Source organism: Mus caroli, unplaced genomic scaffold, assembly GCF_978045245.1.
Source record: "Mus caroli unplaced genomic scaffold, Mus_caroli_1 scaffold_18, whole genome shotgun sequence".
Classification (NCBI taxonomy): Eukaryota; Metazoa; Chordata; class Mammalia; order Rodentia; family Muridae; genus Mus; species Mus caroli.
This window is the reverse complement of record NW_028227273.1, coordinates 68842836-69088054: the sequence shown is the minus strand read 5'-3', so window position 1 is coordinate 69088054 and position 245219 is coordinate 68842836. Positions and strand designations below refer to the sequence as shown.

Sequence of the window (245219 nt, the reverse complement as noted above, 5' to 3'; positions counted from 1 at the left end):
ACCCCATAAATTCTTTTCCTGAGACAGGGTCTATATAGCTTTGGCTGTCCTGGAGCTTATGTTGTGGACTAGACCAGAGTATCTTCTAAATTCACAGGGACCACCTGCCTCTGCCACCCAAGTACTGGAACTAAAGGCATGAACCATCCCTGTAAATTCTTAAAGTTAGAACATCACAGTGGGGGCACCTCCCACCAACAAAGGGACAGACCAACTGATTTGAACATTAACCCCCCCCCCCCAAAAAAAAAAGGGAGGAGAGGCCTGAAGAGATGGTTCAGGGATTTAGAGCACTGACTGCTCTTCCAGAGGTCCTGAGTTCAATTCCCACCAACCACATGGTGGCTCACAAGCATCTGGAATGAGATCTGATGCCCTCTTCTGGTGTGTCTGAAGACAGCTACAGTGTACTCATAAACAAATCTTAAAAAAAGCAAAAAACAAAAAAAAACCCCGCACTCTGTAGACCAGGCTGGCCTCAAATTCAGAAATCCACCTGCTGGGATCAAAGGCGTGCACCACCACTGCCCGACAGTGTCTCTTTACATAGATCTGACTGACTTAGAACTATGTGGACCAGTCTGGCCTTGAACTTACCAGAGAGATCTGTCTGCCTCCCAAGTGTGTGCACCACAAGTTCTAGTGCTCCTTTGTTGTTAACATAACTGGGGGCAAGTTTGTCAAACTAATCAAAGTGAATTAAAAAAAAAAAAAGGTTCCCCCACCCCCACCCGAAACAGGGTTTCCCTGTGTAGCCCCTACTGTCCTGGAACTCACTCTATAGACCAGGCTGACCTCAAACTCAGAGATCCACCTGCCTCTGCCTCCCAAGTGTTGGGATTAAAGGTGTGAGCCACTAGTATGACTTTAAAAATTATTTTTAAAATTGTTATGCCTATGTAGTAGATCAGATTCACTGGAGCTGCAGTTGGAGGTGGCTGGAGTCCCCTTCCTGGATGCTTGGAACTGACCTCCATCCCTTTGTACTCTGCAGCTCACAGATACATAACACTTACTGGATGGTATAGTTTATCTGATCCTGGGTGTTGGAAGCTTTATTAGAGTATTTTGTGCCATTCAGAGGCCCTAAAGTATAGATGGACAGTCCTTCCATAGCCTCAGGCATTTGAATATTGCATTTCAGTTGAAGATGCTATACTGTCTGGGGAGGTTTAGAAAGTGGTGTCTTGTTCAGTGAGTTTGTCAGAGGGACTCACTTTGAGGTGTGAGCTGTTTGCCCTGACCCCACGCTTGCTTGCTTGCTTGCTGTAATGCTGGTGATGGACTCTTAGCCCTCTGGAACTGTAAGCTCAGATGGACACTTTCTTCTATAAGTTGCCTTGGTCATGTTGTTTTATCACAGCAATAGAAAAGGAATACAGCCAGGCGTGGTGGCACAAGCCTTTAATCCCAGCACTCGGGAGGCAGAGGCAGGCGGATTTCTGAGTTCGAGGCCAGCCTGGTCTACAAAGTGAGCTCCAGGACAGCCAGGGCTACACAGTGAAACCCTGTCTCAAAAAAAAAAAAAACAAACCAAAAAAAAAAAAAAAGGAAAGGAATACAGGTCAAAGGTTCTACCTTGTCCCAATGTCTGCCAAAGCTCAAATCTGTTAAATCCCTTTCATTCCTTCGATAGCACTACATGGTTATACAAAGGTCTAGGCTGGGCGTGGTGGCACACATCTTTAATCCCAGCACTCGGGAGGTCTACAAAGTGAGTTCCAGGACAGCCAGAGCTACACAGAGAAACCCTGTCTCAAAAAAAAAAAAAAAGTAACAAAAGTCTAGTCTATTTCATTATTCATTGTTCAGGATGCTAGTTTAGGAGCTAAACTATATAATTTACAAAAACTATATAATTCCAGTAGTATTTCTAAGAATGAGACTCAAGATGGCAACTGTGAGTTTCACTTCCTCATTCTTCACAGGTAGAGCCACTGTCTAGCCTCCCCAGACACACCCGCATCTTTTAGTACCTGCCTATGGGCTGAAACAGTTGCCAGCACGTGGTATGGCACTGTCAGTTTCTAATGCAGCTCATGGAACTCACTACATTTCTAATTATGTGTAGATAAGCAAGGTAAGATGTTGTTTTGGGTAACACATTGGCTTTGTGAAGCATTGGTCACCTGGCTGTCCTTGAACTCAGAGATCCAGTTGCTTCTCTCTGCCTTCCAAGGGCTGGGATTAAAGGTGTTTATGGCCATTCCTAGCTTGTTAAGTGTTGGTTTTTATCGAAAGCTTCCGTTCAGCATTCAGAATGTGAAACTTCTGGGAGATTTTTCTAAGCAGGCAGTCATCCTGACACAAGCCATCTATCTTTTTTTTTTAATTTTTATTATATGTAAGTACACTGTAGCTGTCTTGAGACACCCCAGAAGAGGGAGTCAGATCTTATTATGGATGGCTGTGAGCCACCATGTGGTTGCTGGGATTTTTAACTTCGGATCTTTGGAAGAGCAGTCGGGTGCTCTTACCCACTGAGCCATCTCACCAGCCCCCACCATCTATCTTACTGTTTTACTGCTGTCAACAGACACCATGACCAAGTCTTATAAAGGAAAACATTTAATTGGGGCTGAGTTTCAGGTTCAGTCCATTATCATCAAGGTGGGAGTATGGCAGCATCTAGGCAGGCATGATGCAGGCAGAGCTAAGAGTTCTAATTCTTAGGGCCGGGCATAGTGGTGCATGCCTTTAATCCCAGCACTTGGGAGGCAGAGGCAAGCGGATTTCTGAGTTCGAGGGCAGCCTGGTCTACAGAGTGAGTTCCAGGATAGCCAGGGCTATACAGAGAAACCCTATCTCGAAAAAACCAGAGTTCTAATTCTTTATCTAAAGGCTGCTAGTGGAAGACTGACCTCTGGACATCTAGGATGAAGGTCTTAAAGCCCACACCCACAGAGCCACACCATCTAATAGTGCCCCTCTCTGGACCAAGCATATACAAACCATCACACCATGTAATTTAGATCTAGATATGGTGTTTGCTTGTTGACCATTTGAAAGTGTATTTTCTCTACGGGGCTTCGATCTAACACAGCTGAATAGGTGGCCAACTCACTAGTTACCACAGGCTTGTTACTGGGTCACTGGGGCGTTCTGAAGTCAAACTGGAGCAGGTTTTCTCCTACTGCTTGTCCTAAAGAATAAACTCCAACTACAGAACACTAAATAGATTACAGCATGTTACCAATTAATTCTGTTCAAATATTAAATCCTGGGCATCTCTAGATCAAGGAAGGGAGAAGTGAACTTTACTAAAGAGAAGCTATAAAAAAGGGTCAAAGTTCAGCATTGTCCCCCAACCCCTCAAATGGACCATGGAGAAGCACAAACACATAAATACACACAGGCTGTATGTGGTTAGTAAGTTTAATTCAACCATCATACCCAGTTCTGCCTCATAAAAAATAGCAAAATGTTCTTATCAAAATTGTATTAACACTGGGCGGTGGTTGCGCATGCCTTTAATCCTAGCACTTGGGAGGCAGAGGCAGGGGGATTTCTGAGTTCGAGGCCAGCCTGGACTACAGAGTGAATTCCAGGACAGCCAGGGCTACACAGAGAAACCCTGTCTCGAAAAAGCAAAAAAAAAAAAAAAAAGTATAATGTAAGGGCAGGTTCCTTGCTCTGAGACAGCGATAGAAAAATATTGGCACCAGATACACTTAAAAAAAGTTTTAATGCTTAATGTAGGTGACAATTGTACATCACTGTATTTAGCTGGGCACTAATTTACAGATTTGCTCTGAGTCCAGCTGCATCAGAAGATAGAAGGATGGGAGGTGAATAAGGCAGCCACTGCTGTGGACCCATATCCTCCCAGCCATCCATCTAGGCCAGCAGGTGGCGCTTGAAGCTTTTCTCTCACAGGGCTAACAGCAGAATCAGCATAGTGATGTTAGATTCCTCAGGACAATCCAATTTGGAACTCACAAATCATTTTCTACTTGAGAGAGCAGTTATAAAAGGTTTATCTCTATCATTGTATTATTTCCTTATAAGCTAAAAAAGTTAGTGTCTGGGCTAAATCAAGTAAACATCATTTATGACATTTTCTTAAATGGAAAACAATGCTCTAAATTCCAAAATAGATCTCATGATGACTGAACCACAAACCATTTGAGTTGTTAGAGAATTAGATACATGTAAGACCTGTTACTTGGCTTCAGGATACAGGGCATCTGAAGAGGAAAACTCTTTGGTTGATAAAGCCACGGTCAGAGCCCTCAACAGACCGGGTAGGACGCAGAGCCCGGCAGGTGGCTCCTGCAGGCACTTGTAGGTCGGTGTGTCGGTGGTGTGTGGCTGCAGGATTGCCACTTTTCCAAGATTTACTGAGGACATTTTTGGCACCTACTGTGCTCTGTAGGCACTAGAAGCAAAAGTAGCACCGCTCAGAAGCCCCTTCCACAGATGCACACCAGAGGGGAAGGAAGGAACCCCCCAAGGGCTGACCAGGAGGGACATCTGCCTGGCAGGAAGTGACATGACTGTACCTCTGCTGTCAAGTGACTGCTCTGACCTTACAGCCAAAACACTTAGTATCCTGGCTTAAGGAGCACTGTTGCTGAGCAAGGTCAAAAAGTCTAAGGCTTTCTAAAGGCAGCTTTCTAAAGGCAGCTTTGTGCTTTGGTGTACAGAGTAGCACTTTTCTAAGTGTTGAAGCAATGCACAGGTATTTGTAAGAAGCTGACACTAAAAACACCTTTCCATACATTGGTAAAGCAGCCAACGAACCCAAAATCCTTCAGCGGGCTTTCCTCCCAATTATAGGAACAAAGCAAGACAGGAGAACAGGAATCCACCCAATACCTGGACATATATGGCCCTGCAGAGGCCAGAGACCTTCTGTACAGAAAGAACCATGCCCAGGGAGAGCCCCTCACAGGTGCAGAACTAAGGCCTATGCTTAAGGCTGATGAGACAAACAAAAGGAACAACCCACATGCAAAACTGGCACGTCAGGAACTAAGCCAACTGCAGAGGAAGACAGGCTGCTACCTCAGACCTGGCCATGATTTTAGATGCAGTATGGGACAACTCAGAAGATTGGTGTATAAAAAAAAAAAAACCTTCCACCCAGGACAGGACTGAGAATAACGGCTTGATTTCCTGTTGACTGCTACCAAAAAGAGCAGTCATGTTTCAATACTACAGAGTGACATAATGGGGAAGGAGAGGAGACATTAGGGTTCTGAGGTATCTCAGAGGGGAAGCATTTAGTGATAGGCATTTCCTGAAAGGCTTAGTGCAGACTCCACTTTGTCTTTAAGAGTTTCTGTTTGTGTGTGTCTCCTCCAGCCCACAGTGAAAGTAGTGTGGGTTTTTTTTTTTTTTCAACCAAACCATACTTTGATGCCCAACAGCCATCAGCCTGCTAACACAAGGACAAGAAAGACCCTGGAATCCTTCTGTTAACAGCCCAGCTCTTCTGCCTTCCCCACAACTTTACAGATGTGTTTCATAGAGAGCAGTTAGAGAGGAGGGACCAGAGCATCCCAGTTTACCCCACAATGTATGTCTTGGCAGTCCTCTGTGCAGCTCTGCCGATGACAACAAGGCCTATGAGCAGTCAACCCCACGCGCATGACAAACCCTCTCCCACCCCAGCTCATTTGAGTTAAAGGAAACACTAACATTCAATACTCTCTCCCTGTCTGGTCCAGTTACAGGCAGATCAGGAACCTCTCAATAGAAGGAGAGGCTGGATTTGCCTCCTGGTGGGTTCAGGACTTTGTTGTGGGAGCGAGGTCGTGGCCCCAGTCTGGGCTCATGACTGTCAACTGTAGGTGTGGGCTCCGGTATCTTTGCATGTTCTACTTCTTTTGAGCTTCCTTTGTCGCCCTGCTCTCCTCTGGGTGTGGAGTCTGCTGCAGCTGTAGGGTAAAAATCAACAAAAGTCCATGAAAGGCAGTACATAGTCCACTACACTGTGTAGCAAGCTGCACTAACTGAAAGTCAGTGCCGCAGCAGAGCCAGAAAGTTCTGAAGCCAACTAGCTCCCGACTGGTCCCAAGCTCAGGGAGCACTTTGGATGGTGGTTCTCAACCTGTGTCAAAACCCTTGTGATGGTGTGTATGCTCAGCCTAGGGATGACACTATTAGAAGGTGTGGCTCTGTTGGAGTAGGTGTGTCACTGTGGGTGTGGGCTTTAAGACCCTCATCCTAGCTGCCAGGAAGCCAGTATTCTGCTAGCAGCCTTCAGATGAAGATGTAGAACTCTCAGCTCCTCCTGCACCATGCCTGCCCAGATGCTGCCATGTTTCTGCCTTGATGATAATGGACTAAACCTTTGAATCTGTAAGTCAGCCCCAATTAAATGTCCTTTATAAGACTTGCCTTAGCCGGGCGTGGCACTCGGGAGGCAGAGGCAGGCGGATTTCTGAGTTCGAGACCAGCCTGGTCTACAAAGTGAGTGCCAGGACAGCCAGGGCTACACAGAGAAACCCTGTCTCGAAAAACCAAAAAAAAAAAAAAAAAGACTTGCCTTGGTCATGGTGTCTGCTCACAGCAGTAACACCCTAAGACACCCCTGGAGAGGGGAGTGTCAATCAAATTGCTCTTTCATGGGGGTCACCTAAGACCATCAGAAAACACAGACATTAACATTAAAATTCATGATAGTAGCAAAACCAGAGTTATGAAGTAGCAATGAAAATAATTTTATGGTTGTGGGGATCACCAAAACAGGAGGAACTGTAATTATCTTTACAGATATCAAATTCTTGTCCCAGAATTAGGAAGGTTGAGAAACACTCTTCTAGAAGAAAAGAGAACCTAACAGTATTACTAGCAGGAACTGTGCTCCTGTCCCGAGCCACCCTCTTATGCTTGTTTTGTTCAGTTGTTCTGAAGGCAGAGCAATGCTAGGAAGTGCATGAGCTATTCCTCTGGAATACAGAAGGGCAGGAAATAAGCTTACCTTTCAGGTCAGACTTAGAGTCTTCACCTTCACACAGCAAAACATGATCCTGCAGCAAGGTAAGCAAGCCAGCAGGTTAGTGCTTGTCCAGGCAGGCAATGAAAGTTTAGGGATGAATGGCTGATTTTTTAAAATTGTGTTCCCCTGGCCATCTAAGACATCTAGACTCTGCTAGGGAAGTATTCTACCCACCACCAGGCCACATCCTCAGTCTTATTTCTACTTTCTGAGTCAGGGTCTCATTGAATTTTCCAAAGTCTGGGCTTAAACTCACTCTGTAGGTAGAAAGGCATTGAACCTCAGCTTCCTCCTGAACAGGTGGAGGTATAGGCCCCCACTATAGGGTCTGTTTTATTTTTAGCCTTTAAAATGTTTGTGGCAGGCCGGGGATGGCTCAGTAGTTAAAGCTCTTGCTGTTCTTAGGTACAGTTGTCTGTAACTCCTGCTCCAAGGGAATATGCTGCCTCTGAGGGTATCTGCATTTACCTGAATACATACACACATGCTGACATACCTAAACATAATTAAAAATAATACAATTTTACAATAAACAAACTAGCAGGCTTCTGAATAAACTGCTCAATAACAAAGTGCTTCTCTAGCATGCGAGAGTCTCTGTGCATTTGATCCCTGGCACTACAGAGACCCGTGACAAAGCCCCTGTAACTCGCTGGACTGCAATAGTGATGTTAGCTCACTGCCAGCTTCTCAAAGCCCCAGTTATTTTATTTCTTAATAGCATAAGGCACAGCTTTTTAAAAAAGTAGCCACAACAGGTTTTAAATTATAAAAATTATTTTCTAAAAGAACCCACTAGCATGTTTCATAGCTTCATCTACATTATAGTATATCAGAATGTCTTGTTTTGACAGCACAGCATTTGAATGTGTGGCTCAAAGCAGACAAATGAACAAACCAAATAATTTGGCTACATAACCAAATATGCAATCCTAGCACTTATGCAGGATGCCAAGGGGTTGAAGTCAGCCTGGGCTATTAAGAGGACCACTTGTTTCTGTTTTGAGACAGTCTCACTACGTACACCGGCTTTGAACTCAAGAGAACTGCCTGCCTTTTCTTAAATGCTGGGATTAAAGGTGTGTACCACCATGCTGACAAGAGAGAACATGCCTTTAAAAACATGTGGTTTTGAGCCTACTTAGCTTTGACTTTTGGGAGAAGCTGACCTGAGATGGTCTCTGATGGACTTCTACTAGGAAGCTGTAACTATTGGTCGGCTCTTTGTTCTGTTAGCAAATAGTAAATATTATCTAAGTCTACCCCTTCATGGCCAGGTTTACAATGCTCCTATCCTATCATTACTCCTACATTGCTTCAAAGCTGGGAGGTTCTTTTCCAGCTGTGACCTCACTATGCCTCTTAGCTAGCCTCCATGTCACTGTTCTGCTGTCCCTCCTCCCAAGGAGCTTCCATACAGCTAAACTGCATTGTGCTCAACTCTAGAGAATACCTATTTTCATTGGGAATTGATGGGGTCAAGGGTGTTGCCATAATGTGCATGCTGAGCCACAAGACAGCTTTTGAGACTGTTCTCTCCTTCTACCTTGTGGGTCCCAGGAATCAAACTCAAGTCTTAGGCTTGGGCAGGAAGCAGCTTCACCAATGGGCCCATCTTGCTGCTATCCTGTAGTACTCTGTAAAGGGGGCTTTTCTCTAATAGGCATTCTCTCTACACTTCATGCAGGAAATGCTGATTAAACAGTTTTTTTTTGTTGTTGTTGCTGCTGTTTTTGGTGGGGAGGAGGGGATGAGTTCAGACAGGGTCTCTCTAAGTGGCTCTAACTATCCTGGAACTCATAGAAATCCACCTGCCTCTATCTCCTGAGTGGTGGGATTGGATTAGAGACAAGTGCCACCATGCTCAGCTTGGTTAAACACTTTTCTTTTTTTGCAACAAATTTAATGAGTTGGTTTTCTGGCATTCTCTAAAGGTCTAAATATTTTTTTAACTAACAAATGCAAAATAGTTGGTGAATTTTAATCCATTGCAATTACATGTTTATCTTAGTACATGGGTGCCTTCACTGGATCAGAGACCTGAGATCCATAATCCTCAGAGATAACGAACATAAGCTCACCCTTGTGGAGAGCCATCATCCTGGGCTGGGGAGGCAGCTGGGGTGGAGCAGTGATACAGTGTGGGAGGTTAGTCTGATGCTGCTGGTATTCTAATGCTAAACACTGGCCACTAAGATCTGGTCACCGCTGCCCCGGGAGACCCTCATACACCAAATGATGCTAGGTCACCTTGCTGGCAGGTTTTTAGTCACCTGACTGGGGGTTGCAGGTAGAGAGAAAAGGGTGGAGAAAAGAGAACAGACCAAAGGAGGAGGGAACAGCCCTGAGAGGAAATGGACCATGAGCACATGGCAGGACAGACATAAGTAACAAGGGACACATGGTTCAGATATAAGTTAAAATAGCTCCAAAACCTGCCAATCTAGGCTTACAACTAGTAGATCAAGTACCTGGAGTGCGTGTCTTTTTTATGGACAAGCTAAAATATATAATCCCAGTGTTACACATGCCCAGGTTAAATCTCTAGTGCTGTGTAAAGACAGACCTTTCCTCTCCAGAACTCAGCAAGGGTCAAACCTTTACACTATGCGCTCAGTCATGAGACTGCAGGTACACAGAGTGGAGCAGCACAGGCAGGTGCTTGGCGGCTGCTGTGTAGAGATGAACACAGTTCCTTCCTCAGGTCTTTAGTCATAGGCTGAAACATGTTTCCTGGGTGACTCTGACCAATAAGTGAGCACACTCAGGAAAGCAGCACAGTCTGTCTGTCTCTCTGTCTGTCTTGTCCTAGTCACACCTACGTCACACCTGCTTTCCTCTCTTCCTAGTATTACGTCACACCTGCTTTGGAACTCTTTCAGAAGTGAACTTGAAGCAACTTTTATTTTTCTTTCCTGTCTGGCTATATGAATGTAGTCCATACCTTGGGCTTGTTTGGGTGTGCCAGAGGCACAGTGGCAGTGACTGGGGACCCAAATATGTCACTGGTCTTCCCCCCGGGTGGATTCAAACGTTGTCGAGCTTGCACAGGAGTCGATTCATCGAAGATCCCACTTCCTTTGCCTCCTGCAGGAACAATCACAGAAGGGTGACCATCAGAGCTCAACGCTGATGCGACGCCATCACTGTCACCCTTCTACAAAAGACTTAATGCCTTCTTAGGTTCCAGGACAATAGAGTGGGACAATCACTCTAAGTCCCCGAAGCCTTATATCCTAGCCAATCCCTAATCTAGTCTGCTACAGTGTTCACGTGTATAGCCAAACTGACCTGGGCCTGGATTTGAAAAGGAATGAAAAACATCACCTTTCCCCAGAGCTCCCTTATAATGAACAATTCAAGTTTTCCTGTAGGAAAGTCTCCTTTGTTAATCAAAAGGAGTTCTTAAGCAAATCAAAAGCAAATAACTAACCGCTATTCCTGGTGAACCTATACTCTGGAAAATAAGGTTAGTCACTCTGACCTCTTTCTGGCTAGAAGGCCTAGCAATGAAAAATGCCAGCAAGTTAAAAGACATGCTCCTTAATAGAAATGCGCATCTCAAGCTGATCCTATGGCCCCAGGCCTGGACAGGATGGAGTTATGCCTACGTCAGGCAAAAAGGTATGAAATACCAACAGATGTCTTCACTCAGCAGGTATTAAGCATCCACGTTCCCCAAAGCATTATGCCTAATGGAGGTAGACTCAGGCGAAAGCTACTTATTTTTAGGTAGTTGGCTCTAGCATCCCAACTGAAGCTATAATCCACAACAGAAAAAATACCCCACTGACTACTCATGCTGTGCTAAGTCACCTGGCCTTTCTGTGTCTCTAGCTCCTCAATTAACAATAAGGACAACAAAGGGGCAGATTCTTGGGCAGTAAGGGGATTCTTTAAGTTGCTATAGCTCCTAGGACAAATGCTAAGACAAAGCCTACAGTGTAACCACTCCACAGCAGCTATGCCTTCCAGACACTATGGAACACTGTCTTCCAGGAATAACACAGCCTTTACCATGACCAGAGCAACCGTGGTGCTGTGTGAGGCTTGTTGACTGGTGCCCTATAGGTGATAGGTCTGTCACTAGACCCTCACCTGAGATTCCAGCCACTCTTCTCCACCTCCAATGCCCAGCTCTATAGAATCCTGACCCAGAGACACACATTGCCTCAGGAAATGGTAGACTAGACCAGACATGGAAATTAACTCAAGGATGGGAGGAGGAATTAACTTCAGGAGGCTAACATCTAGGCTGACAAACAACTTTTCAGTGATTTGGGTGTTTATAGTTTCCTGTGCTCCTAAGTAACCCTTCACTGATGCTCCTATAAACAGAGCTAGATGGAATGTTTATTTGGGTGGCTGCTGCTGGGCTATTTAGGAGACTAGAGGGTAACTAGAAGTCTGTTTACAGTTCCCCAGGAAAAGTCAAACACCACCATATCACTAAAGGACTGGCCCATGTTCTTCTGTGCTCTTTTTTTGTGTCCCCTCAAATAATCCCAAATAGTTACTCCTTTGCTCTCATGACCATGTTGTCACCACAGCACTCTCAACAACAATCAGAATGAAAAGCAGGAATGCCTAAGTCAAGGACTCTATGTTGCTAGCTAGCACAGCTTTCAGAGGTCCTTCAAGATCCCACTGGTGGCCCTTTCCAGAAGACACTGACTGGCTTGAGGGGACCAAGAGTGTAGCTGCTGGGACGTAGTGAGAATTGTAGTGTCCTTTCTGAAAAGTATATGTAAGTACACTATAGCTGCCTTCAGACACACCACAAGAGGGCATTGGATCCCATTACAGATGGTTGCGAGCCACCATGGGGTTGCTGGGAATTGAACTGAGGACCTCTGGAAGAGTGGCCAGTCAGTACTTTTAACCGATGAGCCATCTCTCCAGCCCCAATTGTGGTGTCTTAAAAATCCCAGTGTGGGCTGGTGAGATGGCTCAGTGGGTAAGAGCACCCGACTGCTCTTCCGAAGGTCCAGAGTTCAAATCCCAGCAACCACATGGTGGCTCACAACCATCCACAACGAGATCTGGCGCCCTCTTCTGGAGTGTCTGAAGACAGCTACAGTGTACTTACATATAATAAATAAATCTTAAAAAAAAAAAAAAAAAAATCCCAGTGTGGGATATGGGGCTGCTTCAGACTGAACACAGAAACAGACTATTTGTCGTGTGTGTGTTCTTGGAGGGGCATTTTCTTTGCCAGCTGCAGATAGTTTAATGCTGGGGACTCTGGAGAGGGAATAAATGCCAGAGCCCAGAGAGAGAAGCGGGAGCTCTGAAGAAAGTGGTTGTGTATCTTTTCTCGTCAGGTCTGAAACCAGTGCCTTTCGGACTCATTCTCAGGGCTAGTTGTGTTACTTGGGACAGAACTGGTCAGAACTGGTATCAACCAAGTTCTGGAATGTTCTGCTCCCTATTCGTGACTTCTGCCTTCCTTCATTTTACCATGAGCATCATCACATACTTAAAGGATGTATACACCGTGTCTTAGTTAGGGTTTTACTGCCATGAACAGACACCACAACCAAGGCAACTCTTGTAAAAGACAACATTTAATTGGGGCTGGCTTACAGGTTCAGAGGTTCACTCTATTAGCATCAAGGTAGAAGCATGGCAGCATCCAGGCAGGCGTGATACAGAAGGAGCAGAGAGTTCTACATCTTCATCTGAAGAGAGCTAGCAGAATACTGACTTCCAGGCAGCTAGGATGAGAGTCTGAAAGCCCACACCCACAGTGACAAACCTACTCCAAGAGGACCACACCCTCTAATAGTGCCACTCCCTGGGCCAATCACATACAAACCATCAGATTTTCACTAGAAGAAATACTCACTGAAAACAGTCTGTGTGAGCTCCATACCTTACCCGCCTGTTGGGAGTTAGCATAAATAAGCTATTCCTCCCCCTATATTCCCTCTCAGAAAAGGTTGGGAAAATGGCAGAGCACTACAGCACAGAGGGTTCAGACCCTGGTGACTAAGCAGGAGGAGAGAGAAAAGCAAGCTGGGCAAGAAGGCACATGAACTCCACAAGGTGAGCTACCTAGGCAGAACATTTGGTTTCCAGTCCTCACAGCCCCTGAGGGCAGGAGGCTGTTAGAGAAATACAGCCCTTTTGTCTTGAGAGAAAGGGTTATTCTTGAGCAAACTGAGCCCCTGGAGGGGTGGCCTGGGGCCAAAAGCCTTAGATATCAAAATGCCCCTCGAATCGGGCGTGGTGGCGCACGCCTTTAATCCCGGCACTCGGGAGGCAGAGGCAGGCGGATTTCTGAGTTTGAGGCCAGCCTGGTCTACAGAGTGAGTTCCAAGACAGCCAGGGCTACACACAGAGAGAAACCCTGTCTTGAAAACCCACAAAAAAACAAAACAAAACAAAAAAACAGTTCTAGGATCTGGGACTGCTTCAGATTGTGTACAGTAACAGACTATTTGCTTTGTGCAAGCTCTGGGAGGGGTGTGATCTTTGCCAGCTGCAGATAGTTTAAATCTGGGACTCTAGAGAGGAAATAAATGCCAGAGCACAGAGGGAGAAAGAGAGAGAGGAAGAGGGAAGGGGAGGGGGAGGGAGGCAGGCACAGACAGACAGACAGACACACACACACAGATACCCCCCTAAGAAGAGGAGCTCCTGCTGGTTTGTCTAATGATCCAGGGAGGAAACAAGAAGTTGGAGATATCCTCACAAGAGAAAGGTTAGATTTACCGCACAGAACTCACTGCCCCTAACTAGCAGGAAGTAGTTTACAGAGCTCTAACCTTGTCTCTCCTACCTGGTGCTGGAAGGGACTGGGGAGGAAAAGGTCGAGTGATATTAAGGACCCACTAAAGTAAATACAGGATCTTTTTAAGGGAAAAATATCTTTTTGGGGGATATCAAGAGCTGCACGTTTGTAAAAACGTAGAAATGAAAATTTTCTGCACCTCAGCCATAGACTTTCTGGGAATTGGTCCCCACATTGAGCACTCCTGCCTGGAGAAGGCAAGGCAATGTGGGGTGCAGAGCTCTGGAGCCAGTCCCTGCCTAGTCATTAACTGTGTGACCTTGATTTCTACCGCCTGAACTATAAACGATAGCCAAAGTGACTGGAGGAATTAATTAGACCTCGGCTGCCGGTAAAGAGCGGGTGTGTTATGAGCACCCTAGCAAAGGGCCTGGGCCTGAGAGGCAGAGCCCCTGCCTCCCAGGGTTATTCTCAGATGTCCAAAGGCTTACTTTATTATACAAAGTCAGTCTGGTTTCAACAGAAAGCAAAACAGCTTGTAACAACCCCACCAGGCTAAGGCAGAAGGACTAAGCAGCCCAGGTGAAACTTTGAAAACCAAACAACAAACCACAGGAGTTTGAGGCTTGGGGGTTTGTGGCTCAGTGGGAGAGTGATCAGCTATCTATATACTGAGTTAAACCACAGCCAAAGGGCGGCGGGGAGTAACAATTACAAGTTTTTGGTCAGACACTCATGCTCATTAAAAAAAAGTGAATCAGAGAACTGGAAAGTTCTCAAGGTCTATCACGGAGAACTGCAGGGTGAGCACTGCTCACAATAGCACTGGCTCTCCAGAAACTTCTACGTATCCCTTTCACGCTAGTCACCAAGAGCCTCAGTTTTCTTGAAATTAGAAACTTGCTACGTCCCAAGTAAAGTCTATCTTGAAGAAGAGTTTTGCTTCTGACTCTATAAAGGAGTAGCAGTCACATGGCATGCCTGGTAGCTTACTAAGGAAAACTAAGTTCAAAATAAATTTTTAGAAGCCGTTAGGGGTGTAAAAGGTTAGGGGTGATTACTGCTCCTGCAAGAGGCTTGGTTTGCTTCCCAGAACCGATACAGCAGCTCTCAAATGCCTGTAACTCCCATTCCAAGGGATTGGACACCTTCTGGCTTCTGCATACACACACAATAAATTAAACACTATATTGACAGAATCAAGCATGAACATTATGGACGTTAGACTCAATGTGTCAGTATTTTAAATTCATGTACCCAATGATCCAGCAATTATCCTTTCAGAAGTTTCTCTCAATGGATATATTCTGGTCAGTTTATTTGCTTTCTGATCATATAGCCCAGGTTGGCTTACATCTCCTGACCCTTTTGCCTCTATGTCTCAAATGCAGGGACAACAGGCACATGCCCTAGTATGCAGATTTAGGTCAATTTAGAGCATGGACCTCTAGAAACAGGTAAACTAGATCCAAGGGCCAAGTCTGCCAATGATTAACTAGCTGTGAGGTTCAGCCACGCAAGGAACTTCCCTGGGTTTCAGTTTCTGCTATGAGAGAGGAAACATCTACCTGCTAGGGTTATAGTGAGGATGAAGTGAAAATATATGCAAAGTATGTAAACACCAACAAAGACCAATGTTATCAGGCAAATAAAGGAGTAATTTATAAAGATATATGCAATAAATAAGGACCATGGAAAATAATGACTATGAGACACCACAGGGCAAGCAATTGCAGCCAATCTTCCATGACCTCACACAGTTAAATCATCTCTGCTCTGCCTCTGCACACTTCTCACCAAGCTCCCAACTTTGTGAGTGCTGTAGGACTAAGTTCGAAAGACTGAGCACAGCACCCAGGGCACCCAAGCCCTCAGGGAATGAACATACTAGTGGTTGTGCCTTTCTGTCCTCTGGGACTATTTTCAAAGGAGCCCCTCCCTAACAGGACAGAAAACAAGCTCCAAAACTTGTTGCAGAAATCTGCTCACTGCAGCAAGATGGCTAGATGACCACACTGAGCATTAAGGGTGCCTTGGGGACAGGTACAGAGGAACACCATGCTTTCCAGGGCACCTGGCTTGCCACTGGGGCAAGCCTAGAGACGACTCTGCGGAAGGAAGGCCAAGATGGCTCACAGACATCCAATGCAACACTAACCCACACCGTAAGAGAACAAACACGGGGCTGGAGGTCCTAAATTCAATTTCCTTTCCTTTTCTTTTTGTTTTTGTTTTTTTGAGATAGGTTGTTTTCTCCAGGCTGGCCTCGAACTCAGAAAATTGCCTGCCTCTGCCTCCCGAGTGCTGGGATTAAAGGCGCCACCACGCCCGGCTCAATTTCCTTCTGGCATGTCTTAAAACAGCTACAGTATACTCATCATATACATAAAATAAGAAAATAAATCTTAAAGAGAGAGAAAAAAACAAAAGTCAGCTTTTGTGGTTTTTTTCAAGACAGGGTTTCTCTGTGTAGCCCTGGCTGTCCTGGAATTCACTATGTAGACCAGGCTGGACTCAAACTCACAGAGATCTACCAGGTTCTGCCTCCCTAGTGTGGGGCTTAAAGGTGTACACCACCACTCCCTGCCAAAATCCAATTTTTGTTCATTAGTATTTCATAAAAAAACAAAAAACAAAAAAACTATCAGTAATTGACAAAAGACAGAGAGCAGATCTCAGTCCTTTTCCAGCATATGGAGTCCATATGTAGTCCCTCGAGGCTTACAAGGATAGAACACATCTAGCTTTTCTTTCTTTTTTTTAAAGATTTATTATTATATCTAAGTACACTGTTGCAGTCTTCAGTCACACCAGAAGAGGGCATCAGATCTCATTACAGATGGTTGTGAGCTACCATGTGGTTGCTGCGATTTGAACTCAGGACCTTCAGAAGAGCAGTCGGTGCTCTTAACCACTGAGCCATCCCTCCAGCCCACAAATCTAGCTTTTAAAAAATGGATATAGACAAGAAAAAGGCCCTGAGAATAGTTTATCACCGAAGGTGTTTTGTTGCCCTCTTTTTTTGAGACAGTTTCCCCAAGTTGGCCCCAAACTCCATCATCTTCTGCAGCCTCTAGAGGTCTGAGATAACAGGCATCTAACACCAAGACCAACTAAAGGCTTTTCAAAAAATTTCCCTGGTAACAGCAGGAAATGATAGAGAACTGTTCCGAGGTGAACGCTCTAGAATTTCAACCCCACTGAAATCATACTGAAAATACTATTCCTAAGAAAAGCATCTGAATGCACAATTTGCATGAAATTTCAGATTAGGGGCTTTGAGACCAGAACCCCCTTACACAGTGGGCAGCGTCAGCAACTGCACCCAGCAAATACTGCTGAGTAGATGGAGCACTTTTTTTTTTTTAAAGATTTATTTATTTATTATATGTAAGTACACTGTAGCTGTCTTCAGACACTCCAGAAGAGGGCGCCAGATCTCGTTACGGATGGTTGTGAGCCACCATGTGGTTGCTGGGAGTTGAACTCTGGACCTTCGGAAGAGCAGTCGGGTGCTCTTACCCACTGAGCCATCTCACCAGCCCCGATGGAGCACTTTCAAGAGAGAAGACAACAGACCTGGAAAACTCTCTCTCCTTTTAAAGGCACTGCTGACAACAAGGGACAGGTTGCTACAGAAGCGTATCTAGAGCAAATCGAGGCATGTGCTCCACATTTGCAATCCCAGCACTTGAGAGACAAGCAGGAAGGCTTTGAGTTCACAGTCTGGGCATGGCAGCACAGGTCCTTTAATCCCAACACTCAGGCGGAGGCAGGCAAACCTCTGGGAGTTCCAGGCTAGCCTGGTCTACATAGTGAGAGCCTTGTCTCGAAAACCAAAACAACCAAGAACTATTTCATGTCATTCTGACATAAGCTATAATCATGAAGGGAGGGAGCTCAATTAGGAAAAGGCCTCTTAAGACAGAGCTGCAGGCAAGCCTTTAGGGCATTTTTATAACTAGTAACTGATGTGGGAGAGCTGTGCCCATTGTGGGTGGGGCCGTCCCTGGGCAGGTGGTCCTGGGTTCTATAAGAAAGCTGGCTGAGCAAGCCATGAGGAGCAAGCCAATGAGCAGCACTCCTCCCTGACCTCTGCATCAGCTCCTGCCCTGGCCTGAATTCTTGTCCTCACTTCCTCCAGTGATGAACAGTTGATGTGTTCTGGTCCTGGTGTCTCATGATAGCAACAGAAGCTTGTCAGACAGATTTCTAAAAAGAAAATAGAGTTTAAGGCCAAGAACGTGAGAAGTATAAAGTCCACACCTGGAGGATTTGTCCTCTTGGGTATGTTTTTAGGTTCTTCGGTTGGTCCGAAAATATTAGATGCCATCCTATTAGGCTTGCTTGAAGAAATACCTTCTTCTGAACTTCCAAAAAGATCTCTCGATTCTCCTCCCGGGGGCTTCATGGACCTACAAGCACAGAGTGAACATGAGTCACTGACATCCGTCCAACAGATTCCCAGGATTCACTAGGATTGGTGTTGACGGTCTCTTGTCTGTGGTCTAGCCCAATACCAAACAGTACTGATGTGAATGTAAGCTGGCCCCATCCAAAGTGTGATGGTACAGGCCTGTAACTCCCAGCACTTGGGAGACTGAGGCAGAATTTAGAGTTCAAGGCCAAGTTGGGTTTCAGAGAGGCACTGTCATATTCACAGGGGTAGTGAGGGGTAAGGGAACCACATGAGGAACTTTTCATTTTTGAGTCACATTATGTAGTAATTAGGATCAAAATTTTAGTTTTAATACTTTGCCAGTATTGTTTTAGACACTGATCCGGATAAAACACGTGATTAAAGAGAGATTCCTTTGCTCTTTTCTCCATGCTGTCTTCAGCTTTGCCATGGAGCTCACATGGAATCAAATCCCTTTACCAACCTTTCTGCTTCCTAGCCATGGTAGCCAGAGACTCCTCTGCCAGAATTTATAGATTCTAATATGAGGAGTCAGGCCTGACCGAGTATAAGGTAAAGGGGCTACCCTTGTGTTTTTCCGAGGCATTAGGGTATAGTTTAACCCCTAGATCTTTTGATTGGGTTTTAATTCAGACTCCTTATGTGTCTTTTAACAAATACCATGTTTCTCTTTATCTTAGATCCATCATCCCTGAAGATAATTCCTGACTTAAAAGACTCATTGTAGGGATCTATATTGGAATATTTGGTGTAGCCAATGAAATGCCTAGACTAGAAAGAAAAAACCACCACCCATTGGCAGCATGTCCTTATGGAATGACCATTCCTCTTTAAACCCTGATATTCTACAAGCACAGCTTTTAAACAAACACTCACAAAGAATGTGGTTTCTATGCCTTAGCTACAAACAGTAGTTCCCACCTAAAGTCCCAGACTTTGGGAACTTCATCTAGAGCTAATGAGAAGTCTAAAAGTTGCTTCTTTTGAATGCAGCAGCTGAAGACCTATGGCATTACCTCAAAGCTCTGCTCTGATGCCCAGAGCACGGGTATACAACTGCAATAAGGTGAAAGACTTCATATGCATATTTCAGATACCTGGCTGGACTTTTAAAATGCCTTTCAGTCATGCATGCGAGCTCATGCCTGTGATCCCACCACTTGGAAGGCGGAGGTACAAAGATCAGTAGTTCAAAAGTTATCCTTAGTCACGATGTCCCAGCACCCAGGAGGCAGAGGCAGGTGGATCAGTGGTGACACAGTGAGTTCCAGGACAGCCAGGACTACCTACATAAAGAGACTGCTTCAAAACCAAAACCGATCCTCCACTATAGAGTGAATTCAAAGCCAGCAAAGGTTACCAGAGACCATCTCAAAAATGAAAGACATGAATTTTGAAGAGGGGCCACTTGAAAGTGAATTTTAAATCAGTGACTGGCCTGTATTCATCCTCCCTCCCTCCCCTCTCTAACATATGGTTATCTATGCAGTTGAAGAAGTTGTGGCTGTCCTAGAACTCTATGTATAACTGACTGGCCTCCAACTCACCGACAGTTCTGCCTCTGCCTCCCACTACAAGGATTAAAGGTGTGTGTACTGCACCTAGCTTCACCTTCTCACACTAGGCCTAACCACTGAGATTGCATGACCTCAAATATTTAGAAAAATATTTAAAATCAAAGACTGCCATATAAAAGCAAGAGTGGAGGTTAGGACTGACTGAACAGCTATGTAAAACAGTGACCACTCAAAGACTTCATTAAAAACAAAAGTACCTAAAATGTGTTTGTTTCATCCAAAGAGCTAAAAGGCTGTCCATCATTGCAATGTTATGGGTATGGAGTTCTCAGTCGGCCTAAGGCAGGGAGGGCAGTGTAAAGTGTGCCAGTCACAGATGCCAGGTCACTGCCTTCTTAGGAGGAAGGGGAAAGAGGATATGCCAAACCTGCCCCATCAACAGTTACTATTTCTTGAAGGGTCTTAGAAAGGGATAGAAGTTCCTTTGAAAAGGGGGGAGGAGAGTGTGTGTGTGGGGGGGGAGCTGGGCCCATTACAAAGAACTTAACAAGATTGTAGCTCATACAATGCAGTTGATGGGTAAGTTAAGACTACCTGACTTCCATGCCCATCTTTAGATCTTATTCTGACCATCTTCTTCTGGGCTGTCAGGTCTAATAGCCTTGGGTCTACAGTCATCTCTCTCTCTCTCTCTCTCTTTCTCTTTGGTGTTTTGAGACAGGGTTTCTCTGTATCGCCTAGCTGTCCTGGAACTCACTTTGTAGACCAGGCTGGTCTCAAACTCAGAAATCCACTGCCTCTTCCTCCCAAGTGCTGGGATTAAAGGCGTGCGCCACCACTGCCCAGCCATTTATTTTCTTATTGGGGGTTGGAAAGAGCTGAGTCAGGATCTTGCAGTGCTCAAATTCACTATGTAGCTAGTGACAACCCTGAACTCGTATTCTCTACCTCCATGTCCCAAGTGCTAGGATTACAAGTGTGAATACTCCCAGCTTTATTTTAATAATCTCATTTTACATGAAGCCACCAGCATCCTACCCTGTGGGGGTTTGACCCCGGCAGGCCCTCACTCTACACTCTCACCTTCCCAGTCACTCTGTGGCTATTCAGACACAGACATTGACAGCCATACATGGAACACATATGTGTTCCATGTATGTGATACAACAGAAGCAGGAGCCTCAAAACCATCTCCAGAGGAGATGAGGCCCAAATTGAGTCTGTTACGGGAATATAGGAACTAGTTTTTGAACTTAATATAGGTATTGAAAGTAAGGATTTAGTATTGCTTTGTGTACTAAAATAATGAGCCACTTGGGCAAGAGCAGTGTCCACCTCCATCTCAAAGACAATGGAGCAAGCACAAGCTTGATAGCCTACAGCAGCAAGGCAAGTCTTAAGGTTGACCCAGCAGGGTCTCACAAATGGGCTTTTCAACAAATAGGGCCCAGAACAATGGCACAGTGTGGCCTTCTGGAAGCCACTAGCAGCCATTAATCACAGTAACACCAGTGGAGTGGAAGGTTCTAGGGCCAGCTTAGTCAACTCAGACTTTAAGACCAAATCCATAATTCCAATTACTTTTTCCTTTTGTAGTACCCTTTAAATGTTTCAGTAGTAATACTCAAATTATGGAGAAAATATAAGGGATACAGGCAACGATGAAAAGCCAGAGTTCATGAACTATGGCACTGGAGAGAAAGAAAATATCGACGGTTGTCAGTGCCCCCAGGCCTCCCTGGAATGGTGAGCTTCGTAAGAACTAGGAACTAATGAGAAAGTCTGGGACAAAGCCATGAAAAATAGACCGGGTGGGGGTTGGGAGGTGACGGGTGACTCATTCTTCAAGATTAGTAATTTTTGTGGATGAATGACAGTAATACCATAACGCTTTTACAGTTCAAACATCTCCAGCAAAAGAAAATCCCTCTGCTGAGGAGACAAAAGACAGGGTTAGACTCAGGCTTTGTAGCAATCAGTCAGACTATGTGCTGCTATCTTCTCCAACCTGCGTATGTTGCCATCCAAAGCACGCTTTCTATCTAATATGGCCCAGACTGAGGCTTCCAATTGCGCTTCATTATCCAGTTAAGGTAGCTCCCTTTTCCCCCTCATCCCGATATCAAATGGGGATTTCCTCCTTTTCCTAAAATCCTCTCCATGGACGCCTACTCAACAATTAACTCCTGGAGCTCGTAAAGTCATTCGAACACCAGTTTCATTTTATCAACTCAAATGGGGATTTCCTCCTTTTCCTAAAATCCTCTCCACGGACGCCTATTCAACAATTAATTCCTGGAGCTCGTAAAGTCATTCGAACACCAGTTTCATTTGATCAACTCAAAGCCGATCAGACAGAAAGTCCAGAGGAAACTGTGTAGGGAAGGTCCCCGCCCAGGGTGTACCAGTCAGTAGTGCATCCAACAAACACCTGGTCGTGGGTTGGGTCTGAGGATGCTGCCGCTACTCAGCCACATTCAAAGGTCGTCATGACCAACCGAACTGGTCACGGGAAGGGCTCAGGAAGCGGCAAACAGCTCGGAGCGCCCGGCTAGCGTCTGTCCTGAGCAAGCGCTTCAGGAGAGCCACGTGTCTTAATCCCGCCGCCCGGTCTCCACTCCGCTCTAACCCCACAGCCTTCCTGCGAGGCCCTGCGGGAGAGCGCGCTCAGTCTCCTCCCGGGAGCCCCGCGCCACACCCACCGCATTTGTAGGGTCTCCCGCCCGCCACGTGGCTGCGCCTATGAGCCCACCCGGGCCCCAGCACCCGTCCGCGCACCTGGAACCCGACTTGCCAGCTTGGCTGTCCGCGCCCTGGAACATGTCGGCCGCCGCCCCGCGCTTTCACAGCCGCCGCGCGGCGGTTCCCGCTTGGTCCCGCGCAGGTACCCTGGCCCGCCCAAGCCAGTTGGACGCCTCCCGCGCCAATCATGTCTCTGCAGCCTATCGTAGAGACGTGCCCCACTCCTCCCTCCCGCCCCCAAGGAGAGGGAGGCTTGGAGGCCCGCATCGCGCTTACAGCCGATTGGCTGCAGGAGTCGCCTCTCATGGCCTCAGGCGTGGGCATTGGTTCACAGCTCGCCCCACCCCCCAGCCAACACGCCTCCCCATGCGAATCCGCATTTTCTGGCCGACCTATCCCGGGCCGGATGGCACTAGGAAGTTTCTGGCCGGTGGTTGCCGAAGGGAAGCGCACAACATAACCGAAGCAGCGAATTCTGTAATGAATTCCGCATTCAGCGGTCACTCAATCGCTGAATCTCTGAGGCCTACCTGTTTGCTCACCCTCACCTCCCGGGCACCTACAGGCCTTAGGGCTCATCTCACTACACTGTGCCTGATAGGAACACCCTAAGCTTTGAAAGCAGGCACAAAAGACAGTCATTAGATGAAGTATTAGTATGTATTTATGCACAATAAAAACATTTACAAGCAGAACTGGAAATTTTAGCCGAAGTTTTAACAGTTCTTGTTTATTAAATAACCAAAACACCTTTTATTCCCAAAAAATTGGTAAAGAATAAATAATGTAATTTACAATATGGTACAAAAAATAACCAGAAGGACAGGCATTCTGCTTTATACATACACTGTATATTTATAGTCTATAAAACAAATTCACATCTCAAGCCGGAAACCTCAGATGATATGGCTTAACGATTATCAAAGCAAACAGCACTGAGTTCTGCCTGCTGGGGGCACCCCTCCAGCCAGTGATCTTACTAACAAACTAATAAGGTCTGGCTGGGGCAGTGCTTCCAAAACTGGACTGACCTCATCAGGCTAGCCTCTGGGAAAGGTATACTGTGGGTTTCTTTCCTTTTTTAAAGTTTTTTTTTTTTTTTTTTTAATTAAGACAAAGTACGGTATTTCCTCATGAATGCATCTGGGAGATTTGTTTTTAAAGTACATAAAACAATTTCCTTCTAAACTTATTTTGACCATTTCTAATAATATGGTCTGGTTAAAAATGCTATTAAACTGAATGACACCTCCCCTAGCAGAGGTTATCACAAGGAATGAAAAAGAAGAGGGTAGGAAAAAAGGTTGACCAACAGATGAAATGTCCCAAAGTCCCACTCCCTGAGCAAGTACTATGCCCGACAGGATATATGGACTTCAGCTCGCCTGAGCATCTTCTCTAGGACACAATCCATGCCAAGCACCAAAGATACAGGTTCCCAATCTTTTAAAAATATGAATCAACATGTCTAAGAAACATTAGTATTAACAAAAAATTTTCTCAAAGACTGACCGCATGTAAGTCACACTAAGTTCCAATGAGGAGAGGAAGCCCGAGTGAATGCCAACCATCCAAACTGATGGAAGGAAGAGAAGGAAGATGTAGAACCCAGGAGCCTGCCTTGCTGTTTTTGTTTTGTTTTTTAAAAAACTCTAGCCTTTAGCAGTCTTAAGATTTTATGCATGGATATTTGCTTAGGCTGGGAGATGTTGTATCCACTGATTCTCTGCTACAAATGCCACCATTTGCCCTTTAATATGGCGATGATGAGCAAACGAGTATGGCTGGTGAAGAAGCCGTGGAACCTTCTGGAATCTTGTCAGCTTCCTTACAGTAAAGCACCAGTCCATCTGATGCCTTGCTTGCTACTGGGAGACAAGGGCGGTAGTCTCTGCTCCTCAAGACAGGTCTCAACTCCTTTTAGCCGGCACAGCACTCACTGCCTGATGGAAACCAGCTTAAGAACCCAACTACCTAGTTCTACATGCTCAGTTACCAGGATTCTACAAGCACCCATGCTTATTAATGTTGTGGGAGAGTCTACCTGAAACACAGGAAGAGCAGCTAGCAGTGGCCTGAGCCTAGCCTGGTACAGGCTACAGTCCCAAGATCTAAATGCCTTCAGCTAAGTAAGGCATTGCTGAAAGCACACAACTGGGTAGAGACATATTGGCTACCATACCACAGTCTCTTGACGACACCGTGTGCTGCGCTTCTCATCTAATAGTCTGACTCTTACCAGATGTAGGGTCTGCATGTCAGCATCTGGGAGAGATCCTTCACCAGTACCAGAGCCCTAGACTGTCTCTGGAGCAGAGCCTGCACTCTAGGGTTTGTAGTAGCCAGTGAGACAACTGGATCAAGTGTCGCAGAGGGACATTCCCATCCCTTTCTTCATTGCAGACAGAGAGAAGTAAGGGCCTAGGCTGGTGTTAAGTACTACTGTGCAAGGAAGGAGGCTACAACAGGTGGAAAACAGAGGTGGCAGTTTTAGGAGTTAAAAGGACCTGCCAAGCTTGCTGTGGTAGCACATTACTTTCAGCCCAGCACTGAGGAGGTAGAGGCAGGTAGATCTCCAGCCCAACTCAGTCTATAAATCAAGTTATAGGATAGCAGGGTTATACAGAGAAACCCTGTCTCAAAAGAAAAAGAAAAGGGGGTGGGGTGGGGTGGGAGGGATGTCAGCCCTGGCTAGTATGTGGAGAGCGAGCAGTGAGGGGCTAGCACAGGGGTCACCTGTTCAACAAGAAATAGTCATGGCTACCTGATATGCTAGGTCCAGCAAGAGTGACCATGTTACAAGAATCTACTAAAGGGCAAAGAAGGGGAATGGAAGTATTTTTGGCACCACTCTGAGTCTGATGGCCTGAGCATGACAACTGACTGACCACCGCTGGGCTTCTGAAGAGGGCTGCTAAAACATCATTAAGCTGTGAGCTCTTCCTACACCCTGACATCTAAACCTGGCTTGGGTCCCAGAATAGGAAGAGAGATAGCCTGGGGCAAAGACACCCCTCAGATACCAGCAATAACACATGAAAATTTTAAGTGTAGATAAAATCTGTAGACATTACAGTGCATTTGGGGGGTGGGGGTGGGGTCAGGCCAGTAGAGAGGAATGATATATTAGATCACTTAGAAGGAACTAGGCGGGGCAGTGGTGGTGCAGGACATTAATCCCAGCACTTGGGAGGCAGAGGCAGGCGGGTTTCTGAGTTTGAGGCCAACCTGGTCTACAGAGTGAGTTCCAGGAAAGCCAGGGCTACACAGAGAAACCCTGTCTCAAAAAACCAAAAAAAAAAAAAAAAAAAGAGAGAGAGAGAGAGAGAGAGAGAGAGAGAGAGAAGGAACTGGGCATTAAGCACAGGTAGAGAGCAGAGCCACCTAAATAAAGGACTCTTACTATTTCTTGTCCATATCTCTCAATTCTTAAACCACAAGAAAGCCATTGTCAACCAGCTTTGAAAGACCATACAAAACATCCATACAAGCTCCAAGAAACAAAATTTCTTCCCCCTTCCTCATGCCAGGCAGAGCCAAACCTCTGGATGGTTTGGGTAGGAAGCACTAGTCGAGGGTTAAGTAGTCTTGAGAAGACAACATTATCTACATGGCTCTGGGACCCTTCTCTGCTTCATCGTCAAGGCAACCAGGAAGTGTCTTAGGTTGAAGATACCACCAGGCAATAGACTGGTCTATACTCACAGTCCCTTGCAACATCACTGCAGACAGAACAGCCAGGTGGAAAAAAGATATCAGAAAGAAAGCAGCGGTGGCTATGGCCTCCCTTCGCATGGATAACAGCTCCAAAGACAAAATGAACACCAGGCAAATGAACTCCTCTTGCAAGAAGGAGACCCCCCCTGGAAGGCTCAACACACAGACAGACATACAGTCAGGACGCCACACAGGCTACAGGACTTCAAGGGCTCTGATACCAAAAGGATTTCTGAGGTCTGCCCTTCTCGGGTCAGCTGTCCTTTGCATGTGGATACTGATATGCTGCTGTTAGAGGTGCTCCTGTTCTCTGTCTTCTCAGGATTCTGGGCTTGACTTTCTCTACTTTGCAGACAAACTCATGGGACCAGCTCCGTAGACCTCCTTTGTGGATTCCACGATGCCCGTGTCACAAAGCATAGTCACTGAGAGAGGTCACCAACAGGATTACCACCTCCTCCACCATCAAAAAGAACCTCCCGGCGGCCAGGCTCAGTGATGGACAATTCTTGGGCCAGGTCATTAAACCGCGATATGTAGTCAATGCTGTTCTCGTTCATCATGCACACCAACTGGGAATCCACCACCTATAGGACAGAAGGGACAAGGAGACATTACTCTGAGGATGGCTTACCATCCAGATAGAGGCTCTTGAGCTCCAGAGCAGAATGTCAGTGGAAGGAGCCAATTGCTCTATGAGGAATTTTGGAATCCTTTGTGGTCTAACCACATGGACTTTTTTGTAAGAACATACTCTACAGGCGCCCCGAGGAAAGCCTCTGAGAACATGAAACACGTAGATGCTGAGAATATAGTAGCAGCAACGCCATCTGATACTCATGAGGAAGAGTCACAGAAGGGCCAACAGGAACAAGAGAAGGCAGAGATCAAAGCAAGCAAAGAACAGTTAATGAGGTCCCTAAGCACCAGGGCCTCACACGTGTGGGTACAAGGTCCATGAACATACTAGGAGAGAACATTCCCACCAATGAGAAGGCAGAGTGCAGTTACCCAAGATACACTGGAAAAGCATAGGCTCAGCCCAGTGAGTGATGGAGAAAGAACCACAGCGAGGGACACAGAAATCTGTAAGGACATTATACTAGGGAGCGGTCATCGTTTACCGTCACTTTCTGTTAGAGTGGAACACTCATGAGGACAGGGACCTTTGACCCTTGTTGGAGCTACAACTTTTGAAGTGGAAGCAGGCAGAAGTAGTATGAGTTCAAGACAAGCTCAAGTACACGTCAAGGCTCTGTCCTATCCCCTTCCCCCCAAGGACTATACCCATCACTCTCACACAGACCCCTCAGAACACTGTACTCATAAGTGATTGCTATCACACTCCCAGTACAAAGTGAGTTCTTAGCAAGACATGCCAGTAAATACACTAGCTCCTTCTACAGGTGAATGTGTGTCTCCTTTACTTGATAATTATTTAGTGCTGCCCACTGTCCTGAATGCTACATCACCAGGCAGAGTGCAATGCTGACTTGGGAGTCTGGCTAGCTTGAGGCTCAGCATTTCTGATCTCCAGGCTTCAGCAGTGCCCATCTCATAGGAACCAGGGACTCACAGCATCCATGATAACTGGGAAGAAAGAAAGAGTCTTTTGTGTGAAACATTTAGCATTACAAAGAGCCCTAGTGAGTATAGAATCCATAGTGAATAGCCTTGAGAAATGCCATTATACAAGAGAGGGTTCCAGAGAGATGGCTCAATCAGTAAGATACTTTCCATGTAGGAATGAGGTCTTGAGTTTGTATCCCTAGTACCCATAGAAAAGCAGGGAATAACATTTGTAATCAAGCTAGGGGACCACAGACAGGAGGATCCCTGAATCTCATTGGCCATCAACCTATCAGAATTTATGAGCTCCAGGTTCAACTTCCTGTCTGAAAACATAAATAAGGTAGCAGGCTAGTATGACGTCAGTGGGTAAAGGTGATTATTGCCAAGCCAGACAACCCAAGTTCAATCCCTGGGGCCCAAAGAGTATGAGAGAACCAATTCTCACAAGGTGTCCTCAGATGTGACTCCTCACTGCAACCACACCACACAAAGACAGAGTATATGATTAAATGAAATAGAAAACATAAGATGGAACACATTAGTGAAGATTTGTGGAATTTTGGCCTCCACACCCATGTGAACACACAGCCCAAACACATAAAGATGATGTGAGAAGATTCACAGTATGGCTGTATCTAATTTGCTATTTATTTATGTGTGTATTTGTCTGTGAATATATGCACCTCTGTGTTTGTACACCTGTGCCAGGCGTCCTCCATCACTCGCCACTGCTCCTTCAGGCAGGATTTCCTTCTAATCCTGGGTCTTACTGTATTTTAGGTTAGGCTATTATATTAGTCAAGAAGTGATCCTCCTGCTCATGCCTTCCTATAGCTACAGCTGGGTCACAGGCATAGGCTGGATGGCCAGGTTATTACATGGGTGCTGAGATCTAAATGCCTATTCTCATGATTGCACACAGAGGTTCTTAAAATTATCTGGCCATCTCGTCAACCTCTCAACTCTAACACTGTTTTGAACTGGCCAAGTATGTCATGGTTCAACTCAGAAGTCATCAAAGCATACTATATAATTCAGCAGTCTCAAAACCCACACTGAAAACATGAGAAGCTAATGATGTCTTTTTTGTGAAAAAAGTTGTAGCTTATAATGTTTAGTTTTGATTTTCTAAGACAGGGCCCCATTCTATACGCTAGGCTGACCTCAGACCCACACTATCCTCCAACCTTAGTCTCCCAAGTCAACGCTGAGGTTACAGGGTTAGGCTTCCAAGCCTCAGGGAAATAGCTATCTTGAATATTGTTTTCACCTGCACTTTTCCTCAAGTGTCTAGCTATAAAACTCTCCTGGAATAATTACCAAGGCCTTGATATCCAGGGAACTGACTTGGGAAATGCTACTTAAGCATCCTTCTCACATGGTGTGAATTTGGATCAAGTCTCTCATGATGCCTACAGCTCTGTACCCAGCACCACAGCTGTTCTTACTCCTCCCACCAATACTGGCACTGGAATCCTAACTGGCGGGGCACATACAGACAACGTAAGGACCTCTGATATGGGGAAATGCAGGCTGGTCTCCAGTCAAGCTGAGATCTGAACCCCGATGGTCATAATTCACCTACCTGACAAGGTAGGTGTTCCCTCATGCTCCTGGAACTCCGGCCCCTGCCTAAGGTACCACCTCCCACAACCCCCACAAGAGAAGCATGGTCAGCCTTCAGGCTTAAACTCCTCCCCGGTTACCTAGCAACAGTGAAGACCACAAAAAGGGGTGCTCAGTTCCCACCTCGCTCTCTTACTTTGTTCCTTTACCTCTCACTTCTCTCTCCTCCTCCCTCTTCTCTTTGTCTTCTCCTCTCCAATCTCTCTCTCTCTCTCTCTCTCTCTCTGTCTCTCTCTCTCTCTCTCTCCCTACCTTCTCTCTTTCCCCTGCATTTCTATAATAAAGCTCTTAAACCATAGACAGTCTCTGCTCCATCAAGACCCCCTGTGCACTCTGGTCAGTGTTGGGAACTTCTTCTATTCCCTCTCTCCTACAACCGTGGGGTTTTAGCAAGGTAGCTCTGGGGTCCGCGGTCAGGGGCTACCCCTTTTCCACCCCACGCTGCGTGGGTCAGGCATGCTCACCTGGGGCCGAGTGGAAGAGCACCCGGCAGCTCTGCCTGCGTCTGCCTGCCCAGAACACAGGAGGTCTGGCCAGATGTTAGGCCCCTTTTCCTCCCCTACTTTTCCCCAGGGCCACCAGCCCACCCCCACCCCTTTTTGGTCCCAACACTCTGGGTGACTGCAGGGACGGACAACCTAGTTCAAATGTGGAAAAGCATACAGAGAAAAAAGACAGAGCTCTACTGCAGAACCTCTTCCTAAGTCCCACAGGGTCATGGCCACAGCACATTACAGGGAAATGCCCCCTAAAAGGCCTTCTCGATAGGCAGGGCAGAAAAGGTGATAAAGTAACACCTTACAACTCCCAAATGGCAGGATATGTTATAGATTAGGTAACTGAGTCAGCCCAAGGTCACAGAGCAAGGGAAGGACACAAAGAGGAAGGACAACAGCATTCTGCTTGCTTTTGGGGACCTGTTCTTCACTCTGATCCCGGGCTTCCCAAGTTAAGAATCCTACAAAGGACACCTGATCCTTAAGAGTTTGCTGTGGGCCATCAGTTGCCCAAGTGCTGCCAGATCTCTCAGAGACTAAAGACCTGTATACTGTTCTCTCTCACATAACAGTCTCAGTGAGCATTGCTTAAGACCCACAGGACCTAGAAAGGACCCCATAGCCTCCAGAATGAGGTGGAAAGTTAAAAGTTAAAAGGAGTATGGCACTGAACTTACTTCTGCAACATCAGCCAGAGACCTGGACACAAAAGAGTCCCTTGAATTTCCATCCAACAAGCTAGGGCCAAGCAAAGATGTGCCGCTGTTGGCCCCAACAGTAGTTGGTAGCATCTTTCTGCTCTTCTCTGGAGATATGAAGCTGGCTGTGGAAAGAAGGTGAGTCAGCATGAGTGTCCAGGTAGCCTAGTCAGGGCCCTCTAGGTCTCCACCTTCACACTTGTGTCAAGGGCTAGCCATGACATTATGCTACAATAGGCTTTGTCACCTGTGTTAGTGTACATTCATCTTTATCATGTCCAAGGGCCGCATGCCGAGCTCCTCCTATATTGTATTCTCTGTGGCAGACCCTCACTGATAGGCATTAAGTTTGATTCTGACTTCATAGATTGCAGGGAATTTCTCCTCATGTTTGCACTATTTCTTGTGACAAAAAACCATGGACTGTGAGGCTGGTTTTGTGTACTCTTCCACTAAGCACAGTGCTATAATCAAGGATGATCAAATCTGGAATTAAGAGGGTAAAAGCCTGGGTCCTGGCACTGTGAAAGTCAGCTTAGCCACCCATCCTCAATACACCCACCAAAGAAATGAGGGTAGTGAAAAGCAGAGAATGGAGATCAACTCACTGTAGCACCATGGGGTAAAAGAACAAAATAAACAGGTTCAGTGACTCCATCCCCAAAAATCTTATTCAGGGCACTGACAGGTGTGGGTTTAAATAGGGGACAGATGTATTAATAAAAATTAAGCAGTATTGGCCAATGTGTGCTCCTATCCATTACTGATCCATAGCTGCTTCAATTTTACTTTATCCTACAAAGTGATTCAGTGAGGTGTAAAATAGAATGGGATCTCTTCCTGGGGGAAGAAAGACACGTTCTATAATTTTCCATATGTGGTCAAGAATACCACCACATGGCCGAGCATGGTGGCACACACCTTTAATCCCAGCACTGGGGAGGCAGAGGCAGGCAGATTTCTGAATTTGAGGCCAGCCTGATCTACAAAGTGAGTTCCAGGACAGCCAGGGCTACCAAGAGAAACCCTGTCTCGAAAAAACAAACAAACAAACAAACAAACAAACAAACAAACAAACGACTACTACCACAAGTCAGCTGCAACATTCACTTCAGAGTACCTGACTGAATATATAAAGAAATTGGGAACATAAAGATCGTCTGGTCTGGTCTGTTTGTCTTTGCAAGAGCTCTATAAGAAGGGGTTAGGAAGGCTAAACCGACTGGCGAAGGCATTGAGAATCACATGAATGACTTGAATGTTCTGTCTGTACTGGGCTGTGGGCTCTCAGAGTCTACAAGCATGTCGACATCCAGTGAACTACAAACTGAAAATCTGTGCATTCTCCTATATGTAAATTACATGTTTCAGTTAACTCAGAAATAAATACTTGAGAAACAAGCAAAAGCGTTGAGGTTTAGCCTAACTCCAACCTTGGAAAGAAGAGTCCTCCAGAAACACTCACCAAACAAGCTGCTGAGTGAGGAATCTGTAGAGTCACTGGGGTACCACTGAGGGTCATGAGTGGGAGAGGCAATCCAGTTGGGCTGAGGGCTGCTAGATGGGGAGGGAAGACTCTTGGAACTGTCACTGCCGTTCAGTTTTGCTGGAGAAAGAGGAACTCCTTCACCTGTCAACCAAAAACAAAGGTCAGAGATGCTTCCCTGAACCCATAGCAAGGCAGCAGGAGGCAGAGGCTGTGAACTGCTGAATCCAGGAGAACAAAGATGCACTGGCCCCACACCAAAGGGATAGCAGCTGTTTATAAAAAAGGATCACAGAGCCTTCAAGGTAACTTTATGCTTTAGGAATACAAAACACAGCAGGCAGGGCCCACAGTACTATGTCAATAATCTTCATGGTGTTTGCACCAGTCCCATGGTAAACAAGATGCTCCTGATTCCATCCTATGGGGTACACACAGTTCCCAGCCTACAACTGAGAAAAGCAAGTCAGGGACCCATTAAGCTCATAAGCTAAGAGACTGTGAATTCATGTCTGCCTGAAACATATCTGAATCATGTCAGCAGGCAAAATAGCTGTGCCACTGCCAGCAGGAACACCAGCACAGAACAAGTGAGACCAGGCCCTTGGCCACCATCTGTGCAGCTACTTACTAAGCACATGTAAGTCATCTTCCAGATGCACAAATAGAAAGCTGATCCCAGGCTTCAAAGGGCCTTCAAAACCATTCCATTCTTACCCCAAGGTCAGGAGAAACTCAACCAGCGACCAGTTACTGCTCCTGCCAGAGCCAGGCAGAGGCACCTTATAGTGGCACATATTCAAAGCCAAAAATGATAGTTACACTGGAACTTTGCCAGCAAGTTTGGCTAAACCTTAGACAGATCAGGTCTGCTTCTTGTAAGTCTGGCCATTTCAGTGAGAGCCTAGGGAAGGTTTCCAAGGCCATCTGTACTTACTGTACTGGCCAGAGCTGATGGCAATTTCAATGATGGAGTCACTGATCTGTGTGGCAGGTTCTCCCTGTGAGAGAACATCCTCAGGTGGACCAGGTAGGGATATGTCCAGCAGTGCAGAAACATTGGGTGGGGAGAGACGGGTGCTGGAGCTCTCCGATGAGGGTAAAGGTATGGACAGGCCATTCTGGAGATTAGCCTTGGACAACTCAGGTAAGGTCAGAACAGATGATCCCTGAATAAGAAACAAATCTTATTCAGACACAAGATACCCATCAGTACTTGTTACAGTGAGTACAACGCCCACCTCCAGCCTAGCAGCTGCAAGAAATGCAGGGATCCACCATTCTCCCAAGAGAGACTCAGGAAATACACTTCTTCAGAAAAAAGTTAAGCCAGGGTAGGATGAGCCTATTCCCACTGTCAGCATCTAGTGGAGAATAACTCTCCAAAAGCCACCAGCTGAAAACCTAGTCCTTTCAGACATGGGGTTTAACAAAAAGGAAGCTGGAGAAGGGACAATACAATCCCTTCATCCATGAAACAATAGCAATGGCCACGTTAGGTGAAAGGACAACACTGCTGGGAAGCACAGTCCATGCACTCAGGGAGAGGACACTGACGCCCAGAATGTACTCTACCTGGAAACCATCTGTCATTGGCTCCTGCTCTGCTCTTGTAACGCTGATAAATGGGTCATTAGTGCCCTGGAACAACAAGAAGACTTCTGAATGGTTCACACTGAGCTGGAAAAACAGCTAAAGTACTTGTCTGGCTGTGCACCAAAGAAAAACTGTTCTCAGTTAAGCCAGTGTCTCTACAAACAGGTGAAGTAATGCATTGTGCTCTAAGCTGGAAATGATAGAGAATAACTCTCAGATTGTTGGCTCTGAACTTACAACCATTTATTGATTTTTAAGAGGAAACTACACAGTTCAGTAACAGCCTAATCACATAATCTCCGAGCTCCATGGGGTCTACCAAACACAGCCTCTACTCCAACAAGCAAAGGAATCAGAGCATTTGGAGATACATGAAAGAGTGGCCAAGGCCATACGAACTGATTTCCACAGAGATATGCCAAGCACTTAGTACCTCCTAAGTGGGGACCCATGGGCTGATGTCAGCCTACTGGGATGAAATTCAAAGCTATACCCCAGGCATGGTTTAGCAATGGCTTCTTCACTGCCTCCCACTCTGTGCTCCATGGTAGGTGTTCAAACCGTGGTGTCTCACAGGGCTCAGTGTGATCCAGACGCATGAACTCACTCCAGAAGCTACTGGGAACACCAAATCGCCCTTGTAAATGTTCTCACCCTTACAGCAGGAACAGGGTCTCTGTTCTGGTGTGGTCCAGTGTCACCCTGCCCCGAGATGGCAGTGGTTGCTTGTTCCGAAGACAGTGGAGAGATGCCAGATGAGCCATCAGTATCTAAAATTGGCAAGGGACTTCCAGGGATGATGCCAGCACTTTGAGCTGCTAAGTCGATGGCACCTAGCAACAGGAGTGACATATCAAACCTCTGTTCCATACTACTCCACTCCATGATGTATGCCCAGAGAGCTTGGGACAGGTTCTCCCTCACACCTCTCTTCAGTGGAGAGCCAAGGAATTTGATATACTCTTAGCAAAGCAGTAAAACATTATACCTTGGAGAAGAAGAGAATATTACAACTAAGGAACCTCACATAGTGGCTGTCACTGTGCATCACTTACTGGGCAGGTGACTGGAGGCCTGAGATGGGAGGACCTTGGGCACTATCGGTCGAGACAGAGCTGCTTTGGTCAAAGAAGACTGGATGGGCCGGAACCAGCCTCTCCCTGTGAGAGGAAGGCAAATGTAGGCATATCAACTGGTTTTTCCATACCCTACTGTGCACAATGAGCTATGGAGGGTTTCCTTCATAGACAGAGCTAGGGTCATAGCAAGCCACTCAACACTGCAGACACTTGCTATCTTGGGTAGTAAGAGATCGAATCATACAGGCTCCTAGTAAAGAAACGATCTAAGGTAAGTTCCCAGGACTCACACGATGGCTCACAGTCCCCTGGTAACTCCAGTTTCAGGGAATCCGACACGCTCTTCTGGCCTCTGTACACACACGCACACAGAGCAAACACGAAGCCGCGCAGGGACTGGAGGTGGCTCAGTGGTGACAAGCATTGCTGCCTCTGCACAGGACCCTGGTTTGTCTCCATCTAGTGCCCATCTAGTAACTCATCACCACCTCTAACTGCAGGCCAGCTGGCACTGCCTGTGCCCTTCGTGGGCTTTTGGTGCCTATTCAGGCACTTATACATGCACATAAACGTAAGTGAGCCTTTACAAAAAAGATTATCATAGGCTGAAGACACAGGTCAGCAGCACAGCAGTGCTCTGCTGCCCACAGCTCTGGGTTTGATCATGAGTGTCCAAAAAGATGAGATTAATCAAGATCTATCAATGAGCATGTGTACTCACTGAGGGACACTGTGAGACTTGCTTCAAAGCACCAGGACACCCACTACATTTACAGATGCAATAAAAACTATGATCACACACTCCAACAGCATGGTTATTTCCTAAGTGCCTATTGTGGCTTTATAAGCAGAAATCAAAAACACTCCACTGAGCTGAACTCAGTGGTGCTGCCAACAAACACAACAGAGCACACTTCTAAAGAAGGCACACAATTCCAGCCAGTGGCAGAGTCTTGTCCATAGTGGCAGCTAGATGCAGCACAGGGGACACAGTGTATAGTTAGTGTATGCTGGAAGAACGAACAGAGGTATGCTAGAAATGTCATATTCATAGCCATGGAAACCCATAGTGAGGCACATTCAGGTAGCAGAGAAAGCTATCCCAGGGAGGCGGAGTGCCTGGCCTTACCAGCTATAGGAGAGTTAGACAGGATGGAGAAGGAGCACACATTGTGGGACTGGTTTTCAGGTCTAGGGAGCAGTGTCCTCTGTGAGAAAAAAAAATGCAAATAATAAAGATGATAAGACATAACTGTCAGCCAGGAGGTGGTGGCACACGACTTTAATTCCCGCACTCAGGAGGCAGAGCCAGGTGAATCTCTGAGTTTGTGGCCAGCCTGCTCTATAGAGCTAATTCTAGGACAGCCACAGAAGGCTACACGCACCCGCACGCGCGCGCGCGCGCGCACACACACACACACACATTAAAAAAAAAAAAAAAACACAAAACCAAAACAACAAACAAAACAAAAAGATAGCAGTGTCTAACTAAATCAGAACGACACTAGAATGCTGGGAATAAGACCTTTCCCAAGGAGAACTACAGAACTATCAGGAGGATCTAGTTCAAACCTAGAGTGTTCTGGATTTGGCTGGACACAGGCAACTGAATACAGACATCTGTTTACAACCACAGAGTAAGCAGATGGGACTCAATGATGAGCATTTTGATGGTCAGAATGGAGAAAGTTAATTAAGGGACTGCTTGTAACAAGTGGCACTGGGAGACAAGAAATGATCATTTCCAGTTTCCTTCCTGCTCATGAATAAAGGGTCCCGATGCATGTAAGTCCCTGCTCAGCTGAGAAGAACCTGCACTGACCACCGGCAATGCTAACAGTAGAACATTTCCATGGATCTGTCCACCGCAATGGATCAGCACACAGTTGAGTCTGACAGCGTTGATACTCTGTTTATATATAAAGGACTCAGGGTACCTTGAGACATTTTCTCATGCATGATCTTCCCAGGATGTTGGCAAACACTGGAGAACAGAAAGGGCTATTGCTGCAGATGAAAGTGCGCTCAGCTCACTAACAACTCTGCACTCTGGGGCTCACCACACTTCATTGCCAAGGCTGAGGCAGTGCTTAGTAAGTTTTTCCATAAAGGGCCAGACAGAATGCTTTGGGACCACTCTTGCCCCTGATCTTGTGGCAGGAAAGCAGCGCAGAAAGTATAGACATAAAGACCATAGCTCTATGTCAGTAAAGCTTTACACATTTACAAAAGTATTAAGTAAGAGCGATGCTGCTGTACATTCGCATTTGATGAACTAGAATAAGCAAGTTCATAAAAATAGTGGGTGGACTGGTGGTTCTTGTGACCAGGGCTTCTTTTAGGTGATGAGAGTATTCTATGAAAAAATCTTGAGCTGCTAACGCTAACACATAACACACACACACACACACACACACACACACACACACGCCCAGTATGGATTTTTTTAAAATAATACAGACAGACTGGGGTTGAGGTTCAGGAAGTAAGCACTTGCTATGCATGCGTAAGACAGGAACTCAGATCGCCTGAAACCCACACAAATTTCAGGTGGGCATGGAGACCCACGTTTAACTCCAGATTGCAGGAAGCAGAGATAGGAGATCCCCTGAGCCGGTTAGACAGCTAGACTAGCCGTCTTGGAGGTCTGAGTTTAAGTGAGAAGCACTGCCTCCATTTTTAAGGTGGAAAGCACTAAGGAAGACATCTAAATCTAATATCAACCTCAGGCTCCACACGCATCCACCTGCACATACATTGTGCCACCATACAGATTCTCATCCATAAAACAAACCAGATCGCATTTAGACCATGGGGTTTGGATTAATATTCAGATGCTGAATTCAGCAACCCTTAGAGCCTGTATCAAGTCACAAACATTTTCCTACTTCCAGGACAAAGGACCAGAGACAGGAAAGTTAAGCTGAGAATTAAAGGCAGGTGAACACATGTTAAAAGGTTTACAACACATTTTCTAAGACCACCCACACAATGTCCTTTGTTTTGGAGCGTGGTCTCACTCTGCAGCCACTATACTCAGCATATCTACTTATCAATAGCCTAAGCTCAAGGTAAATATTTTCTTATTAATTTGAAAATTATGTTTATTTATCAAGTGTGTAGACACAGCATGACATGAGTATAGAGGTTAAAAAAACAACTTTTACGAGGTGGATGTTTCCTTCTAGCATGTGGGTCCTGAGGAGAGAACTGAAATTGTAAGCCTCGGGTCAAGTACTTTTCTCTACTGAGCTACCTCACCAGACCGAGAGAAGAAGGTTTCTAAGAGACTGAAAATAGAAAATTGGTCTATCGGTGACTTCCGAGAATCACCTTAATTCACAAATCCCTATGGCTGTATTACTACAGCGGGCTCCCTTACACCTGGAGATGCTGCTGTCTTTCTTGGGTGCCAGGTATAGCTTGTGTCTGCCACGGCTTACAGATGGCATCTGTGGGTTCTCCTACCACTTAACTGCAGTTCTAAAATCCTTGGCTTCTGCCAGCCCAGACTCTTGGCACATTGCTCTAACAGAGATGGGAGACACTCAAGCTGGGACGCTCTTGGGAGTCAGAACTACAACCGTGCCTGTAAATAATTTTCAGTGCCAACCAAAGTCTTTATTTATATGATAACTTTAAATTTTCTGTTCTTAAGTTTTATTTTTCCTATTTATAAGGGCAGGAATTTCCTCTGTGTCACTCTGCAAACCAAAGGCATGTAAGAAAACAGTATCTCTTGTGCAGTCCAGCAGCTAGAGTGTAGAACTGACAAACACAATGCAGCCACACAGATTCAAGCAATGTTCCCTTACCTGGACCACCAGTGGCTTTCTTAGGTGCCGTTTCCGTAGTTTCTTGGGCTTTGGTGAGAAAAAGTCTGACTGTATCTATGAGAGAAGGAACATGAGCCCGGGAACAAAAATTCTATCTGCAAAGTATACCATAACCACCCCAACCCGGCACTCCCAGCACTCACGCTGATGGAGTCCAAGTGCTGCCTAAAAGTCAGCTCCGCCTCCTTACTGGGAGAGAAGAGCTTTCCATGTCGACTATTTGGGGGCAAAGTCGTTGGGACAGCAAAGAGGCCACCATCTGAGTCACTGCTTCCTGTGCTGGAGGGACCAGCCACCAAGAGAGGCCTTGGGGGATTTCTCAAACCTGGAACAGAAAGGAGTTATGTGCTGACACACGCCTATATCCTCCTCGAGGGCAATGCAGTCCCACTAGGAAGTAAGCCAAGAAAGACTTGGAAAGCACAACAACTTTCAGCTGCATATACCATATCTCAGCAAAGTCCTGCCTTTCTTCCTTTGACTTCTGGTCCCATTTTACGGGGCCTACAGGCTTCCCGCATGAAAGCCCATCACCACTATCTATCTATGTGCAGAGAGAAGGCAGGACAACTAATCAAGGCTCCTGAGCTGTAAGGACGCTGGGGCAGCCCAAGCTGACCAACGCTCTGTAAAGGCTGCTTAACAACACACCCAGTGACCATCTTGTCACTATAGTAACCCAACTTCACGAGGCAGCAAGAAAGCCTCATCAAGAAACAGTACATTTGAAAGAGTGTGGCTATGTGCTTATACAGCTGTTTGTGTAATACAGGCAATTATAAAAAGTGCGGTAGACTACATACATAGGTCCTGGTTAAAATTCCTTATTTTATAGAAAACAGTTCCAGTAATCAAAGGACAGAAAATACTTATTTCACAATAACACTGCTGAAATTCCATTGTGGTAGTGCTGCTATAAAGCACCTTCAAGGTTTCTAGCTTCGTATGGGCCTCTCAGAGGTCTCAGGCCAAGCTTGCCAGACTTGGTACAGAAAGTACAGGCCCTGGGCCTGTGATCCTCAATCAGACAGAAAATGCTAGGACACTAAAAATTCACTACAAGGTCCAAGAAGTGGTACTGAGCTGCTACCTGGCCAACTTTAGGCAGCATGCCTTTATCTGCAGGAATTTATGGCTTAGGTGCTGTTGCCTGAGGCAGCTTCCTAAAGGCGTAAGAAAGAGGAAGCAAAAACAGAAAATGAACAACTGCTAAGATGCGTCTCCAACAATGACAGCCTTGAGTTCACACAGGTCTCTTGGAAGGATTATCAGACAAATAGTTTTTAGTGGAAAAAATGTTCACAAAATATTAAGTCAGAGATATTGTAAAGCCATTAATGTTCTTGAATTAAAAACAATATTACTAAAAAATGTCTTTTTGCCAAAAGAATTACTGTTATCTTAGGGCCTCCCTTAAAGAAGTGAAATAAAGGGGGCTCTGTAGACTTAAAGCAGGCAGAAGGGATCCTGGGGAAGGACTGTGCTCTTCCTAGGATTTATGCGTTCAGTAGAGAATTACATTTTCCTAGGAGCTGGGGTGATAGCTCAGCAGTGAAGTGACTGCCTAACGTGTGTGATGGCCTGCTTGCCACCCTTAGTACCACAAAACAGTATTTCTCAAATGAAATTTAAGGATATACTGAGAAGCAAGTTACCCCATCTTTCTTTCCAAAACTGCACTAAACTGCCAGCACACACCTTAATTGAAGACTGCTTCATTCTAATGTTTTGGATGTAAAAAAAAAATCAAGTCACTACAGATTAAAGAACTAATCCTCAGGCTTGAAAGACGGCTTAGTGGTTAAGAACACTGTCTGCTCTTCCAGAGGTCCTGAGTTCAATTCCCAGCAACCACATGGTGGCTCACGACCATCTGTAATGGGATCAGATGTCCTCTACTGGTGCGTCTGAACACAGCTACTCATATAAATAAAATAATCTTAGGGGAAAAAAAAGTGAGAGACAGAACTAATCCTCCTTAGTGGTTTTAAGCCACTAATTCAATATTTTATGAAGGTTTCTGACAGAAAACTTCTAGTGAGACCAGACCACCCTCTGCTTATCACATGAACTAGGTCCTTTGTAACAGTCCCCTGTGTTCATCATCCCCAATGGGTGATATTTGCCCTGTACTATGCCCACTAGACCATGGGTGGTAGACAGCAGGACCATGTGTTTAGTTTTGACACAGTACCAGAGACATCAGGATACTCTTGAAATATACCTGGGGAGCAAGGTGCAGAAGCAGATGGGAAAGTCTTGTTGCTTCGGAGCGTAGATGGGTTTCGAGAACAGCGGGGACTCCGAGAGTTGATGGTCACTACCTTCCCTGGTGGAGTTGTGGACTGTTCCTCCTGGGTGGGCCTGACTGAAGCCGTTGATGCTGTGTTTACTTCAAAAGCCTGGAAAGACACCAGCCAAATATTACAAAGGTTCAGCTCAAGAAAATGGTTCTAACGCAAGTATCCTAAGGCCATCCATTTCCATGGTGGCAAAACTTTGGAATGCCCTGAAGTCACTCGCACACATCACACCCCACACACCCACATCATTGCTAGGAATTGAACTCTGGTCTTCTGGGAAGCAACAAGCCTCTGTAACTGCTGGGTTATCTCTCCTGTCCTAGGTGGTGGTGTTCTTAATTGAAATAGTTTCACCCTATAGTCTTAGCCAATATGTGTCTACTAAATAGCTCAGGCTGGCCTCAAATCTCTGGTGATTTGCCCAACTTAGCCTTCCAAGTGTTCACCTGACTAATTCTAATTCCCCAGAGATGTAAAATTACTAAGGGACATTTGGAAATGCACACTTTTAATCCAGTACTCTGAGGCAGAGGCATGCAGATTCATGTAGGTTTGAGCCAACCTGATCTACAGGAGTTCCAAGCCAGACAGCCTGTGCTATGTTGTGAGGCATCTTAAAAACAACAACCAAAAAAAAAAAAAAAGAATGAAAAACTTCAAGAAATAAGAGAGAAGAGAAGAGAAGAGAAGAGAAGAGAAGAGAAGAGAAGAGAAGAGAAGAGAAAGGAGAGGGGAAAGTTATAAATCCTCAGGGAGTAAAGTCATAATTGAAGCAACGCAGCACTTTCCTCAGGAGAGCTTAGCTTCCACTGGCTGGGTGTGGCAGTAACAACAGACAAGATGCTCTATGGCAGAGAGAGGGGAAAGGGACCCATGGTCTGTCTGGTGTTACCCACTCTACTAAGCAGAGTTATGGCACAGGGAAGACAGACTGGTGAGTGACAAAGGCTTGTCTTTTTGAAAAGCCACAGAAAAAAGCTAACCTGAGACAATCATCCTAACTTCTACTCCTGTGAACAGGAGGAAACAGAGTCCCTCCTGAAAACTGGTCACAGCTGAAGAGCCTGTTTTCGAGCACCCAACCTCATGGGTGTCCATTTAAGGGGTGGTTTCAGGGGCCAATGAGATGGCTCAGCAAATAAAAGCACTTCATGAACAAGCCTTTGGTGTTGAGTTCTGATTTGCTGAAACCATGTAAATAGTTGGATATGATGGGTGCACACATCCGTAATCCCAGAACTCCTGAAACAAGATCGGAGACAACAGGATAGAGCAGCTCACAGGCCCAACAGCCTGGAAAAGTAAAGCATAGGACAGAAAAAAAGAAAAAACTTCCTCAAAAAAAGGGAGGTAGGGGAGAAGAACTGATTCCTGAACAATTGTCCTCCGACTTCCACATGTGCCATGGCATTTGAGTACCCACATTTTCACACACAAATTGACAGCAAAAAAAATTAGATACCTTCAAGTCCTTGGGCTTCAGAAGGGCATTCCACCTCTTTGTTGCTGTACCTGTTCTGGGGACTCATCAACTTCAGGAAGACCTGACCAAATGCTCAATTCTGAACTCTTCCCAGAAGCACCCACACCATGTCTTACTAGGGCTACTTCACAACACGCCAAGGTCCGCACTATTGCCTCATCTGCTCTGCACTGGCAACCAGCACAAGTCCAATCCTGCCAAGCAGTCCCTGTTCCCTGCACCTTCCTACTGGCAATCTAGGTTCTGGGAATAGCAGTATTCCCACCTCAGACTGAGCGTTTCCGCTGACTCTGGTCACTGAGTCTCAGTACTCTTGGGGTACTTGCTTACAACAGCTCTGCCAGGAAGAAAAGGTAGGGAAACAAAGGACAGATGACCCATCTCTGACCCAAAGTCTTCAATTTCAGCAGACCCCATTAAGTCACTAAAGGAACTTGGCTATTTTCGGAAATGAAGCCACACCCTCATAACTATGCCTACCTCTGCAATACCTTTATTTCTTGTTTGTTTTCCTTCTCCATTCCTTCTACTTTTTATTTCTTAAAAAAAGTCCAGACTGATCTCAGATTAAGTGTTCCTTTCTGGGTCCCCAGAATTGTGAAATGGAAAGAGAGATGATAGTATGTGCCTTGCAAGAACTCAGTGGTACTGAGGCCACTGGCCAGGAGCCTTAGCGCACTTCTGGCTCATCATCTTCCTCAAAACTGTTCCAAACCATTGCACTTATCTTTCAGTTGAAGCCAAGGCTAGAACCTCTCACTTCCCCACTGGCTCAAAGGTTAGCCCTGGCCGTCTGTCCCATCACAGCTTGCTAATTCTAATAACCTACTCAGGTTACTTCCATAGTGCTGAGGCCAAGGTCTCTTTCACCATCAGCTCTGGCATGAGTTATAAAGATCTGCAGCCCTGGAAATTACGTTACCTTTGGGGTCCTGAAGAGACATGATTGACATTCAGACATCGGCTCATCCCAAACAACTTAGTGTCCTGAGCTGGTCTAAACCACTCACCATCTTGGGGTGGACCTCAGTGGAGATGAGCCTCAGAAGGCAGCTCAGGAGGCGTTGCTGGTGGAGGGCTGAGGGCGAGGAGCGGGATAGGGCAGTCTGGCCCTGTGCTGTGGGTGCCTGGCTCTCGGGGCCCAGCACAGCCAGCCAATCATACTCCAGCTGTAGTTTGGTCGGCTTGCCCATCATGAGGTAGACTTCAGCCAGTGTGAGGCTTTCAGAGGTCTGCAAGCTCCAGCCTTCTTCACGTAGCTGCTGGGCCAGCTGGCTGGCAGGGACTTCCTTGGAAGGCCTGGTAGCAGGCTGTCCCTGAGAGGAAAGATGTTCTGAGGGGCTGCCTTTTTCCTGGGACTCTTCAGAGGATGCGTTCACTAGCTCTTTAGTACAAATATCTGACTGAAGCCTGGTGTCAGGTTGATGATCAGTGCCAGGTTGAGGGTCCAGGCCAGGGGGAGCACTGTCAGCAACCTCCCTGTTGCTGGGTATGAGGGTCTCTGGGGAAGCTCCCCTGCCAAGAGGAGGATGCTCTCTCCCAGATTGTGTGTCTGCACAGCGGCACTGCTCTGGGATGATGAGATCCTGGCACGACTTCAGGTATCGGGGGAAGGGGTCAAGGAGTGAGAGTTCATCTTCCAAGTCTGGGGGCTGGCCACAGGGACACGGCAGAGCCCCAGATTCTTGAATAGGGCTGTCCCTACCCACTGCAAGGGCTGTCACAGGGGTCTTCTCAAGGTGTGGTCCAGAGTCCTGGAGCCCATGAGGCCTGTCAGGGGCATCTGGGCTGCTCAGACTTGGAGGTGCTCCCTCTCCAGGAGCACTCTCAGGGGAACTTTCCCCTGAACTCTGTGAAGCATCTGCAGTGGGAAGGAGCCGCCCCCCACCCTTGCCTTCAGCACTGCTCCTCTGGCACTTCAGCTGGCCCCGGGCTATTCCCTGTCCACTCTGGATGCCGAGGATCTGTGCTGGAGGCAGTGAGTGTGTGTCCTTAGTGCCCTGTTTGCACCGGCCGCCCTCTTGCCAGTGTACAGTGCAGAAGGCCTTGGAGTGTACCACACGGGCTACACCCGGTAGTGGTGTCAGCGTGCAGTTCTCGCCTGGGAACAGGTGCAATGCCACCTTCTCCTGGGTCTGCACTGTGCTCGAACCCTGCAGCTGCCTCTCCTCAAGTGTCTTCCGCTGCGCACACTGTCAAGGAGCAACTCCAAACAACTCCACTGTGACCACAGTGCTCCTCAGTGAAGAGCTATGGATGCCGATTAGGGTCTTCTTCCCTAGGAGCCACACCAACCCCTTGATATTCCTGGAGCTCTCCTAGGGACTTCCCTCCAGCTACTACCAAACTATGCTGGCTCAGGCATTCAGTGTGTTCAGGAAACTCACGCCTGATGACAGAAACTATTCTTGGAAACATGCAGGGCCAATAAACAGCCAAGGACACAAAGAAGGCTTAAATGTATATATATCTTCCCACATCCCACATCTACTGATACTTAGGCCACATCCCAGTGACCAGTTAGGTGGCCACTCAAAACGTGGAAAAGTGAGTGGAACTGAGTACGATCAAGTAGTGCAAGTAGTTCCAAGGCAGGGCTCTCTACCTAAACCCAAGAGGGTTGGGCTTTCATGGAGCCCCACAGTAACGGGAAGAAAACAAGACCACATTCTCAAGCAGGAATAACTGACAGGTTTGAAGGGTTTGCTTCATTTGAAAAAAGATACAATTCGTACTTCATGGAGTGCCCACTTCTGCTTCAGGAACTCAATGAGGCTAGAGACTTTTCTATGTAGCTCCACAATCATCCTATGAAATAAAAAAAAAAAAGATTATAGAAGGCCACCCTTAGAAGAGGTCTAATGACTGCATGTACCAAATTCACTTGACAGAGACGTAGGGACTGGGAAGGGGATCTATAGCCTATTCAGCGCCTATTCCTAAATCTACATCCCATCTGTTGAAGTCATTGTAGCTTCACATAAATAACAGAGATGTGCAAGTGCTGAGCTAGGATGTGAGCTGTGAGCATCATCACCTCTTCTGTCAGTGCTCTGTCGTCAAGGTTACAGGGACGTAGCTACCCCTAGCTAGCCCTAAGAAAATAAAATGCACACAGAGAGAGGAGATGAAGCATGCTATGACACATACTATAGTATAGACGCATCTCAAAACAATAAGAGATGCCCAATAGACCGGATTCTTGTGCTCCTCAAACAGGAGATGTCCAGAAAAGGCTAGACTGAGAGCAGCTGGGATCAAGACGAGCACTGGAGAGAGTGACAGCACATGGGACGATGACATATGCTGGAAGTCGGCTGAGACAGAGGGCTTATAACAAGGCCAGCATACTAAGACACTTAGCTGCAAACATGCAAACATACAGCTCATTCAATGTGATATGAATTTTACTTCAGCTTAATAAATGCAAATGGGAAATGGACCACAGGTATAGCAGTGCTTTATAAATTAACCAAACTCTCTGGGGAAGCAGTGAGAAAGAATGCAGGAGCTTTACAGGAAAGAGGATTCTGCAGGCAGTAACACTGATAGTTTCAAACGTGCCTGGTAGGATTACAATTCAGGATCTTGAGACCACCCTCCAGCTCAGGATATTCTTATGACAGTGTCACCTCTACACCCTGTCCTCATGTGAGGACAGAATCTGTTTCTCTAGAATTCCCTGAGAGAAACCCAAACACCAAAATCTCATGCCCTGCCTGGCACTGAGGCCCTTCCTCATGCTAAATGTCACCTGAGACGTGGGTTCTGGGCCAGGCTCTGTACTCGTGCCCAAGCGTGGTTGTTCCTTGGTTGTAATTCTACTGGGACTTTCAGGGGTAGGCGCACTGGCTTCTGGTCCTCTTCATCACTTAGACCTGAGAAAAGGAGACCATGAAAGCCCAGTGCAGACCAACCTGAAGGCACAAAACAAAACGCTTTCCAGAAAAACACAGGGAAATGAGAACTAGGAGATGAGACTGCCTTGTGCCTGGAAAAAAAGGAGAACAGAGGAATCCTAGCAAGGGTCAAACTCAATGTGGTGAACTCTGTACTTGCAAAGGCAGACCCATGAATAGAATAGGCCATCAAGTAGCCGTGAGAGCTCCTGATGGTATCAACCCACCTGTCAAATGTTCCCATAGCCTCTTACTAGACACATGGATGTCACTTCAAGAACTGTCTACTCACAGGAGAAGGTTAAACAGGGTCAGTAACAAAGTACTATATGCTGCCCATCATGGAACAAAACAGCCATGAAAGATACAATATATGCTATCCCTTCCCGATACCTACCATCTGGATCACAGAGTTTCTTTAGGGCTCGGCACATGGGTGCCTTGATCCGGAGATTTCTCCCTTTATAACGTACTGTGGTGGCTCTGGGAAAAGAAATTGCAAGCAATTCTGAGGACTTCATGTGAGTGGAAGAGATGAAGGGTTATCAGGTCTGAAGTATGGCAAGCACAAAGGCCTGGTGAGTACTGATCCCTACGCTGTCACTCGTGGTCACCCTAGATGGTAAGCATAGGCAGGACCTTTAGATGCCTGCTACGTTCCTAACCAAGGGACATGTGCTGTTTATGGGAAGCAAGCTGTGCCCAAACCACAACTACCAACTGTTGTTATTCACAGCTAAGCTCACTGTTGAGAGCTGTTCTGCTCATGCTCAGCCTATCTGTAAGCACACCTCACCCTTACGGAAGCTCCAGAGCCTCCACTCTGTGTCCTCCACATGACCTGCCTACCCACCTTTACAAGACTTCTTCCTGAACTCTTTATGAGCAACTTGCCGCAGCAGTGTAATCCCATCCCTGTAACCCACACAGGACAAGGGTATAAGCAGTTACAGGAAGGTGCCAGGGCCCAAACTCAAGACCTTAGGCCAGCTAAGGTCTGTATGCTGGAGCTGCAGCTGATTAGCAATGATATACATTAGAGAAATGCTGTCTGGCTACCTAAACAAAGGGAACTGGAGTTTAGACTGATTGATCAGGTGTGACCTGGCAGCCGCCGTGGCTCAGGCCCATCAGTCTGAAGCTAAGTTCCCACTGCTTTGACTCTGAGAAGAATAAATGATACACTTTAGATCTGGGTTGAAGAAAAGGCTTTGGCTAGCGCCCTGAGGGGGTGGGGGTGAGTCTAAATTTTCTATGTTGAAGCTGTCTATCACTTTATACATCTCTGCTTTAATCCATTTTTGTTGTTGTTTAAGATAGGATCTCTCGGGCTGGTGAGATGGCTCAGCAGTTAAGATCGCCGACTGCTCTTCCAAAGGCCCTGAGTTGAAATCCCAGCAACCACATGGTGACTCACAACCGTCCATAACGAAATCTGATGCTCTCTTCTGGAGTGTCTGAAGACAGCTACAGTGTACTTACATATAGTAAATAAATAAATAAATAAATACATAGATTAAAAAAAAAAAAAGATAGGATCTCACTATGTAGACCAGGGTAACCTCAATTCCAAAGACAGCTTCTTGCCTGCCTTCTGCTGGCATTAATAGCATGGGCCACTATGGCTGGCTTGAACCCATTTTTTTGGGGGGTGGGGCTGATCTACCATCAGCTATCAGCTGTGAGCATGTTAGTTATGAGAACAGCTTCTATTTTTACTATTTAATGTCTAAGAAGTATACAGGAAAGGTGACCAACAATGACAGCCTATACATGAGGTGATTCTAAAGGTGTAGAAGAAATTATATATTCATACTAGTACAAATTCCCATTTGTATCTAAATACTTATTCGTGTAAATTTCCTAAGGGGAGGAAGTTTTAATTGAGAGGAGGGGTTGGTGACTTTACATGTTTATACTATCTGAAAAAAAAATTCTTTCAGAATGTATTTATACTACATCTAATCTAGTAAGTTTTAAAATGTTCTAAAATAATGCTGCTTAAATCTGGAGCTAAGAATCTGAACTCCAGCTTTGAGCAGAATGAGCACAGGAAAGGCTCTGCTCACACAACAGTGCTTGACTAAAGAGCAACTCAAATGGATACATGCAAAATAGAAGCAGCGGGCAGAGGGCTAACGTCAGGAGAGAAGAACCATATACACACTCCTAAGGGCAAAGCCACGCCCACTATCCTGAAAAGGACTGTGCCTTGAATTTTAGCATTATGATGTTTCAGAACCTTGCACAGTTACAGCTTTCGGCAAGTGCTCATGACAGCTCCAACAGTGAAGTGCCATGAGAGGTGGACACAATCGTACAACACAGAAAGCTCAGTAACCCACGTCACGGCAGCCACACTCCATCTACTCATTCTCCTCCTGACATCTATTTAGGGATCCGCATCGCCTTTCCTACCCAGCCACACCTAACCCAGGCTGCTCACTCTTAACTGTGCCTGCTGACTCATCTGCCAGTCACTCCCCCATCTACTGCCGACTGGCGCTTTCTTGCACCATCCACACACCTGCCCGTTCATTCATTCATTCATTCATTCATCTATGTGCACGTCTACCCACCACTCAGCCAGCCAGTCTTCTACCCACTCAACTGTCCTCATGCACTCACCCACTCAAGAACCAACCTCTGTATGCAAGACACCAAAGTGCAAAGCTAAGAATAAGAAAGCCTCATTAAAGGGGCAGGAAGAGCCCAGACTGGCTGCCACTCCTTACCCACTTTCCATCTGAAGGGAATAAGTCTCTAAGCAAGCGCACATTCTAGTAACTCAAAATTACCGAACTGCCTTACTCCAGGCAAACAGTGAGGAAGTGACACAGCGGGGAACCAGAAAGATTATTCTAAAGAGCAGGTAATAAAGCATGGACGAGCCATTTTTTCAACAATTTCCTTCAACAAAAAGCTCAAGGAAATGAGTTTTAAATACAGAGAAAGAGAGAGAGAGACAGAGAGAGAGAGAGAGAACCTGACTTAACAACATCAAAACATGTTCAATGTCATTGTTCATCAGGGAAGTGCAACTCAAAACAATTGCATACCAAATCGGACACCTTTGAAGTCCTTGAGCACACGGGAGGGCCTGGGCCAGGTTGTGCAAGACAGTTTCTTGCAAAGACAGACACTTGTCCATATCTCCTCTTAGGGGATGCCCAGGTAAAATGAAAACCAATACTCATAGCCAGGCAGTAGTGGTGTATGCCTTTCATCCCGGCACTGGGGAGGCAGAGGTGGGTGGAACCTGAGAGTCTCCTGTGCACACTTCTCAAAGAAAGAGGCCAACCTCATAGGTTAGTGGTGGTTCCAAATAAAAGACTGACCCAAGGCAGGCATATGGGCTACACGTGTTCTACCATCACGTTGTTAAACTCACAGAGCTGTGAATGGTAGAGGCCAATCTAAACAGGCTGTGTACAGGTTGACTCCAACCAGATAATGCTCAGCGGAAAGCAGGTCTCTGAAACAATAAAGGCTTTGGGATTTCCCAAAGGGACCAGGAGAGGAAGAGACAGACAGCAGACAGGGGATTTTCAGGACAGAGAAAGTGCTCTTAATAAGACTGCAGTGGTAGGGAGGAAAATACTTCACCGTCCAACCTTATGAATGTCTGACACCAGGGTCCCTAAACTAAAACAGACAAATTATGACCAAGCATCAGCAGATATATCATAAACCCAAGATCCTCCTGCCTCAGATTCCTGGAACTGGGACCTAAGGAACAGGCTACTAGGTTCAATTTGTAACAACGCTGTTTTTGATGTACTAAGAAAATCCAAGGCAGGATCTTCCATCTTTTTACACAATTTTCTTATAAACCTTCTAAAACCTGTTCAAAAATTAAAATCAATGCAAAAGCTATTTAAGTCAATAAAAATTATAAATTCCAAAATATCAAACTCATATAACTAAATGCCAAAAGTAAAAATATGTAAAATATTAAAATACCAAATAAGGGGCTGGAAAGACAGCTTGGTGATTGAAAGCATTGGTTCTTGCAGAAGACCCAGGTTTGATTCCCAGAACCTATAATGTGATTCACAACTATCTGTAATATATCTGAGGGAATATAGTACCCTCTTCAGACCTCTGCAGGCACCAGGGTATACACATGCAAGTATGTACGCAAACATAAAATCATAACATACAGCACAAAACTTAAAAGAAAAACCACAAACAAAGCACTAACTGCCAGCCCTAAATTGCACCCTTAAATAACTCTTCACAGGAGCAAAAGAATGGTTTACCCAGCAAGAGGAGCTTTCCTGATTTGTGTCCTCTAGCTTCCCGAAATACCTAAAGACCACTGAAGTCCTGTGCATGCCCCAACCCATCAGATTCCACCCCCACCTCGCCTCTCTGCAGCCGCCACAGTCAGTCCAGTTGCTTCCTTTGCGCCTTCTGTGCCCTTCGCCTACATGGCAGCACCTAGAAAGCCGTCCGTCTGTGTGTGTTTAAGGTAGGAACCCTTCCTGTTACTTACCCACAGCTATCACTTCAATGTAATGTTCTACAGATGCACACATGCACATGGGCACTGGGAAAGGGCTGTTAAGTCATCAGGAGAGCCAGATAAGGTGCCTATCAAGTAAGAGTGGATGGAAGATGCCCACCAGTTTCCCACGAGTACTCTGAATTTCTTGGGTCTTACCTAGGACGCGGGCCTAGCTTCTCCTTGTTACAAGCTACAACCTGCGCTGACACGCACACTCGCCCAGTGACACCCACAAGCCCTACAGCATCTACTCCAGCTATCCCAGGTAGGTGCTGTGGTAGGGCCAGGTAATCTCATCAATAGTTGCCTTGCTTAAAAAAATACAAAAAATAAAAATCACCAATCGGGGTGGCTATCTGCCCAGCAAAGCAGCCACACAAGGAACACAAGATCCAGGAATACTCTTAGGCTCCAGTGCCATCATCATTTCCCATATGATTCTCAAAGAACCAGGGCCGCATGTGTAAGCAACACCAAAACCTGTGCCTGACTCAGTGCAGTTCAACAGAGGTACACCATCCACCTGTCCACGCGTATCAAGAAATTTCACACTAAGATGTATGCAAGTTCAAGGGAAGATCTGTCTGCCAGATCAAATCACAGTGGCCCTGCCCCTCAGGGACACTTCTACCTACTGATAAGGTCATAACAATGGTGATCACTTCAGCCTTCCCCAGAAAAGGTCCTGACAGACTTATAAAAAAAAAAAGAAAAGGAAAAAAAAAAAAGGAGGTGCAAAAGGAAACGAAGACTGGACGCTGACAATCAAATGGGGACACAAAGCAAGTCAATCCCACCTAACAAGGCCCCAACAAACACAGCTGGTACTCCATTTTCTGATGGCCTCTGACTGTATCTGAGACAAGCTATATTCAGGAATGTAATTGGTATTTAAGGCCACCCAACAGTTTTGGCAGACACAGTGCTCTAACACAGTGAATCAATCTGATCAGGCCTGGGTTGTTATGAAAATAAAGGTTTACAAATACAGTCCCAGTGAGAACACAGGAAGGGTTCACCTAGCTGAACCCTAGGTCCTCACTCCAACATGCATAAAGTCATCTAAACACCAAAGTTCAGGCCTATGAGAGAGAAGCAAGAGAACAGTACTAGGTATTTGGGAAGGCTATATCTCAAAAGATATAAAAACTGTTACGTCCACAGTAGCTAGAAGAGTCTGAATGACAAAGCAGACCAAATGTTCAAGGGTCAGGGATTGGCCTGGGGGATTGAGACAAGGAATGAGAAAGAGGACACAGCAGCTTTCATCAAGGGCCCTAAACAAAACAAAACAAAAAGAAGTTCTCCACAAAATGCCTAACAGGAAGTGGCAGAAATGGGTCTTGCAATGTAGCAGAGCATCATCAACAGCAGCATCAGTAGCAGTGTGACTCCCCAGGACAGAGGGTAGTCATGATGAGACAGAGGACAGAGGTATAACTAAGCATTCAACCTTTAGACAAGTGAAGGTGCAGAGTAAGACACTCAGCAAGACTGGAACTTCCAGGCAATGAAGTTTATATCCAAGGTATGGACAAGAAGGCCGATCTCTACCAGGAAAATTGACAGAAGTCTTTGGAGCCACAAGAAAAGGTTTAGCAGAGAAAGATATGTTTTGGGGAAGCCAAGAGGCACCAAAAGGTAGGTATGGAACTGGAGAGAAGCTCAGGACAACAATATCTTACCGACTTATTACCAACTCCAGAGACAGGCAGATCACAAGAGAATTGCTGAGGATTAAAATTCTAACTATGCCATCCAAGCCTGCTGATGCAGAGTGGCAGTCCATGAAGAAAACCTAAGGACAAGGCAGGATGCTATCTCCACTCTCAACCATATTGCAGATAGTGTCTTTGGAACAGAAAAGGTCAAAAACAATAGGCTAAAAAGACCCAGAGGTCAGGGTCAGATTAAGTGTTAAAAGGCAAGAAAGGATATCTGCAGCAGCTCAGGAGCCAACACATCGAAGTACTAAGGCAAGAGAAAGAGAGCCCTAGGCCATCCGTGCACAGGCAAGGGCAGGCACAGGGAAGGAACATCTGTGGGAACAAAAACATATGCCAAAGAGGACAGTGAGAAGTCTTAATTCTGTGGAGGGCTGGTTAGAGGCTGAGCGGATGAAACACCTGCCTCATGTCCTTAACAGTCTTTATAATTAGCGTTGACACAACCAAGGGTCACCTGAAAGAGACCAGAACTGAAGAACTGCTGAGATCAGACTGGCCAGTGGCTTTATCTGTGAGTGACTTTTCACTGATGATTGATGTGGGAAGACCCAGCCCACTGTGGGCAGAGTCATTCCTTAGCAGGTAGGTTTGGTCTGTATAAAAGAAGTGGCTGAGCAAAAACTAGTGAGCAAGCCAGTAAGCAGTGTTCCTCCATGGTTTCTGCTTCAGGTTCAGCCCTGACTTAAGGTGTAAGCCAAATCAACACTCTCTTCCCCTAAATGGCTTTTGGTCAAACTGCCTATCAGCAACAAAAAGGAAATTAGATCACTGCACAGCCTGATGGCCCAAGTTCAATCTGGGAACACTCCAGTAGAAATAACTGCTCAAAGTTTTCCACTGACCTCCACACAACCACCAGAACCCACATGCCAGTTCTCATCTATAACATGCTCAAGAATAAAAGTGAAAAGAAAATGAAGGAAACCCAGCACTCATTTCAACTTCCATGGGTCAGTGAATGAATACAAGTATATACTGTAATTTGTACTTACCCAACCTGAATGAGTTCATTCAACTTTGTTGCATTCTTGTCATCCATACCTTTAAATGTATAGAAAAATAAATGAGGCCATGGGGTAGTTAGATGCAAACAATCACAAATTCCCATATTATGGCTTCCACACAGACTCCAGACCTTGCTAATTAATGTTCTATAACTTAATGATCCATATCTGCAGCAAAGTTGACCAGTACCTTGCCTCACCCACACAGCCTCTCCCTAACGATTTCTTAAGGGTCCAATATGCTCTGCGCTCAGGTAGCTCTTCTTACAGGAACTGTCCCTGACCTTCTGAGACTGCTGAACCATGGCTCAGCTCCCATAGTGCCTGGTGCTCATAACTGCTTCCTCCAGACATCTCACTGGGCCCTGGGCCTTCTTTCCTTGCTGACTGTGAACTCTCAGGTACATAGTTTAAAAACCAGGGCCTGCTAAATGATGGCTCCCATGCCCTAGTTGTGTGCTCAGCACTGTCCTCAAGGCATCTGTGCAGGAAAGTAGGAATTAAAAAGCTAACACAAGAACCTAGGCAGCGACACTGGGATATGAGCTATAAAATTCCTCAACAGTACTGAGTAACTTGGGAATTAAGGGACCACAATCACTAGTCAGGCAGAGAATCAAGACAGGAATGAATTATAAAAGCAGCCAGAGACATACTATACCTATGAAGGACTTAAAGGACTTTTTTTTTTTTTTGATAATCTTTTTTTTAATTAGATATTTTCTTCACTTACATTTCAAATGCTAGTCCCACTTAAAGGACTTTTTATCATAGACAGTACAGGACTGAAACTAGAGAAAAGCTATAAACATGATTAAAGAAAAAGGAAGGAAGGAAGGAAGGAAGGAAGGAAGGAAGGAAGGAAAGAAGGAAGGAAGGGAGGAAAGAAAGAAGGAAGGGAGGGAGGGAGGGAGGAAAACAGACTTCAGCTTGGTGGCATATGCTTTAATCTCAGTACTCAGGAGGCAGAGACAGGCAGATCACTGAGTTCAAGGCCAGCCTGGTCCTCAAATCAAGTTCCAGGACAGCCAGGGCTCACAGAGAAACCCTGTCTCAAGAAACCAGGAAGAATGAAAACAAAATGAAGCTGTCAGATGAACAGTAAGGAAAAGGAGCCAATGCAGGTACAACTGCACCAAGCAAAGGAAAGGAAAGGAAACCCTGAACTTGCAGGGAAGGGCCCAGGTAGAATAGACCTTCAGGAAAGCAGGAAGAACACTAGGAAGGGCAAATGTAGACATAGGCCTGCAAGAGCAGGCACATCATGGCGCTTATATGGACACTAACCAACCTCTCCAAGTACTACTACAAACACATGAAAAAAATGTATACAACGCTGTTTAAGCCTCGTGTGATCAGGGGGACTGGAGCTCAGATATGCAGGAGGAAATGGGTTGCTGAAAAGTGAAGGTAAGGCAGGAACAAGGCCCTACAGTCCTGTGTCTAGCAGGTTGTACAGAGAGAGGCCTACGGGTGGCATCCAAGTGGAGGAAGTCAAACAAAATCAAACAGGACCTAATGAAACATATCCAGGAAAAAACAAGAGAAGGGAGGAAGGGAAGGGCAAATGTCAGAATTCCTGGATATCACAACTAGCAGATGCCTGTGCTGGGCCCACTGGCTGAGATAAGGACAAATAGCCTGGAGGTGTAGTTAGGCTATGGCCTATGGAGGTCCAGTTAAGAACTGATGCTCCATCATATAGTGGCTTAGATAGGCAGTCATGGCAGCAAAAAGCAATGCAACCACTTTATATACAGAAGAGTTTGCACAAAGAGCAGTAGTACTGGGCAAGGACTTGTCCATTACTTGGGGATATTCTAAAGACTCTGAATGTAGGCAGGAAGTAGCAGGGTACTGCACCCTTTGATAGCTTTAAAATGACTCAGTACAATTATAACAGGCAGTGTGTACTCCAGGTCACAGGGTTGAGGTCTTAGGGGGTGGTATGAAGATTTACAGTCAAATGGAAGTGAGAAAACAGTGCACCTGTGTGTGAAAGACATAAACAAACACTAGTAAATGGGAGGTCAGGTGAAGACACGGTCATTAGATCTTCTTCAACTATTTTGTTGTCAAAAAAATTGCAAGATAAAAGTTGGATCCCAGCCGGGCGTAGTGGCGCACACCTTCAATCCCAGCACTCAGGAGGCAGAGGCAGGCGGATTTCTGAGTTCGAGGCCAGCCTGGTCTACAGAGTGAGTTCCAGGACAGCCAGGGCTACACAGAGAAACCCTGTCTCGGAAAAACAAAAACAAAAACAAAAACAAAAAATAAAAACAAAAAAGGTTGGATCCGTGCGCACTAAACAGATCAGTGGTGAGCAGGACACCGTTGCACCAGGATGACCCCAGACAGCAGCAGTACTCACAACCCCCAATCTTCTTGCGTAGCTCGCCATAGCAGATGAGACCATAGAGTTCCTGGGATGATTTCTTCAGCCCCCGAGAGAACACTGGAAGAAAAGAGGATGGATGTTACGCAGGAGGGACAGAGACTTGACAGGGTACATACAGTCTGCTTGTATAAGAGCATAGAAGAAGCTGGGACTTCTATGTGGCTCACAGCACGTTGGGCATGTAGTTACTCATCTCCCTGAGGTTCCCACAGATGGGAAAGCCAGTTGTAAAGGCAGGACAGTGTCAAGGTGCCTGGCAGAGACTACTGCTTCTAGCACAGAAGCAAGTGGCTGGCCCCTGGCTGTGCGTGTCCAATGATGAGTCATCAGAACCTTGGGAGAGCCAGAATCGCAATATGAAGGCCCCATCATGTGTGGTGACTGTATAGTCCACAGGCAGAGAAAGGTAAGAGGGAAGTTGGGTGGTCACACAGGGAAGCACAAGAGTACAGTTGGTGTGATCCTGTAATGTGTTGAAGCCTCTATTTCTCACCCCTGAGGGGATAGCGCTAAAAGAAATGATGCTACCAGGACCCTGAAGGATGTGGGGTCAGGAGGTGTGTCTGCAGAGAAAGGAACAGAAAAGAAACATCGCTTTAATATATGCTTTGCAATACTGACCCATGAAAAAAGTCCCAGACTTAGCAGACCCTGAGAAGGAACATGTAAGTCTCAGGGCCATGGGTACACCTGAGTTTGTCCCATCCACAATGCCTGAAGGTAAAGCTTGATGAACAAGTCAGACACATCCAATCATCATACTGGACATAACTTGATCCACAACAGTCTTTAAATCCTAAGTGATGGGTCATCATCTCACTGAGGGAGACTTCTCAAGAGCATCTGGAGTGTACCCACATGAAGCCTTGGAATGACTTTCAGAACTTACTGTGAGCTCCAACAAGGAAATGTAAAACAATGAAAAGAAAAGAAAAGAAAAGAAAAGAAAAGAAAAGAAAAGAAAAGAAAAGAAAAGAAAAGAAAAGAAAAGAAAAGAAAAGGAAAGGAAAGGAAAGAAAAGAAAAGGAAAGGAAAGAAAAGGAAAGGAAAGAAAAGAAAAGGAACCAGTGCACCTGGACGGCACAGACTATGTTTCACTATACTATGATGTGGATGGATACAGCCTCAGATCTCAGGGACTGGAGTGGGGCTGAGACATGCAAATGAATCAGTGATAGGGCACACAGCAGTGGTGGGAACAATAGAAAAACATGGAGGGGTTGACTTCAAGTCTGCAGAAAGAGCTTATGCTGATGAGCCTATGAATTATGGAAGCTAACAAACAGGTACCCAGAGATCAACTGAGAGATGGCCCCCCAAGCCCCAAGCTGTGGCGACTGACAATTTAACCCCAGGGGCCTCTAGAAATAGACAAGAGAGGGAAGGGTGTGTGATCCCACAGAATCTGTTCCTCTGTAAGGGGGTGGGGAGATGAGGCATCGTTTTTTAAAACTACAGTATCATGATGCATATCATGGCCAAAACAGCATGACCTGGCAAAGAGACCACCACAAGAAAGGTGAGGATCAGGGGTGCCAAAGGCCACCAGGAAGGCACAGGTAGAGGTCAGAAGGAAGAATGTGGCCACAGCTATATGCCAGTGATTCTTATGTCAGAAACTTACTATCTAGAAAATTGAGATTATTAGAAGAAAAACATCTACAGAACAAGCCCACTATAGAAACTGCAGGAATTCAAGGCAGGATGGGGCCGAGCAGGCTGGAACCAACTGAGTGCAGGGAGAGAATCCAGAATCATGGAAGGAAGAGGAAGCTAGGTTTACAGCAAAGAACAGTTGATTAGATTATGAATTAAAGAGGTGCTGTCACTGAGAAAGTGGCCAATAATCAAGGGTGCTTTTAGCGAGAAACTAGACTACCATTTGGAGACAATCTAGCCACCTCTATGAAGATGAACTGGACTGTGTAAATCCTGACTATAACACAGATTACCAGAATACTGGCAGAGCCAGCATCCACCCAAGCACAGCAGCAACATTCAGGCTTTCTTGTGCACCCAGAATTCAGTTTATCTCAGTGCCCAAACTCATAAGGGACCCAGAATCTTCTCTCGTGAGGCAGTTTTCTCCCAGGTAAAAATCTTCCCCTACCTTGTTGGGAAACTTTAAGACACAGAATGTCAAGAGAACGTAGACAACCAGAGTGTCTGGGACAGCATGCTTGCAACAGGATGTTCTAGGGGGAGGTAAAATACTTCCTGCAGGGAAGCTCCATTAAGAAAGGAAGTAAACAACTCAAAATAGCTCTAGCACATACCTGAAATTGACCAGATTTCCTAGGCCAGACTCCTTCTGCAAGAGTATATAAGTAAGCAGTACAGACTAAGAGCGACTCTCCGACAAGTCAAACTATAAAGAAAACAAGAAGCAGAGACCACAGAGCCACCACAGAAGAACAGTTTCCAATCTGCTGAGCTCACTGCAGGACATGCAGTGTGCATTAGATTCCTGTTCTGCTGAGCTGTTACACCTACTGGATGGGCTTGGGTGACAAAGCTTTGAGTCATTTCTGCTTCTGTAAGTAACCCTTCACTCAAATTCCTGTAAGTAGCCCACCAAAACAGCATTGGCCCACCAAACTGGAGTTCGGTGGTATTGGTGCTTTGGTCTGGTCTGTCATGGGCTCCGTCCCTCTCTAGGGCAAGTAGATGTTTGTGTGTTATGCCTCCCAAGAAATGTTACCCAACATACATATACTCAAAGACACTGAAACACAGAAAGCACAGCTCAAACAATAATAAGGTTCCTTACACAGATGGGGCAGCTTCCTCACAATTAAATTTAACCAATAGGTTCTGGACATGCCCCCAACCAAAGCACTAGGATACAAATCCTACAGTAAGCAGCCAGATGAATACAGGGTCACATAGAGTGGGCAATGGCAACTTTGCCTAGTGGTCTTCCAGGGTCTCTGTAACACTCACCATTGTCAAAGTCAATGTATTTGGTAATCTTGTGCCAGGTGCGGTAGTAAAAATGCCGGACCTGCTCTTTGTTCTTCACCATGCTTGCAGGCTTGCCCTTCTTCTTGTACTTTAGAGCAATGTTGTTCTGAATGGCTTCAAAGTCTTTTCCATGCTAGAAAACAAAGTCCATAATAAAAGCATAGCAGTTAAGATAAAACAAATTTTTGGTATCATGTAAGCATCATCAAAGTCAAACGGGACCAGCTACACAAAGCATAAAACAAACTAAGCTTGGAAGCAGAAAAGCAGAGACTTATCCTTGGAACAAGCACTTATGGGTGGCCCTTAGGGGGCCATGAGGGATACTTACAGGAGGAGTCCATAGCAGAGAGCTCAGGCTCTTACCATCTTACAGTAAAAGAAGGGTCGCTCTTCAAAACTACCTGCTGATTAGATCACAGAAAGTGTGATCAAAGAGAAGCGGCACACACACACCCTTGGGAAGAGAACCAAACAGAAGCATTCTGAACGTATCTAAGGACCAACCCTTTCTAGAAGACCTCCTGCAAAATCTGGGTGTGGTTGGGATTTGAGGATGGAGCATGTGTTCCTGTGTTGATAACAGAGAACCAGCTGTTTGCTGGTCTCAAAAAAGAGAGCTAGTTAGATGTGCTGAAAGCACCCTGTGCCAGTAGCACCTCAGAGCCCCAATATAACTTCTTTCTTTCATTTATTCATAGTTTTTCAAGACAGAGTTTCTTGTGTAGCCCTGGCTGTCCTGGAACTTACTCTATAAACCAGGCTGGCATCCCATGCTGGGATTAAAGGCATGCGCCACCATACCTGTCTATTTATTTTAATAGAGAAGTCTAGTGTTCTGCAAAAATGGCTAATTCCAGGGCTGCGAGGTGTTTGTCAGATAAGCATGGAATAATCAGAGTTGCCCAAAATGAGACCTTATACAAATTGGTTTCAATCTGTACCCAAATCATGGAGGCATAAATTAATGATGCAAGTGGATTATGATCCACATAATACAGTAGCCTTCATGAGCCCACATGTACGTAACGAAACACTAGGGAGAGAAGGAAAAATTTCTCTAAAAGGGATCTGTAATCCTCAGACATAGAGCAATGGAAAGAAGACAGTCACTAGACATATCCCACGATGACTGCTGGGCAGCAGGCAGGTTGTTTAAACTAATGTAAGAAAGAATGACGGCAAAGGTGCTATTTGCTGTCTCAATATGCAGAAAAACCTGGAAAGCACCACCCGAAAACAGTGGTCCAGACCTATCACTGCCAGGGAAAATTTTCTGTATATGTATATGTATATGTATATGTATATGTATATGTATATGTATATGTATATGTATGAGTGCATCTGAGTGCACATACCACAGGACAAATGTGGAGATCAGATTCGTCTTGTGGACATCAGTCGTCGTCTTCTGCTGGGTGGGTCCTGGAGATCCAGGTCAGGCTTGATGACAAAAATCTCTACGTGCTGAGCTACCTCACTGGCCTCTTAAAACATTTTTTTTTTTTAAATTGTTTTTCGAGACAGGGTTTCTCTGTATAGCCCTGGCTGTCCTGGAACTCACTTTGTAGACCAGGCTGGCCTCGAACTCAGAAATCCGCCTGCCTCTGCCTCCCGATTGCTGGGACTAAAGGCGTGCGCCACCACACCCGGCTCATAACATTTTTAAATTGTTTCAAAATGAAAGTTAAGTTATTTTAATTTAAAACTTATCCACGGCTTTAAAATACTTAACAAGAAGCAGAAACTCAAGGCTAAGCCAGGTGGATGGGGAGATAGAGGTCAGCCTAGGGACAAACTGAGACCAAGTCTCATATAAAGGAGAAACCACACCAGCTAATCATGGAAAGGTACAGCTGGGTCTTTTGTTTCTCTGTCTGACTGGGTAGCTATCTCCTCAGCAGCTGTTAATGTCAACAGAAACAGAGACAAGCTCCCTGCTGTGAGGCCTGACTCCCTCATTTATGACTCCTTAACCTGTATTCTCAAACTATATGGTCTGTGGGATGTTAAGTATGTGTCCTACAGTCAACCTGCATTTCTAGAACCACAGGTGTCCTAAACTTCATTACAGATATGATAAGTGGGTCAAGAACAACAAAAATTGGGCAAAGCTGGAAGAGAAAGACTCAACATCTAGGTGATGAAAACTCACAGTATTTACACAGCAAAAAGCCAGAGATATCCCTGAGGCGTGTGCATGCACAGGAGATGGGTAGGGTACTTTGAGATGCACATCAGGGACAAGGCTTTCAAGGCAGTTCTCAATGCAGTGAATTACAACAGTATGGCTAAAGAATAATGCTTTTCAAAGAATGACCATACAGGTGGAAAGCAAATAAAATAGAAACACAGTTGTAAGTTTTATATTATACAGAAACACCACTGAAACCAAGAGAAAGGACTTAGCCAAGGTCTAAGGTGCCATCTATTCAGGGCACATCCACCTGGCCACCTTGGCTCTCTTCTAGCAGTGGGACTAGAACTCACTACTAGCACGGGGTGAGGTCTAGATAGGCTATCACCTGAAAAATCAAATCTGAGGTCAGGCCCAAAACTGTGCTCAGCAGAGCTGGAGATGTGGCTTTTTGTTTTTTTTTTTTTTTTTTTGGTGTTTCGAGACAGGGTTTCTCTGTATAGCCCTGGCTGTCCTGGAACTCACTCTCTAGACCAGGCTGGCCTCGAACTCAGAAATCCGCCTGCCTCTGCCTTCCAAGTGCTGGGATTAAAGGCATGCATCACCATGCCCAGCAGATGCAGGTATCTTAAGCAAGAAAGAAGAGACAGACTGGGGCATGGGACAAAGACTGCTGCATAATCTCTGCATCTGGCTAGTCGTCTGCACCCTGTGGGCCAGGAGTGTTGCTGTGAGCTTTCCAATGGTGGTAAAGAAGTCAGACTAGGTTCTGTGAGCACATGCAAATCTCTTTAGTGGGAGAACACCAAGCCCAATATGCACAAAGGTTTTATTCCCACCATCCTTATGCATACTCACATATGCCTGTGCATGCGGACATGTGCGCCCACACAAATATGTTGATAAATATTACAGAAACAATTCTCAGGGCAGAGAATTACAGGTAGAATGCTTAGCTACCACTAATCCCATTGCTGGAGATTTCAGCTGCCCACATCCACCCAACATTGGTTAAATGGATGCCAAGGCCTCATCAGGGTCTTTCAGTCAGACTCCCTCCAACTGAGGTGTGAATCCCCCACACTCTTCCTCTGGTTATTTTTTTGTCAATTTGATCCCAACTACAGTCATCTGAGAAGGGGGACCCTCAAATGAGAAATGACCTCTATTACATTGGCCTGTGGTCTTGACTGTTGCGCATTTTCTTGAGAAATAATTGGCATGGAAGGGCCCAGTCTACCATAGGCAGTGCCACCCAAACATACCGTCCTGAGCTGTATAAAAAGAAAGTTAGCTGAGCAAGCCGTGGGAAGTAAGCCAGTAAGTAGCATTCCTCTATGGTTTCTGCTTCCAGCTTCCTGCCTGAGTCCCTGTCCTGGCTTCGAAGCCTCCATGATAGTTTGTGACCTGGCAATTGTAAGATGAAATAAATCCTTTCCACTCCAGTTGGTTTTGATCATGGTGTTTACTAGAGCGATAGCAACCAGACTACAGTAACTCTTCCCCTCTCTTCCCCTCTGTGTATAAAATCACAGAAAGCATTAATGCATTAATACATTATTACTAATCAAGGATTTAGGACATCTAAAAACACATGCCTGATTGGTAGGAAAGGAAACAAGGCTAGCCCAACTGGAGAAGAATGGCAGAGGATGGTCTTCACAAGAAAGCCTCTTCCTACAGCTCCCTTACAGCAGCTGGAGAGCCAGACCACCTTGCAGGGCTCAGTCTCCAGAAAGAAAGGAAAATACCATAGTATTTACACATTAGGATGAGATTCACTAACAGCTGCACACTCTTACAATCCAGCAGCAATCACAAGTCTATTATACCTGCCGACTTTAAAAAGAACAACTGGAAGATATCTATATTGATGGCGTCTTGCTTTATTAAAACTCTGAAAAGAAAAAGAGCCCTTCACATGTTTCCATGATTTTTGCAACTACCCTAACAAGTCTTACATGTACCTATTTTATTCTTTCTATGGATAACAAGGGTCAAGTCACACGAACATGTCAGGCACACTCCCCTGGGATGGGAGGAACTTAGACTATCACCCACACAAGGGAGGAATACCAGCCATAAGAATATAATAAAGAGGTTGGAGAGATGGCTCAGCAGTTAAGAGCACTGATTGCTCTTCCAAAGGTCCTGAGTTCAAATCCTAGCAACCACATGGTGGCTCACAACCATCTGTAATGAGATCTGATGCCCTCTTCTGGAGTGTCTGAAGACAGCTACAGTGTACTTACATAAAATAAATAAATAAATCTTAAAAAAAAAAGAATATAATAAAACCAAGTCTTCAGCCCATTAGAAGTGTCTGCCTTTCTAATCTTGAAGTGACTTAAATTCCTGGGCTTTATTCTTGTGTGGAGCTTGTCTTTCTGAGGATCGGCATGGTGTATCTATCATACCTGTGAATTAACCATTAAGAGGACAAGGCTCACTGATTAAGTCAACATGTCAAACAAGGCATCGGAAATGAGGAACTTGAACAAAAATGTTCATTACAGTGCTATTCACAATAACAGAGTCTGCAAGTAATTAAAACAAAATGAAAACAAAAACAAGAATGGGTCATAGGCTGGGGAAATCAGGCTGGTAGTAAATTCCTTGTTGAGCATGCATAAGACCCTGGGGACAGATGGACACATGCAGACACACAGACACAGACACATGCACACACATGCACAAGGGACACTTCTACTGCAACCACCCAACTCTGTTACTGGCTCAACAATCAGTCCAAACAGCACATGAAGGAATGGGCACGGCTGTGCTCCAGTTAAATTTCTCCTTATATAAAACAGAAAAGATAGGTCCATCTGTCTACATACAAAGAAGCACACTTATAACCATTTTTCTTCTTCTTGTCTTAATGGTAAAAGGGCTCAGTGGTTAAGAGCATTGACTGGGCCAGGCGTGGCGGCGCACACCTTTAATCCCAGCACTCCGGAGGCAGAGGCAGGAGGATTTCTGAGTTCGAGGCCAGCCTGGTCTACAGAGTGAGTTCCAGGACAGCCAGGGCTACACAGAGAAACCCTGTCTTGAAAAACCAAAAACAAACAAAAAAAAGAGCATTGACTGTCTTTCCACAGGACTCAAGTCAATTCTCAGCACCGTCATGGCAGCTCCCCACCATCTGTAATTGTAGTTCCAGGGTATTTGGCATCTTCTGTCTGGAGGGTACTTCATGCATGTAGTATGAATACACCCACATACAAAATAAAAATAGGTTAAGTCTTTAAAAAATATAAGTAAGCACCTTGACAAACACATTTGATGTTAATGAAAGTATGTTCACAAATAAGTGCAAGGCTATGAAAAGCAAACATCACAGTGGAGGCAGCTGGCAGGGCACAGCCTCGTAAGTAGTGGATCTTCTGGGAAGTGGCTTTTCTAGACTGAGAGAACTTGACATTTGATTTCAAGTTGTAATATCTTCTGGGACTTAGCTGCTACTCTGGCTGACAGGGCCAGATATCTACATGTCCTTCTGCACTTGGGGACACTTTCCAAATCAGTCACTGTATAGCCAAGGGAAAGCCCTAGGGAGGGTCAGACTCCAGGCAAGAAGTATGCATGAAACATGATTGAGAGCCTTGGGAAAGAGCAATCATCCTAAAAGTCCCAGGAAGGAGATGACAACTGCCCTGGCACTTCTGAAATCCTTGAGAGAATCTGCCTAATTAACAGCAATGCAGCAAAGGGAACACAAGATAAACCATGAGAGCTCAGGAGGAAGACCCCTGGGGGTACTGATTCAAGTCTACAACTCACCTCATACAGTCCCTCAAAGAAGGTGTTCTTGTCCTCCGTGCTCCACGACTCCCACTGCCTTCGGACCTTCTTTCCTTCTTCCTTCTCAGGCCCTGAGGATCCTATGTTCCGGGAGGAGGAGCGGGAGCCTCCTGCAGGAGTGGCAGGGGTAACCCCAGACACGTTTCCAGAAGATGATGCACCACCGTCACTTCCTTGGAGAGAAAGGACTGTACAATAACTCGGTCAGAGAGCTGAGGGGTAGGAGCAGAGAAGACAGAGGGGCACCAAGTGCTCACTGCCACACCCAATTCTAACTTTTACAGGTGATGCCAGCACTCAAAAGCCACTGGGTCCTGATCAGAAGCCAGAGCTGATCAAATGATTCTAAGATGTCTGTACAGTGAGGAGAGAGCCTGTATAGTTTTAACAACACAGTGAATCTGGTATTTTGTCCATACTCAGAGTCTAATCCCTGCCCCTTCAGCAAAGCCACAAGTCACATTTCATGCTGATTCTTGCTCAAATGTGTTTGAAATATGCTTACCACATTTTAAAATAAACTGAATTTCAAGTAACAATCTACATAAATAGTGTTGGCATTTCAGAATATAGATCATTTAATGCTTAAAGTGCCATATAGTCTGAAGATCCCTTCTCTCTATTTTTTTCCTCTCCAGTAATAGAAATACGAACCCAGGGCCTTGCACATAGTAGGTGGACATTCTACCACTAAGCTTATCTCCATACCTAAAACCCTTCCCTTATCTTTCATCTGCTTTAACATCATCTCTGGGGTCCTAAAATACCACTACCCTTAAAAATTCTCCTGGAGTATCAGTCCCTGATTTTTAGCAACATCTTTCCAAATCTTTTGCCAACAGGGTAGCACAATAAAATGTGAGGGGCCCTAGAGACAAAAACAAAGTCAGAGACTAAGAATTTAAGCCCTAGCCTCGTGGTCTGCCAGTTGAGTTTCCTCTTGCTCTGGGGAACAGGGACTCACAGCACCTTAAAGTAACAAGCAATCTACAGAATGCCACGACAGTTTCCAAGCCTGGACAGTCCTATGAGTAGACAGATCACTAAAGTAAAAATTCTTTAAAAACAAACACCATACAACAGAATTTTGTTTTTGTTTTTTTAAGATATTTATTTATTTATTATTTGTTAGTAAGTACACTATAGCTGTCTTCAGATGCACCAAAAGAGGGCATCAGATCTCATTACAGATGGTTGTGAGCCACCATGTGGTTGCTGGGATTTGAACTCAGAACCTTCGGAAGAGCAGTCAGTGCTCTTACCCGCTGAGCCACCCCCGTTTTTGTTTTTTGTCAGAGTCTTGCTTTGAACTCATGGCAATCCTTCTGCTTCAGTCTCCCTAGTACTAGGTCCAGGCCTTTGTACTATACATGGATCAGCAAGTGTGAAACTGTTTTCCTACTGAGACCTGCAGCCCTTACAGCTGAGACTGAGCCTCTGGTCAGCTTGCTGAGCTTCTTCCTGCACAGCCTCGGTGCTGCTCCTCCCCTAGGGTCTCCCTTCACTGCAGGGTTTTCAAAGAAGCAGCTTTACGGAAGAGTGTAAAAGATGAAAAAGTTAAAAATTAGAAGCCTATTAACCCAAAAATACTTGAGAATACTTTCTCTGGTCATCTAGAGATTAGAACATGCATAAGGGCTACAAGCAGGGGCTGAGAGCAGAGACAGTAAAGACTGACAGTCCCTGCAGCAGCTTTGTCTGCCCTAGGTATATGCCGTAGTCTGTGTCACTACATGTAGTGACTGACGGTGATGGAAAGGTGTGAGAGCTTCCTTGGGATCTCAGTCTTGCCTCAGCCTGTCAATGTCCGATATGATATTCCTTACATGCTGAACAATGGCATCAAGCTGCTATATCTTGGCAGTGACAAGATCAAGAGGAGAAATAAATCATTCTTTATGGTACTATACAACTTAGCTTAGATAGCCTTTTATATTATTACTTTATTATCATTATCATTATTCTGTGTGTGCATGTTGTTGTCTATCTGTGAGTGTGGGAATGCATTAGAGTGCCCATGGGGGCCAGAAGAGGGCACCAGATTCCATGGAGCTGGACCTGCAGGTGGTTGTGAGCTACCTGATATGGGTGCTGGGACGGAATTCAGGTTCTCTGAATAAACTGTAAGAGATCTTAACTGCTAAGCTATTTCTCTAGCCACCTCTAGCCACAGATTATTAAATAGATATTCAGCTTAGCATAGTCTTCACCCTATTGTGAGTTTATTAGGAGGTAACCCCATCCTGAATCAAAGAGCAGCCATATTTGAATATTTGGAAACTCACACTCAGAAGTCAGAAAACTGCACATTCACACACATGGAAAACATTTTAGCCAGCTAGCTACATCAAATGGCCTCTAGTTTGTCATTTAGATGTATGTGGACTAACTTCAAGAGACAACACTATCAGACTTATAAAAATTGATAGCTTAACAGAGCCAAACTGTCCAGTTACCAAAAAAATAACCACATAAGGCTATTTAAGTACTAACTAAGAATGAAAACATGGTGACACACACCTTTAACCCTAGCACTCAGAAGGTAGGTAGATCTCTATGAGTTTGAAGCCTGCCTGATCTATGTAGGTGAGTTCTAGGCTAGCCAAGGGTTGTATAGTGACTCTGCCTCACAAAATAAACAAATAACATAAATTAACAAAACATACTAAAGAAAAGCAGGTTCCTTAATCAGACCGGCCAAATTTCAAACAGTTAAAGACCTCAAATGGCTCATGGGCACCTTCCTAGATGGTACAAAATATGTTACTTGGTGTAGAAATTGCTGGACCAATCACTGCTATATTTACTACTCAGTATTTACTGCTCTGAACACAGAAACAAAGTGAAAATAGACTGCAGTCTGCATCTATCCAGCAACGTTACCGCAGGCCAAGGAGAGCTGCACAAACCTCCAGACTCTCCCTCAGCACAGCAAGCACGGGGCTTCTCAGGCACCTGCAGCAGGCAGGCTGTGAAAGCGCTTCCGGGAGACAGGAGGTACTTCCGTGGAGGACTCACAATTCTCAAACACCAGAATGTCTGGTACCCGGAGCACACAGATCTTCATACTCTGCTGGTTAGGAAGTGCTGGCTATCCACCTCTGTACCCACAATGGAGGACTTCAGAGCTACTTCTAGTTTCCCAAGAAACACAAGCTCTCCTCTCCTGAGTAACAGCATGCCATACAGCCACCCCTTCTGTGACCATTCAGGTTAACTCCTGTTAGTCCATGCTGGCGCAAGCATGCTCAAAAGTAGACACACAGCCTCTAAATCCCAGAAGCCAAGTGTCTGACAAACATCATGAGATTTCCTTGTCTCACTGTGACCTGGACAAGGAGAGTGACTGTAAACGAGAACTGAATTAACACCAATCCAAGGGAGAAGGAACCCTCAGGGCAGAGTGGCCCAAATCCTAATCCTAGGCACAAAGTTATGTCAGAGAGAAGGGCTGAGTCAGCAAGCCACTCCTCAGAGCAGCAGCCACTGTCCAAGGGCCTGCCATTTACTCTGAGATTCCTGGCCTCTCTTTCTGTTATTTCAGAAGTACTATATAACCTCAGGAGGGAAATTAAGGCAACCTGGACATTCAAGTACAAAAGTAAATTACTCCACGCAACCATTCCTAGCATGTACTATGTAGCATCCTAGAGTTCAAAAGCTTTGGAGAAAGAACAATAACACCTAGTCTCCCTTCAAAATTTCAGGTGAAAACAGAAAACATAAAAATAGGAAGAGGGGGGGGGGAGGGGGGGGTATGGGGGACTTTTGGGATAGCATTGGAAATGTAATTGAGGAAAATACGTAATAAAAAAAAAGAAAGAAAAAAAGAAAAAAAAATAGGAAGCAGAATCAGGAACCCTGGTGGGCTACAATGACAACATCCTGGAAGAAGTTCAGTCCAGGAAAACAGAAAATGATCAAAGTGAGCAGGAAAACAGCTGAAGCAAAAGTTAAAAAGACAATACCTCAGGGGATTCCGGTAGCACTGGGCGCTTCCCCAGGATGCAGGGCCAAGGCTCCATAGGTGCAAAGGCACGTGAGAAGGGCAAGGCTCCAAGCACAGAGGGCTTTGTTAACAGTATGCATGATAAGTCAAGTGTCTCTGGAACTTGAAGGGACTTGATGGTATATACAAACAGACTCTCCAATGCAGAGTCCCCTAAAAGCAATGACAGGTTCCCGTTGTCCCAAGCTTAAGTTTGGCACCAGGGTTTACACAATAGAAGCTCAGTGACAGCTCAGGAGCGGTGGCGGCAGACAAGGGGCTGAGTATCGGCTTGGTCTTTGCCTCCTATGCCTTAGTCTCCACAAAAGCACACTCAGGCTCTGGAGAACCTCTCCCACCAAGCCCATTACCGTCTCTGGCCAACATCAGTACATCAACCCACAGATACCTTATTGCTACCAGGTCAGCTGTGCCCTACCAATCCCAACATTTTCCTCTCTATTCACACAGCTTGCCATTCCTATAGTAGGAGTCTCTAGAGCATGTATGGCTGTGGTTTCCTTCCCTGTTGCTCTGACATCACCTGAAGAGGTTAAAAGTCACTCTGGCTATCAAACAGGAACACTGAGAAAACAGAGTAGCTCCTCTCTGCTACATGGCTGCCCAGTACACAGCAAGCCTGGGAGTAATAAAAGATGACTTCAACTTTAAAACACACACAGACACTTGTGTATGACTCAATTCTGCCTTTATAATAAGTAGAGCTCGAAAGTCTCAGACAAAGAACACGAGCACCTAGTCCAGATCCAAAACCTCTTTTAGAGGAGGGAAACTGAGCTACAAAAGCATGAACACCCGAAGGTCACCAGGCAGGGAAACCGAGTGACCCAACTCCCCCATTGTAAATCCAGGCTTCTCCCTACCCCACGCTGCTGCCCACCTCCACGCTATGGTGTTACTATTCGTCTTGAGGTACTACCCTCTCTGACCAAAACATACTATGACAGCAGCTTTTATTATTATACATAAGGATTCTGGAAGGACAAAACTTGAAACTTGACCTCAGTTTGTGAAAGATAAGGAAACAAAGGTTAACCATCTCCCCAATCCACCTGGCTCACAAATTACAACTCTGAAAGATTTCTGTTTCTTTCTTTCTTTTTTTTTTTTTTTAAGAGGTACTTATTCATTCTATGTATATGAGTACACTGTAGCTGTCTCCAGACACAATAGAAGAGAGCATCAGATGCCGTTACAGATGGTTGTAAATCACCATGTGGTTGCTGGGAATTGAACTCAGGACCTCTGGAAGAGCAGTCGGTGCTCTTAACTGATTAGCTGTCTCTCCAGCCCCTATTTCTAATTCTTAAAAATACAAGCCGGGCGGTGGTGGCACACACCTTTAATCCCAGCACTTGGGAGGCAGAGGCAGGCAGATTTCTGAGTTGGAGGCCAGCCTGGTCAAACATGACTGAGTTTGGGGATATAGCTCATTGGTGAAACCGTAGGTTCAATCACCAAGAGAGGGAAAGAAAGTTGGGGAGAGGCCGGGCAGTGGTGGCGCACGCCTTTAATCCCAGCACTTGGGAGGCAGAGGCAGGCAGATTTCTGAGTTCAAGGTCAGCCTGGTCTACAGAGTGAGTTCCAGGACAGCCAGGGCTACACAGAGAAACCCTGTCTCAAAAAAAATACCAAAAAAAAAAAAAAAAGAAAGTTGGGGAGAGAAGACTAGAGAAGGGGAGGGAGAAGAAGAGGAAGGGAAGGGAGGCAGAAAGGGAGGGAGGGGGGAGAGAGAACAAGAACAACGTGGTAACTTCAGAGGATACCATTAAAATCTGCCATAATTTAAAAGAACATTAACTCATTGCCTTGACAGTCTGTCTCTCTGTGGCTTATGAGCTTCCTTCTAAGAACTAGGTACGTTAAATCCAGAATAGCAGGTACCCAGCTAAGTCAAGAGATTCCCAGACTCCTGTTCTAAGCAAGGTGTCTGTAAACCAACTCTAAGCTTGGCCACTCTTGATCACCACACAAAAAAAGGCAACCATATGGCCTGTGTTTGTAGCACATTAAGACAGAGACATTTCAAGGATGGCACACACCATCAAGGCCCAACAAAGCCACCACAGCTTACAGGATACACAGGCATAGCAAGAGGCAAAAGTTCATGAAGGGAACCCAGATTCTGTGTCTCTGCTGGCAAAGGACATTCACACCAGAAGCTGGCTCAAGCAGTTTTGTTTGTACAGTCCCAAAGGTATCTGAGAGAGACCATCTCTACCTGGGTCACATAGGAGGAACTCTTCCTAAGCATGCTAGTACTCAAGGACTGCAGTCTCAATGGATGAACCCTAACACCTACCACTGCCCCAGCCCTGTCATCATTAACATCCAAAGCTGCTACTAGATCAATATGGCAAGTGTTCAATAAACTAATGAGGATCCCTCTCAACTCTGATCATTCAATTAGTCCCCAAAGATGTCATTTGTACACAGCAATTGTTCTGTGAGAGATGCTGCCCCCCTTTATACTCTGAAGGAGACTTGGAGCCTGGACTCTTATCCCTTAGCACGGATCCCCTTCCTTCCATTGAGTCTCCTGTCCTCAGACCTGCAAGGCTCAGTGTCATACCTCAAAGGTTCTCCCATCCCTCCCACAAATAAAGAAATCACAACTAAAATCCCCGTCTCTATAAAACATAGGACCTCTTTATGGAATACCACAGGGATTTCCTTATTGTCTTCTATAGCCAATACCTTCTACCTCCATAGAACTACAAACTATTGGAAATATCTTCTGTTCTAGGTAGTTTTTAACATTGTTCTATAGTGATAAGACCATCGTTATTCAACCTAACCAAAGACTTCCATACTACATATGACAATAGCAATTTTCAATTTATGATTTTGCTATCTGAAATAATTTCTGACCAATCTAAAATAAGGTTTCAAATAGCAAGATGTTAAAACATTCTTTACTAGCAAAAGGCAGTCAGTCTTACTAGCAAAAGGCAGTCAGTCTTACCTACCATGGTAGACACCATAGAAACTATTCACTGTAACTTTAAGAGGAACTGAACTAGGTGTAGTGGTACATGCTTTTAATCCCAGGACTCGGTAGGCAGAGGCTGGAGCTGAATTCCAAGCCAGCTAAAGCTTTCTGAGCTTTCAGCTCAGTAGCTGGTGTTACTTTTCCTACTTACCAACTTCCCTGACCTTTATAATTTATCATGAACCTTTGAGTAATAAAGAGCCTGCAGCAGCAATCCATTTGTGAATTCAAAGCCAGTCTGAGCTAGAGAGAACTGTCTCAAGAACAAAATTATATGCAATTATACAGTCTTGATAGTTTCCTCTCTGCCTTGGGGTCTGCTACCTTCTGAAACATCACAACAGGTGGAGTCTTTGTCAGAATTAGGAATCATATGTTCAGGCTGTCTGCTATTGTAATGGATATCACAGAGGGTGTAGCTGGAAGCAAGACAAGAGTCTTTGTATATGTTAGCCGTTTTTTGTTTTGTTTTGTTTTGTTTTTTAAACCCAGACAGGGTTTTGTTGTGTACTCTTGGCTGTTCTAGAACTTGCTTTGTAGAGCAGGCTGTCCTTGAACTCGGAGAGCTCCGCCTGCCTCTGTCCCTGGAGTGTTGGGATTGAAGGCTCTGCCACCACACACCTGGTGATTTATTTTTCTTTTTTCTGAGAAATGAACATTTTACTCAGTACTTCTCCAGTTCATAAACTAGCCAACTAAGGAAGAGTATGGGGGCTCCTAGGTCCTAGCCCAGGTTCTTATGGACAGCTTCAGTGACTCTGGGTTTCAGTCACAAGAGGATCCTTGAGTGTCTCTGGTATGTGGCAGGACTGGAACAATAAGCAGATCTGTCATTTTTGACTTCAAGTGAGCTTAGGATAAAAACAATAAACTAGCCTCTACAGCCATTCAAGAGCAGAGTTATAGAAATGAAAAATGCCTGCCGTGAGGGACACTAAGTCTCTCTCTTTATCACCAAAAAAAAAAAAAAAAAATTGTAGAATTATACTAGAAAAATGTTTATTCAAGTCAAAGTATCTACTCTTCTGTCCTCAGAGGAAAAAAGCACAGCTCTGCAGAGATAACCAAACAAGGAGGGCCTCCCTCTTCTCCATAAGTCACTCTTCCCAAACTCCCATCACAATGAGACTTAGAAGATGGAACCAGCAAAGAAACTGCCACTGCTTGAGCTGTCAGCTCCCTTCACATATGCAAATCAGGGTTTTTTCCAAGTCAGAACTGCACATGCAGGTACTCCTCACTTCTTACTGACCTATGCTGGCCAGTCAAAGTGGACATTTCCAGTGTGTAGGAGAAATGTTCCTCCAGAGAGCCATTTCTGAGGGTTGGCTACACAGTGTGCTTAGGCATGTGGTCACACCTGATCTCTCCTGGTAGTAGATAGAGGTGACTGATGACTGAGCACAAGTTTCTGCAAAGCCAGCCCAGGAATGTCCAGGGCATGGTGAAGTGTATCTGAATGGCCTGTGCAGCGCACGAGTGGATGGCAGCTACCGAGAGAACTTAGCAGGAAGGCAGACACTGCCAAAGAAGCTGCCATAGGAAACAGATTCTCACTCCCTCCTAGAAGCACTAGGATAGCTTACTTTACTATAGCCACATAGTGGACAACAATCAGAACCAGAAGCACCAGTGATCTATGGGAGAGGTTAACGGGGAACCTCTTCTACTTGTGCAAACGAACCGCTCTCGTCATTTCCCAGCTCCCAACCCACTCAACACTAGCTTCAGCACCCTTGCTATGTACAGTTACTTATGAGTTAGCTGGTGTGCTTACAGGAACATATTTCTTCCCAGCAGCCAAACTTAAGAGGCATCAACAACTGCAATTGTTCCTCTTTTCTCAAGTGGGTACATCTTGGACAGAAAAGCAGATCTGAACGAACAGAGAGAACTGAGTGGTCAAGGCATGGCAGGTGAGGTACCGGTGGGAGTGCACATGCAGGCCTTCCTGAGGCACCATCACCAAAGTCACTGTAGACGTAGGAGCTTAGCACAGACCCCAGAAGCTCCAGCACACCTGTGCCCTCTAGTGAAAAGGACTTTACAAAACAATCAAGTTTGTAAACTCGTGTTCTCCTAATACCGAAGTAATAAACTTGTGAGGCAGCTTTCAGTTTTAGAAACATACAAAGTTACCTCATGCTTACATCTTTAAACTGGCATACTCACTTCAGAAATTCTTTTGGTGATGTCATGAGTCTGGATGAGGCAGAAGTGAGTTTAATGGGACACACCTGCGTCAGACCCTCAATTCAAGTTCTCTACTGGCTATTGAAATATTTTCTTTTTAAAACCACCAGAATCACCTTGGTAATTTAAAATCAATATTCCCTAAGAAATGAAAAATTTGAACTACTATAGTTCAAGTGCTGCTATAAATAAATGTTTTGGGTTTTGTTTTTTAAATACAGAGTCTCACAATGGTCAAGACCTTGCTATGTAAACCAGGTTGGCCTCGAACTCAGATCTACCTGCCTCTGCCTCCCAAGTGCTTAGATTAAAAGTGTGTCTTCATGCCTGGCTGTAAGTGTGGAGAACTCACTGAAAATTGATGTCACATTTGTTATTTTATTTTTTTAAAAAAGTGTATATAAGCCAACTATCAACTATATCGGTTTTGGCATGTAATCTTAGCACTCAGGAAACTGAGGCAGAACAATGAGTTCAAGGCATTAGTGAATTCCAGGCCAGCCCAAGCTATCAGCAGATTTTGTCTTTTAAAAAAACAGGCGGGAACGGGGTCGTGGGGGGCAAACTTGGTCTGAAAAGAATGTAAGAGCAAATTGCCTGCATAGGTAAAAACCAAGATGCTGAAATATAAAGAGAAAACCAGACAGGGAAATAAAGGCCTGTGAAGAACCCACATGGCACTTTTTTTTTTTTACTTTGGTAAGAGGCTTCAAGAAAGCAGTTGCAGTGTCAACACAAGACAGTTCTGTGGGCTGCCCCTGATAGGTCACCGTCAATTTCATCCAGTGGAGAGCCTTTCTGGTTCACCAAATATACCTCAGTTGAAACTCTAAGTGTCCCATTTCTCTGTTCTTCAAACTTTGAAGCCAGGAACACTTTGGTGGAAGATAGTAAGTCAAAGCCGGCCTCTGCCATCCCATCAACAGCCTCCCCAGTCCATAAATTACAAAAGCTAGTTCCTTTGTTCCGTTCCCACTACTTGAGGTGTGGAAATAGAGCAGGAACTTTCTCTGCCTATACTTGAGCTATTGTGCGTAATTTAAAATGGCCATCCATAAAAAACCGACAGGGACCCTTTGGGAATCTATGTCTCTTGCCCAGAGAAAGGACAATATCACTGCCCTGTATATTAATATTAAGAGGAAAGCAACAGCCTCCAAGGAATGGAAGTGGGCACGTGCCCCTGCAAGTGCCACCCGAGGAGGTCTTGTCAGACGCCACAGGATAGGTTCCCCCCTACCTTTTCCTCGCGGCCCGGAACCGCTGGCACCACCACTGCCCAAAGCACAGGGTGCGTCCTTCCTGGGCCTCTTGCTCTGGGGTCGCACGCTGGACCTTAGGAAATGGTGCTGGTCCTGGGGGCTGCCCTGCGGTGGAGACGGGGTGGGCAGCCCTCTGGGTGGCGCGGGGGCCCCGGAGGCCCGAGGGGTCTGCCCGTCCCTCTTTGTGCTGCTGCTGTCCGCCGCGTCCGCGCCGCCGGGCCCCTCTCCGTCCAGCGACTCCTCATCGGCGGTCCGCTTGCCCAGCTTCTTGAGCCCTTCCTCCCCGCTGCCGGCGTCGCCCAACTTCACTGTCATCCTGCGGCAAGAGAGACGAGGAGCGGTGAGGCGGGCGGCGGGCAGAAGTTTACCGCCGGCCTCCCAACATGGCGGCCGTTGTTTGTTCCAGCGCCGCCCGCCGCCCGCCCGAGGGCCCGCAGAGTGCTGAGCCCGACCGGACCGGGACCCCGCCCCGCCCTTGGATGCCCCTAACCCAAGTAGACCAACACAGCCCGGAGCTACGGAAGGCACGGCAGCATGACCTGGCCTCTGCGCTTTGGGTCCCGCTGTACCGCCGTCCCGCCACCACCTACCCCAAGGAGCCGCAGCTCATGGCCCCCAGCTTGATCCCGCCTCGCTCCCCGCACTGCCCGTGCCTCCCCTCTGCTCCCGAGCCGCGCGCGATCAAGTCGCGCACCTGCCTATTGCAACGGCCCGCGCTGCCCTCCGAGCCCCTAGTGCTCCATAGGCCAAAACTGCCGCTCCCTCCAAAGCTGGCATGCAAGAGAGAGATTCTGCACTCCGGAAACCTTCCCAGGAGGGAGATGGCCCAACTACACCTCTCATTCAACAAAGCCTGTTGCATAGAACAGGTTAGAGAACACCGGAAAAGTGACAGCAAACACTGTTATGTTCCAGTCGGATCTTAAGAATAGGAACTGAACTATGTAAACAATTCTGGAAACAACAAAATTCTTCCTGTACCTTCTACCACTGCCATAAGATATCGATAAGCAAAATAATAATTATCTGTAGCCAGAAGTTATACTCAGAATAAACTAAAGTTCAGGTACATTCCAACATCTTAAAGACAGGCTGTGTACATGATGAAGCAGGACAGAGAAACACGCCGTTCTTTAGCAGACGCTAGGTCCAACATAACTGTTGAAAACATTCCACTTAATAAGAAAACCAGACAGAGCAAGGTACCAATGATAACAAAGAAACAGACTGAAGGTAGAGACAGAGATGTAAAACTCGAAGTAACACCATAAAATGGTGCTGCCAAAAAATGGTGTGCAATTTTCCTGTTTGGCATTGATCTTTCAAATACTACCTTAAGAAAACTCTGGCACAGAACCACACAAGACACTACCCTACGCTAAATGATTTTATGGCACAAGACTTCGAACCTATTCACTTTTAACCCCCTCACCACGGTTCCCAAAATCCTGTCATTGTGCTAGGGAACGAAACCCATTCCCAGAACCAGCACTGCCAACAGCACCAAGCAAAATGCATCAATCCAACAGGACCCACTCGCCAGCGCGCTAGGCCGTGTCCCCAGGCACATTCCGGTCGTTCCCCAGCGGCGGTGGACTCCATGAGTCCGTCACCGAAACCCGTCACTTCCTGACCGTGGGAGGCGCGGGCACTGTGGGCCTCGTCCCGGCTCCACACCCTTTGTCCCATTTCGGGTGGGAGAAGCTCGCACCTTCCTGAGGAGCTGACCGCTGGCTGCACGCGGCGCAGCCCACGAATACCGCGGCCCCTCCGCGAATCCCGAAGGCTCCCAAGTGCAGCCTACGGTCACCTTTTTCATCCACGCTTCCCGGCAGCCTGGCTCCCGGATCCCGGGCCTCCGCAGAACCGACCGGGCCCGGCAGCTCCGGCTGCGGCGAAGCCGCGACGCCGGGCTGGTGGTCAGGTGTCAGGCGCGGTCACCAGGCACTGTTCCCTTCGCAAGACCTCTCCGTGGACTGGCGCGTGGCTAACGGGGCTGACGGCACCGGTGCTGCCGCCACTCGCCCTCCCACACCTGGGACGCCGCGCTCTAAACAGTTCCGGCTACGGCGGCCGCCGGGGACCTGAAGTCGGCGCCGGAGCGGGGAGGGGCGAACGTCCCGCAAAAAAGACGAGCACGTCCAGCTTTTCTGCGGGCGCGCCCAACCAGCTAGGCTGCCATTGGTCAGCAGACGTTACGTGCGCGCGCCCGCACGGTGTACAGGGGCGGGCCCGCAAAGTGGGGCGTGTTGTGACGGCAACCTCGCGCCCTTGCGGATCGTGCGTCTTTTCCGATTGGCCAACCGACAGCCAATAGGATCGGGCTGCTGGCTGTGATTGGCTGAGACTATGTTGACGGATGCGTGAGAAGAAATCACCGCCTCAGCAGGGCGTCTTGAAGCGCGCGCGAACTCGGGTGGGGACTTTGCACTTTGAAAACAGGTTTAGGACCATAAATGTATCGTAGCATAGTCCACTAACACTTTTCCTATTTGAAGCGATAAGGAAATGTTTTTTTAAAAACTCTAATGCTTATGCATGTGGCGTTTGAAAAAAGTATCCCAGTTCGCAGGAGGTCCCCGCCTCTGGTTATCCCCTTGGCTCATTGGCGTGGACCGTGCTACTGCGCCTGCTCTCCAGCGACACTCGCCGTTGGCTAACACTGGCTAAAGTGCGCACGGTCACCCAGGGAACCCTGTGCCTAGCTGCTGCAAGCCTCTGCTGAATACCGCTCGCAGCGGTCTCTCGAGACGTCAACGCGCCACACTCCGGGGCGGTGTCCGGTACTCAGAACGTCCCAGAGAAGCTCTCGAGCTGCGCCTACCCGTCCGATGCAATGCAACTAAGCTCCGCGAGGTGCCGGGTGATGGCCTGCGTGGGGTGGGCAGGATGAACTCGAGGAGAAAAGTATTAGGAGCCTCGACGCAGCATACCCCGAATAGCAAATAGTTCCACCCATCAGCGGAAAACCCAAACTGGTCCTAAAGTGGGCCTAAGACTCAGAGCTGCGCCGGGAGGTACCGACTGTCTTCGGTTCTTTCCGCCGCAAGTCGCCAGTGGTCGTTTCGGGAGGCATCGGAGGCGCGGCTGTCCCTCGACAGCTTCCGCTTTCTTTAGCGGCGTTGTCGGGGCAACACGGAGGCACGGGGAATCTGGCGAAGTTAGATTCCTATACCTAAGGTGCAGAGGGGTCTGGGGCTGGACTGGGGAGTGGCTAGGGGTGGGATGGGATCGGCCTGGGACCTAGAGATGACCTGCCAGGACCCTCTTGGTTCCTCTCTCTGTGCTGGCTTCACATTGTCTCTCTGCACAATCCTAGAGCCCCCTGCTGGACTTTTGAGTTGCGGCGTGGGTTCCCCCTGAATGCATTTAGTATGAAGCTGGGGGAAGACAAAAAAGCCAAAATCCTCTCATTGGTTAATCTTTGGGTGGCTTGTAAAGATAACATGACCTGACTGGACCACCTTGAACTACACTGTCCTTCAGTAATGTGTACACGATGCAGCTAGTGATCTTATTCTGGCCCAGAGAGCTAAACTCTATATCATTGGTCACTATCCCGAAAGGCTACTTAAGAACCCATCCTCTTGTTCAACAAGAGGAGTCTCTAAGAGGAGTATCTTGTCTTTAAGCTTACTTGTTAGTATGACTCCTTGGGCATAATGAATTTAACCAGCTTTCCTAAGAGTTAGCATGATGGAGGCACTTACCTCTGAAAATGATTGAGTATAAAAATAGTATAGCCGGGCGTGGTGGCGCACGCCTTTAATCCCAGCACTCGGAAGGCAGAGGCAGGCGGATTTCTGAGTTCGAGGCCAGCCTGGTCTACAGAGTGAGTTCCAGGACAGCCAAGGCTACACAGAGAAACCCTGTCTCGAAAAACCAAAAAAAAAAAAAAAAAAAAAAAAAATACTCAGTATAAAAATGAGTATAAAAATGAGGATCAGTTGACTGGAAAAAGTGAAATTGGCCTTTTCTTGTTTTATGGCCTACATACTTGAAACTTGTTCCTGAACTAAAGAAATTAACAGATTTTTAAACAACTATTTTTTTTGTGAGCATCTGCTTCCTAAAGTTGACTTAATATCTTTTTAATTATTTGGCTAATTCTCATTTTAAAACATAAGTGCTGTGCTCAGAAGTGCATCATACGTTTAATCCCAGGACTTGGGAGGCAGAGGCAGGCAGATATTTGTGAATTTGAGGCCAGCCTGGTCTACAAAGCAAGTTCTAGGACAGCCAGGGCTACACAGAGAAACCCTGCCTTGAAAAAACAAATGAATAATAATTAAAAAAAAAAAAAACTTAAGCACAAGTGAAGGAGAGAATGAATAGTTAGAACCTTGTATAAAATGGACATACTGAAGCTGACATGTTGCCCTTTAAAAAAAAAAAAAGATTTTTATTTTTCTTATTCTGAGGCAAGATCTCACTACGTATCTTTGGCTGCCTGGAACTCACTGTAGTAGACCATATTGGCCTCAAACCCATAGGGATCTCTGCTTCTTCTGAGCTGGAATTGAAAGCTTGTGCCACCTTCTCTGGCTTATTTTTAATGTGTATATGTGCAGGCTGCAGAGGCCAGTGGGGCATCAGATCCCAGAGGAAGCTGCCTGATGTGAGTGCTGGGAACTGAACTCATGTCGTCTGGAAGACCCTCTTAACCACAAAGCCATCTTTCGAGCCCATGAAACAAATGAAATGCAGCTTCTCCCCCCTCCCCCGTCACTGTAGCTTGGTGATCCTGACTGCCCTCTACTACCTGTAAGTCATAGCTAGAAGACGGTCTTGGGCTTTTTGGTTTCCATGAAGCTGAATGCTGTTTTTCTCTGTAGAGATGTTCTTTGATGGGTAGTTTACTTCTATTGTGTTTTAATGTTTTCTTTGAAGTATGTGTATAAATTGAAATGATACTTATCGAATGAGAATGATCAAGAATTATTTGAACACCCTCCCCCCGTTTCAGTACTTGCTACTTGCATTCTCTGTTTAGTTCTCTCTTTGATAGCAATGAATTTTACTTCTTTTTCCAGGACACCGTGGGTCATTCCAAGTTTAAGCTTTTGCTTCTGATTTTATAGTTTTCCTTAGTAGAGATCTCTAACAAATGAATTGGCTTGCATTCATTTAAGAAACATTTTAAAGCTGCTACGTGTCTTTGTAGGTTTGCTTCCATTTTGTAATTCTGCACGTTGTCACTAGGGGTTGGTTTTCCCGCCCTGCAGGTTTCATCCTTGACTAGGTCTGTGCATCATCATGGCGCTGTATTTTGACCACCGAATCAAAGCTCCAGACACACCCAGCTCTCCCTCCCACATCACCTGGCACCCCACCCACCCATTCCTGGCAGTCGCATCTATAAGCCCATCTTCTGGAGGCAACGTAGACATCTACCTTGAGCAAGTGAGTCCCTGGAGCTATGTCGGCTTCAGCAGCTCCTGATTCTTGTGTTCTTTTCTCCTCCTGAGTCATGGAGACCAGGAGGCAGCATAACTCAGCACAAGAGTTCTCCTAATCAGTTCTTCCGAAGGGCCAGTTATTCCCAAGCATCAAAGCCACGATATCCTGCAGTTCTTTTATCCCTGCTATAGAGGTTCAAGAGCATGCTTACATCTGACCTCCTGTGCCATATATGCATGCCTTCCTCAACTCTTTGTGTCGGCCCTTTGAATTTTTTTGATTTATTTATGTAGTGAGTATGATTCTTTTGCCTGCATGTGTGTATATGGGCCAGGTGCATGTCTTCAGGGTCAGAAGAAGGTATCAGATCCACTGGGACTAGACTTGTAGATGGTTGTGAGCCATCATGTTGTTGCTGGGAACCAAACCCCAGGTTCTTAGGAAAGTCAGTAAGTGCTCTGAACTGCTAAGCTACCTCTCTAGCCCCACATTGACCCATTCGAACTACACTAGCTTCCTACGGCTGCTATAACAAATTGCCACAAAGTAGGTGACTTCAAAGAAGTAGAAAGTCTTTTTCTCACAGTGATAGAGGGCAGAATACCTGATAAAGATATTCATCAGTTGAATCACGAAGAGTTGGAAGTCAGATCAATGTGAGGAGGTGGAGACCCCATGTACAGCACAGGGGGTCAGATCTAAGCGTGCTCTTGAACCTCTATGGCAGGATAAAAGGACTGCCATATATGAGAAGATCTAGATCTTGCTGGCTACCAGGCCTAGCTCTGGCAGTAAGCTCCAGATTCAAAGGTGAGCTGACGAGATGGGCTCACAGTGGAGGTGCTTGCTGCCAAGGGCAATGAGCTGAGTCCGTCTACATGAGGACCCACATGACAGAAGGGAGAGCCAGTTCTCTCAGGTTTTCCTCGGATCTCCACACCTATCTTGACACACATGCATACACACATGATAAGTAATCTTTTAAACCATGTTTATGTATTGCATGTGAGTGTGAGCACACGTCTGTGTCAGGACCCGTGGATGCTAGAAGAGGACATCGGTTCCTGGAGCAGGACTTAGTGGCTGTGAGCCATCTGACATGGATGGGGGCAACTGAACTCAGGGCCTCTGGAAGAAGAGCAATAACTTTTTTTTTTTTTTTTGGTCAAGATTTATTTTATGTCTGTGAGTACACTGTCGCTGTTCTCAGACACACCAGAAGAGGGCATCAGATCCCATTACAGATGGTTGTGAGCCACCATGTGGTTGCTGGGAATTGAACTCAGGACCTTTGGTAGAGCAATCAATGCTCTTAACCGCTGAGCCATCTCTCCAGCCCCAGCAAGAACTTTTTTTTTTTTTTTTTTTTTTTTGGTTTTTCAAGACAGGGTTTCTCTGTATAGCCCTGGCTGTCCTGGAACTCACTTTGTAGACCAGGCTGGCCCCGAACTCAGAAATCCGCTTGCCTCTGCCTCCCAAGTTCTGGGATTAAAGGCGTGCACCACCACTGCCTGGCCCCAGCAAGAACTCTTAATTGCTGAGCTGAAGCTGTCTCTTCAGCTCCTAATAATTTTCAAATTAAAAATAATGTGGAGAATGACTGTGGAAGATACCCATCATTAGCCTCAAGTATCCACAGGCATGTTGTACTGATGCAAGTTTTATGTGTTAGACCGCTTCTTGATGTACTTACTCCTATCTACAATGGGAGGTCTTACTTCTTGTCCCACACAGGGTGAGCCCGTGCCTGACACCCACATTGAGAGGTCTTTCCAGGCCACTTCACTGTGCTGGCACCCAACAAGGCTTATCCTGGCTATTGGCTGGGAAACTGGAGAAGTGATAATGTTTAATAAGCAGGACAAGGAGCAGCACACAGTGCCCCTGCCACATACGACTGACATTGCCATCCTCAGCTGGAGCACCAGTGGGAGCTGTCTGGTATCTGGAGATAAGGTAAGTGTATCATTTCCATCCCCACCGTGCACATAGGGTGCATGTGAAAGATGCTAAGTCCCAAGGTATAGGAAACGTGTGGCTTTGAGGTTCAGCTGCTCTCCTCAGGCATAATTGCAGGGGTGGGGGGCGGTTCTGTTTCATTTCTTATTGATGGAGAATGTCAGGCATGCATATAATGTGTTCTGATCAAGTCTATCCCCCATCCCTCCCCTCCAATTCCTTCTCTGTCCCTAATACCCTATTCCTTCCCAATTTTATGTGCTCTTTTTCTATTTTCTTTTTTATATTTGAATCAAAACTTCAAGTATTTATCCTTCAATACCATCATGTGCCAAAGATATGTCTATAATTTTTTTTTTTAAGATTTATTTATTATATGTAAGTACACTGTAGCTGTCTTCAGACACTCCAGAAGAGGGCGCCAGATCTTGTTACAGATGGTTGTGAGCCACCATGTGGTTGCTGGGAATTGAACTCTGGACCTTCAGGAGAGCAGTCGGGTGCTCTTACCCACTGAGCCATCTCACCAGCCCCTGTCTATAATTTTTAAATGAACATGTTAGGGGATTGCACTCATGGAGATAGAGTGAGTATCCAGGATACCAGCCTGTTGGTGGCACTCCAAAATCACCAACTTCCATGAACACATTTTTAGTGGCCTGGAGTCTAGTTTCTCTAGATTGGGGCTCCTTACCTTGGGTGAATTTTGCAGTGATGAGAGACGTGGGAGTCTCATGTGCCCTGTGGCAGAGGTTAGCAGTGCTGCCAGTGCTCTGAGATATACTGGACATTTTCTGTGACAAGAATGACCTTCCAGAGCTGAGAAGCCCTGGTTTGAGTCACGATTGTACAGCAGAAATCTCACAATGTGCCACATTTAACTAAAGGTAATATATTGACATGTTTCCAAACCTTATAAAAGTCACATAGAGTGAAAAGACTGCACAGTCCACAGCCCACCCTCCATCTCTCCTCTTTCTTCAGCCATACACTTTTCAGATCTTCAGAGAAGCTAAAAGAGCAGCTCAGGTTCTCATCCCAGTAGCCCTAGCCACGTAATGGTGATGCCCCTGGCTTTGCTGGTGTTCTATTGCTGTGAAGAGACACCATGGCCAAGGCAACTCATGAAATGAAACATTAATTGGGGGCTTGCTTACAGTTTTAGAGTCATTCATGATCATCATGATGAGAGACAGGTAGGCATGTCTGTGGAGCAGTAGCTGCATTCTTCACATCTTGATCTGCAGGCAGCAAGCAGAGATACATACTGAGCCTGGCATGGTGGGCTTTGACCGCAAGCAGAGTCCACCCCCCAGCAACCCATTTCCTCTAAGGAGACCACACCTCCTAATCCTCCTAATCCTCTCATATGGTTTCATTCCCTGTTGACTGAGCATTTATGAGCTTACGGGAGCCATTCTCAGTCAAACCACTCGATCCCCCTAAACTGCAGGCCTTGGGTAGCATAAGGGAAAAACATTACAGTGTGAAGCATTTATCAGTGATACGCTCCAGGTATCCGTGTGTGTGCTTCAAATCAGTGGGAAAAGCCAGTGAGCAACTCCAAGAAACTACGCAGTAGTCCAGATAGTTCACAGATATATGTGGCCCTGAGACGAATATTTTCTTCCTGGACACTTAGACAAAGCTCACAAGTTCATTGATTTTTTTTTCCCACATAAAGCTTAGCAACACCCTCATCAAGGACTCTATAAATATCAAGGCCTATGTCCTCTTGGTGCCAGAGAGGCCCTAGATAACTACATACAGTGCCTGCAGAACTTTCCAGAACCACCTCCCCTTGACTTTCTCTTCCTGTCCTTTGAAGTTGAAGAGCCTGAGTGCTGAAATACACACACACACACACACACACACACACACACACACACATATTGCAAGGAATACTTGTCTACCTTTCCCATAGACGTACTAGTTGTTGACACTAACACGTCTACCTTTTCTCTGCCTATGCACTTTTTTCCTGAATATTTGCAGATTCATCACAAATACTATGATACTTTATTCCTAAATACATAGGCATCCAGCACCTAAGATCTCAGCCCTCTCCTTCATCAATACCAAGTACCTATCACACCCAGGGAACGGAACACTGACGCAGTACTATTACCCCATGTGCAGTCCCTTTAAGATTTCTCTTGTCTGGACTGGGAAAATAAAATTCTTGCCATTTAAACCTGAGGATCACAAGGTGGATCATCAGTTACTAGGTGGTGGAGGTGCACATCTTTACTCCCAGCACTTGGGAGGGAGAGGCCAACCTTGTCTTCAGAGCTAGCTCCAGGAAAGCCAGGGCTACACAGAAAAACCCTGTCTTGAAAAAATGGGGGGAAAAAAAGATAGAGCATAAGAACCCATGTAAATTTAGACTGTTGGGTTGTTTTTGTTTTTTTTTTTTTTTAATTAGGTTTTTGGGGTTTTTTTGTTGTTGTTGGGTTTTTTTTTTGGTTTTTCGAGACAGGGTTTCTCTGTGTAGCCCTGGCTGTCCTGGAACTCACTTTGTAGATCTGGCTGGCTTCGAACTTAGAAAAGACGTGCATCACCAAGCCTGGCCTTAGGTATTTTCTTTATTTACATTTCAAATGTTATCTCCTTTCCTGGTTTCTCCTCTGAGAGCCTTTTTCCCCTATCCTCTTCCCCCCTCCCCCTGCTCATCAACCCACCCACTCCAGCTTCCTCCTTGTGGGAACCAGGCAGACTACCGCATGGCAGAGCTTTGAGCACAAATATTATTATGATTATAATTATTATTTTGGAGCTACTGTAGTGGATTTTTTTTTTTTTTGGTTTTTTTGAGACCGGGTTTCTCTGTGTAGCCCTGGCTGTCCTGGAACTCACTTTGTAGACCAGGCTGGCCTCGAACTCAGAAATCCACCTGCCTCTGCCTCCTGAGTGTTGGGATTAAAGGCTTGCACCACCACTGCCCGGCGAACCTGCTCTCTTGATGAATGTGTGTCTTCTAGAGATTAGAGGCCTTAGGCATGATTCCTTCCCAGGCTTCAGTCTGCTGTCAGGTCATTCATTCATCTGCGTGTCGTTGCTCAGTCCTAAGTGTTGAGTGCTTTGTTTCTAGGATTAAAGGCGTGTACCACCACCGCCCGGCTACTGTTGGGGAATTTAAAAACAGAATTGTTTTACGGAGTGATGAAGGTGGCTGTTGTTACTTACTGCATCATTTTTGGTTTTGATTTTTTTTCCCTCTGTGATTTATTAAACATTGTTGCTTGAAAAAAAAAAAAAAGAACATGTAAAAGCCAGGTTGAAGAAAGAAAAAGAGGAAAAGGAAAAGCCTGGGAACAACTGAAAATGCCTCCAGTGATCAGAGCTGGAAGAGTCTGAGCAACAGAGTAAACTGCATTTAGAGCCGGGCAGTGGTGGCACACACAAAAAAAAGAGTTCATACTGTTATAAGCATACTCTTATGTTTATATCATCACCTATAAATAGATGATGGAAAAGAGAAAAATCTCTTATGCTGAAGCAGACCAAATGATTTATGTTGATACTTCATCCATGAGGAATTCCATGCAGAATGTCTTATTTAGGGTTTCCATTGCTGTGAAAAGACACCATGACCACAACAACTCTTATAAAGGGAAACAGTGAGTTGGGGTGGGCTTACAGTTCAGATGTTTAGTCCATTCTCGTCATGGCAGGAGGCATGGCAGCCTGGAGGTAGACATAAGTGCTGGAGAGAGCTGAGAGCTCTACATCCCAATTAGCAGGCAGCAGGAAGAGACAGTGAGGCACTAGGCCTGGCTTGAGCTTCTGAAACCTCACAGCACTTCCTCCTACAAGGCCACACTTCCTAAGAGGGCTCCTCCTTATGGGACTGTATGGGAGCCATTTTTATTCAAACCATCACAAGGTAGAGTATAGTAACTCCCATCCCTTCAGTGAGAAATGCATACTGCATACTTCTTTCTCATGCATACAGCATAAAAAGAGGTGTAGACGCCCGACTTGCCAGCAAGAAAGAAACCACAACAGGATCCTTCTGCAACACGTTTATTGGGAGAGCTTTTACTGCGAATGTGAAAGACCCCGAGCCCCAGAACTGGTGCAGCCTATATATGCCTAGGAGAGGCATGTCTACACCTGATTGGTTATGCTTTCAGTACCTCATTAACATGCCTCGGGTCAGGCAGTGACTCAGCAAAAAACTTTTGCACATGCGCACATTGGTTGTTTACCCATAATCATGGGTGGTGGCCAGCGGTAGCCAGCGCCATCTTGTAATGGCGTATGTGGCTTCCCACAAAGAGGGAAAAGACTCATTTTACAATGGATAAAAGCTACTCTAAAGGTTGTCAAGGTGATGAATTGTGTTTATAGTAAGGACTCTCCAGTAGGGAATTGCTCCTCTGGTCCTCCCCCAACAAACCCATAACCACCATCTAGTTATGGGAGAAATATCGGATAAATCCTAGTGGAACAATGTAACTGAGAAGTCCTTTAAAAATAAGCCAACAAGGAACACCCGAGGAAATCACAGCCCACAGGAGCCTAAGAAGACATGACGACTCAATGCCACGTGGAATCCTAGGCAGGCTCCTGGGACAGAAAAGGGATATTAAGAATACAAATACGAGCCGGGCGTGGTGGCGCACGCCTTTAATCCCAGCACTCGGGAGGCAGAGGCAGGCGGATTTCTGAGTTCGAGGCCAGCCTGGTCTACAAAGTGAGTGCCAGGACAGCCAGGGCTACACAGAGAAACCCTGTCTAGAAAAACCAAAAAAAAAAAAAAAAAAAAAGAATACAAATGTGGGGTGGTGAGATGGCTCAGCAGGTAAGAGCACCCGACTGCTCTTCCAAAGGTCCTTAGTTCAAATCCCAGCAACCACATGGTGGCTCACAACCATCTGTAACAAGATCTGACTCCCTCTTCTGGTGTGTCTGAACACAGCTACAGTGTACTTACATGTAATAAATAAATAAATCTTTAAAAAAAAAAAAGAATACAAATGCTTTCTTTGGTGTTCATGGCAGTGCTAGAGATTGAATTCAAGGCTGTGTGCACTGAGAAAGCACTACTGCTGAGCTGTATCCCCAGCCCTGACTTGAGCTGTATCCCCAGCCCTGACTCATCAATTCTAAGGAATGTACCTTACGGTTTCATAGCAGGGGAAATTGGTGTCAAATATAAGAACTCTGACTGTCATTGTAATCTTCCTGTAAATCAAAATTAGTCCGACAATTACCAGTTTATTCTAAGCACATGACAGCTGCTATCTCTAGAAGTGATGTAGAGGAGGGGCTGAAGATAACAGTTGTAATTCCATAAATACTGTGGAATAGTTTAGCATTTCTATAGTGTACACACAGGTAGTACAGTCATGTTTTTGAATGAAAAATCACTAGCGTTTTGCTTCTCCATTGCTGTTCACCTCCAAGTAGGGAGCTTTCTGTAGGGAAGTGTTCCTCACACATGTTCTGTAGGACGTGTTCCTCACGAATGTTGTTGGCCTCTTGCAGCTTGGGGTCCTGCTCTTGTGGAGATTGGACCAGCGAGGCCGAGTACAGGGAACACCACTCCTGAAACACGAATATGGGAAAGCACTGACCCATTGCATCTTCCGGCTCCCCCCTCCTGGGGAGTAAGTATGAAGCCCCACAATGTTTGGTGTGTGTCTCCCTTCATCCTGGGGTAGGGTGTATGGCTCTTGATCCATGTGGACCCAGCCCAGAGTCATTCTGGGAATCTTGACTGCTATATTCTTTACTCTCAGGGATCTGGTTCAGTTGGCAAAGGCAGCAGTAAGCGGGGATGAGAAAGCCCTGGACATGTTTAACTGGAGAAAAAGCAGCTTTGGAAGTTTCCTGAAAACGGGATCTCAGGAGGGGCTGTCTTTCTTTGTCAGTCTCATGGATGGTGAGCAACTTGGGACATAATTGTAGAAGCAAAAGGATGTGAGAGAGGCTTGGCTAGGGTTTTAGGCTGACAGCAATGCTGCTGGGTGAAAGGAAGGCAGGGTACAGTGCGTGGATCTTTGGATGCTGGGCTCCCTCAAGATGCTCTCGTGCTTAGCTGTTGCTGTGCTGTGCTCTAACAGACATGAGGACAGGCCATCTTAATTTGTGTTGAAGGGGTTTTTCTAAAGAAGTTTTTGCTCTGTGCTGAGATAGGGTCTGACTATGTAGCATGGGCCTGCTTCTAATTTATGACCTTCCTCCTGCCAAACTCTCCTAAGTGTTGGGATTGCAAACGAACACCGGCTATGGCCGGCTTCATGAGGAAGGTTTTAGGGTTTGGTTGATTGGTTTGTTGATTTTTTTTTTTTTTTTTGGTTTTTTGAGACAGGGTTTCTCTGTGTAGCCTGGCTGTCCTGGAACTCACTTTGTAGATCAGGCTGGCCTCAAACTCAGAAATCCGCCTGCCTCTGCCTCCAGAGTGCTGGGATTAAAGGCGTGCGCCACCATCACCCGGCTTGTTGATTCATTTTTGTTTTGTTTTTTTCCTTTGGTTTGGTTTGAGGGGGGTTCCATTTGTTTTTTGAGACAGGATCTTACTACTGCGTACCCCTGGAAGGCCTGAAATGTGCTGTGTAGACCAGACTGGTCTAAAACTTAGAGATCACCTGCCTCTGCCTCTCAAGTGCTGAGATTAAAGGCGTGCACCGCCACCACCACACAGAGCTTACTATTAAGCACCATCTGTTGATTGTAATTTTTTTCCCTATCTTGTGTGTGTGTGGCAGTGTGTGTGTGTGTGTGGGGGGGTATTTTTGCCTAGTCTGATCTTAAAGTCATGGCCACCCTCTTGCCTCAGCTTCCTGAGGGTGGAGATTATAGCTCTACTACCACGCTAACTGACTGATGATTTTAATATTACTTATTCTCACTATAAGCATGAATCCCAGCCAGGGTTGAAACAAATACACCCTGAAGCTAATGAGACAGAGTAACAGTCTTAAGTGTTATGTCGTGGAACTGATTTAATCTTATGCCTGTCTAGCTTATGAATGAAGGAGGCTCAGACTATGGTTATTTTATTTGGCTCTGACAATTACTTATTCTAAGCACATGACCCCTAATCTACTTCTCTAATTGCTAGCCTGGCTACCTGCCTGCAGCATATCCCAAATTCTTGCTGTTTCTCCTGGTCATGTTCTCATGGTCCATCTCTTCCCATGATGCCCTCTTCCCTCTCCCTCACCTCATGATTCCTCTTCAGACCCCAAGCCCAGGAACTGAAGCCCCACCTTCCCCTCCTCTACCCAGCTATAGGCTATAGGCATCTCTATTAACCAATAGTTTTAAGTTAAGGAGCAAGGTTTGCACCACAAAAGCTGATAAATGTGAGAAGTCCCTCCTAGGCACTAGAGAGTAGAGAATTTACCATTACAATATGTAGTACAGACCAAGCCTCAACATAAGTGCCTGGCAGAGGCCCAGGAGATAAGAACCAAGGGAGGTGAAGTTTAAGAAGGGAGGCTGCTGATGTTGGAAGAGTTCATAAGGTTTATAACTTTTGAATAGGAAAAATCTTTTGTTATAGAGAATAGATAGAGCCAGTGCAGAGGGGAAATTGAGGAAGTCCCAGAGGGAATCTCTAAGCGGGTGATCCCCATGGGCCAGAGAGAAGAGTATGGGAAGGAGGGCTGAGGTGGACGGGCTGAAGCTGGTAACCTGGAAGAGGATGTGTACAGAGCTATGGAGGGTCTAGATTTACATCTCTACCTGATCCCCAAGATGAGGGCTTTAAGGTACAGTTCTGTGTGTTTACATTTCCCTCTATGGAAGATGGGGATTCTTGTCTGTAAAAGGCCTGCTCCATAATCTCTGCTTAATAAATACTCATTGTTAAAGTGAACTTAGCTGATTGTGAGCTTCCCATTTAATAAGAACTCAAGCATTTCATGAAGAAGAAGATGAGACCAGAGGACAAGAAGGGCCCCTGAGGAGGCAGGCTCCTGAAGAACTTCAGAAATGAGCCAGAGAACCCTGGAAAGTCATCCATCACTCAGACACCTAAGGAGAAAGAAAGGAGGCAGGCCAGATGTTGAAGGAGGCCGACTCGTAGTTGAAGCGGTAGTTCAGGGCAGGCCAGGAAGAGGAGGAATGTAGGTGGAGAGAAGAGGCCACTGCGGTGCTACTGACCCTGAAGCTTAGGTGCTAAGGAGCTTGGGAGGACAAAAGAGGAAAATGATGGCAAGTAATATACCTAACGACATGAACCTGGGGGGGCAGAGAGAAGAGTCCTCCTTTAGGATAGGGATAGGGAGGGTATAAATACTCTGAAAGAAGGCTGGAGAGATGGTCCTGTAGTTGAGAGCACTGGCTGCTCTTCCAGAGGTCCTGAGTTCAGTTCCCAGCAACCACATAGTCGCTGACAACCATCTGTAATGTCCTCCTCGGGCGTGCAGACATGCATGCACACAAAATGCCCACATACATAAAATACATGAACAAATACATCTTCGGAGCTGAAGAGATGGCTCAGTGGTTAAGAACCCTGATTACTCTTCCAGAAGACCCAGGTTTGACTTTCAGCACCCTCATGATGGCTCACAAACATCTTTAATTCCAGTCCCATGGGAATCTGATGGCCTCTGTGGTCACTGCATGAATGTGGTACACATAAGTACATGCAGGCAAAACACCCATGCATATAAAACAACAAACAAACAAACCTAAAGATACTGAGCAGAGATGATGGAGCAGTCAAAAGGCTGGATGCTAATTGATATCTCCCAATACTGTAAGAATCACAGACAGCTGGCCTAAGCAGGAAAGCAGAGATCATTTCAGGGATGGTAGCCTGAGAAACACTGTGGCAAATGTTTTAAGTTCCTATAAAGATGATAGATGTACTGTCAGAGCATCCTTAAGGAAATAGAAATGGCCACTCATGGATACCATTGAAAGGCTGATGACCCAGGAGCCGCCTCTCTCCCTAGGCACAGTGCACTATGTGGATGAAAAGGGCAAGACTGCCCAGGTGGCATCCACAGACAGCTCCATCCAGACCCTGTTCTACATTGAGAGGAGAGAGGCACTGGTTGTGGTCACAGAGAACCTTCTCCTGTCTCTGTATGTGGTGACTCCTGAGGGAGAAGCTGAAGAAGTCATGAAGGTAGGTGAAGGAGCAAGGTGTGGGGCTACACTAAAAGACCTGGGACTAGGTTTTCTTGCCTGCTTTGACTGTCTCTGCAATCTTGGTTAACAAGTTTGACAGTTTACTGTCACTTGCGAGAGAGAGCAGCTAATGTAGCTGCTCAGGGTCCCTTTTCACTCCAGGCCATTTGGTAGCCGTGAGGGAAATGAGAGATTTTCCAGGATCTCTGGACAGAGAGTGAAAGAATCGGGGTTGCCTAGGTTACCAGGCTTGCTCCTCTTCTGTGCCCTTCTCAATTAGAGAATTCAGCATCAGTATCTCGTTGGGCTTCCACAACAGAGCTGGGTAAACAGGAGGCATGGTCCCCACTTTCCAGCTCTATGAGGAGGCTGTTTCCTTGCCCAGTGCCTGTTGCAATGTCACTTCAACAAAATGGTCCTTCACACCAACTGTTTGCTACCATAGGCATCCACTTTGCTTTACACAGTGAGCAAATGTTAGTTACCTTGCTGAATGGTAATGTTTTTAAGACAACCAGGGTGTTGATGAAAGACATAGAACTGTATTGTTAGCCTGAGTCCCTCTGTGTGTTTAAGAGGTCCACTAGGAAGGCATGCAGTGTCACCACAAGCTCCTGGGTAAAGGCCACCTGCTGCTTGCTGCTCCTGTGAGCCTTTGCCTCCCTCCCTTGTTTCATTGTTTTGCATGTGTGTCTGTACACCATATACATGCTCAGTGCCCATAGAGGCCAGAGGAGGCTGTTGAGTTTCATGAAACTGGAGTTGTGAGCCACCAAATGGGTACTAGGAGTTGAACCCAAGTTCTCTGGAAGAGCAGCCAGTGCCTGTTGAGCCATCTCCACAGCCCCCTGTTGTTTCTCTTATCTGTTTTTTAGATCTTGGTTAGGTTTGTTTGTTTGTTTGGGGTTTTTCCCCACCTTGTTTTTTTTGTTTGTTTGTTTGTTTTGTTTGCTTTTTTGTTTGTTTTTTTGTTTTTGGAAGAGGGTGGTGGGGGAGGTTGGCTTATTTTGACTGTTTTGTTTTGAGACAAGGTCTCATGTGCCACGTTGGCCTGGAACTTGCAACATAGCCAAGGCTGACCTTGAACTCCTAATCCTCCTACCTTAGTTTATTAAATTCTGGGATTACAGATATAAGCCAGAATGCCCTCGATGTATAAGACTTATAAGAATCCATGAACCCAAGAGAATGCTGAACTTGCCATACAGACAGATACTCCTCTAAGTTGGAGAACTCACTGTATCCTGTAACAGTAGCTGTGAATTCTGTGAGTTGCATGGGCCTGAGCCAGCTTGAGCCAAGTTGACAAATAGCCACTTCCTATATAGTTTAAAAACAGATAGGTCTTACTCACAGTTCGGGAGGCAGAAAGTCCCACTCAGGCTGCAGCCAATTCAGGTGTTTCTAGGGGTTGGTTTGTTTGTTTGTTTGTTTTACATTGTTTTGTTTTGTTTTTCAAGACAGGGTTTCTCTATGTAGCCCTGGCTGTCCTGAAACTTTCTCAGTAGACCAGGCTGGCCTTGAACTCAGAGATCCACCTGCCTCTGCCTCCTAAATGCTAGGACTAAAGGAGTGCGCCACCACAGCCTGGCACAGGTCAGTTCTTGTTGAGAAACTGCTTTCTGGATTACGTCGAGTGACCTCTCTGTGTCCCTGTATGGAGTCTAGAGAGGAAGAGGAAGAGAACACATGAGCTTGAGGGAGAATGTGAGCATAAGTTTGCTGCAGTATCTGGTTCTAAGTTCTGAGTCCACCATCCTCCCTTAATTACCTGCTAAAGGCCCTCTCTGCACATGCCGTCAGTCACAGAGGTAGTTGGTGCTTCCGCATACGAATGGGATGGGGAGGATATACCATTAGTTCATAGCACCTTGCCTCAGGTACCTGACTCGCTCCTTACTGATTGTCAGACTCTGGGAAAGTCTGGTTTCTGCACAAAGTAAGGATGGGAGACCTTCCCTAAGAGCACAATCAGGATAGAACAAAGAGCTTGCCTGGAATGCACTCGGAATGCCCACGATCCAGTAGGCTGGAGGTCACTGTGTGTAAGTGCTGCTTGCCTATATAGCTTTTTAAAAATCCTTTTAGAATTTTTATTTTATTTTATTTTATTTTATTTTTTATTATATTTTTTGGTTTTTTGAGACTGGGTTTCTCTGTGTAGCCCTGGCTGTCCTGGAACTCACTCTGTAGACCAGGCTGGCCTTGAACTCAGAAATCTGCCTGCCTCTGCCTCCCAAGTGCTGGAATTAAAGGCGTGCGCCACCACTGCCCAGCTGGAATTTTTATTGTATGTGTATGGGTGTTTTGCCTGCATGGATGTCTGTGTACCATGAGTGTACCCAGTGCCCACTGGGGCCGGAAGAGGTTGTTGGTTCCCCTGGGACTGGAAATACAGGCAGTTGTGAACAGCCATGTGGATGCTGAGAATCAAATCCTGGTCTCTGGAAGAGCAGTCAGTGCTCTTAACCACTGAGCCATCTCTCCAGACCAACCCTGCAGTTAGTCTTGCTACTTTGTGGGTCCTTTTTCCTACCCTTTATCCCCCCTGTTTCATCCCCTAACACTAGATTGGAGAGAATCAAGGATAGAGAAGAGAGAGAAATTAGGAAAATCCCTGAATCTGATTTCTTTCCTTTTGTTTTTTCTTTGGCCACATCTACTAACGAACTACAACCAGATTTCCTAAATGACTGACAACCACCCACCCTGTTTACTGGGGTGATAGCATTTTTTATACCCTCTGAAAAGTTCCCAGAATCCCAAAGGTCACACAATTACAGAGATTGTCTGTAGTTGGTCAAACCATGCCTCTGCGGAAGTACAAGGCAAATCATATTCAGCTGCTGTGGACAATCCAAAGCAGCCCCAGATCCCACCCCTGGCATTAAAATGAAAGCACATTCTTATAATGTTTCTGTGTTTTCTGAAGAAACCAAAATTCCATAATTATCCCTTAAAACTCAGGCCAGCTCTCCATTCCCACTCTGCCTGTGTGGCTGCCCCTCGTGAGTCTCAGTGATGGCACTGAAGACCAGATGCCAGGCTAACACAGTTCCATCAGGCATCTCAGAGAGAGCTGGCTGCTTCTTTCAAGTTGTCTTTTTTCTCAAACAGGTAAAGTTGAGTGGGAAGACAGGCTGCCGGGCAGATATCACTTTGATAGAGGGCAGCCTTCTCGTGACAGCTATTGGGGAGCCTGTGCTCAGGTGAGAAATTGTTCTCGAATACAGATTCCTGGACAATCCTGTCAGGAACAGACTCTTTTTTTTTTTTTAATTATATGTAAGTACACTGTAGCTGTCTTCAGATGTACCAGAAGAGGGCATCAGATCTCATTACAGGTGGTTGTGAGCCACCATGTGGTTGCTGGGATTTGAACTTCGGACCTTCGGAAGAGCAGTCGGGTGCTCTTACCTACTGAGCCATCTCACCAGCCCCCAGGAACAGACTCTTTTAATCTTGACACAGAATATGCATATAGTGATGAATTCTCATATTAGACAAGTCTATGCAACTCAACAGTGGAGGCCCCAGGACTCCTCACCTACTCTGGCTGTCCCTCCCACCTCCCCTATGCCTTCAGCAGGGTGGCCATGATATATACTGCCCTCTCAATCGCTTGGCCTGATTTGGAAGAAGTTTGGTTTTGATATAGGTCTTGTTGCTGCTGTTTATGCTGGTGTCCAGCAGTGCTCCCGCCTTTGCCTCTCAAGTAACCAGGACTACAGGTATACCCTGCCAAACCTAGTTCTGTGTGATTTCTTAAGAGTGCCATAGAGGGCTGACGAGATGGCTCAGCTGGTAAGAGCACTGACTGTTCTTCCGGAGGTCCCGAGTTCAAATCCCAGAAACCACATGGTGGCTCACAACCACCCGTAATGAGATCTGACGCCCTCTTGCTGGAGTGAGTGAGGCCAACCGGAGCAGAGGTCCTAAAAATTCAATTCCCAACAACCACATGAAGGCTCACAACCATCTGTACAGCTACAGTGTACTCACATACATAAAATAAATAAATCTTTTTTAAAAAAAGGAGTGGCATAGATTCAGGCATTTTGATTTCTTTTTGGCTACTCAGTTCAGCATAATGCTCATTGTTGCCATATGTAGCTGGGACTCCAATGTTCTCTTCCCCTAAGCCATGTAAACTATCCTTTAGTAACAGTATAGCATCAAGTTCCTTTTTGTATTAGGAGTCTATAGAGCACGGCTCTGTGTTTTCTCAGGCTTGGTATGGCCCTCAGATCAGAGGAGAATGCTAATATAATCCTTCACAGCCCTTCCCCTCTTTATATTGCAGGTTCTGGGACTTAGAACGGGGAGAGAATTACATACTGAGTCTACAGGAGAAGTTTGGCTTTGAAAAGGGAGAGAGTATGAACTGTGTGTGTTTCTGTAAAGCCAAAGGTAAGATATTTGGTCTGACATGAAAAGAATAGAAACTACTTCAAGCACTATATCAAGAAAAAAAGTTATAGAGGAATGTAGAACCTTTTCAAAAATGAAAACTGGTTATTGTGGCACAGACCTTTAATCCTAGTGCACAGAAGGCAGAGGCAGGTGGATCTCTGTGAGTTCAAGGCCAGCCTGGTCTATGTTTTAAGTTCCAGGACAGCAAAGGCTACAAAGTAAAATACTATTTAAAAGGAAGGAAGGAAGGCAGGGAGGGAGGGAGGGAGGGAGGGAGGGAGGAAGGAAGGAAGGAAGAAAGGAAGGAAGGAAGGAAGGAAGGAAGGAAGGAAGGAGAGAAGGAAGGAGAAAAGAAAGATGCCAGGTGGTGGTAGTATGCACCTCTGAGCTTTCTAGGCAGAGGGAGGGAGATCTCTGTGTTCAAGGCCAGCCTGGTCTACAGAAGGAGTTTCAGGACAGCCAGGGCTACACAGAGAGACCCTGTCTCGAAACAAAGAAAAGAGTGACACTGGCATTATATACATTGATGCCTTTCCTTCCTGGGGTGCTATGGGTCATGTTTGTGCAACAGTAGAAGTATACAAATGCCGACTCCATGGACAGGAAGTTAGGAGATGAACCAGAGCGTCACTGAGCACCCAGCACTAGTGGGGCAGATTGCAAACTGAACACGGCATTCACCATCACCTTTTAAATCATTCTCAACGCGACTGACACGTGCTTTTTTTTCCCTCTAGGTCTCCTAGCAGCGGGTACCCATAAAGGACGAGTAGCTATGTGGAAAAAAGTGCCAAGCTTTCCAAATGGCCGTGGGGCGGAGGGCAAGGACATGTGGGCCCTTCAGACCCCTACTGAGCTTGAAGGGAACATCACACAGATAAAGGTACTGTATACAGCTCTGTATCACATCTGACGCACGCTGTCCACTGTACCAAACGGAGAACATTATTAGCTTGGAACATAGTCTTATCCGTTACTCAGTGTAGATCAGAAAAATGACACCAACAAGAAATTATACAGATACATAATGCCAGTACTTAGGAGCCTGAGCCGTGAAGTTCTTGAGTTCAAGAAAGACCAGCCTGGGTTATATGATAAGACCCTGTCTCAAAAGGAAAAGAAAAGAATAAATTTTAAATGTCCTCTAATTTCAGTAATTTCAGTATTGCGGGTAAGGGATGGTGGATGTATTTTAATATCTGTCAATCTATTTACCAATTCCTCTGTCTCTACATGTGTGTGTGTGTGTGTGTGTATTCATATATAAATACATGTAAAACAGCTTTATCAAGATATCAGTTACATACCCAGTAGTTTTAGTATGTTCACAGAGTTTTGCCAGCCTTCACCACAAATTTTTTTTCCTTACAATAAACTTTAAAACCCTTTAATTACCCCGAAAAGAAATCCATCCCCCTCCTCTGCTTTCCCTCTCCTGCCTTCCATGCCAGTGACACACACTGTGACTAGATTTGTCTGCTCTGGACATTTCATAAAAAATGAGGCACACAGCTAGGTATAGTGGCTCACGCCTTTAACCCCAGCACTTAGGAGGCAGAGGCAGGTGGATCTCTGAGTTCCAAGACAGCCAGGGCTGTGAAGAGAGACTTTGTCTCAAAAAACTAGATGGAGGGAGGAGGGAGGGAAGGAGGGAGGAGGGAGGAAGGGAGGGAGGGTAGGTAGATAGATAGATAGATAGATAGATAGATAGATAGATAGATAGATAGATAGAGGCATATAATACGCAGGTTTTGTAACCTCTTTGCTGGCCTCCTGCTGCTTGCATCAGTGTCCTTTCTGGTTGAGTATACTGTTGTATGGGCAGAGCAGGGTTTTTCTGTTACTCGGCTGATTGGTGATTGGAGTTGGTAAGAATGAAGCTGCTCTGAACCTGTGTGTATAGGTTTTATACATGTGCTTCGTTTCTTGGGAGCGTTTTGTTGTTAATTTGTTACTTTGTTGGCATTCTGTCTGAAGTCACCACAACTTCCAGTATTCCAGTAGGATGCTTATGGGAATGAGCAGGTTGGTAGCAGCCTCTGTGGAGTCCTGCTGAGTCCAGCATCACCTGGATCCCTCTTCTTTGGCTGCATTCTGATCCTTTACATGGCTCTTAATTATTCATTGAAAACTGAACGTGTCAGATAGACTTGAAGCTAGGAAACTAACATTTCTCACCAGAAGAAGAAAGCTGGGTAATTTAATGATATAAATTTTCTATAAATTCATAGAGAATAATATATATGAATTTGTTATAATCAAAATGACAGATTTCTAGCAGATGCCCTGGAGTTAGAGGAGACCTTGGATAGAACAGCCACAAAGGTGTCTGCCTGCCAGTCCACAATTCACATCTATCAGTATTTTAAAATTTTTCTACTAACGTACATATTTTACCTTTTGAAAGTTTTTAAGTTGTTTCTTAAATAACAAGAAGTGGCGGTGGACCCTCACGGGGCATTTATATACTTGCTGCCTGTGTCCCTCCTGCTCTGTTTATACATCTGATTCTCCCTACATGGTACTTCATGAAGTGGGGCTCCAGGAAGAACCTTCTGGCAGTGAGCAGCACCGAGTCTGTGTCCATCCTCAGTGAGCAAGCCATGTCGTCACACTTCCACCAGCAAGTAGCTGCCGTGCAGATCTCCCCGAGCCTAGTCAACGTGTCTTTCCTGTCCACGGGGGGCACACACAGCCTGCGCACCGACATGCACATCAGTGGAGTGTTTGCCACCAAGGTGACTACCGAGGGTGCCTGTGGCTGTTAGATAGGGTCTGCTATGTAAGCAGAGCTGCCTTCTGGGGCATTGGTGGGGACTTGGAGGCAGCTTAATCCATTCTCATTACCACCCTGGATCACCATCCTAAGTGTCCATGTGTGTCACATTTATAAAGAAATACTAAAAGCACACAAGCATTTTAGGTCTAAGCTGTATCCACAGAAGACTCAGTGACCTGAAATCAGGCTGGCAGCAATGGCAAGCCTCAGTGACGCAGGAAGAAGGCAGGCTTTGGAAACATGCAGGGCCTGGGGTCTGTAGCATATTCTTCCTTACCTCTGCTTTTGGATGTCCATGTTCATTTAGGATGCTGTGGCTGTCTGGAATGGAAAGCAGGTGGCGATCTTTGAACCCTCAGGATCCACCTTAAGGAATGCAGGTTAGAATCTCTTCACGCCCAGAGAGGGCGCCACTGTTCCTCTGTCCTGTGAGTCCCTGTGAGTCCCAAAGAGCAAGGATGCACTCTTTGGGACTCTTCAGTTATCTCAAGGCTGACTAGTGCAGCAGGTGCTAAGATGTCTGGTGTGGTGTGTGCTGTCAGCCTCCCTGACGGATGGACACTGCTCCTCAGCACCTTTGGTGGGGCACAGACGCTTCCAGAGTTGCTCACAGTGTGACTGCTGCTTATCAGGCATGTTGTCCTCGATGCTGAGCTCCTGGGAACCCCTTCAACCAGGGCAAGAGAAGTAAGGCTGATCGGCAGAGTGGGCATGTTAAATCTCCCAGAGCAGGCCTCGGGCCCTGGAGCCTCCATAGTTCCCTGTGTTCTGAGCACATGTTCCTTCGTGTCTCTCTCTTCTTTTTTTTTTTTTTTATATTATATTTTCATGTTTCTTCACGTTACATTTTTAGTGTTTGTCCTAGCTTTTTCCTTCTTATCCTGGAAGTCGGTACAAGACTCAGGTAAGGTGGTCTCATGGAGTTACCATAAGGACCAGGCCGACTAGGGATTCCATCCAGGACTGGTACCACCACGCTGCTGCAGCTTCAGTACTCATCTTTCATTTCAGGGACATTCCTGTGTGAAACATCAGTGCTAGCCATGCATGAGGAAAGCATTTACACCGTGGAGCCAAACCGACTCCAAGTCCGGACCTGGCAGGTAAGTGACTGTTGACAGTGTGATGATAAAGTTACAGCCACATTGAAAATGCGGCTCACTGCAAAATACGGGCTCCGGGGTAGCCTACCCATCTATGGCTGTGACCTCTGAAAGAGGGAGGCTGAGTTAGAGCCTTTTTTCAGGGAGAAGGTCCGTTTCCCTGGACCTTGACTGTTAGATAGGAGGAAATGCGTGTCAGTTCACCATACAACCGGAAGGCTCCGTGCTGTCAGCTTGGATGACATTTCTGGATGAGCCGAATGAAGCCAGGATAGGAGCATCTTCTACACCGTACAGCAGTTCAGTGCTGGCCTCTTACAGTGTGGCCTCAGCACAGCCTCTGTGTCAGACATCGTCCCTGTTCACACCGACTGTGCCTAGCTAGAGCCTAGGACTGACGTGATACTGACCTGCTGTGGCTGCTGCAGCACATTTCCACAAAACAGTGGCATAATGGAACAGAAGGGGTTTTCTCTCACAGTTCTGGTAATCAAATCCTGAATCTAGGTTGGTCAGAGCTTTGGAAAGCTTTTCCAGGAGCTGGTGGTACTGTCAGCCATGGTGTCGTGGGCTCACAGAGGTTTCCCTGGATGTGTTCTTCACATGTTAGCTCCCGGATCACATTTCCTGTCTTCTCTTCTTGTTCTCACAAGTGCTGGGTTTTGTTCCTAGCACCCACATGGCGGCTCACAACCATCCTCAGCTCCAGTTCCAGGGGATCAGCTACTCGCTTCCAGGGCATGTATGTGGTACGCAGATAGACATGTGATTCATACATGCATAACACAAATCTTTTAAAAAACTAGCACACTTTCACTAGAGTACATAGTTGAGGGGTGGGCTGTGTGCTTAGCATGAAGAGGGACCTGGGTTTCATCCAGAACACAGAAGACAAAATTGCTTGTCAGTGGTTCTAGGACTCATTCTAACTCAGAATGATTTCATCTGAAAGTCTTACTGCTGGGAGTATGGATTAGTGCAGTGTCTAGATTGGACAGAGCCCTGAGGTGCAGCCCCAGAACTATAAAGTAAAGAAAGCTTTGATTTACTTATGTCTGCAAAGACCCTTGCATGCAGGGCTTCAGGAAAAGAGATCTTTTGGGAGGCAACTCAATTATGTGAGGCAACATTTTATGACAAGATTGAGAGTCTGTCTATAGTTTTATGTATCGAGTGTGTGTGTGTGTAAGAGAAAGAGAGACAGAGACAGAGAGACAGAGAGAGATGGGGTGGGGAGGGACAAAAGGAGAACTGTGTGTACACACATTCACGTTGTACATGTGGGGTCAGAGGACAACATCAGGTATTCATCTTCTGGCTCCTTCAACTTTTTATGTGAGACAGGGTCTCTCATTGACCTGGAACTTCACCACATGTGCCAGGCTAGCTGACCCACAAGCTTCCAAGCATCTGCCTGCCTCAGCCTCCTGTCCCACCATCACTAGGATTCAGGGACATGCCATTATGCCTGACTTTATGTCATCTCCCCAGCCCTGGAGTGGCTTTTCTCTCATACATCACGTGTAGACTGCAGCCTCCCCTCCTCCCAGACTCCCTCCCCCACTTCTCTCCAAGATTCACATGCTGCTCTATTTCCCTTCAGTGGTCTTTATGTGGGACTTTGAGTTGTTTCTTGGGACAGCATGTGCCTCACTGGAATTGCCACATCCGTGATCTTGTCCCTCACATGCCGCTCATCCAGGCCCTGGCATGATGCTGTTACTTCTGGGTGACAGGCAGTGAGTGCCAGACAGTAATCAATGCCAGGGTGAAGACTGAAGTGAGGAGGGATGGGAAGAACCTGGTGTGTGGACATTAGCTAATGAGGAAGCAGTACATGGCCTTACACCCTCCTGAAAAGAAGGAATGGGCGCTAGTCTAGAACATAACATGCCATGGTTTTCTGTAGCCTGTAGGTCCAGGAGAGCAGAGAGGCTAGATGGCAGGATGTCTAGATCCAGAGCCAGTGTCTCTTTCCTGCCTGTGCTGTCTCTCATTCTCTGACATTTGCACTCTGGATTTAGCAGTCTTGAATGGGATGTCAGCTGTGGATGTAGAGATGAGAGAGGGTGAAGTGATAACTTGTGGTTGGTTTCTTTGGAAAGTCAGTTATGTCAAATGATGTTTTGTTGGGGCACACAGGGAAGAGGATGTTTTGCTGTAGAAGACACATAAAAAGACACACGATGTTTAGAAGAAATATAAATATAACCCAGCAGGCAATGGACCATGCTGGATGGCATTGGTACACCTTGCCATTCCATATTGGTCATTGTTTGTCATGACTTCATAAAAAGAAATGCACCAAAAAACGTCTGGAGGTTTATTGCTGCTTCTGGGGACTCAAGCTGATTGGCACAGTGAAGTAGATATGTTTCTAGATATGTTGGCTGATACAGATTCACATGGAGTTTTGCTAAGTAGACCAATGTGGTGGTTTACTGACACAAGACCCCTGGGAGGACACATGATGTTTGGAGGGAATATAAATAGAACCCAGTCAGTGATTGCGAGCTTGCATAGATAGCTTTGCAACACCTCATTAGTCTTGAGTCTTCTTTTCATTGAGAGCAGCACAGGCAGAAAACTTCTCCTGGTGCCCCTGCTCATCCTAGTCACTCCTGCTGACTCGTGCCGATTGGGCGGAGGCCTGGCTGTTTCTGCTGGGCCGTGCCATCACTGCTGATTCCTGTTTGCTATCCTGAGACTACTGAACTGGACTGCTCGTATCCTGACAATTGGAGATTGAAATCTCCCCCAACTACTGCTACTACTTCCAAATAACATACAGCAGAGCCTCGAGGCTTCTTCTATATCAAGCTGCTGTTGATTCATGCAAACTAAACTGCTGATTTCCTGACAACGCAGATTGGATTTGCTCCAGAGAACTATTTCTAAGCAGGTCCACTTCCCCCATATCCTAATAACCTTTCCTTTCCTCTGCCTCTGGTAGGCGTTAGGCTAAAAGGGAGGTTGAAACATTTAAAAACCCTTATTAAAAAGTAGGTTTTGAAAAATCAAAACCTACAAGAGGGGGACTGTTCTTCATGACAGATTACGGGAAGGCTGTACCAGAGCAGCGAAAGGACTTGCAGGTTTTGGCTATACAAGAATTGGAAACGGGGCTGGTGAGATGGCTCAGTGGGTAAGAGCACCCGACTGCTCTTCCAAAGGTCCAGAGTTCTAATCCCAGCAACCACATGGTGGCTCACAACCATCCGTAACGAGATCTGACTCCCTCTTCTGGAGTGTCTGAAGACAGCTACAGTGTACTTACATATAATAAATAAATAAATCTTAAAAAAAAAAAAAAAGAATTGGAAACAGAACTAAGGAGCCTGCCTATAGGACCAGCAACTGTCGTGGAATTGGGTCCTCCCCGGAACCCTTCCTTTGGTTTTTGTTTTGGGTGCAGTGTTTGGATACAACCCAATCCTCATGTATACACTGTACACTAAGCCACACTACCAGCTTGTCTGCCATTTTAATGTCATAGACATCATGTGTGCTGGTTGTGACCAGTGAGGAAATGCTAGTGGTCTCTCTCACATTCCCAGCGAACATCTGGCATGTCCTTGTGGACCCTTCTCTCTCCTCAGGAGGCAGACATGTGTGGCTCTTATTATCTGGCTCGGCAATGAGGTGACTTCAGATACTTCCTTTCCATTTTCTGCACCATTACCTTTAGGGAGGATTACAGTATGTGTTGTATATGGTCAGGGCTGAAGCCAGAGCCCTGGCTAGAATGGAATGAGGCAGGAGCTTGTTGTGCTGATGTTGGTGTCAGCAGGAGTAGGGTAGACTTTGGCTTGCCTCTTGCGGCTCTGTTGATTCTCATTAGAATATAGCTTCTCAAGAAAAACAAACCTGGTGGTGGTGCCCACTATGGAGCTTAGTGGAGTCTGAGACCCATGGAGGCTTCAAAGGGCGGCACAGTGGCAGGAAAGGAGTCTGCAGGGCCTGAAGTATCTCCAAAGCCACTAACGAGGGAAGAGGCAAGTCTTATGGGAAGATGCTTTTAAAAAATGGATTCACGAAGTTAGAAAGATGGTGGGACATAGTCACAAGAGGTAAAGAGTGGGGAAGCTGTACCCTCCGCTGCCCAGTCTCAGCCAGCAGGCTGCAAGCACAAAGGTCATGCCAGAACTGAAAACACAGATGAAAGGTGTGTGAAGGCCTAGAGCCCCCAGAGAATTAGGGCATGACTGACGAGGACCAGCCTTGGGCTCACTGGTCGGCCCCTAGCATGGAGCTGCCAAGGCTGCTTCCTGTACTGCTTGCCCTGTTAGAAGATAGAAAGCACAGAGCAACAGCATTGCCTGAAATCTGGGCACCACAGTTCTGCCCAGCTACAGGCCCTGAGGATCGGGTGGTTTGCAACAGCCTGGAGCTCCCTAAGAAACATCATTACTGCATAGGGCTGGCCCACGGCCCCAAAACATGGGGTCACAGTGACTGTAGCTTGTGCTGCTTGCCCTGCTGGTAGATGGAGAGTGGGGGCAGGAGCCGTGCTGCCCACAGGCTCTGAGCACAAAGGTTGAGCCCAGCAAGCCTCAGAATGGCAGACATCTGGGACAGGGAGGTAGGTGTGCAACAGCCTGGAGCTTAGCAGATTTAGCCTGAACATGCTGCCCAGCTGCACAGTCGCCCTGGTTCTGAGCAATGACAGGATGTCTGAGATGAAAAACGGTTCACTTTCTGCATTGGACTCCTGGAAAGATCCCTACGGTTCTTCCTTCCCCTGGAGGCCACACTGGTATCACTGATCCACTACCCTGGACCCTAGTGAAGCCAAGGTTCAGGTGGATATCTGGGGTCCTGTTAATATCTGTGGCTCACATTGCCACCACAGGACAGTTGAATGTCATGGTCTGTGTTGCCACTGTAGACCATCTGAGGTCCGTGGCACGTGCTGATGCCAAAGGCCGTGATCTGTGCTCACGCTGACTGTGAAGGGCAAAGAAGCTACTTTTGCAGTGGTGTTGATACCTGCAGACTCACAGTTGAGAAGGAGATATGGAAACAGTTGAGAAGGAGATATGGAAGGCTTCTGTGACAACGCCCAACCCCCGACCCAAAAAAGTAACAGCCTAGACAGAAAGCCATCGAAGAGAACTCTTGAAACTGTGCTAAAGATGCTGAAGTGTAGCTCTCCACACTGACAGCTTCTAACAGGTCCACGTGGGGAGGGACGCAGTTTCCTTAAGGGGCTGGCCACTGGGAGATAGACCATGCTCCAGTGTATGGGCAACACAAATTGGACTCGGTTTTGTTTTCTCCCCTTTTGGGTTTTGTTTTTTTTTGTTTGTTTGTTTTGTTTTGTTTTGTTTTGTTGAGACAAGGGTTTCTCTGTGTATCCTGACCGTCCTGAAACTCAATCTGTAGATCAGGCTAGCCTCAAACTCACAGACATTCTTCTGCCTCGGTCTACTGAGTGCTAGGATTAAAGGTGTGCACCCCCACTGCTTGGCCCTTCTCGTTTTTTTCCGGGAATGGTAGGAGGTCACAAGGGTTGGGGGTGGCAGAGCTGGGGAGACTGGGAAGTGAGCGTGATCGGGGTGCATGATGAGAAATTCCCAAATAATCACTAAAAGTATTATGTAATAAAAAGAATAGAACTTGTGTGGTTGTGTAGTGAGAGTGTCAGGGAGTTGGTGGAGGATGGGAAAAGCCTGGGAGGTTTAATCGGGAGAGGCTCGAGGGCCGCTTCTGACAGTGAGGGGGAGAGAGAAGTAGAGTCCTCCCACATCCTGAGTCCCGGCTAAGTGTGTGTGGTACCTGAGAAGTGGAAACTGTGGAAACAGAACAGGTATTGGTAAACTTGACCTGGAGACATCTGCCCACCCTCAATACAACGCTCCACCGCTCACTGCTGACTACCAGACTCAAAGATCCAGACACAGAGTCATTTAACTGCTCAGTACGTGTTCTCTCCTTTTCTGGGCTCTCTGATAGCTGGCTTCTTCCTGGTTCACCTCATTTTTAAGCATTGCCCCTAGAAGAGACATTAATTCCATAGGCATTTTATTGAGATGTAAAATACAGGAAGTATGACTGTGTTGTAAGTGTGGATGGTCTTCCACGAGTGGCATATGTCCAGGATGTGACAACCATCCTGGCAGAGGTACTCTCCCATCTCACTACCCAGAAGGCCATGCACCTAACATCGGCCACATGAGGAATATCATTGCCCACCCAGACCAACTCACAGGGACGGAGGTCGCCATCTGTCTACCTTGCTGCAGTCCACCATCCTGTGTGTGACCACGGAGCACTTCTTAGCTGAGGGGCCTGTGCATCTTTGATCCTTGCCCCGAGGCCTGTGGCACCGAGACTGTGCGGAAGGGAGACCTGTCTCCCTATGGATCCAGCCCTGGTCTAACGCATGCCAACCCCTCAGCAATCACTACTGTTTGCGTGAACGTTGTTCCGGAGAGAAAGGGGGCACCGCACCACAGACGTGCATGGCTAACTTGTTCTTCTTTCCCCAGGGAACTGTCAAACAACTTCTGCTATTCTCTGAGACCGAGGGGAGCCCCTGCTTGCTGGATGTCTGTGGGACTTTCCTGGTTGCAGGGACAGATTTAGCTCATTTCAAAAGTTTTGATCTTTCCAGAAGGTACAGTTTCCTTCCACACTCAAGTATCAGATGCTGTTTCGTTTTTTAAGTTATGGGGCAATTTAGTAGACAGGAAATTGGAACAATGTCTTATCTCACATGACACCTTTTTTTTTTTTTTTTTGTAATTTACAAGAGACCTTTTATTGGTTCTAAAATGAACCTCCTTTTCCCTGGACTAGGGGGTTAAGTGCACAGGTGAGAAGAGGTGAGCTGAACAGAACACTCTAAGGCCAGGGTCTCAGCAGTCAGAGAAGCTCATGTCTGTGACCAGCAGGAAGGTGCCAAGAGGGCGCTGATGTCATTCTTCCTCCTCCTGTCCTCACACAGGGAAGCAAAAGTGCACTGCAGCTGCAAGAACCTGGCCCAGCTGGTCCCTGATGTGGGGAGCATCACTTCTCTGAGATGCAATGCAAATGGGAACAAGATCAGCATCCTCCTCAGCAAGGTAAGGCCAACATCCCTGCCGGCCTTCTGATCCATATGAAGGACCTCCGAGGATACGGGCTGTGCCTGGGCCCTGGCAGGACCTGACAGACATAGCTGTTTATTCTGTCTCCTCATTAAGTCTTTTAGGTCTTTATGTCTAGCCTTCTCTCTAGCCCCTCCTTGCTTCAGATCCTTCCTCGGTTTCTGCCTTCTATCAGCTCTCTCCTGCCTGCTTCCATCTTGGGACACACACAGTCTGTTCTTTTATGTGTGTGTTTGGAGGGTGGGGGGTGGAAGACAGGGAGGATTGTTGTTAATTCAAGACAGGGTTTGTCTGTGTAGCCCTGGCTGTCCTGGAACTCACTCTGTAGACCAGGCCGGCCTCAAACTTGGAGATCTGCCTGCCCTTGCCTCCTGAGTGCTGGGATTAAAGGCGTGCACCACCACCCCTGACCCATTCTCTGTTCATATGTGCTCACCTGCACACACTTTCCATATTTCCTGCCCTTCTTGGTTTTCCTCGGAATCAGCGGTATCTTCTTTAGCTCTTTGTCATTTTCTTGCTTGTCTTCTTCATCACCTAGCCAACATCACAAGACAAGACCACTCGCATGCCTTTAATCCCAGCACTTGGGAGGCAGAGGCAGGCGGATTTCTGAGTTCGAGGCCAGCCTGGTCTACAGAGTGAGTTCCAGGACAGCCAGGGCTACACAGAGAAACCCTGTCTCAAAAAACAAAAAAAAAAGGAGGAGGAGGAAGAGGAGGAAGAGGAGAAGGGGGAGGAGGAGGGGGGAGGGGGAGGAGGGAGTAGTAGGCATGCTAAGACAACAGCAAAAATGTCATTGTCACTTGTACTTTGGTGTCCCACTGACCCTGACCCTAACGGCAGCTTGGCTGGAACGGGGAGGACAAGTGGAAGTTGATAAAGTAATACAAAAGAAAGTAAGGACACAAAGTGGCGGCAGTGTGAGACCCATAGTGGAGAGTCCTCCAGACCTGGGCAGGGGAAGCTGGGACAGTGATAAGAGAATATCCATGACCCATAGAAACCCTGTGTGCAGAGGCTGGAGCCATGACTCAAAGGTTAGGACCACTTGTTGCAGAGGACCTGGGTTCTGTTCCAGCACCCACCTACTGGTTCACAATCATCCTTAACTCAAACGCCAGGGGATCTGACGGCCTCTTCTGACCTCTGTGGGCACCAGACATACATGTGCTGCACAGACATACATAGACATAGAATCAAGTAGTCAGTCAGTAAGGGCAGACAGAATCCCCTGGGCAGCTCTGCAGCAGCTGAGCCCAGACAACCTAGAGCAGCTGAACCTGAACCCAAGATCCAGTTGTTTTCTTTCACTTCCATGGCCACTTACCAAGCACTCTGATGAGGTACAAGATCCATGCAGTTTTCAGAGATAGCATAAAAGAATCCTCAGCTGGGCCCTTGTCACTGCCTGTGCTGCCTCCCGGGACTTGGGCCAGTGTGTCTCCACCTCCTTCTTCCTCTACACAGCATTACTAGAGCAGTTACAGGCTCCGTGTGCCCTTGGGGATGCTGACATTTCTTTATCTTAAAATAGGGTCCCTAAACACTTGAGACAAGAGCCCGTGTAACATAAAGTCAACGCTTTAAGTGGGGGACCCAGTGGCACTTGGCACATTTGCAGTATAGTACAGCTGCCGCTCTGGCTGCTTCTAAGAATCTTCGCTCCTGTCACCCTCAAGCCTGCTCACTGCCTCTGGGTTTTCTTGTTCTGGACATGTCATGAACTGTGTGGCCTTGTGAGTCTGGCTTCTCTCCCCCATGCCACGTTTCAGGGCTCACTCCCATTGCAGCATGTGTCTGAGTTGGTTTGGGCGGACACGTTTTCTCCACTGATCTGTCCACCCTCACCCAGTAACTCCCACAGCTTGCGCTCCCGAACGGTGCTTCTGTGAATTTAGGATGGAAGCAGCACCTCAGATACTGCTCACGACTGTGAGCAGCCAGGCTCTCTGTGCTCAGGACTTGTGTCAGCTGCCAAATGGGAGCGATCATGGCCTCTCTCTTTGTCAAGTTTGTTGCACGTGTACCCAGTTGTAGGAATGATGCTCTTGCCATAAATCCAGATTCCCTTTGAGTCCCTTGGTTAATTTACCTCCAGGCTGAGCGTGGCAGCCTATGCCTTAAGTTCTGGCACTCAGGAGACAGGGCCAAGCAGATCTCTGTGAGTCAAGACCAGCCAAGTCTAAGTCATCCAGTGCTACACAGTGACACTCTATTTTTCCTTTCTTGTTTTAAATCTCCAGTCAAAACTGAGAGCAGCTCACAACTTTATAGACTTTGTTCTAAGTTTTCTAAAATTCCAAAGTAGTAACTAAGAAGCCATTTCAGTGGGCTTGAATAGTAAAGGATTAAGTTATTGTTCTGGGGGTGTGCCATTTACTGGCAGCCAAGGTGGCTCAGCTGCATGCAGTGTCGGTCCCATGGGCACACTTTGTAAGGCAGCCACCACTCCTGTGCCATTGTGTCTTCTCTTTCTTAGGTCGACAACAGCCCTGATTCCAAAATCTACATCTATGATGTTGAAATGGACACAGTGAATGTCTTCAACTTCACGACTGGACAGATTGGACAGATACAGATTCTGCCCTTTAATGAGCCGCCGACTAATGAGTAAGATTATAGTTGGGAGGATTTTGGTGAAGACAGCACGTGCCGACTGTCCAACTTACTAAGCTATATTTTGAATTTCAGAGTCTCCCAGAAGTTACTAAGTAGAAAAACAAAATGGTAAAACCAAGGTGTGAGCCGCTGAAGCAGATTTAAGCTCTTGGCCTCTCTCTGTTCCAGAGTTGAGACTATGGAACTGGCTTGGTAGAATCTCATGAAGTATAGAGCTGCTCTCCCCAAACATCTCCAGAAATGTCTCAGAGCAGAGTGGCCTCAGCCCTACCAGCAACTCTGACAGGAAAGAGGCGCTTGCCTTTGTAGAGAATGTGTTTCTGGAGAAAATAAGAAATGTCTTTTTATTGGAGGGGGTTGATGTAACATGTAAATGCAGTTTCTGCTACAGAAAGTGTGTTCTTGGGACTTGAAACACTTACAGAACTTGGCTCCCATCTGTATTTAATTCTATGTGGCTTGGGTCAGGTGCGAGGTGTGCCTGCAGTTTAGTCAGTGCAGAACACAGATGACATGGGAGCCCCCAGGCTTGCCTTGGCGCTCTCGGAGCTCATGAGGAGCTGAGGGGTGGGCACGTGTCGGGCTGCTTTCCTGATTCATTTTTCTGTACTGTTATGCTGCTGTTGCTGTTTGTGTTGTTTGATGGACTGATGCTGAGGATGCCTCTCAGAGCGTGGTGTGTGCTGAGCAAGAGCCCTGGCCCTGAGTTACAGCCCAATCCCAGTCGGACTTCAATAGCTCTGACAGGTCCCTCCTTCCTGGTTCAGATCTTCCTGCATAGCATATCCTGAATTCTTCCTGTCTCTCCCTGAGTCCTGCCCACCCTTCTTTGGAGCCTCCTTTCATCTGATTGGTCTTCCTCTCATCTCTGCTGATGCCTTATCCTCAACAGTTCTTTCTTTTCTTTCCTACTAAGAGAGCCACTGGTCTCCTGCTTCAGAATGTGGGTGCCCCTCAGACTGACAGAGCCCCAGCCCAGTCCGGAGCTACGAATCTGAGACTGACCTTTTCTTCATCCCCCTGCCTTCCTTATCTGATGAAATGTCTTCTGATTCTCCACTCTGCCTGATTTTCATGATTTCTCTTTCAAGAACAGGCAACATCCTCTGTCTGTTCCAGCTCTCTGGCCAGACTCCTCATAGTACAAAGGGCACAGCTTATAGGCCCTCGGTATGACACATCCTAAATTCTGTGCGTGTCACATCAGTTACGCAGAGAGCTCAGCAGGCCATGGCCTGTGGGCACACCACCAGTGCTGCTGCTGGTGGCATCTGTGAGAGATCTGTGTTTCTTGTAGGAGTGGGTCCTGTATAACCGGGTTACAAGAGCCACTGAGCCCCAGCACTACCATCACACACACCCTGGGTTTGCTGCGCTCCTGTCAGGGTGGCCAGGGTAGCATGACCACCTCCCTTTCCTCAGATTCTGCCTTTTGCATGTGATTATCCTGCCTTCATCTCCCAGATGGCCGAGACTAATGGCGTGTGCCACCATGCTCATTTCCTGTTGAGATCGCCAGTCTTTGCCACCTGGTTCATTGAGCTCCTTGGATTCCCCCATGCTAGTCTTCAGGAACCCTTTCTCCCCATTTCTCAAAGTCTGCAAGGATGTGTTCCAATAGAATGTGTGGTAGTAAGTGGCCCAGAGAGGCTTCGAAGGCCATACACTTGCCAACAGTGTCGTCACCTGCTGGCATTGACTGACAGCAGCGGGTATGGGTGGCCACAGTGGTAGAAGTGCTCTTCTCTGAGTTGGGGCTGGGTTTTCCTTCTGTTTCAGGACACGTTCCTTTATGGACGAGAGCCTAGCAGGTTACACGCCGGTGAACCATTTCTGGGATCAGAGTGAGCCCAGGCTCTTTGTGTGCGAGGCCTTGCAGGAGGCCCCTGGAGCCCAGCCACAGGCTGTAGACAAGCAGCCCCATGTAGAGGAGGGCACATGCCACAAGGTACCTACTGCTTTGCTATGTTACCTGTTTAGACATATATGGTCACCATTTGCCAGATAGTATCTTCCTGGCATAGCTTATGGGATAGTTATTGGGAAAATTCATTCATGAATAAGATCATTGTGCCACCAAGGTCATTTCCATAAACCCGTGCCTTGCAGTCCTAACGTGAGCCAGTTTTTTTTGTCCTCCAAATATTGATTTCTAGATTTTCTTTTTTTTTTTAAAGATTTCTTTATTTAATATTATACATACGTACACTGTAGCTGTCTTCAGACACACCAGAAGAGGGCATCAAATCTCATTGCGGGTGGTTGTGAGCCATCATATGGCTGCTGGGATTTGAACTCAGGACCTTCAGAAGAACAGTCAGTGCTCTTACCCACTGAGCCATCTCACCAGCCCCTAGATTTTTTTTTGTTTTTGTTTTTTGTTTTTTGTTTTTCGAGACAGGGTTTCTCTGTATAGCCCTGGCTGTCCTGGAACTCACTTTGTAGACCAGGCTGACCTTGAACTCAGAGATCCACCTGCCTCTGCCTCCCGAGTGCTGGGATTAAAGGCGTGCGCCACCATGCCCGGCACCCCTAGATTTTCGTAACTGTTCCATATTGCTCCTTCTCTGTGGGCAGAGCACTTTAGAGAGAGGCAGTACAGAGTGAGCTTACTGTGTTAGCACATGCGGAGGTTGGGTCTGAGATGCAGCCTTAGTCCTCAGTCACTGCTCATCAGCCTGGCCTCCGCCACTGCCTCCGCCCTCCCTACTGCCTACCGTCCTGTAGGCGTCAACCTCCATGAAGATGTGCTCTTGCTTCTGGAGCAGTACACTCTGAGGGACTGAGGCTCTGATACTCTGCTAGGCTTATGTTTTACAAGATGTCAGCTGTGCCTAAAAAGTCCAGCAGTCTGTGTGCCTCTATAACCTACCTTCCTCTCAGAGAAGTTTGCACAGCAGAACTCCCAAGTAAGTCACCACAGGGAAGCTCACCCTGTTGTTTAAGGACTGACTCACTTTTCTGATGGAGGCCTTCTCCTCAGCATGGGGAGTCTGCCCTGAGACCATCTAAAATCAGTCAGTGCCCTAAGAAGATCAAATGCCAGAGTGGTAAAATAGATCAGAGTGGTTTCTGAATCCCTGGGATGAAGGAAACACTGCCAGACTGTACACCCTGAGAAGGACTTGAGAAAAAACTGGGAAATTCTGTTGTTGCGTGTAAACCAGAGTGGCCCTGCCCTGTGTCTTCCAGGAAGCCGTGTTGATTCTCTCCTTCTTTGCTTCTGAAGAACATGGCTTTCTGCTCCATGACAGCTTCCCCCGGCCTTCAACCTACCAGAGCCTTCTGGGCATGGAAGTGCCTCACTATTACTTCACAAAAAAGGTGGGAATGCCTGGGCCTGCGCTATTCTGTCCTCACCCCTCCCTGGTGGGTTCTTTCATGTGTCTCTAGCACACTTGAAGTGTGACTGGCCCTTCCCTCTTGGCTTTCCTTCTAAAGACAAACTTTAAGCCTTTGTCATTTCCTTGTATTCTAGCTGGATTTTTTTTTAGAATAAATATCCCTATGTTCTTCTTGAGGAATTTAAAATTACAGATGATTCAAATCTCCCTGGTCTTAGCCCAGAGGCGCTCAGGTGTGGCCGCTGCGGTCACTACTCAGGTTTCTGCACCTAGATGGAAACGAGGCCCATGCACGTCTTTATACGTTTTTGAAGGAGAAGGGTTAGCAGACACTAGCACACATTCTACGAGCCAGAGGTCCTTTTGGACTGTGGTTCTAAACTGACACATTGCATGGACCGAGGCCATTTTTACCAACTGCTAGGTCTTTGGTTTGGCCTCTAGTGCCACCTGAGAGGTGACTGCAGGAGACAGCTGCTGCTGCTTTCTCTTTCCTGCCTTATTTCAGTGCTGAGAGTCAAACTCAAGCCCTCAAACACACTGAGCTACACCCCACAACCTGAGGGACTTTTACCACATAGGACCTAGTGCCTGTGGGATCAACATCAGGCTGCCAGGCCGGAAGCTATTGGTGAGCTCCACACTGGTCTACAAGCTTCTGTTGGGCTTTGACCCCCTGAACTGAAGTACATTCTGAAAAAAATGTACATATTATCCATGTCACTTCTCTTGCATTGGCATTCCTGAAAAGTTGGTGGGAGGGGACCGATCCTGTCAGCCTTTACCGAGGTGCTTCTGGGTTTCCTCATGTGGCGATGTTAACAACAGCCTTTAAAATGCACCCTGCACTGTTCTCACTGTCTGAAATGAACCTTTCTATCTTGTTAAAAATGACTTAACTGTATGTATATGTGTCTACATGTGAGTGTGTGCACATGAGGAATGCAGGTGCCCTGGAGGCCAGAGGCGGTACAGGCGGTGGTGAGTCCCCTGGGTGATGGGAACTGAACTGCAATTCTCTGCGAGAGCAGTGCATACTGCGAACTGCTTAGCCACGTCTCTAACCTCCTCTCCTCTCCCCCCCCCCCACTTCCTCACAAAGTTTTATCTATGTGAGCTAGGGTGGCCTTGAACTCACAGTAGTCCTGCCTCAGCCTCTGGAGTGCTGAGATTGCTAGGACTTCAGATGTTTCCAACTGTGGCTTGGCCCCAGGGAGACAGAGTAAAAACCCAGACCTATGCAGTCCCCTCCACACAGTGATAAGCCAGTGAAACTACGGTGTGGACAGCTAGGCAGTCACAAAAGGTACAAGCCGCACTCGGCTCTTCCCGAGCTGCGAGTCTCTTTAAAGGAACTGGTGTGGAGAATGGTGTGGAGGTGGTTGCTGCCCCTCGACTCGTGACCATTTACTGGTCAGCCTCTAGTTTTAGATCTGCAAACGTGCATATATAATGACTCACACGATTTAAATAAAGACGAATCCAAGACAGTAGGTTCCGGTTCCCCAAGTTAGCATATGCAGCAGTATCTGACCGCCGCCAGACGTTGGTGTCTGAGCAGATTGTATATTACACTTCCATGCGACTTAAAAAGGGAGGATGTCTGTGAGAGCTGAGGAGGTGTTCATGTGTAGTTCTGTGTTGTTCTAGGAGTCCTTTCTCCCCATCATTGCAGGTATCCCTAATTGCTTATTTTAAAATAGAATTCTTCCACTATACTGACACTTTCCTGCCATTTTTCATTCTCGTTTTGTGTTCTTTGATTTAATTTCCCTGTGACCTGAAAACAGAGTTTTGAAAGCTCTTTTGAGTGCTTTCTGTTGAATTTTCTAAGTTAATTTCACATTCTGCATTTCTGTTTCGTCCACACATTTATGCATGCTTTCTTTTTTTTCTGCTCCCTCTCTGTGCCTGCATTCATAGTTGTTATTCCACAGAAGAGGTGTCTATGATGCAGTCGTAAGTATGAGGCCCCAGGCGTGGCTTGTCACCTTGGTTTTGTCATGTCCCTGAGATGCCTTTCTTCTCATTGTGTTGTGTGTGCCAACCCTGCTCACCTGGTAGTAAATTTCCCTAGGTGAGGGCTTTTGGTTTGGTCCCGGAGCCATGTGACTTAGTGAACTTTGACAAGAGCCCATCAGTTCTTAGCCCATCTGGTGTGTACCTGTGGCATGTGAAGCCATTGCATATGACCTCCAGATGCAGGAAGTGCTTGATCCACCTATGTCTGTAGGAAAGATAGTATCATTAGTTTGCCCTGCAGAGTGCTGCCAAGGATCAGCCCGAAGGTATGTGTTTCTGTAAATGCTGCTCTTTCTCTCTTTGCCGACCCTCCGTTCTTCAGTCTCCTTTTCCACAGGTTGTCAGTGCCCACAAATCCCACAATGCTATGGGACAGTCCAGTATTCTTAGTTCCAAGCACCCTCATCATGTGACTGGCAGGTTGTTCCAGTCTACTGTGACATAGGATAAACAGTCTCTGCCTCTCATCCAAATACCATAAGATCTAAGCCCTGTTTAGCTCCCAGATGAGACAAGTTCAGATGTGAGCAGTGTGGCCATAGAAAACAGTTCCTCACAGATCAGTGACAAGGAGCTAAAATAAGAAGCTTGGTGCATAAGCAAGGGATTCCGAGGCTCCCCAGGGTGCGCACAAGTAAACTCGGCTCTCATTAGCGCCACACCAGGGATAATGGTGCTGTTACCAGTGTGAAGGACAGCATCCAGCATGATGCACAATTAGCCAAACTCTTCTGTCACCTAGTTGGTATTTGTGTGTGTGTGTGTGTATGTGTGTGTAACTCAAACTGTCATCAGCAGAACCTTTACTTATGCCCTATGCTATATCTAGAAGGGTTTTCCAGCTACAACAAGGCATGATAAATTCCACCAGATTTTCAGAGTCCAGGTCAAATGTTGGTTCCTCCTGGGGCCTTCTCACTGGGCCTGCCAGGTGGGCTCAGAACGGGGAGTGAGGGTAAATGTTCATGACATCTGAGCTGAGGAGGGAGGTGGTTTAGGCCACCACTTGGATAGTCACGTGACAAATATGTGCTAGAGTGTGTATACATAACAAGTGGTCTGCAGGGAGAAGGAAGTGCCAGCGCTGGAGAGCAGCACCGATACAGAGGCTGAGAGCAGAAGGCGAGCCGTGGCGGGGCAGTGGGCTCCTCAGGTTCAACAAAGACAGGCTGCTCGTCTCTACTTTAAGAGATGCGTGTGTCTGACCTTATTTACGTCACTTAAACTGGTAAAGGTCTCTATGGTGAGTGAACGCTAGGAGATGGAGATCGAAAGAGTTATTTTTAATGGGAGACTCTGATATTACTCAATTAGAGGCTGACAAACAAGCTTATACCTGGACAGCCCTTGTTCACCTGAAATCGAGGACCCAAAGCTCTGATCGTTTCAGTGACTGTAAAGGTTTCTCAGGCCCCTGTGGGAAGGAACCATTTGGCCTATGCATACATGTGTGCATCCCTGCGTATAGATTTCCCAGTAGTTGTTAGAATGTTGGGAGGTAAGACTGAGTGCAGGCATTAGCTTTACATACTGTTTAACAAGCATATGGGGCCTTTGTCTTCCAGCCTGGAGAAGCAGACAAAGAAGACAGGATGGATTCTGGGTACTACCACATCCCTCAGATGGTAGCCAAGAGGCCCCTACGAGACTTTGTGGGGCTGGAGGACTGTGACAAGTCTACTCGGGATGCCATGCTCAACTTCAGCTTCTTTGTCACCATTGGAGACATGGATGAAGCTTTCAAATCTATCAAACTCATCAAGAGGTAAGGAGGTCCCTCACTCGAGTGTCAAAGGTTTTATGCATCCTCCCTAGAGCCTTCAGCCTTTTTAATGCCTTCTTTTTCAAAAAGCTTTTTTAGATTTATTTTATATGTATAAGTATTTTACTTGCATATGTATATGTATATGCACCACATGTGTGCCCAGTGCCTAAGTCAGAGGGCATCTGATGCCCAAGAGCTGCAGTCACTGATGATAGTGAGCCATCTTGTGGGTACAGGTCTTCCGCTAGAACAACAGTGCTCTCAATCACTAGGCCATCTTTCCAGACCCTTTTATGCCTTCTTTGTCAATTTCATTTTAGGATGACAGCCTTTCTATGATCATATTACAATGTTTAACTGTGTTTCTACTCAGTGAAATGCCCATCAGACCCAAGGACATGGGACATACCTAGTACACTGTGTATTGGGTGCAGCAGGAAAGCCTGATGCCTGGATCTGTGGTGCCGGGGGCCTTTAGCTGTCCCCTCATTATTTCCTTCATTTTAAAGTGTTCAGAATACTCTGGTCAAAAGTTCTGCAGGTACTGAATGTTGCTCAAAAGTGTTAGTAAACAGAACTATCACTGAAATGTGGCTACATGTATGACAGCAGTGACAATGACCTAGATGTGCTGACTTGTCCTTACAACCCAACACTTAGAAGGCTGAAGTAGAAAGATTGCTGTAAGTTTGAATCCAGCCTGGACTGTGTAGTGAGTTCCAGGCCAGTCTGCGACGCAGAGTGCGACCTCGTCTTAAAACACCAATCAGCACAGGCCGTCGGCAAGTACTTTCCCCCTCCTGAGACAATTCAGAAAAATCATAGCGCAAGTATTTGACAGATTTTCATTTAAAAGAATAAGATAAAATATGGGAGGGTTATACTATGAGAAAGGAAAGGCTGGCAGGCAAAGTCATGCAGGCCTTGAGGCAGGCGGGTCTCTGTGAGTCTGAGTTCAGCCTGGTCTACATCGTGAGTCTCAGAACAGTCAGAGCTGTTTACTACAACTGTTTATTATAATTGGGAGGATTTTTTTCACACACTGGCCATGTAGACCATGTAGCTTGGAAGTGACCAGCAAGGCCACCCTTTCCTGGATCACTTTCATTTACTGTGGGCATGGTCACAACCTAAAGCATCTATCTGCATGGCCACTTTTAACCCTTTAATGTACTTCATAGAGATGCACACACAATACTAATGTATTCCGGCACATACATAGTATTAGTGTATAACTAGAAATAAAAATGTCTTAGAGGAAGAGACAAGTGGGATGACGGTGTGGCTAAATCTGTGTGCTATACCATGGACATGAGCCTCCTAGTTTCTAAGTGTGCTGAGTATGTTGCGTGCGTATGGCCAATCTGTAAACGCTCATATGTCATTATCAGTGTCTCTGTGTGTTTAAGGCACCAATCTGTTTCACTGTTTATTCTGTCTAAAGACAAAACCTTGGCCTAGGACGGGCTTCAGAATTTAAGCTGATCAACATGAGGCACTAGAAGGCTGAAAGTAACAAAGTTTGGCATTTACTAGGAGAGGGAGCCAGAGAGGGGATGTCACAGGCCTTCATCTTCTTCTTGCTGCATATGCCAGCAGTGATTCCTGCCTCCTGGTGGTCACGATCAAGCAGTGCTGTGTCCCAAGGGCCCATCTAGCAAGGGTGTACCAGGAGCTCCGTCACAGACGTGGCCCTGTAGCCCTGTTAACCCCACAGGTACAGACTTTCTATGCCTCCTGGGGAGCCCAGGTTGCGGGCTCCAGCCTGTCTGAAAGCACCGAGGCCTCTGGAGGTATCCGTTGTCCTGTCGCACCCTGGCTGGAGAAGGCTTTTCTGAGAAAAGCTAGTGGGCTTCATCCTTTTGTCTCAGCTGTTGCTCTGCTGTGACAGGCCAGTTTTCAGGGTGCAGGAATGTGGACTTCAGGGTTGCACCAACCATGACTTAGGGTATGTGCCTCCTCGGGGGGGCCCTTAACTGATCTTCTTAGCCCTTTTTAGGGTCATCCCACAAAAGTCTCAGAACAGAGTAGAGACACGATGGAGAAACTCAGTTCAGAGGCTCGTGTTTATTTTAACTTAGACCAACAATCAGGAGTAAAACGTACACTCTTAACCTGACTCTGGCATGAAACCGGTACCACCTGGTAAGGTCTGGTTGTCAGACCCTTCATGAAAAGATTCCTGGATGTTCTGCTTCGTAAAAGTAACTGGGGATACCATCCTAGTAGATGCAGAATAAATTAACCCCAAATGGAGGTGGAGAGCAAGGCGCCCATACTGCCTCATTCCCTGTCTCGGCTTCTAGTCTCCACCTTTGAAACTCGCATGATGTGAAGCCATGCTCTGCCTGGCCAAGGAAGATCGTGTCAGAAGTAGGATGACACAATGACACAGAGACATATAATATATTCATATGTAACGTAATAAATGTACATGAGTATCATACATATGTATATATAGGTAGCCCAGACTCGCCCCACACCTCTGCACAAGCAAGGCCTGGAGCAGTCTACCGATTTCTAGACTACAGCGTTATAGTGGTTATTCATAGAGAAAGTCCCTGTAAGGGTGCTCTCAGCATGGAGACTCCACATAGTCATTATCTAAGCCACGGCGAAACCGCGCAGTGAGAGAACGGCTGATGACGATCACCCGGGGTGCCATGCAGTCCTCCCTCCGGTGAAGAATGTTCCAGATGAGCATCGCAGCCGCCAGGGTGGCCAGAAGGCAGGCACCAATGTTCAGGTAGCAAGACCAAGATAAGTTGGTATAAGGGCCAATTCTGTAGAAGGTCACCAGTCCGATGACCAGCACGAAGCCTGCAGGAAGGAGAGGAGAGGTTAAGAAGTGTGCGTGTACCGAGCAGGAGTCCCCAGGAGTCAGGCTGTACCCCTGTCCTTCTACTGTCCTCCTAGGATAGGGCAGAGCTACTTGTAATCCTGCTTGTCTCTTGTAGCCTTTGCACCTGAGGTTACAGCCAGGCTTTGCATCTGAGTGGCTGCAGTGGGAGAACTAGGCCTGTCCTGTCAACCCCTGGGCAACAGTCTGCCCATCTACACTCAGTCCCCACACCTGGGAGGCAGCCTTCCTAGCCCCAGCCAGAACCAGCCGTCATTATCTTAAAGCGAGTTGAATTACCTCTGGTTTTTATAAATGCTTGTTAATTTGAAGCAAAAAAAAAAAAAAAAGATATTTCTTAAATTTATCTAGAAACAGACTGTCGTCCACTGGCTTAAATCCCTCTTGGAGAGTTTCTGTACCCATGATTCTGCTGCCAGAGGGAGCAGAGGTTCCCTCTCCCATCAGGGAACCTAGAGCCCACACTCGGAGCCACCACCGGGGCCTGGCTCAGGTCTGGTTTTGGTAACGTTTGGTTTCCTTTCGCTTCTCAAGAGCATTTCCCTCTCACTGCCCTACCCTGCTGTGCTGCTGCTGTTCTCCTGGGCCTTCCCTCCTCTCCTTCACCTGACACTTCAGGGCAGGAGAGGTGACTCAGGAGCCACCCGCTGGTCCAACTGCTTCATGACTGTTGGTCCACTTCCTTTCCCTGACTAGCTCTCACTGTGTAGCCTAGGCTGCCCTCAAACTCTGGGTTGTCATCCTGTTTCATTCTCCTGAGTTCTGCGCCAGGTCTGGCTCTCACCAGTTCCTTTTATAAGCAATGACAAGGGCTTGATCTTGTTAGTTTCTTATTGTAAGTAATGGGAAAATCTTGGTTTTTCTGCCCAGAGTCTGTCAGTCAACTAGGGTGTGAGGACAGCTGCTTGGGAGAGAGGGCAGCACTGGGAGACTTGCAGGTCTGATGAGCAGAGGCTATGCTGTGCTGCTGCAGTAGCTGGCCCTGGGAGAGAGCTGCAGGGAATCACCAGGCCCTAGCTCAACTGTGGGATCAAGATGAAAAGGGCAGGGCAGAAACAGCCATGAGAGAGGGAGGAAGACACAGACCAGCCACTTCTTCCCCAGCAACATTCTCCTCCAACTGTCTACCTGTCTTTCTCAGATGCAAAACACCACCCGCCTCGGGTTCATCTGTGTCCCCTACCGGAGCTGCGGTCCCTCTATACCCCTGCATATTGACATCTGTATGTCTATTTACAATGTTCCACTCACTCAGAAAACCACCACCGCTTTCCAACTCAGGATGGCCCTGTGTAGTCCAGAGCAAAGAGCAGCATCATGAGACAGGCAAGGTGGGGGACAGAGAGACAAAGACAACAGCTTTGACTTCTGTAAAATGTGGGGGCTCTGATCTCATCCTCACTGGACCTTCCAGGAGGAGAGAACAGATGGAGTTTGCTTTCCTCCACCTTATCGTAAGCTATTAAAACTCACGTTCGGGTTCACTGTAGTACTTTGTGGATTTTTCATGCATAAAAATTTCATACATGAAAACACTATTAAAATTTGCATTCCAAAATGGCTGTGGTGGCTCACATCTTTAATTCCGACACTCAGGAGTATAGAGATAGAGGCAGGTGAATCTCTTGTGTTCAAGACCTGGTCTAATGAGCAAGTTCTAGAATACACACAGACGCACACATGCGGGTGCACTTGCATTCCACCTGCTACTAGAGGCAACTTCTCTACCAGTGAAGGAGAGTTAGGCTTCTCTTTAACAGCTTCATGCCATAGGCATTCATATTAGTAGAGTAAAGCTGATATTTTGTTAACGGATATAAAAATACTTTGTGTTCTCTTGTTCTCATATCTTTGGGCATGTTTATCAACCAAAAGACTTTCTGGTTTTGTCTTTTATTGTTGTTTTCTTTTTTATTTTTATTTTTATTTTTTTTGAGTCAGGGTTTCTCTAGGTAGCCCTGGCTGATCTGGAACTCAGAGAGCTGCCTGCCTCTCCCTCCCAAGTGCTGGGATTAAAGGTGTGTGTCACCATGCCCAGCTAGCCAAAGGAATTTTTTTATGCTTGTTTCAAGACAGAAAAAAGATTGGAATCGAGGCAGACTGGGTACACAGAGGTTGCTAGCTTATATCTTCTAAAACAATAAGTAATAAACAAGGAGGGATATGAAGCCTAAGGAAGCAAAAGCAAGCAGAAAGAAATATGCCAATATGCATCCCTAGTGTGTAAGAAGGAAGAGACTGAGGGTAACCCCTTACAAGAAGCTTCCTTGGGGCTGGAGAGATGGCTGGATGATACAGAGTGCATACTGCTCTTGCAGGGGACCTGATTTCGGTTTTCAGCACCCATGTTGGGTGGCTTACATGTGCCTGTCACTCTAGCCCCAAGGGGTGTAGCACTCTCTTCTCAGCCCCTTCAATACCTGCACTCACTCTTAATGAGTGAGTGCACACAATTTTAAAATGTTTAAAAATATTTTTAAAAGAATTAGCCGGGGCCCATTGGACTTGCAAACTTTATATGCCCCAGTACAGGGGAACGCCAGGGCCAAAAAGGGGGAGTGGGTGGGTAGGGGAGTGGGGGGGTGGGTATGGGGGACTTTTGGTATAGCATTGGAAATGTAAATGAGCTAAATACCTAAAAAAAAAAAAAAAAAGAATTAGCCAGGCAGGGTGTGGTAGTGCACGCCTTTAATTGGGAGACAGAAACAGATGGATTTCTGAGTTCGAGGCCAGCCTGGTCTACAGAGTGAGTTCCAGGACAGCTACACAGAGAAACCCTGTCTCGAAAAACCAAAAAAAAAAATTTAATAATTCTGAACCTTCTGGTCAAGACTAATATGCAGTCATGTGACTAGGGAAGTTAGCAAAGGGGAAAACAGCAAGTGTTGGCACGTGCAGGGCCAAGAGACCTGCTCTACTCATTAAGGTGTGGTGCGGCCCTGGGCTCACGGTTGCACTCTCAGGAATGTGTACTCATGTAGTCATGATTCAAATGAGCCTCCTCTGAGAGGGGCCCCTAGGGGACAGCCCAGCATGGACTGCATTTCAGCAAAGAGAAGGGAGGAGAGTCTCAGATGTGGTGGTCCCGGAGGACATACAAGAGCACATATAGGCAGTCCCTCCGAACTATTCACACTCAGGCTCAGCTGCATCTCTAGAAAATATGTAGGCTCTAAAACTGTCAAAAAAGTCTGGTGTTACTGGACCAGCGCAGAAGGGTCACCTTGGGGGAGCAGTCTTTGTGGTCAGTTTGTCCCACGTGCCGGAGTCATGCCTGCTTTAACTCCTCTGTATGCATGTGTCACAACGACGAAACATGTCAACAGATTGAGGGTCAAGCACTTTTTGCTGCTAGATTTGCAGGAGTGACCTGCTCCACAGTTCCATGTTCTAAATGCTGGCTGACACTGCCGAGGACATTGCTCATCAGATGCCTCCTCTTCAGTCACCGAGCAAAACTTAGGCCTTCCCCATGCATAAAATGCTTCATGGCTTCCTGATGCCTCTGTCCTGACACCTCTTCCCCTGCCACTCGTGGCTTCTGCTCGCCCCTGCTGCGTCGTGGTTAGGAGAGATTTAGTTGTTCAGTGTGGCTGTCCCTTGGCTATCTTACGGTGCCTGGTGTCCTCCTTTGGTTTCTCTCTCCCATGTCTGGGAGTGCCAGAATCCAAGGATACCAAGGATATTCCAGAATACCAAGGACTGTCAGGAACTATGTGCTAAGTAAGTAACTTGAGGCAAATCACAGCAAATGGGAAACCGAATAGGCTGGCGTGAGCCTGTGGAAAAGAAGGAAAGGGCGTGCCCGCCTGAGCTCCTCTGTGACCCCGCTGCCCCTGCTGAGTAAAGGCCATGGAGGAGCTGGCACCTTGTAGGGCTTTGTGTTTGTTTTGTTGTTTTTGTTTTCTCTGTGTAGCCCTGGCTGACCTGGCACTTGCTCATAGGCCAGGCTAGCCTTAAACTCAGAGATCTGCCTGCCTCTGCCTCTTGAGTGCTTGAATTAAAGTCATGTGCCACCGTTGCCCAGCTACTTTGATCTTAAAGTTGATCAGAATTAGTCTCACAAGACTGAAGCCACCCCCAGCTAAGATTCCCAAGGACCATGCTAGGGATTAGCACTGGAGCTCACAGGTGGCCAGTGATTTGTTTCAGGATGGTGACTTTACAGCTCTATCAAAGGGATCTAGACCTTTCCATAACTAGCTATATTACTTATTATGCACACAAACTAAAGTTTCAGAAGACGTATCCACTTCCAGGAACAACAGAGAAGATGAAAGAGCACGCATCCCGTTGATAAGTTAATCAAAGAGATGTAAGTTGACATGTGCATAAAAGACCTTGCAGAGCCCTCTATGTTCTGAAAGTATAAATTGGAAGGTTAAAAACTGTAGATCTAGGCTGGGCAGATGGCTCAGTTGGCCAAAACCCTGCAATACAAGTATGAAGACATAAGTTAAGATGCCCCCACAAAACTTATGTTTACAAAACAAAACAAAACAAAACAAAACAAAACTAGGCAGTGGTAGTGCACGGCTTTAATCCCAGCACTTGGGAGGCAGAGGCAGGCAAATCTCTCTGAGTTTGAGGCCAGCCTGGCTACAGAGTGAGTTCCAGGATAGCCAGAGTTACACAGGGAAACCCAATCTCAAAAGACCAAATGAATGAGTGAATGAATGAATGAATGAATGAAGCTCAGCATGGTGGTACATATCTGTAACCACCCTCAATGGGGAGTGGTAGGGAGGGACAGGTGGCACCTGAAGCTCAAGGGGCAGTCACTAGTCTCTAGCTGAATTGAGGAGCTTCGGGTTCACTGAGAGATCCTGTCTCAAAACTAAAGGTGAATGATAAGGAAGGACAACTACTATAGACCTCAGGGCACCACACAGGCATGTGCACACCCACGCCACACTAACAAGTACATATGGCATGCACGCACACCCACTCACAACCACATACATAAACATGGGGCCTGACTGATACACACTTTACAAAGGAAGAGTGAGCTGGACGGCCCTTCACCTGTTTCACCAGTAGTCATGGAAACCCAGCAGCATGTGGCCTGGGGCTGGGCTGGCTGAGTTCTGTGTGTCTCCCCTTTCCCACTGGAGTGAAAGTCAGAGGCTGCACTTCACTTGCTTTTTCATATTAAAAAAAAAAAAAAAAAGTAGAAAGGAAAGTCTAGGTTGTTTTCTGTGACAAAAGCATATAACTATGTGCTAAAGTCTCATACCAGATACTGCTATGGTAACATACACCTACAATCCCAGAGCTAGGGAGGCAGAGATGGGAAGTTGAGTGCCAGGCCAGCCTGGGCTACATAGAGAGACACTCTCTCAAAAAAAAAAAAAAAAAACAAAAGTAAATGGTTGACACATCACTCGTTCTGGGTATTGATCAGTTTAAGCTTCAGTTCTGTTGTCAGTCAGCTTTGACCACGTTAGAACGCATATAGAAAGGGGAAATGGCATAGTCTGCCCGTTCCCAATATGGAGCCCTATAGGAAATCTGAGCAAGGGACCTAGGTGAGCCAAGGCCAGCCCAGGGGCGGAGTCCTACAAAGAGGGGGCCTGATCCATTGTAACAGGCATAGATAGCTCTTAGCATCCTCTAGCTCGACAGTTGGCTGCCATCCAAGGCCTGCCATGAACCAACAGATAGGACATTATGGGCTAAGAGATGATAGGAAGAAATCACCCCATTATTCAGCGTCATTAATAAAAAGCAGATAAACCGTGGGAGAGCAGAGGTGTGACACTGCATGTACTCAGTGCGTCCCCATGTGACCCTGCCTCTGCGAGAAGGCTCCACATCGTGTACTATAGACATTATTCTGAAGTAAGGTTAGCTTCTACTTGTGGGGCCTCTGTGCTTGGGAAAGGAATGAATGAATATGCTCAGTGTGGGCCAAGGTTGGCTTTTGGCTTAGAAATCCTACTTTCATCACCCCTAAGTTAGGTTCCCTTTCTCCTCCGTGTCCTTTCCCCTGAAGGCTTCTCTCCCCCAAGTTTTCAGTGATGTAATCAGCCTGTCCAGAAACCTCCAGAAGGGAAGTGAGTGCTTCAGCGAGTGCTCTGTTCTGCACACACGGGATCAGTTCCATCTCTATGAAGTCCCTTTGCCAAAGCAAACAGCCTCTTCCTCTGCTCTGGCCAGTGGAGGGCGGTGTGAATTCCAGCACAGTGGAGAGCGCCCCTTTCCTCTCTTTCTTCCTTCCTGCCTTCTTCCTGGGGCCTAAGCTTCTGTCCCAGAGTCTTCCCTTTTGGAATGACTATCAAACATACACACAGGTGGCATCAGAGGAAAGACACTGGGGTTGACCTCTGCTGCTCCCCTGCAATTGAGCAAGCAAAGTGCTGGTGCCTCAGAGGGAACATGGCTGGCTTCTAAGATGCGTCCTGGCAAAGGGTCAGCTGCAGACACTGCCAGCCTTGGCATGTCCAGCATGTGTAGCCAGCATGTGTAACGAGGGAAGATGAGCTAACCAGGTTTCTACCTCTTCCATCATAGTGTTCAATCCCTTGTGTTAGGAGACTCAGCAGTACATGACATGAGCCTGATCTTTTATCCAAATGGTTCTTCCTAGTAGAAGGATCCGTAGCATTGGGGAACAGGTGATCACGTTCTTCTATTGCTCCCAAATGGCTCAGTTGGGTAAGGAAGGAGGGGAGGAGAGATAAGGTAGACCTAGGAAGCACGGTGGTGCTTGAGGACCAGATAAAGAAGACAGAAAAGGAAATCACCCCGACCGACCGAGCAAAGCCTAATCAAAAGTACTTTGTGGTTAAGTACTTAAAAGAAGAAACCTTAACAGTTACTAGGAAAGGATAAAGGAAAACATTATTCGTGACACAGGAGAAGCTCTGGAAGTTTGGGACAAGGGGACTTATTGTTGGGGAAGGTTGGCTGCATCTTTGTTTGTTTTGAGACAGAGTCCTATGTAGCCCTGACTAACTCAGAACTTGCTCTGTAGACTGCCAGGCTGGCCTTTAACCTCTGCCTGCCTCTGCCTCCCAAATGCTGGGATTAAAGCTATGTGCCACCATGCCTGACCTCTGGCAATATTTGACCAGGTTCAGAACTGGCTGAGCCAAGAGATAAGGAACAACTCAGAGCCCAGTGTTGACAGTCGTCTTGGTGGTGCTAACATCCACTGTCTAAGAGTGCGTGACTTGGTTTGTAACGCTTTGTCAGTGAGCTTTGCAAAGTCTGAACTGCAAAAGTCACAGTGCAGGCAGTGAAAACCGGGCAAGTGCAGACACAGGCCTCAGAGAAACAAAACCTAATCGCACAAGGCCTAGGCTTGTTGGTAAGCATCCATAAAAGGAAATTTATTCACCAAGTATGATGGACCATGCAGGTGATTTGGCACAAAGGAGGAAACACAGGCAGATTGTGAATTTGAAGCTAACCTAAGTTTTACAGCAAATTGAAAACCAACCTAAACTTCATAACAAGAGACTGTCTCAGAAAGCCAAAGGCTAGGTGTGGTGCTGTGTGCTTGTAGAAACAACTTAGAAGCTAGGGCCAGGAAGGCATCCAGTTTGAAGACAGCCTGGACTATCTGTTGAATTCCAGGCCATCATGAGAGCTCTAGGCCAACCTGGGCCCCCTAATATGACTCCATCTCAAAACACATGAAGTGAAAAATTTGTTTTACTTTTTTAATGGCTGAGGGTACAGCTTAGTGGTAAAGTGCTTGTCTTACATGCACAAAGCTTGGGCCCAGTTACCAGAACATACAAATACAACACATATACATACATGCATACATACATACATGTTGGAGAAGAGACAGGCTTAGACTCCACCATGAAGGTAGCTTTGAGTAAAGTAATTAATTATGGAATAGCTCACACAACCCACCTTTCGCAGGACATCCCTGGGCATCAGGAAGACAAATTGGCTCCATATGCTGTACTTGGGACTTCTTGTTTGCTGTTTGTTCGATTGGTTTGTTTGTTGGCTATATACTGCCATTGTCCAAAGAGATTTGGAAATGGGTTATATAAACTATAATGCTAATGGGGTAGAAGAGGAGTTTTTAAAGGAAAATGCAGATAAAGAACATGGCCTTCAAGATTACACATTCACTTTTCCAAGACCTCCAGCTCCCAGAACAAACTGTAGAACTTCCTAAGCCAGGCATTCCACAGAGAAGATACCATAAGCCCTTGCATGGATTGGTAGTGACACACAGGCACAACGAGGGGCATTGTGTTGGCCTTCCAGCCTGACCCCGTGTGCAATGCCCTCATAGTGGGCTCCTTAGGCAACAGGGCATTCCAGGCATGTACTGGGACCTGAAGAATTTGGAAGTCCTCAACATCCATGTAGGGCTGAGGCACCTCCTAAGCAGAGCTGTGAACCAACCCCAGCTCCTTTCACAGCTCCAGATGCTGCTTGGTGCCAGCGAAGAGCCAGAGGCCACACAAGCTCATTGCCTTTATAGAGTGCTTACCCTCACCTAGTCAGGGCTACTTTTCCTGTACCTGTGCTACATGGTGAGTTGCAGGCCAACCTGAGCTACATAATAAAGGAAAAAGGGCGGCTGGGAATCTAGCTCAGTGGTAAGGTGCTTGCTAATGTGTGGGAAACTTGAGCTCATTATTTAGCACCATTAGGAAAAAAAAAAAAACGGTGCGGCAAAGAGAAGAGGAGAGATAGAGACAGAAGAAGTAGAAAGGGCATACAGAGCAGAGCAGGAGCTGTACACAGCACCTTCCGTAGCATGGACTTCTATGGGGAGGCCAAAGACAGCACTCAGACCTGACAATCAGAACCAAATGCTCAGGCCAGCTTCTCACTCCAGACCTTCCTGCTGGGGACGTGAGTGCACAGGGCTCAAAGGGTTCTGTGTGCTCTATCTGCATGGTCCAATCATCATGCTGCTGGTTCTTGGGGAGGAGATAGTGGGAACATCTGGCCTTCTTAAACCTGTGCTGTGCCAGTTATGACCGAGAGCCAAGAAAGGGAGAATGGGAAGAGGAGAAAGCAGACAGAACAAGACAGCCCATGTGGAACTGCCTGGTGATAACAGAGCCACAGCCAGAGCCACCTCTCCCCCTTGTCTCCCCAGGACTTTGGTGGGCACTTCTCTGTCTTAGGACCTGTCTCCCTGTCAGAAACACAGCTGCTTTCCCAGGGGAAATTTAGAGTGGAGTTTGAGTGAGCAATGTTGAGAGCACATGGAATATAAGGGTCACGAAGGAATCTTTCCAGCTTCTAGGTAAAGCAAAATTAGGCTTGGAAAGTCTTTAGCAGATATTGGAAATGCTGTCGCATGTACTTGGTGGAACCTATAAGGGTAAAACCACACAAGACGGCTCACAGCCCATGAGAGGAGCAGCTTACCACAGCTGTCCCTGATGGTGCTGCGCGAGGGTCCCTCAGAGCTGCAGTTCTTACTCAGGGTTGTGCTGAACATGGTACTGGTGCCCAGAGATGTGGGGCTAATAGCACAGGCCGGCGGGGAGCCTGCTGCCTCCCCTTAGTTTATTCCTTCTGCTGGGCTCTAGGGTTCTCAGCCTGCTCTGTCAAGTCCACAGACTTTCCTCTCATCATTAGCATCTTCTTTCCCGCTACCCACCCACCTCGCCCCAGCACTGGGACTCGGGTTAGCTTGACAACAGGTAATAGCAGGCGTTTCCTCGTCCTGTGACAGGACATCCTGGCGCCCCACAGTCTCTCCCTGGCTTTAAAACAGACCCAAGCACAGGAAAAAACCCAGCTCTAAAATTAGCAGTGTGATAGAAGAAAGGCACATAGCTGCTCTCTGTACTGTTTGTCAATGAAACAGTCTAAACAGGCCAAATGCATTTCCTTTTTGGGCAAAACAGACCCGTCAGAGTGATAGTCGGATACCAAAGGGACGAGGCAGCCTGGGAGGCACGAGGAGCTTCCAAACTGCTGCCCCGGGCCACTACCCTCACTGCCCTGGCTTTTTCCACTGGCCTCCAGCTGTTGGGAAGTTTTTGGACAGAGATGGTCGAACCTTTCCAGAGGTTGTGCTGGCCTTGAAATATTCAAAATAGAAGTGTATTAACCCAGAACCCCTTCAGGAGGCCCCTGATAAATTCTCTCCAAGACTGCCAAGGACAACTCAATTTCAATTAATGGAAGTTTTCCTTATTTTGAGTTTTCTTCAGTGAGTATTTGGACACAACACACACAAGTTCTAATGATTCCAAGTAAGAGTCTCTAGGCTGTCAGTGTAAGAAAGGCAGCAATCAGGTTGATTCTTTCACTAGAAATAGTTCAGGCAGGAACTAGTGAGAAGAAAAATAAACAACAAAAGAACTATGGTTCTTTTCCCTTTTGGCACTAAGCTGTCTTTTATTTGTTATTTTTGGGGAGGAAGGTGGTTTAGACAGGGTCTCACCATGTCACTCTGGCAGGCCTGGTACTCATTCTATAGACCAGGCTAGCCTTGAACCTACAGAGATCTGCCTACCTCCATCCCCGGAATGTTGGGATTAAAAGCGTGCATTCCTAGCACCAAGCCTTTTTAAAACTCAGCTTTTCCTAGGAAGCTCTCAAAATCTTCCGTTTCCTTCTCGAGGATGGATTCAGATGGTAGAGGCCACTCCTTCAGTGGGAAGAACTGTTTACTTTCTATGTGTGATCAATAGAGGGCAAAGTGTGAGTCTTTTATAAACATGCCCATGTTGTACTCTTAGTGGTGAAGGCAGGAAGGGGGCAGGATTGACACCCCCCCTCCCCTGTCACATCTGCATGTCTCATATCCAGTGGGTATCACAGAGACAATCTCATATTGCAGCTGGTAAACTGCAGCTGGTAAACTGAACTGCAGCTGGCTCGGTGATTGGCTCACATTCACATTGGTAGAACCAGGATACAGTTCCAGCTCCCGTGCCACTGAGCCCTGGGTCCTTCCACAGAGACTTCACAACCTTCCCAAACCCCACCCCTACCCCTTCCTGCCTCTGCTGGCCCCAGGGAAGTGACTTTCGCAGGACCATTCTGCCACACTATTCTTAGCATTCAGGGTAGCAGGGCTTCCTGACTCCCCCCAGGCATTCTGTAGCACATAAATACCAGTCAGCCTCATTCTGGAAACTGTTTCTCAAGGAAGATAAAGGCCCAGGATCTGTTATTCCTAGAAGGATTCCCTTCAGACTTCCTGCTGTTTCCCCTGTCAGGAGTAGACGCTGGCCCCAGGAATGACTGGCATTCTAGTCCAAAAAGGAAAGGTGGATAAAGAATGTCCCACACTCTGCTCATGTGCACCTGTGTGCCGCTCTTCTGTCTATAGGCCACACAGCTGACATCCTCCGTGAGCTGCAAGAAACTTGAACTTCTCCTAGTTGTTCATGATCCTAACAGCTCTGAGCCCACAGGATTGAGCAGTGGGACTCCAATCACCAGAGGTGGTGGGTCGTGGTCACACACCTGCTTTGACTTCTAACGCCAGTCTAACCCTTTCACGATTCTGTGGATCATTGCTGGTGGTGACGCCACTCTCATCCTTTAAAAACAGCAAAATTTCAGCCAGGCGTGGTGGCACATGCCTTCACTCCCAGCACTCAGGAGGCCTGGACAGACAGATCTCTGGGTTTAAGACAAGCCTAGCTTACGTAATGAGTTCCAGGCCAGCCAGGACTACATAGTGAGATACTGTCTCAAAGCAAATAAACAAAAATAACAAACAGCAAATCTGCTTCCATCATATCTGATCCTGCACACAGTATCCCCAGATCACTAAGTCGGTGGATGGCTGAAGCAGCTGTGCTCTGACAACCCAGTGTCATGCAGTCAGGTTATGGTCTGCATCTGTGTGGCAGCCAGGATGGGGGCGATGTACGCATTTATAGTTAGGCTTCTGCCTGTGTGTACCATGCTTACATGAGCTTCTCACTGATCATGAGCAAGGATTTATGCTGAGCCCAGGTCGGGCCCCAGGGAGCCCCACTTAAACAGAGCCCTACTTTGTGTTGTGACTGTAAGCCGGGCAGGCTGGGACTAGGCTAAGGCTGCCTCCCATCTCTGCCCAACATAAACCAATTATTCCCCAGATGCTTCATCAAATTGACAGCAGGCGCACACTGACATACAGAAGGGTAAATGTCTCTGTAGACTCAGCTAAGCAGATTCTGTAGACTCAGCTAAGCAGAACCGCTTACTTGAGTATGCTAGAACCTGGAACCACACCTCAAGCTGCCCACGGCCCTGGGGTGCTCTCCCTCCGTGGTATCACAAGGGCCCAGCAGGTCTTCCAGCTCTATGGGGCCACAGTGTGGCTACTCCTCCGGCCCTGAGTACTTACTTGCCAGCTGAAATGCAGCAGCCATTGCCTCCTCCCAGCACTGGGACTCTGGTGTCATCAGGGGCAGGCCCGTTAGCCCAAGGATGAAGGTGATCTGACCCACAACAAGTGCAGCTGTGGCCACCAGGTTGCAGGCACGCATCATGTCAAACTGTACTGCGGGCCAAAAGAAGGGAAGGCAGGTCGTCAGTGTGTGAGCCATAGGGAAGAGCCAAGTCAGGCTGGCCCACTCTCATTTCAGTGATAGCCACTTCCATCAGGGGCCTCTGTTGGACCTTTGAAAAAGCAATACAAACAGCTAGAATCTTCTCTGAACAGAACTTTGTGAGAGCACCTTACCCACCCTGGAGTCTTCATGCTATCCTCGTGTCTTCTCATCAGCCACTCCAGGACCCCTGAGCTTAAGTGCAAGGTCACGTCGCCCCTAGGCTGCAATTCTGCTGTGTGATTTGAGTTTCTGTATGTGTAGTGTAGGTATGTGTATACACATACACATGGTACTGGGGCAGGGGGCTGTTAGACCTGCTTACATGTGTACACATGGCAGCCAGAGAGCAAGTGTCTTCTCTACTGTTCTCCACCTTAGCCTTTGAGATAGGGTCTCGGCAATTCTGTATCTCATCATTTTGGCTAGACTGGCTAGCGTGGTGTCTCTGCCTTCCAGTGCTGGGTTACAGGCTCCCTCCACTACACCCAGGCTTACTGTAGGTGCCATAGATCTGCACTCTGACCATGCACAGCAAATGCTTTACTCACTGAGCCACCTGCCCATCCCCTGGTTTGGGTCTTGATGGGACAAATGTTCCTTTTTCATTCAGGTAGTACATTCTAAGTGAAGCCAGAAGGGGAAGTCCTGTCAACAGAGAGTTTCTTGCTTAGTAATGGACCCCAGGGGTTCTCAGCTGCTGTCCCCAGTTAGCTGATCAGACACCAAGATCTCAACAGTGGCTTTATTTTGTTTTGGGTTTTTTGTTTGTTGGATGAGATTAAAGGCCTGGAGCACCATACCCAGCTTGAAACTCTCCATTATTACCTCTCCCTCCTATGAGCAAAAGACTTAATTCTTTAGCATTAAGAGATTTCACTTGAACAGCCGGGGCGTGGTGGCACATGCCTTTAATCCCAGCACTCGGGAGGCAGAGGCAGGCAGATTTCTGAGTTCGAGGCCAGCCTGGTCTACAAAGTGAGTTCCAGGACAGCCAGGGCTATGAAGAGAAACCCTGTCTCGAAACCCCCCCCCCAAAAAAAAGAGATTCCACTTGGGTTCTCTACTAGCAATGGACAGAGCAGGAGCCAGACTGAGTCTGCCGAACCCAGGCTCCCATCCACTTATTCTCCTAGTCCTTTGCTCTGGCAGCAGCCAGTAGTGGTCCAACCTTGTGCCGGCCTTTTACTCCCTGCCCCACACCCTGTTCTCAGAAGATGGACAAGTCAGAGTGTTGTCGGTGAACTGTAGACAGAGCACTTCTGGCCCAGAATTTTGTTTCTCCCTCAAATGAAATGTCACACCAAAGCTGTGTACTGTGTACTGTGAAATGGTGGCACACTGAGTGTTGACGTTAATAGGCCAGGTTGCCCCAGATCAACAGCAAATCTCTCAGTGGAGACTGCTAGAAACCAGGGGTGCCGTAGCCCAGCCTCATGTTGCCGTGTCTTGTGGTCTATTAGGAAGTTCTGGTTCACAGATGTGTTGCAAGTAAGTCAGTGCTCAGCTCAAAGCAGACCTGGAAGACCGGAGGCACTCCTCCTCCCACGTTTGCAAGATGGCTTTTTAGAATTGGCTTATCACAAATGTTATCACCAGAAACACAAGAACTGAATACACACACACACACACACACACACACACACACACACACACACACAAAAGCACAACCTTCCAAGATCCCTGAAGAACCTGCACTCCAGGGTTACTTACTGTTGGACTGTCTTCCTCTGAGGGCAGGGAAGGGATGGAGGCTGGCCGGCTCATGCACAGGTTAGGATGGAGGCTGGCCAGCTCATGCACAGGTTAGGGAGCCTCTTTTGTGTGAGCCAGCAAGTAAGGCCCCACTTGCAGAGACCTGAAGAGCTTCTGTTACACTTCTCACAAAGACTGAGAAAGGCAACCCAAGGGAGGGGCAGGCTGCTTCCCCTCAGAAGGCTTTTAAATGGCTAGAAGGTAACTTTGAACCATTACTGCCACTATTGGCATCTCTGTTTGGCTTGACCTAAATGTTTGTTGAAATGCAATATAAATTTACAAAATAGCTCGAAGCTCTCTGGCTTGATGTCTGCCTTTCCTCTCATCTCTTGTGGGTTCACGTGTCTGAGCACATGATAGGTACCTCTGCCCTAGGCCTGTGGGCACCTCACTGTCCCTCTGTCCCTCTGCTATCCCTTCTAACCCATCCCTGAAACCCCACCCTCCCATGTTCCCTGCATTACACAGTCAAGTCTCAATCCATTGACTATCTAGCTGAGGCCTATGAGAATGTACAGACCTGGAGACTAGAATTCAGAGGGGAAAGCTGTCTCATCCAAATGGCCAGAGGCCTCTGTACCCTTCTCTGTTCTTGGAAACTGACATTGTAAGTGTGTTCCTGGGACGGGGCTAAAAACTTACTTAAAACCCCATACTGGCAACCATGACGTTGTGACCCTTTTCCTTCAGGCCTTTCTCAAACCATTATGGCAGTTTTGAGAGAAGTTATCTTGTCACATGAACTGAACACAGGCTTGCTCTTGGGGTGCTCTGCCACGTGACTGTCATCTCTGCCTAGGCCTCTGTGTGCCCTACCCCGTCTTCATGCTGGATGCTGTCTGATTCATGCCCCTTACAGGATCGTGTTTATATTTAGGCTGTGGAATGACGGAGTCATTCAAGGGTTTTGTGCCACTTCTGCCAAGGATCAGCCTGGCCTTCCTATTGTGTTTTATGCTACTTCCTCTGCAGAGAACTCTCCCATCACTTAGAACTCCAGGGCCCCTTCCAGATCCCAAGCTTTTCCACCTTGCCCCCTCCAGTGTGGGAGTAGCACAAGCAGATTTAATCCCAGTGAATCTTGTACAACGCCTGTATATATGAAGAGCTCAGTGGCTGTACAAGATCTTAAGCTTACTGGACAATCCAAGCAGCCTGTGGATCTGGTGGCGCCCAGAGCGAGATGCTGCTGGAGCAGCAGTTGCCACTGACCAGATCTTCTAGCTTGGGTACTGTGGTAGTTTCTCCTACTTTACCCACAGCAAAGCCTCCAGTGGGTCCTGCTTCTGGTGACTGTAAATTTATGTCCTTAGTTACGACAACCAGAATGCATATCATTAAAGACCCTAACACTTTAAAGGGGCATGAGATAGGGCCCAGCAACATTGATGAGCAGGTGAACCCACTTGCAACAAAAGCCTGATGTCCTGAATTTGATACCCAGAACCCACATAAAGGTAGAAGAAGAAAATCAACCCACAAAAGCCAACTTCTATTCTCCACACATGCACCATGGCATGCATGTGTCTGCACACCTGCATTTGTGTGCATGCTAATCAAGATAAATCTGGGGGAACACCAGGCCAGGAAGCGGGAGTGGGTGGGTTGGGGAGCAGGGCGGAGGGGGGGGTGGTATAGGGGACTTTCGGGATAGCATTTGAAATGTAAATGAAGAAAATATCTAATAAAAAAATAAAATAAAATAAAATAAAAAGATAAATCTGAAGATGAACTAGGGTCCAGAAAGTTAAGATTCCTGGTAGGAAACAAGCAGGCATATCCCTCCAGGTATAGGCACAGCTTAAAATAGGCAAGTGTGCTCTTAGACTCTAAAAAGATTTAGAGGGAGGAAGAGTGACAGAGGAACTGGGAGCGCCAGGGGCAGCTGAAATGTTCCCTGAGCTGCGGGACTCACAGAATGGTGTGGCTTTCTGAGGCACAGGGCTGTTTAGGGCCTGGTGGCTCTGGTAGTGGTTCAGACCAGTGGCTGCCTCTTCTGATTTTCTGGTTGCAACTCCCCCCTTTACAGCCAGCCTGTTAGTGACCACACACAGCAGGAGGTTCAGCCCAATGCTGTGTGCTCCTGCAGGGTGCCCTATCCATTTGGCAGATGGTGTGTGTTCCACAAAGCTCCCTCTGTAAGCTGGAAAGGCATTTCTGACTACCTACACCAACCTACATTCTTCACTATCCTGTCAACTATCCTAGAATGTTTGTGTGGCTGAGACTTTTCTTCTTACTTATTTTGCATTTTTATATATATATATATATATATATATATATATATATATATATATATACACACACACACATATATATACATATATGTACATACACACACACATATATATGTATATATGGGGTGTGCATGTTTACACGTGTTGGAGCATGTAGGTGGGGAGGGGTGTACATGTGTGTGGAGACCAGAGGTTGACATGAAGTATCTTCCTTGATCACTTTCCAACTTATATACTGAGGTCTCTTTGAACCAAGAGCTCCCATAGCTATCCAGCTGACCCCTGAGCATTTGAACTCCGAGTTGGTCACCACACCCACCTGGTATTTACACGGTGCTGAGTCTCTGAACTCGGATCTCATGCTTTCACGGTAAGCATTTGGCCCTCCGAGCCAGCTCCCTAGCTGTTGCATACTTATTTTTACTCCATATATCAGGGCTTCTTTTTTTTAATTTATTATTTTATGTATATGTGTCTACCTACATATATATGTGTGCACCATGTATGTGCCTGGTGCCCACAGAAGCCAGAAGAGGGCATGGGATTCTCCTGGTTCTGGAATTACAGGAGGTGTGAATCATCAGGCGGTTCTGGAAGTCAGCCTCAGGTCCTCTGGAGGATTAGCAAGTGCTCTTAACCATGCCACCTTTCCAGCCCATGGCATGGCTTCTTAAACTTTTCTCACTTATAACCCCTCTTCTTAAATTTTTATTTATTATTTTTGTTTTGTTTTTTCAAGACAGGGTTTCTCTATGTAGCCCTGGCTGTCCCAAAGCTGGCTCAGTAGACCAGGCTGTCCTTAAACTCAGAGATCTGCCTACTTCTGCTTCCTGAGTGCTGGGATTAAAGGTGTACACCACCACCACCTGGCTTGCTTATGTATGTATGTATGTATGTATGTATGTATGTATGTATGTATGTATTGAAACAGGGTTTTTCTAGATAGCCCTGACTGGCCTAGAGTTCCCTATGTAAATCAAGCTAGCCTTGAACTCCCAGATATCCCAAGTACTGAGATTAAAGTTGTGTCCCACCATCTCTGACCTCACAACCACTTTTTGCCTGAGAAATGTTTTGCATAACTGAGGTATAGGTGAAATAGGAATAAAGCCAAGAATTTACTGACAATAAATCATAAATACACTTTAAAAGTAATTTTGGTATATATCTATAATTTTACCATTTATTAAAGACAAAAGCAAACTTCATACTAATGAGATGAATGTGTTTGATAGAGAATCAAATCATGATTGAATATTTCATACTATAGGCTGTAGCGCACCTTCAATTTTCAGATTTTGATTTCATAAGCTTTTTATTTACTTACATTAATGTATTTATTGGGAGTAGAACAGTGTTGCTTTCACAGCGATTGTGTAGAGATCAGGGGACAACTTTCAGGACCTGGTTCTCTCCTAGCGCCATGCGAGGTCCAGGGACCGACTGCAGGTTGTCAGTCTTGGGCTTAAAGCCTTTACCTACTTAGCCATCTTGACAACCCCACATTTTTATTTTAATAATATATTTATTCTTACATCATGTGCATTGGCATTTTGCCTGCAGATCTCCTGGAACTGGAGTTACAGACAGTTGGAAACTGCCATGTGGGTGTGTCAGCTGCACATAGTGTGAGATGGCAGAAGTATAGTTAAAGCAGTCTCAGAAACTGTTAAAAAAAAGTCTGTCTGAATTCCAAATAAAATCAAACATATAAAAGGAAAAATAGTCAGTGAGGGATGCCCACCTTTAATCCCAGCATTCCAGGTGAGGAGGCTGGCAGGTCTCTGAGTTTGAGGCTTGCTTGGTCTACATAGCAAGCTCCAGACCAGCCAAGACTATAGAGTGAGACCTTGTCTCATAAAGAAAAATGGAAAATAATCAATTACCATAATAATTCCAAAGACAGACCAATATGATCCATGCCTGCTGGGGGATGATGGGAGGAAAAATACTTAAATCTTTGTTACTTGTTACTAAACAATTATGCTTCTGTAAGAGCAAGAAGCTTAGTGGTGAAAGCATGACCCTTCATATTGTCCCAAGTTTCAAATCAGAGCTGAGGTGGTTGAGGCAGCAGCCCTGACACTGTGTGGCGAGAGCACAAAGCATGAGAAAGTGCCACGTGCATACATTGTGAGTTCAGGGCCAAGGCTGTAGTGACGTACGAACAACACAGGTGAGCCCTACCCTGGACACTTCCAAGTTCATAGCCAAATTGATTCTGAATCAACTTTGAACATTGTTGAACATTCAGCGTATTGTTGATTCAGAAACTTTTACAATTGCCAGATTTCTTGTGATGGCCTCCCAACCCCTGCCCAATGCAACTCCCTCTGAGAACACGACCTGCAGTTTAAGAAGCTGTGACTTAATATAACCACCCAGAGACTCTGCTGCCGAGTAGACTCAAGCCGAGTAGGATTGGGAAGGTGTGGAAATGTGATGTTGAAGGCGGTACAGGAACAGCACATAGGCATCCTGAGCTTCATGTGATGCTGAAGGCTGGGAAAGGAGCTGAATAAATGACAGAGCTGTTTGCAAAGAGAAAGATCCAAGTGGCTTGCACAAGCTGTGCAGTGGCTCATGGAGCCAGGAAGAGAGTGCAGACTGACTGCTGGCCCGTCTTGTCCTCTGTCCTCCCTACTCCTATCTTCTTAGCAGGTTGAGTTCTCAGAGCTCTGCCATACGCCATGACCAACTCTGTAAACTCACCCACTCCCTGCCTAAATTAGATCCCCTTGCATCATACAGCGTGCTCCAGAGCCCCACCCTACGGGACAGAGACACTAAGCTCCAGCCACAGGGCCACCATCTACCGTCTGTCTGTCCAGGTGTCCAGCCAGCCAGCCTGTCTTGATGTCCTGCATGGTGGAAGGGTTTGTAGAGATGCTTGGGGACTGCCTAGAAACAGGAGGTGAGGGATCTCCCTGGGTAGCATGGAGGTCCAGCTGATCTGAGCCAGGGTTCAACCTTATGTTCATTATTCATGTGCTGCCTAAGTTCAGACAAAAGACTGCAGATCCCCGATCAAGAGCACAGGCTGCAAAAGGGAGCCAGGGAAACTGAGCACCAGAGAGCAAGGCTAACCCTAGGCTTAACTAAGCCAAGTAAATCCCTGGTCTCTAGCTCCCAGTTTCTCTAAAGGAAGAGTCTACCTGGGCAGCACATAACAGAACGGCTAACTGGTACGAAAATCCTCATGACTCTCTTGGGGAGGCCCCAGTATGATATGGCAAAGGCCTGACATGGATGAACCATGTTCCTATCCAGTGCTCTCAAGACATCTGGGAGCACAGAGCCGTTAGACTAGAGTTCAGAATGTCACAGAATGGCCCATGTGCTCAGTCTGCATCTCAGGTAGGTCCCGTGTATGTTTGCAGCCAAAAAGCACCAGTGATTCTAACTCCATGTGTTCTACAAGCCAGAGCTCACAGCTCAGAGCTAGCAGGAGGTGACCATGACACATGGCCCCACCGGTGATGTCTGGAAAGGCTAAAAGTGGCCTGTCTTGTAGTGTTGCTCCAATGCCCTAGGCTGCTTCTCATAATGAAATCGTGAGCAAGCCACGTAATCCTGTGTGCCACAGACAATCCTGATAGGCCCGTGATGTGCACTGGAGGGCTTTGTAAAGTGTCATTGCTCAGGCATGAAGGATGTTACCCCAGTGCCATCTGTCTAGATGGCAGAATTAATGAGTTACACGGTAAGGTCCTGCCTGAGAGTCTCAAGGCTGGTCACAGGTCTGACTTCAGAGGGTCACAGGTAGCAGATGGTCTGCAGACTGGGAATGCACGTGCACATGGATGAGGGTATCAGGAATCTCCGACTGGGGCTGCTGTTTTCTGTGTCCCACGGAGAGCAAGCGTGTGAGCTGAGGAGTGGTTGGCACAGATGGGAGCGAAGCTCGTGCAGAGGAGAGGAAGAGACCAGCGGCAGCCCCTCCCCCCCCCCCCCCCCGGCTCCCGGGCACACAGCCAAGCAGCCCTGTCCCAAGCCAGGGGGTTAGGGACCAGCTTCCCTCAGGAAATGCTGACTTATGGCTGCTTTGTTCTACTGCGTTTCAGTCTCAGTGTGTGTTAGAATGTGTTAGCAACCAGAATTACCCATCCAGCCTGTTTTCCAAAATTCCGTCCTGTTACTTATTATCAAGAAGTGTCTCTGATTTTTCTGTTGTTTGAACAACAGTTGCTGTTCAGATTCATTGAGGATCAGCTACCTTTCAAGGCCATATTAATTACAAAAGGAGGGCTTTTTTCTCTCTCTTTGAGACAGGGGTCTCACTGTGTATCCCAAACCAGCCTGGATCAGCACCTGAGGGCTACGATTATAGTCATCTACCACCACCCAAGCTTAGGAAACTACTTTAAATTGTCTGGGGATCTAATGCAGAGCAGCAGGCTCACATAGGTGGGAACCTTAGGCTCAGGTAAGGGGGAAGATGAGGGGTACTCAGGGCAGGAGCAGCTGAGGCTGCCATGCTGCCACTTAGATGTGGACAAGGAGGAAGGTATAGGGGCCCTGTTCGCTCTATTGGCCTGACCTCAGAAGGTGGAGAGTGGGAAGAACAGATGTCTGCACAAGTTGTTCCTGGGATGACCTGATAGGGCACAAAAAGCGGGGAAAGGAGGCAGGAGTGTGCACATATCACAAGGGATGCTTGGCCTCCTCAGAATCTTTATGGCCTGGAGTGGGCTGGGTCTGGAATTGGCTATTCTCAGAGCCTAATGAGAGGCACTAGGTAGGAGCTCCTGCCTATACCTGGCCCCACCCCAGAAGACCTGAGGCTTCTAGGACTGGGCAAACCGCAGCCCATATGAGAAGCTTAGGGAAGCCTTGAGGTTACTAGCTCTCCTGCTTAGGCAGAATGGTCATAGGATGCACAGGGAGAGCTCTCCATGGACACATGACAGAGACCCACATTCAGACCTTTGGCCTCCCACAAGGCATCTAGCTCCTCAGAGTGCATTCATCTTTGATCTTTTCAGTAAAGGGCTCCCTGCCTGTCAAGACCCAAGGGAAGAGACTGAGCTGTCCCGTGGTAAGCTTGGGTGCCTGTGCTCACAAGAAGCGGGTGGTGTTCCCCTGCCTTGTCGGCAAGCCCTGTGTCAGTCATGACCAGGGCTAAGGTGGTTGCGCTGGGCACATTGCTCAGGATTTCCAGGAAGTCCCCTTACACTGAACAGATGTCCACCTATGTCGCATGCTTTCTAAAGACCAGCGTCATCTCCCGACAGCCGCCATCTGACCTCTAGCCTCCAAGACAGTTTGTAGGAGACTGGGTACTTGTTAGACAGACCTCTTGTCTGCTTTTAGGGGGTCATTGCCAGGAAAGAACTCACATGTCAGCAGACATGTCGATTTTAGATTGCATCCTCATATTTATGTGGCCCTTTCTTCTCGTACTCTCAAACATGTATGCTATTTAAAGAGACGTTCCCAACTCCCAGGGTAGTGCATAGACCCCAGAACAAGAGAGCTAGGAAAGGAAAAGGCCACCATGAGGGTGGGGGATGTAACACTCTGCCCTTTGCTGCTCTGTGCCTCCTCTGGTCTCCTGGACATCCCAGCCAGAGTCGCCTGCACTGTGACCACCTCAGCCGTTAAGACAGAACTCACCCACATGTTCTCACATTTCTTGTTTTCCTTATTAAGTAATATTTCTTTTTAACCAAGGAAAAATGACTTGCTTTGAGTAGGATACCCATCTTTCATCCTTCAGCCACATGTAATGGCAGAGAAGGAGCCTCCAGCCACGGGAGTGACTTCTTGTGAAGGAAGCCACAGGCAGAGTCTAAGCTCAACAGTGGAGCTCTGTAGCATTGCTTGTCAGGGTGGGCAGGAGGTGCAGGTTCCCTGCTGCCACCCCCAGAATGGACGGACACAACCTCCCCTCACCTCACCACTGGAAGGTGACAGAAAAATAACAAGACTTACGTTTGACGGTGCCTCGGGACTCCTGGAAACCTGCTGATTCAGAGCCCCATCCCAGCACCTCACAGTCATGGGTGTCCACCTGCCCAGTTCGAGTCCCAGGGCTTGTGACTCCCTTACCCCTGTCCACCAGCCAGCAAGACTTCCACAGCCCCACACTCCGCTTGCGTCCGTCCTCCAGCGTCTGGTACACCCAGTTGGGGGTGAAGGCTGCTGCGTTGTTGAGGATGAGGGAGACCAGGGCCACCAGCACAGCGGTGGCCACAAGCTTCTGGAGAGTCATCCCTGACTGCCAGTACTGTCTATCTCGGAGAGTTCCAAGTCCCAGTCAGCCACTGTGCATCCAGAGAAAGCCAAGATGCTGCTAGGGGTGGCTAGAGGACATCAGCACTCATCCTTGGGAAGCTATGCAGCAGCTCCAGCCCAGCACAGGAGGATGTCACCCATGGGACGGGTCCAAGAGAGCTACTCACACAGCCCTGTCTTAGCCTGCCTCTTGAGCTTGGAGCAGGGACAAGCCTGTGCTGAAGCTGGTCTCCCCAAGACCCATTCCAGGGAGAAATCTGGGGCACTGGCTGCACCAGCGAGAATCCAGAGTTGTAAGTGGGTCGTCTTCTTTGGAACAGAGGCCAGGGAGGCTCTGTCCACAGTGCCTCTTGCCTACAGCAGTGGAAAATGAACAGCAACTCAGGAGGCAGGCACGGCGTGGGAATCAGCCAGGTTACACGCCTCAGAACGGGCTGTGGGAGCCAGTCTGATGGAGGAGCAGGGTTGTGGAAGCAGTGTGGGTTTGGCCACCTCTCTGCTATGTATCCCGTCTTGGTACCTCTGCCACAAATGGCAGGTCCTGAAAAGCAGAACGCCTGCCGCAAGGAAGCGTGTGTATGCGCGTATGTGTGTGAGCTCCCGTTTCCCTGTCTCTCAGCAGAGAGGAAATGGTTGTTTTTGAGGCTGTTTTTGGTGAGCAGGAGGGCGTAGCCAACTGCAACAAATAGCAGCCCTGCCACAGAGCCAGACACTAACAGGATGTGCTTCCTGATGGGAAAGGCCTGGGGAGACTTCAGAGGCCTGCTCCAGCCCACCCCTGGCTGCCCCTCCCCATCTTCCTGTCCCATAGGAATAGTCAGGGATGCCAGCCAGGACACTCATCTTCATACCTGTTGCCGTCAAACCTAGCCAGCTGTGCTAGGTCCCGGACCAGGGGATGCTACAGACAGCACGGGCGGGCAGAATCCTAAGGGACTAGGTGTCCATCCATCCATCCGTCCATCCATCCATTGCCCAAGGCATGAAAGGTGCTGTGAGTCCCCAATGTCTAAAGCAGTGGTTCTCAGTCTGTAGGTCATGACCTCTTTGGGGGTCAAATGACCCTTTTACACTGGTCACCTGAGACCATCAGAAAACACAGATATTTACATTATAATTCATAACAATAGCAAAATTACAGTTGTGAAGTAGCAACAAACTAATTTTATGGTTGGGGGGTCACCACAACATGTGGAACTAATGGCAGGACAGTGTAGGGTGTAGAGGCACCTGAGGCAGGCCACCATCTGCTGACAGAGATCCATTCACCTCAAGGGAGCAAGTGTGCTCAGACCTTACCAGGAAGGGGAACCTTGAGGAGCCTCTGCAAGGGGTTGTTCTTGGGCTGGCAGGAAAAGGTGGGATTCTGTAAGGGGGCTGTGTCGCCAGGCAAGCTGGATAACTGATGTGACTTCTAAGCAGCCAAGTTTGCTTACTAGCATAGTGCTCGCTCCCCTGAGGCTGGACAGAGCCACTGTACATTTGCTCTCCTTCCTCATAGCGCTTCAGCTCTGGTAGATAAAAGCCACCAGGTCTGAGACTCTGTGTCCCGCCTCCAGAGCCTCCCACCAGGGTTCCAGAGCTGCATACATGAACACAAGAACACAGGAGCTGTGGGCTGTCTGAACCATCTCAAGCACACGCACCGCACCGCACCGCACCCGGCAGGATTGGGACAGCCTGGTGCTGACTAGTGCGCTGGCCGGAACAAGCCGGAACCGACCTTTCCTGTCTTCATGAACTGACATGCTGGGCCACCCCCTACTTCCTAGTGTGGCTGCCTTCAATCACACGTTCCCATATATAGTCAGGCTCCTGGCACTCCTTAAGCTTACATTCCAAAAGGCAAGGATTCTGTCTCTGCTCAGCCTTTTGACTGTCAGCAGTTCTGAGAACGAAAGTCCTCTGAGGAATGACATGATTTTTCACCCTCAAGTTTGTAGCAAGTGTCATTGTGGCTTATTTATATTTTTTATTCTTATTGCTCTGGGCCTGAAGGAAATTTACGCTTCATTCCAGGTCTCTGGGCCAGCCTCCCTGTGGGGTATGTTCTAAGAGGGACTTGACAAGCCATGTGGGGTGCCATCTACCCTCAGCTTGTGCTATGACTCCGAAAGCACTTAAGTGGTACAGCTGTCATTGTTTCTGCCTGTGCCTCCCCCCAGAGGCAGAATTAGGATGCAACATCTCTTACACCACACTTAGGAGATGAAATATTTGAAAGGAAGGTCTCCCAAAGTTTCCGTTAAGAGAAAAATCTATTTTCCCCCTTTACTCTCTGGGTGGTTATTAGATGGCTACTTCCCAGTGAGAACCAAGAAGCTGCTGTAAGAGTTCTCTAACTCCCGAACTGATGAGCTCCTCCGGTCTCAGCGTTGTACAGCTGCCCTGAAGGCTGCAGCACACGGGTGGACATCTCAGGGAGGGGAGGCCCTTGCACCAGTGCTGGCTTTGACTTTCCTGAGCTGGGTCGGGAGGAAACCAGGGCCTTGATCCCCACCTGTGCTTCTAGGAACTTTTATTTGCAGTGTCTGTCCCCTAAACCATCCGCCTATCTGTGTAGGAGGGGAAGCAGGGAGAGATGGAGTTAGGAGGGTCCTCTCTTGAGATATGAAGCTCCTGTGTGGCTGGTAGGAAATCTCTCACCCAGAGGGTTGACCTTTCTGCTGGCTGTTGCCCTGAGTCGGACCTTACATTGTGACTGGAGCGCATGCTCATCCACCCCCCACCCCCCAGCCCTGTGCCACCGCCATGGGTTCTCAAGCACGCGTACACACACACACACACACACACACACACACACACCCATAGTCGAGAGGAGCATCACAAGTGTAGCTCAGCCTTGCTGGTCCCCGACTTGCTCACTCAGGACAGGTCCAGCTGAGTGTAGGTCCTCCCAGAAAGCAGGCCCATGGCCGAGCCAGCTCCCTCTGTGGCCACATCTGCTTCTCATCCAGGCGCCTGTAAGCTGATGAAGTGCAGATGTGATTCCTCACCACAGTGTAACTCAGACAACAGGAAATTCTCAAGACTTGGACAGGGCTGAGAGGGTGTTTACTTCTTAGAATCTATGCCAGATGCACAAATCCCAGAACTCGACACCGGAGTTAGAGCTGTCCCGTCCTTGGAGCAAAGTTGTCAGGGAGTTGTGTACAGAGAATGTCAGGAATCTGGTGGGAGTTGAGATGGTTCTGGACCAGACGCAGCCACAGAGAATGTAGTGTGCATCTGTGGAGAAGGCTGGCAGCCATTTCTTGGGCCCAGGCTCTTGTAGCAGCTGAGGCCTGACCCTCTGCATGTTTGATGCACAAAGACCTCAGCCCAGTACAAGAAGGCCTTTGCTGGCATTTAAGGAGCCTTCCTCCCAAATTCATCCTGCCTGGCACAGCCTCCTCAGATCTGTTTGGTCCAGAGGCCTTTGTGAAAATAGTGGACATTTGAGTGGTGTCACATACAGGGACAGGGAGACCCAGCAACACCAAGAAAAGACTCAGTGTCCCACTCAATAAAAGGACCAGGCATTCACCTTGTGCCCACCCTCCTGCTGGGAAAAAAAGATCCAGGGTGCTCACCAGCCAGCCCTCTCTCCAGGCCGGTGACTACAGTCACTTAGATTGTGTTCCAAACCCTGGAAATGGTTGTATACACCTGTTGCTTTCTAGACAGTGCAGAAAGAAGCAGGGGGGCTGCTCAGAGAAGCAGAGGCAGCCAAGAGGCCATATCCGCCCTCCATCCAGCCCCACACCAGGCCTTAGGAGGCAGTGAGAGAAAATTATTACTTTTCATTGGGTTTCATTTTCTTGAGCCTCACCATGTAGCCCTGGCTGTCCTGAAATTTACTGTGTAGACCAGGCTGGCCTCCAACTCACAGAGATTCACCCGCCTCTGCCTCCTGAGTGCTGGGATTAAAGGTGTGTATCACTAGGTCCAGCGTTGTAAATACTTTTGTTGTTGTTGTTGTTTGTTTGTTTGTTTTTTCGAGACAGGGTTTCTCTGTGTAGCTCTGGCTGTCCTGGAACTCACTTTGTAGACCAGTCTGGCCTTGAACTCAGAAATCGGCCTGCCTCTGCCTCCCAAGTGCTGGGACTAAAGGCATGCACCACCACGCTTGGCAACACTTTTTAAGAGTCTAAGCACACGAACTAGTTAGAAACAGGATTTTTTTTTCTTTTTCTTTTTGTGTTTGTTTTTTGTTTATCTGAGACGGTTTCTCTGTGTAACAACCATAACTGTCCTGGAACTCACTCTGTAGATCAGGTTAGCCTCCAACTCACAGAGATCCGCCCACCTCTGCCTCCTGAGAGCAGGGACTAAAGGTGTGCATCACCACCGCCCAGCTTAGGATGGCTTTTCAGAATCTCATCTGTAGCTACCACCTTGCTATAGACAGGAATGCCCATGCCTTACACACAGCCCAACCAGCTTGGAAAGGCACCGGCAGACCCTTGTCTGTCCTCAAAGATCTGTGTCACTTACTGGAGTTGTGCCAGGAGAACCAAGAATTGCCCTGTGATTCCAAACTTACCAGTGGATGTCATTTCTAGGAATGGCAGAGACTTAAAGAACGCTGTTCTATAGGGTTCATGGGGATCCCACGGGATCCCATAGGATCCAACGTGAGGCCCGGAGCTCCCTGTGAGAGACCAAACGAAAGGGAAGTAGGGAGTTGGCATTTAAAGAGTGGGGCTTACCCTAGATGTCCAGCCTCTAACACTGGTGTGCTGTGTGGGCACAGTTGCTGCTGGATGCTGCCCCCGCTGGGGCAGAGTGGCATTGAGCAGGTTTTGGCCACGTGTGCTGCCTCACAGCTACCATGAGCCATTTGAATTCCAAAGCCAAAAGCAAAAGGGAGGACAGGGAGTCCACCTGCTGCGACAATAAATCAGAAAGGTGATGCCCAGTGAGCAGCGCCTCTTAGAGGTCACCAGCCTGGCTCCTGCGTCACCGCCTCCAGCACAGCTCTCGCACATCCTGGAGATCGCAGAACAGGTTGGGAGAAGCCCAGAGGAGGCAGAGGTGCCTGCAGTGGGGCAGAGCGTCAGCCCCCCCCCCCACACACACACCGCTGGATGGGTTTGGGATTTAGGCATGGCAGCTTCCCTCTCTCCTACCCCATGTGGCTGTCATGTAACTCTGGTCAGACCTCACCCTCTACAAGCAATAGCTACCAGGTGCATCAGTGCTAAAATGTATGCATGCTTGCCCCATGTTACTTGATACACTTACTTATAGAGTCAGTCAGAGTTCCTGCAGGACCCAGACGGGTCAGAATTACCTGTGGACAGAATGTGCTGGCTTGAAGGAAAGGACACCTGGATATATAAAGCACGCCATGGTGGCCACCACCACCCTAGCCAATGCCTGAGCTAACACAGTGGTGCTTCCCCTCCATTCTGGTCAAGGCAGGGAGTCTAAGATGTGGCTCATCCATGGGTCACCTAGCTGCCCAGTACTACTTGGCCCAGTAGATGGAGAGACCTCTTCCTCATCCTTCTTCATGGAAAGCGTTCATAACAATTGTGTTATAGCCCCACTTAGGAGAACAGCAGCTAGTCTTGTGTGGGCAACGGCCCTCCAAGTCCTTAGTTCTGCCACATCTGTGTGGCCCGGAAAGGACAGACTTACCCTGCCCCATTTCCTGGAAAGAGGCTGCTTCTCTAGCCAGGCTTTATCTGGGAGGAGCCACTGGAATGTGATGGGAGGGGCAGAGGTAAATGCTTCTACATGGATGCTCCTGTAGCTGCTTTTCGTGGTTTGTACTCTTTTGTGTGTGTGTGTGTGTGTGTGTGTGTGTGTGTGTGTGTGTGTGTGTTGGGAGGGACAAGAGAGGTTAACTGCAGGTGTGTGTGCATGCCTGTACTGTAGCATTGCTGTGATCCTACAGTAGGAAGAACCCTATTCCTTTTAGGTAGCCTAAGCAAAGGGAGATTGTATAGAGAGTGAACTGGCTCCCTTTTCCACCTCTCTATTCAATATATGTCTTGAGCGTCTATGTCTGAGACAGGGATTCTCCAAGAAGTTCCAGGCTCACAGTGGTCTACCTCAAAATGAGGGACAAGGAAGGGTCCACTGTCCAGCCTGTACTGTAGCACTGCTGTGATCAGGAGCTGGCCATGCTCCAGGCCCCTGGATTGAATTGGGGTTGTGGGCTCTTCCCCCTCCCCTGACACCTTCCAAAATACCAACTTGTGACTGTCTAGGAGAAGTGATGGAAGGCTGTCATGGCCCCTTCTTGGGAATACTTTAGGAGAGCACCATAGAGCCACTTGCTCAGTTGTGAGCAAGAGGTTCTGTCTTTGACCTGACTCAGTGTGTGCTCACAATTAGGAAAGCCATTGTCACTGAGTAGACAGAGTAACACAGGGGTAGTTACAGAAGACTGTCTGTTCCCTTCATCCTCCCTAGAGGCTTTCAAGATCAAGGACACTATATAAGACATTCCAGGGGGGACTCAGGATACCTCTCTCTCCTTCCTTATTTTTGAGCAACAGGCATGTGGTGCCTAGTCTTCATTCTTACTGTGTAGGCTGTACACAGTACCACCACATAGGGCCCCCTGCTTGGTGGTTCTGTCCCCTGTCAGCTTCTGGGCACCCAAAGCTCTGGGTTGGAAGCTGACAGGGCCTCCTCTCCTCTGTCTATAGTGAGGCTGTCTGGGAGAACATGGCACGTATGTGTGTGAAGACTCAACGGCTGGATGTTGCCAAGGTGTGCCTAGGGAACATGGGCCATGCCCGTGGGGCCCGAGCACTGCGGGAAGCTGAGCGGGAGCCAGAACTGGAAGCCAGAGTGGCCATGCTGGCCATACAGCTGGGCATGCTGGTGAGTAGTCCCAGTTTCAGACAGACAGACATCTATCACCAGGGGACCGAGAGGAAGGTTTGCCACATTGCCAAACTGAGCCTTCAGTAAAAAGGGCAGAGATTGCTAAGCATAGACCAGACCCTCCTCAGCTAAAGTCTAGAAACAAAGGGCTAAGGAGATGAGGGTGAGGGGCTGGCAAGTGAATAGGCAGTCTGGCTGCTGGTCTCCTGGGGTCTGGGGCGTCCCTCAGGATAATTGAGAACATCAGCTTGGTTCCCTAAGGTCTCAGCTGGGCTTACTCCTGCCTCCTTGAGTTTTAGCTCATCGCACACTTGCTTTCCTGGAGGAAAGACACCAACATGCTCGCTCCCCACAGTCACAGGCCACAGCCTTGACCTAGTGTGCCTGCAGGTACAAGGACAGACCTCTGAACAGGGAGTTGTGGGGGGTAGGTATTTCACCCACCCTTACGCTGCATATCAGGAGCACCCCCAGAGAACATCCTCATCTATAGGGGAGCACAGGCTCTGTAGGGCCCCACCAGAGGCCAGCTGGGCTGTAGCAAGGGTTCGACATTCCTTTGGTGGCGTACAGGTCTCACTCTAACAGGTGGTTGGAGTGTCACTGGGGTACGCATTGCCTTTCTTGACTGTGAAGCTCTGTGCATGGTGTCCGTGTGCATCTCAAGTGTGCGTTCTCAAGGTGTGCTGTGCTTCTTTGTCCTGAGCTCGTTGGGACAACTGTTGTCCCGTTCTGTGGTGTGATCACTCTGTCAGCAGTTACACTCTGACAGCCCCCTGTGACCATCGCCCTTGCTCCTAGAATTCTAAACCTTTCTAAACCATCAGCGCTGTGACCGATGTGTGCTCTCTCTTTACCCCCAGGAGGAGGCAGAACAACTGTATAAGAAGTGCAAACGCTACGACCTTCTGAACAAGTTCTACCAGGCCTCAGACCAGTGGCAGAAAGCTGTGGAGGTGGCGGAGCTCCACGACCGTGTCCACCTGCGCACCACCTACTACAACTACGCCAAGCACCTGGAGGCCAGCGCTGACTGCGGCCAGGCCCTCAGTTAGTGAGTGGGGACGTGGGCAGGGATGGGGCCTGGCTGTGGCTGTCCCCTCATCTGCCCCCAGGTGATGTTAGATGGCATTGGCAGTTCTAAAAGGAAGCTCTGCCTCAGGACAGCCCATGTGATCTTCCATAGAGCCTGGTTCTGTGGAAGGGAATGTTTGACCCTGCGTGTCAGTCAATGTGGTACATACTAGGCTTGGGGAACCCCTGAGGGAAAACATGCCACAGGGATAGACAGCCCCAGGAAACTCATTCCGAAGCTGGGGTGAGCTGTGCTTAGTCATGTTCGTGATCTAGAATTTTAATGATCGGCTCTGAGCTATGGCTAACACTATGGTCCACATAGCACAAAATGTACAGCAGTGCACAGACCCCAGGGCTGAAGACCAGGTTCGGTGCTCGCAGTCAGCTGCCTGTACTCTCTGATAGAGCCGCTGATCATGCAGCAAAATGGAAGTTTCTCCTTCCACAGTTATGAGAAGTCAGACACCCACCGTTTTGAGGTTCCTAGGATGCTCTCGGAAGACCTGCAGTCCCTGGAGCTCTACATCAATAGGACGAAGGACAAGTAAGTGCCCCCACTGGGCGGCCCCTCCCTCCCACTGTGCAGTCGTCCACGCCAGATTGGGGAAGCTCCGCCTGGGCCAAGGGACTCCAGACCTGTCCCTTCCAGTTTCATGCTGCGGTGGTGCAGGGTGTCGGTTCCAGTGGGAGTGAGACCCTAAGCTCCAAGGTTATTCCACAGGACCCTCTGGAGATGGTGGGCCCAGTATCTTGAGAGCCAGGCAGAGATGGACACTGCACTGCGCTACTACGAGCTGGCGCAGGACTACTTCTCCCTGGTCCGCATTCACTGCTTCCAGGGCAACATTCAGAAGGTGAGAGCAAGCCGGGCATGGTGGCGCACGCCTTTAATCCCAGCACTCGGGAGGCAGAGGCAGGCGGATTTCTGAGTTCGAGGCCAGCCTGGTCTACAGAGTGAGTCCAGGACAGCCAGGGCTATACAGAGAAACCCTGTCTCAAAAAACCAAAAAAAAAAAAAAGAAGGTGAGAGCAGGCGGGGAGATGGAGCAGCTAGCTGCCTGGTGTGCATGAGGCCCTCAGCCGGACTCCATGTGTGTGTATGCATGTACAATTTTCATTAAAAAGAAAAAAGAAAACTTAGGGGGTGAAGAGGCACTTTAAGAGAACTTTGTGCCTTTGCAGAGGACAGAGTTGAGTTCCCAGCACCTCTGTGGGACAACTCACACCACCTATTAACTCTGGCTGTCGGGAGGGTGGGTGGTGGCTTCTTCTGGCCTCCACAGGCACTGCCTTCATATGTTCAAACACGTACACGTAACAAGATATTTTTGAAAATATCTTATCACAGTGCATCCTGTGGGAGTGGGCTGTTTGGGTGGAATAAGGCTGCCGGACAGAGATAAGACCTGGGTGCTCTGGGTCTTTGTAGGCTGCTGAAATAGCCAACGAGACTGGAGACTGGGCTGCATCCTACCACCTTGCCCGGCAGTACGAGAGCCAGGATGAGGTAAAACAGGCAGTGCACTTCTACACTCGGGCACAGGCTTTCAACAACGCCATCCGCCTGTGCAAGGTATGTAGTCCCACCTGGCACCAGGCAGATGATGCTCTGTTGTGCCTTATCCTGCACTGGTTGTCCTGGAAACTTGACTGGGACAACAACAAGGTGAAGAAATGGCAGATACACACATACACAGGCAAGCTGGGACTGGGTGAACTGAGCTCATTCTATCTGAGAGCATCCACTAGCAACCCAGGAGCTCAGTGTGTTTGTATATACAGCAGCAGCAGGAGGGGTTAGCCAGACTTGGTAAGAGGTCTCAGTAGGGGAGAAATCTAGGGCTGTGAACACCTGGGGGGAGGAAACTGCAGCCAACACTTGGTGTGCACAGCATCAATACTATACAGACCAGGGGAAGGCTTTACCATTTCTGTGGGTCTGGGCCATTGGGTTCCTTGTCATCGGCCATGCCCAGTGTCAAGAACACACATTTACACAGGGCTTTCTCCTCTCCCCACACTGTTGTTGATTTCAATGTTATTAAGAGTGCTTCAGGGCTGGGCGGTGGTGGCGCACACCTTTAATCCCAGCACTTAAGAGGCAGAGGCAGGCAGATTTCTGAGTTCGAGGCCAGCCTGGTCTATAGAGTGAGTTCTAGGACAGCCAGGGCTATACAGAGAAACCCTGTCTCGAAAAACCAAAAAACAAAACAAAACAAAAAAAGAGTGCTTCCATCACAGAGGTTGAGACGCCAACATTGTGAACACTGACACCCACTGCTAGCTTCCATGGTCACTTCTGGCTCTTCTTGCCCCCTCCTTTCTCTGCTTCCTCCAATGCTGTCATCCATATCCAGGGTTCCTAAGCCAGTAGTAAGGCACACATAGGTCACAGCCTTGCAAATAGAAACTCATCAAAAACTGTTGACCATTTTTATGACTACTGCTTCAGGTCTCGTTTCTGGAGTTCCCCGACCCTCGGGTATTTGTTGTAATACTCTGTAAAATAGAACAAAGAAGTAGCTAAACACCCCAGTACTCAGACTCACCTAGGAAGGCCTGGTGCTTCCTAGAAACTCCGCTAGCACAGATCTGCTGTGATACCAACACGCATTCACCAGTCTAAGTGGGTGTGGGTACGCCAGCCAGAACTGACGCAGAACCACGCCTTCCTCCCTGCAGGAGAATGCCTTAGATGACCAACTCATGAACTTGGCCCTGTTGAGTTCCCCAGAGGACATGATTGAGGCAGCCCGGTATTATGAGGAGAAGGGCGAGCAGATGGACAGGGCTGTCATGCTGTACCACAAGGTGAGTGCATGGCCTCGATTGGGGACCTAGAGAGACTAGAGACACCTACGCTCACTCATGAAGCTCCGGGAAGCCTGGCTGGGGGAATGCAAGCAGCAGCTAAGTTCCTCCCATTGCACATAGGCTGGACACTTTTCCAAGGCCCTGGAGCTGGCCTTCAGCACCCAGCAGTTTGCAGCACTACAGCTCATAGCCGAGGACCTGGATGAGAGGTCAGACCCTGCTCTTCTGGCCCGCTGCTCAGACTTCTGCATTGAGCACAGACAGTTTGAAAAGGCTGTGGAGCTTCTCCTGGCTGCCAAGAAGGTACAGGGATGGTGGGAGCTTTGGCTGGGAAATAGTTCTGCTATCTTCCTTTGGTTATAAAGTCTCAAGAAAACTATGGCTGCGCCGGGCAGTGGTGACGCACGCCTTTAATCCCAGCACTCAGGAGGCAGAGGCAGGCGGATTTCTGAGTTCGAGGCCAGCCTGGTCTACAGAGTGAATTCCAGGACAGCCAGGGCTACACAGAGAAACCCTGTCTCGAGAAAAGAAAAGAAACGAAAAGAAAACTATGGCTACATCTTGGGCTGAAAGTCAAGGGGATCCTACCAGTTCACCCAGCATAGTACCATCAACACTGCTGCCATGAGGGCAGCCTTAACCACCCACCCCACCTCTTCAATTCTAACTAGGTAGTACCACGCATGCATGCACACAATTGATGAACACCTGTGTTTGGGAGCAGAGCTTGTTTGGTTTTTGAGATAGAGTCTCTCAAGCTAGCCTCAAAATCCTAGGCTCAAGTCATCCTCCTGCCTCTGAAACACCTAGAACCATATATATGTGACACCATGCCCAACACAGGGAAAGGGGAGGGCCGGGGCAGGGTGGGGGGGGCTTGTTCTTGTTTTGGTTTTGAGAAAGTGTCTATCTCTAAAACCTAGAGACATGGCCTTGACCTCAGCATGTAGCTCAAGCTGGCTCTAACTCACATTTCAGCCTCACTCTCCCAAGTGCTAGGACTTCAGCCATGTACCTGACTCTGAGGTATATGTTTTTCAATGAAAACATATACATTGTTGGGTTTTTCCCCTACAGCAAAAACATTATTCTTCTGAGATCTGGATTGTTAATGGCATGAGGAAAAGGCACATGTCTAAGTCTGAGTCTGTCCCTTAGCCTGGTCCTTTTTATGTCTGACTCAGCCTCGGGCAGTAGCCAGCATGGAGGCAGGGCCCAGCTTCCTCTGAAGGGGTGGCAGATGTGAAGGGGAATTGAGGCCCTCTGAGCAGTCCAGTCACAGCGCATCCTGGTTTCTCGGGCACTCTTGCAGTACCATGAGGCTCTGCAGCTGTGCCTAGAGCAGAACATGACCATCACTGAGGACATGGCAGAGAAGATGACTGTGTCCAAGGACTCAAAGGAGCTGTCTGAGGAGTCCCGGCGGGAGCTTCTGGAGCAGATCGCCAACTGCTGTATGCGCCAGGGCAACTATCACCTGGCCACCAAGAAGTACACACAGGCTGGGGACAAGCTGAAGGTGAGGCTGTGTGGGCCAGTATGTCCCAACTGGGCCGTATGTTGGGCATCTGGGCTTATACCCTGCTTTCTGTGTGTACTTCTGGGTAGCCTGGGCAGGGAGCAGCCTTCCTAGCTAGGATGTTGAAGGACTGGGAGTGTGACCCATAAAAGCTGCTTCTTAGTGGACCTAGACTGACAGCCTTGGGTCCCACTAGCAAACTGGAACTGTACTGTCATGGAGTTTTCAAAACCTAACCTTCTCAACTGAGCCCTGGCCCTTTTTCTGCCTAGGCCATGAGAGCACTGCTCAAATCTGGAGACACAGAGAAAATTGTGTTCTTTGCGGGTGTCTCAAGACAGAAGGAAATCTACATCATGGCTGCCAATTACCTGCAGTCCCTGGACTGGCGGAAGGAGCCGGAGATCATGAAGAGTATCATTAGCTTCTACACCAAAGGGCGGGCCTTGGACCTCCTGGCTGGCTTCTATGATGCCTGTGCCCAGGTATAGACCTGCTTCAGTGTTCTAGCAGGATTTTAGGGCCCCAGCAGTGCCCCGTAGGTCCTCATGGGTCTCTCTGGTCCAGGTGGAGATTGACGAATACCAGAACTATGACAAGGCCCATGGAGCACTGACTGAGGCCTATAAGTGCCTGTCCAAAGCCAAGGCCAAGAGCCCCCTGGACCAGGAGACCAAGCTAGCCCAGCTACAGAGCAAGATGACGCTGGTGAAGAGGTTCATCCAGGCCCGAAGGTATGTCCCCTGAAGGAACGGGTCAGCAGAGTAATGACAAGCTAGCCTTGGGCGCCTTCTCATACCCTCCAGGCCCTCTGTTAATACCCCAAGATTCTCTACTCCCCTGCAGAGTTCAGGCTGACGCTAAGAGGCCAGACTAAACGTGTGTTTGCCACAGATATCCCTCAGGTGATTCTCGAACAGCTGGCTAGGATGCACTGTGGCCTGTTTTGTCTCGGCACCATCTCGGGAGGGCTAGACCATGGAAAGTAAAAGGAAGATTTCATGTTGCTGTGAGGAGACAACATGACCAAGGCGACTTTTAAAAGACTTTAACTGGGGTTTGCTTAAAGTTTCAGTTAGACCATGACCATCAAGGCCCAGAACATGGCAGGCAGGCATGGTGCTGGAGCAGGCTGAGTTTGCAACTCCTCCACAAGTTGTAGGCAGAGAGAGACTGGGCCTGACCTGGGCTTTCAAACCCTCGGGGGCCCACTGGCAGCTACACACATCTCCAACCAGGCCACACCTCCTAATCCTTCCCAGAACAGTTCTACCAATGAGACAAAGCATTCAAATGTATGAGTCCATGGGGGCCATTCTCATTCAAGCACTACAGGGGCCAAGCAGGTGTTTCCCAAGTGAGTGGCCCTCACTGTGCAGGAGACTGTAGCAGGGACTCGGATCACAGCACACTCACTTCTCCTGTCACGTGTGGAGGGGTGGCACAGTGTCTCCTTTTTCACTTAGTGGTCAAGAATGTACGTTTATCCCGATACTCTTGGTTCTTGTGAGATAATTGAGCTATCCAGAGAGTCCCTGTGTGGTCACTATGACGTGAGTAAACAATTGAGCTCAGCTTCTGCCCAGAGAAGTATTTTTCTTATCTGAAAAATCGTCAGGAGTTTCAAAAGCATTTAAACATGGACACAGTGGGCTCTCCTTGGAAAGGCACCATTCATGGGGCTGGGTGGAGTCAAGACTGCATCGATGGTCTGCCTAGCCTGAGACGCAGGAGGCAGGGGAGGAACACTAGCAGGAAGTGGTCATCAGCCCCAAGGCAGAGCAAGTGAACATAGACGAGAGGGTGTGAGGGACATGGTGAGCAGCCCCAGAAGAGTCAGGGGTTGGAGAGAGGGTCAGATGCCTGCTAGGAGCACCTGAATCCACGTGGTAGACTCTCTAGAAGTAGGAGCCAGACAGCTTATGGCTCCAAGTCACCCACCCTGCACTACGCCCATCACTCACCAGTCACCATTCTATGCAGTTGTCCATAGACCTCCATGTCCAGGCAGGCTCATGCACACGTCTGATAGGAAGGTTCTTCCTTCGCCATGTGCTTCCCTCCCAGTTGCCCTTTCTAAACAGATCTTGGCTTCAAAACACAGGACACAGCCCTGAAGATCCTGAGTGTCTAAGGATCTTTAAGTTAAGTGAATGGATTCATAATTCAATAGATTAAGGAATTAACATAATTGATGGAAACCATCTTCTCACACACACACACACACACACACACACACAAATGTCATCTGGCCATTCCATAAAGCCACTCCTGCAGGACAGGTGCCCACAACAGCTTCTGGCATGCAGTAAGTGTTGTGGGTCAGGCTCAGGGCTTGTCTGACATCTTGTTAGGACATACACAGAGGACCCCAAAGAGTCCATCAGGCAGTGTGAGCTGCTCCTAGAAGAGCCAGACCTGGACAGCACCATCCGTGTCGGAGACGTCTATGGCTTCCTGGTGGAACACCATGTACAGATGGAGGAATACCAGATGGTAAGGCTTCCCCACTTCCTGATGCTCCAGAGCCCAGACCTGGTTCTTGAAAGACTTACTATCCTTTGAGGTGACAGGCTCACTGTTCTAGTTTGCTTTTTACTGCTTTGATAAACACCATGGCTTAGGACAGGAAGGGCTTGTTTCACCTTACAATTCCATCACTGAGGGGAGGGGAGGACAGGAACCTGGGCAAGCCGATGATGCCATGACGGAACATTGCTTATTGGCTTGTCCCCATAGCTTGCTTTCTTAGACCACCAAGGGCCACCTTCCCAGGGGAGGCATTACCATCCAATGGGCTGGGCCCTTCTATCTCAGTCATTAATGGAGAAAATTCAGGGCTGAAAAGAGAGAGATCAGTGCTTTAGACACTAGTTGCTTTTGCAGTGGACTCCATTCAGTTCCCATGACCCTCATGGTGGCTTGCTGCCATCTTTATGTAACCCCAGCTCCAGGGAATCCAACATCTTCACCTGCCTTCCCTAGGTATGTGGCACACACATGCTACACCTACATAAAAGCACGCAAAATACATATAAGTCTTTGAAAACACATTTTAAAAAAAAGATGCATTTCCTCAATTGAGGTTCTCTGCCAAGATGACCCTGGCTGCGTCAAGCTGACAACGAACCGGCACATTCACTTTGCTCATCCTTAAGAGCATCTGCCTGCCGGCCCCAGCCCCATGTTTTTAACCAGGCTCTGTTGTTGCTGTTAAGATAGGGTCTCGTGTAGTGCAGGCTGGCCTTGAACTATGTAACTGGTCTTCCTTCTTCCTCTACTCACCTAGTACTAAAATTATAGGTGTGGCCACCATGTTGTGTGTGCACCCTGGAGACAGACCCCAGTGCTTGCTTCATGCTGGGCACCCTACCCTACCCACTGAGCTACACCCCCAGCCAGCTTTCATTTTACTAACAAATAAATAATGACGTCCTATGTAGAAGTGACTATTTGGCAGCATTTGGATGACCATGTTCACTAGCCATCCCCGTGGCTGTCTGATGTTCTAGACAAGTCCTGTCTTCACTGTGAGTGTGATGTGTTCATGGTGACGAGTCCTGTCTTCACCGTGGGTGTGATGTGTTCATGGTGACCAGTCCTGTCTTCACCGTGGGTGTGATGTGTTCATGGTGACGAGTCCTGTCTTCACCGTGGGTGTGATGTGTTCATGGTGATGAGTCCTGTCTTCACTGTGAGTGTGATGTGTTCATGGTGACGAGTCCTGTCTTCACCGTGGGTGTGATGTGTTCATGGTGACGAGTCCTGTCTTCACCGTGGGTGTGATGTGTTCATGGTGACGAGTCCTGTCTTCACCGTGAGTGTGATGTGTTCATGGTGACGAGTCCTGTCTTCACCTTGAGTGTGATGTGTTCATGGTGACGAGTCCTGTCTTCACCGTGGGTGTGATGTGTTCATGGTGACGAGTCCTGTCTTCACCGTGGGTGTGATGTGTTCATGGTGACGAGTCCTGTCTTCACCGTGAGTGTGATGTGTTCATGGTGACGAGTCCTGTCTTCACCGTGGGTGTGATGTGTTCATGGTGACGAGTCCTGTCTTCACCGTGGGTGTGATGTGTTCATGGTGACGAGTCCTGTCTTCACCGTGGGTGTGATGTGTTCATGGTGACGAGTCCTGTCTTCACCGTGGGTGTGATGTGTTCATGGTGACGAGTCCTGTCTTCACCGTGAGTGTGATGTGTTCATGGTGACGAGTCCTGTCTTCACCGTGAGTGTGATGTGTTCATGGTGACGAGTCCTGTCTTCACCGTGGGTGTGATGTGTTCATGGTGACGAGTCCTGTCTTCACCGTGAGTGTGATGTGTTCATGGTGACGAGTCCTGTCTTCACCTTGAGTGTGATGTGTTCATGGTGACGAGTCCTGTCTTCACCGTGGGTGTGATGTGTTCATGGTGACGAGTCCTGTCTTCACCGTGAGTGTGATGTGTTCATGGTGACGAGTCCTGTCTTCACCGTGAGTGTGATGTGTTCATGGTGACGAGTCCTGTCTTCACCGTGAGTGTGATGTGTTCATGGTGACGAGTCCTGTCTTCACCGTGAGTGTGATGTGTTCATGGTGACGAGTCCTGTCTTCACCGTGAGTGTGATGTGTTCATGGTGACGAGTCCTGTCTTCACTGTGTGATGTGTTCATGGTGATGAGTCCTGTCTTCACCGTGGGTGTGATGTGTTCATGGTGATGAGTCCTGTCTTCACTGTGAGTGTGATGTGTTCATGGTGACGAGTCCTGTCTTCACCGTGGGTGTGATGTGTTCATGGTGACGAGTCCTGTCTTCACCGTGAGTGTGATGTGTTCATGGTGACGAGTCCTGTCTTCACCGTGAGTGTGATGTGTTCATGGTGACGAGTCCTGTCTTCACCGTGAGTGTGATGTGTTCATGGTGACGAGTCCTGTCTTCACTGTGTGATGTGTTCATGGTGACGAGTCCTGTCTTCACTGTGTGATGTGTTCATGGTGATGAGTCCTGTCTTCACCGTGGGTGTGATGTGTTCATGGTGACGAGTCCTGTCTTCACCGTGGGTGTGATGTGTTCATGGTGACGAGTCCTGTCTTCACCGTGGGTGTGATGTGTTCATGGTGATGAGTCCTGTCTTCACCGTGAGTGTGATGTGTTCATGGTGACGAGTCCTGTCTTCACCGTGAGTGTGATGTGTTCATGGTGACGAGTCCTGTCTTCACCGTGGGTGTGATGTGTTCATGGTGACGAGTCCTGTCTTCACTGTGAGTGTGATGTGTTCATGGTGACGAGTCCTGTCTTCACCGTGGGTGTGATGTGTTCATGGTGACGAGTCCTGTCTTCACCGTGGGTGTGATGTGTTCATGGTGACGAGTCCTGTCTTCACCGTGAGTGTGATGTGTTCATGGTGACAAGTCCTGTCTTCACTGTGAGTGTGATGTGTTCATGGTGAAGAGTCCTGTCTTCACCGTGGGTGTGATGTGTTCATGGTGACGAGTCCTGTCTTCACCTTGAGTGTGATGTGTTCATGGTGACAGGTGCTCTAGATGAGTTGTGTCTCTTTGTGGCTGATGCTGAGCGTCCCGTAGACTTGTCCAGAAATTCCCATCATCCGACTTGGTTTTGGCTTTTCATTTTCTAAATATATTTCCTCTATCAGACAAGATTGTTTCCTCTCTCTCTCTCTCTCTCTCTCTCTCTCTCTCTCTCTCTCTTTCAAGAATTCCATCTGCTTGCATCTCTTGGAGTTATAGCCAAAATCTGCTTCCTTTTATAGCTCTGTTCAGCCTTTCCTTCTCCTTAGTACTGTTCTGATGTTGAGCCCACCCAACTTCTCACCTCAAACTTATGATCCCTGAGTCTGACTTGGCATCTTCTAGACCGGCCCTGCTGTGTCAAGACCCAGCCCCTCCCTGCCCCCAGCCTGTTCCTTCCCTTTCCTCACAGTGCTCCTTCTTCCTCTAATGCTGCTGCTGCTGAATTCTAGCCTTCTCTGGAGCTGCTGTCCTGGGCCAAGTCCTTTGACCTTTGACCTTATGTCTCATGCCCACCAGCAGGTAGGCAACTTCTGTTGCCTGTGCCTGGGGCAACATTTCCATCCCTTTGGCTCTTGTTCATTTGGCTCCCAGCCCTGCCTGGGTTTTATGGTTTGATGTCAGAGCCAGCCAAGCAGCACAATAGCCTTCTTTCTTTTTATCCCTTACAGATACAGTCACCTTCCTTCCTATTAGACCTATCCAGTAACAGCACTCTAAGAGCTTTGTCATACTTATACCCTTACAGATACAGTCACCTTCCTTCCTATTAGACCTATCCAGTAACAGCACTCTAAGAGCTTTATCATACTTATACCCTTACAGATACAGTCACCTTCCTTCCTATTAGACCTATCCAGTAACAGCATTCTAAGAGCTTTGTCATACTTATACTGAGATCTAGCCAGTTATGGTGGCATAGCACTCAGGAGGCTGAGGCAGGGAGATTACTACAAGTCCAAGGCTAGCCTAGAGTTCCAGGGCAGCTAGGCCAGCCAGGGCCACACAGTTAACCCTTCTTTTTAAAAAAAGAAGAAGAGGAGGAGGAGGAGGAGGAGGAGGAGGAGGAGGAGGAGGAGGAGGAGAAGAAGGAGAAGAAGAAGAAGAAGAAGAAGAAGAAGAAGAAGAAGAAGAAGAAGAAGAAGAAGAAGAAGAAGAAGAAGCAGCTAGAAATAATATGTATTCATTACTCTTTAATTTTTTTAAGCTGCTAGGAATTTTGTTCCTATCTTGAATTGATATGCACTTCTAGGGGCAAGCCCTAGTAACCAATTGAGTCCTCTTTCCTTCCCATTGCATTCAGCGTGCCTTGCAGATGAACATGTGCATGCAGTATAGGGAGGTGTAAGTATGCTGCTCCACAGGAAGCTGGGTCTGTCTGGCCCAGCCCCACACTTTCTAAGCCAGGCCTCTGCAAAGCCAATGAAATCCCAGGGAAACCTGTCTGGCAGCAGTGGAGGGAGAATAAAGGGGTGGAAGAGCTCTGGTACTCTACACACAGCCCCGGGTGGGTCTGGCTGTGTGAAGCCACAGAACCCCAGTCCACAGGGGGTGGAGAGAGAGCAGTCCGAGGTCTCTGGGCCTCACAGAGGCCAGAGATGACAGGTTCTCAGTCTCGCCCAGACGTCGCTGTATGTCTTGGAAGAGCTGAGAATGAAGTGGGGGCCTGGGGAGCAACTCAGTCAGCCCTGAGGCCGAGAGGCCAGTGATGGCCACATGGAGAAAGTGGGGAAAGGAGGGGGAGAATGAGAGCTAGAGATGAGAATAAGAGAGGTGAGAGCTTGAGAGGCGGGCAGGACAGTGGTGGAGCACACCTTTAATCCCAGCACTTGAGAGGCAGAGGCAGGTGGATCTCTGAGTTCGAGGCCAGCCTGGTCTACAGAGTGAGTTCCAGGACAGCCAGGGTCACACAGAGAAACCCTGTCTCAAAAAAAAAAAAAAAAAAAAAAAATGAGAGAGAGAGGAGAGAAAGAGGAACCTATTTCTGTCTTGGAGCATGGCTCACTGTTCCATCCCTTGTAGAGTTTCTACTGGGTCTCTGGAGTAAGTCTCACTCGACCAGAAAACGGGTTGCCTTTCATGGTCCTGCAGAAACCCACTAATGGTTCCACAGTCTGCAGGCCCAAGATCAGGGACTACTCAAGCAGGAGGCACTGTAACTACAGACCAAGTGAACCAGGTTAAACCGAATACTTGACCAAAAGAAACCAAGATGAGGACCTAGGTCAGACCCTGCATGATGTTATGGCTGATTAGCTTGGTGTTCTTGTGGGAATCCTAATGGTGAGAGCCCTGGCTGTCCCTGACTCTTTTGCTTGGGACCCTGTTCCTCTTGCTGGGCTGCCTCCTCCAGCTGTGATGTGATGATGGTATGTGCCTGGTCTTATTGTAGCTTGTGATGCCATATTTGGTTGATGTCCCTAGGAGGCCTGCTCTTTTCTGTAGGAAGGCTGAGGGAGAGGGGAGGGACCGGGGAAGGAAAACTGCAGTCGGGATGTAACATATGAGATCCACCCCTCCTTTGCCAAGTGTCCATGGGCGTCCACGGTAAGCATACTCCAGAGAGAAAGCGACTCTAGCACTCACCAGATGTTTGTGTCCTGGCTATAAGGACCCTCTGTCAAGGACTCTGTTCATGTTGTTCAGTGTAGGGTTGCCACTCAGAACCTGAAGTATGTGACAGCTTCCCACACAGGACTAGTGCCTCCAAGTGAAGGCTTTTCTCTTACCTGGAGCAAAGACTGGCTTCCTTGGCCCTGCAGGTGGGCGGGGTCTGATGTTACCTTGTTTTCCTGTGACCCTTGTTTCCATGTGAACTACAGAAGTAACTGGTGGTCACATCTATTGGGCTTCAAGTAACCACTGTCCCTTCTGCTCTAGGCCTATAAGTATCTTGAGGAGATGAGGAAAAGACTTCCTTCAGCCAACATGTCATACTATGTGGACCAGCGCACTGTGGACACTGTGCACCAGGGCCTGGGCCTCCTCCCTCCATCTCGTATCATGCCCGAGCGGGTCCGCCACAATAGCATGGAGGACCATAAGGAGGTGTACGAGGAGGTGATAGAAGAGGTGGACAATGACCCCTGATGCCCAGCCGGCCAGCATCCTGCAACCTGACGTAGTCATCAGAAAGGCAGCTGTCTGTTGTTTGTTTGTTGCTATTGTTTTTTAATCCTGCATTGTAAGCAAGAGCAGTGGGTCGTGGGTCCGGCCTCTGTGGCCAGGAGTTTGGTTCTTAGAAGGAAGACTGCAGGTGTCCACAAGTCGTTCCTTCTGCACTCCTGCTTCTGGGCACTTGGCAGCTCTCGTGGGGGGTTGGTTTACTTCCTTTTAAAGGAGGTAATTTCTTTTCCCCCATGGTTTTCCAACAACAGACCCAGAAACTTCTAGAACTTTGTGACATGAGCTGCACTTGGTGGCTGGGGACTCTTGTTACTGTTAATTGTGCCTGGAGTTAGCTACTTGATAGTTCCCTGCAGATCCCAGTGCCCCTTGAGACCACAGCAAGGACCACCTGGGGCAGGCCTGAGCCCTAAGGACTGTGCCTTTTGTCACCAAGTAAGATACCAGGCACCATCCATGGCTGTTCACATTCCCATGACTCCAAATAAAGTACATTTTCTCAGAGTTAGTTCTCTCAAAAGGCTGTGCTTCTCTCGTGAGGACCTGGGTCGGAGCTAAAGTCTTTGCCAGTGAGAACCACAGAAGCAGCCTGTGTGTCATCTGTAGCCTGTTTATTCTCACAGGAACACAGGGTTGCGCAGCCCATGGGGAGCCAGCAGGCTACCCCTGGTCTGCTGTGCTAGCATCCCCATCCGAGTATAGTAAAGACTGAGTAGCCATCTCCTGTCTTTACTCTTGAGGCCCTGCCCATAGAGCCCAAAGTTCTGCTCTCAGGAGGCAGGTCTCGGGCCCCACATCCCCAGCCCCAATTCTGTCAAAGGCTGTTGTGTCCCTTGGCACAGACCCCCAGTATTTTTAGCTGAACGCTTAGTAACAGCAGGGGTCAGATTGATAGGAGCCTACTTCATGCACACAGGGACCAGCAGCCTCTCCGGCCCTGGCTCCCACATAGAGCCCAGGCGTGTGGACTCTGCTTGTCAGAGGTCTTCACTTCTTCCAGTGCTGAAGGCCCAGGCTCCATTCGGGCCCCTGTGGAGACTCCTCAGGGCTGTGGAGAGGAACTGGACAGGAGCTTGTCTTTGAGTCTCTCCAGAAGCAGCAGAGCCCTTATTGCCAGTTCCCTACAGTCCTCGTCCACATCCTTCTCGGCCACGTCTACCAAGGAAAAATAGAGAATGTGTGAGTGACAGGGCAGTGCCAGTTCGTCCACGTCTGGTCCTCCACACTGCTCCTCACGGGGCCAGAGAGGCTTCTCCCTGAGGGATCAGACAGGTCAGGTGCATAGTTCAGTGGCCCAAGCACTGACCTGGATAAAACGAGTCAGAGAATACAACCTGGGGGATCTGTCTCACACGACCCTGAGAAGAACCTGGCATTGCCAAAGACAGCTGACAGCACAGGGAACTTGGGGACTAATGGATGGGATCTTCTGTGACTAGCCATCAGAAAGAGCAAAGCCGCATAAGGCACACAGGCCCAGGCCTGCCCGGTCAGTCACAAAGCCTGTCAGAAGCTGGGCTCTGGATATGTCCTTCCCAGGGGGTGAAGTGTCAGAGTCTGCAGCTGACTTTTAAGAGGATATGCAGAGGTGAAACACAGAGTGGTTCTCGATGGGTGTTTCCAGCATTCCATACCTCCATGAATACCTGTCTGGATTTGACTTGATTTTTTTTTAAAGATTTATTTATTTTATGTATATACGAGTACACTATAGCTATACAGATGGTTGTGAGCCATCATGTGGTTGCTGGGAATTGAACTCAGGACCTCTGCTTGCTCCAGACCAAAGATTTATTTATTATTATATGTAAGTACACTGTAGCTGTCTTCAGACGCACCAGAAGAGGGCGTCAGATCTCATTACAGATGGTTGTAAGCAACCATGTAGCTGCTAGGATTTGAACTCAGGACCTTCGGAAGAGCAGTCAATGCTCTTAACCTCTGAGCCATCTCTCCAGCCCCCTGGGTTTGATTTTAAACAAGTCTCAGTATGTAGGCCTGGCTGGCCTAGCACTCACTATGTAGGCCAGGCTAGCCCTGAACTCAGAGCTCCATCTGTCTCTGCCAAGTACTGAGATTAAAAGCGTGTGCTGTTGTGTCTGGCTTTGTTTTTGGGAGCCTTCTGAGTTGTCTGTTGAGACCCAGGTAGTAATTCCCAAAGAAACAGGGTAACAGTTGTCCTCTGGTTCCCCCACATTTATGTCATCACGCCTCTCAGAGCTAACACAGGACAGACCCACTCAGACTGGCTGGCCTAGCCCCATCTACTCCAGCCACTCCACATCTGGTGTCCCTGTTCTGGTCCAGACACTAACCTGCCAACCAGGATCTGGCTTCCAGTAGCTCATCTGGCAGGTCCCCCAGCAGCCGCTCTGTGGGTACACTGAGGAGGACAGAGGACACAGCAGACAGCAAGCCCCGGCGCACGTAACTACCAATCAAGAGGGTGGGGAAAGGTGAGGCACGGCTTTGTGAATGGAGCCCCAACTAGCTTATGGGAAGGACCTCCCACACGGACTGAGTCCAGCAGGCCAACTGCAATAAAACTCTTTCCAGCCCTATCTGAGCCTCCTCAGGCAGGACTGACTACTTGTTAGGAAATGTCGGGCATGCTGCCTTGGAGACTATGCTGTGCTTAGTCCCATGGGCCACTCACATGTCAACGTGGAAGCGAAGGGCCCATACAAACTCCAGCAGGGCCTTACCCATAGGCACAGCCACCTAGAAGTCAGCACAGGGACAGCTGGTGAGGGGGTTGCTGTGTTCATTTCCAACACTTGCACCAAAGAAAGGATCCCACCGAGTCAGGGCGCGCCTCTGAGTGGGGACGCCTGCAGTGCCTCATGGCAGGGGACGATGTATTCTGGAGGTCCAGTGTTCCCCACAGGAGCCACGCAGAGCTCAGGTCCCGTCCCGTGAGCACCGGAGATCATCCCCACAACTGCACTGCTGTGGCACTACATGGCAGGGCTTTCAGTCCCCATTTCCAACTCACGGTGGTGTTAACAGCCAGGTACATCAGGGACGCTAAGGTGTGGGTCAGTCTTCCAAGTACCAACTGGTCATCTCCTAAAAGGTCGAAGGTCACCAGAGGCCTACAACATAGAGCTGAGTGAATGGGGCAGCCCCAACACCTAATGGTTGGCCAAGAAGAGCCCAGAATGAGCACCATGACAGAAACCCAAACCCTTGAAGGCTCACATAGTCTTCCTCCCACCTTCACACCCTGGGCCAGTGTGGCAAAGGACGAGCCACAAGGGGAAGGCATTTCCAAATGCCTCCACACACCATGTGCTCCCAGGCACACGCTAGGCCCCGAGTCAAGATCACACTCTACGTTGCTGCAGAAATCTCACAGGCTGAGCATGGGACTAGACTCAGCTGCAGAGATGGGAGGAGGTAGGCAATGGGTGACCAGCAGGCCAGCAGCATTAACAGCATCTTCATAAATCCAAGATCAAAGAACACAGTAACGACTATGCCCTCATCACAAAACTCAATAGCAAAGGGACCTTCCAGAATATTCCACACCTTTTAACTCAAGCTTATAAAACAATTCAAGCCCACACTTATACCCTACTGTGTCACAACTACTGTTCACAGGTGTGTCTAAAGTTCCAGAAACCTCACCTGTCAAAGTGCTGAAGGAGGGGGAAGAAGAAGTAGCCAGCCACAGAGCTGAATTCATTAGGGACGCCTGACAGCTCCCGCTGAGGACAGCCCTGTCAAACACACAGCATTAGTCAAGGTGCAATGCTACCACCATCTAGTACAGTTACGCAGACCCCTTAGGCTTGCCCTGGCCTTCCTGGGTCAAGACCCTGTGGAGAGGACATTTAGTCTCAGGCTACTGTGGTCTGACAGCAAAGAGTTCCAACCCTACACATCAACCATGCAGAGCTAGATAATCCTCACCATGGGATGACCTGTGCACTGTGGCAAACTAAACAGCCTGGTCTCCAGCCCTGAGCTGCACTCAGTATCTCCAGACACCACAGTCCCAGGGATAGCCTGGTCTCCAGCCCTGAGCTGCACTCAGTATCTCCAGACACCACAGTCCCAGGGTAATTTTTTGTTGTTTCTGATATGGCACTCATGAGACCTGAATCTTCACTTCTATGTTTTGTTTTGTTTTGAAACTTTTTAAAAAAGATTTATTTATGTATATATGAGTACACTCTAGCTGTCTTCAGACACATCAGAAGAGGGCATCAGACCCCATTACATACAGATGGTTGTGAGCCACCATGTGGTTGCTGGAAATTGAACTCAGAACCGCTAGAACAGTCAGTGCTCTTAACCTCTGAGACATCTCTCCAGCCTATTTCCATGTCTTAAAATCATGTTGGTCTGACACGATTCAGTTTGTATGTGAGCTCTTGCTGGAAGGAACACCGATACTGGAGCTGATCCTGCCTGTGACTGAGCTCCCTTCAGCCAGCCCACACCTAGAGCTGCGGCAGATTGCACCCTGCGGGTCACAAACCCTTTTGGGTTGCAGATCAGATCCTGCATATCAGGTATTTGCATTACAACTTATACCAGTAGCAAAGTTACAGTCATGAAGTAGCTGAAGTGACCTTATGGTTGCAGGTCATGACAACACAGGATCCGAACAGAGTCCTGTTACCTTGGAGAACCTCCGGGTCTTGCTTCTGATCCGCTCTTCCACAACCACCTGCCAGTCAGGAGCAGTGACATTGCCAGTCTGAGAAACGGTTCGTGCTGGTGAACACATGGTGCCAGGAACGGGGGAACTGTGCTGGGAACGTCTCTGCAGGCTTTTTGGCCGAGACAGTGCCTGGGCAGCCAGAACAAGGACCTAGAGAGAAAGATGTCGTGAGCAAGGACTGGAGAAATGGCCGAGAGGTTCGGAGCACTCACTGCCCTGGCTGAGGACTCAGGTTCCCAACACCCACACCTTTTCTAGTTTCCACAGACAGCTCACACACATAGCACACTAACATACATGCAGACAAAACACCCATACACATAACATAATAACCAAAATGTTGAAAAAAGACTCAGAGTATGTGTCTCTGGGGAAGGATGCTGTTAAAAAAAGTAGGTTGGCATCCACAAAGCTCTGCAGCCTGGATGATACTCCGCCACAGGAAGAATACATTTGGTTTATCCTATAATAGTAAATTTCATGTTGTACAAAAATATACCAATACAAGTGTTATGTAAAATACACATCAGAACTGGTTACGATCTAGTGGTTAAGGATGCCAAATGACCTTGTAGAGGACTGAAGTTCAGTTCCCACCGCCAGTGTTAGATGGCTCTCGACCACCTGTAATTCCAACTGCAAGGAATCCAGCCCCCTCTTCTGGCCTCACAACACTGCACACAGGCATATGCATGTGAACACAACCACAAAAACAAGGCCAACAAGATGACTCAGAAGATCACACACACACACACACACACACGCACACGCACACGCACACGCACACACACACACACACACGCATGCGCACACGCATACACACTAATAAACCTATTTTAAAGCCACACAAACAAAAGACTACTCTGCCACCAGCTCTCAGCCTGGTGAGCCTATGATTGGTAGACAGACCTGCTTCAGTCTCTCATGTTCCAAGAAAGCATGGGGCAATCTTTGGCTACAGTCCATATACATCAACCTCCCAATTTAGTGCAGCCTGGGCCTGACAGGGACAGGGGTCTGGGTCACTTACGTCCAGGATGTCCATGCGCTGCCGGAGGCTATAGTTCAGGCCATAAAACTGTGAGGTCAGATACTTGGCTACCTGGGTAGAAAAGGAGAAGCCACTGTGCTAAAGCTTCAAGACTACCCAAGGGCTAATCGGGGCCAGAATGGGGCCACCAGGGTTTCTGATGCTCCCGGTCTGGCTGGAGTCACCATGCTAGGACATACCTGCTCCGGGTCTGTGACTGTAACAGCTACCAGAGCGCTCTGGCGCAGCTGCTCAAACTCTGCTACACAGGTCTTCTCTTCCAGGTGCAGTAGCACTTTGGCCAGCTCCACACTCACCTGCACAGGGACAGGAGCCAGAACTCTTTCAGCCCCATATGCCCAGCCAGCAATACAGTGCCACCCTCTAAGATTTGGGATACACATGCCACAAAGAGAACTGCCACCCCAGAGTTCCCAACCTCCCCACATTCCCTGACACATCCTCTTACTACTCACCTCCCGAGTGGCCGCGGGGCTCCTATATACCAGGCCCTCGAGCCCCTTTAGGGACGCCTCCCAGCGTTCCATGTCCTCAGATGCAGTCAAAGCTGCACAGAACCCAGACAAGCCAGTAAGTCTCAGCACTGACTCCAGTATGCAGAGTGTCAAAATGAGGCCTGCCAGTAGCCCTAGGACAAGGTGAAGTGGGCCAAGCCCAGGTATCCCTCAAAATAAGCTATCGTGGGGTAAGCACAATGACCTGACCTCAGCAAGGCCCACCTTCCACGCAGTCTCGGATATACAGCGGCTCCTTGCTGCTCTTCAGCTCTCTGTCCCCTGACATGTCATAGGGGATGAACTCATCATCACTGCAGAAAGACAAACAGACACTGGACCTGTCCATCCCAGCCAGGATTTAGGATTATCTTTGTTTCCTCGAGGGTAAGGCCTGAGGATACTAAAATGCCCTCCCAGGAACCCGACACTTTCCGGAAACAGCCACGTGGAGAAGGAGCAACACAGCACTGCCCAGGCTCCTGCTTCAGACTGGCAGGAAGGTGAGGAGGATGGGACTAGCACCTTCCTGCATGTAGTCAGCTCGCCCCTACACGGGACCAGAAAGCCACCCTCAGCCAATCTTTGGACCCACAGAGACCAAGGAGCCCCACCCTACCTGTCCAGCTCCGAGTCAGAGCCCTGCGGCTGAGTTGGGGGGACATCACTCTCCATGGCCTTTTCTGGTATCTCTACAGGAGGCTCTGTGTCAACAGGACCTGGGGATGGGCCTCTAGCAAACAAGCAGCAGCCGGGTCACCCGGGATAGCCTGGAGTGCCCCATTTCCCAGAGAGACTTCTATGATTTGCCCAGACAAGCCCCCTTAACTTTTGTTGGAAGGACTCAGGATGGGGACTGGGAATGGAGAGTCCCTCACCGTGACACCGAGGAGCAGTCACCCGCAGGCTCCGGGGTAGCCAAGGCCAGCAACTCACGGCTCATCTCGTCATCTTCATACTGTTGCAGATACACTGGAGTCAGTGATGCCACGGGTTTCTGATGCCACCTCCTCTTTGACGGGCAGCTCAAGCCAACCCTCCTCTCATGCCCCCTGAACTCATTTTGCAGCCTGGCCATCACCTTTTCTGAAGCAACTTCCGAATGCCCACCTCAAGGTGAGCATGGTGCTAGGTGTGTGCATGGTGCTAGGTGTACTGAGGCGCTGCATGCTGACACACCCAAGGACAGGACCCAAGGACAGGACTCAGCAGAGACTACATCTGCAGGCTCACAGTGAAGCCATGCAGGGCCCAACACGGGCAAGGCCCGTACTATCCAACCTGGCAGTGCCCATGCCAATTAGTGGACCGTAGAGGCTGACTCGCCCCACACCCTGCCAGGCCAGAGCAGCCCTACTGTCTCCTGGACTCAGAACATCCAGGTCCAGCAGACCAACCCCAAGGCAATGGCTCCTTCTCTCCTGCCTAACCATGCCTGAACACATCACATTCTCACAGACTTGGCCCCGACCACACACACCCACTCCCACTCCCAGCCACTAAGAGCTGGAGTGAGTCAGAGCTGCCCCATGCATGAAGCCTTGGCCCTTGGCATGCCCAGCATAGGATACTCCTCAATCCTAGATCCCGGAAACGTGGGGTCCTAGACGAGCTGCTGTGTCAGCACGGGTACCCCAGGGCCCTGTCGCCAAGAGGACAGAGAGACAACGGCCTACTCACTTGGAATTTCAGGGGAGGCCCCTCAGGGTGGATCCTGGAGCTGATGACCTCGGCCACAATCATGCCCAAGCGACGCACAGGGGGCAGGCTGCTGTCCAGGCGGCACTTCACGCCTGCCATCATGCTGGCCAGCAGTTCTTAAAGCAGCAGACATGAACCCTAAAGGGTTCGTCCAAGTGTCGGGGGATGGGGTGTGCCCACACCACAGCCTGCTCACCATCCCGGCTGTCCTGCAGCTCCGGCTCCCTGAGGTGTGCCAGGCAGACAAGGATGGCCTTGCTGATGTAACGCTGCTGCTCCAGGGGTGTGTGCCGGACAGCGCTGCTGCAGCCCCAGGTCTCCAGCAGCTCCTTAAGCACCTGGCAAATTGCAGAGCCTCAGTGGCTACACCACAGCCACCCGAGTTTCAGGCCAGAGCCTACAGCTGTCCCAAGGGTCTGCGTGTAAGTGAAGCCGGACCCCTGTCCTCCCCATCAGAAGACAGTCCCTCGACTGCCCTTCTCCCCGGATACCACCGGTTTGGAGGGACGAGAGGTGCTTACCTGTATGAGGAGTGGCCGCCGCTGACTGTCTAGAGCCAAGTACCCCAACAGGCTCTGCACCATGGGTGTCTACAACAAAAGTGGGGTCCTGTCTACCAGGCAGAGACTGCTCCCTAGAGGAATGGGATAGAATGGAGCCAAGCTCCAGCCTCCCACAAATGAGAGAGCAGCTCCCATGTCCACCTCTGCACCGCCAGCGCCAGCTGAGACTTTTTATATTCTCCATCTCAACCACACTTCAAGACTCAAACGGGTTGTCTGTCAGATTTCAGACCTTGTGGCCCTCATGGTAGAGGACACCTTCAGTGTTAGGTTTCTCAGCCCAGCTGCATATTAGCATGCTGCTCGCCCCACTACAACTCTCTGGACACCATCCTTTTGGTAAGGCTTCAGAACCTAGAGTCTTACCCTGTGTGTGTGTGTGTGTGTGTGTGTGTGTGTGTGTGTGTGTATGGAGGTGCCGCAGAGTCCAATCCCATAGAGCTAGAGGTCCAAGCGTTTGTAAGCTTCCCTGTGTGGACACTAGAAACTAAGCCAGGGTTCTCCACAGGAACAGTCAACACTCAGTCAGGCACTGAGCCATCTCTCCTTTTTGCAGTTTTTTTTTTTTATGACAGGGTCTCACTATGTCGGCCATGCCAGCATCAACCATGGCAGTCTGCCTCCACTGCCTGCTGTTAGAAGGAGAGGCTGAGCCACTGTCCCCATTCTTGACTCATGCATGCTTCCTTTACCTTCCTTATCCCATGTCTGAGGTGGCCGATCTCCCTGTCACCCCTCCTGCTCTCACACGGGACACTGCGGTGGCAGATCCCCAGTGGACCATCCATTTCCTACCTTAAGCTTCTTGATCTAACAGCGTATGGTAAACTGGTAACTATTCTCTCTGTATGTGTATGTGCACATGTGCGCAAACTGTGGAAGTATATGAATGAAGAAATATGTAGGTTGTTTATGTGTGCGGTCACATGCACATGTGCATGCATACATGTATGTGGAAACCAGAGGTCAACCTCAGGTATCACAACTTAGGAGCCATCCAACTTATTTTCTGAGACAAGGCCTTCCTCTGAGAGAGCTCTAGCTGTCCTGCAACTTGCTATGTAGACCAGGCTGGCCTGGAACTTACAGATCCACCTGCCTCTGCCTCCCACCCTCACTGGTGAATGGCCCTAATAGGCTCATATATTTTAATACTTGGTCCCTAGTTGGTCTAACTGTTTGGGAAGCATGTGGCCTTGTTGAAAGAAGTGTTTCACTAAGGGACTGGCTTTGAGGTCTCTAAAGACTCCATTCTCGGTATCTTCCTCCTTCTCTCTGCCTCCTACTTCAAGATCAAGATACAAGCTCTCAGCTGTTGCTGAGCCCATGTCTTAGCTCCGCCATCACAGACTCTAATCAACCCTCTGAAACCATAAGCCCACATGAAATGCTGACTTTTATGAAGTTGCCTTGGCCATGGTGTCCCTCCAACCTTGGTTTTTCAAGACAGGGTTTCTCTGTGTAGCCCTGGCTGCCCTGGAACTCACTCTGTAGACCAGGCTGGCCTTCGACTTATAGAGATCCACTTGCTTCTGCCTCCTGAGTGCTGGGATTAAAAGTATGCACCACCATTCCTGGCTTGGAAATAGGGTCTCAGTGGACCTGGGACTCCCCAGTTTAGCTGGGCTGGCCAGCCAAGGAGCACCAGATATACGTCTGCCTCTGCCTCTCCAGCCAAGGTGACAGGCACGTGCCACCATGCCCAACCTTTTATGCAGATTCTGGGAGGTTTAAACTCGGTCTCCTTGACTGTATGTCGAGAACTACGTGAACTAAGCTATCTCCCTAATCTCAGAAGATGCCCTCTTTCACACCTGTCTCTGTCCACAGCCTTGTCACCCAGGAATGACTGCACGAAGTTTATTCTAGCATTTCAAGTTCTTGTTTGTGGCATTCTCCCATTGCCTGGCTTGTGACAGCTGAGAACAGAGCACTGGACTCAGGGACAGACAGCGTGGCTGCTCTTTCATCGGGGGTCTGTGGGGGATCATCTCTGCCTTCATTTCTCTGGGCTGCCCCCCTGCCCTCTTCAAGGATGGCCACATTATTAAAGTGACCCCATCCCTGCACCTGCACCTGCACTCTGCTGCTGCACTGCCAGCTCAGGTTACTGGGAGGACCCTGCCCAGGTGTCCCTGCACGCAGTAGGTAGGTAGGAGTTACTTGAGTTTCACCTTGTCTCCTCACATCTTGATCTTTCGCACAGGAACCAGAGAGAGTCCATCTCTCCTCAGATTCTCCACTCCTCTACCCAATGGCCTGGCCTTACCCACTGCCCTCTTGCTCTCTGGCCACCAGGGGGACCCAATACCAGCTCAAGCCAATCTGAACAGTCAACCAGCTAGCTCTCTGGATTCCAGGTCTCAGAGGCCTCTGGCCCACCCTCTCAAATCCTCTGAGCTAGGCCTCCTCCTGCAAGCCATACATACTCCTGTCATGCATGCCTCTTGGTGTCAACGCCAAGAGATTAAAAGCATGTGCCACCAAGTCAGGCCCCTTCTCCCATTTTTTTTTTGAGACAGGGTTTCTCTGTGTAGCCCTGGCTGTCCTAGAACTCACTTTGTAGACCAGGCTGGCCTGGAACTCAGAAATCCACCTGCCTCTGCCTCCCGAGTGCTGGGATTAAAGGCGTGCGCCACCACGCCCGGCTCCTTCCCCCATTTTTAACAACAGTTCTTCCCGAGACTCGGAAAGCACACATCCCCCACCCCATCCCAGCATTCTCACCGTCCCGGCATTCTCACCGTGTGCTGGTACTGCAGGAGCAGGAGTTTGCGGGTCACCACAAACTGCGCTTTCTTATTCTTCACCACCAGGTTCCCTAGTAGTCGTGACAGGACTTCAGGCCTGGGAGACAGAGGCAGAAGGGACCTGAATCACAAGTCAGCCTTAAAAGACAAGGAAAACAAAGAGTATGGTGCCCGGTGCCCTGCCACCTGCTCAATCTGTCTAGGCTAGCCCTTCCACAACCTGAGTTGGCCCTTAATCTTTCTTCTTCCCAGAATAAATGTGAATATCCATGGGAAGACTGACCCCATCAGAGCTGAGAGGATCAACCCAACAAGGTGGAGGGTGGGCACAACTAACAGCCAGCCTGGAAAGGCAATGGTGAGAGGTGAGCTGCCCCAACGGCATAGAGCATGGGCTCTAATAGAGCACCCAGGAGAGCAGCAGAGAGAACAGCAGCAATGCTGGAGTCTACCCTGCAGCCCCCCTGCTTACCTGGGAGCAGCCTCTATAAGTCCTGTCAGCACAGCCTCCACTGCCCGGTCAGGCACCTGCTCCACCAGGCGCCAGCACACCCGCTGCCACAGACAGCTGTCCTGGGTGAGCACTGTCAGCTGGGGCACCAGCACACTCAGGATCTCTCCTGAGGGGACACAGAGGCCCTGGGCTTCAGGACCAACCCTCAACGGAGGGGGCGGGGGGAAGACACGGGACCAACAGGGGCACCCAGTGCCCACAGCCCCACAGGTTCACAGACATGGGTAAGCCCAAGACAACATCAGCAGACCCAGGGTCCAACCCAAATGAGGCGATCCCACTGAAGGTAAGCATCGACTTACATGTCAATGCGTGGGATGTAAGGTGACCCTCACCCTCCTCTAAGGATGGGAAGGTGTCATGGACTACTCACTCTTTCGGCCCTGGATGCAGACCTTCCCAAGAACTCGAGATACGAAGGAGACAGAGCAGTCTAGGCCACCTAAAATGGAAAGCAAGACAAGACTACAAAACAGGTCGGCAGGAAAAACGCTGAGGACATCTCACCATACATGGCAACCTCATGTTTAGTGGCCAAGTCAGCTGTAGAAACTCCTCGGAACAGATATGCATGTCAATCTAACATGAGGGGAAACCTAGACAGAGCTGTTTTTAACTTGAAAATCTAGTAATATGTGCTTTAAAAGTGTCACATGCAAGCTGAACGCTGGTGGCACATGGCTTTAGCCCCAGAGCTTGGTTGACAGAGACAGGTGGATTTCTGAGTTTCATCACCAGCCTGGTCTACAGAATGGGTTCTAGGAGAGAGAGGGCTACCCAGAGAAACCCCATCTCAGAAATCAATTAAATGAAAACAAAACATCATCATCTCAACGATGCCAATGATCCTCCTACATCACTGAGGAGGCACCAGACAGGACCTGGCCTAGGAGTTAAGTACCGAGGCAGAACTGGGCTCTAGGCGGGGTATAGACATCAGCAGCCACTGCCCACAAAGCCCTCCCTCCATTGGCGACAGGGCCCTGGGGTACCCGTGCTGACACAGGACCCCATGTTTCCGGGATCTAGGATTGAGAAGTATCCTATGCTGGGCATGCCAAGGGCCAAGGCTTCATGCATGGGGCAGCTCTAACTGAATCCAGCTCTTAATGGCTGGGAGTGGGAGAGTGTGTGTGTGTGGTCAGGGCCAAGTCTGTGAGAATGTGATGTGTTCTGGCGTGGCAAAGAAGGAGCCATGAGAAGGGCAAGAACAGCGAGCAGATGGGATGGCAGCCTCCCAGCAGCAGAGCTGAGATGATGGTGTCTTCCAGAACACAGACATGGAGCCAGACACACCATGACAGAGGGATGGGAGCCTATCCGCAGGCTTCAAGGACAGAATCCAATGCCACTAAGAATAGAGTGAGGCCCTGACTGTCTCAAAAACAAGGCAAAGCAAAACAGACCACAAAGTAGTTGCTGTAAGAAACCAGGGAAGACAGAGGCTTGGGCCAGGTTAGGGCTATGCCAAAACTCCAAGGGACCAGCTTCCTCTGAGGTCACATGGGTAAAGGACACAGGAGCCCTCAGGGTGCTGGGCTGAGCCCATGGAAGCAAGCCAAAGTGAAAACTTAGCTAGGAGCAGACTGAGAGAAAGCAGCCAGAGTAGCTCCCGTTGGGCTGGGGAATGGCTCAGACCAGAGTGTGCATGTGACAGGCACGAGAAGGAAGGTGGGGACACTTCAGGAAGAGGCACAGGCTCATCAGTCTCCCTGGCCTGTATCTGACAACCCAGGAATCACGATGGCCCTTCCCCAATTCCCACTCTTGGGATATGTACCAGGGAGAGCCACTTGTCATGGCCCAGAAAAGGCAGAGCTAACCTAAAGGCAGACACCTACAGGGTGGTCTCTAGAGATCTGTGAGTGACAGCAGTTGCCACAGTGCCGGACACACATGTGAAAAGCACCTGCCCTCAGAGCCAAGAACAGTCAACACTCCAAACCACCACCGAAGACACATAGATGAGCAGGCTCACATAAGCACAGACCTGGACCTCAGCACACCACCGAAGACACATAGATGAGCAGGCTCACATAAGCACAGACCTGGACCTCAGCACACCACCGAAGACACATAGATGAGCAGGCTCACATAAGCACAGACCTGGACCTCAGCACACAAGGACGCTTCTCAGAAATACAAGCAACTGGGCAGAGAAAGCATGCCTAAGTCTGGTGACTTTGTCTAACACCCAGTTAAGAACCAAAGGAAACTAGGGCCAGAGCCAACTCACAACCCAAAAGAGATGAAACTCTCTCAGATGATATGAGAGGGTCTGAAGCAGGACAGCCTCTAACCTGCCTGACGCCACACTTCTGACATTTAAGACTCCGCAGGCTCTGAGAAGAGAAGGGAGAAGATAGAGGCCATGAGAGATGTCGAGGCAGGGTGCTCACCTTGGAGAAAGTTCACAACTGCCTTTAGTGCCTGCACAACCTCCTGGCCAAGCAGAGGGAAGTAGTTCTGGGGGAAGAACCGGGTCAGGTTGTCCCGCTGGAGACAGTTGCCCAGGAGATCAGGTAAGCCCACGACCTTGCTGAGCAGCGTCTCCTGGAACAGGGGAAAGCTGGGCTTTGTCTGTGGCCGACACTGCTCCTCCATTAGAGCAGCCACTCTGCCCGTGCTCAGAAATGTGTCCAGCAGCTGAGCCATCTTCATCAGACGGAAGCTAGGGCTAAAGAATACCAAGTGTATTGGGCAGAGCCCTTAGCCCCCCACCCCCCTCCGCCTAGTGTTGCCTTCTGGCCATAAAGAATCAGTCCCAGGCTAAGGAGATGGCTCAGTTGGTAAAATAAGCCCTGCAAGCATGAACCACATTAAAAAACCCAGTGGTGGTGCATGCTCAGCACTCAGAAAGCAGAGGCAGGTGGGTCTTGAGTTCGAGGCCAGCCTGCTCCACAGAGCAAATTCCAGGACAGTACGGTTCACACAGAGAAACCCGGTCTCAAACAACAGCAGCAATAACAACAGAGCCAGGGGAGACAAGCACAGTAGCACACAGCCTAATACCAGCATCCAGGAGGCAGAGGCAGGAGGGTCTCCATGAGTTACAAGTCTATTCAGTGAGTTACAGGGATCGTCAGGGCTGTTTGGTGAGACCCTGTCTCAACCCTCTCGGCCCCACAGCCCCCACCCACCAAAGCCAGGTGAGGTGACAATATCATGAAGTCCCAGCCCTAGGGATAGAGAGGCAAGTGAATACCTGAGATTCCATGGCCAGACAGCCTAACCTAGCTGACAACCGTCCAACAGATAAGAGACCCCATTTCAAAAAACAAAGCTGCCGGGCGTGGTGGCGCACGCCTTTAATCCCAGCACTCAGGAGGCAGAGGCAGGCGGATTTCTGAGTTCGAGGCCAGCCTGGTCTACCAAGTGAGTTCCAGGACAGCCAGGGCTACACAGAGAAACCCTGTCTCAAAAAAAACAAAAAAAACAAAACAAAAAACAAAGCTGAGCATGGTGGCATTCTGGAGGCAGAGGGTAGAGAATCTCTGTGAGTTCAAGGCCAGGACAGCCAGAGCTGTCAAAAGCACCAAAAAACAAAATGAAACACACACAAAAAAAGAATCAGACCCAACTACTTCCTAAGTATTTACATTTGCCTATCATCTGGAAAGCTCTTCTCTCCCCTGCTGAACAGCCAGTTACTCATAGGATGTCCCGGATCCTGCACCAGTCCTTCCCCTGTTCTGGCCTGTTTGCACAAGTCTTTTTCTTTTCTTTTTCTTTTTTAAGATCTGATATTTTATGTGTGGGTGTTTTGCCTGGATACTACATGCGCGCAGAACCTATGAAATCAGAACAGGGTAAGGTGTCAGATCCTCTGGAAACGGAGTTGCACTGAGTTGTGAGCAGCCATGTGGGTGCTGGGAACTGAACCCAGTCCTCTGGAAAAGCAGCCAGTGCTCTTAAGCACTGAGCCATCTCTCCACCCCCACACCCCAGCAGTTTATAAAACCCCAGCTTCTCACAGCCACAGATCCTTCCAAGGACTGCCACTCAACCGGATGTGAGACCTGGGTACGCGGGATCCATAGCAACAATGTGGTAGATAAACATTTAAAACCTGACATGGGGGGCTGGTGAGATGGCTCAGTGGGTAAGAGCACCCGACTGCTCTTCCGAAGGTCCAGAGTTCAAATCCCAGCAACCACATGGTGGCTCACAACCATCTGTAATAAGATCTGACTCCCTCTTCTGGTGTGTCTGAAGACAGCTACAGTGTACTTACATATAATAAATAAATAAATCTTTAAAAAAAAAAAAAAAACCTGACATGTTAGCCGGGCAGTGGTGGCGCACGCCTTTAATCCCAGCACTTGGGAGGCAGCGCCAGGTGGATTTCTGAGTTCGAGACCAGCCTGGTCTACAGAGTGAGTTCCAGGATAGCCAGGGCTACACAGAGAAACCCTGTCTCGAAAAACAAAAACAAAAAACCTGAAATGTCCTGATGATCCTGAAAGTGCCACAGAATAAAGGATGGGCCCAGTAGACGACAACAAGTGACCAGCTACCTTTAGGGCATCAGCTAGGGACAGTGGAGACTCTCTGAGTGCTGATCTGCATGGAACCCTATTCTTCCTCCCAGCCTTCAACAAGAAGGAGTGAGGCCAGGCTAAGATGCAGGGCCTTCCCCTTACAGTTTTAAGGTGTTGGGAACCTTCTCAGAACTTGGGCGCCCTGTTGCTCACTAACTGCTCACCCAGCAGTACTCTCAATGGCTTCCATCAGCACCAGGAAGGCTTGGTCTGGAGGGCCGTTCAGGAAGAAGCTCTCCCAAAGCTGCTCCAGCTGGCCACCGGGGGATAGCTCCAGCCAACCTGGGCTCAGCTTGCTGACCAGACATCTAAGGACGGCTGAGAAGTGGACAGTGGCAAACTCCTCCTTCTCCTCAGGAAGAACTGGATCCTCGGTTCCACCGAGGTATCGCTTCAGAGTCCCCAGGGTAGAAAGGATATGGCCAGCATCCTCTGAGGATGAAAGGGTGTGAATGGCTTCCTGGACGGTGAGCCGGACAGGAGACAGGGCTGGGTCCATCCTGCAGAACAGGGCTGAGGGTCCGAGAAAAGCATGTTAGAGTGTCAAGAATTCTTCCCATGGCACCCACGATGGTAAGGGAGGAAACAGGAGGGCCGGTTCCAAATCTCAGACCTCCCCCCTACACACACACACACACACACACACACACACTTCTGCGCTTCCAAGCGCTTCACTCACAATCTCACTCACGCTGTCCCGTCCTTCTTCCGGGTTTCCCGCCTGCCCGATGATCTGACAGCTTCAGTCCCGGACTGCGCCGGTGCACTGTGGCTGTCTCCTCTGTCAAACCCACTGATAGTTGGATGAGTAAGTGGCTTGCCAGGGTGCAGGAACTAAAACTCCTCCGTCTGCAGCTCCAGGTTAGCACCTAGCCCCCTAAACACAAGCCTTCGGCTCGTACGGAAACTGGCCATGCTGCAAGGCAGACCACTGCATCCCCGACTGGACCAACCACTCCTACAGGGTTCCTCGGGCCAGCACGCTTCAGAGCCGAGGCCACATGCTCCCTCTTGCGCGCCGCTGATTCGCCACGGCACCAGGACCACGCGCCAGATTCAGGGTCAGCTGAGGGCAGCTGTGAGTTCGAGTCGCAGAGCTCACGTGAAACCTGCACGGATATTTAGAATTTCTGGGGCTGATACAAACGCGTGGCTAGGGACGAATCAGCGGCGCGCCGACGCGCTGGTGACCGCAGCATCTGCGCCTGCGCAAGAGGAGGAAGAGGCGTGGCCTACGAGCCTAGGGTGGGCAAGCCTGAGGGCAGGACTTGGGTAGGTGTGTCCGCTCTATTGGTCCCCTGGTGACTGCTGTCTCTGTTTTCCTTAATTCTGGAGAGACTTTCCCCAGCACATTCCCCACTATGCTGCCTTGGGTCGGATGACTTTCTACTCTAGAGCACTAAGCAACTCGCTAGGCGCCCTGAGGGAAGGAAGCCAGGAGCAGCGGATATGGACAAGTTGTAATGCGGATGCGCTGATGTATTTGGTGGTACACAAGGGTGCACGTTTACTGCGAACACGCAAACTGAGTCTAAACTACCCTAAATGAAACACTGAGTAAACACCCAGGGATCCTGACTGTCGTCTGAACTTAGCAGTGTGAAACATTCCATCATGGCAGAAATTTTCTTGACCATCCTGATCTGGAAGATACATTGAGGGAGCAACATTTCAGCGGAACTGGCTGTGGGTGGAAATCTGAGCGAGCTGTATTCATTCAACATCATCAAGCAAAATTACCCTTCCTGAGCAGGAAATGAGTCCATTCGAGGCTTAGCAGTTAACAGAGCATACCAGGGGCCAGAGCAATTATCTCAGAGGTTAAAATTACGTGTGGCTCTTGCCGAGGTCCCAAGTTCAGTTCCCAGCATCCATGGAAGTGTTACCGATCAGCCGGCCAGGATCTCTACACAAATAAAAACTGGGGTTAGTCAAAGAGAAGGTCTTCAAGTGGTAGCTTTCATTTTTTTTCTCCATGTTTGGCCTCAGTGAGAGATGGCAGGTGGCTCCCCTAGTATTAGGGGACTGGAGGCATTGGGACCCTTAGCCCTAAAAGTATTCTAGCTCTTACTTAGGTCAGGAATCTTCAGCCCTTTCCTGTGGCTGGTGCAGCTTCCACCAAGCAGATCTGGCGATTGTAGGGACTCTTCAGACCTACAGCTTTACAATTTTTGTGTAGACCTTCGCTCTTAATGACAGCCAGTGTTAAAATTCTTGGCCTAGGGTTGAGACCTCTTGGCTCTCTGGAACTCATCTGGCATCTCGTCTCTGGTTTAGTCAATTATCCTCATTCAGTCTCCGTTTCTGTACTCCCCTGATGTCTCTTCTACTGCTTCCTCAGCTATGACAAAACTGACTGTCCTGTCCCTTTTGTAGCTTGGCCTGCCAACTGCTCAGCTGTCTCTGCCACCTCTTTTTTCATGATAACAGCTTAGCCCACATTACTGAGAGTAGGCAAGCAAAGCCTGGAGAGGAGCCTTTTACTGAACCTAAAGCTGCAACAAAAGGGAGGAGATGAGGAAAGTCTCTCAGAGGGAGTCAAAGTGGCTGCTTTCAAATCTTGAAAAGGGGCACTTCCTCTGCTCACAGTCCTTGCACCAGCCTCTGTAGTTCCTCAGCTAGGCCACCAGGGGACATCTTCTTCTCAACCTGGTCGAAATGGTTGCAAAAAGCCTTGGGGCTGTGTCTTCCAGACCTGAAGCAATCTGCAACCTTGTAGTTTTCTCAAGGGCCTCGGAGTTTCCTGGATAGTCAGAGCTGGCATTAGGGCAGGCCAGGAGCTGTTGACTGGCAATTCTTTTGCTAAAGCCATCCAGGATGGGAAACCTAGCAACTGCTAGTTAAGGGCTCATGTCACCTCAGCACCCAATATTTTTGCTTATTTTCTGGAAATGAATACCAGAGTGCTTATAATAATACATGTTAACAGTGCTTAGCCCCTGGCCAGTGTGCAGGCGGAGATGGGTGTCCTTATTTGTTTTAGAACAAAGGGGTGTTAGGAGGATACAATCTTCTCTTAAAAGAAAGGGTGCTCTGCTGGCAAGCTTGATCCCCTGAGTTCAATCTTCAGGGCTCACTTGGTGGAAAAAGAGAACCAACTCCTCAAAGTTGTCCTCTGCCCTTCACAAGCACACACACTCACTCCTCCCACAACCACACACAAACATACACACAAAGAAATGAATGTAATGGAAATTGTTCTTTAAAAAGACTAGACCTGGGAGCTGGGGAGATGGTTTACTAGGCAAAGTGTTTGATGTACAAACATGAAGATCTGAGTTCAAATCCCCAGCACCCAATATCAAAGCCAAGTGAAGAGGCATGCATCTGTGTTGCCAAGGAGATGTAAACAAAGTCTACCCCCTTCTTTTACAGTACTGATGATAAACCGAAGTACATTTCCACCAAAGTTGACTCTGAGGAATCAGTGAGTTTATTAGGCTTACTGACAGAGCAATGGGTGAGGGGTTATAGGCAGTAGCAGAGGTGACCTTAAAGCAGTCACACGCAGTCACCCTAAAAGGTCTGCCCCCAGCAGACCCCCATGACTGTGTAGATAGAATCCTTCCCTAATCTTTCCATATCTCTATATTCTGTCCCTTCTCTGAGTCTCCCATGGCTACAATGAACTAGGGCAGACTTGCATATAACTGATTGGGAGGAGGCGGGATACTCAAGTGAGTATCCCCTGGCCCTCTCTGTCCTTCCTCTATGAGGTAACACCAAGCCCCAGGCATGATGGTCATTTCCAAGTTGATGGTGACAGATGTCTTGGAGGATAGTCCTGCACAACAATCTGTGACCCCAGCATCAGAACAGGGGTGTAAGAGAATAGTGTGTGGAGAAGAGCCTGCCAGTCAGCCAGTGAACCCAAGAATTAGTGAGGCGCTGTTTCGAAATAAAATGAGGTGGAGACCCGAGGAAGGCACGCGACTCAAATGTTTGGTGTCTACACATGAGCCTGTGAGTAAAACACACACAGAATAAATACATAAATAAATAATAAAGATCAACACCGGGTTCAGTCCAGAGAACAGACGGTAAGAAACCACCGCAAATACAGTTGTCAGGACACATGTGGGGCACTGTAGAAGTGAGAGGGGGTATCTCCCGATGTAACCAAGGCTTGAGAGTGGGGTGTGGGGGCCCCAGCATGAGACATTCCTGAATCTCCATCCCTAAACTGCAACTCCATTACCTCTTGACCCGTCCATTTTCCTGAAGTTCACCCTCCAGGACTTCCCAGTGAAGGTAGGATTTCTTCGTAGCCTCAGTGCCTACGAAGGCCTTTACTCTTTGCTCTTGAGTTATTCACATGAAATAGATGCACTATTTTATTTTTTGCCATTGTTTTTTTAGTTATTTTTGTGGTGCCATGGATCGAATTCTGGATCAGCATAAATGATAAAATCAGCTGTCCCCTTGGAATTGTCCCAGTCTCCTGAGCCAACAGTTTTTCCTCCCTGGATACTTTTGTGGCTTTTTTGCTCTGTCTGTGGTGTTCTGATGTTTGACCAAAGGAGCCTTAATGGCAGCAGCCAGCCTCTGGGATGACGCTCTCAGTGGCCTGTCCTCTGGGAAGACACTATGGTTCCTGTCATCTTGGAAATGCTAGTGCTTTTGTTGGTGACACTTTCCTGAGTTATTCTTATTACTACAAACAAACTAGACTTCTTCAAACAACAGAGCATTATTTTCTCACGGCTCTGGGGGTCAGAGTCTGAATCCAAAGCAGCAGCTACTGCAGAAGTTTCTTCTGGTTTCCAGAGGCTCCGGGTGTGGCCCGCCCCAGTAGCATTGTTCCCATCTCGGCCACCGTCTTTATGGGGCCTCTTCCTTGGTGTCCTTTCTGCTCCTGTCAGGATGCTTGCTGTTGAGTGCAGGGCTATCTGGGTACTCCAGGGTTACCTTATCTTAAGATGTTGCCTGGACGTTTTTCCCCGTAAGGCTATATTCACAGGTCCTGGAGAAGAACTTGGATCAATTTCCTCAGGGACCCTCATTCATCCCCCTGCACAGCCTGTAACCAAAAGCCAGGCAGGGAAAGTCGGGTATGTCTAGCTTGATTTCAACATTACAAAATACATTTATCAAAATATCATATTAATTCAAAACCTGTACAATTTGTGGGACTGAGAGAGAGAGAGAGAGAGAGCAAACACCTATAGTCCTAGCTGAGGACTGAGATAGATCACTTAACCTAGGAGTCCAAGACCAGAATGAGCAACACAGCAAGATTTTTTTCCAGGGAAGAAAAACATATCTAATTTTAATTTAAGTTATCCCATTCTAGAAGAAAAGAAAATTAGTTAAAGTGAAATTCAGTCTCATTTCTAAGAGGGATTTCTTCTCCAACTGAGTGAGACAGGACTCAAAAGACATGGCTGCATGTGGCTGGAATCCTGAGCACCAGTGCACAGCTGGCTTGGACAACTTCCTGACCATGCTCAACCCCTGTCCTGCTCTGACTTCTTGGTGGGAACTCCAGTCTAGGTGCTACTGTTAGAGCCATTATCAGCTCCTGTCTGCCTCTGAGCCAAGCAAAGCCCCGAGCACATCCACTAGAACAATTTTCCAAAGAAGCTGTTTGTGCCTGTTTGAAGCTTGTTTCCCTGGGAACCTCGGGTTCCCAGAGTCCATTGGATTGAAGGCAGACGCCTTTCATTAAGGTGGCAGGAAGAGCCTGACACTCAGCCAGGACAGAATGAAGAAAACCAGTCATGTGGTGAGCTTCAAGGAGCAGGGATATGAGACAGACTCAAGGGACCAAGAGACAGACATCAGCTTCTGCCTCTGTGTGTCCCAGCATGAGGTGCTTGAAGAAGACCCTGCCTTTTCTCCTCATTTTTGTGTCCCTGAATGTACACAGGACTCTGTCACAGGAAGCTCACCCAGCCAGGCAAAGAAAGCCATTTTTTGAGAGGCTCCGTCGACTAGAAGAGCAGGTAGGTGTACTGCACTTGGGGAATTGGTTTTATAATACCAGGAGCAGGTAAAGAATGGATGTCATGGAGTCCGATGCTCTCTGTGATCCGGGTACACAGAAAGCACTTGGTTTGCTCTCCTTGTTGGAAGCCAACGATATTCTCACCTGTTTTTAGAAACTAGGCAAGCATTTGCTAGGCTCTGCTCTGAAGTCCAACTAGACTGTGTGTGTGTGTGTGTGTGTGTGTGTGAAGACCCAAAGAACACAGCTGGAGAAGAGGCCTGGGTAGCGACTGTGCAGGACAGTATTCATAGTTGTGGGAGCTGTGAGGGTACTGGTCTATTTCAAAGCAGAACATAGGCTCTGTCCCAAGGATTCCGCAGGGGTCTGTAGACAGTTGCCCACCCCAAGCACATCCTGTACTGATCCTGGTACAGCCAGACATGGTGGAGTGTACCAGTCATTCCAGCACTTAGGCTCAAGTAAGCGTATTGCTATGAGTTTGAGGCTAGCCTGAATGAGGATGTGGTGAGTTCCAAGCCAGCCTGTGCTACTGACTGAAACTCTGTCTCAAAACAAAACAAAAAACAACAACACAACAACAACAGGGCCAGAGAGATGGCTCAGTGGTTAAGAGTTCTTGCTGCTCTTGCAGAAGACCCAGGTTCAATTCTCAGCACTCCTGTGGCAGCTCACAATCATCTGTAATGCCAGCTCTCTCTCTTCTGGGTACTGCATGTACATGACACACAGATACACAAGCAGGCAAAGCATCCACACACATAGAATAAAATAGAACTTAAACCAAAACAGCAACAACAAAGGCCGAAAAGGCAACAGCTGTAGCTCAGCAGCACAGGGCTCCCTTGCCTAGAATGCACAAGATCCTAGATACAGTCCCCAGAGCTGGAAAACCATAAATAAGTATACATACATACATACATACATACATACATACATGCACTCTGAGCTGGAGAAATAGTTCAGCAACCAGGAGCACTAGGTACTTGGAGAGGATCCAGGTCCATTCTCAGCACCCACATGATGGCTCACAACCATCCATAACCCCAGTTCAGCACCTCCAAAGACACGGTACACACATGGTACACATATGTTCATACAGGCAAAACACTCATACATATAAAATTAAATAAATCTAAAAAACTTTTTTTTGAGACATGGTTTTTCTATGTCTCCCTGGATACCATGGAACTTGCTCTGTAGATCAGGCTGGCCTCGAAGTCACAGAGACCCTCCTCCCCTGCCTCTACCACCACCCAGCTCAATCTAAAATATTTTTCAGAGCCGGGCTTGGTGGCGCACGCCTTTAATCCCAGCACTCGGGAGGCAGAGGCAGGCAGATTTCTGAGTTCGAGGCCAGCCTGATCTACAAAATGAGTTCCAGGACAGTCAGGGCTACACAGAGAAATCCTGTCTCAAAAAAATATTTTTTTTTCAGTGCACTCATACAGCCTGTCCTGCAGTCCCCTCTAATCACAAAGGTAGCCCTGAGGATCACAGTAGCAAGATATCTTCCGGAGTGTTGGGGCCAGGGAGGATCATAACTAGGGCCATGGGCCTGGAGCCCACATTTTACACCATGCAGCTATGGGGCCTGAGGACAGTCACCTGCTTTGTACCTGGCCCTTTGGGACTAGTCATGATAATCTCCACATATGTCCTAGCATGGTGACAAGGATCAAGTTGGTCAATTTATAAACAGTGCTATCCATAGACTTGGATGTGGATAGAATAGATACTTCTGAAGTTTTCTTAGGATAACCTCAGCCTAACCCCATAAGAGCTGTGCTCTCTTTACAGTTTCAGAGATTCCAACAGGTGACCTTAACACACCTTCAGAACATTGCCAACAACTACAATGTTTACTACAATATGGATGTTCGCTTCCAGAGCCTGGTGGAACAGAGTCAAGCTGTAGCTCTAGCGATGAATCAGTCTCAAACTGCCATACAAGGAGATGTGGCCCATTTAAAGACCTGGTATAGGAAGAGCCAGCGAAGGAGCCGGAAGGTGGATGCTCGACTCCAAGCCTTGGACCTCTCCCTGAGCACAAAGAGCAGGCAGTGGGTAGAGAAGGAAGGGGAGCAAAAGGCACAGAGGGAGGCTATTGCAAGCCTGGCCCTAAGTGTTCAGGCACTACAGGATGCACTGGCCAGCCTTACACAGCAAGTCCACAGCCAGGGTGCCAGGCTTGCTGCTCTGGAGGGACAGACACAGAGGGCCACCTCTGGTACTTTGGCCCTGGGGCTGACCACAGCCCCTACCCCCACCCAGCTTGCTCAGCGAGGCCCAGGTTCCTTGCAACTGTGGAGGGACCGCCAGGTAGCCAAGTCTTCATCCCAACACAGGAGTTCCCCTCATGACGTCACTGTCCATGTTCAGGAGATGCAGAAGTTCCACACCCCAAGCAGTCATCAAGCAGCCCCACCGAGGACCTACCAAGGACCAGGAAACAGTAAGTGACACAAACCTGCCACCTCCCTAGCAAGTTCCAGGTTTCCCTAGCAGTGTCTGAGGTTATAATGTCATTCCTGACACCTGTCACCCCAAAATCTCTTTCCCCCAAGGGCTACATACCTAACACCATAAGAGAGAATAGCCTCCAGCGGGTCAGGCTGCATAGCAGAAGGGCCTCCATTGAAGGGATTGAACCAGGAGCCAAAGGATGAGTCTTGCTTCCATTAACACTACTGTGACTTGGGAAGCCAAAGAGAGATAGTTGAGTTTGCATTTGTGCAGGAGTCCAACACCCGCCTAGAACAAAGGCAGAACTGATCGGTGCATTGTTTGGCACAAAACAGTGACTTTCGCACTCCCAACCACACTTCCCTGCCTCCTGAATTCCCCTTGGCTGAGTTCCTCACTTTCGTCTTATCTAGCATAGTCCCCACCCCAAATCCTCCCAGGGCTTGGGATGCATGCTCTTTCCTGAGCCTGGGCTCGGTCACAGAGTTGATATTTCAGTGTAAAATAAACTGAAAAGTGCTCAGGCAGGTACCAGGTACCAGCTGCGACATAGGGAAGAGAGGGGCCAAGTGCTGCCTATTTACTTGAGTGAGATTCACTGATAAGTGCTAAAGGAACCTCAGACTGAAAACGATTTATTTCCTATAGAATAACCCTAGATTACCTGGCTGATAATAGTCATCAGAGGCTAGAGAGGAAGGCAGGAGAGCCAGAGCTGGATGACACCCGAGGACAGAGGCAGAAAATAAGAGGGTATACTGTGGAACCAGGGGGTAAACCGGAGCCAAAGCCTTCAGGACTACCACTTCCAAACACAAGGAGGCGCTGGAGGAAACTGACCACGGAACCCTGGGTCTTGAACCCTGGGAAAGCAGGTTCCGGTTTATGACCTCCAAAAGAGAGCTGGTTTACATCAGTAAACACGTAGCAAAGTTTTTTTTTTTAATAACTTTTTTTTTTATTTATTTATTATATGTAAGTACACTGTAGCTGTCTTCAAACACTCCAGAAGAGGGCACCAGATCTCCTTACGGATGGTTGTGAGCCACCATGTGGTTGCTGGGATTTGAACTCTGGACCTTCGGAAGAGCAGTCGGGTGCTCTTACCCACTGAGCCATCTCACCAGCCCTGTAGCAAAGTTATAGCAGCCACAGAGAGCATACACAAAGGCTTCCCTGGTCTCGAGGTGCTTCAGAGACAGACAGATAGACACAGAGGATTCATCGACTCCCTGAGAAGTTATTCTCAGTTCTCAGCTGTGCAGAAGAAGGGTTCAAATCTTGAGGGCAGAAAGGGTGCCGCAAGCACTGTCCGGAGACCTTGGGGGTCACACTGTAGATGAGAGCAAAGGGCAGGCCTGCAGCAAGATGCTTCTGATCTGCCTCATGCTCAGGGCTGACTCTCTTCCCTCTGTTTCCAGTTTGCAACACGGACCCAGTGCTGATTTTCCCCAACACCTCCACTGAAAATGTGGTCTTCCTTAACCCTGGCTTCCTCATACCCCTACGAGCCCTGTCCTTCTGCAGTTGGGTCCGAATGGCCACCAGCCACCTGGGCACCCTCCTTTCCTATGCCACCAAAGACAATGACAACAAGTTAGTACTGCATGGCCGAGACTCCCTGGTCCCTGGTTCCATCCACTTTGTGATTGGGGACCCAGACTTCAGGGAACTGTCCCTGAAACCACTCCTGGATGGCCAGTGGCACCACATTTGTATCATCTGGACGTCTGTGGAGGGCAAGTACTGGCTCCACATAGACCGAAGGTTAGTAGCCACCGGCTCCCGCTTCAGAGAGGGTTATGAGATCCCTCCCGGAGGGTCGCTTGTGCTGGGCCAGGAACAAGACACTGTGGGGGGCGAGTTTGACAGCTCTGAGGCCTTTGTAGGGAGCATATCTGGCTTGGCCATCTGGGACCGGGCACTGCTCCCTGGAGAAGTTGCAGACTTGGCCTCTGGAAAAGAACTCCCAACAGGTGCTATTCTGACGTTGACCAATGTCACCTCTGTGGGTGGATTTGTGCAGAGAGCCAAATGTACCTGCCTGGAGCAGTGTCCATAAGGCTGCCACACCGTGACCCAGCACTTGGGAGGCAGAGGAAGAAGAAGAAGAAGAAGAAGAAGAAGAAGAAGAAGAAGAAGAAGAAGAAGAAGAAGAGGAAGAGGAAGAGGAAGAGGAAGAGGAAGAGGAAGAGGAAGAGGAAGAGGAAGAGGAAGAGGAAGAGGAAGAGGAAGAGGAAGAGGAAGAGGAAGAAGAAGAAGAAGAAGAAGAAGAAGAAGAAGAAGAAGAAGAAGAAGAAGAAGAAGAAGAAGAAGAGAAGAAGAAGAAGAAGAAGAAGAAGAAGCAGCTGCCTCCTTATCAGCACATTCCAAACACTCCCCTGCTGTCACTGCTGTCACTGCTGGGCTATGTGCACCTGCGCTCTAATGTAGAAGACTCCTGAATGAAGACTCAGATTAGACAGAAAACGTGCAATGGGGAAAGAGAGGGGGTCCAAGAGCATAACTTCCCATTGCTGTGGAATTCTGTTGTTTGTAGTTTTGTTTGATTGCTGTTTTCTGATTCAGAGTTTCATACTGTAGTCCTTAGAACTTAATCTGTATCCCAAGCAGGCCTCAAATCCATAGCAATTTGTCTCCAGGGTGCTGAGACTCCAGATGTGAGTCACCACTCTCACACCCCCACCCCTTTCTTTTTTCTTTTTCTTTTTTTTTTCTTTTTTGTTTTTTTAGGTTGTTTTTTTTGTTTTGTTTTGTTTTGTTTTTTGAGACAGGGTTTCTCTGTATAGCCCTGGCTGACCTGGAACTCACTCTGTAGACAAGGCTGGCCTCAAACTCAGAAATCCACCTGCCTCTGCCTCCCGAGTGCTGGGATTAAAGGTGTGTGCCACCACCGCCCGGCCCACAGTGATATTGTTATAGGCTGCACTGTTCTCATACTACTCGTGTGTAGTATGCTATTCTTTGACCCCAGCTGAGTTGGTGGACAGGAACACTGGGCTTGGTTGGGCTTCCATCTAAAGCACCTTGGTTGCCAATGAAACACTGTCAGACAGATGAGAGGCCAGTTCCTAGGGGCCCCCTTAAAATTACAAGAAGTACTTTTATCATAGCTGTCTCCTCTCCAAAGATTCACTGAAGGTTTCTGTAAGCATGGATGTTCCAACATCTCTCTCATGAAAAAGGCTTAACATTCTGACCTCTCACCCCCTCTCCAGGAACCCTAGGGATTCCCCTGAAGGTCAACTCACCATTCTTGTTCTGTTGTCTGTGAGAGCCCTTGAGGCTGCCAAAGCTACCATTAAAGACACACGATTAAGGCTTTAAAATTTAATTTACCAGAAATTATTTTCATATTAGAATATGTGCCCTTTTAAAATTTTTATAGATCTTAATAAAAGTACTGAGTTGTGCATCACAGTCTAGTTTTATTCGGTTATCTTTTTTTTTTTTTTTTTTTTTTTTTTTTTTTTTTTTGGTTTTTCGAGACAGGGTTTCTCTGTGTAGCCCTGGCTGTCCTGGAACTCACTTTGTAGACCAGGCTGGCCTCGAACTCAGAAATTCGCCTGCCTCTGCCTCCCGAGTGCTGGGATTAAAGGCATGCGCCACCATGCCTGGCTCTAAATGAGTCTCTTAACAGCATCTTTCCAATCTCTTGATGTGCCCTAGGCCTTCTGCTAAAATCAGCTTCCTAGGCCGCCTGTTTGTGAGTCACAGTCAGGAAGAATGTCAGACCTGGAAACCCCAGTGGACACCTCATGGCTGTGATCTTGAGTCATGCTGTCTTCTGCTTCCCTAAGAACCTGAGCTCTTGGTCTCAAGCACAGCCAGTTGAGCGTCCCTCCTTCTCAAACATCCCTTCCTTGCTTCTCTTAACACATTCTGGAAGCAGTGTTTGCTTCATTTCATTCTGGCTTCAAGGAGAGTGGGGAGCAACATACTTCTGGAAAGAGCCATCTATTGATCTAGTGATTGCTGGAGGGACGGCAGGGTCTTGGGATTGCTGATCTGTGGAAGATCCCTAGCAGCAAGCAGGAAAAGCTGGACCTCCAATGGTTTGATTACAAATGTCTTGCTCTCAACCTTGTGGACAGGCTAGAACAGCTGGAAGTAACCAGACACACACAGGCTCAAAGCCAGGATTCGGCAGAGCATGGGTTCTATAATCCCAGCTTTCAGGTTCAACACAGTCTAAGGGAACCAAGATATCACACCAGTCACTGCAGAGCTTGGGACTTCAGCAGACATGTTCCAGCACAGTTGTCATTCCAGACAAGCAGAAGGTCTTAGATGTGGTCCATTAGTGTTTGGGGCAGTGTGGCAGGACCTTAAGGACAAGTGCAAATCTTAGACAGGCAGTCATGGGAAGTCGGTTGGATTTCGAGATGAGATATATGTTCATCTGACTCAGCCTCCCAGTGGGGTCATCAAAAGCCACCTGTGTATTTTGAAGTATGAACCTCACCCTTTCTAAGGCCACTAGATTCCTTCTTTTTTTTTTAAAAAAAAAGATTTATTTATTATTTGTATGTAAGTACACTTTAGCTGTTCTCAGACACACCAGTAGAAGGTATCAGATGTCATTACAGATGGTTGTAAACTACCATGTGGTTGCTAGGATTTGAACTCAGGACCTTCATAAGAACAGTCAGTGCTCTTAACTGCCCAGCCATCTCTCCAGCCCCCTATTTCCTTCTTTAACAACATCTATTACATTGTTACAATCCTGGCCCTTCAAGGAGTCAGTACTAACAAGAAGCCATTGGTCCTGCCATAACCAACTTGTCCACCCCTGTCCATTTCTCTTCTTACAAAGACTTACAAGGTTCAACAATGGAGCATTTGGCTGACATATGTAAGACCCCGAGTTTAATCCCTAATAGACAAAAGTCAATAAAAAGAGAACAATAAGTTGAAGGCGTTGGTCTTTTGGGAGCTGTGGGAATTGTACCACTTTGTCAGCAAGGGTTATGGAGAGATCTATCCCCCCCAGGCATGACCCTAGGATGACTCTCTCCATCATAACCCCTCCTACATACCCTGCTATGCCACGCCTCTACTCTGCTTATTCTTCTGCCAATCCCCCCCCCCCCCCCCGCAAACTCTATCATCCAGAAAGGCCCAAGCCTGTGCATTCAGCTCAACTGACAACTTAAATGTCCCAGTCTTAAAGAAATTGTGATCAAATTTTTTATGTGTGTTTGTGTGTGGGGGGTGAGACATTGTTTCTCTGTGTAGCCCTGGCTGCCCTGGAACTCACTTTGTAGACCAGACTGGCCTCGAACTCAGAAATCCACCTGCCTCTGCCTCCCAAGTGCTGGGACTAAAGACATGTACCACCACTGCCCAGTTTCTGATCAAAGTTTTAAAAGGATCTAAGTTCAAGCCCCACGGAATACTAATGACTTTAGTTGGACAAGCCAGCTTCATTTCCCAACCTCAATGCCCAGCAATACAAAAGAGGTTCATAACATCCTTTATCACTGTCTTGTAAAATGACAAAACTAAGGTGTGTCAAAGAGGAAATAGCACACACACACACACACACACACAGAGTCACAAGATAATCATGGGAAAATTCAGAACCCCATTTAACTTTCTTCCTCTTATTCTGTGTTTAGTTTTGGTTTTACTTTGAATTGTATGAAAGGAAGGACATTTCCTGTAATCCTCTCACCCTTAGAAGTTACGACGGACTTAAAACTTTCTGATTTGAAAAATTTCAAATAAAAAAGTTTCAAGGTAACATTATATACATATATATATGTATATATACAATCTAGGGTATATATGTACACATATATAGATGAGTGTACATATATATCCTAGAACCCATGTTAACTCTCTTACATATGACCTTTGTCACCACTGATGTCCTGAATTGTATTTTAACTATTTTTATAGAATCTTTCTATGTTGTGCACATTAACCCCACCCTCTCCGATATTTCTCTGTTAAATGTAGCTTTCACATTATATACCTATTTCCTTCATTAGGTGGACACTTTCTTCCTTGCTTCCTTCTACCGTCCTCTGTAAGGCAACTGCCATGACACTGCTCAGAAGTTAACTTTGCAACATCGTTCTTTCTCTGTAGAGTGCCACCCATGCTCACAGTCACTCTCAGGTCCCTGAAGCTGTAGTATCCTTGCCCCTACATAATTCAGGATACATCTAAGAACAACTGTGTTGATATAACACTGATACTAAGGCAAACTTAACCTTCCTAAAATACTATTGCCTAAAGCAACCTGTGGCTAGTTAACACCACACCCATGTGCTGTCCTAGTCTCCTCCTCGGAGGAACCCCAGTCTTTCCTAATTTGGCACTTCAGGGTGCCACGGACCACCCAAGTCGGTTATGGGGGTCTCTGGAATGAGGGTCCTTGAAGCTCGGTGGGTAAGGATTCGGTGGTGACAAACAGAAACAAACACAGAGGCAGTTTGAATCTGAGTGTATTCTGCAGCTCTCAAGCAGGGGATTTTATACATTAAAAACCAAACATTACATCTCTTAGAAACTATATTCAGTGAAACAATCACAGATACCAACAAACATCATTTGGCACAGTAAAGCACAAAAATCATCCAAGCATTACAACTCTGAAACTGTGTATTCAGTGAATCACAAACAGAACAGGTAAGTAACATCATTATTAATATAAATCATCAAAATATAACAATTCTGAAAGGATGTATTCAGTAGGGGCTGTTGTCCAAGGCTAGTGCCATATTTCCAGGAGCAGGTTAATAAATCTTTAACGGTCAGTGCTCTTAACCACTGAACTAACTCTCTAGCCCCATGGTCAATTACTATTTAACATATAGTATCTGTTTTTTTTTTTCTTTTAACAAATCTTCAATATGTAAATTTAAACTATTTTAATTCTTTCTAATTAAGGCTTTCTTTACCATACACCAAAATCCACCTCCGATGACACACATGCAGCCATATGAAATTTTATTGTTGGGAAAGTTTTTATCTATCATAATAGTTTTGTAAATGATTTAAAAAGTAAGGCATTGTTTTCCCTGGGGATAAGGTCATGTTAGTGGCCCCATCCCTAGGGATGGTTTCTTACCCATTATTCTCGCTTAAGATCTTGGCCTAGGCTACCAGGAACATGTAAATAAAAAAAGGAATAAGAGAAAATAAAATATTGCCATGAGAACTACCACTCAATATTTTTTTTCTCCGGCGAAGAGTTCCACACCGGTTCCAGGAGGCCTCCCCCTTTTGAGGTCAATCGCCTCAGTTTGTGGAACTTGTCATACAGATCCTACTGGAGGTGGTGTGGCATCAGGGTCTTAATCCCTTTCCCGGAATTGCAGCAGTTTGGCTGCCCTTTGAGCACAGGAAACACATGAAGCCAACTTGGTTGAGAGGGACGATTCCAGAACTTTTACAGGTAGTTTATTATTTTTTTTTTTTACCATATCATCTCTTCGGGGACTAGGCGTGCATCTCGGGCTGGTTCTTCTCTGGAGTTTGGGTCCCTGCCTTCAGTGAAGACACTAATTGCTAGGGATTTTGAGTTCTAGGTTTCTACCCTGGGCTGCAACGACCAGTGAACCACAATTCCCAGGAGACCCCGCGCTCCCGGATCTTGCCGGCCTCCGTCGTCAGTCACATGGGCACCGATGATAGATCACGTGAGACCTGGGCGCGGGTCACGGGAATGCTGCCGGTCTGCCGGCTGTTCTTGTTGAGTTTGGTCCTCTGTGGGCCATGGCCAACGTCTCTAAGAAAGTGTCTTGGTCCGGCCGAGATCGCGATGATGAGGAGGGGGCGCCACTGCTTCGAAGGACAGGGCAGCCTGACGAGGAGACGCCGCTGCTGAACGGAGCTGGGCCGGGCGCGCGCCAGGTGAGGCCCGCGGGCCGGAGATGCAGCTTCCCGGATCGCTGCGCCGGTCCTCAGTGTGCTGGCGGGGCCCAGAGGGAGGCCACGGTGTTCTCCTCTTGTTATTTTTTTGAATCCTGGAAGACTTTTATTTTTGATAGCTTCGCACTCATAAGCCTCTTCCTTCTTTCTCTTTGAACCTCTTCTTCCCATCTCGTTCCTCAGTGGCTACACCATCAGAGAAAATGATACCCTCTCCTCCAAGAGCCATTGTCACTGACTTTTCATCAAGAGATCCCAAGACTTTAACGTTGCTTTTGTTTTTTAATTTTACTTTTCGTGGTGAGGGTCAAGCCAGGGTTTACACATACTAGGCAATCATAACGACCTCAGCTCTGCACCCACAGCCCTTGGCCTTTCAAGATAAGGTCTCACAGTGAGACCACCAATGAATTCATAATCCTGTCTCATTTTCCCAAGAACTTGGAAGGCCTGGACTACACACTTGGTAGTTTTCAGTTTAAATGGCAGAATTGTGCTTTCGGTGAAAGTGCCTGTCTCCTTTCTCACAGGAGTAATTCCAGACGTTGGGGACACAATTGCAGTGCCAAGCATCTCCACTCATTTTCTCTTACTACCTAGTTGAACTTGGAAATGTGCAGCCAGACATGATAAGCAACAAGTCAGAGGCCAGAGTGTGCTCAGCACTGCAGACAGTTTGTGCCTTCAAATGCCTAGTGTTTAAGACTGGGACAGGCTTGTTTACTTGCCTGCTTTTGCTTCTTTTGCCTGTGTGCATCATGTTAATTTTGAGTCAGTTACTTGTATCAATTCCTTGATGTTAGTCTGTTTTATATCTGTCCTTTACCCTTCCTCCTCCTGATGTTAGAGGTGTCTTACAAACACTCCTGCTGTTTTAAAGGCTAAGAAGAGCACAAGATAGGGCTGCCGCATCAAAACTTATGTTTAGGCTTTCTTTGCTAGACCCTTGAAGGTGCAGAGGACAGTGAAAGTCAAAGTTAGCTCCTTGTTGCTGGGAAGCAGCTCAGGCCCTTTTGAAGTGACGTGTGCTTGTGAATCGGGTCTGCAGTAGCGATCAGAAATAAGTAAGGTGGTAGAGCTGTGTCTGCCTTCCTAGTGTGTTTCTGGGTGGTGTGATTTGTTATCCCTGTTGTAAAGAAAGTAACCTTTGGGGAAGGGGGTTATTGCTGCTCTTGGAGAAGACTCAAGTTCAGGTCCTAGCACCCAGGTCCAGTGGCTCAACCACTTGTAACTGTAGCTTCAGGTGGTCTGACCACCTTTTCCTCTCCTGGCCTCCACTAGAGAGGCTTCCACCACACACACACACACACACAAGTCTCTCAAAAAAGAAAGTAGCTTTATGTTGGCAACTGGTTTTAAGAGAGGGAAGAATTTGGAATCTGACAGAAGTTGAGTTTGGGCTGAATGCATGTGGGTATTTTTGTTTTTATTTATTTTTGCTTTTCTTTGCAAATAGTGTAAAGAAAGAGTTGATCTTTCCCCCTAAATACCACTATAGTTTTGTTTTTTTGTTTGTTTGTTTGTTTTTGGGTTTTGGTTTTTTTTTGAGACAGGGTTTCTCTGTGTAGCCCTGGCTGTCCTGGAACTCACTCTGTAGACTAGGCTGGCCTTGAACTCAGAAATTCGCCTGCCTCTGAGTCCCAAGTGCTGGGATTAAAGGTGTGCACCACCACTGCCCGGCTACCACTATAGCTTTTATTTTATTTTATTTTATTTTATTTTTTTAAGATTTATTTATTATATGAAAGTACATTGTAGCTGTCTTCAGACACCCCAGAAGAGGGCATCAGATCTCATTACGGGTGGTTGTGAGCCACCATGTGGTTGCTGGGATTTGAACTCAGGACCTTCGGAAGAGCAGTCAGTGCTCTTACCTGCAGAGCCATCTCTCCAGCTCCCCCCTCCCACACACACACTATAGCTTTTAAATCTGCATATAATACAATTGATTGGTTGCTGTTAAACAACTTAAAAAAATAATTGTGCACCTGCCTCATTGTGGGTTCCCAGGTCTGTGTGCGGGTCACTAAGGTGCATAGGTCAGCTTTCTTCCCTCTGGGAGCAGGCCCAACACCTTGTGGGTCTGTGTGAGGAGCCCTGTAGGAATGTGTGCAATGAGCACTTTTGTGCCAAGTCCTTAGACAAGAAGAGCAACAGAACAGAGAGAATATATATGGGATGTGGTCTGGGGGGTAGGAGCCTTTTTCAGGCACAAGAGTTGACTTGGGTTTGACTAGGCCTAGGAGAGGCATTCAGGAAACTGGGGACTCCAGTGCTAAGGAATCCTTACCTGCTTAGGCAGGTTGAACAGGCACTGGCTACAGCTTGGGAACCCTCTGCTGAGCACTGGACCAGCCAGAATTTCCGGCAGGATCTGAGGCCTGCTGGTGCCAGTTTTCTCATCTGTAAAAAGTTAATGAATGTATAACACTGAGCAAGCCTGTTAGAAAACAGGCTCTCAATAGATGCTAGTCATTAATGACTGGAGACAGAGTGCTTGCCTAGCATCAGTGAAGTCCTGGGCTCAGCCTCCAACACCACATAAAGCTGCGTGTGGTGGCACATACCTATGACCTGGCATTGCCAGTGCTGAGAGCGGGAATCAGAAGTCGAAAGTGATTTTTGAGGCCAGGCTGAACTAGATGAGACCCTGTCTCAAAACAAACAAATCAAAAACCCTATCCAACTAAAAGAACTTTGTCTTTGCGCTTGACATTTGGCTATGTCTGCTCTTCGGCTGAATGTCTTGTTGGCATTTCTTTTCCCAGGGAAGATCCGGACAGGACAGTAGGCTCCTAGGTAAGCGTGGGTTGCCCTGGTGCTGCAGTAGGAGTCATTGTGAGCTAGTCTGCAGTCAGGACCTTTGGAAATAGAAAAGGGAGCACAGTGGGGTGGCCCTGGGTACTGAACATGAGCTCATTATCCTGGCTACCTCCTGAGCCTCTGGGGTTTGTTGTAGCATCTCTAGGGTTGGGTGGAGGCAGTGTTGCCACCCAGCCAGGCAGAAGCTGGCCAAGCAATGTGGTAGCTGCTGAAGGCTGGCCAGGCTGGGCCCTGTTTAAAGCTCAGGCCCTGTGGCACTACCTGGAGGCCAAGTCTTTGGTCCTTTTCTTAGGTGTGGGGTGATAGTGGAACAGGGAGAGGGTGAGGTCAGCCTGCAAGTCATGGTCATGTGCGTGGGCAACAGGAAGTAGAGTTTTCTGGGAGGCTGTTTGATCCTAGAGCAAATGGTGAAGAGGTGGCAGTGTGTGTTTGCAGTCTTTAAATGCAGGGCATTCTTACAGGCCCATTATGGGAATCGCCACCAGAGACACCTCCTCTCTCAGCAGAGGAGGGACCTCAGGTGAGTGTGGACTGTGTCCTGTCCTGATAACTTACACCACAGACCATAGCCTTAGGGTGCTGTTGGGGAAGACAGGAAACCTATGGCCGTTGGAGATCTTCAGGGAAGGGTCCTCTGTCCCAGTGGCTCTTCGGCCCTGCTGTCTTCTGGTGAGAGCTGTTGGCTCTCAGTCTTAGGAATTTCTCCTCCTCTCTCAGCTCATAAGCAAGCCTCAGCCCAACAGGGTGAAGACAGCTGAAGGGCAGGGTCCTGGCAGCCTCCAGGCAGCGGTACAGGACCATATCTGCCCACAGGCCTATTCTTATGGCCTGGCCTACTCCTCCCTGTTCTGGGCTGCTTCGCTTTTGTAGACCTTCTGACTACTGCATCTAAAGCCAGGCTCTCTTCCCAATTCTCTGTCATCTTTGTCACATTTGCACTGGTTTGTTTATTTGTTTGTTTGTTTGTTTTGATGTCCCTGCTGCAGCAGTCTGGGTTTCTTTGGTGTTTAGCAAGGAGCCTGGCACATGGCAGCTGCTCATGGAGGGGGGAATATAGAACTGATAGTATGCAACAGTGAGCAACTTAAAAATAAATGCTGCATGTGATGGAGCAGAGGCAGGCTGATCTCTGGTCACCCAGGGCTATGCAAAGAAACACTGTCTTTAAAAAAATATTAAAAAAGGGTGTTCCCCTGGTGTGGAAGTGCTGTCCTCCAGCTCAGGCTCCAGGGAACTGGAGAGTGCTGCTGTCACCTGGATCTGGAAGGGAGCAGAAGACAGTTGTCCTCATTCTCAAATAAAACCGGTGTGTGAGTGCATGTGTGTGCGTGTGTGTGTGTGTGTGTGTGTGTGCCTTTGTAGGAAGAGCATGTAACATAAATGCGCTATCTAGGCTCACACAGTGTTCTAACCATTTCACCCCATAATGGAGGTTGACCCAGGCTTCTGTGTACTAGACAGCACCCTCACTTCCCACTCCTTCTAAGTTTTATGTATGGTCAGAGTATTGGTATAGTGTCTAAGTCAGAGTATAAGTGGCTCAGGTTGGGCTTGAACCCTCTGTGTAGTTGAAGCCAGGTTTTAATTTCTTTTTCCATGTATTTATTTTGTGTGTATGTGTGTCTGCACATGTATGTATGGAAATGTGGATAACTTCCAGTCAGTTCTTTCCTCCACCATATGGATTCAGGGGATTGAACTCAGGTCATCAAGCTCTGAAAGAGACGCCTTTATCCTCTAGGCCATCCTGCTGGCCCAAGACTTATTTTCTTTCTCTCTCTCTCTCTCTCTCTCTCTCTCTCTCTCTCTCTCTCTCTCTCTCTCTCTTTCTTTTTCTCTCTTTCTCTCTCTCTCTCTTTCTTTTTTAAAGATTTATTTATTTAGTTATTTCATGTTATTTCATGTATGTGAGTACACTGTAGCTGTCTTCAGACACACCAGAAGAGGACATCGGATCCCCATTACATGATGGTTATGAGCCACCATGTGGTTGCTAGGAATTGAACTCAGGATCTCTGGAAGAGTAATCAGTGCTCTTAACCGCTGAGCCATCTCTCCAGCCACCCCTCCCCCCTTTTAAAAGATTTATTTATTTATTTATGTCATGTTATTTCATAGGCTTTTCATTTTTGATTTCTTCCCTCAACCTCTAAGAATCTATCATTACAGGTATTTGCCATCTATCTGAGGGAAGGTGTGTGTGTGTGTGTTTTGTTTTTTTGTTGTTGTTGAGACAGGATTTCTCTGTGTAACCCTGGTTGTCCTGGAATTTATTCTGTAGACCAGACTGGTCTCAAACTCAGAGATCTGCCTGCCTCTGCCTCCCGAGTGCTGGGATTGAAGGTGTGCGCCACTATGACTTGCCCATTTGGTATAGTCTTAATGTTGGGCAATCAGTCTCTAGAACTTCTTCATCTTGTAAAACTGAAACTGTACCCAGAATTTTCTTGTCTTCTTCCTCCTTCCCCTGGCCACCACCTCTTACTTTCTGTCTTTATGGGTGTAGCCATACTAAGGAGGCTAACCTCAAACAGCTTTATAGCTGAGGATGACTTTGAACTTGTGGGGGATGGGGAAGAAGTGGAGGCAGGCCATCACCACAGAGCTGACAGGCCTGGAATACACTATGTAGACCATGCTGGCTTACATGTATGTATTTGTACTGCATACATGCCCAATGTAGGCAGAAGCCAGTAGCATATCAGATCCCCTGAAACTATAGTTATAGATGGTATGAGCTGCCATGCGGTGGCTGGGAATCAAACCCTGGTCCTCTGGAAGAGCAGCCAGTGTTCTTAACCACTGAGTCATCTTCAGTCTGACCTTGAGCTTTTGATTCCTCTCTTTCCCCCTCCTAAATGCTGGGATTACACGACCTATGCTGGCAACCCTGGCTTATGCAGTGCTGGAGATTAAATCTAGGCCTTCCTGTATGCTAGGCAAGCACTCTACCAACCAAGCCATATCCTCAGGCCCCTTTTTTGTGACTGGCTTCTGCACTTTGTCTATAAGGTCGATCCATATTGTAGCATGCATTCAAATGTCACTTAGAGATTCCACTTTCTGTTCTTTTTGGTTTTTACTGAGATGTGGAACAGATGGTATGATGATGATGATGTATGGGAGATGGGAGAGTGTGTGTATGTGTGATTAGTGTATTTGGGAGGGGGTGTATGTGATGTATGTGGGTGAGAGATTAATATGTATGGGAAAGGGGTATATGTGTAAGATTAGTGTCTGTGTGAAAGGGGTGCATGTGGGGGGTGTATACATGCACACAAGCAAATGCAGAGGCCAGAGGAAGACATTGGGTGTCCCAGTCTATCACTACCTGATTTCTTTTTCTTCCTTTCTTTCTTTCTTTTTTTTTTTTTGTTTCTCGAGACAGGGTTTCAACCTTATTTCTTTAAGACAGAGACTGAACCTGAAGTTAGACTGGCCACCACAAGCCCCACAGATCCTCTTGTATCTACATGCACACAGACAGACCTGTGCAGCAAGCACTCCTGTCCACTGAGCCATTTCTTCAGCTCGTTTTTTCTATTAGCCCCCTGTAGGCAGACAGCAGCATCTCACTGGAGTCTTGAGCACCTCTGTGTATATTGATCAGCAGCAGTTCTCTGCATTTGGAATGGGGAGGGGTCAGCCCAGAGCCTTGCTCTTCTGGTCACTTCTCATATGTATGTGGGTGATTTGTAATTGTCTGTTTTCTGCCTGTCAGTCATTCTTAGATGCTGTGATTTGCATTTATTGTTTTGAAAGTTAAGTTTTCAGTCTGTTGGTGTGTGGGAATTTTTGTTTTATGTAACTTTGAAGTAATTATAGATTCCCAGAAATTACAAAAGTAGTCCTGAGCAGACCCGTGTTCTCAACAAGTTCCTCCTTTTAGGGCGGTATGTTGAGTAATTGTAGCTCCATACAAGAGCACTGAGTTTGCCAACTGTGCAGTGTGTCTAGATCCATGGGACCCTTGGTTAGTCAGACCCAGCTCTGAGCCCTCTGCGGTTCCTACTCTGCGAAGGTGGGTGCAGCACCTGTACCCTACTGCAGCCTGGATTGTCCCACTGTCACACATTCCCCTGCCAACCTTTTCCTGACTTTGGGTTCTGCTTATTGTTGCTTTCACATGGATGTGGGCACCTGCTCACCAAGTCTGAGGCTATGGATATTGTGCGAGCAAGAGCTGTCATGTGACCCATAGCTAGCTTCTCTCCTATCATTTCTCATGTGTTATTGTGTGAGCAAGAGCTGTCATGTGACCCATAGCTAGCTTCTCTCCTATCATTTCTCATGTGTTATTGTGCGAGCAAGAGCTGTCATGTGACCCATAGCTAGCTCCTCTCCTATCATTTCTCATGTGTCTATTGTGCGAGCAAGAGCTGTCATGTGGCCCATAGCTAGCTCCTCTCCTGTCATTGCTCAGACTGTTGAGGTGCCTTTCCTTTGGCGTTGTGGGTCTTACTCTGGGTACTTACAGTACAGTGAAACAGTTGTTGATGTCTGTGGCTTGTCTGGCCCATCTGTGATCGGTAAAACAGCCTGGCCACCTACCCTTCTCTCTGCTGTGCCCCTCAGCCCTATCTCAATATCCTTGGGTTTCTTCCTGGTCACTTGACACTTAGGGGAATTTCCCTGAGAAGGCACACAGGGTTCATGGTGGGTGCCACCCCAAGAGTCCTGTGGGCGCAGGCCTGGCACCCTGCCTGGCACACGCATCTCTGTGCAAATTGACAGGAAGCTGTGACAGCACTGAGACTCTGCAGCAGCTTCCTTGCTGGGCCAGCGCAGTGGCCAACAGGCTGCAGAGCACTCCTGACTTTTTCCTGGGCTCAGCAGTTTGGGACACTGTTGGCCCCAAAACTTTTATTAAAGAGAAACATGTACTTTGTTGTCATTCACTTCTGATGACATATACATGCAGAACCCTTCAGTGGAGCCCTATGGTTGCTATGTAAACCTTACCCTGGAAATCACTGAACATGGTGTGGTGGTGCACACACCTTTAATTCTAGCACTCGGGGGCAGAGGCAGGTAGATCTCTCCGAGTTCTAGGACTGCCTGGCCTAGGGCAGCCAGGGCTACACAGAGAAACCCTATCTTGAAAACCCAACCAAAAAAAAAAGAAGGAGGGCCGGGTAGTGGTGGCGCACGCCTTTAATCCCAGCACTTGGGAGACAGAGGCAGGCGGATTTCTGAGTTCAAGACCAGCTTGGTCTACAGAGTGAGTTCCGGGACAGTCAGGGCTACACAGAAAAACCCTGTCTTGGAAGAAAAAGAAGAGGAGGAGGAGGAAAAAAATACTGTGGTATAGATAGATACTGCTCCCCTCCCAAAGATATGTCCACATCCTAACCCTGATCCGCATGTGGAAACAGTCTTTTCAGGTGTCATTAGGAGAAGTCATCTTGGAGAGGCTGTGTTGGGGCTCATAGTCCGTTAGAGGGCCGTGGGTGTAAGGGTTACACTATAATATCTGCTGGAGAAGATACAGGACACCTGGGCGTTACAGGAAAATGAGTAACTTAAACTTTTTGGAGATTTCATTTCATTTTACTTATGTGTATGAGTGTTTTGCCTACATATGTATCTGTACATGTGTGCAGTGTCCACAGAGACCAGAAGGTGATGTTGAATCCTCTGGAACTAGAATTACAGACAGTTGTTAGCTGCCATGTGGGTTCAGGAACTGCAAAAGCCATCTTTTTATCCCTGGAAACGTGTAACTTTTGATGCGTTATTTGGAATGTGCTTGTAGTCAGGTTACGTGTTCATGGGAAGTTCAGATGCAGCCAGAGTCCTGTGGTGGTGTCCTGTTCATGGCGGCCCTCAAAATAGACTATCCTCAACAAGGCAAAGAGGGTGGCCTGCTTACAGTCTCTTAACACATCCTACCTGCCTCAGAATAGCTGCTAGGGTGAGTCTGTCTTTTCTGAGTGAGATTGTGACAGAGTCAGAGGGGACCTCTCTAAGTGATCCTTGCTTTTCCTATCATGTGTGGGTCATGTGAAAGTCTGGTGACCAAACAGAAAGCAGCCTAACCAAGAGCAGCCCACAGTTATTCTCCAGGGGAAAGTCGGGAAATGGACATGGGTTGGGTGCAGAGTGTGTTCCCTTCTAGGCTACCCTTGTCCCAAGTGAAATAATAGTTTAGATGTTTGTCACCTCATCCTATGCCCTTTCTCTTGGTACCCATGCTACCTGAGGACACTTAGGTGAAGGTTGCCAGCCACGCTCACAGATGGGATTTTGAGATGCTTTCTCCATCCTCCGTTGTGAACATGAACTTATGCCTATGTATGCACAGGAAAGAGCAGGGCAGCCAGTGGGTACCTGAGTCCTGTACCTCCCCCACAGGATGCCTTCCTCAGTGCTGTCACTCTGGGCTCTAGCTGCTCGGAAGAGTAGGAGTTAACCTATGATGCAGCACCAAAGGGAACTCATGGCTGTGGGGAACATCCATATAGCTGTGAGGTGTCTGTGGGTCTCATGGCTGTGGGGAACATCATATAGCTGTGAGGTGTCTGTGGGTCTCATGGCTGTGGGGAACATCCATATAGCTGTGAGGTGTCTGTGGGTCTCATGGCTGTGGGGAACATCCATATAGCTGTGAGGTGTCTGTGGGTCTCATGGCTGTGGGGAACATCCATATAGCTGTGGGGTGTCTGTGGGTCTCATGGCTGTGGGGAACATCATATAGCTGTGAGGTGTCTGTGGGTCTCATGGCTGTGGGGAACATCCATATAGCTGTGAGGTGTCTGTGGGTCTCATGGCTGTGGGGAACATCCATATAGCTGTGAGGTGTCTGTGGGTCTCATGGCTGTGGGGAACATCATATAGCTGTGAGGTGTCTGTGGGTCTCATGGCTGTGGGGAACATCCATATAGCTGTGAGGTGTCTGTGGGTCTCATGGCTGTGGGGAACATCCATATAGCTGTGAGGTGTCTGTGGGTCTCATGGCTGTGGGGAACATCCATATAGCTGTGGGGTGTCTGTGGGTCTCATGGCTGTGGGGAACATCATATAGCTGTGAGGTGTCTGTGGGTCTCATGGCTGTGGGGAACATCCATATAGCTGTGAGGTGTCTGTGGGTCTCATGGCTGTGGGGAACATCATATAGCTGTGAGGTGTCTGTGGGTCTCATGGCTGTGGGGAACATCATATAGCTGTGAGGTGTCTGTGGGTCTCATGGCTGTGGGGAACATCCATATAGCTGTGAGGTGTCTGTGGGTCTCATGGCTGTGGGGAACATCCATATAGCTGTGAGGTGTCTGTGGGTCTCATGGCTGTGGGGAACATCCATATAGCTGTGGGGTGTCTGTGGGTCTCATGGCTGTGGGGAACATCATATAGCTGTGAGGTGTCTGTGGGTCTCATGGCTGTGGGGAACATCATATAGCTGTGGGGTGTCTGTGGGTCTCATGGCTGTGGGGAACATCATATAGCTGTGAGGTGTCTGTGGGTCTCATGGCTGTGGGGAACATCATATAGCTGTGAGGTGTCTGTGGGTCTCATGGCTGTGGGGAACATCATATAGCTGTGAGGTGTCTGTGGGTCTCATGGCTGTGGGGAACATCCATATAGCTGTGGGGTGTCTGTGGGTCTCATGGCTGTGGGGAACATCCATATAGCTGTGGGGTGTCTGTGGGTCTCATGGCTGTGGGGAACATCCATATAGCTGTGAGGTGTCTGTGGGTCTCATGGCTGTGGGGAACATCATATAGCTGTGAGGTGTCTGTGGGTCTCATGGCTGTGGGGAACATCCATATAGCTGTGAGGTGTCTGTGGGTCTCATGGCTGTGGGGAACATCCATATAGCTGTGAGGTGTCTGTGGGTCTCATGGCTGTGGGGAACATCCATATAGCTGTGGGGTGTCTGTGGGTCTCATGGCTGTGGGGAACATCCATATAGCTGTGGGGTGTCTGTGGGTCTCATGGCTGTGGGGAACATCCATATAGCTGTGGGGTGTCTGTGGGTCTCATGGCTGTGGGGAACATCCATATAGCTGTGGGGTGTCTGTGGGTCTCATGGCTGTGGGGAACATCATATAGCTGTGGGGTGTCTGTGGGTCTCATGGCTGTGGGGAACATCATATAGCTGTGGGGTGTCTGTGGGTCTCATGGCTGTGGGGAACATCCATATAGCTGTGAGGTGTCTGTGGGTCTCATGGCTGTGGGGAACATCATATAGCTGTGAGGTGTCTGTGGGTCTCATGGCTGTGGGGAACATCCATATAGCTGTGAGGTGTCTGTGGGTCTCATGGCTGTGGGGAACATCATATAGCTGTGGGGTGTCTGTGGGTCTCATGGCTGTGGGGAACATCCATATAGCTGTGAGGTGTCTGTGGGTCTCATGGCTGTGGGGAACATCATATAGCTGTGAGGTGTCTGTGGGTCTCATGGCTGTGGGGAACATCATATAGCTGTGAGGTGTCTGTGGGTCTCATGGCTGTGGGGAACATCATATAGCTGTGGGGTGTCTGTGGGTCTCATGGCTGTGGGGAACATCCATATAGCTGTGAGGTGTCTGTGGGTCTCATGGCTGTGGGGAACATCATATAGCTGTGGGGTGTCTGTGGGTCTCATGGCTGTTGGAACATCATATAGCTGTGAGGTGTCTGTGGGTCTCATGGCTGTGGGGAACATCATATAGCTGTGAGGTGTCTGTGGGTCTCATGGCTGTGGGGAACATCATATAGCTGTGAGGTGTCTGTGGGTCTCATGGCTGTGGGGAACATCCATATAGCTGTGGGGTGTCTGTGGGTCTCATGGCTGTGGGGAACATCATATAGCTGTGGGGTGTCTGTGGGTCTCATGGCTGTGGGGAACATCCATATAGCTGTGGGGTGTCTGTGGGTCTCATGGCTGTGGGGAACATCCATATAGCTGTGAGGTGTCTGTGGGTCTCATGGCTGTGGGGAACATCATATAGCTGTGAGGTGTCTGTGGGTCTCATGGCTGTGGGGAACATCATATAGCTGTGAGGTGTCTGTGGGTCTCATGGCTGTGGGGAACATCCATATAGCTGTGGGGTGTCTGTGGGTCTCATGGCTGTGGGGAACATCATATAGCTGTGGGGTGTCTGTGGGTCTCATGGCTGTGGGGAACATCCATATAGCTGTGGGGTGTCTGTGGGTCTCATGGCTGTGGGGAACATCCATATAGCTGTGAGGTGTCTGTGGGTCTCATGGCTGTGGGGAACATCCATATAGCTGTGAGGTGTCTGTGGGTCTCATGGCTGTGGGGAACATCATATAGCTGTGGGGTGTCTGTGGGTCTCATGGCTGTGGGGAACATCCATATAGCTGTGGGGTGTCTAGGGAGGAGGGCAGCTTTACAGGGGGTCCTGTGGCCCCAGAGGAGGAGGAGTCTTTACCATGTGTTTGGTGTGAATGTGGACTAGCCTTCCTGTCTGCAGCTCTACGTCACAGTGCCTGTAAGAAGCAGGAGTGTCTCTGTAAGGGGTTCTAATGTTTCTGGGATGGACGGATGCAGATGGACTGGAACAAGTTCTCAAAGCTTGTTGGACAGTGAAGGGATGGACTGTCTAAGAAGGCAGAGCCTTTAGGTCTACATCTTTGTTTGCCGTGGTTTCCTTTCCTGTCATAGTTGTGGTTCTTGACTGGACTGGGAGGAGCGCTGAGAGGGGATTGAGGCCCAGGCTGTTGCCCATCTGTCTAACTCAGCTTGGCTGCCCCTCACACATCAGCTACATTTTGTGTTCATGAGAAGTGCTTGGAGTTGGCTCAGCAACTAAGAGTATGACCAGCATCCACACTATGGTGCTCACAACTCTAGCTGCAGGGATCCAACATTTGTAGACTCTGCTGGCACCTATTCATGTGCACATATCTACACACAGACACATACACAAATTTACAAAATTTTAAAATACATCTTAAAAAAATAATAAATGTAGCTCTGGCCATGGTGGTGCACTCCTTTAATCCCAGCACTTGGGAGGCAGAGGCAGGCAGATTTCTGAGCTTGAGGCCAGCCTAGTCTACAGAGTGATTTCCAGGACAGCCAGGGCTGAATGGGAAAGCCTGGTCTACAGAGTGAGTTCCAGGACAGCCAGGGCTGAATGGGAAAGCCTGGTCTACAGTGTGAGTTCCAGGACAGCCAGGGCTGAATGGAAAAGCCTGTCTCGAAAAACCAATAGTAGTAGTAGTGGTAATGGTAGTGGTGGTGGTGGTGGTAGTAGTAGTAGAACGATCACTATTACTATAACAACCATAAATGCTTGGGGCCCTGAATGACCCTTGGTAAGGCCTGTGGGGGCAGGAAGGCTACAGGAAGCACTGAGGCTGGGACTGCAGCTGCTTCAGTTCAGGAAGATGCTCCAGGGACAGTCCCAGTCTGTGAGCTGCCAGGCTGGCCTGGAGCTCCCTTTGTCTTCTTTCTACACTTTGTTTCCATCACAGCGACTCTGCTTTGGACAAAGGACCACACAGCTTTTGCTCAGGTCAGAAGTTGGCCTTCCTTCCCATGTAACCCCCTCTTCACCAACATTTCTGAAAACACCCAGGAAATAGTTGAAATTTGGCATAAGCGCCACTCCCCACCCCACCCCCAATTTGTCCACCTCTCCCTTATTGTGCAGGCGTGACTTTATCCAGGTTGGGAGGCTGACAATCAAGGAAGTGTCCTTAAAGAAAGGGTACTAGCTGCCCTACACCTGTGTGATCTGCAGGGACTTCACACCATCTATCCACTCTGTTACTACTCTCTGGTTGGACACATCCTGCAGCCTTTGGCCCCAGTGCGTGATCATGCTTTCTCTCGTATGGAACAGACAGGGTGGTGTACTGCTAGTATGAGGAAAGCGGGGCTTTCTATCCCATGCTGGACTTCTCAGGGACAGGCTGCGCATGTCAGGAGCAGATCTGGCTTCCCGAAACCAAGGAGGGCAGAGTGAGGGTGGGAATGAGAAGGAGTCGTGCTCTGCCTCCCTCCCTCACCCCTGCCCTCTGGTCTCTCTTCTCTTCTCAGTCTCATTCTGCACTGTTCCGAATCGGACAGATGAACAACGTGGAGCTGGATGACGAGCTCCTGGACCCGGTGAGTGGCCTGATGTCCCCTGTTCCTGCTGATCAGGGAAAGGAGGAAGGGCAGCATGGTCGGCAGATAGCAGGATGCCGAGAGAGGAGGGCCTCTGAGGCCAAGTGACCAGCAGCTGTGAAGAGGGCAGAAGTTCTGTGGAGGAGGCCACACGGTACAGAGACCTTTGTCAGAGGGAGCTTAGTGTGACAAGGACCCAATGAGCTGAGGACTCTAGGAATGGGTGAGATGGGGCTTGAGGACGGACGAGGAATCCTCAGGCGTGGAGAGAAACCATTTCCTCTGACCATGGGGTAGATTCTGGTGTCCCTAGAACAGCTCTCCAGGGGCTCTTACAAAGGATTCAATGTTCATGTCAGGCGGCCTACAGCTGCCTGCACTTGTAGCTCCCGGGGATCCAGCACCCTATTTTGACCTCCATAAGTACCTGTACTCACAGGCACATACATACCTACACGTAACAAACATACGTCTTGGGAAAACAAACAAGGGGCTTTGGTTGTCCTTGGTGCTGTCTGCTGTGGTTTCATTTGTCCCAATGGGCAGTGATGTAGAGTGTTCTCACATGTCTGTAAGATTAGGTGTCCTCAGAGGCCAGAGGCACTGGACCCCTGTGGAGCAGGAGTTACAGCTGTGATAGGTTGTAGATATGGGTCCCTAGGAACCAAACTTGGGCCTTCTGCTAGAACAACACTCAGCCTCTGATCCATCCCTGCAGACCCTGTGTCAGTTTTTTAGCTTTTCTGTTGTTCTAGAGGTTTGCTTTTCCCAGGACTGGGGATGGAAGCTAAAGCCTGTGCCTTCAGGCTCGCACGCTGTCACTGTGCTGCCTCCCTTCTTGGTATTATTGCCTCAATACATAACCCAGGCTGGCCTTGAATTTCCAATCCTTTTGATTCTGCCTCCTGAGTGCCAGGATTATTGGTGTGCTCCCCCACACCCAGCTTTGCTGAGGGCTTATAATGGTTTTTCAGCTTTGTTGTTATTGGTTTGTTTTGTTTTTCAAGACAGAGTTTCTCTGTGTAGCCATCGTTGGCCTGGAACTTGCTCTGTAGACCAGGCTGACCTGGAACTCAGAGATCTGCTATGCATTGGTTGATTTCTAGGGTGTTAAACTAACCTCATTCTCCTGAAACAAACCTGAGGTATCCCAGGGGGTGGAGGTTTGTAGATTTCTGTGCCTTCCCAGCCTTGGTGTCAGATAACGCAGGGCTGTGGGATTTGAGAGTCTGTTTCTAATTCCACAGGAAGTCGATCCTCCTCACACCTTCCCCAAGGAGATTCCACACAACGAGAAGCTCCTCTCCCTCAAGTATGAGGTGGGCTCTCTATCCTCCCTCCTGGGCTCAAGCCCTGTCCTTTACAGCCCTCCACCCTGTCCCCTGGCTAGGCTTGCACCAGTACCCTGGGTCAGTAATGGAGCTTCTTGTGCCCTGGTCTATGCAGAGCCTGGACTATGACAACAGCGAGAATCAGCTCTTCCTGGAGGAGGAAAGACGAATCAACCACACGGTGAGCAGAGTGGGCCTAGGGCTTGTTAGCCTGGGTGCTGGCACGTTGGGCCAGGCAGTGACCCTGTTTCATCTCTCCCTCCTTTTCTCCCCCAAGCTGTGTGTTCTACAGCCAGCATTTGTTTTCATGGCTTGTGTATTGGAGAATGGGGCTCTGAATATGGGACCCCCTATCCCCAGATACTGGAAACTGAGGGAGAGCTGTAATCATCATGGCCAATAAGGTTGTTCTGTAGATAGTATACAATTTTTCAAATACGAGTAGCTGGTTGTGAATCTCTAGAAAACGTTACCTCCTTGGGATTCCTGTGGCCTTCAGTGGATGGTCTTTGAAGCATTGGCTGAGTCTGCTTCTGGCAGACTTGTGGCGAGAGCTGAACGTTGTACTATGTGTGGTGGCAGCCCTTGACTCTGCAAGCACCAGAGCAGGTTCCTGGATGCAGCAGTCAGCTTTGACTGTACCCTGTTCCCCGTCTCTCTCTAGGCTTTCCGGACAGTGGAGATCAAGCGCTGGGTTATCTGTGCCCTCATTGGAATCCTCACAGGCCTAGTAGCCTGCTTCATTGACATTGTAGTGGAGAACCTGGCAGGCCTCAAGTACCGCGTCATCAAGGACAGTATCCTCCAAAGACACTGTGTGGGGCACGTGGGCTGCGGGCTCAGCAGCAGAGCCAGGCGTATGTCTTCATAAGCAGGCAGTAAAGAACAGAGCAGACCGGGCTCCATAGAGATCACCTACAGATATGCACGGCACGGCACATGTGTGGTGTTGTCCTAGCCAGGCTGTGAGAAGGCTACAAGTTTTTCGCTCACTGTGGCCTGCTAGCTAGTCAGTAGTTGTGCCAGCCCAGGTCATGAGATGATCTGTCCAGAGTGAGACATGTAGGGCAGATGCATGCTCCACAAGTACTGCAGTACCTGTCCTTGACCATCCCTGAGACATTGACAAGTTCACAGAGAAGGGTGGCCTGTCCTTCTCCCTCCTGCTGTGGGCCACGCTGAACTCTGCCTTCGTACTCGTGGGGTCTGTGATCGTGGCCTTCATAGAGGTAAAGCCATTGTGTGTAGGAGACTGGGTACCCTAGATCCAGAGAGGGCTTGGGGTCTTGGTGAGAGTGTGGGCTCCTCTAGCTTTCCCATCATGGGCACCTGTTAGTCTGTGACAGCGGAGGCTTTCTACCAGAGAGACTCACAGTGTGCTCTGAATGGGAACTGTTCAGTCAGAACGGAAAACACACTGGGACTTCCTCAGCTCTGCTCCTAGTGTGCACTGTTTAATCCAATAGTGTAACTCCCATCCCATCTCTTGGCCACCCAATTCATATCCAGCCCATAGGTACCACACCTACCCCATATTTACATAGAGCTAGTTAAAAGGTTATTCTAGGGCTTGAAGTTCCCAGGAATTTGGGCAATTCATGCAGAGATCCAAGCAGAGGGGGCAGCAGGACCAGTTACTCCCCAGGGAGACTGTACTCTTAACCCACAGGTGGCTCCTCCAAAATACATCTTAATTCCAAAGATCCCAGGAGCCCATCTTTTTCCTAGGTTCCTCTCTGCTCCTTGTCTTTTTTTGTAGGGGGAATAAAAGAAGGAATAGAGAACATGCAGAACCTGCTCTGTGTATATAGATAGGAAGTGTCCCCTCACACAGCTCACTTGGGGACACATAACCATCAGACTCTTCCCTTGACCCTTCACACATGCTCACAAGGTTTCCTCGGGGTTGCTCCATTCCTGACTGGGCGTAGGGAACGACCTCTATGTCCCTAACAGGAAGCCCATCCCCATGTCTGCCCTTGTGGTTGTAGAGGCTGTGTACCCTACTTTACCTGCTCATTGGCACCTCTGTCTTTCCAGCCTGTTGCTGCTGGCAGCGGAATCCCTCAGATCAAGTGCTTCCTCAATGGGGTGAAGATCCCCCACGTGGTGCGGCTCAAGGTGAGGTGTGCAGTGAGACAGGGCAGGGCAAGGGATTTCTGCTTCCGTCGTCTATCTTTGTCTTTGCTTGATCCTCCTCCACATCTGGCACAAGGTTGTGCATCTGAAAGTGGCAAAAGCTGGACTTTGCCTGCAGTAAGTAGTACAGGAGTGTAAGGTGGTGACTGCAGCCATGCAATGCATGTCTGTAACTCAGGACTGTGTGGCCCTGAGTATGTCAGAGCTGGAGAGGCTGAGCTAGGGTGGGAGATGGCCTGCCTTTCCTTCCCTGCTTTCAAAGTTTTCTCTCACACTCACATAATCTTAGCAGCATCCTAAGGCCACAGAGACTGGACAGTTGTCACCACAGTCAATTACTGTTTGTTTTTGCAAGGCCAGCCTTTCTGCCTGAGTCTGGCCAGACACTGCCTCCTGTCTATCTCAGAAGGCAGGTAGTCATGGCTTCCTTCGAGATGCTCCCTTGCCTGGTGCTCCAGGGCCTCCCCTGGGATGCTCCTGGGCCTGGTGCCCTGCAGCCAAGGAAAGTGTGGTCACTCCTTGGAACTGGAGAGCCCTGTGCTGCTCTGCAATAGAGTAGGGGACATGATGCTCCCGCACAGCACAGTGCTGCCTAGACTTTGTGGAACAATCTGGAATGTCTTGCTAACTACCTCTGGCTAACAGACTGGGTTTCGGAGACTTCCTCAGAGCCCGTGTGGGGCATGCTGTCCTTCCCAGTCTCCCCCTTCTCCCTGCACCAGGGGCCATGAGCCAGGATGGGCTCAGATAACAGAGTCAGCATTTGTTCACCCCTGACCTCCCTGGTCACTCACCAGGCTCACATAGTTTAGGGGAGTCATAGTCCTTCAGTCCCCACCTTCATGGTTCCTGGCCTGATGTGGGGATGAATACTGGGGTGTCCGTGGAACAGGTGCTTGCACCTGCATGTTCATGAGGTAGGGGCTATGCTGTCAGTCCCAGCAAGTAATTGTCTCCAAGGTAAAGCTGTGCTGGGCCTAGGGCAGAGGCATAGTCATATGTCAGGGCTGAGCTTCCTCCCTCAGAACCCTCCAGGGATATAGCAGCACTGAGTTCCCCAAGGGGGTGTGGAACAGGAGCCCTGGGCACTGGCCTAGCATTTGTGGCATGGGCGGATGGTGAGTGGGAGTTCTCCTTGCGCACCCAGCAGCAGCGCTGGCCTCCCTTGAGCCCCAGGGGTTAGGCATGTACAGCAGGATTACTCAAACTCCGTATCTTCCTTGTTTCTCCAGACGCTGGTGATCAAGGTGTCCGGCGTGATTCTGTCTGTGGTAGGGGGACTGGCTGTGGGAAAGGTAACAACAGAATGTGTGACACTGGTCCCTCCTGAGTCTGAGTTTCTGTCCGTTGGAGGACACCAAGACCCATGCGTGACCTCTGAGTACTGATTGCTTTGTGCTCCAGGAAGGGCCAATGATCCACTCAGGATCCGTGATAGCTGCAGGGATTTCACAGGGAAGGTCAACATCACTGAAGCGAGATTTCAAGGTGAGTCCTTACACACACTTGTGGACTGAGGATTCATAGCTGTGTTTCAGCTGTGTCTTCACCCAGACCTATGGGTCTCTCTCAACATCCAGTTCCTGTCACCATCTCTAACTCTAAGGGTGTCTGGCCTGCTCCCAGTCCAGGGGGTTGCAGACTATCTGGTCTCTCCATGGTCAGTCACTGGGATGCTGGTGTAATTCTGTTGAATCTCTGACCAGCTTCTCAGGACAGGCCCTTGAAGGAAGTCAGAGCTGTAAATGGCTCCTCAGACACATGGAATAATTTGGTCATGTTTTCCACTGTTACCAGCAGTAAGATAGGCATTACACTAAACTTCTATGCCAATAAATCTATAGCTGTCTTTTGAAACAGGGTTACACTGTCTAGACCAGGCTGACCTTGAACTTAGGATTCTGTCTCAAGGCTTCTGAGAACTGAAATGCCAGGGATGTACCACCAAGCCTGTCTGAACAATCCTTGTTAAAATTAGAACAAGTTTAGATATTTTTCCACTCACTGTGCTTTCTTCAGTCACTAGGGTAGAACTGGAACAAGAAGTTCATAGACTTCTTGCATGCATGGAGAAGTTCAGTTACTGTCACACATGGAATCCTGTAGTTATGTTCTCAGCTGTGGGTACATGGGAATGCCAGCTCTCCTGATTTTTGTCACTGTCTGTAATATTGCTCTCTGTGAATCCAGTAGCTATTGTGGTGTTGATAATAATGTGATTATCTAGAAAAATGCTCCCTGCTTGATTATCTCGAAAAAAATATCCCTGCCTCTTACAGCTCTTCTTTGGCCTGTTTGATGGGACCTGTTTCCAACTTCCTTTCCTGTGCTAAGCAGCCCTGCAGAGCCTCCCACAACACCCTGCATCTTTCTCTTTCAGATCTTTGAATATTTCCGCAGAGATACAGAGAAGCGGGATTTTGTCTCAGCTGGAGCTGCAGCTGGCGTATCTGCTGCATTTGGAGCCCCTGTGGGTAAGGAGGGCCAGTTGCACCTCGTCACTGGCTATGCCCTCGGGTGCTCCATGGATGCCAGGATGCTGAAGCATAGTTCTTGTAGGCATAGTTCTGAGGTTTGCAGACAAGTGCCTGGTGAGGGTGAGGGCAGGGTCTTAAAGACACCAGCCGTGGCCTGCTTCTACCTCGCAGCATCCTTGGTGCCTCTGTTGGGCAATGGCAGTGGATAGGCTGCCCTGTGGCCTTGGTGGCACTTTAGCCCTGCTATTTGCCTTCCAGGTGGGGTCCTGTTTAGCTTGGAAGAGGGCGCCTCCTTCTGGAATCAGTTCCTGACTTGGAGAATTGTAAGTGGCTGAGGAAGGTGCCCCGGCCAGGGTGATGAACTTCTTCATCCCTTAGAAGTTCTTTCTCCTAGTTAGCCCATCCTTTTGTGTTGTAGAGCCCCTCGGTGGTCCAGTGCGGTGTTAGTGCCTCTGAGGGTTCCTGGGGCCCGGAAACATTGCCTTCTCTCACGGCTGTGTGCAGAGCTGCAGCTCCAGCTCTGACAGCCCCACTTGGCTCCAGCCCCTTCCCTTTTGTCTTAGATGGGGTTCCCAGACACAGCTTTCCGAATGACAGAAGTCCCGGTCTCCATGCCTGCTCCTGGCATTCAGAGGAGAGTGTTCTGTATAACTCATAGAATCTACGTGGGCCACGTGTGGCTTTGAGGGTGCTGGGCAGGCCAGATAGAGCTCTGAGAACACTGAGTACTGAGTGGGTTGGGCCGGACTCTGGGAGTATTGGGTCTACCAGGCAAGTCTCTTAAGACTGACTTCTCTCTGAAACAGTTCTTTGCTTCCATGATTTCCACCTTTACATTGAATTTTGTTCTGAGCATCTACCATGGAAATATGTGGGACCTGTCCAGCCCTGGCCTCATAAATTTTGGAAGATTTGACTCAGAGGTAATTTGCTAGCCATATAGTTCCAACTTGCCCTTTCTGGTGCCACCTGAGAACCCCATTGGGATAAGGCTGAGACCTGAACATGGCTTTGGGAAAATATAGATCTGAGTAGGGATGCTGAACTCTTGCCTGTTGGTGTGAGGGCCCTGCAGTGCTCTGAGGGTATGCACAGTGAGGGTGTGCACAGGGAGCTGCTCTAGCTGTGAGTGTACCACAGCTGCAGAATGAGATGGCTGCACAAGCCACCCAACCCAACCCAGCTCAGCCATGAAGGGCCATGGGCATAAGGTCTTCCCAAAGACCATTTACCTCACCCATGGATCCTCTGCTTCTGACAGAAGTGCTCTAAGGTCTGTGCATGTAGGCAGAGCTCCTCCCAGCCCTGTAATTTAAGCAGCAATTTCTCAAAGCCTTTGCTTTCTCCCCTCTGCACAGAAAATGGCCTACACCATCCATGAGATTCCAGTCTTCATCGCCATGGGTGTGGTGGGTAAGGGCCCCTCCCTATAGCATGGACCAGAGTGAACCTGTGTTGGGGAGGATGAACTCCCAGCTCTGCAGTTGCCTTGGTCAACTTGCCTTGGTCTCCACCCCTCACCTCCAGGCATAGCACTGCTAGAGTTATTATGCAGATGCATGCGGTGGTGGGCACTGCAAAGCTCCAGACTTGGAATGAGATTCCCTGGGGGATGGGGGAGGACTTTACAACATCTAAGGTTGAGAATTTCCTATCCAAAATACTCAGGGCCTGAAGTGGTTCATATTTCTTTTTTTCTTTTCTTCTTCTCCTGGAATTGAGAATGAATATATATATATATATGATTCAGAGGGGACCCAAGCCTTACAGGAGTCCATCTGTTTACACCTTATACTTGACAGAGGTCAGGTGTAGATTTTCCTACCTGAAGGTCATGTCCATGCTCCACTGTTCTGTGAGACTACCATTAGTCTCTTTTCTGGTTACAGGCGGCATTCTTGGAGCTGTGTTCAATGCCTTGAATTACTGGCTAACCATGTTTCGAATCAGGTGAGAACTCTGTTTTGTGTACCAGATTGACAGGTACAGCTCCACTGGGTGGGTGCAAGAAATGGACAAATTGTGGAGGCCTTGTCAGTAGGGGTCCTTCCTGAAGGTCTGTTCAGCTCAGCTGCTCAGGGCAGGTGGAGAGAGTGTGGCCTGGGGTAGAGGGACAGGTAAGTGCAGCTGGGGGGTGGGGTGGGGGAGGAGGTGGCAGGGGCTAAGGAGGCTCCTCCCCTGAAAAATGTTCCTCGGGTCCTGGGGTCTGTGAGAGTTAGCAGATAAAATTTGTCATGGAGAACAAAGTCATGGGTAAGTTAGATGCTGCCCACCGTCTGCCTGGGGTGCCAGCCCTTTTATTAGAAGAGCAGCAATCAAGTTGTTTGGGAAGGTCTTGGGCTCATGGCATGTCTACCTGTGTTCGCACTGGTTTCAGCTGTTATGCTGGTGTAGCCACAGGGTGAAAGATAACCCCAGGAGTCTGGGCTGATTGATCATTAAACCTGTGTTATCCTCTCATCAATGGGTTCTGGGTCTGGTTTTCCTGGCAACTGCCAGGGGCAGGGCAGATGAGGCTACTGTCCCTGGCCATCCCTGCAGCAAAGTCCACTTTGGTCTCTAGGTACATCCACCGGCCCTGTCTCCAGGTGATTGAGGCCATGCTGGTGGCTGCTGTCACAGCAACAGTTGCGTTTGTCTTGATTTACTCGTCTCGAGATTGCCAGCCCCTGCAGGGGAGCTCCATGTCCTACCCACTCCAGGTAGGCACAGGCTTTGGGCTGGCCCTGTGAGCAGGACCCACTGCAGGCCTTTCATTTCCCAGAGGTAACAGTGCTCTGTGTGTAGGGTCCCATGGAAAGCTGAGGCTGTCTGTCACTAGGTTCGTGGGGAGTGGGTTCTAGAGTGATCTCACCAAAGTCCTTTCCAGGACTTCCTGGAGAGAGTTTTAGACTGAAGCTCAGAATAGATTAGAGAAGTGCATACCTGTAACCTCTGTCCTCAGGCAAACAAATGATGTGTCCCTCCATGTAGTAAAATAGTACTCAGCTGAGAAGACCGGGCCTCCTGGTTCCCAGGACCAGTGTCCCACTGTCGATTCTAAAGCATTGCTTATGAAGCTCCTAGGATCCTGTTTCTTTTGGATGGCATGGACAAATGGACCTCCATCACCCAGAGAGGTGGTCATGCCAGTGAAACCCTTTCTGAACTTCACCTCGGGCTGTATTCTGAGCCCAGATCCTGTCTGGTGCTCTCCAGACTCGGGGTACATGAGCAGCACTCCACCGCACAGCATCTGCCCTGTGGCCATCTCTCCCTCTGTGTCCTTCCTTTCTCAACTCTGCAGCTCTTCTGTGCAGATGGTGAATACAACTCCATGGCCGCAGCCTTCTTTAACACCCCTGAGAAGAGCGTTGTCAGCCTGTTCCATGACCCACCAGGTAAGTGCAGTCAGCATGGCTGCAGCTTCCTATGGACAGTGGGCAAGCTTTTGCCTCAGAGGTCAATGGTCTCAGCTAAGGGGTCTTCTCTGGTGTGGTGAGGTGTGCTGCAGTGCAGGAGCCAACATGGCACCGCACAGGACTGCTGGGTTCTTGGGGGTAGCCAAGCACCGGAGAGGGACTGGCTGCGCTCCCAGTCTTCACCTTTCTTCCTAAGGGCAGTCACCCGAGTTACCTCCATCTTTCTCTCCAGTGGAAAACTTAGCCTGCTGGCTCCAAGCTCAGGCTCTCCGGGGCTCAGCTGTAGCCCTGGTAGTGCCTAGAGTTAGTAGTGTGCCTCTAGTGCTGCAGAGCTGAGCAGCCTTAGACCTGTGTTTCCAGCTCCTCCCTTTCTGTCTAGTTTGCTTTCTCCTGCTGATGAAAACCAGCTCGAGAAGGAATGGGTTTACTTAGCTTATAGGTTGTGGTCCATCTTTGAGGAAAGCTGAGGCAGGAACTGAATGAAGCAAAGACCGTGAAGGAACATTGATTTCTGGCTTCCCACAGTATGCTGGATCCTCACACTTCACTTAGCAATCAAGAAAACGCCCCAGCAGACATGTCCACACCTGGAGGCAATCCTTTAGTTCCCTGTTCACAAGTATATCAAATTAACAACTGAGGTTAACCATGACATACACCCTACTTATGGGAACAATTGTTTATAATTGTGTCTTACCGTAAAGCTACTGGGGACTTCCTTGTGTGGGGGGCTGTCCATAGGAAAGGATCATGAAAGTTAATGCATAAATTTGCCATAGACTAAGCCAGTGGCCTCTAACATGTGGACCTCTGCTCTTACTGACTTGTTCCTGCTGACATCAGTCACCTGGTCCATGGTTAGCTGCACAGACTGCTGGCACATCCCCCAGCCTGGCCTTCACATAGGCCACTGCGGTTCCTCTCTTTTTGGCCTTTTCTGGTTTCTCATCCACAAATACAACCTCATCATCTTGTTTAGGATCTACAAAACTCCCACTGAATTATAGTGGCTAGGAGTGGTTTGGGGGCCCAATGGGGACCCAATAGAACATGTCTTGGTCACCTCTCCCCTCTGGTGAGTGTTTGCCCTGAACTGCTAGCTATTGCAGGGCTCCTGGGCTCAGGGAAGCTGCCCTAGTGCAGCTGGCATATGAAGTCACACAGATTGAGTCCAGCTGAGCTCTCAGGAGTATGGGCTTCCTCTTTGTGCTAGAGAACAGCCTCTACATGGGGCAGGGCACGTTGACTTCAGGCTGTTGCTCGTTCTGGGGAGTTTGGTGTTGGCATTATGGGCCCTGAATTTGACAGCTATGCTGCCATCTTGAAGTTACCTTGCTGTACTTCCTCACCAGCACTTCTGATGGGACCTACCTCTCACCTGGAAACGCTGAGAATACAGAACTTTCTGGGGACCACTGGGAATCTGGGCTCTGGTGCCCATGGCAGGCAGGGAATCCCTGCACAAGCCTGAGTCCCAGCTATAGCCAGATGACCTTCCTTTCCCCTAGGCTCCTATAATCCCATGACTCTCGGCCTGTTCACCCTGGTCTACTTCTTCCTGGCCTGCTGGACCTATGGCCTCACAGTATCTGCTGGTGTCTTCATCCCATCCCTGCTCATTGGGGCTGCCTGGGGCCGACTCTTTGGCATCTCCCTGTCCTACCTCACAGGGGCAGCGGTGAGTTGGGGGAAGCACGCCAGAGCTCTACTCCTCAGGTGTTCCTGCTGGCCCTAGGTCTAGGGGATACCACAGGTGGGATCTGGACACTGGGTGCATCTAGGCAAAAGCTCTGATGCCATGGAATACTACATGACATAACTGGAGACACATCAGGGAGATAAGGAGCCCAGATCCGTCTAGCACTGACCTGATTGTAGGCCTCAGCCCTTCCTCTCACCAGCTGCCAGGCGGTTTTGATCTGTGTGTTTTCTCACTTCAGTTTGAGTAAGGTTGACAAGTTATGCTGGGAGGTGGTAGGGCACACATTTAGTCCAAGCACTCAAGAGGCAGAGGCAGGCAGATCTCTGTGAGTTCCAGGACAGCCTGGTCTACAGAGTGAGTTCCAGGACAGCCAGGGCTACACAGAGAAACCCTGTCTCAAAAAACAAAAAAGAAAAGGAGAAAAAAAATTATTTTTAATTTTAAAAAAAAGGGAAGGGAAGGGAAGGGGGAAAAACCTAGATTGACAAATTACAGAAGGGATAGCAACAGGAAGCCTGTAGCTGACCCTCCCCTGTCCTTAGGCTCAGGTGTCTGTCTAGATCTGCTTTGGTTGGGTTCTGTCTTCTGAGATGTGGTTCACAGGAGTGATTGCTGTGAACATAAACAGTTCAGTGGCATTAGATGCTTAGCATTGTGCCACAGTCCCTTCCAGCTTCAGTGTTGGTTCTTCACCTAGAAAGGAGCCCTGCTGTATTAATAGCCACTCCCATTTTCCCTTCCTCAGTTCTGTTAGCCTCTACTTCCCACTGTCTTTGGACTCATCTGTTGTCAACATTTCCTAGGGCACACAGTATATACCCTCATATCTGCAATGTCAACTGAGTGTGATGTCCTGTTGTTTGATCTGTGTTGTGACGTGTTCTAGGGTTTCTTTCTTCACAGCTGAATGTCTTTCCTTGGGTGATTCAGTGTGTCCTCGTGGACATGGGCCGTGGCACCTTGTGCACACTTTTGTCTGCTGTCCTCACTGTCTGTAGATTCCTTGGCAAAAGCACAGCCTTATCAACTCATGGGTGTGGGCAAGTAGCATAGTCTGTACCTTGTCCCTATACGTGGCACACCTAGCTAGAGTGTTAGCACACTGTTTGTAGCAGGGGGCACTGGAGTAAGATGTCCTGTGTGTGCATCACTATGCCCAAGCATAACGTCTTCACTAGTAGGCCCTGGTAAGTTGGGTGAGGATTACCACCGTCTCTGATACTCACCCATGTTGCGTCCCGCAGATCTGGGCAGATCCTGGTAAATACGCCCTGATGGGAGCTGCTGCTCAGCTTGGTAAGCCCCAGCTCTTGCCTTCTTTGGTGAGTTAGCCTCAGTTTTACCCTGCCTACCCGTTGTGTGTTCCACCATGGCTACCCTTTGCCATTTATGTGAGCAGGACTGGAAGTGAGGCAGATGAGGTCATCAGTTCCATAGCACAGTCTGGGGGCAGTGGGTAGGGCTCAGCAGTTAGCATCCTTGCCTCTGGGGTCTGGAAAGTTGGGTGGGTAAAAAGACTGCAGATGTAGCAGAGCTGAGGATCCTATGTTTAGAGGGACAGGGGCTTATGATTACCCCCACAGGTGGGATCGTGAGAATGACCCTTAGCCTGACAGTCATCATGATGGAGGCCACCAGCAACGTGACCTACGGTTTCCCCATCATGTTGGTGCTGATGACTGCCAAGATTGTGGGTGATGTTTTCATTGAGGTGCGCAGCATGAGGGGGGTGGTTTGTCCTCTGTTACCCTGGATATTGTCCTTGTAGCCTGGCACTGGGGTTTAAGGGGCTTGCGACAGCTGCAGAAGGAAGGGAGCCCATTGAGTCATTCCCATACGCCCTCTTCAGGAGGAGAGTACAAGTAGGGCCCTGGGAAAGACAGTGTGCCATAAGGACCCCTGGACAGTGTCCTGAATCCTGACTCTGTACCCAGGGCCTCTATGACATGCACATCCAGCTGCAGAGTGTACCCTTCCTACACTGGGAAGCCCCAGTCACCTCACACTCGCTCACAGCCAGGTATGGCCAGCTGGCCTGTTAAGCCTCTGGGTTCCTGGGTGCTATGGGTGGATGTGGACAGGGCAAACACTGAATGCCTGTGGAGAGCCCAGGTCCCAGCATTCCCACTGTGGCCGATTCATGGCTAGTCTCCCAGTACCTCCTTAAGTCTCTGGCATGGAAATGGGGGTTCTGGGGTCCCAAGTCTGACAGCTTTGTGTCGGTCAAGTATTTACATGGTACAAAAGTTCTTAAAGAAGTCCCCTGACAACTTGTGCTGTGGTGTAACTCACTTGGCTTGGGCCTCTTGGCAGGGAAGTAATGAGCACACCTGTGACCTGCCTGAGGCGGCGAGAGAAGGTTGGCATCATCGTGGATGTCCTAAGTGACACAGCGTCTAATCACAACGGATTCCCTGTGGTGGAGGATGTAGGAGACACCCAGGTACTGTGGACACCTCTCTGAACGTCAGCTCCTTTTTTTTGAGACAGGGTTTCTCTGTATGGCCCTGGCTGTCCTGGAACTCACTTTGTAGACCAGGCTGGCCTCGAACTCAGAAATCTGCCTGCCTCTGCCTCCAGAGTGCTGGGATTAAAGGCATGTGCCACTACGCCCAGCTCTTCAGCTTCTTTTTATTTTGTACCTGTGAGCAGCACATGTCTCGGGGTGGGGAGGGGGGTGTTATGTAGTTCACCTGAATAAGAAACTTTAAGATATTATTTTTATTCTATTTATGTGTTTTGCCCACATGTATGTATGTGTACCACATGCATGACTGGTACCTGAAAATTTCAAGAGATCCTTGGAGTTGGCATTATAGATGGTGAGAGCTATCATGTAGGTGCTTGGAATCAAGCCTGGGTCTTCTGCGAGAGCATCAAGTGCTCTTAACCAGCCACTCATCAGTTCTCCAGCTCTTGAACAGGAAATCATGTATTCCTTGTAGAGTAATAAAGTCCTCTCTTAGCTGGACTGTCCCCCACAGACCACAGGCCTTCGGTGGTTCTATCTGGACTTCTTAGTCATGGTGTTGGTGACTATGAATCTGTCAGAAGGTGCTGGTGAGGGGTGAGGCCAGCTAATGTTGACACCCTTGGCCTGCTAGGATGTGTTGGACATTGGCACTGATGGACTGAAAGAATGTAAGGAACACACTTGGGCTACATCTTGCTACCAGTTGATTTCTTTCTCAGCATGACTTCCATGCTCTGCTGGAAGGCTTAGCCCTGTGTCAGATACTTGAGGGATTAGCAGGATTGTGCGAGACATGCTCACTTCAATGCCTGTACTTAGAGGTGACCGTGGAACAGCAGCCATGGGCCAATGGGGGAATCTGGCCAGAATAGGATTGGCCAAAGTTTCCCACTGCGGTCTCAAGGCCTCTGACTCTTTCCTCTCCTGCAGCCAGCCAGGCTCCAAGGCTTGATCCTGCGTTCCCAGCTTATCGTTCTCTTGAAACATAAGGTACACCCAGCTGCCCTTGGGTGGGAGTGTCCTGGGCACCGTCCTTCACAGTGGCAGACACATAACTGGCTGCTGCCTTCAGGTGTTTGTGGAGAGGTCCAACATGGGTTTGGTGCAGCGGCGGCTGAGGCTGAAGGACTTCCGCGATGCCTATCCACGCTTCCCCCCAATCCAGTCCATTCATGTATCCCAGGATGAGCGTGAATGCACCATGGACCTTTCTGAATTCATGAACCCTTCTCCCTACACTGTGCCTCAGGTACTTACGGACCCAGAGGAGTTGGAAGCAGGGCTGGGGTATGGTTTGATGCCTTATACACTTTGAAAAGATGGTAAGGAGCCTCTGGAATCGTGTGGAGTAATTGCTGCCAGGCAGAGGAGGCTTCCGGGATCGTGCAAGTAGAGCTTGCATCCTGAGGTGGCCATCTAACCAGAATGTATTAGGGACAGCCTGAGAGAACCCCATTAGCATTACACAGGTCCTTAGAGTCAGGCATGGAGGGGAAGAGGCAGCTCAGAACCCTTGAAGTGCTTGGTTTGGGGGTTTGAATCTCTTCCTATGCTGGGTAAAGTGGGCTAAAGGCAGCTGATTACTTTGCAGGAGGCATCTCTTCCTCGGGTGTTCAAGCTCTTCCGGGCTCTGGGCCTGAGGCACCTGGTAGTAGTAGACAACCACAATCAGGTGAGACTGCTGTCTGTCCTGCTGGAGATTACGGGAGCTGGTTCACACTCTACTTCCTATATTATTGCTAGGTTGTGGGTGGACATTGGGTCTTGTCTGTAAGCCTGGGTCCTAGCCTATTATTATTGTACACCTACTTGGAACTAGTATGTGGAGTATGCCATCACATGGAGTAGAAGTTCTGTAGACCCTATGGGGACTCTGTGACCTGGTATTGTTCCTACAGGTGGTCGGGCTGGTGACCAGGAAGGACCTAGCAAGATACCGCCTAGGAAAGGGAGGCCTAGAAGAGCTTTCACTGGCCCAGACGTGAGGACTGGCCCCCCAGCCTTGGACAGCAGTACCCCAGCCCCTCTGCACCTCCTCCCAGGGTCCCTGATCTCAGCCAAAGCCTTGCCCCCTAGGCAGTGCAGCAACAGGAGCAAATGCCCTCCCTAGGCTTGGCTGGTGTGGGGGCCAGACCCTTTGTCCTGGGCAGTTGGTTTCAGCCATCAGCACTTTCCCTATGCCCTGACCCTCCAGGCCTCAGAGTTGCCCCACTCCTGGTTCCTTCTCCCAGGATGAAGCGTGTGTTTTCACACCCCTGTGGCTCACTTTTGAGAGCCAATAGAGTGTGTGTGAGAAAGACAGACGTGAGCTACTACCTACTGCTGTCTCTGCTCTGACTCTGAGCCCTTACCCTGTCTGCACTGCTCACACAGCCAGGGGCTTCAGTAGCAGGGCATGAGGAGCTATTACAGCCTGGAGCAGACTCTGTCAGGGAACCCACATGTGCCACACATGCCGCCCCGCATCTTTGTCCAGAAGATGGGGAGACTGGTTCTATACCTGGGGCTTGTGATCTGAAAATCACATGAAGACTGAATTTGAATTCACCAAATTCTGCCCTAGGCTTTCAGACCTGGGGTCATGGCCCTGGACCACAGCCAGAATGCAGGTCTTTTTGAAGCCCTTAGGTCCCTGGGGTCCATAGTAGCTTGCTTACTACTGTACTGTGTGCGAGGCCCTTGGGAAGTGGCCTCCCAGGGCCTGGCCATCCTGGGGTAGCCCTAGGATGGATGGACCCGTGAGCACCTGTCTTAGTCAGGGTTTCTATTCCTGCACAAACATCATGACCAAGAAGCAAGTTGGGGAGGAAAGGGTTTATTCAGCTTACACTTCCATACTGCTGTTCATCACCAAAGGAAGTCAGGACTGGAACTCAAGCAGGTCAGAAAGCAGGAGCTGATGCAGAGGCCATGGAGGGATGTTCTTTACTGGCTTGCCTCCCCTGGCTTGCTCAGCCTACTCCCTTATAGAACCCAAGACTACCAGCCCAAGGATGGTCCCACCCACAAGGGGCCTTTCCCCCTTGATCACTAATTGAGAAAATGCCTTACAGTTGGATCTCATGGAGGCATTTCCTCAACTGAAGCTCCTTTCTCTGTGATAACTCCAGCTGTGTCAAGTTGACACAAAAATAGCCAGTACAATTGACCCCTTGTCAACTTGACACACAAACACATCACTAGTAAGCCTCAACCCTTACATTCTTATTCATTCCCAAAATCTAAATAACTTTAAAAGTCCCACAGTCTTTACATATTCTTAAAATTTCAATCTCTTTAAAATATCCATCTCTTTTAAAATCCAAAGTCTTTTTACAATTAAAAGTCTCTTAACTGTGGGCTCCACTAAAACAGTTTCTTCCTTCAAGAGGGAAAATATCAGGGCACAGTCACAATCAAAGCAAAAATCAATCTCCAACCGTCCAACGTCTGGGATCCAACTCACGATCTTCTGGGCTCCTCCAAGGGCTTGGGTCACTTCTCCAGCCATGCCCTTTGTAGCACACACATCGTCCTCTGGGCTCCAGATGCCTGTACTCCACTGCTGCTGCTGCTCTTGGTGGTCATCTCATGGTACTGGCATCTCCAAAATACTGCATGACCCCTTCAGTCCTGGGCCGTCAACTGCAACTGAGGCTGCACCTTCACCAATGGCCTTCCATGGCCTCTCACAGTGCCGAGCCTCAGCTGCTCTGCATGACCCCTTCATGCTTTCAAAACCAGTACCACCTGGGTGACCCTTACACATTACCAAGTCCCGCTGCAGAAGGAGTACAACCTTGCCTATCTCTGGAACACAGCCTCTTTGTGCTTTCAGAAAACACTTCCCAAAAGATGTCACCTCAACGATGCTGGTCTCTTCTTAATCACCGCTAATTTCTTAGCTCCAGCTAACCAGCATCAATAGTCCCAGTAATGCAAAGTTTTTGCTTTAGTAGTTCTGGTATCTTGTTAATCACAGCTGATTCTTCAGCCCCAGCTAACCAGAACTACAAAATCTTCACAATCAAAACAGCAATGGCCCTGAAAAGAGTCTTTAATTTTCCCTCTGAAATTTCACAAACCAGACCTCCATCTTCTGCACTGTTCTCAACATTATCTTCCAAGCTCCTACACAACATCTGACAGAGCTCTTAACAACGAATGGATCTTCAAGCCCAAAGTTCTAAAGTCCTTCCACAGTCCTCCCCAAAACATGGTCAGGTTGTCACAGGAATACCCCACTCTGCTGGTACCAATTTGTCTTAGTCAGGGTTTCTATTCCTGCACAAACATCATGACCAAGAAGCAAGTTGGGGAGGAAAGGGTTTATTCAGCTTACACTTCCATACTGCTGTTCATCACCAAAGGAAGTCAGGACTGGAACTCAAGCAGGTCAGAAAGCAGGAGCTGATGCAGAGGCCATGGAGGGATGTTCTTTACTGGCTTGCCTCCCCTGGCTTGCTCAGCCTACTCCCTTATAGAACCCAAGACTACCAGCCCAAGGATGGTCCCACCCACAAGGGGCCTTTCCCCCTTGATCACTAATTGAGAAAATGCCTTACAGTTGGATCTCATGGAGGCATTTCCTCAACTGAAGCTCCTTTCTCTGTGATAACTCCAGCTGTGTCAAGTTGACACAAAAATAGCCAGTACAGCACCAGAGCCAAGGAACTTTACCCCTGATCCCTGTGTTGTCAAAGCTGGCCCCACTGACGTCCCTCAGTCACCTTCAGAGTCTTCTCCCCTGGGAACTTTGTAAAGATAGTTGCAGTGTCTCTGGCACGAGTCTGTTACAAGGCCACACAGGGTCTTTCTTTGGAAAGCAGGCAGCTCCTGCCTTTCAGTTGTCCCTCCAAAAGAGCGGCTCTTCCTTCCATGAAGAGATGGGCTAAGTATGTTGAGTCTGGAATGAGAAATGAGAGCCCCCTGTTCTCTGCCTTGGGCTCAGCATTCTGGGGAGTCAGGCACTCAGCATGGTGATAAACAAGTGCAGATGGCACTTTCTGTAAACAGTAGCTGCTGTCTGTGTCGGGCAGTGGTGCAGTTCTTGAAGAGTACTGCAGCCAGCCCAGGGCCCAGTGGGAGGGCCGTCCAGGGACTCTGGCCTTCTCGTCCCATCTCAGACTTGCTCTCAGACTCACTGCAGAGCATGGGTTCTGTGACCTGCTTGGATGGCATCCTGTTCTCAAGCCTGGCCACAGCAGGCTCTTCAAGAAGTTAAAACTGACCCATCTGGTGTAGAGGTCCAAGTGACAACGCCAGGGGTGCTCTGGACTGGGAAGGGCCATTCCTAAAGTTGGACCCAAGGGGTGAAAAACACTGCACAGGGTCTCAAAGACTTGGTACCAAAAAAGGCACGTGCAATCTGTCCATGGCTGTGCAGTCTGTCCACAGCCGTGTGCTGACTACATGGTGAAATGATATTTTTGGATATATTAGGTTAAATAAAACAATCAAAATTTGTCTCTCCCAGTATTCTTATTTTGACTCTTGGGAAGGCTGAAATCCCAGCGGCCTATTCTGTGGTGTCACCCTGTGTATCTGTGTCCCATTTGCCTAGGACCCTTCCCTTCTGCTTTGTGTGTGACTCAGGCCTGTGATGGTCCCTAAACAACCTCTTCACTGTGGCCATAATCCAGTAGCCCTAGAGCCAGGGGAAGCTCTTCTGCAATGGGGATACTTCACTGTCACCCCCAAATCTTTTCAGGAACCAGAAGTTAGGAAGTCTGCAAGACAGGGCATATGAGGGCTCAGGTTCCACTGGCAGTTGGCCATGAAGTCATAGGGTTCTGGTGAGAAAAAGAAGGTTCCAGAATAACTCAGCTGTACCTGCCTCCTTCAGGATTCACTGAAGAGGCAAGGTGGAAGGGCAGGAGCCACTAGATACCTCCACTACTGCTCTCTGGGGTCCACAGCCTCTCTCCCTGACTCGCCCCCTGAAGGTTCACAGTCTCCACTCTCAACCCTTGCCTTCTCCCTAAGATTCAGGCCTCCCTCTTGATCCTCGAGTCTCTGAGTCTCACAGCCTTTTCTAAATCCTTGCCTGCTCTGTGGCCCAAAGCCTTCTCTGCTGTCCCTCAGCCAATCCCCAGCTCCTGCAGCTTTCTCCCTGGATCACTTGCTTCTCTCCAGCCAACCACTCAGCCACCCTGGCCTGGTGCCCAACCTTGGGCAGCCACAGGGGCACTGATAACTGTTGCCTGCGCTATAGGTGGTGGCCGCTGGTGAAGCCATGTCAGGTGAGCGGAGATGAGGGGTATACAGTAGTCCTGCTCTTGGACCTCACAGGTTCTCATGGAGCTGGCGAGGTGGGACCTCTGCCCTACTCTGCTTCCTAGGACTGTGTGTCCTCCCCCTGACACTCAACCCCTCTTACCTGGACCTCCAGAAGGGCTGATCTATATGACTCAGAGATATGAGTCTCTGAGGTCAGGGTGACAGCAAGCAAGATTACAGGCACTACTCCTGTCCTTGTGCACAAGCTCCAAGGTATCTCCTTCCAGAGCCAGCAGACGGCCCCTCACTAGGGCTTTCACCTTCACACCTGAGCACTGTCACACTCGAGGACCTGGAGCTGCTCTTAACAGAAGGCCTAGTCAGTGCTGAGACCTCAGAGAGAGATGAGTGCAGTGGCCGGGCATCCGGCTCCTTGGTCCCTGAACAGGACACCCCTAAGCAGTGGAAACAGCTGGAGCAATGGTGAGCCTCACAGTGGATGAGAAAAAGGGAGATGATAAACTGTGAGTGAGTTACCTCCAGGAGAGGCACAGCTTGACCCACCTGTTCTGGCCCTAATCAGGGTAACTGAGCTGCAGGCTGAGGTGGTTCGTCTGAGGGGACACAAGGAACGCTGTGAGCATGCCACATTGGGCCTGCTTCGTGAGCTGTTGCAGGTTCGTGCCCGTGTGCAGATGCAGGCCTCAGAGCTGCGCCAGCTGAGGCGAGAAGTACAACAGGCAGCCTGGAGCCCAGAGAAGGAGGAGCTAGAGGTGAGTCCTTGGGTAGAGCAGCAGGTAAGAGTGAGCCACCCTTTTCCTGATGCTTGGAACACACACTTCCTGGATCCTGACACTGCTGACCCCAGTCATTTCAAACTCTGGCTCCAACATGTCCTGCTGCATCTGTGCTGCTTGGTGGGCACAGATTGAACCTGCCTCGCCCTCATTCCCTCCTTTTTGCAGTTATCTGGGCCCCAGAGCCAGAACCAGATGCAAACCCTGGATAAAAGGTACAGAGAGAGAGGGGAGGGAGGGAAGGAGGGAGGGGGCGGGGAGCTGGGACCCATGCTTCCCTGCAGGAACTGCCATTAGGGCCCACATGGACCTCATCTAAGTAAACAGTACCTATAATAGTCCGACTCAGACTGGCTCTGCACACACTGGGGTGGGAGACTGATTATGTGTCCCCATGGTCAGACCTGCAGCAACAGATGCTGCCTGGCTGCTCTGGGGCTAGCAGGGCAACTCCTTCCACCAGGCTGGTGGAGGTCCGGGAGGCTTTGACACACATCAGGAGGAAACAGGCTCTACAGGACTCAGAGCGGAAACATTCTGAGCAGGAGATAAACCTCAGGTGGGCCAACTTCTTGGATTACCTTGAAATCAGTTTTGTGTACACACTGGAAATCTCGGGCCAGAGCAAGGCTGAGGTCTTCTGTCCTGAGCCCTTAGTGCCCCTGGGGGAGCATCCTGTAACATGAATGCTGCACTTCTGACTATTGAGGCCCCACCTGCCTTCTCTCTTTCATTTGGTGCCTTGCCCTTACTAGATATCCCCAAGGTCTATTTCCATGTGTCACCCGGGTGGATTGTGTACCCCATCCTGAGAAGGACCTAGGGCCCCCAGGATTCCCTAGCTGAGTTGGTGTTACCACACCTACTGCCTCTAGGCTGACCAGCCTGACTGGCATGCTGAGCCAAGAGGAGCAGGGCCGGGAAGCAGCCTGCAGTGCCTTGCAGAAAAACCAAGAGGACACCAGCCAAAAGGTGGACCTTGAGTTGGCCAAGATGCAGGTACCTCCTGGAAAGCCAGGCCTAGCCTAGGCAGGAGTCATCACCATCGCTCTGTAAGACACCTCCAGTGTCCCTAGCCTCTGGCCTTGTCATCAGTGTCTCCCTTCCTGCAGTTGTTTGCTTCAGGGTACAAGGATAGGCTCACCAGTCCCCCCTGTCTGATGTGGTTGCCTCTCATCCCAGCTGCATCGCCCACTCACTGACCTTAGCTGCAATCTTAGGCACTGAAAACTCACTTCTACTATCATGTAGCCAAGTGTCAGTTCCCTTGCTGCAGGTTTGGGGAAACAGAAAGCATGGGCAGGGGCCAGGCAGGGCCTCTTACCCACCCACCATCTCAGCTGGACTAACAGAAAGGGACAGCTGACTCTGAAGCTCTGCCGCAGCTGCTTTCAGCTTTAGCACTTCTCTCAAGTAGGACTCACAGATTCCCAAGGCAGCATGTTCTCCTTCCACTAGGGACCCTCTAGAGGGGCCTCTGCATGGTGGTGGCGTATACCTTTAGTTCTAGCACTCAGGAGGCAGAGACAGGTGGATCTCTCCGTTCAAGGTCAACCTGGTCTACAGAACTGGTTCCAGGACACCAGAAAAAAACCTGGCTTGAAATACAAAGATGAAATAGATAGGTCATTAGATAGGTAAGTAATAGGTAGATAATAGGTAGATAGGTAGATAGGTAGGTAGATGGGCCTCTGCTTCTACATGGAGCTTAGGGATGGTTACACATGCCTGCCACCCAGCTTTTGGCTCTATAAATGTAGACCAGGGACTCCAGCTGCTGTTCTGTGTGTAGGCTCCTCACAGGACAGGGTGGACAGGATATACTGGATATTCCAGCTGTCCTGGCATAAGTCTGCTGCCCAGAAGTAGTGGCTTCCCCTCTGGCTGCTGGGAGTTAATGCACTGCCATCATCAAGAGCACGGAAGCCTTGGGCTGAGGATCTCTCACATGCTAGGCATGGAGGAAGCGGCTCCAATCGGGCCCTTTGAGGGTCCTTTGACATCAGTGTCAGGACTTTACATGCCACTGCCTGTTTTTGTTAGTTTTATTAGCATAGAGCCATGAACATTTGTTTAACATAGTGACAGTCGCGACTTTGAACAAGAGTTGAGAGGCTTCAAAGGAGACCCTGGGAGCTTGAAATGTTTGCAGCCTGGCCCTTCAGAAAAAGTGGCCAAGTGATGGGTGTCTGGCTCAGTGGATGGATTGCTGGCCTCCCATGCACAGAGTTCTGGGTTCAATCTCCATCCAGCACCCATAAATCTGAGCATAGTGACATGTGACAGGTGTGAAGCCAGCCTGGAACATACATGAGATCTTATCTTAAAAATAAAATGAAGCCACCTCTGTTTTAGGCTCCCTTCTTGCAAAGAAGGGAAGCCAGCAGTGGCTCAGATGAACATCACCCAGAAGGTGGCCCAGGCCTGAGAGCTGCACCTGCTGTCAGGAGAGTCCTGTGGCCACAGAGGTGCTAGGCAGGTGATGCTGTGAGGTAGGTTTCTGGTGACTTTTCTTTGGTATATAAGGAGGCTCGACACCTCAGACTCAGCAACCCTCCCGTGAACCTTAACCTCCTGTACTGGAATTAGAGGCATGTGCCACAACACCCAGATTGTCAAGTCCTGACATTCCTGGGGAGACATAGGAGAAACATTTATTCACTCCAAATAGGGAAGGAGCCAACGGGCTTAAAGAAAGAGTCCAAGTCCAGCTTAGCGAGTAAATGAGTTTATTGGGGCTTCTTACAGGATAGCATGGGTAAGACAGGTAGGCGCAAACCCAAAAAGCCCCCATGGCCCCACCATCAATATTTCACCTCTTCTACTTTAGCATCGGAGTAGTTGGGTAGGAGGGAGTGGTGGTTGTAATTGCAGGGAAAGGTCTATAGCTCTCCCTCCCCTCTCCCAGAGGGACTGTGAAGTCCTGTTCCCATAGATAGCTATCTGCTCAGAGCTGTTTGTCATTGCTGTGACTGCAATCCAAGATCTTGACAGGTCACCACAGCTGCTCAACTACATATAATGGCACTGGCTATGGCAAGTCCCAAAGGAGACAGCCATACTACAGAGTGTGTGTGGTGGGGGGACAGAAGGCTGTCCTGTGCCTTCCGACCCTCAGAGCAGCAAGAGAGCAACATGGGGAGGAGGCGCAGCCCACGGGTTACATCTAGGATTCCTACCCACACCCTCACTTGCTGCGGCCATGCATGGGTGTTCCCACATGTCTGGGGGGGTATCTTCACACCAGCTTCTCTTTTTTGGGGGGGGCGGTTCGAGACAGGGTTTCTCTGTATAGCCCTGGCTGTCCTGGAACTCACTCTGTAGACCAGGCTGGCCTCGAACTCAGAAAATCCTCCTGCCTCTTGCCTCCTGAGTGCTGGGATTAAAGGTGTGCGCTGCCACGCCCGCCACACCAGCTTCTCTTATGGAGGCTCCAGCTCAGCATGGAATTCAGTGCCCACTGAACAGCCTTTCCTGGATACCTCTCGAGTATCTGGATGTGTGCTGGATTGTCTAGGCCCCCTGACCTTGATTAGGTCTCTTCCTGACCCACGATCTAGTGTTCTGGGGAACAGTGGGTCCTATCTGCCCTACCTTTATTCCTGCCCAGTGCATACAACCTGGCTCTGCAGGGATTGGGAACATAGAGAGAATGAGACCTGGGTGAGGAAGTGGACACACCAGGCAGAATAGGCTATCTGGCGGGGAAGCTTCAGGTGACTCTGTGGTCCTTCACAGGCCCAGATGACCAAACTCAACGAGGAAATGAGCCTTCGCTTCCTAAAGAGAGAGGCTAAACTCTGCAGTTTTCTGCAGAAGAGTTTCCTGGCCTTGGAGCAGGTGAGGGCCTGGGTGGGGCCCAGTGTCCTCACGGATTATCCAAGTGAGCTACAGATTTACAGCTGCTGGGCTGGAGAGATGGCTCGCGGTTAGGAGCACTGGCTGCTCTTCCAGAGGATCCAGTTTAATTCCTAGCAACCATATAGTGGCTCCCATACCAGGGGATCCAACACCCTCCACACAGGCATACATGCAGTCAAGTCACTAATGTATATAAAAATAAATAAGGAATTTTGAAAAACATTCACAGCAGCTAGTGCTGTCTCCACAGAGAATGAAATCCTCAGAGAGTACACAGCAGATAGCAGAAAGCAGCCTACGAGAGGAACTGGAAAGCCGCTGGCAGAAGCTGCATGAGCTGACAGAGGAGCGCTTGCGGGCCTTGCGGGCACAGCGTGAGGTGGGCCTGGGTGGCCAGGTATGGTGGGAGATGGGGTAGTCACCAAGGCTCAGGGCCACTTCTGCCACAGCAGGAGGAGGAGGGTCACCTGCTGGAACAGTGCCGGGGCCTAGACAAAGCTGTGGTCTATCTGACCAAGTTTGTGCGACAGAACCAGGTGTCACTGAATCGTGTCCTGATGGCTGAGCAGAAGGCTCGGTGGGTGTCATGTCAGGACGATGGTCCACTCGGCCCCTCGCTCAGCTAACCACTGGCTGAGCTCAGCTGGGGAACACCCTGACCCCCTCATCCCCTGCAGCTGTCGGTTAGACACGTCATGACGGGATAGCAACCCTCTGCTAGAGTTCCTCTTCCTCCTCCACCCTGATCCTCACAGTCTGTTCCCGGTAGCCCCCTTCCTCTGGTCCACGGGATCACCTAGGAGGTCCCAGAGCTAGCACACAGGCCGGCCCCCTCCCTAGCCAGTGCTAAAGGGTAGTGTGGGTATCGATATGCAGGGAGGCCAAGGTGAGCTTGGAGGAGACCCAGGCCGGGGAGTTGGCTTCATATGTCCATGAGAATCTGGAGGCTGTGCAGATGGCTGGCAAGCTAGCCCAGCAGGAAACACAGGATGCACTGGAGCTGGTAAGGGGCTGAGTGAGGGGGTGGTCAGCAGGGATCCCTGTGTATACAGGCATCCAGCAGAGCCTCCCTGGCTCTATGCTGTCCCATGCAGCTCCAAGAGAAGAGCCAGGTCCTAGAGGGGTCAGTAGCAGGGCTGGACCAGCAGCTGAAAGACTTGAGTGACCACTGTCTAGCTCTGAGCTGGAGGCTAGATCTGCAGGAGCAAACACTAGGCCTGAAGCTGTCCCAGGTAAGGTGGACAGACTGGTAAGGACGGGCAGTAAAGTATGGGGCCATGGGTAGAGACCTGATCCTCTGATCAGGCAGGGTGGCTCCTGCAGCCCCTGAGCCCCTAGCACACTCTTTTTCTCTTCTCTTCCCCACTCTCTTCTTTGCCCCTCCCCCACTTTCTTTATTTCACAGCTGGATATGGCAGAACATTACCTTAATCCCAGCTATGGAGGCAGTAGCATAGGCAGGCAGATGTCTGTAGTCCAAGGCCAGCCTTGTCTACAGAACAAGTTCCAGGACAGCCAGTACTGTTAAATAGAGCAACCCTGTCTTGAAAAAGCACCGCCCGCCCCCCATCTCCCTTTAAAGCATACAGTTCAATGGGTTTTGTTTTGTTATATATTTCATTTGTTTGAGTTTCTTTTATGTATGTTTTTTATTTATGTGTCTGTGTGTACATACCATATGTGTGTAAGTGCTCAGATAGGGAGAAGAGTGTGTCGGTCTCCTGAGGCTGGAGTCACAGATGATTGTGAGCCACCCAGCCTGGGTACTGAGAGCCAAACTCCAGTCGTCTGGAAGAGCAGCAAGTGCTCCGAACTGCTGATCCATTACTTCACCCCATTATTATTATTTTTTCACTATTGTTTAGGCTGGCCTGATGTAGCCTAGGCTAGCCTGTGTGTGATCCCAACCTCAGGAGCCCAAGGCAGGAAAATTATGAGCTCAAGCCTGACCCTAACTAACACCCAGCACTTTTAGTGCATTCACAAGAGAGGTTATCCAGGTCGGCTCCAGAGCCTGACAGTCCCTCTCCTCTGCCATCTAGCTCTGCTCTGTGTACCATAGGCTCTTCATCCCAGCACAAGCCTTTCATCTTGGCCTTCTCTCCTGAGCCACCTGTTGTGCGGATGTGTGCTCCTCCATCCCTTGGTAGCTCGATAATGTTCCCACGTGTGGACAGGTCATGTTTTGCATACTCATTCCTCTGTTGATGGACACAAGAGGCCATTCTCTTTTGAAGCTGCTGTGAACACACCCTCTGGTGTGGCAGGGGGATCTTCCAACCTTGCCTGGCTCTGCATCCTCTCTGGGTATGTATGGCCAGAGCAGCTGCCAACAGGGTCCATTGACTGCAATGTCTGTACCCTCCTGCAGTATGGCCAGTCTGTTCTCTGTTCCTGTCATGGAACAACTGTCAGCTCCTCAAGGGCATGGTTCTGCTCAGCTGGATGACCCTGACTGGTAAGGCTGTCCCAGCTGCTGTAAGTCTGGACTATCTGTGCTCTGCGGTGTCTGGCCAGGCTCTCCGGGCAATTTGCATGCTTTATACAAACGTGCTTTAGAGTCAGATACTCTGCCTCCTGGCTTCAGCAGGCCCTGTCTACCATCCCTCACTGGATGTTGAAATTGTAGACGCAGGCTGCATGGGAAGGTATGGAGAGAGAGTCCCTGAAGGATCTGGTCCAGTGGCTGAAAGAAGTCTCAGCACACTTGGAGGAGGTGCAGGAGAAAGTGAACAGCCTCCCCCAACAGGTGGGTAAGGCCGGAGTTGCAGCTAGCCTTGAGGCTCTACACATTGGCTGGGTTTGAGCTGGCCTGGGGCTCCCAGATGGCTGTACTAAGTCATCCTGGGCTCCTACATATTCCACATTTCTTTTTTTTTTTAAAGATTTATTTATTTATTATATGCAAGTACACTGTAGCTGTCTTCAGACGCACCAGAAGAGGGTGTTGTGAACCACCATGTGGTGCTGGGATTTGAACTCAGAACCTTTGGAAGAGCAGTTAGTGCTCTTAACCACTGAGCCATCTCTCCAGCCCCCATCTTCCACATTTCAGATAGAAAGTATCTCCAACAAGTGTGTCATTCACAAAAGTGACGTGGATGTGAAGATCTCCGCTGAGGGCAAGGCCAGGTGAGGGTTCGAAGCCACTCAGGCCTCTCGGAGGTACAGAAACTCTCTGGCCTCCCTGTTCTTTCTGGTCCTTCCAAGCCCTGCACCTCTGCCTGTATGGTTGCTCAGCCCCCGACTAGTCCCACCCTGTGCTCTATCTCCTCTAGAATAGCTTGCACCCTCAAAGTTGAGCCCTGTGACAGAATCTTCCTTGGGCTCTAGAACCCTCTATAACCAGTCCCTGGCGCCTACAGGGAGTTTGAGGTTGAGACTGTGCGACAAGACCTAGCTGCCCTGCTGATGTCTGTGCAGCTTCTGAAAGAGGAGAATCCTGGACGGAAGATTGCTGAGATCCAGGGGCAGCTGGCCACGGTATCCCTTGGGGCCCAGGAGTCACCTATGTCTGTCTGCTTCCCTCAACTCCAGGCCCTGAGTATTTCTGTGCTAGTGGGTACATTTGGACGTCAGCAGTCCATGTCTGCCCGTGATTAGAGCTGTGTTTAGTTTCAGAAGCAAATGATAAAGTTGGAGAACAGCCTTCAGGCCAACAAAACCATCCAGAACCTGAAGTTTAATAATGAGACCAAGCTGGTGAGAGAAAACTCTGGGAGAACCACTGACCCCCTCACACTCTGCCAGCCTGCCCCAAGCCCCTCTGTTCCCATCTCTCCAGGGCCCAGGAATACATTATCTGGGTGGTGCTAAACAGTGCTTCCAGGAGGTGAAAACCGCCCCCGCCCCCCGCGCTGGGCTTCCTCTACAGGAGCAGTCCCCACATACACACATCTGCCACCCACCTCTGTGATCCAAGTCCCACTTCTCTGTACTTGTCTTGCTCTCCATGGGTCCTCTTGGCCCCATCTCTCTGCACTTGCAGCGCACAGAGGAGATTGCAACCCTGCGTGAGAGCATGCTGCGCCTGTGGAGTGAGGAGGGTCCCTGGCCACTGACCCTGGGCAGCAAGCGGGTATTCATGTCCCTGGTGAGGCAGCGGTTCTTCATCAAGGATGTAGCCCTGGACGCAATGGTCTCTGTGAACTCCTGGGGAGTGTACCAGGCTGTGAGGTGGGCAGCTGAGAGCCTGGGTCTCCCAAGGGTAGAAGCACAGCCACAGGGGGTTGTGTATGAGCCACGTCTCTGGGCAGGTGGCTTCATTGGAAGAGAGTCCTCTTGACCTTGGTGGCCCAGAAAAGGCCCGGAGTGATCTCAGCGATGACCCAGTGGAAGCCTGCATATGAGGTCACATCTCTGACTGTGTTCCAGAAATAAACATGCCAGTTCTTGTACCTATTGGCACCAGAGTCTCCTGTTATCTGATGGAATGGCTTTTCCACAGCTCTCAGGCCTGACAAGGGTGTCGCAGGGGCACCCAGGCCACACCTGTCAGGACATACCCCTGCTGCCTGTGAGGACAAATGTGTAGACTGAGGACAGGGTCCTCAGACATCCTCAGCCCCACCCACCCACTCACTCACACTGAAGTGCCAAGGAAGCCACTTGTGAGCGTGAATCTGGAGAGTGAGCATCTAGGTGTGATCGGGCAGTGTCCCTGTGACCTGGCAGTGTCCCTCTTCTAGCCTCTCAAGAAAACCTGGACTCTGCGTGTGGCCCCTAATCCTGCCACCAGCCTGGCTGAGGACACAACACATGGAACCACCAGCTCTAACCCAACAGAGACGGGAGGGCTGGCCTGGTTTTAGTCCCAGCCCAGCTGCTCTGTGCTACTGACTTACATCTCAGGAATGGCCTGATAATGAAGGGCAAGGGTGTACAGGCGATACCATAGTTCTTGCCTGAGTTCTATTCACTTCCCCTGGGCAGAGGCCTGAGGCCTGAGGCCTGCTGTGTATAGTGGGGTCCACCAAGAGCCGGAGCCGGTAGCCAGGTGTGGCGGGTCTGGATAAGTGCGCTCTCTCTCTCTCCCCACCCCCCTCTCGCCTCTCAGTGCTGGTGGCAACAGTTCCAGGCTTGGCATAAGTTCAGATCCTATTGGGCCTGCTCTCCTGTTAAGGGAGCGCTAACTGCGTGACTGCTCAGACAGACCTACTAGGGCAGGGCCTGTGCTACAGGCAGGAGGTGCTGGGTTATTCCGAGGGTAGAAATGGTCACTCTGCCCCGGCACACTCCTGACTTGCCTACTCACTAGACCTCAGCCAACTGTGTCCCCTCCAGGCCTTGGGTGCCTCCACTCTGCAGCTCAGAGCCACCCTCAGCAGACCAGCTGGCCAGTAGATCACTAAAATCTGGTGTGCCCACGTGCAGTAGGCCTAATGGGTTGGGCACAGGCTCCTTCCAGAAGGATGGAGGCAATTTTCTTTGGGTCATGGGAGTAATGTGGCTATACTTCCGCTCTAGCCTTAGTCTTCGGCAAGCTGATATTCTAGGCCTGGAGAACTGCCGAAGGCCATAATCAAATAGCTCAGCCAGGGGGCCCAGTGGTGGCACCCTGTCTCCTCTGTGGCCCAGCCTGTGCACCTGACCCTCAGGCCCCCCTGGTAAATGCATCCTGAGCTCAGCAGCCTCCTCATCCTCTGGGGGCCCATCCTGCGCCAGGCATACCAGATCAGCATAGTAGAGATCCCGGGCAGAGCAGCTGGCTGGTTGGCTGTCAGCGTAGATGTCTTGGGCATCTGGGTCTTGCCCTGTGTCCTTGCGTCCAAAATACCGCTGGATGTCACCACTAATGAGCTCTGAGAAGCGCAGAAGCTGCATTGGGGTCTCAGGGCTGCTGGGGTCCTGAGGGACTACTCCTGAGCTCTGGGAGTCTGGGCCACAGCCCTGTGGCCCCTCACCTTGCAGGTCCTGGTCTACCTCTTCTTCTTCCTCCTCTTCCTCTTCCTCTTCTTCCTCCTCTTCTTCAGAAATTTCTGGAGCCTCCAGGTCTATGGGCAGGAAGGACTCGTGTGATGGTAGGGGCAGCCGGAAGTCACAGACAGACCGTATAACACCAGCAGCCATCTTGTTGAGGTCCCCAAAATTCTGGGATTCCCTGGAGCAGCAGACACAAGCTAGGAGAGAAGTGAGAGGATGGGTTAGCAAGTTAGGGCTGGCAGTACCCACTAGATGAGCCTGGTTGTGTGGCCCACAAGGCTGCTTCAGCTCCTTCCTCTCTCCATCCCTGGACCTCCTGAGCTCAGAGAAGACCTGGCTTAGAGGGATGTATAGGATCCTCTTGTGTAGGGTGGAGCTGTCATGGTACAGGGGAACCAGGTTGTACCATGAGAACAACCACAGTTGTGGTCACTCAGGTCACAGGGTAGGGCCAAAGGCAGAAGTCCTAGAGGCCAGTACCAACCAGACAGGAAGGGACAGGCACTGGACAAGGCGTCTACCCTGTCCGAGCTTGGGTCACTGTGGTGACAGGACCAGAACCTGCCTTGACAGCCTCAAATGCCTGGTAAATGTCATGAGGAGCTTCTGGAGCTGTGACAGCCAAAGAGCGCCACCAGACCTGGTTCCTCTGTAGCTACTGTTAGCTACAGTCCTGACTCCCTTTTTGAAGAGGTGCAATTGTTAGGGTGTTGTTTCTTTTTTTTCTCCCTCCTCTTCCTCCCTCCTCCTCTTCCTCCTTCTTCTGTTTTTGTTTGTTTGTTTTGAGATAGGACCTCTTCAGCCTTGGCTATCCTAGAACTTGCTATATAAACTGGGCCAGCTTCAAACTCACAGAAGTCTGCTTGTCCCCACTTCCAGAGTGCTAGGATTAAAGGCATGTACCACCCCTCTTGGGTAGTAATTCTTATTTTTTAAGAAAAGGGTGTCAAGCCAGATGTGGTGATGCACGCCTTTAATCTCAGAACTCAGGAGGACAGAGAATCTTAGAACTCGGGAGGGCAGAGGCAGGCGGATCTCTGAATCTGAGGTCAGCTCGATCTCCAGACTGAGTATCAGAACAGCCAGCACAACAGAGAAAAACTGTGTCTAGAAAAACTGAAGAAAAGAAAGAGAGAGAGAGAGAGAGAGAAGAAAGACAACAGACAGACAAGAGAAAGAAGAGAAAGAAAAGAGGGAGAAGGGAGAGAGGGGTTCTCACTTTGGAGCCTAGACATGGCTCTCTCTCTTCCTTGCTAGTGACCCTACAGTAGATCTCAACCCTAGAGCCACCAGGCTCCTTCCCAGAGGAAGGGGAGAGTAGGTATCCAAAGAGGCATATCAGATTACAATCTCTATCTGAGAAACCTGGGTGTGAGAAGCCCCTTAGATCTGCTCAGGGTCAAACTTCCCAGCCCCTCTCTGCTATCCTGAAACCCTGAGTTTGGGAAATACTGGGCTGGCTACTTCGATGTCCTACATTGCTGGATCCTTCTGTCTCAGGAGGTGTCCAGCATTCCTGATACTAGTCTTTGAGGGTGACTGCTAGTGGAGAGTTTAATGCAGATACATTTCCAGTGGGAGGGACCCCCCAACCCCCAGTGGTGTGACCACCCCAGAAAACTCTAGCATTCACACAGGCTCCTACCTGAGACTGCAGAGTTCACTCAGCAGGCCCACCTCCACCTGGGGCGCAAGCATTTATAGCTGGGCTCCACAACTGCCTGAGGCTGGCAAATATTTGGCAACGGCATTGTCATCGCAGACTGGGCAAACAGAGCCCGTTTGTTTTAGCGCCCAGCAACCAGAGCCCTGCGGGGGGAGTACCCAAAGACTGCCTCACCTGCACGCAGCCTGCCGGGGGAACATGGAGTGTTTGCCTCAGGCCCAGCTGGTCCACACCCTGGACCCGAGGACCCTTATCTATACTGCTGATTGGGGCCCCATCCAAGCTGTGTCAAATAGGCAGAAAATTAAATTTCATGCTATTTTGAGTTCTGGAGTACACCTCTCCAGAGGACATCCTGCCTGCAGTGCATGCTATACACCATGCTCTGCAGCAACAGGACCTGGAGAAAGGGGGGACTGAGGCTATGCAGCCTCTCACTAGATCCAGGATGGGAGCTAATATGTGCAGTCCTTGTAACCCCTTCCAAGCCCCTCCACCCTCTGGGCCTTTGTTCAGCTAAGATTAACCATGACCATGTCAACCAGCCCAGTAAGGACTTTGAGAAGGACTCTCATGTGGTGGCTGCCACCCACTTGCCCAGAAACCCAGCTGTACTTGTCATCAGTCTGATTGAACCAACCACTGAGCATCCTTGGTGGGGTGAAGACAAGGTGCCTCCCTTCTCTGGTTGGAAACCTAGATGGAGTTGGGGGGCTCCCCTCCAATCTTTCTGGTGGTGTAGCTTCCTCTGGCTTCCTTAATCACTGATCCCAAATTGGGTGGTTTTAGAACAGGAATGTCTTCTCTGTCCTCCTGGAGTCCAGACTGAGACGCCAATGAGGCTGGTGCCTGGGGTCCTGCCAGCTGCTTCTATTTCTTGTCTCAAAGCCTGTCATAAGCATCAATGCTGTCATCTGCACTTGGCTTGCTTTTTTTTTTTTTTAAGATTTATTTATTATATATGTAAGTACACTGTAGCTGTCTTCAGACACTCCAGAAGAGGGCATCAGATCTCATTACAGATGGTTGTGAGCTACCATGTAGTTGCTGGGAATTGAACTCAGGACCTTCAGAAGAGCAGTCAGTGCTCTTAACCGCTGAGCCATCTCTCCAGCCCCCCCCCTTTTTTTTTTAACCTTGGGACAGGGTCATGGTGTGTAGTCTGCGCTGGCGTCAGACGCGTATCTATCTGAGTACTGGCTTTGCAGGCATGTACCACCATGCTTGGCCGGCAGTTCTTACACAGATGTTCACCACTGGATTTAGGACTGCCTGAATCCAGCACACCCTCAGCTTTAACTAGACACGTCTACAAAGAGTTTTTCCAAGAAAATTCAGTTTAGGGTAGATGTGTATTTAGTGGTGGACACTATTCTAGCCGATCCAGGTACCCTCCTGGAAGAATGTAGCCCCTAGAGCACTCAGCTGCCCTGAAGTAGCCCCCAGTGACTTCTAACGCCATTAGCTATGGTTCCTCCTGCTGCTACTGGGGTTAAGTCTAAGGACAGGAAAATGGTTCCTCTCAGCGCAGCTTTCACTACTTCAGCCTCAAAACATTTACCGATTATCTCTCTTCCAGTACTTCACCCAGCTCGGCGGTTAAGAGGGATCTGGGTACCACTCACCTTCCTCCAGTCCTTCTTTGCTCTTGGCACTGCCCTCACTTTAGGCACGGACACCACTTTGATTTCAAGCCAGTGAAGCCCTAACCTCCAGTCTAGACTTATGTCACCTGACACCATGACCTTCAGCTTTTTCCTGCCCCCACCTCCCCAGCCCATCTGGACTTGATGGCTTCGTTGAGTTTGTGGCTCCTGGAGGGTAGGCGGCTAGGGAAGCCAACCCTGAAGATGCTTTACCACGCCTGGTTACTGCAGTCAGGACTCCTACCCAGCACAAGGAAGCCACGGAGAAATGAAAAGTTAAGTCCTAAGGAGGAGCACCTTAAAGGGCTGGGCTGAATTGGGGGTGTACTAAGATTGATAGCTACCTGCCCAATGTGCCCAAAGCTCAAGGTTAGATTAGATCCCCAAGGCCATATACACTGAGTATGGTGGCACGTGCCTGTAATCCCCTACAAGCACTGGGAGGTGGAGGCAGGAGATTCAGAAGTTCATGGTCACCCTTTGCAAGACCAAGGCCACACTGTGCTATATGAGATCTATGGGGGAAAAAAAACCCAAAAAACTGTAAGCAAAGCTGGCACCCTGGTGTGAATGTCTGGGGAGCTGCACACATCTGTAGACTAGGTTGTCTGCTTGGAGCTGAGCCCCAAAGAAGGGCAACAAGGGTCACCTGCAAGCCCAACAGGACACTGGAAGGCTGGAAAGTGGTGGCATAGCTGCCACCTCTTCTCAGGCAGGAAACTTGGCCCACATCCCCAGTGAGTACCAGATGAGACTTCTGCTGTGGAATAAAATGAGCCTGGCTAGGCCCAGTTCTGGGTCCATTCTAGTCTGGATTCCATCTACTTCTGACCCTACAGTCGGACCACGTTAGACTCCAGGGTCTGAAACCGCTCTCCAGTCTTGACTCTGGGCAACACTGCTTCAGCTTCAGCTGGCTCCCTTCTCACCCACCAAAGCCCAAACCTGCAGGAAGACCAGGCGGGGGTCTGCTGGGGACACTCTCTACTGCTGGGTGTGAGAAGGACAAGCTGTCCCAGGAACGGGACAGGGACAGGTTGGGTGATATAACACTGACAGATGGGCCTGGGGTCTACAGCTGCACCTTGCTGGGTAGGCAGGGAAGGGATAGCCAGGGTCTCAGGGAGTACCCAGAAGGTCATGTGGATTGTGGCCTGAATTCCACACTGAGCAGCCCTGGAGACGGAAAGACATACTGAGGCTGTGAGTGCAGATTACCACTGGCTCACTTGGTCAAGCCTTGAGCCTTCTGAACCTTAGGTTGAGTGCTTCAGGAGGAGGAAATGAGACCCAATTCTGCCCTGGAGAAGGTCCCACCTGTATGTGAGCAAAGAATGAACTTTGAAAGAGCTGGGTGTGAGGACTAGCTGAGGCAGGCAGCGTGTCTCATCAAATTGAGAGTCTGGGAAGACTCAGTCACTGTCAAGGAGCTAGAATCCTTGAGGTCAATACAGAGTCAGGCAGAGGTGGAGATCAGAGACAGAGACTAGAAGATGTTCTATTTAGAAGATGTTCTAATGCTGGCTTTGAATATGGAGGAAAGAGCCATGAGTGAAGGATTCTGGGATTTTCAGGAGCTGGAAAACACAAGTGTAGTGGCTATTCTTGGTTGTCAACTTGACTATATTTGGAATGAACTACAATCCAGAATTGGAAGGCTCACCAGTGACCCTTATCTGGAGGCTTGGAGATCCTTATCTGGATCTTGGTATGGAGATCTTGAGCCATAGTGGCTATGGATTCCAGAAGATTAAATCTCTGAGTTTAAGGAGATTTAATCTGGGCTACAACTTTCATCTGGGATTAAAGGTGTGGTGGAACACACCTTTAATCTGGGCTACACCTTCTGCTGGAGACAATATAAGGACATTGGAAGAAGGGAGTCTAGCTCTTGCTCCTTCGCCTGCTGGCCGTGTGAGACTGAGTAACTGCTAGATC

The 245219-nt window shown here is 48.4% G+C and overlaps 9 protein-coding genes across 20 annotated transcripts; 4 read left to right on the top strand and 5 right to left on the bottom strand.

Moving 5' to 3' along the window:
• Positions 1-3359: 3359 nt before the first annotated feature.
• Positions 3360-22510, bottom strand: Jpt2 (Jupiter microtubule associated homolog 2). 2 transcript variants are annotated; one of them, XM_085832835.1, is made up of 5 exons: positions 22398-22510; positions 17949-18097; positions 9891-10033; positions 6929-6977; positions 3360-5882 (listed from the first exon to the last, which is right to left on the bottom strand). In XM_085832835.1, the coding sequence occupies exons 1-5, from the start codon at positions 22439-22441 to the stop codon at positions 5695-5697; spliced, it is 573 nt and encodes a 190-aa protein (XP_085688961.1). In that variant the 5' UTR covers positions 22442-22510; the 3' UTR covers positions 3360-5694. The 2 variants fall into 2 exon arrangements, with proteins under 2 accessions (XP_085688961.1, XP_085688962.1); XM_085832836.1 differs by lacking the exon at positions 22398-22510 and adding an exon at positions 22051-22135.
• Positions 22511-22968: 458 nt separating this feature from the next.
• Positions 22969-77212, bottom strand: Cramp1 (cramped chromatin regulator 1). 5 transcript variants are annotated; one of them, XM_085833128.1, is made up of 21 exons: positions 76964-77212; positions 75132-75469; positions 64677-64870; positions 58736-58889; positions 55766-55849; positions 53383-53431; positions 46551-46636; positions 46009-46132; positions 44981-45062; positions 43265-43849; positions 40693-40870; positions 38612-38793; positions 38448-38522; positions 35762-35840; positions 34609-34713; positions 34208-34386; positions 33533-33598; positions 32895-33126; positions 31937-32101; positions 30451-30596; positions 22969-26665 (listed from the first exon to the last, which is right to left on the bottom strand). In XM_085833128.1, the coding sequence occupies exons 2-21, from the start codon at positions 75466-75468 to the stop codon at positions 26501-26503; spliced, it is 3267 nt and encodes a 1088-aa protein (XP_085689254.1). In that variant the 5' UTR covers position 75469; positions 76964-77212; the 3' UTR covers positions 22969-26500. The 5 variants fall into 5 exon arrangements, with proteins under 5 accessions (XP_085689254.1, XP_085689255.1, XP_029327064.1 ...); XM_085833129.1 differs by lacking the exon at positions 76964-77212 and adding an exon at positions 75848-75945 and having other exon boundaries at positions 43265-44437; XM_029471204.2 differs by lacking the exon at positions 76964-77212 and adding an exon at positions 76865-76939 and having other exon boundaries at positions 22970-26665; positions 43265-44437.
• A 363-nt stretch (positions 77213-77575) lies between these two features.
• Ift140 (intraflagellar transport 140) lies at positions 77576-163708 on the top strand. The gene is made up of 30 exons (XM_021186052.2): positions 77576-78333; positions 80379-80556; positions 82288-82509; positions 88006-88127; positions 88260-88402; positions 91431-91606; positions 94726-94817; positions 95912-96018; positions 96759-96904; positions 98556-98759; positions 99108-99180; positions 99812-99903; positions 106395-106522; positions 106853-106970; positions 109477-109607; positions 111396-111564; positions 112809-112940; positions 116548-116747; positions 148978-149155; positions 150022-150212; positions 150684-150779; positions 150957-151089; positions 151665-151808; positions 152918-153046; positions 153170-153352; positions 154362-154568; positions 154841-155053; positions 155136-155302; positions 156923-157064; positions 162959-163708. Exons 2-30 carry the CDS (start codon positions 80410-80412, stop codon positions 163166-163168), a joined length of 4395 nt encoding a protein of 1464 aa, XP_021041711.1. The 5' UTR covers positions 77576-78333; positions 80379-80409; the 3' UTR covers positions 163169-163708.
• Tmem204 (transmembrane protein 204) lies at positions 118796-143011 on the bottom strand. 2 transcript variants are annotated; one of them, XM_029471009.2, is made up of 3 exons: positions 142148-143011; positions 131897-132052; positions 118796-119567 (listed from the first exon to the last, which is right to left on the bottom strand). In XM_029471009.2, exons 1-3 carry the CDS (start codon positions 142308-142310, stop codon positions 119323-119325), a joined length of 564 nt encoding a protein of 187 aa, XP_029326869.1. In that variant the 5' UTR covers positions 142311-143011; the 3' UTR covers positions 118796-119322. The 2 variants fall into 2 exon arrangements, with proteins under 2 accessions (XP_029326869.1, XP_021041712.1); XM_021186053.3 differs by having other exon boundaries at positions 142031-142969.
• Positions 163709-163796: 88 nt separating the features above from the next.
• Positions 163797-180676, bottom strand: Telo2 (telomere maintenance 2). 3 transcript variants are annotated; one of them, XM_021186412.3, is made up of 21 exons: positions 180170-180676; positions 179655-180003; positions 177349-177626; positions 175323-175391; positions 174908-175055; positions 174430-174532; positions 171644-171712; positions 171319-171460; positions 171102-171238; positions 170300-170379; positions 170041-170154; positions 169647-169735; positions 169383-169474; positions 169107-169223; positions 168907-168978; positions 167835-168026; positions 166835-166926; positions 166200-166299; positions 165861-165925; positions 165520-165635; positions 163797-164359 (listed from the first exon to the last, which is right to left on the bottom strand). In XM_021186412.3, the coding sequence occupies exons 2-21, from the start codon at positions 179987-179989 to the stop codon at positions 164247-164249; spliced, it is 2523 nt and encodes an 840-aa protein (XP_021042071.1). In that variant the 5' UTR covers positions 179990-180003; positions 180170-180676; the 3' UTR covers positions 163797-164246. The 3 variants fall into 3 exon arrangements, with proteins under 3 accessions (XP_021042071.1, XP_029326868.1, XP_085689129.1); XM_029471008.2 differs by having other exon boundaries at positions 180182-180676; XM_085833003.1 differs by lacking the exon at positions 171644-171712.
• A 4621-nt stretch (positions 180677-185297) lies between these two features.
• Ptx4 (pentraxin 4) lies at positions 185298-189965 on the top strand. The gene is made up of 3 exons (XM_021149972.2): positions 185298-185435; positions 187238-187892; positions 189325-189965. The coding sequence occupies exons 1-3, from the start codon at positions 185298-185300 to the stop codon at positions 189963-189965; spliced, it is 1434 nt and encodes a 477-aa protein (XP_021005631.2).
• A 5593-nt stretch (positions 189966-195558) lies between these two features.
• Positions 195559-228636, top strand: Clcn7 (Cl-/H+ antiporter 7). Of its 2 annotated transcripts, none has more exons than XM_085833340.1 (25): positions 195559-195769; positions 209600-209668; positions 210916-210987; positions 211115-211180; positions 211664-211796; positions 212119-212228; positions 213040-213120; positions 214371-214433; positions 214543-214626; positions 215519-215612; positions 215874-215938; positions 216422-216538; positions 216974-217028; positions 217505-217565; positions 218179-218317; positions 218902-218995; positions 220525-220694; positions 221963-222014; positions 222302-222408; positions 222653-222738; positions 223032-223161; positions 224122-224181; positions 224264-224440; positions 224783-224863; positions 225090-228636. In XM_085833340.1, the coding sequence occupies exons 1-25, from the start codon at positions 195632-195634 to the stop codon at positions 225174-225176; spliced, it is 2391 nt and encodes a 796-aa protein (XP_085689466.1). In that variant the 5' UTR covers positions 195559-195631; the 3' UTR covers positions 225177-228636. The 2 variants fall into 2 exon arrangements, with proteins under 2 accessions (XP_085689466.1, XP_021041624.1); XM_021185965.3 differs by having other exon boundaries at positions 222302-222429.
• Positions 228637-228946: 310 nt separating this feature from the next.
• Ccdc154 (coiled-coil domain containing 154) lies at positions 228947-238595 on the top strand. Of its 3 annotated transcripts, none has more exons than XM_021149296.2 (17): positions 228947-229412; positions 229677-229872; positions 229973-230162; positions 230355-230401; positions 230650-230745; positions 231062-231185; positions 233925-234026; positions 234298-234426; positions 234500-234624; positions 234924-235050; positions 235142-235279; positions 236677-236796; positions 237103-237179; positions 237413-237530; positions 237663-237749; positions 238036-238223; positions 238304-238595. In XM_021149296.2, exons 1-17 carry the CDS (start codon positions 229406-229408, stop codon positions 238425-238427), a joined length of 1995 nt encoding a protein of 664 aa, XP_021004955.1. In that variant the 5' UTR covers positions 228947-229405; the 3' UTR covers positions 238428-238595. The 3 variants fall into 3 exon arrangements, with proteins under 3 accessions (XP_021004955.1, XP_021004954.1, XP_021004957.1); XM_021149295.2 differs by having other exon boundaries at positions 234497-234624; XM_021149298.2 differs by lacking the exon at positions 233925-234026 and having other exon boundaries at positions 234497-234624.
• Positions 238596-239085: 490 nt separating this feature from the next.
• On the bottom strand, positions 239086-240141 carry Percc1 (proline and glutamate rich with coiled coil 1). The gene has a single exon (XM_029471079.2). It carries the CDS (start codon positions 240114-240116, stop codon positions 239301-239303), a length of 816 nt encoding a protein of 271 aa, XP_029326939.1. The 5' UTR covers positions 240117-240141; the 3' UTR covers positions 239086-239300.
• Between the last annotated feature and the right edge of the window lie 5078 nt (positions 240142-245219).

Excerpts from the sequence above, each read along its gene's own strand:
- Jpt2 (XM_085832835.1), bottom strand. The coding sequence starts at position 22,441 with ATGTTCCAGGGCGCGGACAGCCAAGCTGGCAAGTCGGGTTCCAG. Across the intron at positions 18,098-22,397 it reads GCTGGCAAGTCGGGTTCCAG|GTCCATGAAGCCCCCGGGAG; the intron begins GTGCGCGGACGG and ends CTGTGCTTGTAG. Across the intron at positions 10,034-17,948 it reads CAAGAGGACAAATCCTCCAG|GAGGCAAAGGAAGTGGGATC; the intron begins GTGTGGACTTTA and ends TTGTTCCTGCAG.
- Cramp1 (XM_085833129.1), bottom strand. The coding sequence starts at position 75,930 with ATGCCAGCTTTGGAGGGAGCGGCAGTTTTGGCCTATGGAGCACTAGGG. Across the intron at positions 46,133-46,550 it reads GAAACTCTGTGATCCAGATG|GTCTAAGTGATGAAGAGGAC; the intron begins GTAGGTATCGGG and ends TCCTTTTCTCAG. Across the intron at positions 26,666-30,450 it reads CTCTGGCTGATGTTGCAGAA|GTGGTGGATTCCCAGTTGGT; the intron begins GTAAGTTCAGTG and ends TCTGTCCTATAG.
- Ift140 (XM_021186052.2), top strand. The coding sequence starts at position 80,410 with ATGGCGCTGTATTTTGACCACCGAATCAAAGCTCCAGACACACCCAGC. Across the intron at positions 80,557-82,287 it reads TAGACATCTACCTTGAGCAA|GGTGAGCCCGTGCCTGACAC; the intron begins GTGAGTCCCTGG and ends TGTCCCACACAG. Across the intron at positions 91,607-94,725 it reads AAGCTGAAGAAGTCATGAAG|GTAAAGTTGAGTGGGAAGAC; the intron begins GTAGGTGAAGGA and ends TTTCTCAAACAG.
- Tmem204 (XM_021186053.3), bottom strand. The coding sequence starts at position 142,310 with ATGACTCTCCAGAAGCTTGTGGCCACCGCTGTGCTGGTGGCCCTGGTC. Across the intron at positions 132,053-142,030 it reads GTCCCGAGGCACCGTCAAAC|TACAGTTTGACATGATGCGT; the intron begins GTAAGTCTTGTT and ends TTTGGCCCGCAG. Across the intron at positions 119,568-131,896 it reads TGCTGCATTTCAGCTGGCAA|GCTTCGTGCTGGTCATCGGA; the intron begins GTAAGTACTCAG and ends TCCTTCCTGCAG.
- Telo2 (XM_021186412.3), bottom strand. The coding sequence starts at position 179,989 with ATGGACCCAGCCCTGTCTCCTGTCCGGCTCACCGTCCAGGAAGCCATT. Across the intron at positions 174,533-174,907 it reads CTTATAGAGGCTGCTCCCAG|GCCTGAAGTCCTGTCACGAC; the intron begins GTAAGCAGGGGG and ends TCTGTCTCCCAG. Across the intron at positions 169,736-170,040 it reads TCTGACTCGGAGCTGGACAG|TGATGATGAGTTCATCCCCT; the intron begins GTAGGGTGGGGC and ends GTCTTTCTGCAG.
- Ptx4 (XM_021149972.2), top strand. The coding sequence starts at position 185,298 with ATGAGGTGCTTGAAGAAGACCCTGCCTTTTCTCCTCATTTTTGTGTCC. Across the intron at positions 185,436-187,237 it reads TCCGTCGACTAGAAGAGCAG|TTTCAGAGATTCCAACAGGT; the intron begins GTAGGTGTACTG and ends CTCTCTTTACAG. Across the intron at positions 187,893-189,324 it reads CTACCAAGGACCAGGAAACA|TTTGCAACACGGACCCAGTG; the intron begins GTAAGTGACACA and ends CTCTGTTTCCAG.
- Clcn7 (XM_021185965.3), top strand. The coding sequence starts at position 195,632 with ATGGCCAACGTCTCTAAGAAAGTGTCTTGGTCCGGCCGAGATCGCGAT. Across the intron at positions 211,797-212,118 it reads GTACCGCGTCATCAAGGACA|ACATTGACAAGTTCACAGAG; the intron begins GTATCCTCCAAA and ends ACCATCCCTGAG. Across the intron at positions 218,318-218,901 it reads CCATGTCCTACCCACTCCAG|CTCTTCTGTGCAGATGGTGA; the intron begins GTAGGCACAGGC and ends TCAACTCTGCAG.
- Ccdc154 (XM_021149295.2), top strand. Across the intron at positions 229,873-229,972 it reads TGGAAACAGCTGGAGCAATG|GGTAACTGAGCTGCAGGCTG; the intron begins GTGAGCCTCACA and ends GGCCCTAATCAG. Across the intron at positions 237,531-237,662 it reads TCCAGGGGCAGCTGGCCACG|TTTCAGAAGCAAATGATAAA; the intron begins GTATCCCTTGGG and ends AGCTGTGTTTAG.
- Percc1 (XM_029471079.2), bottom strand. The coding sequence starts at position 240,116 with ATGGCTGCTGGTGTTATACGGTCTGTCTGTGACTTCCGGCTGCCCCTA.